This window comes from Nelumbo lutea, chromosome 5 (assembly GCF_056320005.1).
Source record: "Nelumbo lutea isolate HS-2025 chromosome 5, American lotus-T2T, whole genome shotgun sequence".
Classification (NCBI taxonomy): Eukaryota; Viridiplantae; Streptophyta; class Magnoliopsida; order Proteales; family Nelumbonaceae; genus Nelumbo; species Nelumbo lutea.
Genome location: NC_142688.1, coordinates 15,704,924 through 15,990,131, shown reverse-complemented (window position 1 = coordinate 15,990,131; position 285,208 = coordinate 15,704,924). Strand labels below are relative to the sequence as shown.

Below are 285,208 nucleotides of genomic sequence, written 5' to 3'. Positions count from 1 at the left end.
GCATTTGTACTCTTTTCGAACTGAGCCTTAGTTGCATACGGGTGTTTATATATTTTAATAAAGCAGGATTAGACTGGAATGTCAATCATCATAGTTATTAGCATGGTTTTCGAACCGCCATTGACCCGGACGGTCAGACCATTCGACCCGAGAACCGTCCAAGTAATCTGTTCTATTTTATCCCAAACCCAGTCCTTGACAAAAAACTGTTGAATCAGTCAATGACCCATTAATTCAGGCGGTCAAACTGTCGATCCATTCAGCAGTTTTTAGCCTTTTTTTTTAATTTTTTTGTTAGAACATACCATCCGTTTAAACTAAACGATCGAACCATCAACCCAAAAACTGGTGACAAAAAAGGTTCCATTTCTGAATCTTTTTTTAAAACCGTGATTATTAATTGTTAGAGATCTATAAGTGATAAGTGATAAGGACGTGATGTAATGGGGCGGGAACGACATGAATTAGGGCATAAAGATGTGTAGGGCAGATCCATGCATTGGCATTAAGCCAGCAGCTAAATTCAAATCATAAACCGACTCGAGTTCATCTACGACAACAATGTTCAGCCAAGGAGGAGCCATAGCATTCCACTCGTTCCATCTTTGCGAAGGAATTGAACGCTGCTATTTGATGAGCTGCACAGTTAGCAGTCCTGCTAATATATTTGAAGGAGATCTGCTGAATGAAACCTTTCAAGTTTCAACCAATAAAAGTATATCAGACAGAACAGGCTAGAGCTCACTAAAATGATCCTCATTTCCTTTTAAAATGTCTTCAATTACGTGTCTGCAATCTGATTCAATCAAAACTTGTCTGATGCCACATCTGATAGCATCGGCCAAACTACGTCTGATTGCCAGCGCTTCCAAGATTGGTATTGAAGAAGAGGCTATTGGTCCACCTCCTACCACTATTAAGTCACTGGAAGCTGATCTAACAATGAAGCCTATTGCCGCCTTCTGAGCTGTTTTGGATTTTGTTGCATCTGAGTTCAACTTAACAAAACCTCTTGGAAGTTTTTCCCAGTGGCTATAGCCTATGAGAGGAGGAGGATCCATTTGGCCAAGGAGAGGTCTGAAAAGAGTGGAATTTGCTTAATCCCAGAGGCTTAATTTGGAAGGAGTATAAATACAAATTTGTAGAGTACTACAAAACCTTACATTTTATATTATTTTGCATGTATTTGTATTTATACTCCTTCCAAACTGAGCCAAAGGTTCAAAATCCGAAGAGCATAACCCAGTGTTAAAGAATGTTCAGCTAGGCAAAGAGTTTGGCCCAACATGCTTAACAAAATTTTAATTTCCTTAATCCCAAAGGTTCAAAATCCAGAGAGCATAACCCAGTTTTGTCCTATCAGCCTATGTAATACTCCATACAAAATTATTTCAAAAATTCTAGCAAATACGATGAAAGGGGTTAATTATGGATCAATTAATTATCCTTCGTCAAAGTACGTTCATTTCTGGTAGACAAATTTCTGATAACATCTTGTTGGCCCATGAGCTATTACATTTTATGCAAAAATCCAAAATGCCATTAAATTGGACATGTTAAAGGCTTATGGTAGAGTGGAGTGGGCTTTTATTGATGAAGCTTTGGTAAAAATGGGGTTTGGTGAAAAAGTTGAGAGACTGGATTCAACAATGTATATCTACGGTGTCTTACAGAGTCCTCATTAATGGCTCTCCAAACTAATTATCAAGCCTTCTAGAGGATTTAGGCAAAGGGATCCTATTTCCCCATATTACTAGAGGTTGTCCGGTTATATATCTTCCATCTGCTTTTTGGTGATGATAACTATATTTTTGTGAAGGCGTGTTTGGCGGAAGGGATGAAATCCTCTCCAGCCTTAAGGCCATGCATGTTTGGTTTGAAGGAAAAAAATAGGGAAAGGAAAAGAAAAATAAGAAAATCTATATTCTAAACAAGGTTTGTAAAGGTTTTCCTATTTTTCCTTCAAACCAAACATTGCATAAGAATTTTGAAATGGCTTCGGGTCAGAAAGTTAGTCTCTCCAAAACTTAGCATTACTAGCGAAGCAATATAATGTATGAGGCTTATCCAATGTATCCAAAATCCTTGCTTGGCCAGATCCTAAAAGCAAAGTAATTATCTTGGGGTTGGAAAAGCCTGATATGTCTGGCCGGGTTTAAAATTCTGGAAAACGTTTACGCGCTTAGTGTGGCAGATTGGAAATGGCTAGGAGGTAGGGCTGTTCATAAGAATGCCCAACCCGACCAATCCGGACCGATCTAACCCAAATTGGCCGGGTTTTTATTCGTATCGATCGGTTTGGGTTGGGCATATACATAAACCGAAATCTTGGGTTGGTTTTGGATTTTTTGCGTGAAAACCGAAACCAATCTAACTCGAATCGAACTAGTATTCTACTAGTTTGGTAGTTCCTACTTCTTAATTTGAATAGTTTCCTAATTCCTAATAATCTTCTACTTTTAGACTTCTACTAGAACTAAAACTCTAGAAGGCCCATTAGGCAATTACAATTAGAATTCAATTAGGTGTCATTTTTTAGTTTTTTACCTAGGTTAAAATTTAGAAGGTTTCTAAATTTTTATTTTATTAATTTACCTACTTAGTTTTTTACTGTAGAAGGCCCATTATTTACACTTGTTTTTACATGAAGAATTTATTGATTTTATTCTTTACCTGAATTAAATTTAGATTTATCTTGGACTCTTGAATATCAAATTATCAACTAATTCAGATTTTATTTAGCTTTGTACAGGAGCAAAACTGAAACCGACCGAAACCAACTCAACCCGACTCAAACCGATCAGGTCGATTTGGCCTGTCAATGGGTCGATTTCGGTTCCCACCTTAACTAACCCGACCAGGTCGGATCGATTGGGAAAATCCCAAAAAACCGATCCAACCCGACCCGTGAACACCCCTACTTGGAGGAAGGGACCCTTGGATTCCCTCAGTTATGGACTTGAAAAACCTCATGATTGATTATATTGTTTGATAAGGTGAGTGATTTTATCATCCCAGCTGATCGATCATGGTAAGTTTTCCGTTCCGTGAGATCTCGGCTTACCACCTTGCCTATGCGGCTATGCCCATGATCTTAGTGCTACGAGTGGAAAACCGTAATGGGCCGGGTATTTATAGGCTGATATCAGCAGGTAGATCGATCCTAATGATGCTTAATTTGTTGTGGAAATTAGCGTGGAGGGTCCCTCTCCTTCACCAAAATTAAGATGTTTATGTGGAGGGTCCCTCTCCTTCACCAACAGCTTGCTTGCTTGTTTTATTTGTCTAACTTGCAAAACAATTTTTGCGAATGACACCTCTGATCCATCCTCTTGTATAATTGTTGTATTGATATGGTGAACGGGCTATTAACGCAGATCCAGAATTTGTCGTACACCTCTGCTAGCTCCCAGCTTTTTTGCTGAAGCTCAAGCTCAAGCCATTCTCTCTGGTCTACGGTTGGCCAAGTCGGTGGGGAAAGACCGAAAGACCATTGCATCTGCTTTTCCGACTGACTGTGAATTATTGCTTAATTGTTTGAACTCTTCACCGCCTAGCGAGATTGGCCTAATTTTGTTGACATTTTAATTTGGCTGAAAAACAGAAGCTCTCATGAACAGTTATCTTCTCTCATATGTGTAGGAAGTAGGAACTAGGAAGGCGAATGGCCTGGTTGGTTTTAGCTCATTAATTTTCTTGCTGGATAAGTTGGTCGGCCCAAACGCCAAACCCAAACCCATTCCACTGTTATCATGACAACAGCGGCGTTGGGGTGTTTATAAACTAATATTTGCTCAATAAGGATGATACCACCTCTCATCAAGTTGATTATTAAACATGTCCAGGTTCCAAATTCAAAATCACAACATATTAGTTTAAGCAATGCATTTTCATGATATTTTTCCGAATATTATGTTAATAAGCCTAAGTTGACATGTGGACGGTGCAAAAATACCGCATCCCTTGATGCTTCATAGAGCCGTGGAGCATTGAATATTTCCTTCAAAATAAAAATCTACAGAGGGTCTATACGTTATCCAGCCACAGAACAGATAGATTGTAAGAATAAGATAGATAGATAGATACTCTGTCCGAAGAGTGAAGGGAACTCGAGCTATTGTCGAATGTTCAAGTGGGAGGGAACAAACCAGCTCAGAAGTGAGAAGTCAGAATTAAACAAATCGAGAACGAGAAGATAGTAATAGACCTTTCTTCGACGATGGCACTTCGTCTTCCCTGGCTGCCGTCGACGCTGTCGGGTGACCAACACTGCCGAACAGCTCTCTCGCTGCAAATACCTTTCCAAACGAAGCTCTCCTTCTCGACATCGTCTATTTCTCCTGGACCTGTTCCAGACTTTCTTCCCAACACAACGAAAACATCAACAACAGGGAGGAGGAGAACAAATCTTATCTCGTGTGCAACCGAACGGCAAGGTTCCTCTTTAGCATCAACTTCTACAGTTACGGTAGAAAACCCTGTATCTGGAGCCGATGGTGAAAGTGTTATCCGGACGAGATTGATTGCGCAGAACGTACCCTGGACCTGCACTTCTGAAGATATCCGCAACCTGTTCGAGAAGCATGGAACAGTTGAAGACGTCGAGGTTAGGTTCAGGAAATGAATTATACAATGTATTTCTCCTTTTTTATTTTACTCTATTTCCCTTTCTTTCTTCTATTTCCTGAATTTGGTTCCTGTCGTTTCATTGTCATATTTAGCTCTCCATGCATAACAAAACCAGAAACAGAGGATTGGCATTTGTTACCATGGGTTCCGAGGAGGAGGCTCTTGCAGCTCTCACTAATCTCGAAGCGCAGGTAAGGTTATTGACTTATTGTTATTGGGGCGGATACGTTGTCATGGACACATTTCTTTAGACTATGTTTGGTTTGAAGGGAAACGTAGGGAAAGGAAGGGAAAGGTAGGGAAATTTGTAAAGGTTTCCCCTATTGTTTCGATGGAGAGAAGAACCTATGATTAGCTTTTCGGGAAATTTTCAAACGAACAATTTCAACGAAATCTTTCAATTTCTTATTTTACTATGTTCAACTCTCTGTATTCCTCTATCCGTACAGAAATGGCTATAACAGAGTTTCTGTTTTTCGTATTAACAGCTACTCTAGGAGGAATGTTTTTATGTGGTGCTAACGATTTAATAACTATCTTTGTAGCTCCAGAATGTTTCAGTTTATCTACTTTTTCCTTCAAACCAAACATAGCCTCAGGTCTTTATATCTCTGTTGTGTTTGATTTGTTTATTTTCCTTCCCTCTTCTCGTTGAATATATTTTATTTTCGGGTGTTTAATAGGAATTCCAGGGACGTGTCTTAAAGGTGAATTATGCCAAATCATTGAAGAAGAAACCTTCTGTGCGACCGGAGCCCGTGATAAAACATAATGTGTTTGTTGGGAATTTGTCTTGGAGGGTAAGGTCTAGAGACCTTAGAGAGTTCTTTGGTTCCGGAACTGGTAATGTTGTCTCGGCAGAAGTAATATTTCAGAATAACCCCAGAAAGTCCACTGGATATGGATTCGTTTCCTTCAGTTCCACGGAGGAAGCAGAGGCAGCTATTTCTGCTTTCAGTGGCAAGGTAAATCTAATTCTTAGGATTACATGTGATGGACTTACAGTTTGGGAATTGGGTATGTTCTGAATAATTAATCACTTAGAGAACTCTCTCTCTCTCTCTCTCTCTCTCTCTCTCTCTCTCTCTCTCTCTCTCATTTGGTATTGCTGCAGAAATTGATGGGAAGACCAGTTCGTTTGGCACTTAATAAAAGAGATTTGAAAGGACAATCAGAAGTGGGCAACCAAGTTGAAGAAATGTCAAATGAGGTGAATGGTGATGGGGAGCTGTCATACAACTCTGATGAAATGTGAAGATTCACATTTGGATTTTGGAGATGAGACTCCTCTTCCTTCACTATTATTTTCTTCGCAGGTAAAGCAACTTCGGCTCCAACCCTCCAATAAGAAAAGCTATACAACCTCCAGTTCGTTTTAAGACAATTAGATTATGGACTTAAGTCAATCTTGTATCTTGGATCTGTGGAAACTGATAAATGCATATGGCAACTGATAAATGCATATGAGTTGCCCAAAGTTTTAATCTGTTACTAATGTTGTCATTTTACCTGTATTGGATATGCAATATTCTTTTGAACTGAAAAGTATCCCTCTCTTTTCCTATGCCTTCCTTTCTTGATGAATGACAAATTTTGATCAAGAAAATCTACAACAATTGCATTTTGTCCCCCTTCAGTAAAGAGATAAAATTACTTTTCCCATCTTTAGCCAGGGAACCTTCAAAGGAGAAGGAACAAGAATCATCCAAGTTAGCTTTTGTGCTGGTTCACAGTCAAGGTTTATTTATCAAAAATTGAAGATATCTTCCTTTTTCTTTTTAATTGGACATATAATTGTTATACTGTGCAGAATCACTGAATTACAGAGTTCTATATTACAGCTAACAGAAGTCTACCAGAATAATACGAAACGTTATGAATGGATGGAAGTATTTATAAGTAATAAACATAACCATAATATTACATTAAAGTTGTAGATCTTTCTACATAACCCACAATTATCTGTTTAGTTTCTCATCAATTTGCTTCTTCTATTTGTTCCTTGTGTGGTTCTACTTTATGGATTTCCTAATCATGAAAATGAAATATATTCATCCTCTGGTTGGATATACTCTATAGTAGGAACCATTATCCAATGTTGGTTCTGGTCATCAGGGGTCTTGGACGTGTGGAGTCGGTAACAGACCTAACCTTCAGCATTTTCTTGCGTTCAATGGCTAGCTGCTTTCCGAATGCACAGCTGCAACGTGCTGTGAGGGTGATGTGAGGAGCAGGTTTGAGTTCTTTCTGTAAAATGTGAAATGTAAGCTTCTTGCCACTAAACCGCACTCCATAGTAATGTTAAAATAGCACAGGTTTCAATTTATAACTTTTAGTCCAATTTTAGACAACTTTAAAATTAGTATTTTTTAAGTATTAATAGAATCTATATTGCTTTATATTAAACTGTTAATTCTTCTAATTTTCTATCATTCCCAAGGCTCAGTTGGGAAGAGTGCAAATACAAATACGCATACAACTGTGTTCCAATAATTCATACTTCACATGAACTATTAATATGCGTTTCGTATGTGTTTGTATATTATCTAATGGCCATTCAAGCATGTCATTGATGCATTTGTAGGATTTTTGGGAGTTTCTCTAATATATTTATGCGGGGTGTCAATTGTATTGGATTTGGTTCAATCCGGTCCAGTCCAATGTGAGTCCAATGCAATATAAATTCATTACGGATGGACCATGTCTAATCCAATCCAATGAATTATGTCCAATCTAATCCATTGAGTATGTTAGACCATTTTGGACTGGTCCAATTTAATATCTGGACCATCCAACACGTTCAAATTTGTTTTAATTTAGATCGGTTTTAACCCAAACCTGGTCCATTGACACCTATATTCTTATCTTATATCAATGGACCTGATATTAGCTCAATCCAACCCAATCCAATATAAATTCATTACTGATGGACAAGGTTCAATCCAATCCAACAAACACTTTGGACCATTATGTCTGCACTGGTCCAATTTAGTATGCCTTATTGGTCCATCCAATCCATCCAAATTGATTTTGGTTTGGACAGGGTCCAATCCAAAACTGGTCCATTGACATCTTTTTATTCATGTGTACCTTATAATTCCACTATAGCCATGTATATCCCAATATAAGAACCTATTTTCCAATGTTGATCTTGCCTATGTGTAGGGGTGTCAATGGACCAGTTTTGAATTGGGCCCTGTCTAAACCAAAATCAATTTGGATGAATTGGACGGACCAACAAGACATATTGAATTTAACCTGTTCAGACTTGATGGTCCAAAGTATTTATTGGATTGGATTAGACCTGATCCATTTGTAATGAATTTATATTGGATTGGATTGCATTGAGTCAATATCAGGTCCATTGATAGAAAATAAGAATACAAGTGTCAATGGACCAGGTTTGGATTAGAATTAATCTAAATTAAAATAAATTGGACAGTCCAGACATTGAATTGGAATGATCCAAAATATTCATTGGACTGGATTAGACCCGGTCCATTTGTAATGGACTCACATCGGACTGGATCGGGTTCGAGCAAATCCTGATAGACTGGAAACAGTTCCAACGACTCAAACCCACATTTTCACACTTACAAGCTTAACATTTTCCAATCACACCTAGCAGTGGTTGAAACATGAGTCGTGCGTGTGAATAATTACATCATGCGAGTCGTCAGAATGGAATCAGGGGTGCAATTCGGATTGGCCCATTTTACACTGGATTCTCTCTCCTCAGTCCTCACTTGTCAAGAACGGAGATCAAAATAGAAATTGAACTGAGACAACCCCCTCTCCTCTTCTTCCAAATTTTGTTGATTCCTCTGCTAAAGTTTGCAGAATTGGTTACCAATAAAGAAAATACATGGATGTGACCTACCGTTGGATGGCTAGCTGTTGAGGTTCGAGGAGAGGAGAAAAGAATTCCACAGTAATAGAAGAAGCCCACAGCCATAGGTTCAATGATAGCTATTAGCCAATGCCCAACGGTATGAGTTCAGATCTCCTGACTATAATACATTGCTGGTCACATTTACACGGCTGCACATATGGAATATCAGTTGTGTTGTAATCACCGATACTTTCAATATGCGGCTGGATGAGCGTAGCCGTGTGTTGTGGTCAGTAAATCCGAACTCCCAATGGTAAGTCTTTATCAGTTTACATTTGTTGATACGGAATAATATTGTGGGTTTATCAAGCGATGCAGTCCTTTTTTTTTTTTTGAGAAGTGAGATGCAATCCTATTATTTTAATACATTCTCATTCTCATTAATTTTTATATATTAATAATTCTTATAACTACACACGCTCTCTATCATTAACTCCAATATTCAGGTATTACATCTTATATTTATAAAAGAGATCTATCAAAATTCACTGGGGGTTGATCGAAAGGGCTGTAAATGGATCGGATTCAACAAAATCCGAACAGATCCAATTAATAAACAAGGGCATTTGAATCCAATCCAAAATTTGATCAGATTTGAAAATTCCGAATCTGATTTAAATTAAATGACACTTCATTTTCAAAAAACAAGAAAAAAGAATTACTTTTTAAAATTATATATACATAATAAATTAATATAAATATGAAATGCTTAATTTATTATATACACTTTTATATACTAGTAAATGTACATTACACGTGGCAGTATGAAAGATTGCTGGCCAAAGAAAACTATACATGAATACATGGTGATCTTAATATTAAATGTAGTTAATTCACCTCAAGCATGTTAACAGAGAAATTGAAGATTGTTGGCAAAGTTTTGCTTCCTACATAAGTTTCTGTTTCAACTTTAAATGCTCAAACTGGATTTCGATTTTGAGAATATCAAGTTCAACTCTGAACACAACCCAGATGCAGAGAAAGTAATAAGTATATTCAAGGGAAAAAAAAATCAGATCAGCAAAAAAAGGGAGAGGAATTGAAGAAAAAATAAAAAAAAGAAAAGTCCCTAATACCTATATCAATCCGGTTTTTGAGCTTCAACAAAAAGTTCTCATTGTCCTCCTCTGCAACTCTCAACAACCTCTCTAATAGAACTTTCTTCTCCTGTAAACCGGACTCTCAATATCAACTTCTTTGGTTGCACCCCCTACTCAAGACAATACACGTTCCTTATATAGTTATAAGTGAGCAGTTTTTGAAATGGGAGTAATGGACATATATGCCCACTGTATGCTTAGACAAAGGGGGTCGAAAACGTCTAGTGAAAATTCCAGAAAGAAATCACTCTTTTATACCTAATATAGATATAGATAATATATGAAATTATATATTCATATATCTAGATGTAATTATATTAACTTTATATATTAACGTCAATAAATATTATAGAATAATCAGATCAGGTGAAATTAAATCCAAATCCGAGATAATCAGATTGGATGTCCAAATAATCAGATCAGGTGATTTTGGACTTTCCAATTCCCTTGACATCCCTACTGATCTTTCAAAACCCTTCCAGTGTTATTTGAACATTTCCGTGATCTGTCCAAATAATTCAACTATTAAAGTGTGTATTTCTTATCTATATAACACAGGCAGGAATGCTCCATGGGCCGTATAAACACTCAAGAGCACCATGATCACAATGGGAACCACAACTCCTACATGACGCTGGAGGAAGAAGTCGATAGAACTCTCATCTGTCATCTCCACTCTCCGGTATATTTCGTGACATTTCAGAGGTTTCTAGGATAAAAAATAAAATCAACTAAAAGGCTTCGAAGATGCACAATTTGACGGGTACAATGAAATTCGGGATTATGATTTGTTCTATTCTGTAGCGAGATTAGTTGAGAAGACAGTATGATTTTCCAATAATCGCAGGTTGTATCCAAAATGAGAAACTTAGTTTGTTGAGTGCCATGCAACTGTTACAAACTCCGGGAAGCAGAGTAGACATTATGACCAGAAAAGAGAGAGTTTGACCAACTCACTTCTCCAGGAGTCATCACGGTTATTTCCTTACTTTAACTAGATGAAATTGCTTAGGCTCAGTTCGGAAGGAGTATAAATACAAATATGTAGAGTGCAAAACTTCACATTTATGTATTTGTACTGTACATATTTGTATTTATATTCCTTCCAAACTGAGCCTTAAGATAGATGTCTCCATTGCGGTCTTAGAACAGAAACAAGCACGCCATAGCTGCTACATACCAGGCAGAGAGCAAGAGAAGAAAGAGGAAAGATGATGCGGGTAAGCTGACATGGTGCACGCCTTTTGCTACTTGCACTACGCTCGGGCTTTGCTGGTGGTGTACTATTTACATTAGGTAATAAATTACTCCTTTCCTGAATCCTGATGGTTAGATATAACGATTCTTGTTGCCAACCAAGCACGAGGATGAAGATAAAGTCTTGTTAACGCCATTGACAATACGGAGAGCATTCCATTTGCCCTAGTCAGAGATCTTATGGCGATTCCGTGCTAGTCAGTACTTCTGCAAAAGTATTCATACTTTTAGATGGTTCAACGGTGAAGGAAGCCATTTTCTTGATGACCCAAAAGGTGGGAGTAGGAACCACCAACTGGGGTAATCAAACGAACCCCCCTCCCTTTCACCCGATGTTCAGATACATTGTGCGCAGCTCACGATAGAAGTAACTAACTCAAGGTGTCGATGCCAACTTGAAATGCAATGTGATTTGTCGGTCGGAAGACAAGATCAGGTATGTCAGTATCTACTGATATCTGTAACTACAAACCGGTAATGGTGGATATGATTATACACAGGCATATACGATACAACATATTTACAGGGGGCATATAATAGATTAGGCTTCATAGATAGCCAGGTGTACAGACCTCAAGTGTCCATAACAGTCATCACTGCTGTGGAAGCTCTCCAAACAAACCCAGCAGATATGCCGCCCACACTTGCACTCAATGTGGTTGCACCCATCCACTTTCTCTATGGTGTACCCACATACAGGGCAGTGCTTAACGTGTTCCTTACCTTTGCACCACTCCTTCAGAGATGAGTCTGGATCCTCCTTGAACATCTTGTATCTCTCGCACGAAACATAGGGGTGGTATTCCAAGTGGCATCTGGTGCATGTTTCTACATAGCATGCCCCACAGGAAAATGGCCCACCAGCAGTTCCAGGGTCAGCAACTTTATAAACTGCAGGACAATCAGGAGATGGACAAAACCTGTAAGTTCCACCACTTGACGCCACAAATGCCCCCAACGAAGCTCTGAATAGCTCCTCCAGCTTGTCACTAGACAGAAGACACCTCAAGTCTGCAAGCAAGATGGGGGTTTGACACCCTTCATACGCACAGCACAGTGGGAACCCATCATGGCTTTTGATGGCCGACTCACACTGATCCACCAAGCACAACCTGCAGAACCCATGTGCACAGGCTTCCAACTGGAAACAGTCTTCGACCTCACACAAGCAAATGAAACAGGTGTCTTCTCCACTAGGCCGTATACCCAGCCCACTACATCTAAGAGTTGAAGCAGTCTCATAAATTATCTCTTCTACCTTCTTCTTCAATTCTTTCTTTCCTCGGACATAGATGACATGACGACGAGTGTTCAGTGTCAGCTCAACTCCTGGCACTTTCTCCTTGAGCCCATGCAGATCTGATCCAAACTTCCCAACCACCTCTTTCATCAGATCATGTGGCAGATCCCCACTTCGGAGGTGGATTTCAAGTTGCTTGTTTTCATGGAGAGTCAAAAGGGATTTCACCAACCTCCGCTCAGCAACAGCAATTTTGTCCTCTGGACCAAATATCCTGACATTCATGTTCTGCCTATCGTACAGAATATGCGTCCCTGTCTCTTGCTGCAGCGACTTGATAAGCATGATGCCATCTCTGGAGAAAAGTAGCTGCAGTACACTTTGAGTGAGGCTGGCGTCATTTATAGTCTTCCCTTTCATTAGCTGCTCCAGAGGCTTCCTCAACTCAGCCACTGTCTTTGTAGCATTGGCAGATATTTTTACTCTATAGGATCCATTTTCATTTCTTTCCAGGTTGCAAGTAACACCTGTCCATAAGATCAAGTAATAGCCACATCAGAACAAAATTATCCGAGACTGCATTTTATGATTAGAGTTTTCAGGCTATGGTCAAACTAGGACAAGAATGAGCTTATTGTTTAGACAATCCAGACCAAGATGCAAACAAGAAAATGAGGACTCATAAAAAGAATGGACCACCAAATAGATTCAAATTGCTATTACGAATCTTCAGGACTGATTTATTCTCCTCTGATTAAACAATTTTTTTCAGGGTGCCGTTTGGCACCAGACAGATAAATCAATTTGATCCAGCAACGCAATATCAGAAAAGAAGTAAAATATCCTGTGAAAAAAAAGGAAGCTGAAATGGCAGAATTTTTGTAAAGCAGCCAATATAATCATAATTCGTTAACATTAGAACTTTTCCTATATTTGAGTGCTGCATGAGCAGTAACAACTTCTGGCCAGCATCAAGGCAAGAAACAAAACGGCAGTATTAAGTTGTTACCAGGGTCATGAACCATGTTCACCTGGATTTGCTATTCTTTCTTTTCCCCCATTTTGCTACTCTGAACCAATGTTTTTAAGACCAACCCAAAAATGGAATCACTTTTCCATCTCTGGGTGGTGAGTCGGCAGTTCAACCATCCAGGTCAAATGGGCAAATCCTGTAACATCATGAATTACATGATAAAAGTATAAAACAATATATAAAATACAGAAAAAATATAAATTTTCAGAAAAAAAAAGAGCATCTCTCTCTCTCTGTATATATATATATATATATATATATATATATATATCGTATTAAATAAAATAAATTTGGTAAAAGAGTTATTGTTATTAATGATGAAAATTGCTAAAATACAAAAACGAAAAAAAAAAAAAAGATAATGCCTAAACCTAACCCTCTGACTGAGTCAGGCAGTTCAGCAGTTCAAGCGGATGGGTTACTGGGTAGTTGAACAAATCATTTCTTTTTTCAGGTTAAAGATTTGGGGGTGAAAAGGACCAAGAAGTATGGCTAGGTGACAGGTCAACTGGTCCAACCAACAGGTTCAACCATTTTCAAACGAAAAGGCATCTCTAATACCAAAAAATGCAGCCCCAATGATTGAAGAAGCAATTATCTATGTGTGAGTGCTCAGCGGGAAACCCAACTGTACCATAAAATCCCACTCTGATACATGCTACATTCTCGTGAAATGCCAGCCATAACTTGAACCAACAAGTACTAATACGGCTGTAAATTGATCAGACAACATCCCAATCTGACCCAAAATCCGATTGGATTTGAAAATCTTGGATCAGATTCGAATCTGTCTGGACTCAGTTAGATTTGGAATTAATCCTATTTCACTTCATGTTTTTAAAATAAAGAAAAAATTAAAAAAGTTAATTGCTTTTTATTAACTCATATATATAATAAACAAACATGAATATGAAATATTGAATTTATTTTACATATATAAATAAATTTATATGTAGTATAATATATATAATTGTTAGCATAGCGGTATTTCTGTCTTTATACCTTGATTGATGTTGCTGATCTGTAATGTTGTGTTGAAACAAGTGCTCTTAACTTAAGTAAGGGCACATCAGTATTTTCAATTATGTTTTAATAATAATATAAATACTTACTGGCCGACTGGGAGAAGTCATGTTGACTCTTTCAGTTCGAACAAGAATTCTCTGTTCTCTCTTTCTCTCTTTCCCTCTTTCTTTATCACTCTTTCTTCTTCTACATAACTGAACTCAGTCAGGCCGAACTCTAAGGCAGACTTGAATTATAACATGGTATCAGAGCTAGGTTAAATCTGCCTAGATTTCTGCTTGCCTAGGGTTTATTCTCTGCGCACCCTATCTAGGGTTTTCCTCTTTTTTTCTGCGTTCGATTGGAGATAAGGGAAAGGGCTGAAAAGGAGTGATCGCCCTCTTCCCTTGGGGGTCTCTATGCCTCCATTCAGGTCGTATGTGGTCGGTTGTTGTGATTTCTGAGACCGCCCTCTCCTAGTAGAGGAAGAATAGAGGGCCGAACTGTGTGTGGCTGTTGTGTGTGAAGCGGCTGCTGTGTGTGGACTACTCTCCTGTTCGCATGGGTGTTACTTCAGCGATAAGGTAAGAGATTTCAGTGCATGATATCTGTTATGGATTAAATAGGAGGTGTGTTTCAGACCATTTGCTAGGGTTTCGGCCAGTAAGTGCTAGGGTTTATGCTGGTTTCTTTGTGCATTTTGAAGGAAGTGATATGATCATATAGTGGTGAGATTTCAGGTAGTTGTAGGAGTAGGGTTTGTGGTGTGAACACATTTTTCAGCAACAACAAGTACTGAAATCAGTGTGACAGGTGTGATTTAGGGTTTGTGGTGTAAAGAGCACACATTCCAGCAACAATTAGTGCTGCAATCAGTGTGACAGGTGTAACCTAGTGGTGTGCAGTGTGCAGATTTCAGTGACAATAGAATTCAGCAAGTGTGCAAAATTGGTGATAACATAATGGGAGACAATAATGATTATAAACCTAGTGTGATGGTGCCTACAGACTACCTGAATGTTCAGATGACCTCCATTAAGTTAAATGGAGAGAATTATGTGCCTTGGGCTAAATCCGTTGAAGTCTTTCTAAAGGCAAAGAAGAAGGTAAAACATATCAAAGAGGAGAAACCCTCCTCTGACTCTCAAGAGTATGAAGATTGGGAGCAAGAGGACACTCAGATCATCACATGGTTGTGGAACAGTATGGAACCCAGGATTAGTGTGAACTTCATGTTCCTTGATACTGCCAAAGATGTGTGGGACCATGCAAAGAAATTGTATTCGGGGCAGGACAATACAACCAAAGTTTATCAGCTTTATCAAAAGTACTTTAATCTGCAACAAGGCAATCAGAGTATTGAGGAGTACTATGCCAACATGAGGAACATACATAATGAGTTGAATGTCTATCATCCTCTCACTTCTGATGTCAAGATCCAGCAACAACAGAGAGAGCAGCTTGATGTGACTAGATTTTTTGTGGGACTAAAGTCTGAATATGAACCAGTACGGGCTCAGATATTAGGGGGATCAGCTCTTCCGTCTCTAAAAGAGGTATTTGCTCGACTTCAGAGGATTTCTATCGGATCTACTGAGAACTCTAATATCTCAGATAGATCTGCCTTTGCTGCATCAAGAGGCCGTGGTGGTAGAGGTGGAGCTCGGGGAGCTCAGTCTGGCCGTGGTGGTGGTAGTGGTTCTGCATATGGCCGAAGTGGCAATGGTGGGTCTACTTATAATCGTGGTGGTGGTCGTACTGGGAGCAGAGATTCAGGGGGAGCCCGTGGTAGAGGACGTAGCTTAGGCCCGAGAAAGTGCACTCATTGTGGTATGGATGGACATACCATCAACTATTGTTATGATTTACATGGTCCTCCATCAACCTGGGCCAATCATGCCGCGACCAGTGACTCAAGTTCCAGCTTTAGACAGGAGAATCATTCATCTGACCAATTGCCTCCTACATCCATAGATGGTCCCATGAAGGAGATGGTGAGTGTTCCCCGTGATGAATATGAGAGGTTTATCCAATCACAGCAGAACACGGCGACTTTTGCTCACTCAGGTATGGCTTGTCTGGCATCTACACCCAATCCCTGGATCATTGACTCTGGAGCCTCCGATCACGACTGGAACTCCAGGTGTGTTTTCCTCCTTATCTCATTGCTCAACATCACAATCTGTCACCCTTGCTAATGGTTCCACATCCTCAATTTGTGGTGTTGGTAATGTTGACCTAGATCCTGTATCCCTCTCATTAGTTCTATATGTTCCAAAATTTCCTTTTAACCTTATGTCTGTTAGTAAGCTGACCAAATCACTTAACTGCTCCATTACCTTTTATCCTTCTATGTGTGTCTTTCAGGATCTCAAGACGAGGATGAAGATTGGTGGAGGGCATGAAGCAGGTGGACTGTATTATCTTGACGGTGGTGGTGGTAGAACTTCAACAACTCTCCAGTCATCTCTTTCTCCTCTCCAATGGCACTGCCGATTTGGTCATTCGTCGCTCAAAGTCTTGAAGTCCTTGGTTCCGTTCTTGAGTCAGCTTTCTGTTTTGGATTGTGAGTCGTGTCAGTTTGGGAAACACCATCGTGTTCCCTTTAGTTCTAGAGTTGATAACCGTGTGTCGAGTCCTTTTTCTTTAGTTCATTCAGATGTTTGGGGTCCTTATAAAGTAATGTCATATAATGGATACAGATATTTTGTCATTTTTGTGGATGATTTTTCAAGGATGATGTGGCTCTATTTAATGAAAGAAAGAAGTGAATTGTTTACCATTTTTCAAAAATTTTATGCTGAAATTCGTAACCAATTTGGTACCCACATCAAAGTTTTTCGTTTTGATAATGGCCGCGAATATTTATCCTCATCATTTCAGGAATACTTGGACCAACACGGCATTATACATCAGACCTCATGTACCTACACCCCACAACAAAACGGGGTGGCTGAGAGAAAGAATCGCCATCTCCTTGAAACAACAAGATCCCTAATGCATCACATGCATGTTCCCAAACCTTTTTGGAGTGATGCAGTGCTTACCTCTTGTTTTCTGATTAATCGGATGCCCACGTTCATCCTCGATGGTCAGTCTCCGTTTCAGGTCTTGTTTCCCTCTTTGTCTCCGTTCCCTCTTACGCCGAGAGTTTTTGGGTGTGTCTGTTTTGTCCATAATCTGGGTCCTGGGAACGACAAGTTTGATGCCCGTTCTCTCAAGTGCATCTTCCTTGGCTATTCTCGGACCCAGAAAGGGTATAGGTGTTACCATCCTGGTTCTCGACGATCCTTTGTGTGTGTTGATGTCAGTTTCTTTGAGTCTACTCCATTCTTTTTGGGGTCTGGTGATGCTTCTTCCTCCTCATCACCTCCTCCTCTTCCACTTCCCGTTGTCGATCCTCTTCCCTTTGTTCCAGTTGTGACTAAATCCTTGCCTCCGGTGCCACCATCTGTTGAACGCCCACCTATCCATCATGTGTATACACATCGCCCACGTGCACCAGCTACTACTCCTCCGACTACATCTTCGTCGACAGATCCGGCACCAGACCCCCACTTAGCATCTGAGGTTGATCTACCCATTGCTTTGCGGAAAGGTAAACGTACTTGCACCCTTCATCCCATTTCTAATTATGCTTCTCTTACTCACCTTTCCGCTTCCCATCGCTAGTTTGTTACCTTGTTATCATCAGTTATTGTTCCTAAAGATGTCCAGGAAGCTCTTGCCTCTCCAGGGTGGTGTTGTGCCATGGAAGAAGAACTCTCAGCCCTTCATCATAATTATACTTGGGACCTCGCTGCTCTTCCTCCTGGGAAGCAAGATGTTGGTTGTAAGTGGGTTTATACGGTTAAGTATCTGCCTGATGGTAGTGTTGAACGCCTGAAAGCGTGATTAGTTGCAAAAGGGTACTCCCAAGCCTATGGCATTGACTACACAGAGACCTCACCAGTTGCTAAGATAGGGTCAGTTCGTGTTGTGATCTCTCTTGCAGCCATGTATGAGTGGCCACTATATCAGCTTGATATCAAGAATGCCTTTTTGCATGGTGACTTACTCAAGGAGGTCTACATGGAGCAACCTCCAGGGTTTGTTGCTCAGGGGGAGGATGGTAAGGTGTGCAGACTAAGGAAGGCTATATATGGGCTTAAACAATCTCCTCGAGCATGGTTTGGTAGATTCAGTGAGGTAGTAAATAAGTTTGGTATGAAACAGTGCAAAGTTGATCATTCTATATTTAGTCATGACTCTCCGGGAGGAAAAATACTGTTGGTGGTGTATGTAAATGATATTGTTATTACTGGGAATGATAACATTGGTATTGATAGGCTGAAGACTTATCTACAGGATCACTTTCAAACAAAGGATCTGGGTAAACTGAAATACTTTTTGGGGATAAAGGTAGCGAGACCCAAGTATGGGATTAACCTGTGCCAGAGGAAGTATGTGCTTGATTTGCTGGAAGAAGCAGGCTTGTTGGGTGTCAAACCAGCTGAAACACCCATTGACACAAATACCAAGCTAAGCAGTGATATGGGTGAAGTGTTTGAAGACCCTGGCAAATACCGACGACTTGTGGGCAAACTGAACTACCTAACCATTACCAGACCAGACATCTCATTTGCAGTTAGTGTGGTAAGCCAGTTCATGCAAAAACCTCTGATTCCTCATTGGAATGCAGTTCTAAGAATTGTGAAGTATCTAAAAGGGGCCCCGGGTCGCGGTCTGATATACAAGAGTGGGGGAAAACTTGAAATAGAAGGGTATTCTGATGCTGATTGGGCCGGTTCTATGTCTGATAGGCGGTCTACTACAGGCTATTGCACGTTTCTGGGAGGTAACCTGGTGACATGGAAAAGTAAGAAGCAGACGGTTGTGGCAAGAAGCAGTGCAAAAGCAGAATATAGGGCTATGGCGCATACCGCTTGTGAATTAGTGTGGCTAAGGAACCTTCTATAGGAAGTAGGGTACAACATTAACACTCCAATGAAGCTCTATTGTGATAATCAGACTGCAGTTCATATCTCCTCTAATCCAATATTTCATGAAAGAACCAAGCACATTGAGGTTGACTATCACTTTGTGAGGGAGAAGGTGCTGAATGGAGAGCTAGACACTACACATGTTAATACAGGAAATCAGTGGGCTGACTTATTTACAAAAGGCTTGAGTCGGGGAAGAGTGGACTACATATGTAACAAGCTGGGAGTATATGATATATACTCACCAGCTTGAGGGGGAGTGTTAGCGTAGGGGTATTTCTGTCTTTATACCTTGATTGATGTTGCTGATCTGTAATGTTGTGTTGAAACAAGTGCTCTTAACTTAAGTAAGGGCACATAGGTCTTTTCAGTTATGTTTCAATAATAATATAAATACTTACTGGCCGACTGGGAGAAGTCAAGTTGACTCTTTCAGTTCGAACAAGAATTCTCTCCTCTCTTTCTCTCTTTCTTTATCACTCTTTCTTCTTCTACATAACTGAACTCAGTCAGGCCGAACTCTAAGGCAGACCTGAATTATAACAATAATTATATTTTTATGATTTTATATTTTTATATTTTTATATTTTATATATAATTATACAAATTTTATATATTAAAACCAATACACATTATAACATAATTGGATCAGATGGAGTTAAATCCACATCCAATCCGATTGTTAATCAGATGCAAATTATAAAAATCCAAATCTTATCCAATTATGTAAACAAATCATTTAAATCTGAGATAAATCAGATTGGATGTTGGATCAAATTTCGGACTTCCAAAGTCCATTGACATCTCTAAGTACTAAGATAACATATCTGTTTCTTGGTTGCTATCCTAGCCAATGGAAGACGCAGTTATTTTTTAAGAAGGTAATGGGTATATTTATTCTAAGTAAAAGCTAGAGATACGGGAAGGGGTTCTCACGGCTCGATTAAGTGAACCATGGGCAATTTTTTGAAACCAAATGTGGCCCTATTGGTTTTTGCAATTCTCTGTACCAATACAACCGGTTGACCGGTTTGGCTCTTCAGTTTTTTGGTTTTTTATATTTATAACATAAATTATAAATAAGTATATATAATACAATATTATAAATATGCATATTAATTACAAATACTATAAATATAAATAAAATATTTATAATGTATTATATATAATATAGATGATATTTGACATATATTAAAAATATATAATATACATATAAATACATACCGGCCGGTTCGGTTAACTGTTGGTTCTTTTTAGGTTAACTGAAAACCAAACCGGTCCTTTTCGGTTCGGTTTTTCGGTTTTTTGGCTTTTTATGAGCACCCCTAGCTGGAGGGTGTATGAGAAGGTGTATATTGATGCAAAGGATAGGGTCAACCAGTTCCAAGTTCCAACTGCAATAAAAACCTACAAGGGAATTGCCACTATACAAAGAAGCTATGAGGGATCTGTTTTCCAATTCCAGTGAAGGTGGCAGAAAAATTAGAGAAGGCTATGAGGGATTTCCTATGGAAAGGTTGGAAAAATGAAGAGAATTTTCATTTGGTGAAGTGGGAGCATATTTGCAAACCTACTTCCTGTGGTGAACATGGGATAAGAAAAGTTAAAAGTTTCAATACTGCTCTTTTGGGAATGTGGTTGTGAAGGTTTTGCATAAGTCCCAATGACTCGTGGAGGGAGCTGATTGCTGAGAAGTATGGATTATGCGATAATGGTTGGCATGCATTGGACTCTCAGCTGTCTTATGGCTGTGGAGTATAGAAGGGAATATATAAATCCTTCCCTAACATCTTGAGAGGCATAAGATACCTTCTTGGTAATGGGTCTAGATTTTTTTTTTTTTTAATATTTGTAATGGAACTAGAATAAAATTTTGCTGGACCCCTGGTGTGATGAATCAACTTTGAAAGAAAATTTCCCAGAGCTGTTTGTTTTGGCTTGCAACAAAGAAGCTACAGTAGCAAAATGCTTTCAGGTAGAAGGAACCTCTCTTACTTTGAAATCCTGCTTTTGGAAGGAAATTTTATGATTGAGTTGCAGATGGCAGCTGACTTGATGTCCTTGTTGTACAATCAGCAAGTCAATGTGGGTGGACAAGATATCAGACAGTGAAAATGGTCCAATGCAAGTACCTTCTCAGTCAGGTCCTTTTATGTTGGCTTGTTGGGATAGCAACACAGATCCTTTCCCTACAAAGCCATTTGGAGAACAACAGCACCCTCAAAAGTTAAATTTTTTGTGGGTGGTGGTGTGGGAAGGTGATTAACCAAGGAGCCAATCTGCCAGACCTTGAATGTGATTTTTGTAATGAGCAAAGGGAATCCATGAATCCAGAGGATGTCGGAATCCGTGAATCCGTGGGCTGGTTAAATAATCTGGAGGATGTCACATGGGGCTACAAAAATGAGTTAAAGAAGCCTGTGGTGCTATAAGTTGTCAACCACACCAAAAAGAAGCATCAGTGCATTAAGAAGGATATTTGCAAAGTCTGTACATCCTTTCATGTACATCAATTCTAATAAGTACTCTATCAGCAGTTTATATCAATTCATTTAAAAAAAAAAATTGTCACCATTGTAAGTATATAAGTCATTTAAATCATATTACTCTCCATTCTGGAAACTGCATACTTTAATAAAGCAGTTAATTAAAAAGGTGAAAGGACATCACGCACCCCTAGGAGAACCACAAAGAACAAGCAGAGGAAATGGAACCACCAAAAGAATATTTTCTAAGGATATGCAAACCAGGAAGGAGACAGGGAGGATAGCAAGGAAAAATTAAAGGAAAGAAAATTATTCTTCTTGAAACAAATCTATAGGAATTACCATTTCGTTGCTCAAATCTCTTGAGTAAAGAGTCCAGCTCTGTCTTGATGACAAAATAAACAGCAGCAGGGCAGGAGACACAGCTGTGAAACATCTGCTGGCACTGTATCTTCTGCCATGAAAAACAACCATTGAGTGCTTTCCCTTGGATGTGCTGCAAGGCCTTTGCTGCCTCCAAATGTAATCTTCCATCAAAAGTTATGACAGCCTTCATCAAATAATCCTTTGGTTCAGGAGGAAACACCTGAACCCGGCAACAATTGCTAAGGGGGATATTGCTAGGCATGAATGAAGCAATTTCTTTGATAAGTGCCTCTTCACAAGCAGCAGATGATAGGTTGTTCACAGCATCTCCTCTCACCAAGAAAACATCCAGAATTCTCCTATGTGTTGCATTTCTTAGAACATCTAAAATTTCTGATTCAGAAACTTCTTTATGAAGTCCATGTATGACAACACTATCCATGTATTTCCTGCTATTTTCACAATGGACAAACCGTCCTCCTATAAGCAGATTAGAGCATTCATTAACAATAAAATTAGCATCCTGCCTTGCACATCTGACAATTGCAAAACCCTTGCTATATCTTCGGGGCCAAGAAATTTTCGCTCTTACAGCTGGAAATGAAAACATTCTGTGATCAGTAGCAAAGCTTGTCCTCGAAGGAGATACCTTCAACAATGAGCCACAGTATTCAACATCATTAAGCTCTGCAACAGCCTTTTCAGCTGCTTCAGGAGTTAGAAATCCTATTCTGCCCCATTTTTGTGTGTCCTCACCATCTTGTCCAAAAGCTGGATACTTAAGATAACCAGAAATTCCAGATACGTGTTCCTCAAAAAACCTAAGAAGTTCCTTATCATTAATAGAACTTGAATCTGAATGATATACATCCACAGTTAAATATCTTTTTTCAAGTTCCAGATGCCTAATCATAGCACCAGATCCAAGTAGTGCAAAAGAGGGAGAAACACCAGATCCTCCATGGTACAAACATTTCTCCATGCATTCATCTCTTAACCATTTCTTTTCCAACTCCAAGGCATCATTGACAAGGCCATAGGTCATGTCCATATCACCTAAAGAGGCAAATAGTTGAATCTCTCTTTTATCAACATCAACTTCAATGCTAATTCTCTCATCCTTGCAGTAAGTTCGAATGCGAGAGACAAGACGATGCAAATTAGTGTTTGATTTCCCACAGAACCTTCTCAACAAAATATTGCCAAACCCAGTCATCAACCTCATCTGCAGCTTCCAGCTCTTCATCTGTGAAACATCAAACAGAGGACAAAACAGAGACAAACACTCATCATCAATGGCAGTTACACACACCAAATATTGGTTCGATATTGATAGGATTTCAGAGAAAACCACCCAACTAGGCTTTTGACCATATACAAGTAATGAACATGAAGGATGGAGCGGGACATATTGTCCAGTTAAAACCACTTCATAACCAAGCCGATCATATCCAGAGTACATTGCCACATTATCAGCAAGAGCTGAGAAAATAGCCATCTTCAGTTTTTTTTCATGTTCAGTGGGCACATGGGGATTCCACAACCAGTAACTTGAAACAATAATGCGTAATTCACTTTTAAGGCAGTTTTCTAATTCCTGAACTGTCTCTTTACATCTGCGCATGGATGTTGCATTTATACTGTTGCTCCAGCACCATTTATTTCTATTTTCATGAGGGACTTCTTCCCACTCCTTGTAAACAGAGAGCAGTGTGAAGAGGTCTCCACCACGATGACAGAATTGCACCTTAAGGCTGTCTGATTTTAATTTATCTTCATCACCACCAACTCTGCAGAATATGCTACTGGAATTAGCCATTACTGCAGCAAGAATGACACCCTCTTTACTTAAACCATAGTAACAGCAATCGAGGATAATTTTACCAAGACGAGGCTCAATACCCAACTTAACCAATTTCCAACCACAGTCCGTAAATTCAAAAACATCGTTTTTTAATGTAATAGCACCTACCTGAATAAGATTCTGAATGGCCATGTCAATAGCCTTGGGACTAGGTGCATCAACAAAATCAAATTCTTGTACATTCTTAATGCCCAAGGCAAGAATCCTCAGAACTGCAACCCCAAGGTGAACTCTATGAATCTCTGGTTCCTGATGGGAAGAAAATGACTCAAAGTCACTTTCAGAGTACAATCTGTAGCACTTGCCCGGTTCTGTTCTACCAGCCCGGCCAGCTCGTTGATCAGCAGAACTCTGGCTAACCCTGCAAACTCTAAGCACATTCATACCAGTGGAAGGTTCAAATCTGCTCTCTTTAACCATGCCGGAATCAATTACATACTTAACCCCAGGAATTGTCAATGATGTCTCTGCCAGATTTGTTGCAAAAATAACTTTTCTTTTCCCAGCATAATTCTGGAAAATATGACCTTGCTCCTCGTAAGAAAGTTTTCCATGTAAGGCCAATGCAACTGCATTGGGAACTTGAAAATTTTCACATGCCCATTCTACTTCCATTTGGGAAGTCAAAAAGGCCAGTATTGCTCCTTCTTCTTCTCTTGCATGGATTTCCATTGCCATCTTCACTACATCAGAAACATATGAAGCATGACTACCAGAGTTAGACTTCAAAACAGCAGAAGCCGCTGTACATGCAACTGGAGCATACTGGATATCAACAGGAAATTTTCTTCCCACCACATGAAAGGTTCTGCAACCAAAGAAGTAATCCGAAAGCTTGCTTGCATCAGCTGTGGCAGACATTATAATAAGTCTTAGATCAAACCTCTGTTCCAGTAGCTTTCTAACCAAGGCCAATAGGAGATCAGTATTCAAACTTCTTTCATGAGCCTCATCTAAAATGATGCATGAAATTTTATCCAAATTCTTATCATTCATGTAGTGTTGTAGTAGACAGTGATCCGTCATAAATATTACCTTAGAACTAAACCCCTGCATGGAGGAGTACGTTGGATAACAAATAACTGAATTATCTTCATAACACCCATTACTTTCTTCCCGAATCCTGTGCGCCAAAGAAATGGCAGCAATCTTGCGTGGTTGAGTGCATATAATAGACCGGTCGGCAGCTATTCCTGAATCAGCAAGAAATTGAACAAGTTGTGTACTCTTCCCAGAACCAGTCTCTCCAATCAAAACAATTACCTGTGGTAATGGGAGTTAAAACGAAGTGGAGAAAACATTAAAATATATATGGAAAAATAGAAATTGGCATAAGCAGCAAAGAAGCTGCAATCTCAGTTAGACATTGCAATACAAAATCACATGAATTTGCTACATGAAAATTCAGAAATTAAGAGTACAGCCTTGAGATTTGAGCACATTACTTTTTTGGTAGCAAAACAAAAAGTTTTAATAAAAATAAAAATGTAACTGATTACATCCACATAAAGATGTTAAGACAACACCTTAAACTAAATATTCATAAATGCATACATTAGCAGTATTTTGCACATCCACAGTACTAATATCTCTAGCCATATGCAATGAGGAATAATAGGATACAACCAAATTACCATACCATTACACTCTCAGTTCTGAGGGTCTCCAAGGTGAATGTTCTCAACAACCTAACCGTCCAATCAATAAAAACCAATAAGAAATCTATTCATTAAAAAAAAGACAACCTTTCCATATAACAATATTCCTTGTTCAAAATTAATTTTCTATAACAATTAAACCATATGGTGGCGGCCCCAGTTACTCAAATCAGTAGTTGTGTTACCCACACGTGTTGACTAGGGGTGGAAATTAGATAATGGTTGGTGAATCACAAGAAACTATCTATTTTAACACATAAGAGTAAATGCAAGAAATGTACAACCCATAATTCAACTCAAAAGAAACTTTCAAGCAATTGAAATAGAATCAAAACAAAATCATAGAAAACATAACTTACTCTATTTTCTACTAATTTTGATACTTGAATTTCTTTCTGGCCATTAACATATACCCAAAAAATCCATTTACAAATGTTGATCCCAGTTATCTGGGGTCTTGGGAGGGCTAGACTGGATACAGTCCCAATGTTGGTCCCATTAACATGCACTACAGTGTTTTAAAAGACAACAATACACAGATGAAAGAAAGATGCATTTTAAGGCATGTGCTTCACTTCAACCCAAGTAAGGCAACATTCAAAAGGCACACACCTGGGCTGCGATGCAAGGCCACCCAAGTGTGTGTGTTTGTGTGTGTGTGTGTGTGTATATATATATACATATATATAGCTAAATATTCATGTCAGAGGCACAGCCTCTAAACCTTCTACCTCCATAAAGGTCCCAACCTCCTAGAATTAAGAAAACAAGACATCTAACACCACACTTGCTACCTAAAGTAATGCAACTAGGAAATACACAAACACGTTGAGAGTTTCACAAGCTTGAATTGTTGAATGCTTAAGAACTGGCACAATCCACATCTATAACCTGTAACTAGACATCCCTGTATTCATATGGTTATGGATTATCAAATCATGCAATTATGGAGGTTTACATGTTTGTTATTTAATATAAATTCCAGATTTACATAGTTTTACATGTCAAATTTTACTTTTTTTTTTGTTCTTTTGAAAAGTTGTGCCTTGCTTCATCCAGACACACACCTTGCCTTGTGCCTTGCAGTTCAGGCATTTCACATTTGGAAGCCCTTGTGCTTTGTTTTGCCTCTCACTTTCAAAACATTGATATATGTAGTCGTATGAGACTACTAACAGCCCAAGCTGTGGTGTATAATCAACAGGAAATTAAGAATATGAGAGGAGAGAATGAGAGGAGAAAGAGAGAAGAAGAGAAGAAGAATTCGAAGGAAGGGTTTCAGAAAAGAAGAGGATGCTTAATCTGCTGCCCCCCTCTTTCTATTTATATTAATTATGAAATAAGGATAAGACTGTTTACATGGCAAAAATAAAATCCTAATAAAAAACTAACAACTAATTGTGGACTGACTTGAATAACTAATAGTTGGAGACCACATCAGTGGTTTCTACACTCCCCCTCAAGTTGGGAATAGATGTTTGTCATTCCCAACTTGCATAGATCTGCTTCTAACTTCTTCTTTGAAACTGCCTTGGTGAGAAGATCGGCAAGCTGCATGTTGGAGCTGATATATGGAAGACAGACTTCTTGAGATGCAACCCTTTCCCTAATAAAATGTCAATCCACTTCAATGTGCTTCACTCTATCATGTTGTACCGGGTTTTGAGCTATATTAATGGTAGCCTGATTATCACATTACAACATTAGAGGTTTCTCATAGGTAATACCCAATTCATCAAACAGTGATTTCAACCATAGTATTTCAGCCACACCATTTGCCATAGACCGATATTCAGATTCAGCATTGGAACGAGAAACAACATTTTGTTTCTTACTCCTCCAAGAAACAAGGTTACCTCCTACAAAGGCACAATATCCAAAGGTAGACCTTCTATCATCAACACAACCGGCCCAACCTGCATCTGTGTAAACTTCTATCTTCATGTGATTATTATCCTTAAATAGTACACCTCTGCCTGGACACCTCTTTAAATATGCCAATATCCTCTCAATAGCAAGTAGGTGGGTAGTTCTAGGAGAGTGCATATATTGACTAACAACACTGACTACATAGTTGATGTCTGGTCGTGTAAAACAACGATAGAGTTAGCATTGGAACGAGAAACAACATTTTGTTTCTTACTCCTCCAAGAAACAAGGTTACCTCCTACAAAGGCACTGTTGAGCAAGAGCAAGTGAAGAGAGGAGAGGAGAAGAGAGAACAGAGGTGAGTCGAGTGACTGAAAGCCCTCCAGAACATAAGGGGCGAAAGAATGATTTTATTATTTATACTAGTACAATCGAACAATATAAACAGAGGAGAAATTACAGCAGTACCCTTATGGTACTAAACCTGAAATACATAAACAACTAACAACACTCCCCCTCAAGTTGGAGCATAGATATCAATCATGCCCAACTTGTCACAAAGATCATGATGTCTGGAAAGGTTTAAACCCTTTGTAAAGATGTCTGCAAGCTGGTTCTCAGAAGTGACATAGGGGGTACACACTTCGCCTGTGATAACTTTCACTCTGATAAAATGCTTGTCAACTTCGATGTGCTTTGTTCTATCATGTAGCACCGGATTGGCAGCAATGCTTATAGCTGCTTTGTTATCACAAAATAGAGTTATAGGTTTGGTCACTGGGAAACCCAACTCCCCCAACAAATTCTTTATCCACATGCCTTCAGCAACCCCGTGGGCCATAGCACAACATTCAGCTTCAGCACTGGATCTAGCTACCACATTTTGCTTTTTACTCCTCCATGTAACAAGGTTCCCTCCTATAAAGGTACAGTAGCCACTGGTAGACTTTCTGTCACTTTGGGATCCAGCCCAATCTGCATCTATATAAACTTCAACTTTCAAATGTCTGTGCTTTTGAAACAACAAACCAGTACCCGGATACTTCTTTAAATATCGAAGGATTCTCTCTGCTGCTTCAAGATGAGAAGACCTAGGAGCATGCATGAACTGACTGAGGACACCAACAGCATATGCAATGTCTGGACGAGTCATAGAAAGGTATAACAATCTCCCTACAAGCCTCTGAAACCGTTTCACATCCTTGAGCGATTCACCACAGTTGTCTCCTAATTTATGGTTGGGGCCAATGGGAGAGTCAACTGGCTTCACCCCCATCTTTCCAGTGTCCCGAAGTAAATCTAAGACATATTTCCTTTGAGAAATGAAGATACCCTTCTTTGATCGAGCAACTTCAATTCCAATGAAGTATTTGGCAGGTCCTAGATCCTTCACTTCAAACTGAGTGGCAAGAAAAAGTTTCAATTTCTGAATTCCATCCTCCCAATCACCAGTAACAATTATGTCATCCACATATACAATTAGAGCAGCAATTTTACCTTCTCCTTTTTTCACAAACAGTGTGTGATCTGATTGGCATTGCATGTACCCTTTCTGCTGAACTGCCACATAGAATCTGTTGAACCAAGCTCTTGGTGATTGTTTCAGCCCGTATAAGGACTTCTTCAACTTGCACACTTTCTGTTCATTGCCTTGGATTAGAAAACCAGGAGGTTGAATCATGTACACTTCCTCTTCAAGGTCACCATTCAAGAATGCATTCTTGAATCCCCCTAGGGGGCCAAGTGCCCAAATTATTTGTTTTCATCCAGCCTACAACCAATTTTGAATCCCCCTCCACTTCTAACTGTTGAAAACCCAACTGTTTAGCCAATCTGAGCCCTTGAAGGAGTGCCATTACTTCTGCTCTTGGTGAATCACCCACCCCTAAAGGACCAGAGAAAAGGGCCAAAATCCTTCCTTCCGTATCTCTAAATTTGGTACATTATTGATAAAAATAAGTTGCATTAAATAAAGCAAAGAAGAATATACTGTCCAACACAAACACATACACATATACAAAAATAATAATAATGAAGTGATAAAAGAACCCCCTGGAGAAAAAAAATCAAGGTTATCCAATCCAAACAAAAGCCCCTTAATAAATTGGAGATTCATTGCATTATAAATAGGGAATATCATTCATGTACATGGTTTTTATAAAACTTACAAGTTAATCCATTTCCCATTTTCTTGTTATACGATTTCCTATTAATTAGGATGTAGGATCCTGTTTTACAAAGTGCAAACAACAATTGAAATCGTGCAAAACAAGGTAACCCATCTTCAAGAGTCAGGATTACCTTAATTGAAAGTGTTTTCCTAGTCTATCTATCTACTACATGTTTCTAATGCAACCACCAGCATCAATGACAAAATGGCAAAGCTTTGAAGGGAAAAGATGATAAGAAAATTTCTACCTTGTAAATTTTCACCGGATGTGTAGACCCAACGGAATGGACAAATTGAGTATTTGCAATACTAGCAGAGAGATACACTCATTGTCCAATGCTATGTACATGGCTTGTCAAATGCTATGTGCCATGTATCAAGGAGCATAGAAGGTATAATTAGAAATAGTAAAAGTAGAAAAGTCAATAATCAACTAAAGGGTTGAAATCCCCCTTTCTACATAGGCAGAAGATTTTTTATAGTAAAAGAAAATAACAATTTTAGTAAAAGAAAAATAAAATAAAACCTATGAAAGATGATGAGATAGCACCCAAACAACATTAATAGGGAAACAATTCTGATCCTCAAAAAAGGTCCACAAATCTTTTTACTGAACCTCTATAGTGGCCCATGAAGAAGACCTAAAAGACTCCTGTTGCAAGAACCCAATCCAATATAGATAGGAAAGACATGAGACCAACAAATAAGACAATCCTATGGAAGTGCTTAGGGAAATTCAACAAGGAACAACAAGTTACACAGAGTGGTAGTGCAGATAGGGGTGCAAATGGGTCGGATCATGATCTAATCCAAGTCCTATCCTATTTTGTTGGATTTGGATCACCCCTATCCGATCTGATATGTGTGTGTGTTACTTTTTTTTTGATAAATATGTGTTACTTATTTATTTATATAATATATATATGTGTGTTATTTATTTATTTATAAATATGTTATTCACTGCATTTTTGTAAATTTTTTATATTATTTTTATTAAAAACTTGTATATATATGATGAAAATAGTTGAAAAAATACTTGTTTTTTATTTTTCTTTATTTAAACTGTTATATTTTCTTTTCCTTTTAATGATTTATTAATTTTTTAAAATGAAATCAGATTGGATCACATTTGGATATCTGGCATCCTGATCGGATTCGGATTCGGATTCAGATCAGTGTTTATGAGATCGGATCGGATCTTCGGATCAGATTCAGAAATACCTTGATTCGAATCCAATCTGATCCATTTGCATCTCATTATGAATGGCATCCATGACACATTACTTCCTCATATGGTGTAAGCATATGGAAAGTGTTTTGATCTGTAACAAGTATAGGAGGAAAAAAGAAAGTAAGAAGAAGAAGAAATTAAAAGAGAAAACAAGTCAGAGAAAGTAATATTCATATTGCTATGCACAGCCACTTTATAAAAGAGCTACTAGGACCCACAAAGACTAAAGTATCAGTATCCACAGACATACATACATAAATATTAGGGGTGCTCACGGTTCCATTAACCAAACTGTGGGCACATTTTCTTAACTGAACCGATCCCTCAGTTTTTTTAAATTACTGACCTGAAACCAAACCAAATCAATCAGTTAACCAGTTGACAAGTTCGGTTTTTCGGTTTTTATATTTATAATATATTAAATAAATACTATAAATATATAATATATTACAAATATTATATATTTATAAATATATATTAAACCTTAGGGCATTTTGGGAGAGCCTCGCCTAGAGGCACGTCTCCAGGTGTAACACCTCCCACACCTTTTACAACACTAAAACTAATTCAGACTGACTATAAAGATCGAAGAACTTAAAGGGGAATTTCAGTTAATTCTTCCTATACCAAGGAAATTAGAGAGATAATCGGCATAATGTGAGTAATATTTGGAGCAATCTAGTTTTTCCTAGAAGTTTTTGGTTAGCAGGCAGCCAAGGGCAAGATACTTAAGATCGATTTTAAGGACAGGCATTTCAATATAGCAAGAAAATGCATATTATGTGAGGAAGCCGGTTACAACACACCACTTATTTGAATATTACAAGTTGCAAGATATCAAAGAGAATTGATTCTTCTCTCTTTATCTTCCATGTGCATTGCAGAATACCGAGGCATACAATTGAACTCCTGCAACCATTGCTTTCAATTTAACTCCACCAAAAGGAGCTATCTTATACAGGATTACCCTTCTAGTTACCTTTTGGGGCATCTGAAAGCAGAGCAGCAGATGGTTAATTGAAAGTCCTCTAGGTCATTGCCAATAATTTACAAGAATAATAGTTCATTCGTTATGGGTCGGACTCTTAATAGATGACAAATGGGAGGACCTAGTGAGAATTAGTGGCTTTTGCTATCATTTAGAGGAGACATGATTTCCAGAAATTTCAAAAAGTCTGACAATCTCCTAGGTTAGAAAGAAAGAGCAGACCATGAAAAGGTAGTCTTCTGAGAATGAGTGGATTACCCTTCTAATTACCTTTCAGGGCATCTGGAAGCAGAGCAACAGACGATTAATTGAAAATCCACTAGGTCATTGCCAAGAATATACGAGAACAATATTTTCATCGGTCATGGGTTGGGCTCTTGTGAACAATTCAAGGATATCATAAGAATAGACTCTGATAACAAGTGGGAGAACCTAGTGAGAGTTAGGGGTTTTGCTATCATATAGAGAAGACAAGATTTCCAGAAAATTCAAAAAGTATGACAGTCTTCTGTGTTAGAAAGAAGGAGCAGACCATGAAAGGTACTTCTTATGGGCATCCAGTTTCACATGCATATCCTAGCAATTATTTTTCTTCCATATCCCACGAGGAAGTTACTAAACAAAAAGATGTGGGGGATCGGGATAACCTGCTGGGAAAGTATTTCACGAAGAATTTCCTGACGCGAAGCATAAATTGGCAAGCCATCCTCAAGCCGCCGGAGCTCTCGCTTTATCAATTGATGAATTCGACTCCAGTCAAAACTGCCACTGAACTTGAACACCTCAACTCCATAATCACAACATTCCTGGGACTGTTTCCCCTCAAGGTGATCGAGAATACACCGTATAGCAGATTTAAATTCTCTTATTCTCTTGGAGATCAGCTTCCTCTCTGCATAAAGACCTTTTCTTTCAGCATCAAGCATCTTGAAAGTACCGGGCTTTTGAGGCTTCCGGAGTTTATTCGAGATTTTAGCAATCCCATCCAACGTAACTTCGAGCTTCTTCTGCCAACGCCTGACGGCCTCCCCGTTCATAAGACTCTGGACACGCGTTGCAAAAAGGGCTTTGATCCGGTCCCTCTGCTCGTTGACAAAAACATTGGGTATGACGACAGGATCTAGAAGATGAGCACCGTCGAGGCGCCGTTCCCAGAAGAAGGTCAGCGCTTCTAAGGCGTCGCTCCATTGCTGGAAATACAACCTGGCAGCAACAAGAACCGTCGGAAAAACCTCGCAGCGTTCGGGAGTCGAAGCACAACCAGCGAGCAGAACCTCCACGTCAGATTTAGTAATAGCGCGACGACCAGAGCGAAGCTCGACGACAAAGTTCGAACGTTCATATTGAAAAGAATAAACCATTGAAATAATCCTATCCTGCCGGAATTTCGGGGGGAAGTACCTTTCCCTTCCCTGGTAAGGAGGCCTTACCGAGGGACAATTCGCCGGAACGACTCCTCTCCGGGAACTTGTGGTCGGTTCGTGCCGAAATGTAATGGGAGAAACGCCTCTCCTCATCCTTTCTTCCGTCTCTAAAAAAGCTAACGAAAGGAGAACCAATGAAACGAAACCCTACAAATGGCTGGTTCTGTAGTAGTAGAAGAAACACAGTCAGTCCCGGGCTAGTGGGAGATGAAACACCCGAAAAATAAAGTCGGTCCTTTTTGACTCTTCTGTTACTCCCGCTTTAAATATCTCGCGCGCTCCAAATCTCCAGATTGTAGAAACTAGAAACTGGAAAGAGCGTGAGCGTGATAATTTTTATTAACCAACCGATTCATGGTTTCCCTTTGATAAAGGAAAAAAAAAAAAGAGGCAGGGGTGGAACCTCGTACGCATTGCAGTCGGATTCAGACATTGCAACCGTGTACTGGGAATATCTCTGTACTTTATGACGTAAGTATCTCATGCAACATAGATAGAGTAGAAATGTGGTAGAATGTTTTAGTTTGTTATTTATCATTCCACATAATATTTACCGTCTGATCCACTGAATTTTTTGAGCAGCAGTTCCTGCCCGTTCATCTCAAGGTCCCACGGATAACTCTGTCATTCAGATGTTCGGTCAAGATCATCAATGATGGCCCCCTAAGCATAACTGTCAGTTAGGGTGGTGCAATTATTAATGTGATCGTAGGAAGATACAAATATTAGAGAAACGACACCACTAAACAAAGGATGAGCCTTCTTCGCCAAGTCCGCTTTTGGTTCGCCTCTCGGTACACGTGTTTGTAGCAAATTCTACCTTTCAACTTTTCCTTTATCTACAATAACATGATATAACCTTCGTGAGATTACAAGAGGAGAGATTCGACCTTGGAGACATTTTATAACTAGATTATAATTCCCCTCAATAATTGTTGAGAACTTGTTGGAATTCATAACCAAACTATGAGCTTCCCATGCTGCTCATGCCTCTAAAACATTAATAGAAGAATAACTCAAGTTATATGTTTTATAATTCAAAACCTTACCCAAATGGTTTCTTGCAGTAGTGGCAAAGTATGGGAATCATTTCTAGTGCAAGAAGCATTGAAGTTAGTTTTAATTTCACCTAGATTTGATTTGTTCATGGGTGGGGCTTTGAGCCTAACTTTATACTGCATCGGGCCCAAGCTTCGGGGCCAAAGTATAGGAATCATTTCCAAATATCAAGATGGCCCACACTTTGAATCATATTCTCCTTCCACACCCCTCTATTTTTATCAATGAAATCACTTACAAGATCATTTTCAAGAGAACCCTAAGAAGGGGTACTATAATCTAATATGGTGATCCGCTAACCCAGTTATTTGTCCAAAACTTTATGGATTCCCCGTTACCAACAAGCCATTTGAGATCCAATTTTAGAAGCACTCTAGCATTAAGAATGCCTCTCAAGGCCCAAGAGGATCCTTTCCTTATCTTAACCTCCCAAAAAATTTCCTTGTTTAAACATTCCCCTCTAACAATTTTCACCAACAAATTGTCTTCTTCAATGATAATCGTTCAACCTAGCTTAACAAGGCTTGCTTCATTAAACCATTTAAAATTCCTTAACCCTAGGCCACCCTAGCTTTTATGAGTATAAACTCTTCTCCTGTTCATTAAATGAAAAGGCTTTTTACCCCTTAAGATATTCCAAATAAAATTTGTTTGGGCTTTTTCAATCTCCTCAATAATATTGTTGGGGGGCCTAAAGGACCTCAAAATGAATTGAGGCATCATAGAGCTTACAAAGTTCAATAGAGTTAGCCACCTAGCAAAGGAAAGGGTATCTTTTTTCCATCCAACCAGTCTTTTACTCACTCTGTCATTCACAAACCGAAAAGGTGTTATTTGTGACCATTGAGTTAATAATTGGAGCTCCTAAATAAAAATCTGATTCAAATGGGGATCTTTAGAATCAGAGCAATGATTTTCTGAAATCTGTTAGGAATATTCTTAGAAAATTGAATTGTTGACTTGTTGAAATTTGGGCTTTGACATGAAGCCCTAGCAAAATCATGAAGAATTTATTTAATCCTCAAGCCTGTAGTAATTGTGCGTTCAGCAAAGATAATGCAATTATCCGCAAAATTGGAGAATAGGAATTTTAGGGCAACCCTTAGTGACTCTAGACCCAATAGGGTTCACATCAGTCTCCACTTCTTTCCTAACCTTAATGTAAGGGGAGAGATGATCACCCTGTCTTACCTCAAAAAGGGGTGAATCCTCTAGAGGGAGCCCCATTTATCATAACTTGATAAGAAACCGTTCTGATGCATTCCATGACCAATCCAATCCACTTCTCATGGAAGTCAAGTTTCCTAAGAAATTCTTGAATGAAATTCTGTTCCAACCTATCATAGGCTTTCTCCATGTCGATTTTACAAACCATGATTCATTTCCTCCCTTTTTCTTTCTCATAGAGTAGAACATCTCATGAGCAATCAGAATATTATCATTTTTGTGTTTGTTTGGAACAAAGGCACTTTGAAAAGAATAAATAATATTTTCAATAATAGACTTCATTCTCTTAATCTGAATTTTTGAAATAACATTACATAAACTGATTGATTTATAATTATTAATTATTTTAGGATTATCAAACTTTGGGATTAATGTTATGAAAGTTTTATTCAAAATGGGACACAATTTTCTAGAATGAGATAAAAACTTCACGATCCCACAAAAATACTCTTTAATAATATTCCAGAACTTCTTAAAGTAAAGATCATTAAGACCATCAGGACCCGGAGCTAAGATCACCAATAGACTAAAGGGCATCATAGATTTCTCTATCTGTCACATCCCTAATGATGCTCTTGTTCTGCTTATTAGATATATTTCTAGTGATATCTTTGATAAAGTTATCAGCCCCAAAAGTACCTTCACTTTTAAATCTATCGCCAAATTTGTTATGAGCACCAGCACCACAGGGTAGCAGTTGGGGCAGCAGCGCGCACACGATAGGCACTGCACGGCAGCGGCACCATGAGCCGCGCGCGGCAGCGGCACCACGTGCAGTGCGCACGCATCGCGCGGCAGCGGCACCCCGCGCGCCGCGCGGCGATGGCAACATGAGCCACGCGCATGCACACTGGTAGCAGCAGCAGAGCAGGGCCCACACGACAGCTCATAGGGTGGGCCCACCCTTATCCGGACACGTCAAGAGAACGTGCCTTACCCCTTATCCCTTATCCCTTATCTTATCCCCTATTCTTAGAAGGAATTGTAGTACCATTAAAAGTAAGTAGTCTAATTAGAAGTAGGAGTTTTGAGTCTGTTAGGACTAGCCTAGCCGAATCCAACAAGGAAACCTCCTCTTGTAATCTCCTATTTAAGGAGACGCTATTATTGAATGAAGATATCGAATTTTTCAGTCAAGAAAGGAAGTAAAGAAGAGTTTGGTGATCTCTTGGACAAATCACCCCTGAGATAGTCAAAATAAGGCCTGTACGCAAGGCCAAGGGCAAGGAAAGATCTGAGGTTCCAGCGGTGGAATGACCCGTGACGCGATCCTACGCTCGGGCCCATAACATCTTGGTATCAGAGCCAACCGTCATGGGGGAACAGGAGCCGCTGTCTTTCAAAGTCCATGAACTGGAGCATAGGCTCGCAGAAACCAGTATGGAGGTCCGAGAGGTCAAAGATGACGTTCGGGAGCTGCGTCGCCTGTTAGAAGCGTTCCTCTCCAACAAAGAAAAGAACTCAGAGGGACTAGCCTCTACCAGCAGTCGCCGCACGGACGGGATAGAATCAGCCAACGAACATCAAGCCACAGCACCGATGACTGCAGTTGTCCCCAAGTACAGCCGGCTTGAATTTCCATCTTACGACGGCACCGGAGACCCATTAGGTTGGTTGTACCTCTGCAAGCAGTTCTTCCGCAACCAGCGCACGGATGACAGAGACAAGGTCAGCCTGGCAGCCTTCCACCTAACGGAAGAGGCACAACTCTGGTTCTATCGCGTGGAGCAAGAAGAACCCGGGCTCAGCTGGGAGCAGTTCAGGTCCTATTGCCTCCTCAGGTTTGGACCCCCAATGACGAGCAACCCGTTGGGTGAGCTAATCAATCTCAAGCAAATGGGAACCGTGGCTGAATATCAACGCCAGTTCCAAACCTTGCTTGCCAGAGCGGCCATGGTTAGACCAGATCAGCAAGTGGACATGTTCACAGCAGGGCTGATAGAACCCTTAAGGGTAGACGTTGAGATGCAACACCCCCCAAATCTGGTTACGGCGATGAACCTCGCCCGCGCCTTTGAACGAAGGATGCAGCTTAGTCAGGGACCCTTCAGCAATAGACGGCCAGCCACGACTTGGGCACCGTCAAGGCCAATGGGAGTGTCTACCCCTACACCCAACAAGGAGCAGAGGACCCACACCGGTAACCCCTCCAGACCAGTATCACAGACAGGGAGCAGGAGGGTGTCACCCCCCATCCGGCGTCTGTCCCGAGCCGAGATGGCAGAACGGCGCGTGAAGGGGCAGTGTTTCAATTGCGATGATCTATACTCCGCCGTTGGGTTGCGCCTACCTTTCCACCCCCTCATCGTCGAGGTTATGAACCACTTTGGCATTACCGTTGGTCAGCTCCACCCGAATTCTATCCGAAATTTGGTTGGGACTATATCCCTTTTCTGTGAACAGATTTTGCCTTTAGACCTTGAGATCTTTTCCTCCATTCTGATGCTTAAGAAGCAAGCGGGTCCCCTTCCCAAGCATAGGCGGGCGTACTACCTGTCTCCTCGCTCGGGTTTCAAGCTTTTACACGATCTTCCCAACAAGGTCCCGACATGGAAATTGGACTACTTCGGGGTGCGAAGTGCAATGGGGTGGCCGTTCCAAACCGGGTGGGGGATGGCTGCCCCCGATGCCGATGTTACGTTGGATAGGGAGACGGTGAAGGGCCTCCGGGAATGGGCCGGGCTTGGGCTAAAATGCTACCATTATCTGACGGAGGCCAAGCTCATCCAAGCCAGCCTAAATTCGGGTAGGTTCCTTGCTTAGAGGCTTGCCTTTTGATTTGCTTTTCGTTCTTTTTTTTTTATGCCGAGCTCTTTGTGCAGGCACGATGGATGCAGAGAAGACTCGTGGTGGGAACTTGTTTCATGCCATGAAAAGGAGGAAGCGAGTTGCCAAACGGACTCGTGCTGAACTGCCCCAAAATGCGGAGCCCGAGGTGTCAGGCTACCCGCTAGCGGATTCGCCCAGGGAGCCCGAGATGGCCCCTCTCGTACAAGAAGCGGCAGGGGCCCCTTAATCCGAGGCTCCTTATACTGAGATTGCTTATACGGGGGCTCCTTACACCGAGACCGCCTATATGCGAGCTGGACCTTCAGGTTCGAGAGGCCAAGGTGAGTTCAGGAGCTTGTTGTTGTCGAACCACGCTCTTCAAAAAAGTAGGGAGGCCATTTACCCCAAGGAGGTCGCGGCTTTGACCGAACTTCCTTGGAACCATATAACCGGGCGTGCTGCCTCTCATGCCATGGTGGTAAGTCAATGACTTCTTGTTGGCCTCCTTGTCATTACCTTTCTCGTTGTTGCTCATTCTCGTTATTTTTTCTTTTGGTAGGTGAACTCCTCCATCCATGCCTTAGAGGCTCAAGCGGAGAGGAGCTCAAGGCGGGCACGAGCTGTTGAGGAGGCTTTCCGCGCTGCCGAAGCGGCTTCTCGTGCTGCACAGGCCTGGCTGGCGAGGTCTCAGGGAGACACTGAGGCCATGGGAGTGCTGGTGAAGCATATGGCGGACCTAAGGTTGGAGTTGCAGCATTAGGTTGAATACCTTCAAGAGGATATTAGGGAGAAGACAGAGATCTTTTCTCAGGGCATCGAGGATGTCAAGAAGAAGACTATTGAAGACTATATCGCCTCGCCGCGCTTTGACGACCTGATGGTGGGCTCATACAGAAGGGGTTTTAAACTGAGCAGGTGGATGATCAGGAACACGTACCTCGAGCTCGACATCAGCGCCATAACTACTTCACACATTACTCAGGAGATGGCCAACGCGGCTGATGGTGAACCGGATTCCAAAGATGAGGCAGGACCCCCGGGTATTGCCGACGTGCCTTCGAGGGTGAGGACTGAGATTGTCGGACTTTTTGGGATGTAAACAGAGTTTTTTTTTTTAATGAAACGTTCTTTTGACTAAGTTGTTGTCACCCTCCTTTTCCCGAACTGACCATATGCTTTTGATAATGAGATGCCGAGGTCCTTGTTAGCTCGTTATCGTTTTCCCTTTGCGTGTCCATGAAGAGGTGACAAAGTCTTATGGTGTTGAGGTCCTTTTTAGCTCGTCATTCTAACCCTCAGGCTCTGATAGGGACTCCTAGTCCACATCGCTTAGTAATTTATAGGTAGTATCGTCTTAAGTTAACGACATTCCATGCTCGGGGTACTTGTTTGCCTTCTAATGTTTCGAGCTCGTATGCTCCCCCGAGCGCCCTCTTTACTCAGTAGGGCCCTTCCCAATTCGGTCCAAGTTTGCCCACGCCGGGCTCGGGTGCCATGATCTTACGGAGAACCAGGTCACCGACGTGGAAGTTTCGCTTTTTTACTCTGGCATTGTAGTATCGAACTTCTCTTTGCTGGTAAGTTGCAGTTCGAATGTATGCGAGGTCTCTTACCTCGTCTAATAGGTTGAGGTTGGTACGTAGCTCGTCTCCGTTTGTCTGATCGTCGTATGCTTCTAGTCGCAGTGTAGGTACTTCGATCTCCGTCGGGATTACCGCTTCAGTTTCGTAGGTGATGTTAAAGGGGGTCTCTTCCATGGCGGTTTTCCGTAGTTCGGTGAGCCCATAGAACACTTGGTAGCTCGTCCGCCCACAAACCTTTAGCTCGGTCTAGTCGCGCTTTCAGTCCGCGGAGGATAGCTCTGTTCATCACTTCTGTTTGACCGTTTGTCTGTGGGTGCGCGACTGATGTGAAGTTCTACCGAATCCCCATATCTTGGCACCATTCCTGAAACTTGATGTCCTCGAACTGCTTGCCATTGTCGGAGATCAGTACCTGAGGTAACCCGAAGCGACATACTATGTTATTCCAAAAGAAGTTCTGTACGTTTCGAGTTGTAATAGTTGTGAGAGGTTCAGTTTCTACCCACTTTGTGAAGTAATCTACTGCCACCACTAGAAACTTCCTTCCACCTGTTGCTAGCGGTATTGGCCCCAGGAGGTTGATGCCCCATTGCGCAAACGGCCATGGACTAGTGAGGTACTTGAGGTCGGCGGCAGGCTGATGGTGGATATTGGCATGCTTCTAACACTTGCCGCATTTTCTGACGAATTTGATGGCCTCTGCCTTCATCGTTGGCCAGTAGTACCCTTGCCGAAATGCCTTATGGGCGAGGGCCCTGCCTCCTAAGTGTTTGCCGCATAGACCTTCATGAGTGTCGCGGAGTACGAGTTTGGCTTCGGTAGGTCTCAAGCAACGCAGGTAGGGGAGCGTGTAGGACCGTTGGTACATCCGTTTGTCTATTATGACATATTTGGCTGCCTGGCGCTGCACCCTTCTGGCTGCATTGCGATCCGCAGGGAGGGTCCCATCTAGCAAGAAGCTCGCGAGTGGGTCGATCCAGCTTGGCTCTGCTTCAAGGACGGGAGCAACCTCCTTTGCCCCCCCGAGAATGCTAGGCCGAGGTAAGTCCTCTATGTACACGGTTCTCATGGCGTTTTGACTTGTGCTGGCTAACCAGGACAGAGCGTCGGCCTCAGTGTTCTCTGACCTCGGGATTTGCTTGATGAAGTGTGACTGAAAATTGAGCAGAGCCTCCTTTACCTTTGCCAAATAGGCGATCATAGTTGGCTCGTGTGCTTCGTATTCGCCCGTAACCTGGTTGACCACAAGCTGAGAATCGCTATAGATAACTATGCGTTTCACTCTTACCTTTTGCGCTAGGGCCAGCCCGGCTATCAATGACTTTTTGTTGATTGCCACGAACTCAAAGCGTAGCGCGTATTCCAATTTTTCCACCCGAGCCGCGCAGGACTATTCCAGCCCCGCTGCCCTGTTGGTTCGAGGAGTCATCTACGTGAAGGATCCAGGGATCCTCATCCCAGTTCGCGTTTGGCCTAATTAGGAGAGATACCACCCTGGCTGCTACTTCATGGGGTTCGGACTCTATTGGCCTGGGAGCCCTGGGCTCACCCGAATTAAGGATCTCGGGCTCAACCGGCCTAGGGACTTCGAGGTTGAACGTGCACTCGACGATGAAATCTGCCAAGGCCTAGGTCTTAATAGCAGTTCGTGGCTTATAATGGAGGTCGTACTCGCTGACCTCGATGGCCCACTTCGTCAGCCGACCGGAAACCTCCGGCTTGAGTAAAACTTGCCTCAGAGGTTTGTCTGTCAAGATGATGATAGTGTGAGCCTGGAAATATGGGCGGAGTTTCCATGCTGCAATTATCAGTGCGTATGCCAGCTTTTCTATCTACGGGTATCTTGTCTCTGCTCCTTGAAAAATTTTACTAACATAATAGATGGGTCGTTGGACCCGATCTACTTCTTTTATTAGTACCGAACTGACCACCTCATCACTTGCCGAGAGGTATAGTTCCAAGACCTCGCCCTCCTCGGGCCTGGTTAAGACCAACACACTAGCGAGGTAGTTCTTAAGCTCGTCGAACGCGAACTGGCAGTCTCGGGTCCATTCGAACCCTTTGCCTTTAATTGCTTTAAAGAAAGGCAGGTAGCGGTCTGCCGACTTGGACATGAAGCGGCTCAGAGCGGCTATGCAGCCATTTAGCCTCTGAACCTCTTTTACTTTTCAAGGTGGTCTCATATCTAGGACGGCCTTTATCTTGTCCAGGTTGGCCTCAATACCGCGCTGGTTGACGATGTACCCTAGTAACTTACCCGAGGTGACTCCGAAGACACACTTGTTTGGGTTTAGTTTCATGCTAAATTGACACAATATTTGGAAGATAGAATCTAAGTCTTGTATTAATTCATGCAAAAACTATGTCTTGACGACCATGTCGTCTACATAACATTCTATCTTCGTGCCAATTAAGGGCTGAAACATCTTATTCATGAGTATTTGGAAAGTCACCCCAGCATTCTTCAATCTGAAGGGCTTGACCTTGTAGCAGTATAGGCCGAACTCGGTTATGAAGGTGGTTTTTTCCTCATCGGACTGGTCCATCCTGATTTGGTTGTAGCCCGAGTAGGCATCCAAGAAGCTTAGCAACTCATGTCCCGAGGTCGCATCCACTATGCGGTCAATTCTAGGGAGGGGGAAGCAATCTTTTAGGGCAGGCTTGGTTCAGGTTGGTGTAGTTGACGCACATGCGCCACTTGCCGTTTTCCTTTTTTACCAGTACTAGGTTGGCTACCCAGCTCGGGTAGTGAACTTCCCTTATGAAGTCTGCTACGATGAGCTTTTCGACCTCCTCGTCGACCGCCCTCCAGCGTTCTGGGGCTAAGTTGCGTTTCTTCTGTCTAATGGGTCTGACTACAAGGTCAGTATTAAGTGTGAGTTATAAGGATGGGGTTAATACCGGGCATATCGGCTGCGGACTATGCAAAAATATCTAAATTTTGAAGTAAGAAACTTACCAGTTCAGATCGTAGTGGTTCCTGGACGGAAGCACTGATCTGTAGCGTCCGAGCTGGGTCCGCAACTGAAGCTGGGATCGCGACTGTTTCTTCTGTGGGCGCAGCTCATTCTTCGCCTTGCTCCGTAGGCCGCTCCAGTTCAAGGTCGTCGGCCACCTTGGTTTTTCCCTTCAGGACGGCAACATTGCACTTGCGGGACTCGAGTTGGTCGCCCCGCGCTACCCCCACACCGAAGTCCGTAGGAAACTTCATTGCCAAGTAGTAGGTGGAGACCACTGCCCATAGGACATGAGTGATTGGCCGCCCTATTATAGGATTGTATAGGGAGGGGGTTGCAACCACCAGGAAATCGTGGTTGAGTCTGACTGCACAAAGCCATGTGCCGACTTCCACTAGTACTGTTATTTTCCTGAGGGGCCTGACTTCCTCTCCGCTAAAGCCCAACAGAGGAGTGTTTGCGGGCTTCAGTTTGCTTCTCTGCAACTGAAGCTGGTCAAACACCAACTTGAAGAGAATGTTCGCCGAGCTGCCTGAATCAACAAGCACGCGCCTGACTTGACTTCAAAGTCAGGCGCGTGGATGGTTCCCCGAACTGGTCTCTCCTCCGGAGGCTGTCTTTGCGGCAGTTCGGCTGGCCTGCCGCTAGACTCGGGGGCATCCTTACTGTGCTCCCCTTGCTAACCTATCTTATTATTATTATTATTATTATTATTATTATTATTATTATTATTGCTATGCTGTACAAAATTTCTCAAGTACCAGCGACGGATGAGTCCCTCTATCTCGTCCCGGAGATTATTACAATGCTCAGTACTATGACCGTGGTTTCTATGGAAATTGCAGTATAAGTTTTTGTTCCTCTCGTTGGGGTTCCCTTTTAGGCGAGGTGGCCACTTTACGTATGAGGTGTCTTTGATCGTCATCAAGATCTCAACCCGCTTCGCGTTTAAGGGTGTGTAGTCCGTCCGAGCTGCTAAGGGAGCTCAGAACGACTGTCTTGGCTTCATCTCCCGAGCTGAATCTTTCCTCCTTCTGTCATCTGGGTTGGAGGGCTCGCCTTCTCTCTTCCTTTTCTCGATCCCGCTCTCGGTTCTCTGGTTGATCTCTTCCTCTGTTCTCATGAATTTATTTGCGAGTTTGAGGAATTCAGCTATAGTCGCGGGCTGGCTAACTTCCATGTGTCACTTGAACTCCTTGTGTGTCACTCATCTCTTGGCTACCGCAAGGTGCACCGTGGGGTCCAATCGCGGTATTTGCAAGCACGCATCATTGAACCGCTTGATATAGCCCTGGATGGACTCTCATTCTCTTTGGACTACTCCGAAGATGCTCTCCTCGGTTTTGGGGCACCGCTTGCTAGTAACGAAGTGTGCGGTGAAGACCTGCACGAATTGGGTCCAGCTTCTTATTGACTCGGGGGCCAGGTTCCTGTACCAGGTGTGGGCCAACCCCTGAAGGTGGTGGTGAAGGCCACGCATATGAATGATTCGCTGGCCCTTGCTAGGTGCATTTGGGACTGGAAGGCATCGACGTGGTTGTTGGGGTCGAATGACCCATCATATTTGTCCAAAGGGGGGAGTTTGAAATCTCTGAGCATGGGGACTGCAAGGAGTTCTAGTGAGAGGGGGGAAGGGACTGAGAGAATAGGGGCAACTTTTACCTCGCCCGAGCTTGTCTCTTCTTTACCTCGGAGTTCGGTCAGGACGCGGGTGGTAGTTCGGCGACTCCGCCGGCGTCTTCGTTGCTGAGTGGGCCTGGTACTGGCACTGCTGACTTCGATGTTGTCGAGCTTGATGGGTCCAGACTGTTGGTGGTCCGCCGCTAGGATGCTGAATCGGTTCTCTGTGGGCGGGAGCTCAGACTTGGAGTGCCGAGGTGCTGACTTGGCGAGTGAGGTTCCCGACCCGCCGGCGTGCTGCGAGGCGGGGGTGATTTTTCTTTCTCTCTGGCCCAGGGATGAGTCCTGGCTCTTGGAGGGGTTTTGAAGTTGGGAGGCTTCTCCTCGGTGAAGGCGTCCGCCCTAAGGGGAGGGCTTAACCGACTTCAGAGCGGGGTGCCAAGGTGGAAGTTGTGGTTGGTTCAGAGGCAGTTGGGGGAACTGCTGTTGATAGTGATACTGAGAGATGTGGTGCAATACTTGGTGCTGCTGGAGCTGATGCTGCTGGAATTGCTGCATTTGGGCTTGCATTGCCCACATGCACTGCATCAAGTTATCAAACTGGTTTTGGCTAGTCGCCAGGGGGACAACAGTTGGTTCGGTAAAGGTTGTTTCAACAGAGAGAGGAAGGGGGACGTTCATTGCGGGAAGGTTCATGGGCGCCACTGTTCGTGGCGCATTCAGGTTGGGGATCCCATCCACTGGAAGGGGGATGGTGAACTGTTCGATGCACACCACGGGGACTTGAAGTTGTTCCCCGGTGGCATTCATCTCCATGCTATGTCCGACATTGCTGGAAGAAGCCATGGGTGTTGGGGTTTCTTGGAAAAAAGGGGGCTATGAGAGTTTTAGAGGGAGGCTTTTAGAAGTGTTTCCCACAGACGACGCCAATTGATGGTAATCAATCTGGCCGGTCCTAGCTGTCAACGATCTTTCCTTTGGCTGGAGCAGAAGGTGCTTGAAACGGGGAAGAAAGCGAGTATCTCCGGGGAGGGACCCAGTGAGAGTACTTTGAAGCTCAAGTTAGTATCCTCAAAGGCAAGATAATAAACCAGATGGCGCAAAGTTCACATACCTCCTTCTTGGGGGGAAGGGAGCCTTTTATAACCACTTCGTGCACTCACTCCCAAGCTCCTGTCAGGTCAGGTATCATTACATTTGCACTTCTGCCAGTTCGGGTGTCATCACCTCTGCTTGGGCAGACAACCGCCACTGCTCTCTTTGTCGGAGTCGTCTCTATGACTGGAGGTGACGGTGGCAGGTGGCCGTTGAAGTGCGACTGTCAAGCGTCAGATCCTAAGTCAGTCAGGTGCGCCGCCTCAGGATACGGATTCCTTTGGTGTCAGGTACGGTTGTTCAGTTCGGCAGCCTAGAGCCGAATTGCTGGAGCGGTGTGCGAGGTGAAGTCTTGAGTTCGGGTAGAGGTATGGCTTGAACTGCCCTGGGGCGGGCCAATTCGGGTTGTTGCCCCTTGCGCTCCTTGTAAGGCTCGGGGTCAAAAGGAGAGTTCGGGCCCCTTTTGGAGAGCTCGGACTGCTGGTTCCTCCTCTCGGAGTTCATGCCTCGAACGTACTACCGTGTCAAGCTGTTACTTCTGCCACGTGTTGAGTGGTCAAGAGTTCGGGCCAAATCTTCCTTCATCACTTACAAATATAATTTATAATCTGTAAGTGATATTCAATTCTCTCTCCATCTCTATTAGTAATATAACTAATTATATTTCTCACTTTTCTATTAGTAGTCGTAAATTAAAAGAATCTATTATTTTTATCTCCAAGCCTAATCCAATCGATTATGGACTTCCGAGCCTAATAAGTTTCCTCCCTCATAAGAATATTATTTAATTGTCTGAAGGGCCTTATCCAAATTAATCAAAGCTCTATTGCATTCATCATCGACCAACTTCATTTGCACTTTTTCAATCTCCCTAATAATTTCTTGTTTTTTCTTGAAAATAATACAAAAGTGCACTTTATTCCAATTTTTCAGATTAACCACTAAATTATTCATTTTTAATAATTTTTATAGCTCTAGAACCATTCGTCTCTACCTTCCAAACCCGGTCCACCAGATCCTTAATATTTGGATCGAGGCACCACATTGCCTCAAGGCGAAAAGGTTCAGCCCATAATTCTTCTGACAATTGGTAATCATCAGCAAGGAAGAGTGATCCAAAGCCATAAAGGGGTGATTTTTTTAGGATGGTTTTAGGAAAAAAGACTCTCCACTCCTCATTAGCAATTGGCAAGAGGCCAATCCAAACGCTCCCATGTAGATATATTTTTCTAAGTAAAAGGATTTCCTTTCATTGACCCCAGGCTGGCTGCAACACTCACCCGACCCGCACAATAATGTGATCGTATGGAGAATAATGGGTTCGACTATTCTAGAGCCACACTACTAACCATTTACTATTATTTACTCGTTGAGGGGTACAATTTGGGTGGGCCCATCCCGAGTTCAAACTGATCCAACCCAAAATTTTATACGTATTTGGCTTGGATTTTCAACCCTCGGGTTGGGTTTGGGCCCAAGAATTTAGGCTATTTTATTTTTTGAGTTGGGCCCATGCCTAATCCTTAGGTAGCCTAAACCTGGCCCAAGCTTATATATGTTTATACATACACCTGTATATATGTAAATTTTTGTATACATATTAACTTATATACATTTATATACATACATACTTGCATGCACACACACACACACATATATATATATATATATATATATATATATATATATAAATGCATACATACATGCACAATTTTAGAATGGATTCATCAACCAACCCATGTCTAACCAGGGCTCGAGCCTAATTCAAGTGCATCAAATAACAGTGTGGGTTGGGCTCGAATTGCAAAGATTGGGCTTGACCTCAGATTCGAGCTTTAAGCCCAAATTTTAAGGTTGACTATGAATTGACCATAAATGGACCTAACCCACCTGTCTTGCACTCCTATTCATGGTACAAAATTGAGTTGGATCGCCGGCCAACAAAACACGTCCCAACACCTTATCAATACAATCTGACACCGTACATCTCATACATGGTGGGCCCCAGTCTCATGGTGAGATGTGTGGTGTCAGATCATATTGGTAGGTGGTTGGAACGTGTTTTGTTGGTAGAGGTCCCAACTCGTACAAAATAGTTGTATTGCTTATAAAGTCTCTAAAAGAGATGGAACCACATTCCAATAACCCATTCTAGTCGTACATTGAGGAACATCTCGCATGAATTATAAAAATGTTCCTAATGTAAGACTGTAATGGTGCAATGGGATAGCATTGGAAGCATTTTATTGGTAATAGATCATTATCCTCTCTAAGACATATAGGGGCCCACAATAACTCTTGGGCCAGTTCATTTTGCTTACATGGGTAAGCAAGTTTATCCGGTTAAGCGATTTCTGAGCAAAAGTTACCAAAGTAACTTCAGTGCCAACTGCCAAGATACTTCTACCTATTCACTTACCTCAAAAAGAGAGGTGGGAGGGGATTAGCATTTTCTTATCCACCCTATAGGAGGGGAGGGTCTCAGTTACTCAAGTTTATTAATACTCTCCAGAATTCGCTTATTATAGGATCCATTATAGTGGAGTAAAAACATAGGGAAGTTGGTCAATTCGCAATTGATCAACTTACCCTTCACGAAAAACAAGCAAACAAACTAGGCATGGGTAAGCAAGTTTATCCGATTAAGTGATTTCTGGGCAAAAGTGGATTAGCATTTTTGGCAAGTGGACAAACAACTTATCCACCCCTCCGGGAGGGTCTCAGTTACTCAAGGTTACTAATATTCTCTAGGATTTGCTTACTATGGGATCCATTATAGTGGCGTAAAAACGTAGGGAAGTTGATCGATTACCTAATTAACCAACTTAGGCTTCACCATAAAAACAAGCAAACAAATTAGGCTTTGGTACATTTTTACCAAAAGAAAATATCAGGCCCCACAAATCGGATAAGCCCAACCCAGTTCAACAAAACTTTGTTTCAACTAGGCAATGTAACCCGGGCAGGTTCTGTTGGGTTAACAATTAGTCAAAGCCCAACCCGTGTAACTTTCAAGATCCGCCCTGGTACAACTTGAGATGAAGTTCAAGTTTATTAATCAGGCCCAATGCAAAGCTTAACCCAATAAAACTCGGGTCAAGCCATCAGGGTTCATGCTGAAAGTTGGTCGGGTCAGGTTTGAGTGGGCTTAGTAGGTTAATTAAATTTGAAAGAATTTGTGAATTATGGCCCAACTTAAAAATATAATTGATTGAAGATGTGTGTGAATTTTATTGATAAATAAACATGTTTTGTTTAGGGAGACTTGAATTGGATTTTATTGGGCTTAGGCTATCCAAGGCATCAATCAAAGCCCAATCCAAAATTAGGCCAGGCCAGAGTTTTATGACCCAAGTCTAACCTGTGCAAAAACTTATGTTGGGTTAATGGACTCGCCCTATGTTGCAAACTCAATCCCAATTAGAGGTGTCAATTGGACTGGATTTAGTCAAATCCGATTCAGTCCAATGTGAGTCCACTTACAAATGGAATAGACTCAATCCAGTCCAAATCTAATACAAATCAAATCCAATCCAATCCATTCAAATGTAAATGGACTGGATTGGATCCAATTCAAATTGAATGAAATATAAAAAATTATATATAGGAAAAAAGAACATATAAAATTACAAAAATATATTAAAATGAAAAAAATCTGAAAATTACAAAAAATACCCTTTTGACATTGAAAAAGCACTTTTATAAATGTGCTTTGATAAAAGTACTTCCATAAAACTGCTTTGGTAAAAGTGTTTTTGTAAAATTACTTAAAAAATATACTTTCATAAAAGTCTTTTACAAAAGTATTTTCATTAAAGTCTTTTACAAAAGTACTTTCATATAAGTGCTTTTGTATAAGTACTTTTGTAAAAGTTATTTCATAAAAGTGCTTTTGTAAAAATTATTTTATAAAAGTACTTCCAAAAAGTACTTTTAAAACATATTTCCATAAAAGTGCTTCGTAAAAGTTATTTTATAAAATTGCTTCTATAAAGGTACTTTCATAAAATCACTTTTCGTAAAAGTATTTTTTTGTAAAAATGTTTTTTTAAAAGTACTTTTCATAAAATTACTTCTATAAAAATGCTTTTATAAAAGTACTTTCATAAAAGTGGTTTTATGCTGGATTTAGTTTTGATTGGTTTCAAATTGGACAAGGGTTTAGCCTCATGATCAGATTATTGGAAATTTGGTTTAAATCAATTCAGACCAATAAGAATATGGATCAATTTATTTTGGATTGGCCTAATCCAATAATTATATGGACAGTCCAAATCCAATTTGATAAAGTTTGAATAGGGTTGGATCCAACACAAAACCGGCCGATTGACACCCCTAATCCCAACCAGACAGATCTTATTTGGCTATTAGTCTATCACAAATAAAAAAAAATCCATTTGATAAAATTAGTGTATTTTCCAAAATAAAAAAATTAGGTAGTTCTTTTTAAAAAATTGTTAAATAATATTTAGAATTAGCTAATTCACTAACTCTGCCATTACTTTTTACAAATTATCTTTAAGGTACTCCTAAGTTTTTTTTTTACAATTGTCTTACATTACCCTTAATGTTCCATAAAAACCCTGACACTATACATTTTCTAAAAATTCTTAAAATACCCTGAGCGTCAACCCATATACAACGTCCGTACATTTCGACCTCTGTGAGTGCTCTGACGTTCCCTAACTTCAATGGCCGGTACTCACCGGACTGAAGCCCTAATCCGGGTAACAATAGTAACAAAAGAAGCAGTAGTAGCATCAGATCTTTGAACATTAATCCTCGCTTTTCTCTGTCTTCTTTTTTCCACAACCCTAGAATTGCTCTCGCCCTTGTCCCTTGCGCTGCTTTCCTCCTCGACCACTTGGGAACCCGGTCCTCACAACCTTAACCCTAGGTCTCATGATTGCTTACATCCTCAATTCTCTCAGCTTCAAGTCCGGTTCCTTTTTCGGTGTCTGGTTCTCTCTCATTTCTGACAGATCACTTTCTTTTTTTAGCTCCTCTTATCTTTTCCTCTTTTAGCTCCATCCCTCTTGCCATCATCGCTTCGTTTCCCTAAGCTGTGACCAACTTCTTGATCGGAGTTCGGGCGTCAGTTCAACTCAAATGGATTCAGATCAAGAATCCTTCCGTCATCCTTACTCTCGAGCAATTTCTGTTTGCTTCGGTCCTCTTCACGTGGGCCACCATCTCAGCGGTCGGTATGGGCCATGCTTCCTACTATCTCATGGTGTTTACTTGTATCTTCTTCTTGTTATTATCTATCCCGCGCGTGTCTTCCTTGAAACCCAAGCAGGACGTCGGTTACGATGGGGGAGAGCTTCTCGATGAAATCCCCATTCTCAGCCCTTTCAAGAGCTGTACCCATACTTTGTATCTCCTCCTCTTTCCTCTAATCTTTCACGTTGCCTCTCACCATGCTGTCATCTTCTTTTCGGCTGCTTCTATCTGTGATCTATTTCTCATTTTCTTATCAACAACACCCGGGTTGTGTTCTTAACTAAAAAGGGGGTTGCCAACACTTGCGACGTCTGCGAGCGTAGCCTCCTCAATTCTTTCCGATTCTTTTCTCTTGGCGGAGGCCGGAGGGTACATTTTTTAAAATTTGAGGAATAATAGAAAGAAAATGGGAGATTTCATCTTTTAGTCAAGATTTAATGACGATGGAATTGTTTTCGGACAATACATAAATAGTGAGAATAGAGTTAGTCAATTAACTAAAAAATAAGAATAATTTAAGAAAATTTCCTTTTTATTTTTTATTCATAGTTTGTGAGCCTAATAAAACCTATAATTGCTTTTACATTCAAGCCATACGGGAACATTTTAATAGCATCACATAATGTTAATGCTTGCAAGCTCTAGTTGTTCATTTGAAACAGAGCTTGTGAGTTTCCTCATCCATAAATTCTCTTTCCACAAAGCTATCCCGATTTGTATAATTTCTTAATCTCCGTCCCTATTTAAATGTTAAGTACGAAAGGAACTAGTATTTGGAAAATAAGCTTAAAAATATGTAATTGTTTTAAAATAAAGGCTTATTTTTTAATTTTTAAAATCAAATTTCAACCATTTATTCAGTTTTTTTTTCTAAAATTATCCTTAGTTGAATTTTAAAATATTACTTATAAAATTATCCCTAATTGAATTTTATAAAAACACTTTTTACAAGTACTTTCGTAAAACTAATTTTATAAAAGTTCTTTCATAAAATTACTTTTATAAAAGTGCTTTAAGTGAGTTGACATAATCTCCCGAATCCCCTGTAACTACAGGGGGCAAAAAAAGCATAACAGAGCTCGTTGACGGGACTGAGGATTCTAATCCAGTCCTTTCGTAAAAGTATTTTTATAAAGATATATTTTGAAAATTTGAAAGAAAATGAACGACAAAAATAATCACAAATACTTATTTATGTGCTTATTGGAGAAAAAGGCTATCTGACACCCAATATGAAATAAACTTAAAAAAGTTAGATGCCAAATACAAATATGTGCTTAAGAATTGATTGTCAAATTATTCTTCCTATTGTTTCATCTAAAGTTACAAAAACCGCCTTTCCTAAATCTTCTCTTCCACAATTTATTCTTTTTAAACATTTACTTTATACAGGGAGTAGAGACACCCTGAAGCGGCTTGTGTTATCTATAACTGTTTTCAAAATTGAACTGGATCGGAAAAATTGAGAATCGGTCATTTCCTCCAAAACCGCTTTTTTCCTTTAAAACCATTGATTTTAGTTAACAAACCGTTGAACTAGCTAGTTAACTATTTGAACTGTTCAAATGGTTTTGACCGTTTCTCAAATTTTAAATTTCTTTATATTTTTTGTTAGGACGGGCCGATCATTCGGATCTTGGGTAATGGTGTCCCCCCACCCTCCGCTGTATGGATTCGCAACATATCTACATTCAAACTATGTGGGACTCGCAGGCTCGCAGCTTATCTGGAATCATGAGTCATCTCGACCTTGCAAACAGGATTCCGATCTCACTAGTTATCCAGACTGGACTCGTTGATGGGATTGGCAGATGAATTTGCAAATTATTTACTGGGTGTTTGGTATGGATATGTTGTGCATATCCATTGCGTTTGTGCTTTGGAAATCCTTAAAAAATGGTTGTAGGCGTATGGTGCAACATTGTTTATTGTGTTTTATTATACAATATTAAGTGTCATGTAAACAGAATAAAAATACATGTTTTCTGTTTCTTCTAATGTGAATTCACATAATGCAAGAAGAGAAAATATAAAATAATATAACTAGGCATTTATACTCAATGTACCTACCAAACAAGAATCACAACACCGCAATACTGAACACTCACTTAGTACTTGTTGGGAAGATACACCGCAGTAACTGAAATTGAGTGTAAAACCAATCTTAGGATAGTAAGAACTTTTCTCCTAAGTTTGTGTGTGAAAAATATATGCCAACAACAATGATAATTTCAGCCAAGTAACAGAAAAAAAGGGATAATAGTCACCACACAATAGTATACCAAAATTTTGATGTGAAAAATCTTAAAATCAGGGAAAAATCATGGGACCTATGGTCCGTAAAAGTCTTTCATTAATTCAGAAATGAATGGATACAACAGTCTTCTCTAATTGCAATTAGAGGCTTACAAATATTAAGAAAATAATCATTGTCTCACAAGAACAACATTAACATCATCAAATGCAAGATGAATACAACACAAACAAAGGTTTAGATCTCACCAAGTTGTTGTAAATCTGAATTGAGAAGTAGAGAAATGAATGATCACAAAATCTGAATTGGAGTGGGGTTCTTAACTCCAGCACTTAATATCATCAAGAATGGACTTGAAACACGTCTGAGCTTGACCTTAAAAGAAACAGAAAAATCATCTCTTCTTCTCTTCTTCACAAACTCAAAAAACCCAAAAACCCTCGTGTTTTTTCCCAGTTTGGTGGTTACGAAACATGATGCCCCCCCCCCCCAAAAAAAAAAAAAACCCAAACACCAAGTTGTTGTAAGCCTTTTTTTTTGGCTTCCACTATGCAACTCCTTTTGAGAGCAAATAAAAGTGAATGGGCCCCTCATAAGGGCTGGACCGACACCCAACAGTGTACTTTGTATGAATAATCCAGTTTAGGGGTCTTGTGTCTTGCACAAGACACAAATTAAAAATGGAGTGCACAGGTGTGAGATACAAATTAAAAATGGTGTATTGAGAGTTAGGTTTAGTGAGAAATTTGTGAATAATATATAGATGTGGTTTCTACGGTTAATAGTGGATCTCTTCACCTTTGATGCCCACCGTGGGTGTAGGGCCTGTATGCTATAAGCCAAACGACGAAAATCTTTGTGTGTGTGCTTTTGTGTCATTTTGTTTTTATGTTTTCATTTTTGTTAGCATCGCAACAAATGGTTTAGTAATCCTTGACTCCTTGTGTGTTGATGTCATCTCAATTTAAAAATAGAGAAAATATAGTTGTCCAACTCTTTTTAATATTCAAATTTAATTATGAGTAGGGGTATTTAAAAATTTATAATAAAAATATCTTTTAAAATCTAAAGGTCCATTTGATCCTTAAGAATAAGGGTTTGAAATCAGAATAGAAATCCAACTAATTGGTTGGGGGGAGTCGGATTTCCCATTCCCATTCTTAAGGAATGACATTTTTCGATTTGGTGGAATGGCCATTTCCTCTCCTCCCTTGTATGAAAAGCCATTCCAATTGATTCTAATTCCCATTTTCAATTCACGTCTAAACCAAACAGACTATAAAAATAAGACAGTCTAATTTTAATTCTGACATATTTTGATTCAAATTCTGATTTTGACTATGAACCTATGGACTCTAAATGTTTTCTCATTGTTCTTAATTTTTTCCTTGCATGCATCACAATCATGCTTCTCCTTCAAATACTACAATACTAATTGACCTTTCATTTAAAAAAATGAGTGACTTTGGGAGGGCTTCGACGCAATTGTTTTTAAGGGTGCAATTTGGGCGAGATTGGATTGGATTGGATTTTTTGTCAAATTTTAATGGACTCATATTGAAGGCCTACGCCAGAGGCGGTGCAACTTGTGCATATTGGTTTATGGATTTCCTAGGGTACCTTACGTGGACAGTCTATAATCTATATTTGATGAAAATTTTAGGACCAAATTAGTAATCATTTATCCAGTGGTGGCTCAGTTGGGGTATATTTATTGGGTATTCCCAACAGATACACGGAATTGAGTCTCGCTATTATCACCTACGCTCCAGTTATTAATATATTTAGTTAAATACCCAAAAAAAAAAAATCCACAATCATTTGAAGAACCATCTGTTTTAGCGTTTTTGAATGATTTAACTAAATTGCTTCAAAGCAGCTGAACCGATTTAGCTGTGTTGAATTCAACTCAGCCCTCTCACACGGGCACTAAAGCGCAACAACTTTTGGCTTTACAAGTTAGGCCCGACACAAACAGTATATGATGTTGGTGAAAAATCTTTGAGAGCTCAACCTCTTTAAATATCTCTATTATTGAGAGCGCTTCAAAACAGTTAAATGGGCTTAGTAGAATATTCTATTATAACCTCCAAAACATCCTAAATAAATTTTAATTTAGATTGAAAAGTTAACTCATTAATGTAATTTGTTGTGATTTAAAAAATTAAAACATTAAACACGTGGTTATTCATCCCATAAGTATATCATAGATGATAGCAATATTTTAAAAAATGAACTGGAAATAGAATTGTTCTGGCCACTGTTTTTAGGTTGAGGGTTTGACCACTTAGTTCAAATGGATAGTTTGTACTGACAAATAAATTAAAAAATATAAAATGGTTAAAACTGTTGAACGGGTCAACGGATTGTTGACCCTTTTGGTTCCCAGGCTAAATGACCTGACCGTCTGGGTCAACGATGATTCAAAAACCTTGGATGATAGAACACAAGGTCTTAACAGCTCGCTACTTTAGTTGAGTCGTAAACTAGAATTCGGGTCAGGTCACAAGTGTGGTTGAGTCTGGATCATCTGTCTCGTAGGATAGAAAATTTTCTGTCCCGTCCAACACTATTCAACCACGTTACGTTCTCCCACTTATTTTGAAACTAACAGATCAGGATGCTAATGGGTGGGTGTGGACTTCAGATTTTATCAAATTTCTTTAATCCCTCATCCCTTTTCATTTCATTGTTCGATCGTTCCCACCCAAGTTCTCTTCTTCTCCCTCCCCTCTCCACCCACCACCCCTTCATCGGAGATGATGAAGTTACATTTGAGCCACTGCAAATTTCTCTCTCTTTCTTCTCTTCTCCTCCCTCCCCATCGATATGTTGCATCGCGACACGAATCAAAACTCATGTCTTTCCTGGATGATAACACGTCAGTTGTTGATCCCTACGGGAGAGGGTTGCGATTCGAGTCACAAGAAAAGAAATAGAACAGAAAATGTGAATTGCGACGGGTACAACAACATCAATGGAGACAGATAGAAGAGAAACATTTGGTTTGTGGGTTAGAAAGCTTAAAAGGACTGGAAGACATTGAAATATCATTCATACCTCCACCCTATGATGCAAAAGATTATAAAAGCCAACAATTAAAAGCTTCTGTAGCTCCTGCTTTAGAATTTCGGACCATGAACTCCATGAGTCTAAATGGTAAGCTCTTACAATAATAGACCCTGAGTTATATTTAAGCACCATGAATGACATTCAGAGCCTTTGGCCACCGTACCGGTGGAGGTGGAACCCAGCAGATATCTTATGCCAAAAATGAAAAAACCAACCTAAGCTGAAGCTGAGATCCCACAAACATAATGTTTATCTTAGTATCTCGTTTATGGAGGATTAATTACCATCTGTTATGTTTGCAACTTTCCATTGCTTATAAGATTGCTTACATATGTGCAGGAACATATGAGTTTGCTGAAATACTAAGAAGATGCAATGCGAGAAGACAAAAGCAGAGCCCTCTAGCAGATGAGGAGAACAACACGGAAAAGCCAAATAGTCTCTCAGAAGAACTGATCAAGTGTTTGATAGAAATCTTCCTAAAACTGAATCAAACACCAGCATCTCCTCGACTGTAAAAGCTCAACCACCATTCCTAAGCTTACTCTATCTTACACCAAGAGACTTCAAGCCCAAGGCTTCATTCAATTGTAAGGCACCCATATCTTGCCTGGATGATAACACATTAGTTATTGATCTTTACAGGAGAGGGTTGCAATTAGCGTTGCAACGCAATGTGTTAGTGGGGAGAGAGAGATATTTGCAATGGTTCAGATGTAACTTCATTTCCGATGAAGGGGCGGTGGGTGGAGAGGGAAGGGAGAAGAAGAGAACTCGGGCGGGAACGACAGAACGATGGAATGAAAAGGGGGAGGGGTTAAACAAATTTGATAAGTCTGAAGTCCACACCGCCCATTAGCATCCTAATTTTGTTAGTTTCAAAATAAGTGAAAAAGCATGACGTGGTCGCATAGTATTGGACGGGGCAGAATTTTCTATCCTTAGAGGATAGACGATCTGAGCTCGGTGTGATCCACCTTAATCCAAAGTTATCAGCTTTCCCTTTTCTTTATACAGACAGGCGTAGTCCAGATTTCTGATTTCTACGGTAAATTTATAAACATTCAAAAGGTAAAAAAAACTACACTTTTGAAAATGGATTCTAATCCTGGGCTGAACCGTCATTATCCCTTTTGAAAATTCGGAGGTATACGACAGGAAAGCTTTGCTTTTTTTTGGAGAAACAACAGGAAATCAAGATGCTCCGCAGAGGAGTAGCCCTCCCCCAAAATTCGGAGGTATCCTGACAAAAAACCGGAGATAAGTTGTGGACATCGTTAATCTCATGGAGCGAGCGAGAGCCAACCTGCAGCGACTTGCACCTTTATAATGGATAACTCAGGTCCAATAGGAAGAAATAGACGATGCTTGACTGCTTGTCATTCCCTTTAACCGCATAACCTCCACTCATGGAATCTCACATTTGACGTGGAAAAAGAAAGGAATTTTTTATTTGGAAAAGTACCATGCAGTTCACTGCATAATTTTGAGTTTCATTGAAAACCTACAATAATTGAAAATGTCAAACACCCCATTTTATGTGGTAATACCCGCCCATCTATTGGCATCAATTCTAAATTGGCACCTACCCCAATTATAAGATGGGGCTAAAAATTTTGATGTTGCGTTGAACCATACAACACAAATGGCTTAAAAGAGATTACTTGCGAGCGAAGATTCCTAAATCTGATGGACTTCGAAAAATAAAAGATAAAAAAGAAAATTCAATTTTCATGAATTGTAATTGAGGGAAAATTGTCAATACTTACGTGGCGTTTGATAACACTTTTAAGAGGTCTGAAATCTGAAATCATTACTTTTCAGATTCAAGAAGTGTTTGGGTATGCATATGAATGTTGATCTGAAAGTGTATTTGAGATATAAAATGTTTAGACCGTAGGCCATCACTGAGAGCACTTAAATGCGTTTTGGATGTGTTCAAAAGTCTAAAATGCTCCTGATAATATTCAAATAGGCATCCCTTTTAAACCAAATTTCTTCTCATTCGAGCTCCCAACCATCGGTGACGTAGTAGCCATGTCTCCTAGTGATCTAGGTTTCCATTCTCCCGACGACCTATATTCTAGCGATCAATGGCTGTCTAGTGGTCAATATTATGTTCTTTCAACGACCATCAATGACTCATTTCTTTGGACATTTTTGTCAATGTCATGACAACAGAGGGAGAGAAATGGAGAACTCGAAAGGAGATGGCATGGATAACTCATTTTCATTCTTTCGATTTCTCTCTCTCTCCGGTTTTCCTGGTGTCGCTGCTCAACTCTCACCGCCATTGCAACCCTATAGTCGTCGGTGTTCGATTTCCCTCTCCCTCTCTCTCTCTCTCTCCCCCGTCTTCCAGCCATCGCTACTGCAACTCTCAGTAGCGACGATTAACATGTGTATGTCAAAAGGCTCACTCTCACTCTCAGTCTCTCTCTCTCTCTCTCTCTCTCTCTCTCTCCGTCTTCTCACCATTGTTGCTACAGCTCTCAATAGTGATGTGTCTTTGATTCCTCCCCCCCTCTCTCTCCCTCCCTCCCCTGTCTTCTAGCCACCGCCGCTACAACTCTCAGCAACAACAACAGTTCTTTCCAATTTTATTATTATTTTAATAAATTGATTTTTTACTTTTTATAAATTATATTTTTATTAATTATTAATTATTAAATATTTAATAGTTTTAAGATATTAATTTGATAATTATTATTATTTTTATTGCTTAATGTTCTTTATTACTATTTTCATTATTATTTTAACTCTTAATTAATTATTTTTAATTTATAAATTGATATGTATTTTTCAATTTTATTCTTATTTTAAAATTTTTATTTTTTATGATTTACTCATATTTTCAATATTATTTTTAATTTAATAAATTATTTTTATGAAATAATGCAAATTGAACTCAAAATTACAAAATCATCTATTTTAGCGGTAAACTAGTAAAATCAATGAATTTCAGATGTTGAAGGTTTGATCTAACATAAACAACCTTCTTCATTCAGGGTCTCTAAAAAGTCAAAAAGCAATATGTCACTTTTCAAATTTCAGACACTTTTAATATCTTTTTAACTTTTTAGATTTTAGATTTATCAAACGCCAATGGAAAAATTATGTTGTATTTTTATAAATTTATTATATTATTTATTTTTTATAAAAATATGTATATATATGATCAAAATAATTAAAAAATACTTGTATTTTAATTTTTTCTTTATTTAAATTGGTAGACTTTATTTTTTTTCTTTTAATAATTTATTAATTTTTAAAGAAAACAAGTCAGATCAAATCAGATCTAAAGATCCAATAGTATTTGAATTCAGATCAAGTCCTATCAGATCCAATCGGATCTGACATGAACAATCAAATCGAGTCCTACCGATAATACATATCACAAAATATTTTCGTGACAGTTTGAATAGAAAGTAAGAATGATGCTCTAAAGTGTATCACCAGAGATCATAAGAGCGGGGTGTTGGCAGCTAGAGGAGTTACCAAAGACTTTATAATGAGTTATGCATGACAGTTGTTGGAATGTACATGTGAGTAGGTGTAGGGAATGAAGAGTGAAAGGAAATCTTATATCCAAAAGACACAAAAATGTAAGGGATTTATATATAATAGTGACTCATAATGCAACAATTTAGGCTTTTAGGTTGTAAATGGTGTCTATCTCTTATGTACAAATCTATTGCATGTGCATATATGAGCACACGGTTTTGACGACTCATGGTTCGTAACTCCCTTCGATGCCCAACAACAACAGTGTCATATTGGAGTGGGAACGATCTCCATGTTTGATATTTGGCAGATCAAACCCAAATCCATTGTTCGATATTTGAAAGCCACTGCCAGTGGGAAGTGGGAACGATCTCCCATATTAATGATACCTCTGACCATCTGCTGGCGCATGACAAGAATGTTCAGATGTTCTCAAAGTTATCCATACATGCCCTCAAATTGTAATTGCCTTCGCCGAATACCTCATTTGTTCATAGCCTTGCACATGCGAAATTGGCAACTTAGATGTAATTGGGAAAATTCTAGATTAATACCTTGTATTTTGAGTCTAGTGCCATTTTGGTCTCTTAACTTTAAAATGTGATAATTAAGTATCTGAACTTTCAAAATATGCCAATCTAATACTTGCCATTAATCAGTCGTTAAGTGCCATTTGAAAATACACAAATACCCTTCAACTGTAATCTCTCTTTATCAACTATCCAAACGTTGACAAAAAATGAACAGTACCAAATCCTTGCCTCTTCTATTCAAGAAAGTTAGGGTCACCAGAGTGCCCATAACCCCAACTTTCTTGAATAGAAGAGGCAAGGATTTGAGACTATTCATTTTTTATCAACACGTGGATGGTTGATAGATAAAGAAAATTAGATGACACTGAAAGGGCATTTGTGTTTTTTCAAATGTCACTTAATGGCTGGTTAACGAATTGGTTAATGACAGGTACTGGATTGACACATTTTGAAAGTTCAGGTACTGAATTGTCGCATTTTAAACTTCGAGACCAAAGTGGCATTAGGCCTAAAGTACATGATACTAATCGAGAATTTTCCCTATATAATTAGCCAAATGAGTTATATATCTTGGCCCACTTCGGATGAACTGCAGATAAAATCATGCAAACCGGGTTGGGCTACCTATATATCTGGGGCCCATCTTGAACATTGACGTATTCACTCTGGATAGATAGTCCACCTCCAACTAAGCTGCTCATCTTGGTCAAGCCTCCTTTGCCGTGTTGGATAACTGTCCGTTGTCCGGTTCTAAATCAATGGTGTTCGTCTATTTGTTCAAAGGAACATTATCCTATCTCATCCTCGTTCCTTTCTTTCTTTTAAGAAAATTCTCATTTGCAATAAAAATAGAACACCAATCTATGTGTGTTTTTTTTTTTTACAAAAAAAATCTTGTGTATATGTATCATTGTACCATCTACAAATGCAACCTACACTATACATATGGAATATTGTGAACCAAATACGTAGTGGGCATTGCTTTATAAGATTAGCATTATGTACATGTCGATTTTAGATGATAATGAAAACAAAATAATATAAAAATAATTATTATCTTATCACACTTACTTTATTTAATATGAGATGAATATAAAATCTTAGAGATGTGTTCAGTTATTAAATACGAACTAAGTTATTGTAAATTTTCATTTTTTTTGTCTTTTTTAAGTTTTATTATTTAGTTATGGCATGAAGGGCTAACACATTTTGACCTAAAAGGTTGAATTGTTGACCTATCATCAAACGGGAGAACAACTTTGTTTTGGGTCAGGTTTAAATTTTGTATTTCATCTCCACAATCAATGAAAGAAATTCTCATTTATTGCACATATTTTTCATTAATATGTAAATGTAAAATATTAGAGTTGGGTTTATTTTTTTCACAATTTTATTATTTTTTATAATTTTTGTATTTACTTCTATCTTATAAAACTTATTATATACCTATGACATCATAGGTTGACCCATTTGAACCGAATGGTTGAATTATTATTGCTAACCACTAGACAAAAAAAAATCATTTTTTGGTTTATTTTGAAAAGCTTAGGATTTCTATTATTAAAAGTATTGGATATAAATCTAATTAGTAGATTTTATTGGTGAGAAAAAACTTTGAAATGTAGGATTTAAGAAGAGAGAATGTGAGTTAATTAACACCTTAGATGTGAGATTTAATGAGAAAGAATTGAATGCGATGAAAAATAGTAGTTCAAATTATATTTTTTGCTAAAAGGGTATCTTAGTCAGGAAAAATTCCACATGCTAATTCTTACTTTTAATGGTAGTATAGATATAGATATAGGTAAAGAAAAATAACAACACAACAGTCTAAGACATTAAAATCTTGCATAATACTTGGCCAATATGACTTTACAGGAAACCTGAGCTATTAGCTATGGAACATAGGTTTTTGATTCCATCCCTTTATAGAGACCGGATCTGCTCCTCACACATGGCGCCTCAGATGCACATCCTACCATGCATTAATAACATCTCCTGTACTTATTAATTATTATTCATGGAAGATGTTCCCAATGCACAATGAACGTGCATGTGAGGCGCCCATTTGTGAGGAGCAGATCCCGTCTCCCCTTTAAAAGTAGAATCAATTTTGCTCCATGCAGAAACAAAAGGTTTTTTTTTTTTCTTTAAAAGTCCATACATAAATAAAATGCATATGACTGATAACCACTCAATCTCTCCTCTGAATTTATGACTGATGTAGAACCAAATTGATTGACCCACAGCCTATAAAACAGCTATCAATTTCACGCCTTCAGCATGGAAGTGTTAATGAGAGGCTTCCCCCTAACTGCACATCAAGAATATGGATGATATAAATTATAAGAGATGTTCCTACTATGTGGATGTGGATGGATGAACTTGACCAATAATGTATCGTGGTGAGTAGATCAGGACACTTCACTTGCCTTCTTATTAGGGCATGTCTAATAATGTATCGTGTTGACCAATCCGACTTGCACCGCTATTACTACCACGTCTAGTTCTACCGTAGCTTATAGATTTTTCGGATTGACGGTTTGACATGCTGGGCTTTCGGCATTTCCCACAGACCAGACCAAGGTCCCCACCCCCAACTTTTTGTTTTTGTCCAGTGAAAAGGCCAACAGCCTTCTGGGTCTTTAATGAGACTCTCTAATGGGCTCGATGTAGAAGCCCATGACATTAGCCATCCATATGGATTAGAGTGTAGGGCTCGCGTTGGAGGGCACCGTACACGTGGAGAAAGGTGTTAAGTGACAATGTGGGATCTGCTGCACTTGTTTAACTTGCGTACGTGCACTTGGATCTAATATGTAACAAACATATCATTTCATTACACGTGTATAAATGTACAATCGGGCACCTGTCACGGACCAATAAATGTATAATTGTAATAGATCACAGCAGAGCACATATTTGAGGTAGATATAAGGATTGGGCACGGTTTGATACGACTCTGCCAACCGTGGTTAAAGTTGAACAGATGCGAAGCCTATGGAATAGGGATCGATGCAGCCTGATTTGAAGAATAGTATACGCACGGTATTGAGCCCATTCAAATTTTAATAAATACTTAGCTGGAACTCATCCCACTTCCACCCTTAATAAAACTTGATACTTGATTTATTCTTATGACTTTCCCATCAGAATTATAAGATTCTTTACCTCAACATCTAAATCTTAATGAGGGAAAATCCTCTTTTTGGAAAACACAATAGATAGGAAAGCTTAAGATGAATGTAGATGAGAGTTTTTTTGTGTCTTAGTAGTTTAGGTTTTAGTGCAGCTCTAAGGAATGATGTTGGTACAGTCATAATTACACAAGGAGGGATATATAGAAATGGAATCAGACTGTCAATTTTTAGTACAGGCTCTAAAAGACGAAAAACTTGGAATTGGTTTCCAATGCAAACTTTCAATGTTTGGACGTTAAGCTACTGAAGATCTAATAAATTCTTTTAATCATGTAAATAGATCTTGTAATGTTGCTATTCACATACTAACCAAAAAAGGTCTAAAAGAACCTGAGTTGTTTGTCCAAAATCAAGTGACTGTTTTATATCTTTTTGTACACTGTGACTGTTTTATTATTAATGATCTCATCTTGCTAGTTTTTACCAAAAAAAGCTTAAATATATATAAAAACCTTCATTCTGTTTAGATGGCTATCATCGATTTATAAATTTTGACATCATCATAATCTTGTTCTAGCTACACACAACGTTGAGATATCATATAATTAAAGTCCAAATCTGCTGACCACAATGCGCTGTGTACAACACTACAGTTAACCACAAGATGCTTTTGATGCGCAGCCATATCGATGGTCAGCTGTAGTGTCTGTGGACAGCTGTAGTGTCCATATCGAAAGTGTTATGGACAGTCCTAAAATTGATATGGACTCGGACCGGTCCGAACACAAATCGTCCATTCATAAAAAGGACAAAACCCAAAGTTCGAACAGCCCACTGGTCCGTTCATTTTCGTTTGAAGTTTGAACGGACGTTTCACTTTCTCAAAGTCTAGGCTTTTGGCGCTCCATCTCAAAGTCTCGCCGGCGGTATTTCTCTCTCTCAGCGCCTCTCACTTTCTCTAGCGAGCAGTAAAACACTCTCTCTTCTTCAGCGCCCTATCACTTTCTTCAGCAGCGACAGCAGTCAAAGCACTCCCTCTTTAGCGGCGACAGCCTTTCCTTTGACCTCTGCGATTTGTTCATTCAGGTATTTCATCTATCCTCTGTCATTAGAACCTAACACAGAAATCACCATTCTCTCTTTCTTTGTTTGGATTTCAGGATGTTTCCAAAGGAAACGTTATGTGTTAGTTTGTGTTGAACAGATCACTTGTTATTTTATGTTTTAGAAATATAGCTTGGATTTTGTCTTCTACATTTGAAATAATTTATTTTTTCTCCTTCTTTTGTGTAGTTGAGTGATTAACCATTATGATTTGAATATGTTTAAGTTTGAAATCATACTATCGTTTTGTTTTTCAAAGTAAAACTATAGAGGGAATGTTTTTTAAATTCTATTCATCAAATTACTAAATTGATCCTAACAATGGGCAAGGGATTGTTATTGCTATTGGTTTTCACAACAATGGTAAACTAAGAATTTTGAAACTGAGATGATATTTTTTATAAAATATAAAATTTGGATTGGATTGGTTTTTAAATTTTTATAAATTTAAAATATTTTATAAACTGCGATTATAAATTTTTTATAAAATATAAAATATAAAACTAAGATATTTTCACAACAGTACTATTGGTTTTTAAATCTTTCTTATATTTTTTTATTAAATACTTGCTTATAAAATTTGGATTGGACCTAGATTTGTAATGGTTTATAGTGGTCTAGGTTGGGTTGAAGTTTTGAACCAATATCTAGTCTATTGATAGAAGATAAGAGTGGGGCTGTGAGGCTGTCAATGGACCAGGTGTGGGTTAGACACAATCTGAATTAAAACCAAATTGAACAAGTTCGAAAGTCCAATAGGACAGTGGATTGGATTGGACCCAATCCGATCCAGGTTGAATATATTGACGGTCCGATAATTCAATGGATTGGATTGGACTAGTCCATTTTTTTTCTATTTTGTATTGTTTTGTGACATTATCCACGCATTTGCAGCTACTGACATGTAATTGGAAAATCTATTCAACCTTGACAAAAACATGCCAGTAGCAACTTTTAGTTTCTTATGGAATTTTGGAACTTAAATATACAACTGCAAATTGTCTTCTGTATTGTAATAGAAACTTCTTTCAGTAGAGTCTAAGGTTAGAACTTAGAAGTACAAGATGGTGTCACTGTTCTTTTCAAAATAGTCACACCCTTCCATATGTGCTGTGTTCTGTGTTTCATTTAAATCCATCTAATGCTGGAGATGGTTTGACTCTCCCTATATGCTCAATTTATACAAAAAGAATAATATCGAAATTTAGTTATCATTTTGATCAAGGAAATTACTATCTTGTTGACTATAGAATATAGATAGTTATGACATTTTCCTATCTACTGCTCTAAGTTTTATCAACTGTGCTAATTTAAGTAGCCATGCAACAAGCTTGCCCTAATCCCTTTACGACAATGCTAACCATTTCTAAGCATCAAGTTTCTTAAAGTTCTTCTTCAAGAACATATTTCCCCTCAAGCTTTTGTTATTCTTGAAGTTCTCTTAATCTTTTTTTTTCCCCTGTGACATGCTCTCTCTGTTCTGAGTTTGAAAATCCTGGTGATATTTCCAATTTTCTCAAATGAGATTTTGTTTCAGTTCAGGTAATTTGATTAATAGAAAGCTTGTGAATTGAATACACAATTAAAGTATAGTCTGTGGGCGTGAAATTACAGTCACTAGTTATATTTATTTGAAGTAATTTTGGGTTTGAGTTGTTGTACAAGCAATGTACATTTGGCCTGGTCCGGGATATTTTTTCAGGTGAAGAGGACTTGCTTGATCGGATGTTGCTACAAGTAGCAAAGTTTCACTCTAAAATATTGTAATCTGTTGTTCAAATAACATTTGCAAGTGGAAAAAGGATGGGATATGATTTTTAACTTTCTTCTAACCAATTGTGAGTTGAGGATTACTGAAAATAATAAATAAAATTGTGACTTAGGAGATAAGCTTGATCCTAGCTTCCAATTCTATGGGGCCGGGTGGGGGGGGTGGGATTCTGGGAAAGAGCACAGCTGCTGAAGCAAACACCAGGTAATTTGGTCCAATTTTCTCATACAAGGTTCGGTTCTTCATAAGAGATTTGGTGGCATTTTGATTGAGAGAGGTTAATTAGGAAGTGGGATCAGTTCAGGTAAAACATAGGTGTTCAAATCATCGAGGACATTTCTTGTTAAAAAGAGATGGTGGATGTTTCTAGTAGCTGAAATGGGATTTCTTGGTTTGCATTTTCATGTAGTTAAGTTCTGTTGTTAGCTTGTTTTGTGTTTTTCCAATTGGATTTGTGGGGCAGAATTTGTTAAACCCTGTGTTATATTTTTCTCAGTATGGGGTAACACCAAGCCTTGTAATCTCTCTTTATTTTATATTATAATGAAAATTTCATTAGAGATCAGAAATCCAATGCTCTAGTAGAGTTTGCTCTGGTTCTTATCTTGCATATTCAGCTTTTATTCTTCTCATCTTCACCATTTTTTACAATATATTCTTCATTACAGTTATCAAACCATCTGTGGAAGGAACAGAGTCTGCTCCAACTCCTACTGTCTTCTTCCAACCATCCTATTTCGTTTTTTGGTTTTTGATGAACACCCCTGATTCCAACCATCCTATTTCTAGCTTACATGCTTGTCTGAGTATTCTGGGCTAAGCAGGTCTGACCAGACATTCAAACCATGTTTACCTATTAACACACCCGACAGAGATAGTCAAACAAATGGATGCAATATTCCTGATTCATCTGGGTAGGTAACATATGGTCCAGAAACTTGGGCTATTCAACTGACTGGACCAGGTTTACTGAGAATGTTCTAAGAATTACCAACCTTTATGCATTCATGCTGCACCACTTATATGAAGTCCTAAAGTCAAAAAACATGGCCGACTGAAATGGGAAAGAGTCGTCCTTTCTGGTGTACGTGTTGCAGAAGACCATAAGTCACAAGTGACGTTAATGGTAATGACCCACAACTGAACCGACCCAGCAAATAGAACCTTAAAATTTGACCCAACTGCTTTCACATGTAAGTGGCCCGGTCCAATTCAGACACTTTCTCTTTGTCGATTGCTTTCAGATCAGATGATGCAGTAAACTGTTTGCGTGAAATGAAATCATATCCTTTTATGTTGACTTTTAAGTAAGTTAAACATTTAATTTGGACTGGATTGGGTTCAATCTGATCCATTTGCATTTCAATTGAACTGGACTGGATCCGATATGTATGGTCTTTAGACCAGATTTAGCCCAATTCATTTGTAAATGGATTAATGTTGAACTGGACCGGATTGGACCAAATTCAGTCCAATTGACAGCCGTCATGTGCTGCTGTAAAGTGTCTTGTGGCCAGCGTATACATGATTCCAGAAAGAGTTTCAGTGAAGTAGTGTTAGGTGGAATCTTATTCCACCAAACCTCCGTTGCTAATGGAAAAGTGGAAAGCGGTCGCCTCAGGTGTAAATCATGAGTGGGTGGGTGGAATAAAGAGGCTCACCACACCACCCACACTTCATCGGTACCTCACAAATGGACAAAGCAGGGTGAGAGGGGCAGTTGGCCCAACCCAACGAGCCCTAACTGAAAGGCATGGGTAACTAAACTCAACCCAACCCAACCAATCGATAAGGAGCTTAGGGTTGCAAGTCGGGTCGGGTTAGGTCAGGTTGAGGCCAATCCTAACTCAATCCTATATTCTAAACCCTCAACCCTAACTAATTCCTTCAACCCTAACCCAACTTGACCAATTTTGGGTTGGTCCCAACCCAACATTCCCATCCTTTAAAATCTAGTAAAAAAATAAGTATTTATTTATCATGAGTTATGACATATGATAGAACTTTTATCAAAAATATAAATTCATAAAATTAACAATAATGAAATATAAAATTATGGAAATAAAATCATTAATAATAATTCATAGGATCAAGCAAATAATTTGAATCTATTTGATAGGTCACACATAAAAATTACACAACAAAAGGAAAAGACAAGTAGTAAAGCACCTCTTAATAACTTAAATAAAGAAAGACATGATAGTATGTAGAGAGGGTTATACAATTATCATGCATCTAAACAAATAAGTATATATATATATATATATATATATATATGACATATAGTAGAATTGTAGATTAGTAGTCTAGTACTATAGGGGTCAGGTTGCCCGAGGGGTCAACCCTAACCCAACCCGAACTAAGGTCAGGTGAAAAAATTTTAACCCTAATCCTAACCTGATCATCAACCCGACCCAACCCAACCAGATTTTTTTGGGTTGGGTTTGGGCCAAACCTGACCCAAATTGTAGCCCTAAAAGAGCTTTTACACGAAGGGGATATGCTCCTCACAAATGGGCGCCTCACAGTTACATCCACCGTACATTAAAAACATCTCCTATAAATAATAATTAATACGTGAGATATTCTCAATGCATGGTCGGATGTGCGTGTGAGTGTGAAGAGCAGATCGGGTCTCTTTACAATGGTTTTGCATCACTCGGTGGTTTATTTGGTATAGGCTCACCAGGTTTTGACACCAACGTGATCCCCTCCTTCACCAGGGTTGGGGTGGGCTACTCATAGTGTGTACGGTGTACCTCCATTATTTCCCTTAAAATTTAAAAAAGAAAAATTTTAATCAATCAAAAACCCACGAAAATTTCAAAGAGTACCAGCTTTTTAAATTTGATACTACTTGAATCGTCCATGTAATTTTGCATTGGGACGAAACATTGCTTTAAACCATGAAAGCGAGCATATCAGCAAAAAAATCATATAAATACCGAGATATTTTCAATACAAGACTGTAAGCCAAGGTTTTTCAAACCTATCCGGAGGATGAATCGATCAGGTCCGATTCCTAGGTCAAATGGTCTGATCGTTTAAATCGAATGATTGGCTTGTTTTGATAAAAATAAAAAATAAAAAGGAACGGTTTGAACAATTCAATCGGTTCAATTGCCCGGATTAGCGATTTGCTAGTTAAATCAATATTTTTTTTGCAAATATCCGTTTTTGAAAAAAAAACAAAACTAATCACCTAACCAATTCCCAGTTTTTCCAATCCAACTATCTGGTCCAATCCGGTTTAGAAAACCATGCTGCAAGGGACTGAAGTAAGGATGTGAGCACTGAAGCCGATTTTGAAACAGATGGAGAGAACCAAATCCAGATTCTTGAGGGTCGGTGTAACAAAAGGCCATTTAGGAAGGCTTCAGCTTTAATTGAGTTGCACTGATCCACGTTGAAGAAGCTATTAAAATTAGCTTTACCAACAAAAAAAGAAAAAAAGATTTAGTAGCTGAATTAAAGCAAATTCGGTCTTTCTGGGTTTTTGGCCAAAGAACTTATAGATTATGTACAGGGAGCTTGGATCTCCTACCCACCACAGCAATCCTACCCATAAGATACTATGGCTGTACATTGGGAACATCTCCCGTGTTTAAATGTTCTCATGCATGGGGGATTTTCTCAATGTACAGCCGTATCGGAAGATGTTCCCAATGTACAGCTGTAGTGTTCTGTGGGTAGGTGGTCAATTGGACTGGTTTGATTTAATCCGATTTAATAAATCTAGTCCAATGTGAGTTCATTACAAATGAAACAGGTTCAATCTAATCCAATGTGAGTTTATTACAAATGAAACAGGTTCAATCTAATCCAATGAATATTTTCGATCAAACCAATTCAATGTCTGGACCGTTCAAATTTGTTTTAGTTTAGATTAATTTTATCTCAAACCTGACACGTTGACACTTATATTCTTATCTTCTATATCAATGAACAAAATATTGTCTCAATCCAACTCAATCCAATATAAATTCATTACAGATGGACCAGGTCCAATCCAATCCAATAAATATCATTAAATCTGGACGGATCCAATTCAATATATTTTATTGGTCCATCCAATCCATTTAAATTGATTTTAGTTTGGACGGGATCCATTCTTGTGGGTAGAAGATTTGGATTCATTTATGGATCCACCTTACAAAGCCAGAAGATACTGTTTGCCCTCCCGAATAAGAATTAGGTAGAGCCTGAGGAACATTATTTCAAGTTGTTTGGAGCTGAAGAATGAATTCAACAAAGGTAAAGGTCTAAGCTACAAACATGTGTATCATGAAGCGAATCAAGCTGCAAACTGTTTGGCGCATGATGCTCAAGTTTGTTTGTCGGAGATCCTTCTAGTGAGTGTAGGTAATCTTCGAAAAATAAACTATATATACCTAACATTCTACCCTTTTGAACTCGGAAACTCGGCCCACACACCAGGCACCCACCCATATATTGCTGAGTCGAGTTGATGCGAAGGATCCAAATAGAATTAACTAAGAAAACATAGCATGCATATACAAGACAAGTAAAACAGTAGAGATGTACGCACCCATGCAGTATTCGCTTGTTGCCTTTGGGAAATGCTTGCTAATATCTATCACAATAATGTTTTGAATTTATTCAATTAATCTGTAGCTATGTCATGGATTAATTGAATGTGGCAAAAATAATACCATCAATATATAAAGGAGGCAAACTAATGAAAACTGTACAAACTACAGAATTAGGTGTGTTGTATGGGAAAGGGAAATTACTATGCCCTTTTATTTCATTTTCTAATTTACTTCTTAGGTTTTGTGTGCTTTTCGGTAAGTTATTTATCTGGGTAAGTGTTTTCTAGGAAATACTTACCTGAGTAAGTGCATTTATCCATGTTCTTTTATTTCTCAGGTAAATAAGGTAGTGTTTATTTTAACTTTAAAAATTCATTATTAAAAGGAGCATTTTGTCCAATTCAAGTATTAACAATTTTCCATAAGTGTAAAAGTTATTTACCTACCCAAGAGATGGATAAGTGATACCCAAGAAAAATGAACTTTTCCTAATAATCCCTACATAAATTTAAAAAAAAAAAAACATGAATTTCTTGGTCAATGAGAGTCAAAATCTCATTGACTAATTTTCCCAATCTCAAAATCCAAAAAAAGAAAGCCCCCTTATTGTATGAATTAATTTTGTAAAAGAGTTAATAGTAATCAAACACCACGATTGAATCTAGTTACTCACTGCTCCCTGTTCTTGAATGCATTCATTACACCTACCTCCCTTCAATTTCTCACGTCATATGTATTTATTTATCTATCATCTAAGCCTTAACCCAATTGGTTGGCTACATGAATCATTCTTTCCATTCTGTTCGTTGTCATATAAATTGTTACATCATGAGCACAGGTCATTTCTTACTTAATTAAGCCCATGTCAATTTTTATCTGCCCCTCCCCCTCTTAACCCCTTCAGTTTACAACATATCACTTCTTCTCATGGATGCTATAGATTCATCATCTTTTATATACATAATCATATCATATCTTAATATACTTTCATTTTAACACCTCTTAAAGCCACTACTAAGTTCCTTTAAATAACCTCATTCGAAGTGAACAAGAACTTATATGAGGGAGGTTTCTTGCCCCTTGGGCTTTGGAAAGCCCACTTCCCCAACATTTCTTTGATTGATTGGAAAATTGGTATTTGGATATATGCTGGCTAGGCCAGTCATTAAAGAGAAGAGTCCAATATTCACAGTGGACACACGATCGACCAAACTTGCTGGCTTGCTGCTCCTCCGGCATTTATTAGCTTATTATAAATATATCGAGGGACATACCATCCAAATGATATATAAGACGAAAACCGCTTGCTGTCATGAAAATTCTGCCAACTGTATATATCCTACCCATGGTGCTTTTGCAACTCAAGCCATGCCCTAGGCCACTTGTTTGGGGGTTGGTTTGGTGATACATTCCCTTGATGAAGTCCATTGAACCCCGTCTTCACTATTATTAACAAGTACGAACACAGAAAAAAAGGGGGGGGGGGTGGAGGGGTAGTGTTCATTTGGCTGACACCCTTTAATTTTCCACTTGTCAAAAAGTTCTGGGAGGAGCTCTCCTTGATTTTTTTGGTGTGTATATCACTCCTCAATCTTATTCAAATCAATAGTCTTTTCCTCTTGACTCTAATAATTGAGTGGGTTTCAAGTAGTTAGTTGTTTTATTTGTTCTGTTTCTATACTTTAATATCGTAATCACTGCATATGTATTTTATATAAAAAAGATGCCCATAAGCCATTAACAGGGACCCTCTTTATGTTGTGTCAATTGGTTTCTTGAAACTTCATTTTTTTTTTGGAGGGGGGTACATGAAGAAGGTATTATCGATTTTCTTTTCGGCCGGGTTTGTAATTATTCGAGAGTCGAAAGATTCTTTTTCGTTGCAAAGATGTGTTTGAATAAATTAAAGGAAGAATAGAAAGGACCCAGCTTCACGCTTGCTTAGGCTGTGTTTGGTTTATCAGAAGATAAGGGAGAAAGTGAAATTAAGTTGAGATCTAGAAGCAGAGCCCGATATATAAACACGTATATACTAACATGAGGACAAGCCTTATCACATCCAATTTATCAACCATGTTTGAAATCAAAAAAGATTAGAGAAGAAGGAAAAAGTTATAGACATAGTCACCTACCTCTTCCTTTAGGTATAGAGTTCGACTCAAGTCATCTCGGGAATCCACCTTTGAAAATTTTCATCAGAAAGGAACCAAATCAACAAACAAAATAAAGTAGACCAAAAGTTTACTTACTCCAGTCACCCTCTACTACTATATAAGGAACCCCCTTCTCCAACAATAACGACACACATCTCTCTCTCTTTCTCTGTCTCTGGGTTTTAATTTGTGTGTCTGTCATATACGTGGTGGGACATGGCCACTACGGCAGCCGGCATCTTCTCTGTCGTCGTAGTATTGTGTTGCGTTGTGCCGAGCTTGGGCACTGTTTACACCGTTGGAGACGAGACAGGTTGGACGACGAATGTGGACTATAGCTCTTGGACCAAAGGGAAGACATTTGCTGTGGGAGATTCCCTCGGTAAGTTGTAAACTAGTGCGTAGGGCTGATAATTCCAAATAAAACTCACAAGCCTAGCTAGCTAGTCTTGGAGTTTCTCTATTTCCATTTCTTGATCAGATCTCCTCTTCTTCCGTCTATTAAACAATGAGTATGAGATTTGGTGCGTTTAATCAGGAAAGGCGTTGCAGCTGATTCATTCTCGTATTAACAATTTTAAGTTTGGACCGTTTTGGCAGTATTTAGTTATGCAGGAGGAGGTCACACGGTGGATGAAGTGAGCCAAAGTGACTACACCAGCTGCACAGTGGGCAACGCTATTAGCTCGGACAGCAGTGGGAAGTCGACGTACACGCTTAAGACAACCGGAACTCATTACTTCATCTGTGGAGTGCTGGGCCACTGCGGGAATGGAATGAAGCTAGCAGTGACTGTGGGGGATGGAGCAACCCCAACACCATCTACCTCCACCACCACCACCCCGACATCGCCTTCTACTACAACCACCACCACCACCACGCCCACTACCACCTCCACTACTACTTCTGCTTCTTCTTCCACCGCCCTTTCTCCATCCATCGCTATCTTACTCACCTGGCTGGGATTGCTCAAGCTGCTTCTCTCCTAGGCTAGCCCACGCTACACATTCTAGCCAGGAAGGAGGCAGTGCTCTCTCTCTCTCTCTCATTAGATCTGAGTTTACTGTTCTGTTGTTGCAATTGAGGAATGTTTGTATTGTAATTTCCTTAAACAATTGAAATGAATTGATGAGGAGATGATGTTAATCAAGGGTAATCCAATAGTGGTATGATTATGTCTTTATGAGACCTTGGTGAAAAAGTATTTATTTCAAACGGGGTTGTATAGTTTTTTTTTTTTTTTTGGATACTATAAGTATTATGAAAATTATGTGGTGGGTGAAGGTCGGCCAAAAACGTAATAAGCACTTATTGAAAAAGAGCCTAGGCCCCTGTTTGATTCGAGGAATAGGGGTCTGGAATCAGATTTGGAATGAATTATTCCAATTCCAATTGTTTGGTTGAGCTGTTGGGCAGAATTGAAATCCCATTAGAATTCCATTCCTGTTGGAATGGCATTCATCCATTTGAGGGGATAGTCATTTTCTGTTCCCTTAGAAATGAAATCTCATTCCTGTTGATTCTAATTTCCATTTTTAACCAAATAGACTGTAGGAATAGTCCGTTTTGATTTTGATTCCGACAACAAACCTAACATACTCTTATAAATAAAAAAAATTTTGATTTCTTCAAAACGAGCTTATTTTCTGAAATAATTACTTATTTTACTTTTTCTTGAAATACATTTTTTAGTAACAATAATAACTCTTCTAAAAATAATGAGAATTGACAGGAGAATTCTAAATAGCATACGTGGCAACCGAACCACCACTCGGTTGGCGGTTATTGCTTTAATTTTGGGACAAACAATCAATTAATCCCAAGGTGACGATGATAATCACTCGTCGGGATGGGGTTTGGTAAAAACTAAAAAGGGAAGGGAGTTGATATGGCAGCAATTTCCCCTGTTCTGCATTATTAGTAGTGTGTGTAAATTAGCGTTCAAAAGTCGCAATAGCTTTGGTACAAAGCAAAAAAGAAGCAGCCATATCTGATCTGTTGAAAATTATGTATTTAGGAATCCCTTACTGCCCAAGCTTTTGACGTGTTCCCCGTTCAAATCAATCGTCCATCCAAAATATTCTTCCAATTTTGTGAAAGCGCGTGAACATTCGAAAGCATATCAGCATCTCATCACAAATCGGAAGAACCATTCCAACTTCCAAGAACCGAAGAGTATGGACTCCAACTGAGGATGGAGATCTATCTGTTAAAGTGAAGGGCCGGGGGATGCTTTTTCCTAACACTGATCAGGTTATATTTTTGTTCTAAAACTTTGGGTAGTCTGTAAATTCCAATGAACCCTAATTTTCTTTCTCACGTCAGTGGGGTGGTGGTTGTAGTCTTGTAGACCACAATTGTTAATCCAAAAGCACCAAGTTTGTCATGATACATCAAGTTATCAACAACTCAGACTCCAATTGTCATAACTTATGTGGGCTCTTATAATAGTAGTGAGTAGTCTATACTCTATAGTATATATGTGATAGTCATGCATGCAATTGAACGGCCGGCCCCACATGAAAGATGAAACAATCAACATGCATTCATGCATATCTTTCTTTTCTTAATTAAATTGCCTTTAATCGTACGCCATACCATCAATGATTTGGCTTAACTCTGGCATATATAGTTGGTTAAGCTATCACATTTCTTCGGTTGTTAAGTTTGCTTTTCAAATAATGTACGCGTTTGTGCTACTATTATGCGTGCAAAATATTGGCACACCTTTAATATTGACATCATTTGTCTTCTTCCTTTTTTTTTTTGACCCAATGGTTATAGCATTTGTGACATCAAAATCTAACAAAAAATGAATTTGACAATGCTACAGCTTCCAACGCAATTCAAACCTTGATTATCATCAATGGGTTTGACAGTTGAAGTGGCTGACCCGAAAAACTTGTTTTTAATTGCAAGAACTGAGAATATTGCTGACTTTCAGTGAATACAATTTTAAAGAAGTTACAGGCTTCTTAATACCTGAATCTTGTGTAAATCACATGTTATAGGGGATTTAAGGGGTGAAGACTGAGCAGGGTGCACGCAGGCACACTCACCATATCTAGGGATGTCAATGGACCAGTTTTGAATTGGAATCATTCAAACAAAAAATAATTTAGATAGATTAGACGGACCAATAAAACATATTGAATTGGATGAATCCAGACTTAATGGTCCGAAGTATTTATTGGATTGATTGGACCTGGTCCATTGATAATAAATTTATATTGGATTGGATTGGATTAAGCCAATATATGGTCAATTGATATAGAAGATAAGAATATAGGTGTCAAACTGTCAATGATCCACTTTTGGGTGAGAATTAATATAAATTAAAACAAATTTGAACAGATTGAACTGTCCAAACATTGAATTGAATCAATCCAAAATAATCTAAAATATTCATTGAATTGGATTGGACCTGGTCTATTTATAATGGAATCACATTGGATTGAATCAAATTAGACCAAATCCAGTCTAATTGACACCCCTAACATTATTGCAAGAGTGCCTGCACATACAACATTTTAATCCTTTGAATATTTTTATTATTAGTCAGGACACAGGTTCAGCTCTTTTAATAGAAAATTGGTTACATTTCTAGATTCAATTACCACCTAACCCATTATTTTTCAAGATTGAAAATATAGTTGATTTGATCAATGAACCGTTGATCCGGTCCACAGGTTGATAACTATTTTTTATAAGAGTAAATTACAAGCCCCTGTAATATAGGTCAGTGAAAAAACATGAAATCAATAGGTCGTTCAATTCAGCAACTTAATGCGGTTATTATACGGCCCTTTAACATTTATTAGTGAGTATCAGCTGGTATTAATTGATGCTCATTCCGTATCAACCGGAAAATTAAGGAAAAAAATAGAAAAAACAGTTGATCAGTAAAATTAGTATTTTTAATTCTTTCACCATTTTCTAAAATTTCCCAAATTATATATATCTTGGTAATTTAACCTCATATAGACTCTTAAAATATGTATTTGTTAGGATTAAACTCTCAATTACCGATTAATTAGTATGGCAAACAAAAAAAAAAAAATTGAGGAATATGTGAATTATAAAGCAAATAATAAGAGCAAAAGAAAGGTAAAGATGGCACCAGATTTACGTGGTTCGGTCAAAGAGACCTACATCCACGGGAGAAGAAATAAAAACATGTTTATTCATGTCCTTGATGAGAGAACTACAAACTGACCACCTTACTAGTGCCGAAATGCCTTTAACAAAGCCTTGAAGCACTCAAAAAAGGGCATAGATGACTACTTTGAGCTGGTGTGAGAGAAACCCTTAATGGCAGCAGAGAAGAAGAAGAACGATCCAAACAGAGTAGGAGCAGATCTTGTCAGAAGATGGTGATGAAGTTCTCCCAATTTTTTCAGCCTTCTAATGCTCTCTCTCCATACACATACTACCCCTAGGAGGCACCCCTTTTATAGAAGAAAATAGGGAAGTGGAGAAGTCACAATAAGTGTAGCATTTTTTGGTGGTGTAATTGTGACTGTTACAACATTCATCTCAAAAGATAAATGTAGCAGTTTTTGGTGGTGTAATTGTGACTGTTACAACATTCATACCAAAAAATAAATGTAGCAGTTTTTGGTGGTGTAATTGTGACTATTACAACATTCATCTCAAAAGATAAATGTAGCAGTTTTTAGTGGTGTAATTGTGACTGTTACAACATTCATACCAAAAGATAAATGTAGCAGTTTTGGTGGTGTAGTTGAGGCTGTTGAATTACTTAGCCACACCAAACGTCAACAATCTCCACCTTGGCGATAATTCAAACATCAAATCTCCCTCTCCAAATGCTCTAAGGGCATCAAGCATCAAATGAGACAAGACCCACCAAGTCGATGCAAGCATTGAACTTGGATGATGGTAATGGCTTTGTCAACATATCTGCAGGATTCTCAGTGGAAGCTATTTTGTTGAGCAAAACATGACCATCATCAACAATATCACGAGCAAAGTGATAACGCACATCAATGTGCTTGGTCATCTCATGAAACATCTGGTCATGAGTCAAATGTATGTCACTCTGACTGTCACAATAGATCACTGTAGCCTCCTGTCTACCTGTGAGTTCACCAACCAGATTTCGTAACCATAAAGCTTCCTTAGCAGCATCAGCCACAGCCATATACTCAGCTTCAGTCGTAGACAAAGCAACAGTCGACTGAAGTGAAGCTTTCCAGCTAATAGAGGTACTCTCCAAAGTGAAACAATAGCCAGTGAGAGATCTCCTCTGATCAAGATCTACAGCATAATCAGAATCACAATAACCAATAAGCTTCTCTGTGGATCTTCCAAACTCAAAACAGAAATTGGATGTACCTCTCAAATACCTAAGGATCCACTTCACGGCTTCCCAATGAGCCTTCCCCGGACATGACATATAATGACTCACAACACTGACTGCCTGAGCAATACCTAGATGCAAGCATACCATAGCATACATGATGCTACCAACAACACTAGAGTAAGGCACACGAGCCATATAGACCTTCTCCTCATTAGATTTTGGTGACTGCTTCGCCGATAATTTGAAGTGAGCTGCTAGAGGAGTGGAGACAGGTTTGGCATCTGAAATGCCAAAATGATCAAGAACTTTCACAATATAGTTCTGCTGACTGAGAAACAGTTTTCCGTTCTCACGATCATGAATAATCTCCATACCTAGAATTTTCTTCGTTGGATCCAGATTTTTCATCTCGAACTCACTGTTCAAGAGAGACTTCAACTTCACAATTTTAGACTTATTCTTAGAAGCAATGAGCATGTCGTCAACATATAATAACCGATAAACGAAGGAATCATCAGAGAGCTTCCAAAAATAAACACAACTGTCAAAGGCACTCCTGGGATAACCGCTAGAAGTCATAAAAGCGTCAAAGCGCTTATACCAATGCCTTGGAGACTGCTTAAGGTCATACAGAGACTTCTTCAACAAGCAAACATGGTCTTCCTTTCCTTGTACAACAAAACCATCTGGTTGTTTCATATAAATCTTCTCTTTCAAATCACCATGCAAGAATGCAGTTTTAACATCTAACTGCTCTAATTCTATGTCATGCATAGCTACTAAAGCAAGTAAGGTACGAATAGAAGAATGTTTAACAATAGGGGAGAAGACTTCGGTATAGTCAATACTTGCAACTTGACTGAAACCCTGTGCCAATAACCTTGCTTTGTGTCGAGCATCCTCAACACTAGGAATACCCTCCTTAGTCTTGTAGACCCATTTGTACCCAACAATTTTCTTCTTTGGTGGTGGTGATACAAGCTCCCACGTGCCATTCTTTTCGAGGGATGTAATTTCCTCTTCCATGGCAATTAACCACTTACCACTGTCTGGACTGGATATGGCTTCATCGTAAGTGGTCAGATTGGTAGTGCTATCTACCTCACAAACGACGATCAATGCATAAGACACACAATCATCAAATCTGCTTGGTGGTCTTATCTGTCGCTTCGGTCTATCTTTGGCAATAGTATGTGACTCCTAACTGGGCTGAACATCATCTGATGTGATTGGCTCATCTGAAATAGACTGAGAAGACTGTGAAGATGGACTGGGCTCCACCTCCACCTGCATTCGGTCATCCTGTGATGTACCTGAATCACTAGCAACAGAATCCTCATTCCTTTGAGATAACATGTGTGATTCATCAAATATAACATCACAACTAATAATAATTTTCTTGCTCGAAGGGCAATACAACTTGTAACCCTTTACACCGGAGCCATAGCCCACGAAAATACATTTCTTGGCTCTAGGTTCTAACTTTCCATTGTTAACATGAGTATAAACAGGACAACCAAATATTCTTAAAGATGAATAGTCAACAGGAGTACCTGACCAAATCTCAAATGAAGTCTTAGCCTCGACAGCTGAATGCGGAGATCGGTTCACCAAATAGGCTACCATGGAAACTGCCTCGGCCCAAAAGGACTTATCCAAACTTGCATTGGACAACATGCAATGAGCCCTTTCCAAGAGTGTGCGGTTCATCCGCTCTGCTACACCGTTCTGTTGTGGTCGACCAACACAAGTGCGGTGTCTAATGATACATTCCTTCAAACAATAATTTGTAAAGTCAGACTCACAAAACTCGAGCCCATTATCAGTCCTCAACCTTTTAATCTACCTTCTTGTCTGCTTCTCGATCATAGTTTTCCACTGCAAGAAGACTTCAAACACATCATTTTTATTTTTGAAAAAATACACCCATACCTTTATGGAGAAATCATCGATGAATGACAGAAGATAATTTGCTCCACTCTTCGAAGAAACACGAGAAGGGCCCCTTAAATCTGAATGGATATAATCAAGTGTATATTTGGTCCTATGTATCCCTTTGGCAAAGCTAACCTTTTTGTGTTTACCAAACACACAATGTTCACAAAATTCAAGAGTACCTATGACATGCCCACAAAGTAAGCCCCGCTTTCTCAAAGAAGTCATCCCTTTCTCGCTCATATGTCCGAGCCTCATATGCCACATCTTTGTAAGATCTTCATCGAACATGGATGACGAGACCAAAGCAGAAGATTCTATCACAGTACTTCCTGCAATACATATAATCTACCAACCTTGTTAGCTTTCATAACTACCAAAGCACCTTTGGTTACCTTAAGAACTCCACCTTCAGCTGAATATTTGCAACTCCTGGAGTCGAGTGTACCCAAAGAAATCAAGTTCTTCTTTAGATCAGGAACATGACGAACTTCATTTAATGTCCTCACAATAACATCATGCATACGCACCCGGATGGTCCCTTTACCGACAACCTTGCAAGCTGCCTTGTTGCCCATCAAAACAACTCCACCATCAAAATTTTCATATGTGGAGAATGCGCTTTTGTCGGGACACATGTGGTAAGAACATCATGAGTCCATAATCCATTCTGAACCCTTCCTTACAACTGCATCTGCAATTAGCAGAAGATCATTCTCTGACTCATCCGCCGCAACACTTGCTTCGGCATGAGGATCTTTCTTTGTGTCACCACTTTCCTGATGTTTCTACTTATTTTGCAACTTGAAACATTCAGCCTTAACATGACCTTTGTTTTTGCAATAGTTGCAAGTCAAATTACGATGCTTTGACTTAGACCAACCCTTTGACTTATTGCTGCCACTTCTTTCAGGTGGCCTGCCACGAACGATGAGACCCTCGGCTGTGGAGCTACTTGGGTTATTGGTCAATTGACTATCAATCAGTTCGCGTTGTAATAATGCATTCTTTACATCTTCAGCTGTAATCTCCTCACGCCCGTACAATAAGGTCTCTCTAAAATTCTTATATGATGCAGGTAAAAAACATAAAAAAGTGATAGCCAGATCTTCATCATCAATTACAACATCCATGACAATCGAGAAGAACTCATCAAGGTGGATTTTAATCGAGTTACCTTCCCGAAGACGAAAGTCCTTAAGTCTGCTTTTCAGTAGAAGCCGATTGGTCACGCTCTTTGTCATATAGAGTGACTCCAACTTGAGCCACAATTCTGCTGTAGAGGTTTCTTTAACAACTTCACGAAGAACCTCGTTCGATAAGCACAAATGAATAGCCGACATGGATTTCATATCAATCTCCTCCCACTTTTCATCGGACATGGATTCAAGCTTTTTCTTTTGCCCTGCCAAGGCTTTCTCCAAGCTGTTTTGAATCAGAATTGCTCTCATCTTGAGCTTCCATAGACCAAAATTCACAGATCTATCAAATTTCTTAATGTTAAACTTCATTGATGCCATTAGTAATAAATTAATCGGTAAATAACCCCAAAACAATACTCTGATACCAGTTTGTTGGGATTAAACTCTGAATTACCGATTAATTAGTATGACAAACAAGAAAAAATAATTAAGGAATATGTGAATTATAAAGCAAATAATAAGAGCAAAAGAAAGGTAAAGATGGCACCAGATTTACGTGGTTCGGTCAAAGAGACCTACATCCACGGGAGAAGAAAGAAAAACATGTTTATTCATGTCCTTGATGAGAGAACTACAAACTGACCACCTTACTAGTGCCGAAATGCCTTTAACAAAGCCTTGAAGCATTCAAAAAAGGGCATAGATGACTACTTTGAGCTGGTGTGAGAGAAACCCTTAATGGCAGCAGAGAAGAAGAAGAACGATCCAAACAGAGTAGGAGCAGATCTTGTCAGAAGATGGTGATGAAGTTCTCCCAATTTTTTCAGCCTTCTAATGCTCTCTCTCCATACACATACTACCCCTAGGAGGCACCCCTTTTTTAGAAGAAAATAGGGAAGTGGAGAAGTCACAATAAGTGTAGCAGTTTTTGGTGGTGTAATTGTGACTGTTACAACATTCATCTCAAAAGATAAATGTAGCAGTTTTTGGTGGTGTAATTGTGATTGTTACAATATTCATACCAAAAGATAAATGCAACAGTTTTGATGGTGTAATTGAGACTGTTACAACATTCATACCGAAAGATAAATATAGCAGTTTTTGTGGTGTAATTGAGGCTGTTGAATTACTTAGCCACACCAAACGTCAACAGTATTTATTATGTTTATATACCTTATTTATAGTCATCTAACCCTTAAATTTTGCCAGATTGATGCATTCATGAGATTTAATGAATTTCCTTAATGTTTTGATTTGTATCTTAATCATTCGGGCTTGAGCTAGGCTTGGGTTGGTCAAGATAAGATTGGCTGAATTCAGACTACCAAAGGATTAGAACTGGACTCAACCCAAAAAGTTTAAAATATTGCAGGTTGGATTGATCTGGGCTCAGATTGGGCCCGCCCAAGTTGCACCAACAAAACTGTCAGGAAGCTTTCAAATATATCTTTGCAATCTGCCAACTGAACTAGTAGTGCTAATGAATTACATTAAGGCTCAGGAGTACAAATGCAAATATGTACGATACAAATAGAGTCTAAATTGCAATTAATTTGCTGTATTACATGGACTTAACTTATAATTTTTTAGGGAAAATAACAATATAATACTATTGCTATTCAAATCCAAATATGAATGCGACAACTAAGATTTGATTCATATCCAGACATTAAGGTTGTGTTTGGTTTGAAGGAAAAAATAAGGAAAGGAAGGGAGAGATTTCCCTGCAGCCAAAACCTCCCCAAGGTTGAAAGGAAAAACCTCCCTGAGGTTTCTGACAATCATAAAAATCTCCCTCAAGTAGTCAAGTTTCATTTTAACAAAAACCTACTTAACTTTTGGAAAATTCGACAAAAACCTCTCTTCTATCACTGACCCAGATGAAAAATGTTTGACTAATGCGTTATTATTATTATTTTTTAAATATCCATTTTACCTTTTTATATGATTTCAAATAGAACTTCACTAATATAACCCTAAAAGAAAATTTAACTTGAATAACCCATTTGCCAATCCTCTTCTTCTCTTTCCATCTTGGAGTTCACATTAGCTCCCCAAAGAGCACCTCATGGTATATCTCAAATGTGTATTAGAAACCTCTTTCAATGACAAGTATAAAAGGTGTTCCCAAAGTACCCTGAGATGTGTATGTGGGTGTGCCCTGTGGGGTGCTGATGTTATCTCTCCATCGCCTACCCCAGAAACTCCATCGTGTCAAGAAAAGATGAAGCATTCAGCCACTGTAAAGTAGTGCGACCGTCAAGAATGGGGGGAATTGAAGTTATCTTCATTCTTGCAAGAAGTAGAAAAGTGTTCACAGATTGGGACTTGAAATCTCCCTATAATTATGAAAGCGCCTGCTAGCTCAAAGTTGAGTTTCCCGGCAACCACAAGAAGCCACTTCCTGACATCCAAATTGGTGGGTTTTGGGGAAGTAGGACCGAAAGGTGAAATAGAGCTAGAGGCTTCTCCTTCTTGTGTGGTTACTTTGAAAGCATTATTCAGAGAAGAGGAGTCGCCTGACCAAAGAAACGCACAAAATGGATCTTCCAAAGAAAATCCGATTCTATCCAGTGAGGTCAGCTATACCTACAAAAAGAGCTCGCATGACGAATTTGAATTCTCAGACTCCCATTTTCCAAGTTCATGGTGAAATCACTGAAATGGATGTCAATTCCTCAAAGGACTTCAGTTTGAATGGAGATTAATAGAGTCTGTTGTAGCAAGTTGGTCTTCTTCCCTTCTGGACTTCAGTTTGAAGTAGCCTTCTTTTTCCCTTGTTCATTTTGAAGTGTAATGTAGCATTTGCTATTTACCTCCAATACATGGCATTCCTTAGAACAAGCTCTTTTATCTAGTTTTCATTATCTTTCTCTTTGGATGTTTTTCTTATTCACATTTTTTTCCTTAGGGGTAGGGGTAATCTAATCACTTCACTTCCAAATTTTGGTAATGAATTTTGCAGAAATTTTGTAGAATTCAGTTGTTTAATTTAGGGGTGTCCGCGGTTCAGTTAACTGAATCATGGACAATTTTTTCAAACTGAACCGGTCTTACCAGCTTTTCAATTTCTCCAAACTGAAACCGAATTGGTACCACTGGTTAACTGGCCTGCTAGTTTCCATTTTTAACTGGTTCAGTTCTTTGGTTTTTTATATTTATAATATATATTATATAAATATATGTATAATATTATATTATAAATAATAAATGATATATAATATATAATATATTTATAAGTAGATTATTAAAAATATTATATATATAATGCATATATATTTATATATAATATATAGAAAATATTTGACATATATTAAAAATATATAAAATATATATATAAATATATATGCCGGTCGATTTAGTTAACTGTCAATTTATTTTTTTTTAGATTAACTGAAAACCGAACCAATTCTTTGGTTTTTCAAAAATACCAAACTAATTGGTTTGATTAACTGCATTTTCTGGTTCAGTTCAGTTTTCGTTTTTTTATGAACACCCTTAGTTAAATTTGATCAGAACATCAATTCTTTGGGGATAAAAAAAAGTTGAACTTCCCTAGTATGACGACACAATCTACTTTTTGTTAGTTCGATTATTATTAATGGCATAACATAAAATGCAGTCGTTGTAAACACAGTTGTTGTGAGAAGATCTTTTTGTTATCCAGGTTTCATTTTCTTTCTGAATTTGATTATAGTAAAAGCAGTTGTTGTAAATGCTTTGCAGGCCACAATGAACGCCCATGTTTCATTTGTTTTCAGCTATGGTGGTTGGACGCTTCCTCTTTTCTTTGACCAGAATTTCAGGGGTGAGAGATTAAAAGAGGAGAAAGTGGACGATCAATGGGTTATTCAAATTAAACGTTCTTTTAGAGTTATTTTAGTAGAATTGTATACAAAATCATATGCCAAAGGATAAAATGGATATTTTAGAAAAAAAATAATGCATCAATCAAACTTTTTGTCTAGGTCAGTAATGGAAGGGAGGCTTTTGTCTAATTTTCCATAAGTTCAGGGGAGTTTTTTTTTTTTTAAGTGAAACTTGAGGGGAGGTTTTATGATTGTCAGAAACCTCTGGAGAGGTTTTTGTACTTTTACTCTTATTTCAAACCCGTGAGTGTTTATAGGGATGATCATTTTCAGCCCGCCCCAGAAATATAGACCCATCCCAACCCAAAAATTTTGGGGTTCGGCCTAGGTTTTGTGTTTAGGCCTGGCCCAAGCCCGGATCCACATCAGGCCCACAAATTTTAGGGTCAGGCCTAGGCCTAATACTTCAAGCTTGGTCTGGGCTTGGCTTGCTTATTTATAAAGATATATAGTTTATAAATAATTTATGCATATGCATATGCATATGTTTTACTAGTCAGGACCCGTGCAATGTACGAGACTTGTTGTAAGAAATTGAACTACTAGTCTTATTTCATTCCCAATTGGGTTAAACTAAATCCATTGCAAGCATACTATTGTGGTATTTATTGTTTGATAAAGTTGTATTAATTTCATTAAATTTTTATTTTAATAATGCTTACTAAGGTTGATTATACACTATATAATATAAAGTATTATATATAATATGTATTATAGGTGTCATATTATAATATTTATATAAAGTTTGGATTTCCCTAAAACCCACCATGAAACTAATCAACGGTAAAAAAATCGCATGGATCAAGGCAAGGCAAGTCAAAGCACCAATAGGCAGTAGGGGCGGGTTAGATTGCCATCTTTACTTTTGTTTTCAAATGCATTAGAGAAAAATACAACTGAAAAGATGAAGGTTTGGTTGGTTTCAAGTTGAACCTATAGGGTTGGGTTCAAAAACTATGTCATTAAGTTGGGTTTGAGTATAAGCATGGGAGGGTCAGGTTAGGGTGAAGGCAAACCTGTACTGAACCTGGCTTCTTGTGTTTATTTTTCATTATTTTAAAATTAAATTTAAGTCAACTTTAAATTTATAATTTTTACTTTGATTAAATTTTAATTATTTAGTAAATTTTTATTGATGTGTAATTTAAGTTATGATATTATGTTAAGTTTATTATTCTTTAAAATTTGTTATTATAAATTAAGTATAATATTGTGGTAATGAGTTTCAACAATCATTATTGTTAAAATAAAAAAAAAACATTAAATTATTTTAAATTTTCTATTATGTTTATCATTTTTATATAGAAATTAAATGAATGATTTTATGAATTAACTAACTAATTAATTTTGTAATTAATTATTATTATTTGAGTTTAACATATAGTAGTGTGGGTAATGTCAACACATCGGACCCATGTTTTTTACTTTGATTAAATTTTATTTATTTAGCAAATTGTTATTGATGTGCAATTTAAGTCATCATATTATGCTAAGTTTATTATTGTTTAAAACTTTTAATAATATTATAATTTGTTATTATAAATTAAGTATATATATTTTAATTAATTTTAACAATTATTATTGTTAAAATAAAAAACATTAATTTAATTTGACTTTTCTATTATGTTAATAATTTTTAAATGGAAACTAAATGACCAATTTTATAAATTACTAACATTAGTTATTTAGTTATCTAACTAATTAATTTTACAAGCTATTATTAATTGAGTTTAACATATAATCGTGCGGGTAATGTCAATACATACTTCCTATATTACATGTTATACCCATAAATAGTTAAAGTTCTCTCTATCTAATTGACCCATAGAATGTAATCAAGTGAGTATTTTAGGAAAAAACATGGATAAATGAGAGAGAGAGAGAGAGTTTGGAAAGATTTAGTAGAAACTTGAGGAGAAAGAGATTTTAGGAAGATTTAGGAGAAGTTTTAGGGAAAAGAGATTATAGGGAGATTTAGGAGAAGCTTTAATACAAAGATATTTTAGGAAGGTTTTTAGGTAATTGAAAAGTGGGATTTAATAGGAGCAAGGAGAGACTTAGTGATGTGGTTTAATGAGATGGTTGGAAAGGGGTAATGGAGAAAAAAGTTAAGGAAGAAGTAAGAAACGGGGAAGGGAGAAATGAAAAGCTACTTCGATAGAGTTAAATGAAAATATGAGTGTGGGGTCAATTTCGGCATTTTATTTGAACTAGTTGACTTTTAGACAATGTATATAAAGAGCTAGTTTGGGAGGATTTCTTCAATAATTCAGTTGCATAGAGCCAATTTCAAGAAGCTACCTACGAGAAGTATATCTTCAATGGAAAGTCAATTTTTTGGGCCCATGTAAGCCTAATTTTGGCTTTCTAGATTTTTTTTTTTTAATAGGGCTTTAAGATTTTGTGGGTTTTTTGGCTCATATAATGCTAGAAGTCACTGTATGAAAACCCTCCCAAATAGGAACAAAGGCCTCTTTGAGCTAGAACTAGGATGGTTGAGCGTGTATAAAAGAAAACTTTTTTGTTATTTATGAAGCTTTAAGTTGTTATAGAACCCATTAAAAAATAAATTATGTTATATTGTATATTTTATATAAATAGTATAAGATGATACCTATAATACATATTACATATAATATTTTATATTACATAATGTAAAAAATAAATTATGTATGCATGGTACATAGCATAACATATAATATAATAATATATGTAGTATTTTTTAACATAAAAGGAAGATCCCTAATTAGGCCCAGGCCTGGACTTAATTTTCTGGACTGCAACCTGGGACGGGCTGGGCTGGGCCAAGCCCAGGCTATAATCCTTATCATCCCTATGTATTCACCATTAATTAGAGGTCACATGTGACCATGGTCGGAGAAGAATTTTTTTTTCTCTCTCACAGTTCAAATCCAGGGAAGCACAGGCTTGATGTATCTGTCTGCATGTGTACTCTGCCACCATTAATTTACCCGCTGAATGTATGCGTTGGGATATTTCAATTAACCCCAATGCTTATGATGTATCTTTTGATTCCGTTTATTTTTATTGAGTAGATGTTTTGTATTTGTGTGGTTTTAAAATCAATAAAAACAATTAATGAGGGCGTTTATGACACATAGGCGTCATTAGACATCACATCGAAAAATGTGTCAATAAATACTTACCCGTTGGGGAAGTTCGAAAATGAAGCTTTCTAAACAGGAGAGGTGCACAGAAATTGATGTTTGATTTTGCAAACATCAATACGTAAGAATGCACATAATGAGGCCTTTACTAATGGGGCACCTATGTGGCAGCGTTTACTCAATAAACATAAACAAAACCAAACACATACGAGATGTGTGAACACATCATGCCTAAAATGTCTTTTAGTGGGAGAGATATGGATTCCTAATATGAAATCGGATTTACTACTCACATAACGTGTCTCACACCAACTTTACAATGCATTGCAGGCATATATTAAGAACATCTCCCATACATTGATGTTATCATTCGTGGAATAGATCCGAACTCTCCTAATGTATAGCACGCTACCCTTGTGGGAGCCAAAATTTCATCACATGTACCAAGGGAAAAAAGTCATTTAGCTGGAAGTGTTTATTGTGATAAGAGTAGACAATGATGAAGGCAGGTCGATCCCAATTCTATACTACAACCAACGGAGCCTATGACACGTTCAATAAGATATTATATACTTGTGCAGTTGTGTTTTTTTTAATTTGTGCTTTATTATTATTATTATTATTATTATTATTATTATTATTATTTCTTCTTTAAAAGAACTTCATACTAATCTTGCCTTGAAAGGAGGGGAGATTAGAGAGGGAGTGGGAGGCTGGGAGCATGTCAACCCTCAAACCATGTTCTTCCCTTCCTATGTGCATTCATCGGGATTTGCTGCTCGCTTGTCTTTGTTATGTATCACTTGCTATGTAATCAATTATTTTCGTACATATTGCATCTACGCCAATATATGAAACACTAGCGTATTCACTTATAATTGGTTGGGTAGTAACTTATTCAGAGTCAAGCATTAGGTGTGTAAATGGTATTTGAAAATTTGATTTTGAATTGTATTAATTGTGTGTGAAAATCTTTGTGGACAATTCTGTCTCTTTGTTATGTAAGGTTCAATCATATATATACATACAGTCTACGTTTGAATTTTAGGAGTAGGAGACTCGTAGTAGGAACCTAACCTACTAATCACATCTAGCTAAAGACGCTTAGGGAACTACTAGCAATCTGCGCCTAGATACATGCATGAGAGGAGTTCCCATGCAAAATTTCCCAGTCCATGGCGATTTCCCAATATTCCCCCTCAAATTGGCGCATGAAGATTTCTCTTTCCCAAGAGCCTTCGTCAAGATGTCATCCAACTACTCTGTGGTTCGAACATGGCGAGTAACAATGTTCCCATGTCGCAACTCATCGCGAATAAAATGACAATCGACTTCAATATGCTTTGTCCGCTCGTGAAACCCTGGATTCGCAGCGATATGCAGGGCTGCCTGGTTATCACAATATAAGCGCACAGGTTCATCATGCACCGCCCCCAAGGACAAGAGAAGTTTCTTCATCCACTTCAACTCACAACTTGTTACAGCCATCGAACGATATTCTGCTTCTGTCGAGGAGCACGACACAGTGTGCTATTTTTTTGTTTTCCAGGAAACTGGTGACTGCCCCAGCAAGACGAAGTAGCTGGTCAACGATCGTCACGACAACGAGTAGCTTGCCCAATCAGAGTCACAATAAGCATACAAACGCAGATCGCTATTGGAACGTAACAATATACCTTGTCCAGGATATCCTTTCATATATCGCACTACACGTAGAGCTGCCTCCCAATGTTCTTGCCGCGGACTTTGCATGAACTGGGCTAGGATATGAACACAATAACACAGCTTAGCTCGTGTGATGGTCAAGTATATCAACCGCCCTACTAGTCTTTGATACTGATTCGGATTGTCCATTAGAGTGCCCTTGGCCAGTGCAAGATGATAATTCTATTCAATGGGCACGGACGCTGGTTTGGCTCCCAATAATCCACATTTCGAGATAATGTCCAGGGCATACTTCTGTTTAGATAAAAATATTCCCTCTGGACTACGAGCTACTTCAATACCTAGAAAATATTTGAGTGGACCAAGATCTTTCATATGGAAGCATCGACTGAGATACTCTTTGAATTTCATAATGGCTATAGTATCATTTCCCCCAACAATCAAATCATCAACATATATCAGTACGTGCAGACGAACATTGTGTTTGAAATAAGTGAACAAAGAGTAGTCAGGACACGATTGAACAAACCCAAACTGTATCAAGGCCGTTGTTAATTTCGAGAACCAACATCTGAGAGCTTGATGTAATCCATAGAGAGATTTCTTCAGTTTGCACACTTTTGTTCGATCCGTAGATGCAAAACCTGGTGGCAACTTCATGTATACCTCCTCATTCAAATCCCCATGTAAGAATGCATTATGTACATCCATCTGATGCAACTCCCAATTCTTAGCGGCAGCCACGACTAAGAAAGTGCGAACTGTTGTCATTTTGAGCACAGGAGCAAAAGTCTCATTATAATCTAACCCCTCAACCTGTCTATTCCCGAGAATAACTAGGCGTGCCTTTTGCCGTTCAACCATCCCATCTGAATTATATTTGATCTTATAAACCCATTTACTTCCTATTGCCTTTTTCCCGGGAGGTAGAGTTTCCAATGTCCAAGTACCATTGTCCTCTAGAGCCTGGATTTCCTTTCTCATAACTTCTCTCCATTTCTCAAATTTCATTGCCTCAGAAAATCTGGTGGGCTCGGCTCCTGCAATGGTTGCAGTTAAGAAAGCTTGATGTTTAGCAGAGAAGTTAGTATATGTCACATAATTCGCTATGGGATAGGGAGTCGTACCTGAGGACTCTGATTCAGGGTTGGCTTGAGTGTGAATGGGGTCTTTCAAACATCAAGCAGTGTAGGTCACGTAGGGCTTTAACAAAACAGACGGCGTGCGATGCCGATGTCCCCTACCAAGTTGTTCTTCCGGTGCTGTTTGTGGTGTTGGATCCACACTAATTCTGTCCTCATTGCCATTAGTTCCCACTTCCTGCACACTTTCTTCATCTCCGTGCTCCTCCTCTCTTCCATCATCATTATTTTCAAGGCTTCCCCCTATCACAAATGTCGGCTGCACCACTCCCCCTGTTTTTATTTCCTCTATGGTTGTGAAAAACATTATCATCAACCACGGTATCAGCTGGTGCAATGGTTGGGCCAGGGTTGTCTTCTAGAGTTGCTTTTAGATTAGCGGCATATGGAAATACATTCTCATGGAAGACTACATCACGGTAGACAAAATATTCACCTCTTTCAACATCATATACACGCCAACCTTTCTTTCCGTAGGGATAACCCACAAAAACACACTTCCTACTCCTTTCTCCAAACTTATCCTTGTCTCGAGGACTCTAATGAGCATAGCAGCGATAACCAAATACTCTCATGTGCTCGTATTGAGGTGGCATCCCGAACAGTACCTCATACAGAGTCTTCCCGCCAAGTACAAAAGAAGGTGTCTTGTTTATCAAGTATCCGACGGTTAAGACACACTCCCCCCAAAAACCAATGGGCAAGCCTGCTTGAAATCTCAATGCTCTCACAACATTCAAGATATGGCTGTGTTTTCTCCCCATCCGACCGTTTTGTTGTGGTGTCCCGACACACGAAGTTTGATGCAGAATGCCATGAGTCTCAAAGTATGATTTCAAGCTTTTAAATTCTTTTCCATTATCATTTCGAACAGTCCTGACTTGCTTGCCAAACTGACGTTCTGCCATGACACAAAATTTCTCAATAATATGTGCTACTTCACTTTTTTCCAGTAACAAGTAAATCCATACAACACGAGAATAATCATCAACAATGGTTAGAAAGTAAACTGCACCACAAGAGGCATGTACTTTAAAGGCGTCCCATGTATCACAATGAATTAGAGAGAAACAACCATCAGCTTTATGTTTACTTTCAGGAAAAATTTCTCGTGTTTGTTTTGCTCTATAACAAACATCACATGGCTTATCTCCTTCAGTTCTACTATTTAATTTATCTACTTCAGGAAGAAAAGATAATATCTGTTTAGACGGATGCCCTAATCTGCGATGCCATAACTCACATGGCTTATCTCCTTCAGAACCGGTGTTGCTCCTCTAAAATGATAGACCCCATCACACTGCTCACCCACTTCGATCAGAATTCTTGAGGTTTGGTCCTATATCACACATAGCTTATCAGTAAAAGTGACAGTACAATTTATCTCTTGCAATAATTTTGCTACGGAAATAAGGGTGCAACTCATTCTTGGTACAAAAAGCACATGATGTAGATAAATATTTCCACCCAAATGTAAAGTCCCTTCCTTCATTGCGGTGGTTTGCTTCCCATTGGGAAGTCCCACCGGACATAGTGTAATATTCCGTGTATCCATCAAGAAGTCAATTTTTCCAGTCATATGGTGCGACGCCCCGGAATCAATTATCCAATCAGTAGAATTTTTCTTATTAGAGAGTTTTTCATTAGTCCTAGTTTTGTAAGCATCAAGCATGCTTACGAGAGTCTGCCACTACTCGTCATTAAGCCCATTTAGTCCGATCTTGTCTCCATCAGTTACGATTGCATTAGCAGCCACCTCACGCCCTGCCGATGATTGATCGGCATATGTTTTTGCTGAACCTCGGTCACGTCCGCCAGAGGGTCCATCCCCTTTTCCTCGACCTGCTCCATGCCTGGTCGACGTAACGCAGGGTCTGCCTTCGCACCATTCTGACTTACTTGAGCTCTCACCGTTCTGGTCGTTATTGGCAGCCATGGTGACCAATCAGTAAGAAATAGTAAGAAACACGACAGTCTTTGATTATCCTTCCAATTCAATCATCTGCCATTGTTTCACTCCCTCCACTCTCTCATAAATCTCCTCAAATCTCGTTATAGCTTGAGCCAGCTGTCAAAACCTATCCGCCTCCCCATCTCGACGTCGACTCTCCGTGCTCGACCTCGATGGCTCTGAATCCTCGTCGTTCTCTGCAGCCACAGCTGCAGTAGCAACTGCCGTCGACCGCAGGAGACGACCGCTTCTCCTTCGCCGACCGAACGACGACCGATATCAGAGAAGCGTGCGGCCGCGAAGGAGGTGTCTTCTGGTAGAGCAAGGGAAGGGAAAGTGGAGGTGATGACTTCTTCACTGGCACGGTCGAGCCAATCAGGGGATCGAGACGATAATAGAAAGGCCAGCTACTGGTTAGGGTCTCGTGTGAAGCCAAAATCCTAGCTTTCTCAATCTTGTACTTCTTCTTCAAGGTATCGATCTGGTTCTTGCACTAAACATTGGTGCGACGATTCTTCTTAATGGCGCCATGTCGAGCGTTAACGGCGTTAGTGACCTCCTACCAATCCTTCCGACGAAGGTTCCCGCGGTTGAGCTCGATATACCGATCGCCCCAGGCTTCGATCAACGTGTAGGTGGCTTCCTCACTCCAACAATCCTCACGGAAGGGCAACGGATTGTGCGACGGGGTGGTTCTGATACCATGTGAAAATCTTTGTGGAGAATTATGTCTCTTTGTTATGCAAGGTTCAATCATATATATACATACAATCTACTACGCCTGAATTGTAGGAATAGGAGACTCACTTCTAGTAGGAACCTAACCTACTAGAAGCGTGCGGCCGCGAAGGAGGTGTCTTCTGGTAGAGCAAGGGAAGGGAAAGTGGAGGTGATGACTTCTTCACTGGCACGGTCGAGCCAATCAGGGGATCGAGACGATAATAGAAAGGCCAGCTATTGGTTAGGGTCTCGTGTGAAGCCAAAATCCTAGCTTTCTCAATCTTGTACTTCTTCAAGGTATCGATCCGGTTCTTGCACTAAACATTGGTGCGACGATTCTTCTTAATGGCGCCATGTCGGGCGTTAACGACGCTAGTGACCTCCTACCAATCCTTCCGACGAAGGTTCCCGCGGTTGAGCTCGATATACCGATCGCCCCAGGCTTCGATCAACGTGTAGGTGGCTTCCTCACTCCAACAATCCTCACGGAAGGGCAACGAATTGTGCGACGGGGTGGTTCTGATACCATGTGAAAATCTTTGTGGAGAATTATGTCTCTTTGTTATGCAAGGTTCAATCATATATATACATACAGTCTACTACGCCTGAATTGTAGGAATAGGAGACTCACTTCTAGCAGGAACCTAACCTAGTAATCGCATCTAGCTAAAGACGCCTACGGAACTATCAGGAATTTGCGCCTAGATACATGCATGAGAGGAGTTCCCATGCAAAATTTCCCAGTCCTTGACGAATTCCCAATGTGTAAATGGTATTTGAAAATTTGATTTTGAGTTCAACATTTGATATAATTGAATAAGATTTGGATAATTTGAATCTTTTAATTATAATCAGTCAAATTTGGAAATGATCTGATTTGATTTGATAAATATCTAAATTTATTCGATTATTTAATTATTATGTATAACATAAGAAATAATTAAATGTTCTATATATAATTAAATTATATAAATAAAATGTTTAGTTTATATATTTACTAATTATTTAAGATAATTAATTAATTGAATATGAATTAAATCAAATATTAACTTTTAATACTACTAAATATCAATTTTTTTAATCAAATTTGAATTTAAATGTTACCTGATTCGATTCAAATTCCATCCATTTACACCGCTTATTCGCATGCCTTGGCCATATAGCCTTTTAGGCTATAAATGTGAAGTGAAGGCCTGTAGACAGTTGGTACTAGACTTGTTCATGGGTCGGGTAGCCCGATGGCCCGGCCTGGCCCGGATTGCACCTCGGTCGGGTTTGGTCATGTAATTAGGCCCGCGGGCCTGACCTCGGGCCTAACACAGTAAGTCCGACTGTGTTTCGGGCCGGGCTTGGGATTTGTCGAAAAAGCCCGACCTGACCTAACTGAGCATTATATATTTTATATAATATATAACATTATATATTATATAAAATATATAAATAATATAATATTTATTAAATATATATATATATATATATTTATTTATAATTTAATATATACATTTTTTATTCTTTTCTTTATAATCTATCTCTATTCAATTGCTAACAGTATGGGCTAAATTTCGGGCTCGGGCATGGGCCCGGACTTCGGGATTTTTATGAGGACCGAGCTCGGGCCCAAGTTGTAAGCCCAATGGTCGAGCTAGGCTCAGGCTTGGGCCTTAGAAAATTCTGTTAATCCAGAGTGAAAGCCCGGCCCCGAGTCCAATCCGACCCAACCCATGAACAGGTCTAGTTGGTATGGACGGTGGGTGAGGTGCGCAAAGAGAGAGAAGAAAGAAAATCCATTTCGCAAGGAAATAACAAGTGCACTCTCCTAGGTGGTGTTTGTCTGCTTTAGATTCATTCTAAAGCATGTCATTACTATTAGGAGTTTCCAGCTAGCCCAATAGCCCTTACCTTAGTCAGCCTTGTCCTGTTGATCGGTTGATGCCGATGAAGGGCCAAAAAAGAGTAAAAGAATTCCCTTCTTTTATTTTAGGACAACAATCATTAATACAATATTTCATCACCTTATTTATTGTCCCCTATTTCTTAGCAAGGAGGTTTGACATTTTCTTCAAAAGGACATAATCAATTAATCACACATTAACAGTTTCACACGTTTGTCCCACTTGACAATTGCTCGATGTCCCTTTTGGTTAGGCGACAAATGTACATGTAACACTGCTCATCAATAAAGGATCATTTCATAAAACCCTAATGTTCTTTGTTGTTGAAAATTGAAATGGAGTTTGTTAGAACCATACCTTACTCTGTAATAAATTCTATAATATCAGTTCAAAAATAATTTAAAATAGGTTCTAAAATCTAAGGGTTTATCTTACTTGAACTGACCCAATGAATTGACGTTGGTTGGCCTTAGAACCAATCCTGTCGAACCAATCCTGTCTTGAAATAAATCTTTTAAGAATGTAAAAATTTGAGCTCAAACACTCATACTTACATTGTCTCATTAAGTGATTTAATCATTTGTTTTTTTTTAATATTTATATATGATAAATAATAAAAAAAATAATATTTACAAGACTAAAATCATAATGACAAATTTTCAACCATATATTAATATAATATGATAATTTATATATTTACTCAATTCAATTAATAAAGATAATATAAATTTTAAACTATATTATTATTATTATTAAAAATCAATAATTTAAAAAAAATTCATTTTTTTCTCGAGAACAAAAATAAAAAACAAAAAGTAAATAAAAAACGGGTTAATAGATCCTACAACCAACCCCAGAACAATAGATCCTAAAACAACCTGATCCATGCTTAGCTCTTCCTGCTTTTCAGGTTTGAACCGGTCCAATCCTGAATCCACACCACCTCCTCGCAAAAACTAAAAAAAAGAGATGGCCCATGCAGGTCTCGAACCTGCGACCTTCGCGTTATTAGCACGACGCTCTAAACGAGCTAATAGGCCCATTCAAAATAAGTTTCTAGACGTTATCTGAAGAAAAAGAAAATATTAAGACGACAAAGCCAAAGAATTAATCTGGCTGCAATCTGCACTAGGAGTCAGAAGATGCCGGGCATGAGATAAGCCTAATATGCCTCGCATCACATCAATCTACTACAAAGGCATCTCTAGCAAGTGATAAGCCTGGAGACCCTACTTATTTGCAGAGATAATAAAAGATTCAGCATAATTCTTCATCTTCGTGAAACACCCGAAAAACGATGCCAAGGGTTGGCCTAGCCCAATAGAGGCCACGGGAAAAGTGAGACCGGCAGGCTCTGCCTCTGTGATTGTCTGTCGATGGTCAGCCTCAGCCAACTTGTCTCTCTATCATTTAGCCAAGTACATAAAAACCTATATTGTTTTGTCGGTTTGCAAAGTCGTCTTCCTCATCCTCTGTATTTTTTTTTTTCAAAAAAAAAAGCAATTAAGCAATTGAGAAACCCGTTAAAATTACTTTTGAAGTTGTGACTTATGACGCGACCAAACCAATATTAATTTAGATTTCAACTATTAATTACCTAAATTAATTAAGGCGCGTTTGTACTAAATTGAAAATTTTTCATCGAAACAAAATCTATTCTTAATTTCTCCTTTTGCTCTTACCTCGCAGCCTGTCCAGAATGCACATGGGGGGGGGGGGGGGGGGGGGGGGGGCGAGGGGGGGCACTCTTAAAACCAGCTGTGAAGCACGTGACCATCTGAAAAGACAGCATTTTTTATTCTTCTACGAAGTCGATTATATTATAAATAAATGGATATCACAACGTTGGAACGAATAACTCCAGCTGGCCCTGACTGCACAGTCTGCGCTTCGCAAAGGACAAAGTAACTCTGATATAGGTGTCCATGACTCTCCCTTTCTTTTCCCATCTCTCTCTTCGTCCTCTCCTGATCTTCATTTTAGGCTGTGTTTGGTTTGAAGGAGGAAAAAGTGGGGAAAGGAAGGGAAACTTTTCAAAACCTTGCATAAGTTTCTTCCTTAAACCAAACATAGCCTCTTAATGACGCTAGAGTGTTCTTAGAAACACAAACACACCACATTCATCACAATTCACACAGCAGAGAAAGAGTCAAAGAGAGGGTAGGGAGTCGTTAATAGTCATCATAATCAAAAGAATAAAAAGAATCCAACAAGTAAAACTGCGATTAATGGTAAAAAACGAATAAACATAATCACCATAGCCCTAATTCATCATCAACATCGACCACCGCCATGGTGATACCCAAAATAAATAAGACATAAAATTAAAAGAAAACGGTAAAAAGGGCAGAATGAAACAAGATAGAAAGGAATAACTACTGTGCCCAACTCTAATATTTCACTCCCGCAAGAGATCTACAGCAACACAGCGGCTGCAAAGACTCCGACCATCGCAGATCCGCCGATGGTCACTCTGTTCAAGGCAGCGTTGTTCCCAGATGGGGATGATGAGGGTGTCTCAGACGGAGAGGATGAAGGTGGTGTTGATATCGGCGTGGTTGGAGCGACGCCAGTGGCGGTAGGAGCCGAGGCGGAAGGAGACGGGGATGCAGTAGGAGGAGCCGGTGGAGACCGAACGGTGCTTGGGGAAGGAGCAGAAGCCGGTGGAGTGGTTACGGTTGTCGGAGCAGGAGATGAAGCCGGGGGTGGTGATGAGACCTTGGTCGGAGACGGGGCCGGGCTAACTTTAGGTGGCGGAGACGCTGGTGGTGATTTGGTCGGTGCAGCAGTTGGTGCTCCTGTGGGTGCCTGTGCGATAGCAGATCCAACGACCAAAGCAAACATCATCAGAACCACAATGCTCGAAGAACCCATTTTCCTCTCTCTCTTCCCACAGCACAAAAAGCGAGACAGCGGAGTAGAGAGCGAAAGAGATGTAGCGCAGAGATACGAAGGTAGAGAGAACGGAGAAGGATTGACACACAGAGAAAGGAAACAGGGCGATAACGAGAAAGTTGGGGTTCCGGAGTAACAAGGAATTGAGCGTACACGTACAACTATTTATAGGGGGAGTGATGGTTCCTTGAGTCGGTTTGAAGACCTTATTGTCGTTTTGATTTATAAGGAAACCATTCTAAGACCTAAGATTTTCTGCAAATAATTAGCCAACTAAGCACCTCGGCCCCACCACATGCAATTCAATTATGCAAATCTCCACAGACCACGCTCTTTTCTGTTACTGCCACGTCATTTTTCCGAGGATGTGGCGATGTTTATAACCCGTGAAAGCCCAAAAACGCCCTTGGGATCAATAGTTATCCCCTGCCAAGTGTCAATTACGAAATATAACAAGAGCGGTCGGGGTTTGCGGTTCCCTGCCAGCTAACCCTTTTAGGGTTTCGAGTTTCTTCCTAATTTTTAATTCCTGTCTCCCCTCCGACTCCGTAGCAGCCTGGATTTTCAAATAAAAGGGAAGGGAAATGTTTTCGTAGACAAAAGTCTACGGTCTGTCAATAAATCACCGGCATATCTGGGACCAGACGTAAGGACAGTTGCTCGTTCAAAGCCGTTCAACAGACGAGACGATCGAGAGGGCCAGGCTCTGTGCACCGGTCCAATGGTATGGTAGTCTCTGCCTGCCGCTCAAGTGCTCAACTGTTCAAATTCTACCAAAAAATGTAGCCGTTGGAGTTTCAAATTTACAATTAATTTAGGAATATCTCAAATTCTCGACTCAGCCTCGGATTTCCAGTAAGATGCCACGTCACGGACACAAAGACATCTCTGTCATTCGATTCGACTTTCTGTTGGCCAAGATTGAGTAGAGGAAGAAGACATGATGAATCAAAGTTTTTAACCAAAGCCCAAAAAACCGTCAAAGTTAAGCTTAAAGCTGTTAGGTGAGTACTAACACTCTAACTTGTCACGTTGACGAGGTCTAACAGCTATGACGTGGTTTTAATCCATTGATATCAAGTACTGGAATCATGCATGATTTATAAATGAGACACGTGGCAAATTAAGCCATACGGCTCATTACCATTGTACCGGTTAACACAGACCCGGGTCCCGGGCCCAAGATATTGCCTGGTTTTCTTGGTCGTGGGGACCGAGTCTCTCTTTCTCTATTCTCCAAGCGGGTTTCGCCTTTTCCATTCATCAATGAAAGGCGAAATTTCAACGGATCCAGTCCAGCGGGACTGAGCAAAATGATGCTGCATCATCCTGTCCTGCAACTTTGTAAACGAGTCATTCATTATTCATTAGGATAAAATTATTAAACATTTATGCTTTGAAGTTAAATATAAAACTGCTGGTAAGTGGTAACTACATTATGTATTAATTTGAAATAAGATTGGCAGACTAACTACCCCAGCTAGAGTCCTTGTTATTAGAACCAACTTAAATATATTATTATTGACTTGAGGAGGGCAATTTGGTATTTAAGCCGATTGCTTTTCATTTTACTATAAATATAAATATTGCATGTTCCAAACCAATCATAATCTTGTAGCGTTGCCGCTTGACCGCAAAATAATATGATTTTTAATAAATATATTATTGGGCTATTTTTTCCAAACAGCCGAAGTGACATCTCACTAACTAAATCGTGTTTCTTTCACCATACGCATATATGAAAGTGGTGACAGACAACGGAGGGTTCACGATGTCAATGTGGACCCTGTACCCGTTGTGTTTCCCCTTCTCTTTCTTGACCAGACTTTTTGATTTGCTTCGGCCAAAGCCAAACGGGAGCTCTTCACTATCACACGTGTTGTCACGAGGAGATCTCCGTTAAAGCGATTACCTACTACCTGCCTGGAAGTAGGAAAGAAGCTTCTGGTTCGGGTGGTCCCCCTCCGCGTAAGGCGAAGCCACAAGAAAGCTGTAGCCTGTAGCCTGTAGGAATAGGATTGGCCAAGCCACCGCCGGCCGCGGCCGATGCCGATCCTCCCTACCGAAACTAAAACAGAAGTATTCGATTTCAATCAATCTCTATTTCTAAGTTAGTTGAGCAAACCCACCGCGTTCGATCAAAGTAAACTGTAGACAAAGACAAGGTGTGGGTCGCATGGGGGCAAAACATAAGGAGCTCTGGAATCTGGACGGTGCCTAATCCAAGTCCAAGGCTCCAAGCATTTGCATTTGGTAGCTAACTAGCTTTAAGCATTTCAGGGTATAGAAGTTCTCCAGAAAAAAAAAAAAAAAGGTCAAACTTGAAAAAACAGAGCAAACCAGTTGGGTGGTTCACTTTTCAACAATAGCTGCCCTTTTTTACAATACCAAATATCATTCAAGATATTCATGATTCATCTAGAAACTTTTTCGTTTTCTCGATAGAAACATTTAGAAACTAATACATGGTCTCTGCTAATACCAAAGAATAAAGGTTTTTACTCTCTAACCAAAGTTTTTTTTTCAATATACACGGCAAAGCTCAATGTGGTTAATTCCGTCCATCCTTCAGTTGGGGGGAGGGGTGAGTTAAGAGTGGTCAGGTCCCAACTATAAACAGCCATTATAGACGAATAATCTTTGTTTTAAGGAAGGAACGGGCATGATCAACAGATGAAGCTCTCTATAGTTTATACATACAACTGAAATGCCACATCACATGGACGAATATTAAGTCACTAAAACTACATATTTACATTTTTTAAGGTATCATAATTTAGGCTCAATTTGGAGAGAGCATAAATACATTTACAATACAAATATATATATATATATATATATATATATATAAAATAATACAAAATGCAAAATTTTACATTATATATTTGCATTACTCCTTCCAAATTGAACCATAGTGATTTCTATGGCTATGGCTATGGGGTTTGAGTTTTCTTTTGGTAGAAAGGTTTGAGATTTTGAGCTCTTAGATTATTTTTAGATAGAATTTTGTTTTGAGGACTGATGATGGAGTTGCACTTTCCCGCGATTCCCTTTAAAAGAAAGAAAAGAGAAGGGGGTAAAAAATGGAATAACCTTGCGCATAATGATCTTGTGTGCCAACTGCAAAATGCCAATTGCAAAGGGATGCAAATGGTATTCGATTGTTCAGATTTTTAATTCAAATTCAACCCCTATTAAGAATGATCTGAATTCAATCCTTTTATAATTGGATAAAATATGAATCCGCCCCTATTTCATCTGATATAATCTGATTCGATTCAATATAAAAATATTTTTTCATATACACTTGAAATTTATATTGGATCTGCGAATAACGATGGTTTGAATGTTGTGTTTGACTGAACTGTCATATGCTCAAAGTATCATGCAAGTAATTTCCTATTCATTTTGCTCAGGAAATACAATGTAAAGGTCATTTTTAATTTATTTTATTAGTAATGTATAATACTTTTATGATTTTTAGAATTTATTTATGCTATTCAATGTCCAATTGCAATTCGAATTCGACTCTAGTCCCAGTATACATTATTGATAAAATCCAACTTGCATTTGAATATAAATGAATCAAATTCGAATAATACCTCTATCTGATTTGATTCAATCTGTTCTGTTTTGCAGCGCTAATATGGATCTTATTTGTAGAGCCTTTCCTTTCACTTTTACATGAAGTTTTCTCCAATCCAATTCCGAGGAAACACATGACAAGCTGCAAGGATACCAAAGACAAGTATCCAAAACCAGAAGAGCTAGGTATGCTATAGAATTGAGCTTAAATTGAATTCAATTAGGCCCAGTTTGGAAGGAGCACAAATACAAATATGTAGAGTGCAAAAACTTATATTTTGTATTATTTTATTTGTATTTGCACTATACATATTTGCATCTGTACTCCTTCCAAACTGAGCCTTAGGTTCTATTCGAGTATGAATCTTAGAATAAGTTTGATCAGTTTTTTGCACTCAAATTCAACCAATATATATATTGGCTGTTATATTCTATTCATTCGTAATAAAATTTATTGGAGAACTTGACTTTTAGTTCTATGTGTTGTTGTATTAGAATAATTGATATTTCTTGTTTATTTCAAATCTGAAAAAGCAATGTTGATATGTTAAATTTAAGCTCGAATCCAAACTTACGAGTTCAAACTTGCAAGTTCATTTGGTTTTTTTCTAACTTCCAATCTAAACTAAAACTTGGGCCCTGTTTGGTTTATAAGAATAGGGGTATGGAATCGGAATCGGAATGGGCTATTCCAATTCCAGCTGTTTGCTTGGGCAAAACGGAATCCCATTCCCATTCCTGCTGGAATGGCATTCCCCAGTTTGAAGGAATAGCCATTCCCTGCCCCTCCCTAAGGAATAAAATCTCATTTCTGTTTATTCCAATTTCCATTCTCATTTCCCTTCCTGTCTGAACCAAACAGACTATGGGAATAGGCCATTCCGATTCTAATTCCAAAGAATTCTAATTCTGTTTCCAAACCAAACAGACCCTTAATGAATATTTAGTCAAACTGAACTCAAATAGGAAACTAAGAACATATTCACATAAAGGATTGTTGAGCCAAAACATGCTGGGCTTGATTCGACTGCACCCGTAAAAAGAACTAGACCCTCAAGCATGGTTCTAACTGTCAATGCGTTGGATATGCAAAAATTGCATGTCTAGCACAATACTTTGAACCCTGCCCTTGAGTTAAAAGAAGAACAAAAATCTTTAAATTCCTAGGAAATTTCGGTTTCTTCTTCGGAGATGCTATTATACCAAATCGGAAGCTTGTAAAAATTTTCTTTTACAAACATAGGCAACCAGATTCGGCAACATAGAGGATACTATTGAGAAGGAAAACAGGATTAACTACTAAAAGATTGTCAGGAGTCAGGATGCTAACAATCAAATAGCGCTGGATAAACTGAGCAAACCGTCTTCAACCAGAGAATGTTCATGAACATTAATTAAGAGGCCAAGGGTTGCGAGTAAAGCAGGTGAGAAACAACCGGGTGGGCTAGAATTCCCAATGAGGGATCATGGGGCAGGGGTTGGCACTTGGCAGTGAGATTGAAAACGGGATGGGCTTCCCACAGAGCGCGCCCCACAGCCCATCCCCTCTGAATTGACTATTGAGAGCATCTCTCCATGACAAGCACGGGAAATGGGCTGTGGGGAGCCCATCCGAACTCCTGACATTGGTAAGCTTTTATGACTCCCCATTCTGCTCTATTCTCGAGAGACGTAGGAAGGATTGGTTTATTTACATCGGAATGGTCCATTTATCTGCCTAGATTTTTTTTTTCTTCTGGTTAGAACTAGCGAACCTCTACTTTGGGATCAATTGCAAAAATAAAAAAATAATAAAATTAAAATAGCTAGCTCAACTATAATGATTAAATAAATTGATAAAATAAAGGGGGTTTTTATACTAGGAGGGGGCTGCAATTCAGATTTCTGAGCTGGATTGCAGTCCACTTATCCCTAAAATAAAATGAACTTGTTATGATTTATCATGTCATGTCAGTTTTTGGACTAGATCACGTCATAAGATTGCACAAACAAGAGCATTTCCTGCATGTGAAACCATCCTTAATTATGTTAAGATGCATAGAATTATGGAAATGCAATATTTTCATGCATAAATCTGCAATTCAGTAAACAACTTCCATCCCTGGAGTCCGTTCAAACTTTGAATAATGCCTCCAAGGAGTGCTACCGTAATATGCAGGTGAAACTCCCAACTACCTCCTGGTACTCCAGAATGGAAAGCCCTGTATCATTAAAATTTTCATTCCGGGAGATTCATGCTGTTTTCATGGTTTTGCTTCGAGCAGAATTGAAGAATAAGGAGCAATGTTGTATGTACGTTCAATGCCTAGAACGCCTTGTGGAACAAAGTCATCAGGGGACTCGAGATTAGTGTCTACCTGCAATTCATTAACATTATGGTTGCTTAGGGAACTATATTCACGTAATTCAGGTAATACATAGTTGAGATAGAAAGACAGACACATCATTATCCTATCTACAACATGCTAGACCAACACTGTCAAATCACATGAAAGTTAATCACAAACTATCATCATCCAAGCCTTACACCAACTATATGTTAGTTACATGAATCCTGTTTTGCCATTCCGTTCTACTTAATTCCACAACCATTGTTCACTTATGTGTGCTTAAATCATTTCTTACTAGGACCCATACCCTTTTGTAGAACAAGTTTCTGAAAGGTTTTCAGAGGCCCAAAATTACAAAGAAAAGAAAAAAAGAGGCCAAAACAGGCACTGGTACTTCAAACAGCCATAACTTTTGATTTGGGCATCTGTTTTCAACGTATAATATGTTAAATGATAATCTCAACAAGCACTGCACACTGGGGGATTAATCCTTCGAAATTTGAACTTATTTGCATTTTCTGGAACCAAATTCCATTTTTTGGCCTCCAAATGTTTTTTTCCTAAAAACATTTAACCCCAAACATTATCCCACTGGAGGGGCAAACACACACACACACACAAGGATCTTCAGCTCATAATACATACAACGAATAGTTTGAAGATACTTTACACAAGCAAAAAGGCTAATTAGTTCTAATATAAAGAAGAAGTCTATCACGCCACAAAGCCGACCTAGTTGCTTCATTCAAGGCAGGAGTATTGGGGGTGAACAAATGGGTAGGTTCTACCTGGAGCCAAATGGAACTGACCCTACCCAATGTTACCGGGTAGGGTTTGGTTCCAAATTCTAGGAACCGACCCCCACCCAGGATGGTTCTAGGGTTAGGGGGGGACCCCCACCCAGGATGGTTCTAGAGTTAGGGGTTTACCCTACCTGAACTGACCCAAAGAAGCAGCCTTGGTTGGCCTTGGTAGAACCGGCCTTGGAACCAAACTTGTCTTGAAATAAATCCTAAAATACTTTTGAGGGTGTGAAGATTTGAACCCAAGTACTCATGGTGACCTTGGAACTGACAAGAAGACTAGAACCGACCCTAGAACTGATCTTGACAGGGTAGGTTCTGGTTCCAAAATCACCAAACCGAACTGACCCATGCCCACCACTATAGGAGTTCAAAAACTATAAAGTTTCACTCATCACATGCAATATTAGCCAATGGATCAACCGCAATGTTCCCTTCACGATAGATATGTATGATATTCCAGTTGATTAGAAGGTTTTCTTTCATTAAAATATCTTTGGAAAATTCAAGTACGATTAGCAATTTTACTATTTCAGGAAAGTTGGGCTTTGGCTATAAACAGACCATTGTACAAGCTCGAATTCAAGTGAATTGAATATAATCTTCTTTGAGTTGTCTCTTCTCTCCTCCTTGTATCCAAGGCTTTCTTTTTAAAGAAGACAATGCTTTTCTTCCTACACGCTTCCTGCTAGCCATCTATTCTTTAGCCCTTTAGCCCCTTCAACATGCAACAGATCATTTCTTATGGGTGTTGTCAATGCTCTTCTATGCACGTGATTCTCATAGAAATTAGTTTCGTGTTTTATTAATGACATGTAAAGATCAAAGTTCTTTCCAGTTCACTTTATTAATTAAACATAAATTAAGATAATTTTAGTTTATTTATTTAATCACATATAATGTCCAAATCCAGTCCAAGATTGACCCGAATCTAACAAATATGATGCAATTCAAATTGGAATAAGGATCAAGTTGAGATTCAGATGGGGTTGAGCATTATTCGGTTAAAACCGAAAATTTCGGTTTTTGGCTTTGGTTTTCATAATTAAAAATTCGGTTAACCGAATTAACCAAAATTCATTATATAATATATAATATATAATATGCTATATATTAATATATTAATATATTATATATAGTATATTATAATGAAATTCAGTTTCATAATATATAATATATATTATACGTTATAATATACAATATTTTATATATGTTAATGAAATTCAGTTTTAACCAAAAATTGAACTGAAAATTTCGGTTTATTCGGTTCGGTTTTTAACCGAATGCTCATCCCTAGATTCAGGTATATCTGATTTGAATCCAATCTATTGACAGCTCTAATAAGTGGGCATTTTTTGTCTATATCTACAATTCCGTTATCTGCAAAGCTTCATTGTTTCTATGCATGTCCCTAAAATGTTCTGTTATAATTCTGTACAAAGAAAGGCTTATTTGATCAATCATATTCCACCCAAGGTTCTTCAGTTTATATTTCCCACCATCTTATATATTTTGATCAACCTATTTTTGCTCTCTTTGCATCTTTTGGTTGTCTGGTTTATGCATATTTCTGATCCAAGTTCAAGCTAGATCCTAATTCCTACAGCCATTCAAAGTATTTTCCGAAGTTAAAGCTTCAACTCATAAAGGAGTATGGGTGCTTTCATTTTGTTTATATAGAAATGTTTTGTCACCATGGATATCTTCTTTTCTGACTTTGACTTCACTTTTCTCCTTCTGGTGCCTACTTTGTAGGGGAGAGCAGTTCAGAAAAAACTAAATCATGTACCTCTCCTTGTCTTATGCCTGTGCCTATGCCTATTCCTGATGATGTTTCCAATCCTCTTATTCTTGGTTTTCTACAGGAAAGAAATTGCTCATGCTGACAGATAACTCACAACACTAATCCTTCACAACCATCAGAATTCCAATAGCTAAATCCAGGTATTCTTAATGTTCCCTCCATGGTTATGTATTTAATGAAAGGGAAAGAAAATAATCGGAGTCCATTCCATTTCCAAAGTTACATGCGGAGGAAACCTCCATCTATAGTTTTCAGCACCAAGAGATTGTGGAATAGCACAACCACCTTTAAGGAACCTCTGCACAACCTTATTTGTAAAAAAATGAATAATGGACATATCAGATAAGTGTTTCTAGATTCAAGACAGAACCACAAGGACACAATGCGATCCAACGTTCCTCCATCAGCCGGTAAAAGATGCACCATCCACATGCCCCTATTTCTTTCAAGCAACTCACAAGAGTTAGTTTTTAGATTATCCACCTCCCAGAAAAAGCAGGGATGGTTGTTGCACTTCATTTTTTTTATTACTTGAAAGGGCCATTGACAGTGTTAAAAAGGATCTCTCTCTCTCTCTCTCTCATGCTTTGTTCTTACAAAACCCTCTAGATCACTGTGTGAAGAAAATCTAGGTGGCATTACTAGATTAGCATGAAATCATGGCAGTATAAATTTAGGCAATGAAGAAACATACATGGCCTATTGCTATTAGTTCTCTCTGTTCATATAAGTTTCTCAATTGGTCATTCAAATCTACTCGGTAAAACTCCTACCCAATGATATAGAAAGTATTGACAGAACAACAAGAGAAAATGACTTTGGGAAACTGAATAAAAGATGCTACAAATGAATGGGAAACGGATAAAAGCATATACATTAATGAGTTGAATTATGAATTATCTGCAGATAATGGTTCTCCAAGTCTACCTTTAGCTGTGATTATCATCACTTTTCCATGACCACTGAAAGCCAGACAATTTGGCAAATTAACAAAAAGGATAGCAGAAAAACATACCACCCGAAACCAGCGTCTTTTTTGTGGTGGTGAGGGAATTATGGCTCTTAAAAAGTAGTCATGTGCATTGAATGCCATATAGATATCTCCCCCAAGATTATCATGAAGCCTGAAAATTTATTTCATCAATGAGAAGTTTTAGGTAACGATACCATATTACTTCTTAGTAAAAGGCATGTCAAACACAGAACAGATTCCGATTCTCTAATTAAAGTTGATTCCAATCCATCCATTACCTTGTTTACTATATGTATGTTATATATTTATTAATGTTGCATGGTCATATGGATATTCCATCTATACATTGTTCAGTGTTGCTCAGTTACTACTGGAATAGCATGTCGAAGTCCTAAAAACAGCACAAGCCCCTTCTATCTTATATAAAAGAATTTGTAAGTCTACCATTCATAGTTGATTTAGTTAATTGATGCATGGCAGGTGTTTATTAATTTACAGAAATTGCAAATGTAGGGAAGAAAACCAAGAAAAATGGACTAACCTTTATTGTGAGAGAAAATGTGGAGACAGTAATTGACTTGTGGAACTAACAAGATATTGATTAACTTACAGAAGTATCAGGATACCATGCACATGGCTACCCATTTCTCAAAAATATAGCTTGGAGGTAAGCAAGTAAGGAATATGAGTTCATTTTGTCAACATACAAAATCTGCACTTGAGAATTTTTCTTACGTAAAGGCAAGGAACTTGCTCTCATAATTGTCCCAATTGTCTTCGTGCCATGTCACATCATTCTGCAGGAATTAAAAGGTGAATATCATATTTCATTTATTTCAGAACATACCTGGAAATGAATTAGATTTGGAAAGTGGATCTGCAATAAAATGAAAGGTCTTCTAGCATATTAAAGATTGAAAAACAATTCCTTTTGAGGTGGTCACTGGACATCACTCCCCAAATGGAAGCATGGGATTTGTTGAGTGGGCCGATTTATGTTTAGTTTGTTTTCTTTTAAATTAAGAAGTTGTTGGGCCTTGGGCCCATTAGTTTTTTATTTTTAAAAGAATTGCAAGTACTTAGTTTGAGTTGCCACCCTACTAGGGGCATCTTTGTAATATCTCATATTTAAGTTAGTTATAAATAGAATGAGGGGCTGGCGGCTAGGGTTAGGCATTACTATCCTAGTCGACCTTCTTCTCCTTTTCTTCCCTTTCCTCTGTCTTTTGCTGAAACCCCCAACTTTCCCCTCTTCCTTTCACAAGAAGCTTGGCCGAATCAGCACATAAGGCTTTCTACTTGGTATCAGAGCAGGTTGAAGGTTCTTGAAGAGATTCACTCCTGCAGCCCTAGATCGGCCAACTGCATGGAGATTTAAGAGGCTGATCGAAGCTCTCAGGTAAGCCCAGTTTTTGGATTTTCTTGATGGATTTGTATGCCCTATAGCTGGTCTAGGGTTTCTCATCAGAATCAGGAAAAACTGGAGAAAGGGGAAGAGTCCTGATTTTGTTGGACTCTTCAATTTTGACCTAGGTAGTGGCGGCCTAATTTTTTAGGGTTCCTCTGGTTTTTTGTAAGGGGCGATTCAAGTTCCATGTGGTTTGGAGGCTTCTAGAGAGGGCGGTTGCTTTTTCTCTCTTCTCCCATCCCACAGAAAAGGAATCTTTCATGGGAAGAAAGTCCAGGACACCAAAGGAGTGTTGTTGGTTCCAGAAGGTATTCTGTTTGTTCTTGCTGCATTTTTTGGTTGTTTTTTGTACCTCTTTTGAGACACATGGAGGGACACAGAGTTGAATATAAGCCCGGGAATGAAATGAAACCAGTGGGAGGAGGTGCTGGAGACCCCTTCGGAGCTGGGACCATTACTACAGTTAGGTTGGATGGTACAAACTACTTGGAATGGTCCCAATTTGCAAAGATGGCCATTGGGGCTCGTGGAGAATTGGGGTATATTACTGGTGAAGAGGTGAAACCCGAAACTGGCAACTCCCGATGGGTGCAGGAAAATTATATGGTAATGACATGGTTGTGTAATTCTATGTTGCCACATATAAGTAAAAATTTTTTATGGGCAAACACTGCTAAGGAGATATGGGATGGGGTTGCAGATACCTATTCACAAAGGGAGAATGTTGCTAGGGCTTATCAATTGAGAAATCAAATTATTGCCACAAGGCAGGGAGATAGAACTGTTGCAGCCTATTTTTCAGTCCTTAAGACCCTGTGGCAGGAGATCAACCATCTAAAGACCTTTGCTTGGGAAACCACCAAGGATGCAACTACCTATCAAAGACATTTAGAGAAGTATAGGGTGTTCGAATTCCTTGCTGGCCTTAACCCTGAGTATGACATTGCACGACAACATCTTCTTTCTAGGGACAATGTCACTCTCTCCCAAGCATATGCCTTTGTGTCAGGAGAGAAGTGCAGGAGGGGTGTAATGATGAAAAATCTCAGTTCTGATCAGTTTGCTATGGTAAGTGCCGTGAGATCTAAACAGAATGGCAATGAAAACAAAAAGGAAGACAAAAGGGACTTGGTCTGTGACTACTGTAAGCACCCTAAGCATATAAGAGATGTTGGAAGCTTCACCCACATCTTGTGCCGACCAGATTGAAGAATAAGAAAGGAAATGCGCACATGGCAGTTACTGGTCATACTTCAGCCCCTCCTACTACAACTACTTTGGAGTCCGTTGCAGCTGCTGCAGTAAGGGCCGAGCTTGAGAGGTTTGGGTTACTTCTGAATCAGAGGGATACAACTAGTTCTAGTTCAGCCGTAAGCGGACAACAAGGTACGGGTAGCACAGGTGGAGCTCACTCTACCTCCTTTGCCCACACAGGTAGTTCACATGTCACTGCAAACTATGTTTCTGCTTCAGGTAAGGAGAGATCTCCTTGGATTATAGACTCTGGAGCCTCAGAGCATATGACCCATTGCTCCACTATTTTCTCCTCTTATCAGCTCTGTTTTGGTAGAGATAGGGTCTCCACAGTTGATAGATCCCATGCTCCTATTGCTGGGAAGGGATCTGTCAAAATTAATGATTCTATTTGTTTACCCTCTGTCCTTCATGTTCCTAGATTGAACACTAATTTGTTATCTGTTAGTAGTTTGACTAAGAATCTGAACTGCTCAGTAATTTTTTCTCCTGGACGCTGTATTTTGCAGGATTTGGATTCAAAGAAGACGATTGGGAGTGGTCGTGAAGTGAATGGAATCTACCTCCTGGATGCTCCTCCTCTTCACCAAAGCCATCATGTTTGCAGAGACAATGAGTCAAAATCTGTGGGTCAGATTATGCTTTGGCACAACCGTCTGGGTCATTTATCCTTTTCTTCTTTGAGTTGTTTGTTTCCAAAACTGTTTGAGTTTGTGAGTCTATCAAGTTTGAAGTGTAAGGGTTGTGAACTTGGAAAGCATTGTAGACACTCTTTTAAACCTAGTAATAAAAGATGTTCTTCTCCCTTTGATGTTATTCATTCAGATGTGTGGGGCCCTTATCACGTTCCCTCTATGGGCGGCTATCGCTATTTTCTCCTGTTTGTGGATGATTTCTCTCGATATTCCTGGATTTACCTGATGAAATCACGCGATGAAGTACCATCCTTGGTGAGGCAATTCCACTAGATGGTACTAACACAGTTTGGGACGAGAATAAAGATGTTCAGATCTAACAATGCTAGGGAATATTTTGAGAGACATCTTGCCTCATACCTGTTGGAGTATGGCGTTGTCCATCAGAGCAGTTGCTCCTATAGTCCATAGCAGAATGGTGTTGTAGAGAGGAAGAACAGACACATAGTTGAGACGGCAAGAAGCATGATGATCACAACCACAGTTCCGGTTCGTTTTTGGGGTGATGCAGTTCTCACGGCAGTATATCTGATTAACAGGGTGCCCTCTCGTGTACTCGGATTCAAGACCCCATTCAGCCTTCTTTTTCCTCAGGGGGAGATGTTTCATATTCTTCTAAGGGTGTTTAGATGTGTCTGCTTTGCGCATATTCCTGGCCCTTACCATTCGAAGCTTGACCCCAAGGCAAAGAAATGTGTTTTCCTTGGATATGCAGAGAATCAGAAAGGGTACCGCTGCTATGATCCATTAGGCATCGAAGTTGCAAGATCGAAACATGGAATTTTTATCTCTCAAAGGAAGTATGTCTTGGACCTTCTCCAAGAGACAGGGAAGCTTGGAACAAAGGCAGCTAGCACCCCCATTGATCAGAACCATAGAATCAGTGCATCAGAAGGTGAACTAGTGAAGGACCTTGGGAGATACCAAAGACTTGTGGGTCTGCTACTATACTTGTGTATGACAAGACCGGACATCTCCTATGCAGTAAGGTGAACTAGTGAAGGACCTTGGGAGATACCAAAGACTTGTGGGTCGGCTACTATACTTGTGTATGACAAGACCGGACATCTCCTACGCAATAAGTGTAGTGAGTTAATATATGCATGCTCCACGAGACCAGCACTGGAAGGCAAGACAGGATCCTTGCTTATTTGAAAGAATATCCAGGCAGAGGCATATTGTTTACCGATCATGGACAACTGAAGCTAGAGACCTATACAGATGTGGATTGGGCAGGATGCCTTGATGACAGAAGATCAACTTCAGGAGTGTGCACCCTAGTTGGGGGTAACCTAGTCTCATGGAAGAGTAAAAAACAAACAGTTGTGGCAAGATCAAGTGCAGAAGCGGAATATAGGGCCATGGCACATGGAGTTTCAGAACTTCTCTGGATCCATTCTCTGTTAGAAGAAATCGGTGTACAGGCATAAGAACCTATGATGCTATACTGCGATAACCAGGCAGCAATCAATATTGCCCATAATCCAGTCCAGCATGACCGAACTAAGCACATTGAAGTAGATAGACATTTTATCAGAGAAAGGGTAACTTCTGGAGAAGTTTGTCTTCCATACATTTCTTCTAATCTGCAGCTTGCTGATGTTCTCACAAAAGGCGTTGTGAAGAATAAGCTAGAACATGACCTACGCAAGTTGGGAATGTGTGACATCTATTCCCAACTTGAGGGGGAGTGTTGAGTGGGCCGATTTATGTTTAGTTTGTTTTCTTTTAAATTAAGAAGTTGTTGGGCCTTGGGCCCATTAGTTTTTTATTTTTAAAAGAATTGTAAGTACTTAGTTTGAGTTGCTGCCCTACTAGGGGCATCTTTGTAATATCTCATATTTAAGTTAATTATAAATAGAATGAGGGGCTGGCGTCTAGGGTTAGGCATTACTATCCTAGTCGACCTTCTTCTCTTTTTCTTCCCTTTCCTCTGTCTATTGCTGAAACCCCCAACTTTCTCCTCTTCCTTTCACAAGAAGCTTGGCCGAATCAGCACATAAGGCTTTCTACTGGATTAACCCTGCAGAATTGCAGGCTCTCCATGGTATGGCCAGTGGACCTGATGTGCACCTTGCAATATCCCCACCTAAGTTCCTGCTAACACTAACCTGCTAGTTACAGGTCTAGTTAGCACCTCACTCTTATGGGGGCCAAAGCCACATTATAGATCCAAAAACAAGTAAAATGAATTTTGTTAATGAATTATATGATGAGGAGGACCCTTTAATGGAAAGCAAGCTTCTTATAGAAAGGAACAAAAAAAATCCCATATGTTGTCAATGGCAAGCATGAAGCAAGGGCCAACAATCTGTTCCAGAGAATGACTGATCAATTTATTCAGACTCCAGGTGCAGCATACCAATCCATGATGAGGGATACAATTGCAAATACATATTTGCCACAACTATATATACAGTACCAACGGGGAAAAAAGTAAGTAAATTTTAGAAATCTAAGATATGTTGCATGATTAGAATCAAAATACATAGATAAAGCTAGAAAATTAAGAGACACATGGAATTTGAAAACACTAAATGAAAAACTGTAAATAATAATATAATGAAAATGTTCAAACAATTAAAACAAAACATTATCCCAGATAAATGCCATCCACCACATGAATCCTATTTTGCTATTCTACTTTACCAAGGGTCATACATTTGGTAAGTTCTGAATCATAAGAATGCATGATACATGCATATGAACAATTGATGTATGGCTATGTGAATGTAGCTTTGGTGGACACTACACACTATTATTCAAAAATATAATAAAAACTGGAATTTGATAGTAACTAGTGGTAATTAAAAAAACTTAAATAGATACATTTGCTGATTCAAAATCAATTTCAACGAGTAGAAGATGATTGTGAATTACTTCACTGAGAAAATTCTCCTTTCTGAACACAGAATGCTTTTGTCGAAATTTTATCATCTCTGAGAAGAACCTAAATTGATTGCTTCTCCTGGAACCCAACTGTTTATGAAAAGGGAGAAAGAAAAGGAAAAATGCATTAGTCACCATTAGTTGGGTAAAATCCTATATGAGAAGAGGAAAGGTAAAGGCTACCAGTCTCCACTGGAAATGGTTTATAGCAGTGTCGTGTCCATAACTGTTGTTATTTCCATAGCGAGTATGACCATACTCATCTCCCATTAGCATCATAGGAATTCCCTGTATGGATGCCATTATATGCTCAGATATGTCAAGATAATCAATGTTTTTGATCTAGCTAGTCAGCTCAGATAGAGGTGCAACTTGGGCAGGCCCAACCAGACTGACCCAAATACACACACACACACACACACACACACATGCATAAATAGACACATATTTGCATGCATACATAAATAAATATATGCATAAATAAACATATACATTTGTGTTAAATTTTAGTTTGGGCTGATTGACCAACCCAAGCCTGGCCCAAGTTGGATGGACTGATCGAGCTTGATCTTAGGCTTTGGGCCTTAAGGCTCAATTCTTGGGGTTTCTTTGATCATCGATAGAGAAAAGTCTTTCATTAATTGAAGTCAGAATTACAACATGAAGCTGGGCAAACCATCCAGATGCCTATTTACTTGTGTATAACCCATATTACAATTTTGCTCTGAACAAATGCTCCTATAAACTCTTGCTTAGCTAGGACATCTGCCAAACCATTTGCAGATCTTTTTACCCATCTGAAATCAGCTTCAACCTCTTTTGCTGGTTTACCCATCTCCCTTAGAGTTTGACTGTATATCCAAGCACCTGTCAGTTACATCTCATCCAAGAAATGACCAATCTTAGGGTTGGGCCTCGGTTGAGCTTAAACCAGGTCCTGCCTGCCAGAATTGCATCCCTAAGCTCAGATGGGACATCCACTTAATTCAAGTGTTCAAGCTTCTAAACACACAAAACACTTGCATAGTTGAGTTGCCCCATTACCTAGAAAACCACCCTATATCATGTATGCATGCTACTTATGTATTGGAATAAATGGTGGAATATTAAGGTCATAAAGAAGTAAATTGAGTTACCTGGGAAATCATTAAAGCCATATGGAAGTTTTTCATTTGACGCGACCGTAGGGCTTTAACATTAGCATCAGTAGTTTCTCCTGTTCGGTACATATAAAATGTCTGCCTGTGATTTCCATTAGTTACTAGGGAAAACATTCAAGGGTTAACACTAACTTGTACATTTGACTCTTCATCTAACACATTGATCCTAACAAAAGAGAACAATGAATTATGCATGAATTTTGTTTAATAATTGAAAAGAAACCACAGAAACCTTAGTTGTGCTACAAACTATAATTTCTTTAGTCATAAATATAAATTCTCATAAAGTTCTAAATTGCAAGAGAGAAGAGCTTAAATATGTTTATGTATGAGGATGTTATCTCAACTTTTCTCCTTTTTGTTATACCTTTCATAATTCTTGCTGACTCCCAAGTTAACACTTCAACTCCACTGAGTTGACGCCATTTCCAATGATGGGGAGTCAAAACATTGTGATGGATCCAAACGTAAATGACTCCTTCAAGTCAAGTAACTAATTCCTCTGCATCAACATCAAGTTATAACATTGCCACTCTCTACTTTTTGTTTGTTCAGTTCAGCAGAAGAGTATGTATTTGGGGATAATCATGCTCAATATATAATGAAATCCTTTACCCTTCTCAAAAGACAAAAGTGATTAACTACAATGTTTCCACTTACCCTGCTTGAGTCATTTGACTTCCTAGTTGGTAGTGTACCTCTAACAAGAAAATTTTCTTTGATTAATTCCTATGATCTTATGCCAATATTTAAATGCACGTGGGTGCTTTAAAACATATATGGTAGTTCTTTGAGTTTTTTTTTTCTTTTTTGCATATTTTCTAATGATATTAAATAATAAAATTAAATATTATCAAAAATATTTTTTCTTTAATATTAATAATTACAATTGTTTATGATTGGATTAAAATTTGTGGTTATAGAAATGTAAGATATAATATAAAACATAATATAATGTAGCTTTCATATTCTATAAAATTCTAGAATTGTAGTGTGACTCCCCAAATCACTCCATGACCCTAGAGTCAAATCCACTTCCAACCTTTCCAAGCCAAGTAAATAAGGGTTTTGCAAGTGCTTTTCTATTACCAAACATAGCTGGTAATGATAGCATTGTTTAAAAAAATGCTACAAGGAAAATTTTGCCCTTTCTTGTCACTTATTATTTATATATACCATGTAAGCAGACTTACCTGACTAGATGCTTACTTCCCTTGATAAGCCATCAAATATCGATACCATCAGATTATATGAAATCTTGGAGAAGTTATTGCATCTTCTAATTCTAAAGATCCATCCAGTTTGCTTTCAGCACAGCAATGAGAAAAAAAAAAAAAAAAAAAAAGAAAAGAAAAAGCAGAAAGCTATGATATTACCTTCAAAACCACAATTCCAACTTAAATTATCATTGCTTCCATCTTTCCCACCTTCTCCATTCGCTTCATTGTGCTACAAATTATCCATTATATAAGAAGATTTATTTATAAAATTTGGTTTAAAGCATCACAAAAGAACTTGTACTGCAAGAATACCTTGATGTTGTAGGAAACAAGATCATTTAGTGTAAATCCATCATGTGCAATGACAAAATTGACACTATGGTAAGGCTTGCGCTTGTTTACCTATAGAACAAGTTAAAATATCAAATCAATAAGGTTGATAAGTCTTACTTTCTGCATAAGGAGATACTTATAATTGCAAGAGAATCTTTTCCTAATTATCTAAGTAATAGTATACTAAGTTTTTTTTTTTTTTGAGAAGAAAGTAATAGTATACTAAGTTATCAACTATGTGGTTTTACTTTATCCCAATATTTATTGTTCAACTTCATATTTCATTAATAATTTAACATTCTCCTTTAAAACAATGATCAAATCATAAAGCATTATAGCGCTTTTGATATCTAAATCTGATATGCTTGATCCCATCTTTAAAATATTTTAACCCCTGAATTTTCTCAGAAAGCTGTTTCATATGGTTTTTTGGTCACTTTTTCAATACTAGCATTTTATTTTGCCTTTTCTTTTCCATCAATAAAAATATTTGTTTTTCTTCTCTATTTTCATTCATAATAAATTCAAGTTAATATATGTATCTATGCATATAAATAAAAGGAAAAGGAAGAAATGTATAAGGTGGGGTGTTTACAAGCAACAGACATGAGGAAATAAAAAACAAGTAACCACATTTTCCCAACCTATAGAAAAGTCACATTCAATTTATGGAAAATGAATTTAATGTTATTCAACTCTTACTTTGTATAGATCAGAAGATCCAGCTACACGAGTTGCAAAACTCCCCTTCATACCCTGGTCACCCTATGAGTATGGATGTGTTGAATCCAAATCAGTAAAGAAAAATATGAGCACATCAACAAAATATGCTACTTCATAGTTTGAGATTCCATTTCCATTGTCTAGTAACTTGACTTTAGCCAACTCGCTAACTCATAAAAGAAGCATCAACCCATCTTTTCTTTCAAAAGTAATCACAATGGACAAATGGGGAAAGTAAACATCAGTGAGAAACATCTAATGATACATGTATATGTATATATAAGAAATCATGGACACCTTATGGCTCTAATTATGCTTGAAAGAATATGAAAGAATATGATGCCCAGAATCTGATGTTGAAAAGCTTCTAACAGACATCCGATTCTAAATAGTTGGCACTTGGGACAAGGCTTAGTTAAGCTGAGTTTCTTTTTTTTTTCGAATGAAGAAAAAAATACTAATTCTTAATATTCTTCAATCACTATGATTTAAAACCTTAAATGGCCAAATCAGGATAGAGATAAATTTAACATAACATAACTAAGAAATAATGAATTTATTGCTTTCAATTCTGAAGAAGAAAAATTCAATAGATATCCTTTCAATGATTTTTGAATATCATACAGCCCCCGACCCACCCCCCCATAGAGAATCAAAATGCCAAAACCCAATACTGTAAGCCGTAATCAGGATATTGGCAACAGCTTATATAAAAATGAATATAACTTCTATGTAATTTTTAAGGATGAGGGAAGGCTTGCCTGGGGGGTTCATGGCAGGTGATTTTGGCCACAATTGTCTTTGGCCCTTACACTTTTTTTTTTCTTTTGCCCAGAATAGCTCAGGGTGGGATTAGGGTGGGGTAAACTTTTTTTGGCTGTTGGTTGTTTGGCCTTTGATGTAATGTCATTGTCCAGCTCTGGACTCTTGGGGTGTGAGTTTGGGGTTATCATGTTTATCCAAGTGTTATTAGCTTCTTGGTGTAAAGGGTAGTTTTTTCAGTATTTGCCTTTTCCTTCCTCCCGTTTGTGCATACCTCTTGTATAAAACTTCCTCTTTTTCAACATAATAAATGCATAATTACATTGCAGTTTAAAAAATTGTTGAGGATGGATCTTCAATTGTGTCATGTTTTAATCATTTACTTAAAATCAAATCATTCATTTGCATTAACAAGAGAGTCAGGAAGGCCTCATAAATCATTAGACAGCATATTTATCAAGAGATCTTAACAAATTTCCAACTTTTGACACAATTTTAGAGCTTGTGCACCTAAAGCAGCTCTAATGAGAGGACTAAAACATGTTCTAGAATAATTTTACAAAAGGTATCACTACAGATCATACACTCTGACATGTTGTTCATCAATTTATCAATAACTTGAAAAGATTGGTTGGGACACCATAGCACCAAATTCTTGTAATTGACAAGGAACCATATTAATGCTCTATTTAAATATAAATTATCCTAGATTGCCTTGTTCAATATAGAAATAATATCTTAGTAACTTTTACCACTCCTTGCACAAGTAACACCAAGAGATGACACCTCATCTCAATTGTTGTAAACAAGTATCTAAGGGGTAAGGTGGTAGGATCCATCCTTAAGTCAAAATTCCCAAATCTTGTACACAGCATTCTTTATCAATCACAGTTAACAAAGGTCCAATGTTAAATGTTACCTATCAGGAAAAAATATTCTAGAAATTTCAAATGCTGTAACCTTCCAGTGCATTACCTTTTGCACATGTAAACTTTATATTCTAGTGCATGCTAGACCATCTCCTATGCTACTAATCAGTATTTACAATACATGGTTCAAACTTTTATTGCTGTTGGCATCACCTTTATGAATCTCCTGATATCGTCACGGTATTTTCCATTCCATTCAGCCCACCTGCAAGATAGGAATCCAATTTAGCAAATGGTTGTAAAGTGAATATCCTACATATGCTCCAAATAAAAACAAACAAGTTTCTTAACCCACAGATTATCATAACATAAACACACTTAAGTATAGAAGTTAAACACTTTACTTTCTCAATGGTTTGGTAAGGGGATGGTCATAGTATGCTATGTAGAGCAAAATAGAAATGTATCGAAAGAAGCAAAAATTTTCAGGGCTGAGAATTTTAAGGACATTTCTATAATTATGTTCTTGAGGTATATAACATTAAAATTCAAAAAATATGAACTATTTTAATAGCATATACTTGTCTATAGACGCTCATGTATTTACAAGTCCATGTTTTCTCAACTTGCTGAGTCGGACTCTTGGACATGCATCGGATTCTGGCTCCCATTTTGTGTCCATACAACATTTTCGGAAAATAAACTTTATTGACCTCATGTCCACTTCAATCATCTTCCCTGTGTTAAGGTAAAAAGAGACAATGATTAGGAAAGAAGGTTACACGACACATTTATATATGAACCTCATCCCCTATGCAGCCAAAAGACCACCTTTTGTTTTGGATGCTAGAATAAATGAGAAAAGACACCACTGAAAGCTCGACACTCCTCAAAACCTGATGAAAACACTTTTGTTGGTTTTAGAAAAGTTAGAAAGATTGAATCCAAGCAGAAGAAAACCAGTCCAAGAATCTCCTACTTGTATAACAAGAAAAATAAGAAGGAAGAAGAGAGAAAGAGCTGTTCAAGAGAAAGAAGAAGAAGTCGGAAGAATGACGAAGAGAAGAGAAGAGAAAAGCGTCCCTCTGTCACTCCCTTAGTCTCTTTATATATGTGCTGGATTAATTTAAAGGAGAAATTACATAAGTGCCCCTGGTTAGTCAGCTGACCCAATAAACATAAGAACTAATTTGTTAAGGGCCCATTACAGCATTGGCAGCAACATTTTAGCCTTGTTCTCAGGCCTCATGGGTATAGGAGATTCTAATAGAGCTGAGCTTCTAGCGGCTGTACAAGGTATTCGGATTGCAGACCAGTTAGGAATTCAGAATCTGCTTATTGGAGGAGATTCCAAAGTTGTTATGCGATGGCTAACAAATCCAGGTTCAGTTATTTGGTGCTACAGGGACCTTCTGAGGAAAGTTAATTGGTGTTCAAGGAACATGACTGTTACCTCACAGTAGGTGGGTAGAAGTAGAACAGCTAATACCATAGCGGATGGGTTAGCTAAGCAAGGGGCCTCAAGGGAACAATTATTTTGGGAAGCTCTGTAACTTTTTATATTCTAGTCTGATGTAATACAATGTTGTTGTTTAGGAGAGGTACCAGCTTGTGTCTCTCCTTGGGTAGCCTGTATTGTCTTATCATCTTGATTTTTCTTTAATAAAATATTACTTGTAGGTGTTCAAGACTGCTATCAGTCTTGATCACTAAGAAACTTCAGGTTCGAAAAGAAGAGAAAGTGAAGAAGAAAGAGGAAAAAAATAGTGAGAGAGCAGTAGAACACAGGCTTCGAAAGGAAGGACAGAATCTCAATGTTCTGCCGCCACCACTTCACTTTAATATTTATATGTTATGCTAGTTACATGAAAGGACACATCTGCCCTTGGTGTTAACATCATAAAACATAACAATATAAAACTGAAAAGTAAATAAGAACTAGAATAACAGAATAACAGATTGACCATCAGCTAAGACTAGATACATTCTACCTTACGGACAGAGTGGGACCACAGCTGTGGGGCCCACATCAGTGTTCTCTACACTCCCCGTCAAGTTGGGAGTAAATGTTCATCATTCCCAACTTGGATAGATCCGCTTCTAGCTTCTTTCTTGATACAGTTTTAGTGAGGATGTCTGCTAGTTGCATACTGAATGTGATGTAAGGGAGGCATACTTCTTGAGATAAGACCCTCTCTCGTACAAAATGGCGGTCAACTTCAATGCGTTTGGTTCTGTCATGCTGCACTGGATTATGTGCTATATTAATGGCTGCTTGATTATCACAATACAGCATCAGGGGCTTCTCATACTCAATACCCAACTCCTCAAGTAGAGATCTTAGCCATAGGATTTCAGCCACTCCGTTGGCCATGGACCTGTATTCTGCTTCAGCACCAGACCGGGAGACAATACTTTGTTTCTTACTTCTCCAGGAGACAAGGTTTCCTCCCACAAGGGCACAATAACCTGAGGTAGACCTTCTGTCATCAACACTCCCAGCCCAATCGGCATTCGTATAGACCTCCACCTTCATGTAGTTGTTGTTCTTGAACAGTATACCCCTACTCGGGCATCTCTTCAAGTAGGCTAAAATTCTTTCTGCCGCAAGAAGATGTGCGGTTCTAGGAGAATGCATGTACTAGCTGACAACACTAACATCATAAGTAATATCTGGCCGAGTGAGGCAGAGATATAGGAGCTTTCCTACCAATCGCTGGAACATAACTTTGTCTTCAAGAAGCTCCCCACTCTCTGCACTAATCCTGTGGTTCTGTTCAATTGGTGTATCTGCAGGCTTGACACCTAACTTTCTAGTTTCTGCCAACAGGTCTAGGACATATTTCCTCTGAGAGATAAAGATCCCCTGTTTGGATCTGGCAACCTCAATACCTAAAAAATACCGGAGTACACCAAGGTCTTTCACTTCAAATTCTTGATGAAGGAACTGTTTAAGGGACTCAATCTCATGGCTATCATTCCCTGTGACCACAATATCATCAACATATACTGTCAGTAGTGTCAAGGAGGACTCCACCCTCTTGATGAATAGAGTATGATCTGATTGAGCCTGTACATAACGAAACTTCACAAGGGCTAGTCTGAATCTATCGAACCAAGCCCTAGGTGACTGTTTCAAACCATACAAAGCCTTGTTGAGCCGGCAGACCTTCTTACCTATTTCTGCATCATAGAATCCAGGAGGCAAACACATGTAAACCTCTTCCTGTAGATCTCCATTCAGAAAAGCATTTTTCACGTCCATTTGGTATAAAGGCCAAGTGTGACTTGCTGCAAGGGATAATAGGACTCGAATAGTGGTCATCTTGGCTATCGGGGAAAAGGTCTCCAAGTAATCTATGCCATAAGTCTGTGTAAACCCTCTTGCAACTAACCGAGCTTTATACCTCTCAATGGATCTATCTGCATTATGCTTCACAGTAAATACCCATCTGCATCCAACTGGTTTCTTTCCTTTGGGCAGATCAACTACCTCCCAGGTGTTATTTTGCAACAGGTCATCCATCTCAACCTACATTGCATCTTTCCATTCCGGGACAGATAGGGCCTCTTGCACTGTTCTTGGAATAGGGACATTGGAAATGGCACTAAGGTAGGACCTGTAGGTAGGAGATAGGCGATCATAGGATAAAAAATGGGAAATACAGTGGGTTGTGGATGTGGTACAATGTCGTTTCCCTTTACGAACTGCAATTGGAAGGTCAAGATCATCTGTAGGGGAAGTCTCTGTGGGCCCTGGGACTGTAATACCTGGACCTGGAGCTACAGATGAGATTGGAGCTGGCCTGGACTGCTGATGATCAAGGTTAACCTACCTACACCGCCTGTGATAGACCCTCAACTCCTGATCCCTCTGACCACCCTCACCATTGCAGCTCCCCCTCAACTCCTGATCCCTCTAACCGCCCTCACCATTGCAGCTCTTATCACCCAATGGAATAGGTAAAGGAACTACCCCACTCCCACTGTTCTCCCCCTAAAGACAAGGACTCAAACCCCTACTCTCACTGCTCTCCCCCTGAGGAGAAACCCGAGGATAATAGGGTGTCTCCTCGAAGAAGGTGACATCCATGGAGAGAAACTTCCTCCCTAAGACAGGATCATAGCAGCAATAACCCTTTTGAGTTTGTGCATAACCAAGGAAGATGCATTTGGAGGCTTTGGGTTTGAACTTGGAGTGTTGGGTTTCGAGAAGCTGAAAAAAGCAGGTACAACCGAATGTTTTAAGGGGAATAGAAAACAAGTCCTCACGTGGGTGTAGAAGGGAAAAAGGAGATCTCATATCAAGGACCCGGGAAGGAACCCGATTAATAAGATATACCGCCGTGAGGATAGCATCACCCCAGAAGCGGATAGGAACATTGGAAGTAAACATGAGACTTCTAGCCACTTCCAAGATGTGCCTATTCTTCCTTTTGGCAACTCCATTCTGCTGAGGTGTATGAGGGCAAGAGCTCTGGTGGATAACCCCATGATGAAGAAGATAAGATGTCAATGGTTTAGCAAAGTATTCCTTTGCGTTATCAGATCTAAGAACTTTGATCTTGGCATCAAATTGGGTTAGGATCATTTGGTGAAAGTTTTGGGTCAGGGCAGGTACCTCATCTCGTGAACGCATGAGATAAACCCAAGAGAAACGAGTATGGTAATCAACAAATAACAAGAAATATCTGTACCCACCCATGGAAGGGATGTGATAAGGGCCCCCAAACGTCAATATGCACAATATCAAAAAAAAATTATTACTCCTTTTATTACTCAATAAATAAGGCTTTCTGCAATGCTTAACAAACTCACAACTTTCACAAAGCAACTGAGACAACTCAATAGACTCAAATAAAGCTAGAAATAGACTCTTTAGAGACCAAAAGGACAAATGACCTAACCGGTTATGCCAAAGCATAACTGGACTCACACTCTGAGAAACAAAAGACATCTTCTCTACTGACTCTTCCTGACGGAACCTCTCCCCGAGCAGATAGATCCCATTCGTCTCACGGCCAGTCCCAATCACATTCTTCGTCTCCAAGTCTTGAAAAACACATCGGTCAGGGAAGAAGGTTACTGAGCAGTTCATATGCTTGGTAATACTACTGACTGAAAGAATGTTAGTATCAAGCTTAGGAACATGCAAGACAGATGACAAGGAGATAGTATCTGATAACTTGATGTCACCCTTCCCAGAAATAGGAACCAGGGAGCCATCAGCAATAGATACTTTATCCCTACCAGAAGACAAATGGTAAGTGGTAAACAGTGAAGGCAAGCTAGTCATGTGATCGGATGCACCTGAATCTATTACCCAACAAGGTTCAGTAGTACCTGGAGTTGAGGCATGGTAGGCTGAAGCTCGAGTACCTGAATATGCGAAGGCAGATATGGCAGGGGCTGATGGTGACTGCGGTGGCTGAGCTAAATTTCCAACTTCCTTTTCTAATTGTATTAGGGCAGCCCGAACTGCAGCTAAAGTCTCTAAAAATGTTCCTTTTGTACCAGATGAGGATGCTGAATCAGTGTTCACGACCACGTGAGCAGTGCCCTTCTCGCTTCTCAACTTCGCAGGAACCAAGTGAGGATGCAGTTTCCAACATGTTTCTTTTGTATGTTTGGGCTTCTTACAATGTTCACATACCATATCCTTCTTGTCTTCCTTCCTCCTGTCCTTCTCTGAATCACCCCCTGATTTGGGTGTGACCGCTACAAAGGCTGGTGTGGGGGGCTGAGGTTGCATCATAACTTTCCTTCTATTCTCTTCACTGTGTACGAATGAAATGCCTGAGAGAAAGTCACACTGTCTCTAATCAAAATCTGTTGCCGCACAATATCATACTCTGAATTTAGGCCTGCTAGAAACTCAAATACCTGGTTTGTATCAACCTGCTTTCTATATATTTGTGCATCTTTGGGACTCTTCCACTCAAGAGTCTCTAAGTGATCAATCGCACGCCACAGGGACTACAAGGTAGAGAAATATACTGAAACCGGTCTCTCTCTTGTTTAAGATTTTTCACTTCACATTTCAATTCATATTCTCTAGCAACATTAAGGGGTTGGGAATATGTTTCTTTCATAACATCCCATATCTCCTTAGTTGTCTTTGCCCACAAGTAATTTCGGCTAATATGAGGCTGCATAGAATTACACAACCATGCCATAACCAAGTAGTTTTCTTGGATCCACTTGGTATATGTCGGGTCTCCCTTGGGGGGTTCTTTCATATCTCCCAAGAGGTACCCTAATTTACCTCTTCCCCCAATAGCCATCACGGCTGATTGGGCCCATTCTAAATAGTTTGATCCATCAAACTTTACGGTTGTAATCTGACCACCCATCTCAGAAACACTACCATAATTGATGTTCCCAAAGCTGCCTTCTGTCTGATTTTTAAACTCCATTTCTGTCAAGTCTCAAGACAGCACTTGGACTACCAATCACAATCAAAAAACAGTATAGGCCTGATCTGTATTCACAGTGTCTGTGCACAAAACTGGGATAACTCTGATCTGAAACCAACTAGCCAACGCAATAGTAGCTGTCCGTAGAACTCTAACCCCTTAAGAGAGTTCGAAAACCCCAAAAGACTGAAAAACAGCTTAGAAGTAGGTCTGATATGCTTGGCAGAGTTAGGGTTTTAATCAGTCCTTAAAGTGAACAATTCAGCTGCACAATCCAATCAGTACCGTATAGATAGACTTGCAGTAGGGTTAATAAGAAACCCTAGAATCTGATCAATGCTAACAATAAACTTGAGGACAGCTCTAGGTAGATCGCAAGGTTCAGTCTAACACTAGGGCTTGCCGCAAGATCACTTTCAAACCCTAGAGCAGAGAGAAACAAAGTTGAAACAGTTCAGCCCAACAGTAGGGTTTGCTGTAAAACCCTAGTGAATCGAAGAGAAAACCCTAGAATGGTTCGGCCTCCCTCTCCAAATAGGACCAACCTATCTTCTCTGATAGAACTTCTCTTAGAAAATAAATAACTTACAAGGAAAAATTGTTTGCTGCCTTCTAAGGTTACCTGAACCCTAGTCTTCTCTGATCCTTCCTGACCACCAATACTCTGCAACCCTAACAAGCTTCCAACAGTTGCTAGCACTTCTGGCGATCTCCAAGAATCAGTCTGCAAACTCCTCCTTTTCAGCTTCCAGTCCTAGGAGATTCTCATGTGGTCGGATGGTATTAGACTCACATGAGAAACCCTAACTTGGCTCTGATACCATGTAGGTGTTCAAGACTGCTATCAGTCTTGATCACTAAGAAACTTCAGGTTCGAAAAGAAGAGAAAGTGAAGAAGAAAGAGGAAAAAAATAGTGAGAGAGCAGTAGAACACAGGCTTTGAAAGGAAGGATAGAATCTCAATGTTATGCCGCCGCCACTTCACTTTAATATTTACATGTTATGCTAGTTACATGAAAGGACACATCTGCCCTTGGTGTTTACATCATAACACAACAATATAAAACTGAAAAGTAAATAACAACTAGAATAACAGAATAACAGATTGACCATCAGCTATGACTAGATACATTCTACCCTACGAACAGAGTGGGACCACAGCTGTGGGGCCCACATCAGTGTTCTCTACATTACTCATTTATCAAAAAAAAAGGGCCCGTTACAGCATTACAGCAGAAATAAAACAATAAATAACTGAACTAAAGCAAGGCCCATTCAGCCACCAAACTAAGGCCCATTTGGCCCAATCTCTCTGCACAAGCAAACATCATTATAAAAAGTCCCCGAGTTGAACTCATAAATCAAAAAAAAAAAAAACATTGGAACTATATTTCCAATTTTTTTTCATAAAAAATTCCACAAAATTACCATAACAGTTTCAAACCCACTTGAAACTTACATCAAAATTATTATAAAACCAAGCTTGACCAGGATTTGAGGTTTTCTACTGTAGATGGTGTGGCCACCATACATGCTGTTAAAGTCAACAGTTGGTGATGATTCCAATTAGTGAAGGGTATTTGTGCTCTAATATCAAGAAGTTAGTATTAGAGTGGTTCTTAAGTGATTTGAAGGAGAAAACTTGGGACTGATGTCATTTCATTAGGCTTTATAATAAATAAAGTAATTACAAAATGACCTGATAAATGAATACTCACCAAAAAAACCTGATTAATGAATGACAAAAATACCCCTATAGAAACACTTGAATATCTCAACACTTTACATGCATGTTGTATTGCTGTTGCTTTAAGTAACTGTGATGAAACAGGGTTGTGGTTGATGGTATATAGGATAAAAAAAGGCATAAAATAAAGGAAAGGAAGTCCCATTGGTCTTCAGATTCATTGTTAGAGAGATCAACTCATTGGGAAGACAAATGAACTGTTCATTCAAATGGGTCCCATGAAGTGCTAATGTAGCTGCCAACAGTTTATCCAAACCAGGGGTTTCTTCTTGTAGAGAACACTGATGTGGGCCCCATGGCTGTGGTCCCCACTGTGTTCGTATGACAGCACATGTAACCTTTGTTAGTTATGTCAGTGTTAGTTGGTATTTATCTTAGACAGCTTGTTATTTCAGTTCATTATTTGTTTTATTTGCCATGTAAGCATTAAGGGCAATTCTGCCCTTCCTACATTCAGTGAACATAACCTATAAATATTGAGAGAGTGGCGGCGGCAGATTCATTCGATTTGTCCCTCCTTTCAAAACACTTGTGTACTTCTACTTTCTTCTCCTTTCTTCTCCCTCTTTCTTCTACTTTTCTCAATCCGAAATCTTTTGGAATTCAAGACTGACTGTAGTCTTGACCGCCTACTTGGTATCAGAGCCTATCTAGGGTTTCTCATGTGAGTCTAGTCCAGCCAACCACATGAGAACTGTCTAGGGCTGGAAGCTTACAAAGGACTGTTTGTTGGCTGATTCTTGGAGGTTACTAGAAAAGTTTAGCAGCTGTCCGAAGACTTGTAGAGGCTTGGAGAGTGTTTTGGTAATCAGGAAGAATCAGAGAAGGTTAGGGTTTAGGCCATGATTGAAGGTAGCTATCAAAGTTTTCTAGGTAGGTCTTCATTTTTCCCTTGAGATTGCTGTCAGTCAAGATAGGTTGGACCTATCTAGGAGGAGCGGCCGAACTCTCCTATTTTTTTCTCAGAGGTAATCAGTTTTTTAGGGTTTGTCATTAACCCTACGACTAGACTTGACTGTGAATTCTTTTGGAAGGTGCGGCTGAGCACTGTTTATGTTCTCACAAAGTTTTCCTAACCCTACGATTAAAACCCTAATTCTGCTTCAGCATTACAGATTGCTTTCTAAGTGGTTTTCAGACCTGTTTTGGCTTCCGAGCCTGTTTTGGGGGTGAGAACTGTTATTGGACTGCTTATATTCTGATTGCCGATTGGTTTCAGATCAGATCTGAACTGATTTCATACAGATTTCTGATTGTAATCAGTTGTTTAAGTGCTGTTTTCTATTGCAGTAACCCTAATAGTTCTTAACTACTGATTCTTAACCAAGAATGGAGTTCAAAAATCAGGGAGAAGGTGTTTTTGGGAACAGCAGTTCTGGTAGTATGTCTGAGACTGCATTTCATATTACACCTGTGAGATTTGACGGATCCAATTACTCGGAATGGGCCCAATCAGCCATGATGGCTATTGGAGGAAGGGGAAAACTTAGCTACCTATTGGGAGATGTGAAAGAACCTTCCAAGGAGGACCCAATGTATATCAAGTGGGTTTAGGAGAACTACTTGGTTATGGCATGGCTGTGCAACTCTATGCAGCCACATATCAGCCGAAATTACTTGTGGGCAAAGACGGCCAAAGAGATATGGGATGTCATGGAAGAGACCTACTCCCAACCCCTTAATGTTGCTAGAGCCTATGAACTGAAGTGTGAGGTGAATAACCATAAACAAGGAGAGAAACCAGTATCTGTTTATTTCTCTACTTTGAAATCTCTGTGGCATGAAATTGATCATCTAGAGACTCTTGAGTGGGAAAGTCCAAAAGATGCACAAACCCATAGAAAGCAAGTCGAGACCAATAGGGTGTTTGAATTTCTAGCTGGCCTGAATTCAGATTATGACATTGTGAGACAGCAGATACTGACAAAAGACAGTGTGACCCTATCTCAAGCCTACTCCCTGGTGCATAGTGAAGAAACTAGAAGAAAGGTTATGATGCAACATCAGCCCTTCCCCACAGCTGATACATGTTGGAAGGGACATGAAGAAGAAAGATAAACGGGGTCTAGTATGTGAACATTGCAAGAACCCAAGCATGCGAAAGATACATGTCGGAAGTTGCACCCTCATTTAGTCCCAGCAAAATTGAGGAATAAAAGGGGTAATGCTCATATGGCTGTGAATACTGATTCTGCATCCTCGTCGAGCATAAAAGGCACGCCCCTAGATACCTTAGCTACTGTTCGGGCTGCCCTAATACAGTTGGAAAAGGATGTTGGAATTCAACTCAATCATCTCAGTCACCATCAGCCCCAGCCACATCAGCATTTGCTAATTCAGGTACTCGAGCCTCAACTTACCATGCTTCAGCTCCAGGTAACATTGAACATTGTTGGGTAATAGACTCAAGTGCATCTGACCATATGACTAGCTTGCCATCACTGTTCACTACTTATCACTTATCTTTTGATAGAGATAAAGTATCCATTGTTGAAGGCTCTCTTGTTCCCATTTCTGGAAAGGGTGGCATCAAGTTATCTGATACTATCTCTTTATCCTCAATATTGCATGTTCCTAAACTTGATACTAATTTGCTTTCAGTCAGTAGTATTACAAAACATCAGAACTGTTCAATAACATTTTTCCCTGACCGATGTGTTTTTCAGGACTTGGAGACGAGGAAGGTGATTGGGACTGGTCGTGAGACGAATGGGATCTATCTGCTTGGAGAGAGTTCTCATTGGAAAGAGCTCGTGAATAAGAAGTCTTTTGTTTCTCAGTCTGTGAGTCCGGTTATGCTCTGGCATAATCAGTTAGGTCATTTATCTTTTCGGTCTTTGAAGAGTCTGTTTCCTACTTTATTTGAGTCTGTTTAGATGTCAAATTTGAGATGTGAGAGTTGTGAGCTTGCCAAACATTGTAGAACAACTTATTCCTTGAGTAATAAAAGAAGTGGTAATTCTTTTGATATTGTGCATACTGAAGTTTGGGAGACGTATCACATCCCTTCTATGGGTGGGTACAGATATTTTCTGTTTTTGTTGATGACTATACCCATTTTTCTTGGGTCTACCTTATTCGTTCTCGAGATGAGGTTCCCACTCTGACCCAAAACTTTCATCAGATGATTTTGACCCAGTTTGGGGTCAAAATCAAAGTCCTCCAATCTGATAATGCCAAAGAATACTTTGCCAAGCCACTGGCCTCTTATCTACTCGATCATGGGGTTATTCACCAGAGTAGTTGTCCTCATACACCACAGCAGAATGGGGTTGCCGAGAGGAAGAATAGGCACATTTTGGAGGTGACTAGAAGCATTATGTTTACCTCCAATGTGCCTATCCGTTTATGGGGTGATGCTATCCTCACGGCAGTGTATCTCATTAATCGGGTTCCTTCATGGGTTCTTGATATGAAGCCTCTGTCTACCCTTCTATACCTAGACGAGGAGTTGTTTATTGTTCCTCTTAAAACCTTTGGTTGTACCTATTTTGTTCAGCTTCTCGGACCTCATCATTCCAAATTTGACCCTAAGACCTCCAAATGCATTTTTCTCGGTTATGCACAAACTTAAAAGGGCTATTGCTACTATGATCATGTTTCAGGGAGGAGATTCTCGGTTATCCTAGGGTTTCTCCTCAGGGGGAGAGTAGTGAGAATTTGGGTCTTTTTCCTCAGGGGGAGCGCAGTGAGAGTGGGGTTAACTCATCTGAGGTTGTTCCTTTACCCATTCCATTGAGTGATGAAGGCTGTGATGGTCAGGGTTGTCAGAGGGATCAGGAGTTGAAAGTCTATCACAGGCGATGCAGGCAGGTTGATCTCGGTCATCAACAGTCCAAGCCAGCCCAGTTCCTTTTGCGGATCCAGATCCAGGTACTACAATTCCAAGGCCCATTGAGATACCTTCCACTATTGCTACTTCTCCGCCTTCTGATGACCTTGACCTCCCTATTGCGGTCCATAAAGGGAAACGGCGTTGCACCACATCCACAACTCACTGTATTTCCTAGTTTCTATCCTATGATCGCATGTCTCCCTCTTACAGGTCCTTTCTCACTTCCATTGTCGATATTCTTATCCCTAGAATAGTGCAAGAAGCCTTATCAGTTCCAGAGTGGAAAGATGCAATGAAAGTTGAAATGGATGCCCTTTTGAAAAATAATACTTGGGAGCTAGTTGACCTACCCAAAGGAAAGAAACCAGCTGGATGTAGATGGGTATTTACTGTGAAACATAATGTTGATGGCTCCATTGAAAGGTACAAAGCCCGGTTGGTTGCAAAAGGGTTTACTCAGACTTATGGTATAGACTACTTGGAGACTTTTGCCCCAGTAGCCAAGATGACCACTATTCGAGTTCTATTAGCCCTTGCAGCAAGTTACTCTTGGCCCTTGTTCCAGATGGACGTTAAAAATTTCTTTTTGAATGGAGACTTACAGGAAGAGGTCTACATGTAGTTGCCCCCTGGATTCTATGATACAGAGACAGGTAAGGAGGTTTGTCGACTGAATAAGGCATTGTATGGATTAAAGCAGTCCCCTAGAGCTTGGTTTGATAGATTCAGACTAGCCCTTGGAAAATTCGGCCATGTATAGGCCCAGTCAGATCATACACTGTTCGTTAAAAGAGTGAACTCTTCTTTGACCTTGCTTGTTGTATATGTGAATGATATTGTAGTGACAGGGAATAATAATAGTGAGATTGAGTCCCTCAAACAGCTCCTTCATCAAGAGTTTGAGGTGAAAGATCTTGGTGCACTGCGATATTTTTTGGGTATTGAGGTTGCTAGATCTAAACAGGGGATCTTTATCTCTCAAAGGAATTATGTTCTAGATCTGTTGGTGGAAACTGGAAATTTAGGTGTCAAACCTGCCGATACACCCATTGAACAGAATCACAATATCAGTGCAGAGGGTGGAGAGCCTCTTGAAGACAAAGTTATGTTCCAATGGTTGGTTGGAAAGCTCCTATATCTCTGCCTCACACGGCCAGATATCAGTTATGCAGTCAGTGTTGTCAGCCAGTACATGCATTCCCCTAGAACTACTCATCTTCTTGCAGCTGAGAGAATATTAGCATACTTGAAGAGATGCCCAGGTAGAGGTATATTGTTCAAGAACAATAATCACATGAAGGTGGAGGTCTATACGGATGCTGATTGGACTGGGAGTGTTGATGACAGGAGGTCTACCTCTAGATATTGTGCTCCTGTAGGGGGTAACCTTGTCTCTTGGAGGAGTAAGAAACAAAGTGTTGTTTCCCGCTCTAGTGCCGAAGCTGAATACAGGTCAATGGCAAACGGAGTGGCTGAAATCACTAATTGAAGAGTTGGGTATTGATTATGAGAAGCCCTTGATGTTGTATTGTGATAATCAGGCGGCTATTAATATAGCTCACAATCCGGTGCAGCATGACAGAACTAAACATATCGAAGTTGATCGACATTTTGTCAGAGAAAGGGTCTCATCACAAGAAGTGTGTCTCCCGTATATCACCTCCAACATGCAGCTTGCAGGTCTTCTCACCAAGGTTGTTCCAAGGAAGAAGTTAGAGGCAAACCTATTCAAGTTGGGAATGACAAATATCTATTCCCAACTTGAGGGGGAGTGTAGAGAACACTGATGTGGGCCCCACGGCTGTGGTCCCCACTGTGTTCGTATGACAGCACATGTAACCTTTGTTAGTTATGTCAGTGTTAGTTGGTAGTTATCTTGGACAGCTTGTTATTTCAGTTTATTATTTGTTTTATTTGACATGTAAGCATTAAGGGCAATTCTGCCATTTCCTACATTTAGTGAACATAACCTATAAATATTGAGAAAGTGGCGGCGGCAGATTCATTCGATCTGTCCCTCCTTTCAAAACCCTTTTGTACTTCTGCTTTCTTCTCCCTCTTTCTTCTACTTTTCTCAATTCGAAATCTTTTGGAATTCAAGACTGACTGTAGTCTTGATTGATTACTCTTCTGATTTCATTTGAGGCCGTCCAGGACGAAGATCACCATTGTAATCACTAAAATACCCAATACCTGAATACTGGTCAGGCTATAGCTGTTTTGTACATTAGTCTGACTCTTGTGCTCACCATTTTTTCTTGATGAGGAATGGAATTAGTACTGTTAATTATCAAAAAGAGGCATAAAATAAAGGAAGAAAGTGGACTTCTTTTAAATTTTATTCCAAACAATTGTGTGGTGATGATAAAAAGTTGCCGCGAACAAGGGTAAAATCTTTTTGGAAAACAAAGGATGTAATTTCCTATCCCAACCTATCCAGCCTAACATACTATGTTTGGAAATCAAAAATTTGTCTACTATTTGATTGCATACATACAGTCTAAACTTATTTGTAAGGTAGGATCAATATCTTAAATTTGGAAATATATCTTCTTTTGGGTGACTAGTCAGCACCTTGGCACCAACTAGTCATAACATCCACTACAGAGGCCAACATCACTAGCCATCACCTCATCACACCGATAATACTGCATATCTCTTTCTTGCATCCTTGTCAAACTCAAGCCCTACTCTCCAACATGATATCAAATCCCCCTTTCATATTTTTTCATTCCTTTTCAGATTATAAAATAGTCTAATTTTCTTGGACTGATTATCATAACACTTATTTTCTTGAAACTTGTTTTGTAGTTCATAGATACTACTGCTGGTTGCAATTATTTAGCACTTCTATTTAATATAAATAAAAAAGGAAAGAAGCATGCCAGATTCTATTATGGTTTGGAGTTATTTTTTATCTATTTCTTCCATATATAAGTTCTAACTTCTAACAACAGGGTTGCTATTTATGTTCATATATGCAAGGGAAATATGGCCTTCACCTGCATGTCAAGCAATGGATGTTTTACTAATTATTCCTAATTTTCATAGAATTTCTATGTTCTGAGTAATGTAATATACTGCCAAGATACATTCATTTACCAGGGTAATATTTCCAGCAGCATCAGAATTTAGAATCTCAAAACAAAAGACATAAAGGTCAGTTTATTTAAGCCATCTTCTTGAAATAATTTAATGCAACAAAACAAATAATATGGAAAAAGTAAATTACCTATCCCAATTTGGAAATTTTCCAACAAGATAAAGACCTCCACAATCCCAAGGTTCTGCAATTATTTTGCACCTTGATAGAGTAGCATCTTTAGCAATTGCCTGGTCCATATAACCAAAGCAGAAAATGAAGATATGTTAATGAAGCATTCAACTTAGATTCCTAAAAGACAAGTACTTTTGGTTCAAGATAATTGTTCATTTTGTAGTTATAATAATAACATCATAATATGCAAATTATAGACATACAAAATTAGTGTTATAGTATACAAATTCATGGTCACATCCCCACTTTTTTTATCAGTAACACATTAACTTTTATTAGAATCTATACAAAAAATGGCATACATCTACTTTCAGCCAAGCACCCCATAATGTAGCTAGCCTTGGCTAACTACCATTTCTGTTTTCCTTTTACAAGTTTCTCCTTTTTTTTTATCAATAATGGCAGATGGCAGATGGCAGAATTTATTAATAATAAGGAACTTTAATTACAAGAGGGGGGAGGTAAACTTTCTTAACTCCCCCATTTTAGCAAAAACAAAAATATAAGATTAGAAATGAGCCCAAAAGAGAGATCCCCTGTTCACCCCTTGCTTGGCTAACCCATCCGCAAGTGAGTTAGCAGTTCTCTTTACCCAACTGAATTTCACCACAATGTCCCTAGTCAGCCACTTGAATTCTTTCTTTTCATTGCTGTAGTTCCAGATGCCAGAGTTATCTTCCTTCAGCCATCTAACCACCACATCTAAGTCACCTTCAAAAACCACTTTTCTTAAGTTCAGCTCCCTTGCTCTTTGGGCATCTTCCAGAGCCGCAAGGATCTCAACCCTAAGAGAGTCTCCTTCTCAAATAGGGCCTGAGAACATGGCTATAATAAGCCCCTCGTCATTCCTAAACACTCCCTCTATACCAGAGAGCCCTAGGTTCCTTAAACTACTTCCATCAAAATTCAACTTCATGAATCCATGTGGGGGAGAGGTCCAAGAGGGAGAAGAGACCATATTAACCTGGGCAGAATTAGCTATCTCTAACCAATTCCTCATTAAGTCAACTCCATTACATTCCCAACGGTTCTCTCCTTTTCTGAGAAAGTACGTGAGTTTCTTTCTTCCTAGATAGACCAGCAGACTGCAGCCCTCTTACATCTCCACATAATTCTCCCTCTTTTTAAAGGCCAACTAATGTAAGAAGGAGAGAAGAGGCTTTGCACATTCAAGGGAGGGGTCCAGCTGCACCCAAAAGGGGAGAAAACCCATTCCCAAATAGTTCTAGCAAACAAGCAAGAAATCGATGGGTGGTAACTAGTTTCCCCCTTCAACTTTACAAAGAATACACCTATGTGGGGATAAACAAGAATTGGGTCTCTTTTTTTGAAGCAGGTCACTTGTATTAATTCTTTCCGAGAATGCTTTCCAACAAAAACTACCAACCCGAGGAGGAACGGGCTTGCTCCAAACCTCTTTAACAGGGAAAGACAGACCACTAGAAGCAGAAGGCTATGATAAGGTCTCAAAGAAGGAAGCACAAGAGAAAGTACTAGAGGAGGATGGGGTCCAAATTCCAATATCTTCCTGAGAGGGGTCCAAGGAAACATTCTCAAGAATGGTTAACAAGTTCGAAGTACCCCAAGGTCTGTGCCCCTAATGGCCCTTCTCAGGCCCAAATTCCACCCAAACCCGGAAGAGGAGTTTGAAGGCACAAGAAAAGAAGAGATGGGTTCATTCTTCAAGTTAGATAGGGCATACAAAGAAGGAAACTGGTCCATCAAAGGGGAATCCTCAACCCAAGTTTGCTCCCAAAACTTTATAAGATTGCTAGAGTTCACATCATACCTAATCCACAGGGAGAAGATTGGAAGAAGATCATGGATGGCTTTCCAAGGAGAAGCACCTGTAGTCCTTGCTAGAATTCCAGGGTCCCAGCCATTGTCCTCCAGCCCATGAATGCTAGCCACTATCTTTTTCCAACGGAAATCTCCAAAGCCACTTTCCTAGTAAAGCCATATTTCTTTTCCCGATATTCCCAATCCCAAGACCACCTAGCTTCTTACATCTAGTTACCACCTCCCACCCCACCCTATTGTCCCTCTTCTCCTCTCCTAGCTCCCACAAAAAAGTCTCTCATTAGTTTTTTCCAGATTATTAGAGACTTTTGTGGGAATCTTAAAAACTAACAGGAAATACACAGGTAGATTAGCTAGGGTAGACCTAATCAAAGTGTCAATTTCATGTTCCTAATCCAATTAATGTCTCCACCTTCACAGAACAAAATGGTATCATCTGCAAACTCCAGGTGCATAAGTGGAATATCCTCCCTTCCAACTCTCCACCCTCTTAGCAAATTCCTCGAATCAGCTCTATGTATTAATCTCCCTAAAACATTTGCAATCAAAGTGAAAAAGAAAGGGGAGAGTGGATCTCCTTGTCTAATTCCTCACAGTGTGGGAAAAAAATCGACCACAGTTCCATTAAGGAAGATTGAGTAGCGGAAATTCCTAACAAATCCCCATATCCATTTACACCATCTTTCCCCAAACCCGAAGTTAGCCAAAACCTCCAACAAAAAGGGCCAATCAACTAAGTCATAAGCCTTTTCCAGATCCAGTTTACACACCACTCCCTTCTTCTTGGTCTTTTTGAGACTCTCCAAACTCTCATTTGCAATCAAGATTTGATCAGAAATATGTCTGCTCTTCACAATAGCTGCTTGATTGGGTGCAATAATAGTAGGGATAACTCTCTTAATCCTAAGAGTCAACACTTTTGTGATTATTTTATATAAGTTTTTCACCAAGCTTACCGGCCTATAATCCTTCAATTGTGAATCCCCTCTCTTCTTTGGGACCAAAGCAATAAAATGGAATGCCATCGTGAAACTCCGGATCCAGCTGTTCACCAAGCTTATCGGTCTATAATACTTCAGGTCTATAATGCTTCAATTGTGAATTCATCAAAGACTAACATTAAATCCCTTTCCAAAATTTCCCAACAATCCTGATAAAATGCCATCGTGAAACCATCTGGACCCGAAGCTTTTGTTTATCCATTGAAAGCACAACCTCCTTTATTTCTTCCAATTCAAACATCCTTTCTAACCAATTCCTGTTCTCATCCCCTATATTCGGCCAATCCAGTCCCTCTAACCAAACCCTCTCATTCAATGGCTTCTAAAGATAGATTTGAAATGATTTACAAAGGCCCCTGCTATCTCTGTTGGTTGGGAAATAATTGTTCCTTCCACTTCTAGCTTTGAAATGAAGTTCTTTTTCCTTCTACCATTAGCCACTAAATGGAAGAATCTAGTATTTCTATCTCCCTCCTTTAACCACTTGCACCTAGATTTCTGTCTCCAACTTAATTTTTCTTTGTGTAGAATCTCCTCCAATTGCTTCCATAAACTCCATCTAGCCTCCTTGTCTTCCTCTCCAAAAGCTCCCCTTTCTTCTTTCAAGTCTATTTCCTCAATTTGCTCGGACAAAAATTGCTTTCTCTCCTCCAATCTTCCAAACTCCAATAAGTTCCATTCCTTTATTTGAGATTTCAAGGATTGGAGCTTCTTGTGGAATCTCATACCTTCCCAATTTACTGTGGGGTTGCATAGCACCCACCATTCTTTGACTTTCTTGGTGAATCCCGAATGAAGCAACCACATATTCTCAAATTTGAATGGGGCAGGACCCTCACCTCTCATATCTTCCTTACACAAAACTATGGGCCAATGGTTTGAGGTAAGTCTAGGTAAAGCCCTAGAGTTTACATTAGCCCAATTCTCTTCCCAATCTGTTAAGAACAAGACCTGTCCAATTTAGAGCAAATCGGGCTTGACTGGAAGTTGGACCAAGTGAACCTATTGTTCGCTAGTGGGGTTTCTTTAAGCCCAAAGGCATTCACAAAGAAGTTGAAATTTCTCATACTTGTAGTCACTCTCTATCTAGGGTTGTTGGTTTCCTTTGTGAACCTGACTACATTGAAATCCCCTCCCACACACCAAGGTCCTTCCCACAAGCCCCTTATATCACTCAGCTCTCCCCACAACATATTCCTCTACTTGTAATCATTGGGGCCGTAAACATTTGTTAGAACCCATTCAAATCCATCTTCCACCTGCCTAAATTTCAATGAAGTTGAGTGGTCGCCTATTAATTCCTCCAATCCTACCATCACATCTTCCTTCCATAATCTTACTATCCCTCTTGAGGATCCCCAAGAAGGAGTTGTTGCCTACTTAATCCCCCTAGACCTCCATACACTCCTTGCCCATCTACTGTCAAAATCCATTCTTTTAGACTCCTGAAATAACACCACATCTGGGTTAAACTTTTTAATCACTTCTCTGACCGTTGCTTTTTTCCTTGCATTCCCCACCCCCCTTACATTCCAGCTCAAAATTCTCATTTCAACCAAAACGCTCGACCCTTACTACAGCTGAAGCTTATTTGACCCTTTTTCTCCTATCCCCCTTCACCCCAAACTTCTTATCCCCCTCAACATCCCTTTTCAATCTCTCAATTTCCTCTTTCTTGTCTTATTTTCCTCCTTTTTTTGTAAAAAGACTTTTAAATCATTTGGGTCCTTCAGTGTACACCCGAACCTGCTTACAAATTCTGCTACAGAGTCTTTTTCACTATTGTCCCCTTTCTCCATTTTTCCAGGATCTCCTCTCCTATTCATCTCCTCAATCCTTTGCCCTCTCTCTCCGCTGCTTTCCTCTTCCTTTTTATCCATATCCTCCCTCTGCAGTTCATTCTTTTCAAATTCACCCATTATTCTTTCAATGATTTCCCAAATCTTTTTGTTCCTGCACATTTCCTTTTCTAATGCCTCCCCTTTCTTCTTCTCCAGTAAACTCATTATGGCAACTTGTACATGGGCCTCCGACTCTAGGATGGGAAGGGAATTTGGAACAAGAGACACAAAGCACTCATCAGTAACAAAAACTGAATTGACAGGGTTTAAGGAGTTACCTGAGTTCATCTGTGGGTTCAGAGGAGGAAGCAGATTAGGACAGTTAGTTGTCAATCCCTGTATTGGGTTTTGGGAGCTATCTGTCTCTCCGGTTTGGTGAGAAAGCATTCCCGTCACTTGGATCACACAAGGACCTCTTCCCTCACCCAATTTGTCACCCCTCTGCGGTGTATCTCTGTTTAGTTTTAGGCCGACTTGAGTTATTCCCTTCTGAACATCTTGCTCTGAGTTAAAACCTGGTAAGGGTTTCTCCATTCCTAGGGATAGACTTCCAGTTCCCCCTTTCTATAACTGCTCCGCCTTATCAATAGTTTCTGTTTTGTCCGTCCGACCCTTCATAGTCGTTTTTTCCTCTTCCAGCCTATCTTCTTGAAACATTATCTCCAAGTTTAGAGCCTCCCTGTCTTCCTCTGTATAACATCTTTCATCACCCACACTTCCTAGGCTAGACTCCTCATCTGAAATCTCCTCACTTGTGTCTTCATCCGAACTGCAATCAACCCAACCTTCGTCTTCCTTTTCTCTCTCTTCCATTCGGTTCCTTGTGTACCGTGGATTTGGACAATCTGCAGCACTATGATCTGAAATCCTTTCTAGGTCCTTCCGTTAGACCCATTTCAGAGAGCTTTGGTGGCTTTCTCCACCTTGTTTCCGCCCCTGTGGTCTCCCCTGTTCGAACGTCCCCTTTTGGGACGATGATAGACGGGAGAAAGCCTCCATGATCTCCCTCTCACTTCCCCGACCCACGTGACCACTTAAGTTGTCACGTGGGTCATTTTGTAAGCTGCCCGGTCCATCACAAAGTTTGTTCCCTCCTGCCGGTTCAGACCAAGCAGCTCGGGTGATGGCAACCGATCTATTCCTTCCTCAGCCACGTCAGCATAGGAGAGCCGGCCCACCTTTCCAGTTATTTCGTTCAAAAAATTTTGATTTAATCTCTTTAAAAGGAAGACTTGAAATCCGGTTTGCATGCGCGACAAACTTGTTCTCCACTCCCTGAGAGCCAAGTGTTCTCCGGCCTGCCACCCCATCACCTTCTTCAACCTTCGTCCGTCTCCCCCGGAGCGACGCTTCAGCTCCTGAAGCCAGCCAAACATGATGCCAAGTGCCATTGGAAAAGACTTCGATCGATCGAGACAAATTCTCTGGTCTTATCCCTGCCACTATAAGCACTATAAGCACTACAGCACGTAAATTACTCTGGTTTTCTCAGAAAATTAAACCCCAATATATCCAATTTTTTTTTACCCTTTGTTTTATGAATTCATCTTCTATGACATTGGCTGATCATGGTGCCCATTTATAGCTTGTACAAACTCCAAGGCTAGCTTCTTGATCTACCTAAACGTATGACTGCATTCCCATGAACTACCAACTTGATCCCTTTTCAACCAAATTCTGAAAAATTAACAGGTTATTATTAGGTGGAAATGTTTTTACCATTTGCTCTACAAAAAGGCGAACATAAGGTGACAAAGTCCAATACCCCCCCCCCCCACCACCAAAAAGTTCCAATGTTAGGCGGCACCAGTTCTTGTCATATGTCACTAACAGGACAACCCAACTAGAAATGAAGAATCCCAAGAGATGGCTTTCAAGTAGGAAGCACAAGAAAAAGAGCCTGAAGAGTAAAGAAACCAAATCCTACTAACGCAATTGGAAAAATCAAGGGAAAGATCATCCAAAAAGTCAAGAAGGACAAGGATAAAAAACGGCTTCAGAGGAGACAGGTTAATTTGTACAAAGGGCTAGGGTAGACGGAAGGAAACTTGTCCTTGAAAGGTATCTCCCCCCACCAAAGGTCTTCCACAATTTTGTTTTGTTACCCAATAAGACATCATACTTGAAATATTGCAAAAAAAAAGTAGGAAGCAATGAATCACTTCCGAAGGACTAGCACTGCTCTAGAATTTAAACTTGAATTCCAACCAATGGGTCATCACTCCAATGGACGCTTTTAATAACGCATAGCTTGTCAGGATCATATAGGAACCTCTACAGTCATTTACCTAAAAGAGAGGAGTTTCTTACCTAAATTCCACTGCCCAAACCTAATTTTCTTTCTCTTTGCTCTTGCACAGTCTTCCAATTAATCAAGTAGTCCCTTTTGGAGTCCCCTGGTTCCTACATACATAGTAATTGTTTTCTCAATCCTTGTTGTGACTAATGTAAGGATTTTAAAAGCTGAAACTAGTGGATAGGTAATTTGGCAAAAGTCGATTTGAATAGAATAATTCTACCCTAGAGACATTTTATTTTCCTTCCAAGTACCCTATTTCTTAGAGAATCTCCCCAAGGTAAAGTTCCAAAATGATGAAGAATTTGAGTTGCCTCCTAGAGACAGACCCAAATACTTAAATGATCAGTTAACCACCAAAATCACAAAATCTAAGTAAACCTCCTAGAGTAGCCTCTTATAAATTCAGATCAGGTAAGCATCTTTTGCCTAAATTTACCTTTAGATTCAAGATTCATTCAAAACACTTGAGTAGTAAAAGCTCGTTACTCCTAGTGTTTTAAAAGCGCAACACGCAAAATAAGCACAAGGGGCATTTTACGCCCAAGGAACGAGCACATGCCTTTTTGAAGCAAGGTGAAAAAATGCCAAAAATTAAAAAAAAAAATCCAAATTTTTCAAAAAATGCAAAAAAATAAAAATATTAAACATCATATTAATTAAAAATATAAACTTAAATTATAACATAAATGGTTAAAAAAACCTATTATCTCAAATTAGAATACATAAACATATTATGTAAAATATATTTAAAAAATTTTAAAAATAAAATAGTATAATATACAAAACATATTCAAACATGTAAAGCTCTCTATCTCTTCATTTTCCCTCAATCTGATGTTAAACATTATGTATTCCTGATTTTACGATCAGCTTTTGTACCAAGGCCCTTGAGGCAAGCCCAAAAAAGACCACATTAGGGCCTTAAATTTTTAATCCCTATAAAAATTTATAATTTTAACTGTATTTTGAAAATATCTTTTATTACTTGTGAGCTTCTTCAAACGAAAAAACCTAATTGCTGCTTGTCCCCTCACTGGTGTATCCTTTGTAAGGCAAATGGTGAATCCACTCATCACCTACTAATATTCTGTCCCCTTACACAGTCAATTTGGGAATGGTCTTCTTCCTTGTTTGGGTGGAGGTGGATCCCCCCGCCAAATCTTCAAAGGCTGTTTGACCCTACCTTTGTTAACTGGCAAAAGAAGAGGGGAAAAACATTATGGAGAGGTTTAAGGGCTGTAGTTTGTTGGACTATTTGGGAAGAGAGAAATCAAAGGCTGTTTGAAGGCAAAGAAAGAAGTTTGGATGCTCTAATTGAAGTCGTTATAGTTAGGGTGATCCATTTGGTGAAAATTTTAAATATTTTTTATGGCATTCGCACGGTAGATTTGAGAAGGAAGTGGAGATAAGTGGCTGAATCTGATCCATTGAAAGAGTTAGTTGTACCTACTTGGTCTCCCCCTACTAATGGTTTCATCAAGCTGAATTTTGATGGTAGCAGTGAAGGAAATCCTGGACCTTCAGGTATTGGAGGTGATTTTAGGGATGAAAATGGCAAAACTGTGGCTCTTTTCTCTGCTCCAACTGGTGTTGGGGACTCGTTAAGAGCAGAAATCTTTGCTGTGTTGGAAGGAGCCAAGAGAGCCAAAGAGCTTAACCTTACTAAGGTATTAATTGAAGAGGATTTTAAGCTGGTTATTGGCTGGATTCAAAAAGAGGAGAGGGGATTATGGGCTTTCATGAATGAGAAGGAAATTTAAATACTTGACGCAAGGAATGGATGTCAAGATAAATTGGGTTAAGAGAGATGCCAACTCCATGGCTGATGCTTTAGCTAAACAAGGGGTGGGAAGAAACTCTAATTTTTGGGCTACACTGTAATTCATTTTATGGCTTCTATCTGGAGAAGTTAAGAGAGTCTATCTCCTTTGGCTTAATAATTAATGAACTTAAGTTATTGATCAAAAAAATATCTTTTATTAAGATGAATAAATGACAAATTTTAGCAAATATGAGGTTTTTGGAGGCACAAAAAAAAACAAAATAAAGTGCAAATTTTTTAAAAAGTGTGCACCTGGGCTGAAGTGCAAGGTGACCAAGCATAAGCCTAGGCACACCAGGTGCGCACCTTTTGAAAGTGATGCCCCTAGGACCTAGGTGAGGCGCATACCCTAAAATGCACCTTGCATGTGCGCTCACACCTTTTAAATCACTACTCACTCCTTCCTCCCCTTTATCTTGGTTGAAAACTATGATGTCATCTGCAAATTGTAGATAAGTCACAACCACCTGTTCTTTTCACCTTCCACCCACTAATTAAACCCAACGTATTTCCCATGGTAACCATCCTACTAAGGACATTTATAACCAAAGTAAACAATTGAGATAAGGTCCCCCTTGCCTGAGCCCTCTTCAAGATAAAAAGAAGGTTGTGTATCACTCCATTAATAAGAACTGTATAACTATATGACTATAAGCATCCTCATATCCCTTTTCTCTACATCTCTCTAAAATCCCTCTTAAGTAACACAATAAAAAATGACCAATTGACATGATAGTAAGCTTTCTCCATATCTAGCTTACAAATCCAGCCCTTAAACAATCATAACATGTACATCAATGTTTTAAAATATAGAGGCATGATACGATCATTCCACTACTTGGAGGTGTGAGGTGTAGTTCAAAACGCAAGAGGAGTTCTTCTGTCTTGAGGCATATGCCTTTGGTATGCCTCAAGACAGAAGAACTCCTCTTGCGTTTTGAAGAGTACGCCTCAAAGGCGTCTACACTTCCAGCATACGCTTCACAGCATTTTGAGTGCACCTCACCTCGGGGCACGCTTCCAGGTGTGCCTCAAATGCCTTTTAAAACATTGATATGCATATAAATATATAACTCCAATAACGCATTCCTTTTTACAAAATCAATGGCTAAAATAATGATTTACAAGAAATAAGAAGGCCTCTAGTAATAATAAATTCTTTCTATTATAGCCAAATGAAAAGATGAGGTGAAATATCTATTGATTTCACACCTTGATTACATAACATATTTAAAAAATATATATTTTTCAATCATCTAGTCCATCACATTAGAATAAAGCTGTGATGAAGATAATTTGACAAAGGGAAATTAGAACTTGGGGAACCATTATCTGGATTCAACTAGTCATCAAAGTTGGATGTAGTGAAAGAAGATAGGGGAGAGGTATATCATCTTGAGGGAAGTAGATTGCATTGTAGATGCAAGAAGGATCCAAAGCCTTTGTCCAATACCAAAGTGGAGATATCTTGTCTAGATGTAGATGGAGAAAGAAAGGAAGAACCATCCAATCCCCAACATCTTTGGACATGAAAAGAATGCTTGTTTCCATTTTCATCATTCATCTATTTTTGTAGGGTCCTAAGTGTATGGTTGTGATTCAAGCCTTTTGAAAGTTTGCTAATGTTGGTCTAAGGGATTGGTTAGGTGGAGTTGGTGGTGTGGTTGGGCTGTTATAATGTTTTCTCTCTCTTTTTCTAAGTAATTGTTGAACCTATGTGTTTTAATGATAGCAAACTCATTAAGACTGCCAATGATTTGAAAGATAAGTTTGCAGAGATACCAACTAATCCATCAAATGCACTGAAGCCTATCCAAGGAAATGGAAGCCTACTCTCATGAACAAGATGTCAAGTTCTAGAGCTTACAAGATTATTACATTTATTAGGACTTGATGTAATCAATTTGCAAGATGCACTACTATGGGCTAAACTCAAACCTACCTTGGTTCTACCACAACCTTAGAGACTAATGGTTAAGAGTTCTTAGGTTTTTTTATTTTTTCAGACTCTATCGTGGATAAGATCATGAAAACTCTTAAGTTTGGAAGCCTAAGGAGTTGACTCCCTGGCCATGGGAGTTGACTACTTGAGTGATCAGATTGGGTTGTACCTAGTAGTCAACTACCCAAGTGGTAGTAGTCAACTAGTTGTGACAGTCGAGCCTGGTGTCACCTAGTAGTCAACTACCAGAAAGGTAGTAGTCAGCTAGTTGTGACCGCCAAGATTGGTTTTATCTAGTAGTCAACTATCAAAAGGTAGTAGCCTACTATAAGAGAAGAAAGATTCCTTTTTGCACATAGTAATCGACTACTAGCTCTCTAACAGATTGATGCAATTGACTACTTGGTCATCATAGTCAACTACTTTGTGATGCTAAGCTAGATTTTTTATCGTTTGAAAGTTCAACAGCTCATTCCTCTTTTGGTAAGCCTTCAACCTCATTGGGAACAAGCCCTAAATGTTTCCTAGAGTGGTTTTATCCTCTCCCACCGGATCAATAATGGCCATAAATGTTCTACCATTTGACTCATGCTATTTATGCATGAGTTCGAGATGAAAAATGTGGAAAGTGACTTGAACAAAAAGTTCCAAGTGAAATAGAGAGAAAAATCAAAAGAGAAAAAGAGTGTAAAGAGATTTTGTGCTAAAAGAGTTTCATCTTTGTGAGAAAAGGTAAGAAGCCATTGGAGCTTAATTAATTGTCACTGAGAAACATGAATCTTTTCAAGTGTTGCAACCCATATATTGTTATGCATTCTCTTGCATCTGAATAGTTTGTTTTGTAATTGCACATCAACCTTATAAAGGCATTATCTTGATTGTTATTTGTTATTTCATACATTTTACCTATTGTAGTTAATCAGCTAATGGATTTCTAGCTAGGTTAGTTGAGTGTCCTGGGATAGAACACTGAAAGGTTCGAATAGCACCTGGAAAGCTATTTGGTGATTGTAAAAGTCTTGTTGGCACCTAGAAGTCCAACTGGTGTAAAGGTTTTGCTGGCACTCAGAAGTCTAGCTAGTATAGTGAATTTCTCAGGGAGTTACCTGAGGAGAGGATGTAGGCTGGGTTTGGCCAAACCTCTATAAAATCTATGTGTTTTCTACTGCTCTTGTCTTTGCTCTTGATATTTATTGTTGTTCTTCATATTCAATCTTACAATCCTTGTACATACTGCATTTCACAATACTGTTCTTTATCACTTTCATCTTGCACTCACTTTGTGAAGGAGATGATCAAGAAACTTGTAGAACCCAATTCATATTCAGCTTATAGATCTGACCCAAATATAAGAGTTATTTAGTTTGGGAGTTTTCTCTTGTATGTATCTTTTGGATTAAAAGAGAAGCCAAGAGACTTGGGGTGTATTTGGGGTTTAGGGTTTTCTATAAGAAAGGTTGTGCACAACTCTGTATTCTTCACCATTGTTGATTCTATAGTGGATTTCTGCTCCTCCTTTTCCCATGGGCGTAGGCTATAAGCCAAACCACGTAAATTTGTGTGTTATCTGTTCTTTCACTTCTCTTTACTCTATTTTCACTTCGTTTTGTGTGCTACACAAATCTGTATTTCGGAGTTTTTCACAACATATGGATAGCAAACCAACCACTGACCACCAGAATGGAAAGGAGTCTCATGATGGAAAACCATATCATCTATGATAAAACAGGAAAATTGTAGACAACTTTTCATTGATTGTAGGATGCCTTTGCACTTATAAACATCCTTCTTTAAATTGTTGAGAATGAACTGATTTATACAAGTATTAAAGATATTGGGAGATATCCTATGAGATCTTCTCAAAGTGGCAAACCTACGATACCCAGTTATCTGTCCATGCTTCACCTACCTATATCAGACAAGTTATGTACCCAATGGGATAAAGGATACTGCATGGACACTTCTAGAGTAGATAGTAAGAATATAAGTGTTATGTTTTAATAAACCATACTATGGAAAAGTTGTAGGCATTAGAAGTTTGAAGTTTATAAAATGTAAGCACTGATGAATTATATTTAGCTTAAAACTAAATTAAATGGCATTGTATTGTGAACAGATGGATGCATGACTTGTATATAGTAGGGTCTATTGTACTAATATAGGGCTGATGTATCATTTTTGTGTATAATCCTTTTGTTTTATTCTCTCTGAGTAGGCCTTTAAGGGCACTTTGGTAATTGATCATATTTTTCTCCTTTCATAGGAAATGGCTCCATGGAGTGATGGACGCATGACTTGTTCTTTCTCTTCTTTCAGGATTTACAGGTTTGAGAGTTCAGACCAGAGACCAAATGGAGCTCTGATCCCCATAGGATGACAGGTATCAATCACCATATTAAATGGGATACATGTACACATATCCAAGTCCTGGATCTCAAGAAATAGAGTCATATCCTTTTTTCCCTCATCCATGCTTGTTTCCATCTCTAGTGTCATAGGCTGTCACAAGGCAATGCTATGGTAGAGTGTCATCTTCTCCAATAGCATTTTGGAGGATTGGAAAGAAAAGAACCAAGGGATTTTTTAAAGCAAGGAAATTGTTGGAAAACGTGGGATTACTGGTGTAGATGTATATGTAGTTAGCATTTATATTTGGTAATTGTGTAAAAATAGAATTATGTGAATATGTATTCCTAGGATTGTGGAAAAATATAATCCCTTAAATATGGGGATTAAAAAGGTTAGTCCCTTAATTATAGGGATTGATTTAGAAAGTTTTTTTTCTATTTATTGCAGCAACTTACTGTATAAATATGCCGGTTGGCAATGGAATGAAGCAGATAAGTTTTCTACCATTTCAAGCATGGTATCAGAGCTCTAGGTTTGCCAACCTTGAGAATTTTTTTCGGCCTTCATTGCCAGTTTTTTCTCTTCGTGTTTTTCTGGTCTTCAGTGTTGATCTGTAACCAGAAGTGTTTCTTTATTCTCCTTTATTCTGGTCAGTTCTTCCCTTCTTTATTCTCCTTTCCTGCTGGCCTTATTCTTCCTCCATTAACAATGTCCGACGTGACTGTAACTAGTGCTCCCATCCAAACCGAAGAAGTGCCTCCATTGAATGAAGCCATAGCCCTTGTTAGAGCTGAGGAAAGCCGTCGTGGAATCATGCTTGAGCCTAAAGATCCCGAAGGCTCAGCCATGGTGGCAAGGGGAGGAAATTACAGTGGTTCAAAGGGTGAGAACAATCACAACTTGGCTCATGACACAACCACCTGTGACTCTAACGATAACCTCTGGTGCACCTATTGCAAGAAGCCTAGAAACACAAAAGATCGTTGCTGGAAACTTCATGGGAAACCTCCCACATCCAGCAAGGAATGGGGAAATCGAGGAGTTTCGAAAGCAGTTCAACAGGCCCATAATGTCTCCACAATCCCGTAGCAAGAACACTCAATTCAGGGGCCATTTAATGATGAAGAAATTGAAAGGCTAAGGAGTTTCCTGAAATCCTTGAAACCAGGAAGTGGTTCTACCTCTCTTGCCCTCTCAGGTGAGTCTTTATCTCTAGGATTACATGTCTCGGCTAGTGTTTTTCCATGGATTCTTGATTCTGGAGCTACTAACCACATGACACCCTCTTCACTACATTTTCTCACCTATACACCCTATCCTAGTAATAGAAAAATTTTTGTTGCTGATGGTTCTTTCACCACAGTGGTAGGGATTAGGAATATTCAAATTACTCCATCCCTATTACTTAAAAATGTGCTTCATGTTCTTAAGTTATCCACTAGCCTTATCTCTATACATAAACTCACCCAAGATGTGAACTACAATGTTATGTTCTTTCCTTCTTACTGTGTATTTCAAGACCAGGTTTCGGGGAAGAAGATTGGACTTGCTAAGGAAAGGGATGGACTCTACTACCTTGAAGAAACCAACAAACCATCTCACACTGTTATGCATGTCACACACGAGTCATCCTTATCTACCTCCAATAAAGATTTAATTTAGCGTCATCACTTTCGGTTCGCTCATCCTTCATTTCCTGTTTTAAAAACAATGCTTCCTTCCTTGTTTAAAGAAGTTTACATGCGTTTGCCTCCTGGATTCTATGATGCAGAAATAGGTAAGAAGGTCTGCCGGCTCAACAAGGCTTTGTATGGTTTGAAACAATCACCTAGGGCTTGGTTCGATAGATTCAGACTAGCACTTGTGAAGTTTGGACATGTACAGACCCAGTCAGATCATACCCTATTCATCAGGGTGGAGTCCTCTTTGACACTACTGGCAGTATATGTTGATGATATTGTGGTCACAGGGAATGATAGCCATGAGATTGAGTCTCTTAAACAGCTTCTTCACCAAGTATTTGAGGTGAAGGACCTTGGTGTACTCCGGTATTTTTTGGGTATTGAGGTTGCTAGATCCAAACAGGGGATCTTTATATCTCATAGGAAATATGTCCTAGACCTGTTGGCAGAAACTGGAAAGTTAGGTGTCAAGCCTGCAGATACACCAATTGAACAGAATCACAGGATTAGTGTCGAGAGTGGGGAGCTTCTTGAAGACAAAGTTATGTTCCAGCAACTGGTGGGAAAGCTCCTATATCTCTGCCTCACTCGGCCAGATATTACTTATGTTGTTAGTGTTGTCAGCCAGTACATGCATTCTCCTAGAACCACACATCTTCTTGTGGTAGAAAGAATCTTAGCCTACTTGAAGAGATGCCCAGGTAGGGGTATACTATTCAAGAACAACAATCACATGAAGGTGGAGGTCTATACTGATGCTGATTGGGCTGGGAGTGTTGATGACAGAAGGTCTACCTCAGGATATTGTGCCCTTATGGGAGGAAACCTTGTCTCCTGGAGAAGTAAGAAACAAAGTGTTGTCTCCCGGTCAAGTGCTGAAGCAGAATACAGGTCCATGGCCAATGGAGTGGCTGAAATCCTTGGGCTAAGATCTCTACTTAAGGAGTTGGGTATTGAGTATGAGAAGTCCCTGATGCTGTACTTTGATAATCAAGCCGCCATTAATATAGCACATAATCCAATACAGCATGACAGAACCAAACACATTGAAGTTGACCGCCATTTTGTGCGAGAGAGGATCTCATCTCAAGAAGTATGCCTCCCTTACATCATATCCAGTATGCAACTAGCAGACATCCTCACTAAAGTCGTATCAAGAAAGAAGCTAGAGGCGGATCTATCCAAGTTGGGAATGATGAACATATACTCCCAACTTGAAGGGGATTGTAGGGAACATTGATGTGGGCCCCACAGCTGTGGTCCCACTCTGTCCATAGGGTAGAATGTATCTAGTCACAGCTGTGCTCATTTTGCTATTCTGTTATTCCTAGTTTCAGTTTTATATTGTTTGTTATTTGTTAGCAGTTATGATGTAAACACCAAGGGCAGATATGTCCTTTCATGTAACTAGCATAACATATATATATTAACTTAAAGTGGCGGCGGCAGAATATTGACATTTTGTTCTTCTCCTCAAAATTTGTGTTCTACTGCTCTTTCACCACTCTTTCTTCTACTTCTTCTTCACTTTCTCTTCTCATCGAACATGAAATCTCTTAATGTTCAAGACTGAATAGCAGTCCTGAAAACCTACAGTTATAAATGTTATCATCCAGCCACCAGAAAATTCTACACCTCCATTGATGTCACATTTGAGGAGGGACAATCCTTTTTCACTCAACCTTATCTTCAAGGGGAGCCCTCATTAATGGAAGATAAGGCCTCAGATCTACTCTCCTTAGATGTATTGCCCTCCTCACAGTCATCCAACCGTCAAGAATCACATCCCTCTGAGTCACAATCCTCTAAGCCCCACATTCCCGAGTCTCAACAAGAGTCAAACAACCCGACCACTGAACCAAATTCAGACACTGTTAACCCCACCAATGATGTGCATGATGATGTGAGATATATGCAGGTTTGCTCTAGGAGAAGAAATCCAGATCCTCAACTTGTGCAAGTCCAAGAACATGAACCTGCACCTTCACAGTCTGAGTATGACCTACCTATTACACTGAGAAAAGGAACCAGAGAATGTACCAAACGTCCATTGTACCCTTTAGCCAAATCTGTGTCGTTCCAAAGATTCTCTAAATCCCATAAAAGTTTTCTAGCCAGCCTTAACACCATTCCAATTCCTAATACTCTAGCCGAGGCACTTTCTAATAAGGAGTGGAGAAAAGCCATGAGAGTGGAAATGGAGGCACTAGAAAAGAACAACACATGGGAAGTTGTGGATCTACCAAGAAACAAGAAGACTGGAGGTTGTAAATGGGTGTTCACAATTAAGTACAAATCTGATGGGTCATTAGAAAGGTACAAAGCACGACTGGTAGCCAAGGGATATACACAGACTTATGGGGTAGATTATCAGGAAACTTTTGCCCCAGTAGTAAAAATGAATAAAGTAAGGGTGTTGTTGTCTTTGGCTGCTAACTATAATTGGGATATGCAACAGTTTGATGTAAAGAATGCATTTCTCCATGGTGATCTAGAAGAGGAGATATACATGGACATTCCACCGGGTTTTGGAGAAGGCGTTAAGGGGAACAAAGTTTATAGGTTGAAGAAAGCACTATACGGCCTCAAACAATCTCCAAGAGCATGGTTTGGAAGGTTTACAAAGGTGATGCTTAGTACAGGTTACAAGCAAAGTCAAGGTGACCACACATTGTTTACCAAACACACAGCCTCAGGGGGAGTTACTACACTATTAGTCTATGTGGACGATATAATCATTACTGGGAATGATAAAAAGGAGAAGGAAGCATTGAAAAACTGCCTTTCCAGAGAATTTGAGATAAAAGACTTGGGGAGACTAAAGTATTTTCTCGGAATTGAAGTTGCACATTCTAAACAAGGCATCTTTATCTCTCAACAAAAGTATGTTGTTGATCTTTTGAGAGAAACAAGAAATATGGCATGTAAACCAGCTTCCACGCCTATAGATCTCAATCATAAACTTGGAGAAGCCAGCGAGAATGCAAGTGTAGACAAGGGGATGTTCCAAAGACTGGTTGGAAAACTCATTTATCTTGCACATACACGGCCAGATATTGCATACGTTGTAAGTGTAATAAGTCAGTTTATGCATAATCCTAAAGAAGTTCATCTGCAGGTTGCTCATCGAATTCTGCACTATTTGAAAGCCAATCCAGGGAAAGGAATTTTATTCAAAAGAAATGGGGGACTGGCTCTTGAAGCATATACAGATGCCGATTATGCAGGATCTCCAGTAGATAGACGGTCCACTTCTGGTTACTGTACCTTCTTGGGAGGAAAATTAGTAACTTGGAGGAGTAAGAAGCAAAATGCAGTGGCTCGATCAAGTGCAGAGGCAGAATTCAGGGCTATGGCACAAGGAGCATGTGAATTACTCTGGTTGAAGATAATTTTAGAAGACCTGAAGATTCCACAAGAAGAGTCTATGAAACTGTATTGTGACAACAAGTCAGCCATCAATGTTGCTCACAATTCTGTTCAACATGACAGGACGAAGCACATCGAAATTGACCGACACTTTATAAAAGAGAAACTGGACAGCAAGTTGATTTGCACTCCCTATGTATCTACAAAAGGGCAACTGGCCGACGTACTTACTAAAGGGCTCAATAGTACAGACTTTAGAAGAATTATAGCCAAGCTGGGAATGGAGGATCTCTATTCACCAGCTTGGGGGGGAGTGTTGGAAAACGTGGGATTACTGGTGTAGATGTATATGTAGTTAGCATTTATATTTGGTAATTGTGTAAAAATAGAATTATGTGAATATGTATTCCTAGGATTGTGGAAAAATATAATCCCTTAAATATGGGGATTAAAAAGGTTAGTCCCTTAATTATAGGGATTGATTCCCTTAATTATAGGGATTGATTTAGAAAGTTTTTTTCTATTTATTGCAGCAGCTTACTGTATAAATATGCCGATTGGCAATGGAATGAAGCAGATCAGTTTTCTACCATTTCAAACAGAAATGTTGACCTGTAGTACCTTTGTCTGGATTTAGTCATTTCTGGATTGGATAATGTAAATGGATCAACTTTTAGGAAGTGTTGCATGGACACAGGCACGAGGATCAAAACCCAACCATAGTTATCAAGGTGATGCCTAGGCGACAAGGCACCCTTGGAGTCTCACCTCGCCTAATCGCCAAGCAGTTTTCTATAGCGTGCTATAACAAACTTTTATATTCTTAATTTTTTGAGGTTATAATTATAAAACATACATTTTTAAACTAAATTGTTCATTTTGTGTGTTTATATACTAACTTCTTTTTGTTATTTTCTTATTTGTTAGGGTTTAATCAACACAAACATTGCTAAATGCTGTATTGAACCCTCAAAGACTTCAAAACCTGAACCAATAAGTAAGAAAGAACATAAAATGTTGTCCAATCAACACATTTTCTTCTTTTTCTTTACTAATTTTGTGTTTTTATATACCAATTTCTTCTTCTTCTTCTTCCACCTTTTCTTTCCTTCTTTTCCTATAACAGAAATAGGGATTCGGCCCCTACATTTTTCGAATTTTCTTTTCTTTCTTCTTTTTCTTCTCATGAATATGTTGGAATATGTTGATTTTCTATACTTTAACATGAAGTTTATACTTTTATTATGAAAAATATCGATATTTATTAAGGAAATATGATTATGGAACCTAGGGAACTACCCTAGGATACATGTTTTTACTTAAAAAAAAAATCCATCACCTAGGTGCCCCCCTGTCGCCTAGCCTCGCCTTGGCGCTTTGAAAACTATGAACCCAACATGTGCCCAAGAGTCTAACCCAGTTAATGGCATTCATCATGCACATCAGCTGTTTATTTATGTCAAATAAGCAAGGAAAAAGAAGGAAGATGTTACATCTAAGTGTCCATCAAATGGAAGTTGACAGGGACATGCAACTTGTCACTGGACACATGAAAGAGGGATCTGAGAATTGCTGAAGGTACATTTTTCTTGCTTTTCTCATTCTATGTAAGGAGACAAGTGAAGCTCTTTTTACATCTATTATTACATTCTGTATTACTGATAAAAACATAATTTTCAAAGAGAAAATCTTGTATTTGGTTCGTAAATGATGAAAAATGCAAACATACCTTAATAATTGGGGGAGCATTGAGTGGAGATCCATCCATTCCTCGACAAAGAACACTTGCAAGATCAAAACGAAATCCATCCACATGGTACTCTGTGACCCTATTAATGGTTACCACCCCAGGAGGTACATAAGTTTCAAGATTAAAATGAGAGAATGAGAGAGAGAGAGAGAGAGAGAGAGAGAGAGAGCTTGGCCTTAAATGATATGAACATCCAAAATAAAACAAAAAAAGGTATAGGTTTTTCCTAATGGTGTAGAAAATTAGCAACTTTTAAAAGGGCACGACCAAGAAAGCAATATAAAAGACTTATAAAATAATATATGAGAAGGAGAAAAACTGCAACCCAGAAATCTCAGAAAATATTGCAATCACACCTAAAAGCATGAGAAAGAATATTGCTAACCAATCAACCCCATGAGCCCTGAAGCTGAGCTGAATACTGAAATATAATGGCTTCCAAACAACCATGTTTCCCCATGCAAGCAATTTTTAATTTGCACTAAATGACAAAGGATGAAAATATCTCATGACATCTCACAACAAGATGTGCATTCCAAGTTTATGAAATAGTCTAAACCACAACTTCAAATATAATTGAGGTTGAAATCAAGTAGCAATAACATAGTTTAATAACACTATATTCAATCGGACAATTTATCACATCACTGCATGAACTTTAGGAAATGTTGTACAATACAACTTAGATTTATCAGAAAACAACTTGCACATCCAGAGTTCTCATAGAACAGAAACTTATAAACAAAGAAGATGCCATTTGAATTCCATAAGCACAAACTCATACCAATGTCTTAAACTACCAAGTATAAGTTCCATGACCACAGGGTGGTTGCAATTTAATGTGTTCCCTGAAAACAAGAACAAAAGATGCAGATGAGAACACCCAATAGGCAAGAACAAAACCATTTTATTTCTGACGCAAAGCAGTCAAAAGATGGTTGGCTAAATTGAAGGAGCAAAAATCAAGAAGGGCAAGCACAAATAAGATACACCAGTTAAATGTGCTCTCTGATTATCATCTTTACTCTCCCTTGTTTCTAGGAATTATCAAACCATTGAATAAACCAAAAATAGAAAAGGAAAAAAGACGAGAGAACAATAAATATTTCTCCATGACTACATTATCACAGCATTACTTAAACTGAAGATCTGCATAACCTCAGAAGCATATTTTTCTTCAATCAGAAGGTATAGCTGAACCCTCTGCAAAATTCACAGCCAACATAGACACTTCACTTTGTCTTAAGGAATCATGTCAGAATAGAGATGATAGCTGTACACTCCTACCTCTAGAACTGCAAGATTTGCTGCAAGAAATTATAAACAATGGAAATAACTAATTATAAACAACTAGCTCTTATAAGTAGATATGGAGATTCAGCCAGATTGGTCAAGAAATTAAAAACTCATTTCGTTATTTCAGAGAAAGTCTACATATTCAATGCCCAAATTATAAAGAAATTAACTGATTTCACTTGAAAGATAAATCCCTATAGCCAATGTTTTAAAAGCACAAGGCGCAAAAGAAACGCAAGGGCATTTTTGCACCCAAGCCGAAAGGCACAAGGTGAGGCGCACGCCCTTTTGAAACAAAGCACAAAGTTTTCAAAAAAATGTATAGAAATTCAAAAGAAAGGAAAATTAAAAAAAAATCAAAATAATATTAATTAAAAAGTATACTTAAATTTAAAACTAAATGTTTTAAAAATCCTATTAGATCAAATTAAAATACATAAACATGACATATAAAACATATCGAAAGTGAAAAACTGGAAAACATAAAATTAAACATAATGTATAAAACATATTCAAACAATTCAAGCACATGGACTTTCAATCTATTTATTTCCTTCCTAATCACATTCCTCTAATTCTACCAGCTATACATTCCACTCCAGCTCACTCACCGACGCTCCGAGAACCCTCTCCTTTTGCTTATATTGTCAATTCATTCTTCTTAAGACAATTTTTAAGAGATAAGGAACATCAATTAAAATTAAAAACTATTTTCCATGTATGTGTTAAGAATTTAAGACCCTAACATGGACTTGTCGGGGTTTGCCTCAAGGGGCTCGGTCAAGGGTCCAGGGGCTCTGCCACCATGCTTCAAAAAACACAAAAAGTGCAAAATTTCACTCGGGTGCACGCCTGGGAAGAGAAGCAAGGAGTAGAAAAGTTTGGAACACCTGCTTTGATGTAAAAACTGTAAAAGAAAGAAGAAAATGAAGAGAATAGAAGGTTTCTGCAAAGAAAGAAAGAGGAGAGAGATTGAAGAGAATGGGAGAAGCCAAAAATTAAGTCTGGCCACCCCTTTCATTAGATTATATACTCACAAATAAAAGAGATTACAAAGACAAGTATGCCCTTAGTAAGTCGGCTACTTGTAAGAACTGAATAAGCACTCTTAACTTAAAACATAAACTAATGGGCCTAAGGCCCAATAACTCCCTAACTATGCTATGTAAATAAAACAAGTAATATCAGCCCAAAAACTCAACACAAGGCATACCAGGCGCACCAGGCTGGGCTGAAATGCACCTTTCCTATGCACCCAGGTGCACCTTTTAAATCATTTCCTATAGCATATCTTTTGTCTTCTTATTAACAAGGGAAAACGCAATACTGCTCCATTTTAAGGATTTATAGGGAGAATTAATAGGAAAAAGGCCATAAAAGGTAAACTAGTTCCAACAATAGATTGCATTATATGCTCAAACAGGCCTTCACAAGTAACCTTATTTATGATACTGTAGGTCCTTTAGCAAAAATTAGTGTAAATGAGAAGTCTAAAGTGAAGTGTCTTTAAGTTTTATAGCTTCTTTCCTTTCTTAACACACACTAATAACTCATCAAAAAGAAAACGACAAGCCTAAAGTGAAGAAAATACATGATTATGTTTTCAAGAATTGCAAGTAAGAGGTATTTTAAGTTGTAACAAACTTAGAAGATAAAGAATTCATGGAAGATAGAGAAAATTACCACATCCTGAGAAATTAAGCAATTGACCATTGTTGTTGAAGTCAACCATATAGTAAACCTGCAGATGGATTAGCATAAAAGTTTTTGATTAGTCTGAAAATTATAATTGAGAGATAAAGCTGAGAGCACCTAGTTAAAAAACTCATATGCATATTCAGTAAGGACCTTCCACCTCAAACTAGAAAGATGTGTGTCTGGTGAATAGCAGGATATAGACTTATACTTATTAGACAGAGAAATTTAGGAAAGCTGCTCAGACGAAGAGCAGGAATGATGATGATACTTGGGAATGGGTGATAACAAAGTTCAACTAGGAAAATAGTTCATTCGTTCAGAGTCCTGGACAGGAAAGTTCTCCTCTCCAAGTTGGACCTTATCAAGAAGACAAAGCATTGGAGAGTTTGCCTTCTACTGATTCGGAGATTGTGGATGTTAACAGCAGCCAAGAAAAAAGCCAGGAGACTCTAACAGCGCCGAAAGGGGTGGAGCAAGAGCACCTTCAGGTTGTTTGCTTTGGAGAGGTAAAGTCTGCTATTCCCCTGTCTATGATTGAAGGAGAGACAGTGGCAGAAGCTCAGGATATTAGGAACAGAATTAGTTCGCAGCAGTTAGATGAGGTCTCTGTTTTGGATGTTCCTCTGACTTCAGTTTTGAGGTCAGTTACTGCTGAAGAGGATATTGTAAGTGATCAAGTTGATAAGTTTCCTGAGGTGAAAGAGGTTTTTTTATCAGAAGTTCTAATAGAGAAATTGGGAAAAGATCTTGGTAGGAAGAAGCAGGGAACAGGAAAAGATGGGATGTTGAGACTGTGATTCCTTTTCGAAATCCTCAGGGAACGCCAAGAAGATGAAGAGCACGAATATGGGGCATCTAATTAGCATTACCAAGGTCTTCTCTAGGTTGAAAGATGGACTCAAAATCATAGGCCCAAGTAGCAAAATCAAGAGAGTGTACAGAAGGGAAAAAAATTTAAAAACAAAACTTGCTTGCTTAAAGATTCTATTGCTGAGAACCTTTCAAACCAATTTCCAGTTTGTGGTGATAAAGGAGTTAGGCCAGTAGATTTTACTGAAAAATCCCTGGCAAAAGAAGGGGTTTTGTTGGGGGAAGTGGATAGCTCAGAGGAGGAAATCGATGAAGCTGAAGAGGAAGGAGTGGAGTTTGACAGAGTTCAAAAAATTGAGAAAAAAGTGGATGTGGACAAGGTGATCGAAACTAGCCGCCAAGTCAGCAAAAAAATGGGCTTATTGGTTCTAGGAGGGGAAGACTACACTAGGAAAATGTTTTGGGAATTAGAGCTTCAGTACCCAATCATTGTTGAAATGTCCTAACTCGAAGTATTGTTAGTTTTGAGGTTTTTGTTTAGGTTTCTCTGTTGGTTGGGTTTTTTCTTTTTTTTTTTTTTTTGTTCTGTTTTTGTTGAGGGTTGCATGCTTTGGAAGCAAGTGGGGGTTATTGTCCGAGGATTAAAATTAAAGCTGTTTTTGCTTGGGCTCAGGAGTTTGTGCTGTTCTTGGATTCCTTCTTTTTTCTTTGTGGGTGATTCCTTATCACCTCCATTGTACTTTTTCTTTTCCTTTTTTTCTTAATAAATTGCCTTTTTATTCTACTACCAGAAAAAAAAAAAAAAAGACTCATACTTATCAGGAAAGGAAATGCAGAAAACTTCATGTAAAATCAAGGATTAATTTGACACTCTTTAGTATGAACACAACCATCTATAAAACAAAAAAGATGACGATGATGATGAGAGAGCAAAACAGTAACCACAGCCTGCACATTTTACCAGGTTACCATGGGTAGTGCCAACTTATATGCTAATATGATATCTACAACATCACAACACATCAATCCACTGTTCCGCTCTACATCCATAGAAACATTAATTGGACAGGGTCTAACTCCTAGAGGGATTTTTTGGTCAAGAAAATCAGCTAAACCGAAGAACAATCATCTGGATTTGAAAGATCAATGCTGTAAATTATGTATACCGGATATTTTCTTAATTACATATTGTACCCGATATTTATGCTTGAAAAATACATGCTGTACATATTGCATGCTATTCACAACACTGCATCTAAAACCAAAAGGTAAACTTATTCTTCTTAACTAAGACCTATTTATATTGACCTTCACAAGACTGATTTATATGATGCAAATATTTCTCCAGCCATAGTCAAGGAAAAGAAGCTTTAGTAACTTACCTTTTCAACAAAAAATTTCCTCGGTAAGATTGTAGATGAGCACAAACTCAAACTGGTGTTAATCAAATATAGTTCTCAATGAAAGCAAGCTCATGACAGTTTTTCCTTTTTTTCTCTTTGTGGGGTTGGGTAGGGTGTTTGGAGATGTATTAACACCTAATGGAGATAGTGAAGATGTATTGAACATTTTAGACAGTAAAGCTTGTAGATAGATGGTTGTGGAAAAAGTATCATGCCATGGGAGATCTGAGAAAATGTAGGGGGCCTCTCTACTCACTAGAGTGAATCAGACATATGAAAGGAAGGGCTCCCAAGGTACAAGAAGATGTAAAGATAATGGATAACCGGTATGTTATCAGTACCAAATTTCCAATCTTTGGGCTAGCTAAGTCTGACCAGCCAAGAGATGTAGAGGGGATGGAGTCTTACCACCAAGAAGAGTCTCTAACCCTTCAAATGACAGAAAAGTAGTGAAGCACAAATTTCAATAATTTTCTTTGAAGTTGAAAGAGATCATCACATTGTTTCATATGATAGTGTTATCAAAGTGTCAACTAGCTAATAACTAGTTGACCAACTAGTTAGTTGAGGGCCAGACTAACTGCATCACCAACAAGTCAGTTGGTGCTCATGGTACAACCTCTTAAGATGACTATCAACTAGGTTGACTAGTTGATTAACAAGTAGTCGTCCTAGTCACCCACAAGAGGGTGGGCCTAGGAACAACAGTTAGGTTGCTCCATTGCGACCTGGGTGACCAAGGTTCAAATCTTGGAAACAGACTCTGTGTATATCTAGGGGTAAGGGTAGAGGTGGATTCGACCCAAACCAAGCCAAATAACTGGCTATTCGAGTTCAGCTAGGCATAAAAACATCAGGCTTGAGCTCAATTCAAGCTAGAGACATAAGTTCAAATTTGGCTCAACTCAAAAGCTCGTATGTTCAATCTCGACTCAGCTCAAGTTCGATGGTAAGCCAAACTTCATATAAAAAATAAAAAATTATTTGTTATTATATAATTTAAAATATTATATATTATATAATCTTGATTAGGCTCACAAGCAGAGCTTCATTAGGCTCGAGCTTGGCTCAATTAGCAAACGAGCCTACATATTGGGCTTGAGCTCAGCTTAAACTGAGCCAAATCAAGCTTTCCATGAGCCTAGCTCGAATAGCTTGTGAAAAGCTCAGTTTATATCCCCCTAGGTAAGGCTACATACATTTGTCCCTCCCTAGACCTTGCATTGGTGAGAGCCTCATGCACTAGGCTCCCCTTTTTAATTATTTGAAACAATACGCTATTGCTTAATATTTGTGATGGAATCATGAAACATGATTGGCTGATGGTATATATAATAGAGAAAAAAAGGAATAAATAAAAGAAGACAATGGAGAAGTAAATTTAAGCTTCCTTCCGATCAATGCAGTTCTGGTATGAAGTTTCCACAAAAAAAGGGAGCATCAAATAGTCAGGGTTGCACTCTTTCTTTGGAAAACAAAGGTTGTAATTCCCTACCCCAAGATAGGCTTAACATTTTTATGTTTACAAAACAAAGACTAAAAAGTGTAAACTATTTTTTTTTTGATAAATGAGAGTAGTTTTATTAATTCAAAAAATAGCAGTACATTCAGCCTAGGAAGACGCATGAGGTGTTACCTCCCCCTAGGACTGAGTCATAAACACTAAACAAACACAAGCCTGAAACACGGTTACAAAGTGGCCCAAAACAGATCTCCCCTTGGTATCCCTTCCTTGGCCAAAGAATCAGCCATTACATTTGCTGATCTGCTGGCCCACTGAAACCTGACTGACATATTCCTTGTCAGCCATTTAACTTTATTTAACAGATCCCCGTAGCCCCAACAAGCTGTCTCTAGACTTGTCAACCAGCCCACTACTACCTTGGAATCCCCTTCTACTATCAAATTATTCACTCCAAATTGACTGGCCATCTGTATACCTTGTACCGCTGCTAGTATCTCTGCCCTTACAGAATCACCAACACCCACCGGTCCCGAAAATAAAGACAACATGTTGCTATCTTTGTCTCTCAGAATCCCTCCTATTCCAGATGGCCCTGGGTTACCTTGGCAGCTACCATCAAAATTCAGTTTTACCACCCCATCCAGTGGGGATTCCCATTCAGCTTGTGATTTGTTCTTTGTGGAGACTGTAGAAGCCACTGCTGCCCAGTTTCTCCTTAAGTCATCAAAGGATGACACGCACAAATTGAGAAATGGTCCAAAGTGTAAACTAAATGTTCAGCATCATTCTTTTCCTGCATAGTTGTAAGTTGTAACCTATATTAACTTATTTATGAGATTGCATCAATATCTTAAACTTAGAACACATTTTTCTCATCAACTAGTCAGCACCTTAGCACCAACTAATCATCACACCAATTAGAGAGGACAAAAGAGAAATTACCTCACCGTCTTGATAATACTATTATATGGTTAAGATAAGGCAACCATGTCTTGCACAAGTACTAAATTTACAAACAAAAAAAAAAGCATCTTAATAATATTCTCTAGCATACGCTCTTCCTCGAAATAGAAGTAGGAAGAATAGAGTTTATCTTTAAAAAAAAAAAAGAATTAGGAAGAAGAGAATTAGAGCCATGAAAAAAGCTCATCAGGAAGCTTTGGAGATTTGAGACTAAAAGAGAAACTTTATAGAGAAAGCTTGTGGTCCTTAACTATGGGTGGCCCATTTGAATAGAAAACTAGGTCTGTATTATCACCTTTGTAGTATGTGCTAGGAAAAGTTGGGTTTTCATCACCTATTTGCCAAATGCACTAAATTAATAGCTTTAGAGGAAGACAAGTGAGGCAGAATTGGAGGTGCTGCTAGTTGCATCCAAGACTTTATCATTTATCACCAAAGCTCTGTACGTATTATAGGCAGTGTTTAGAACCATGGTGTTGCATTCCCATTTTGACTCCACCTAAGTGCCACATGGGTGATTTGACTTCAACATATGAAAAATGCACTTGGTTGGGAAGATTAAACTAGAAATGGTTGTACTATTTTTTGCATTAAGTTATGTGCATTGTGGTGTTGGGGGAAACACCAAAAAAAAAAACATTTCCAGAATTCCATTGTCCTATTTGGCACCTAAGGTTTTTTTTTTCTGAATGGCACCTGGCACCTAAATATTTGAATCTGTAATAAGATATTGTGTTGTATATTTTGGGATAAAACATTTCAATTTCTTTATTTCCAATGTAATGATTGTTGAAACATTAAGACAGAAAACACTATGGTACCCAAGGCAATAGAAAGAATGCATAAATGTGTTTCATGGTTAATTAATTTGATGCATCTTTCATTAAGGCATTGAGGGGAGATTTATTAGGTCAAGGCTGTTTAAAGAAAAGTTGGTTTTTTAAGAAGGCTAAAAGCGGAGGCAAGGCTAAAGCCTCAAAATAGTCTATCAACAAAAAGAATGCATAAAAAATTGATCTACATCCCTAATATAATACTGTAGAAAATTTGGCCGACTAACATTACAAGTCCCACTATTGAGGCAGACCCACAGATTGAACACTTAAACTTACAAGAATGTGAGCCCTTCGAATGCCAATATTTGACATGTGATAGAAGCTTTTATTAAAATTCATTAAAGGAACAGATACAAGAAAGCAAAGGGAGAGGTAAACTCTCTTAGCCCTCCATCAAAAGAAAATAAAATTACAACAAAGCCCAAAACTAACTATCCCTTCCTACCCCTTGCAAGTGTATCAGCAAAAGAATAAGCATTTCACTTTACCCATTGCAACTTTATCTCCATGCCCTGGATCAGCCACTTAAACTTCTTTTTTTCGTTAGCAAATTTCCGAATACCATTCTCCTCTTTTTTGTAGCCAACCAATGACCAGCTTTAAGTTTCCTTCAACAAGCAGCTTACTAATATTCATTTCTTCTGGTCTTTTTTATCCCTTCCATTACCGCCAAGATCTCAACTCTAAGTGAATCACCTATACTAATAGGGCTTCAAAATAAAGCAATAACTTTCCCTTCCTCATCCCTGAAAACTCCTCCAATGCTTGTAGGTCTCCCTTGGTCATTTTTATTCTTTCCCTGCTTCAGTAGTCCTGTAATTGGATGGATTTTTTTTTTTTTTTGCTAAGTGTTTTTAGTGGCTTTTGTATAGGGTGTTTGGTTGGAAGAGTGTGGCATTCTATTTTCTCACACTCCTTCCTCCATATTAGGGCTATCATGCTACCTTTACCTTTTCCAAAATAAATTATTTGTAGTATATTAAAAATCTCATGAAATTGAAGTGAAATGATGACAGTCTTGAAATAAGATTTTAAACCATATTGTTTAATATTACAAAAGTAGAGAAATGATTAAGCACATATTAGAATTCTGAAAAGAAGAACTCAAAGAGAACCTTATTATCTATGCCACGAAATGAGGTTGTGTAAGGATTCTTGTCATCAGCTTCATTTGTATGGTTATATACCACATCCAAAATGACCTGTAATAAGCCAGTAGATACCACTATCACATGGAAACCCTAGATGTACTCCATTGAAGTAAAGATATATCCAGAAGTTAATATTTTTTAAGCCAGGTAAAATAAAAAACTTGACCTACCTCAATCCCAGCAGCATGTAAGGCTTTTACCATTTCTTTGAATTCCCGAGAAGCAGCAATAGATCCACCCCCAGAACTGGCATAGCGACTCATAGGAGCAAAGAAATTTATTGTAGAATAACCCCAAGTATTGATCTCCATGATTACCAAAACCCAAAGAATCAAAATTACATTGTTTTCCAGAATAAGTTCATTTAGACAATTCAAAGAAAGAACAAAGCCAATACTGCATGCAGATAAAGTGCAATTCATTTAGATAATAGAAATGGTATAGAGCATTTAAACCATGAAAGAGGGACTTACTCAAAAGATGCAAGGTTAAAGGATGTATAAATGAAATGGAGTGCCTGTTGAATGCTCCATTAAATTAAATCTTGAAAACAAAAAAAAAAGAGTTGTATAATAATTTTATTATTAGTCTGGGACTGAGCTTTAAAAAAACAATAAATGGACTTTCATCAATGAAGAAAGAAAACAAGTTTGGCAATAGGAAAAATATAGGTGTTGATCCATTCCTTTTGCAACCCATTGATGTAGAAAAAATATATTTTGGGATCAACGCCCAAATAAGCTCAAATCATTAGACAAAGATTATGTTGGTAGGTGGGGAAAAGGAGATAACTTCTATGAAGGCAACAATTTAAAATAAAAAGTGCATGGTAAAGATAAATTCAATATGCAAATCCTGAGTCTTAGATAATATTATCAAGATAAAGAACATAATATAAATGGTTGACTTTTGTTTCTAACAATAAGTAAATGGTTGAAATTTACCATGTGATCTCTAGGGTTTGGACGCCTCTGAAATTCTAACTCATCAAACTCAAATACAGGTAAAAGTTCCACAGCATTGATTCCAAGCTCCAAAAGATGTGGGATCTTAACAAAGAAGGGGGGAAATGTCAGGGAAATTAGGCAATAGGTTAGAAAAAGTCAAATAGTATCCTTAGTGAATTACTGTAAGCATAGCACAACTGAGCTGCATATAGATGAGTAAGAGATAAATAATAACTTGGGTATCATGCAGGAGATCTCCAAAGTTTGTGTCGAAACGAAAAAAATAATAAATTGTGAAGCTACTTAAAAATGTTTATCTCATCAATGTCAAAAGTCAAGATATTGGAGCATGTTATGAAGATCAATGATGCAATAGATTACAAAACTAACTGAATGAACTATATAATGATCCAGTTACCATATCATAAACCAAAAAAGCAAATTAATTCCATATCATTAAGCGTAAATAAACAATTGAAAGACAATTACATATGTTCAACAATAACCAGAACATTAAATATTATTCATAAGAAAGGAAGATTGAGGAGGATATTGCCAATAGAATTAGAGTAGAATGGGCAAAATGGAGGGATGCACCCAGAGTCTTATGTGATATGCAAATCCCACTTCAGCTAAAAGGAAAATTCTATAAAACAGTTGTAAAGCCAGAAATGTTGCATGGAGTGTTGGGCAGTTAAGAAACAGCATGTCCAAAAACTGAGTTTGGAAGAAATGCAAATGCTTTGCTGGATGAGTGGTAAAATTAGAAAGGACAAGGTTAGAAAGTAAGGGATATGAAGGAACATAAGAGTAGCTCCAACCAGTTATAAAATGAGAGAGAGTAGATTGAGATAGTTTGGTCATATGCATACTTGCATAGAAGACCATCTACAGCACCTGTTAGAAAAAGTGATCTGTTACAAGTTGAGGGAGGACAGAAGAGCTAGGGGCAGAGGAGAAAAACCATTATGTACAAATTTACTATCCATGTTACTATGTACCACCTTTAATGAAAGTGACTAAGACTTACTTGAAACACTTCCTTATATACCTTCAATTCCTAACAAACAGTAAACAACAAGAAACTATTAAAGGCACTGAAAATAGTCCCCACGGTTGGAGCTGCATCTAGCCTCTCTCTTTTGGGAAGTTGCCCCTTATTTTTGAATATAAATATACTTAAAAAACAAAAATAACTCAAAATTAAAAAAAAAAAAAGATAAAAAAAAACAAAAAATGACTGGCATGGAAAACCCCCTAAAACTTCAAATTTTGTGAAATTCACCATAGAGCCTCGATGGTGGGGCAACAAATCCTTTAAGTTCTCAGGTAAATATGTCAATGTCGACTTCTGATCCAAGTTTGACTAGCTTGCTGGATTTTCCGAGTCAGAAGAGAAGACTCTCACTCAAACTACAGTTCACACCATCTAATAGTCTTAAAACATAGAGAAAGCTTATAGACTTTCTAATATTTTGTCTAACAAAGGATTCACTCAAATTGGGTGGCTGAGATTCAAATCTGGAGCTGACTGAAAATTGTCTGTTCAGCAGCCAATCAAAAAAAAAAACATTGTCTGGTCAGCATGCTTTTTCAAGGAAATCTCAGACTTGCCTCTAACTTTAGACCTTTTCCCTAATCATCTGGTTCATGGGTATCATGATTAATAGGCACAGCAACTAATGTACAAGTATAGAGCCTATTAAAGCAGTCTAATTGTTTCAATATGGATCCCAATTTCAATGTAATTTCCTCTATGGAAGTTTTAAAACGTCCTCAGTGACAGTTTTAAAGGAAAATGAGATACTTTTAGAGTCCACTTTAAATAGAAAAGGCTCTTAGTTATCTCTATCCAGCTTGACAATTATTAAAATTTTACCATTTTTAGTGATATCTATTTTTATTGATAGTAGTTTTTGGATCTAACATTTATGACTTACTAATTCTAGCAAGTTTTAGGCAGAAATGTAAAACAAGGTTCTAGGAATCTTAAAATGTCAAATCCCAAAAAATAATCCTTGACGTATGGAAAGTCTATGACTATAGTCAAAGTGATGGATAGCATTCATTATTTTTATCATTGATCTTTCGTAAACAAGTAGCTAAATTATGTATAGTAAAGTGCTTTAAATGAAAGGACATGATTTCATATACAATACAAATCAATATTTTTTATTAGTAACAAATGTATTACTAATAGATTGAAGTTATACAAAAAAGGATGGTGAGTGAACATCCTTCTACAATATAACCTCTTACATGAAAAGGGCCAAATCAACTAAGCCTTGTATCAACAATATGGTCAAATACATCAATCTTGTTGCCACTCAACTCTGTTCAACCGGTCTAATCAGCCGGTCCGGTTCAATTTTCTAAACACTGGAGCCAAGCCTTGCCTACGATATACCTTTGGGCATCTTATGTCCTTCCAAGTTCCAAATACCCCCTAGTGTTGCAGAAGGAGAAATTCTCCAATAATATGACCCCCACAGTAGTTATTTTTTTATCAATCAGTTCAAAAGCTATTATTATAAGACAATATTGTAATAGTTAAGGCAATTGACTAAGGCCAAATCGGTCCTCTTAGGGTATCTGTATAGTGACAGTTCTTTGCCTATGTAATTCTTGAGTTCCCCTATGTAAGCCTTGATGCTGTTGTACATCTCCTCATGTATCAGTTTCTATCTTAATGAAATTCTGTTATCTCCTTTCCAAAGAAAATGACTAAGGAGTCTCCAATCCACATAATTATTTTTCTCCATCTAATTGTATTGACCATATCCCCTTGGACCCCTTTACTTGTTAAGGGCATTAGATGAGATGGGTTAGCAACCTGAGCTCCTACAAAAAAGTAAGCACCTCAATCTTTCTCAAGTGTGCACTAGATGGGACCAGTAAAAAAACCAAAAAGGTAAACGGGCCTTGTCAACTTTTTACCTAAATTTTCCAGTTTCCTAGGGTGACCTCAAAGGTCTAGATCTTTGATCTTCTTAAATGCTAAAGCAACTCAAACAGTGAATGAAAGTCTAAGTTCAACCTAGATAAAATATTAAAAAGATTAGAAGAACATAGACTTGATGGTCTTATCCTAAGAATTAGAGTGAAGTTCCATGGAAGTAACAAGACCCTGGATCCTTTTTCTTCATCTCAGATACCCTATCCACCTAAACTCAACAAACCAGTACCTTCTCAATCACCCCAAGGTAGCTGCCACGTGTGTCTGGATCCAGCCCACTTGATTCATCAGCAGTAAATGAACGAACATTCATTTCATATATAACAAGATCTTTCTGCACATAAAGCACAAATATAAAACAAAACTGATGTCAGAACATAACAAGATGCACCAGACACAAGACACATGTAACTTGGATACAAATTCAAGGTGGTGAATGCAGCTACCCAAAAAACCAATTTATTGATTCATCCAATATGGTTACATGATGACAACACCAAAGAATACATTACATTGATAAATGGTTTTCAGTTAACATAAAAAGCACCTATTCAAAAATGTTTAGATTAACAGATATACATTAAAATGTTGTTTAGATTAATAGCAAAAGCAAAAGAAGCGTGCAAATAATCTGACTACTCACTTAGACATGCATCAAAGAGCAGATTGAACTTATACCTGATACAACAATCAGTCATGGAAAAAAATGTATATTTTAAATAGAACAATTGAAACAGAACCATACATGAAACTTATTTAATTTACCTCAGGAATGCTTGGAAATTTGTAATTTTCTCCCCAATCAAAAGGCAAGCTAGTAAAGTCATAAGTTCCAAGAAACTTAGACATCTTATCTTTGGAATCTCCAAAAAATCTGCGACCCTCAACTAGTTTTGCATAAGGATCTATAAGGACAACACTGCTGTCAAATCGATGCCCTTGCTTCAATTCTTGAGGGCCATCAATACGATAACCATAAAGAACACCATGTCGAGGCAGGTCCTACATATCATGCATATTAAATGATATTAATATTTTAAAAAGTAAAACATCAACAACCGAAACATTGAACAAATTGGGCAAAGAAGATAATGCATAGGAACAATAGCATCATTAATCATTTATTTAGAACTGTATACTTAATTGTGCATATATCCCCTAAGACACCACATACGGAAGTTGCAGAAAGAATTCTTAGGTACCTAAAGAAGTATCTATGAATTGGCTTCCCATTTCATAAGCACAACCATCTGAAAGTGGAAATCTATACAGATGCCAATTGCGCAGGTGTTGTGGATGACAGGAAATCTACAAGTGGTTACTGCACTTTTGTGGGAGAAATCTAGTGACATGGAGGAGTAAAAAACAAAATGTGGTTGCAAGATCTAGTGCTGAAGCTGAGTATAGGGCTATGGCACAGATAATAAGGCAGCCATAAACATTGCTACTAACCCTGTCCTACACAACAGGACAAAACACATTGAAGTGGACAAGCACTTCATATGAGAGAAATTAGAAAAGGGTGAAATTTACACTCCATATGTTAACTCCAAGGAGCAGTTGGCCGATGTTCTCACAAAGGGACTTCCATACTTGCCACATAATGAGCTATGTGACAAGTTGGGCATGATAGATATATTCAGCCCAACTTGAGGGGGAGTGTTGTTAGAATGATTTGTTAGTTGTTTCTGCGGTTATAGTCTTTTATGCCATTAGTCTTAGGGTGTTTTCAGTTTGTTTATTGTTTTTTATTAGGGTGTTCCGCCAGGGGCAAGCATGTAACTTTCCCTCTTTTATTTTTATCTCATTAATATAAATAGAAAGCTGGGTGCCGCCAGCTAGGAGTTTTGGCTCCCAAACAGCCATTCTCTCTTCTCCTCTTCTCTTCCTTCTTCTCTCTTCTCTTCCTTCTTCTCTCTTCTTCTTCCTTTCTTCTCTTCTTCATAGAATAAAACAAGGACAAACAATCCTTGCAAACAACAGAAAGACAGAAGTAAGGTAGTACATGTCAAAATCTGATTTCAAGATTACCTATATTTGAAAATCTATTATCAGGCCTACCTCCACAAATATGTGCCATATGTCCCCTGTCCTGTTCATTTGAGGATCCAAAGTTAGTTCCACTGCTGCAGAATCAAGTCTCCTGAGAAGTATAACAGTATGAGAGAGTTGAAGCTAACGAAAAATCTACTAAAAAGGGTGTCAAGATTATAAGATCAAACCAAGATTTAGTAAGGGAAAGATAAGCAAAGTTGGAGTGTAGGGCATTGGCAAATGTGTGGACTACATGATTTAGGGTAGGGTAATGAAGGACAAGGTTGAATGATTAACTTTTTAGGTTTAAGAGATTTAATATTGGTTTCACTAACTAATCAGAAATGGTCTGACACAAAAGGACAAAAATTGTTGATACAGGAAATTTTCATTTTTTCTATATAAACTAAGGAAAGATGTAGGTGGATAAGTTTTAGTCTTATGAGGATATTGGATAAACTAATTAGATGAAGAATTTGTGGATTACGGCTACAATGGCTGCTTGGATATTAAAGTAATGATAGAAAAAAAAAGAGTGAATCCAGAATAATTTAATGGGGACCTAAAATCACTCTGAGGGATGGGAACCATTCACCACTGTTAACAGAAGCTTTAAAAAATTTAATAAGTCAACTCATTAATGTATAAACACTCAATACATATTTATAGACTATAGACCAATAAAAAGCCTAATAAAACTAGGAAACAGAAAATTAAGGAGTTGTCACTCCCTTACTTTAATTCAAAGAAAATTCAAAGGTTTTTTTTTAGAAAAGGTAATGAATGATTGTTAATTCATCAAAAAAAGTGATACCTGAATTATCAAAAAAAAAAAAAAGTGATACCTGATATGCAATCCTATCCTTTTCAAGTTCTATATAGTAACAGTACAAAGCCACCTGTATATTAACATTTTGCAAAAAGTGTTCCTTAGAGAACATGACAGACGCCTCTATTCTCTCTATAATTGAATTCCACATCCTGCTAAAGGTACATTTTGCCCCTAGAGGCAGGCCCAAACATTTTTTTGGCATTTTTCTTACCTCACACCAATGTTTGTCATATTTCTAGTCCTTCCGAGTTACCAATATGGCACAATGCACTCTCATTGAAGTTGACTTTTAGCTTGGACACCACTTCAAACCATCTAAATATGCCTAACAGGTTGAGGACCCACTATTCTGATACCCTTAAAAAGAAAAGGGCATCATCTGCAAGCTGAAGTATCTCTATTTTTGTTCCCACTTCCATAAAGGATTGTCTTGCCTGACTCCTCTTTAACTTCTGAAACCAGACAGGGTTCCACTTAGGAGTGAGCATGAGTTGGTTCGGTCCAGTTCCAGGTTTTTGGAACCAGAACCTACCCTGTGAAGCTCAATTCCAAGGTCAGTTTTGGCCTTGACAGTTTTGGGGTCGATTCCAAGGCCTACCCATGGAACCTGTTCTTTCTTTACTCTCCCGCTTCAAAGAAAAATGAAACATGTCCTTTAAAAACTTGATTTTCAATAATGATAATATATAGTTTTAAAACTTATATTATCTTTATTGATTAAACTAAGTAATTTGATATGTAGATTATCATAATAATATTAACATATGGTTACAAATTTGTCATTATAATTTAAATTTTGTTTATATTACCTTTTACATTCAAATATTAAAATGAAAACAAATTACCAAATCACTTAAGTAACTCAATGGTCAAGTGAGACCATGGCTTTTGTAACCATGAGTGCTTGGGTTCAAATCTTCATATCCTTAAAAAAAATTTGGGGTTTATTTCAAGGCAAGTTCAGTTCCACCATGGCCACCCAAGGCTAGTTCATCAGGTTGGTTTGGGTAGGGTAAATCCCTAGACCCTAGAACCGACCTGGGTGGGGGTCAATTCCAAGAATTCGGAACGAGACCCTATCGGTTCAAGATCAGTTCGAGGTCGGTTCCATTCGGTTCTGGGTAGAACCTACCCATTTGCTCACCCCTAGTTCCACTTACTAAAATATTATTTTTAGTATTCAAATTCATTGGAATTACATTGTACTTGAGATTTTGATAAACTTATTTTTCCATTTATAGTATATTTTTGTTTTATATTTAATTTTATAAATCTATGCCAATAATATATATATATATGTATTTATCTATCAAAAAAACATAAATATATATATGTATTTATTGATAGTTCAATCAAATTGGATTCAAATCAAATATCTAGATATGTTAACTAATTGAATTCAAATCTATGCTTTACATATTTGTCAGACATAAGACCAAATTTAGATCTCTCGGATTATTTCAATCCAATTATTTGCAGCCCTAAATCCCATGGTTGCCACTTCTTCTCCTTGAGTCAGTTAGTTTGTTTGCATATCACCTAATCAACGATAAACAAAAGTCCCTTGTGAGTCTAAAATTATCATAGGCAACACCTTCATTCTTGAAGTGAGAACCTTAGCTTGGCCAAAATCTTATAGAAACTGCTTAGCAAGTTTATGTAGGGGTGCAAATGGATAGGATCACGATCCAATTCAATCCGAAATCCGATCCTATTTTGTTGGATTCAGATATATTCCTGTTGGATTTACAGATCGAATACTAGGATCCGATTGAAAATCAGAGAAAATTCGAATCAGCTCCTTATTTATTTATTTATTTATAAATATGTTTATATTGCATTTTTGTAATTTTATATTGTTTATTTTTTACATATATGATGAAAATAGTTGAAGAAAATACTTGTATTTTTTATTTTTTCTTTATATAAATCTGTTATATTTTAAAATATTCAGATATTAAACCAGATCAGATCATGTTCGGATATCCAACATTATTAACGGATTCGGATTTGAATCTGTGTTTATGAGATCCGGTTGGATCTTCTGATCGGATCAGGTTCAGATATACCCTGATTTGAATCCGATCCGATCCGTTTGCATCCCTAAGTTTATGGGTCTACGGTGGGTCTATACTCTTGAAGCTCCTCAGGACCCCCTTTCTTTTCTATAAGAGTGATGTGGTTTGCATATAGAATTCTTTCAAGCTTGGAACAAAAATCCTGGAATTCATTCATTACTTCATTCTTCAACACCTTCCAGCACTTCTCGTACAAGTTTATAATGAACCAATCAGTCTCTATCAAGGATCAAAATTTTGCAACATATGGTGTATTGGGTTGTTGATATACTCAGGGAGTAGTCAGGCCCAAGACTGAAACCCTGTAAAATTAAAAAAAAAAAAAAAAAAACTAAAAAAATAGTTGTGTTCCTTTGTTTCACCTGATACACAAGTTCATGTGCATAAGGTTTTTTTTGGAGTAAAAAGAAATTTCATTAACCTTGGTCCTTACTGATTTATCACCATCCATTTCTTTGATTGAATTCCAAACTTCCTTTTCTCAAAAGGGTTTCCAGCTCCTTGTGCCTCCAATAGCACTTCAAATCATAACCCTTCCACTCAATAGCCTGTAAACTAGTTATGCAATGACCCTGAAAATTTAAATGCAAACCAACTATAACTAGACAAATCCGATTATACACAAATTGTGAAATGAAAAAATTACCACTGGTTTCTAAACCTGTTCATGAGCCAGGGCCGGGCCAGGCATTACCAATTATCAACAGAAAATGTCCAAGCCCAAGCTCGGCTCAATAATCAGGCATATTATTGAGCCTGAAGCCCAGTCTGAAGAGGAAACAAAACTGCATAAGTATTGAGACTCAAGCAAAATTTATTATATGTTACTAATATATATAATATTATTATATATTACTAATAATAATATACTAGTAAATGCTAATATATAAAACTGCAAAAGTAAATTTGAGACTCAAGCAAAATTTACTATTTGTTACTAATATATATAATATTATTATATATTACTGATAATAATATATTAGTAAATGCTAATTTATATATATATATATATATATTACTAAATGCTAAAATATATGCTTCATTATATGTTACTATTTACCGAAATATATTTTCATTATTGTTAATTGTCGATAGTTTTATAATCTAACCATGTTGCCACAAGGGCACTTAGTCTTTTTCGCTTCTTTTTTCTGTATTGGGTTGCCCTTATTATAAATAGAATGGCTGGCACCACCAGCAAACCTTTTGGCTCTCAATCAAACTTCCTCTCTCCTCCCCTCTCTTTCCTCACATTCTATTGACTTTCTACCATGATAATAATTATATATAATATTTATTGGGCTGGGTTCAGGTTTTACTTGCCCATATACTTACAGAGCGAACCCGAGCCCGAGCCAACAGGCTTTAAAATATGTTCCCAAGCCCAACAAAGAACTGGTCGGGCAAGGCAATCCCACCAGGCTACCCAGCCCATGAACAGGTCTACTGGTTTCAAATTCAGCCTAAATCCCAACTACCACTTTGTGCCATATCAACACCATTTTATGGCAATCTTCCTTCTAGAGAATTTTCAGTCGTGCTGGATGAATCCTACCATGTAATTTCCTAGTTGGCATCAAAATCAAGCATATGGAGATTATTTTTACATATACAATGAATGGCAAAAGTTCTAGCACACACATACACATGGTTGAGTGGCACATGTTTATACATGTAGAAGAGGCGAGAGAGTGGAGAGTAACGAGGTGCTGAGAGGAAAATAAATGGACTAAAATCTTGGGTTAGTCATTTGGACGTGGTCGAGAAAAGTACCAGCACCATATGGTAAAGATATGAATGATAATACCAAGTGGCAAGAGTACTTTTGGTAAACTACAATTCACAATTGTTTAGAAACTACACCTTCCAGGAAGTGATAAGCAAAGCATGACTGCAGTTGCATGTTGTGAAAAGATAGCAAAGTTGATTCCATTTTCCATTTCAGATGCTCCAAGTGGAAAAGCTTGGCCTGGAGAGACTTTCATTGGTACGTTGAGTTCAGACCTTTCAGCAGCTTCCTTATACAGTTAACAAAAATAAGCATTCAGTTATATAAACCAATATGTTTATATCATTGTCTTCAGTCTAGTAAATCCACATATGCAACTCTAAAGTAAGATATCGAGCACAATTCCTTATTCACCTTTTAACTATTTGAACCAAACAAAACCATAAAGAAGCATTTAGGACAACATAACAATTATCTCCATTTGGAAGTAAGAATAAACTGTTGCAACAAACCTTCATAACAAAGTGCAAAGTAGGCAAACATTAATATGAAGCGTTTGACACAGAAACCTTGAAAACCCAAGAGGAAGAGAAAGAGATGACTATTGATCAAGTTAGTAAAATAGAAAAAGAAAGTGATACTGAAAAGATAGCTCTACTGAAATTCAAGTTAGCAAAACTTTGGGACTATTTTTTCTGGGAGGGGAAGATTTTGCAATAAAAGCTTTTGGAGTTTGAAAAGAAGCATGTTATGGGAAAGGCTAGTTCTACTGTAGAAGTTTGATTACATTCAGAGGGTCATTGGTCAGATCACATCCACGGCTTGAGGCATTAGGTGGAGAGTTTTGGGTCTTTTGTGATAGTCGTGGATCATGGGAGTTGAGGTTTTCTGTTTGTCTAAGGTGGGGTGGAGGAAAGTTGTGGTCTGTCATACCTTATCATCTTTCTTGTAGTTTCCTTATTTCTTAATAATATTTCCTTTTCATTTATTACCAAACAAGTATTGCAACTGGAAACAAGCTATGAAACCTATGTGCATTAGCATTGCCGCATGATGGCCAAAATGGTAATTTGGCATGGCCTGATGCTGAACTTGTTCAAGATGTTTTATGTTGTATCTTGTAAAAACAGAGGAAAAAAACTAAACCTTCTTTATTCTTCAATTTGATCCTGTATCTTGTACAAACAGAGGATAAAACCTGTTCAGAAGGGGAGTCAGTTTCAAAGTTGGGGATGGGAGAAGGATCAGGTTCTAATTGGACCCCTGGACGGGGGAGATAACTCTTAAGGAACTATTTCCCACTCTGTTCAGTCTGGCTGTAGATAAAGAGGCATTGGTAGCTGATGCCTTTGTGTTGAGGGACAGTGCTATATGCTGGGTTCCATCCTTTAGAAGGGATTTCAATGACTGGAAGATTTAGAAGGTTGGAAATCTCCTAACTTTGCTTCAGTCTCAGGTGTTGAATCTGCAATCAGAGGATTCCTTAATATGGAGATGGAACAGAAGCAGAGAGTTTTCAGTTAAATCCTTCTACAACTCCATAGTGGGTGGGCCTAAAGCTCTCTTTCCTAGCAGGGCTATTTGGGGGATTGTGGCACCCTCCAAAGTCAAGTTTTTTGTTTGGGTGGCAGCTTTAGAGAAGTGTCTCTCTAAAGAGATGTTGGTGAAGAAAGGTTTTAATTGTAATTATCTGAGGTGTAGTCTCTACGGTGTGTTTACAGAATCAATAAACCATCTGTTTTTACACTGCAAGTTTGTTACAAAAATCTGGAACCACTTCTTAAGAAGTTTGAGTTTAAGCTGGTGTATGCCAACCTCGGTTAAAGCATGCCTGGAAGGGTGGCAGATTCAATGGATGACAAAAAAAGGAAAGAGGTGCTGGTCTGTTATTCCCCTAGCAATTTTGTGGGCAGTATGGACAGAAAGGAATAGCAGGGTTTCTGAGCTGAAATCCTCTTCAGAAGAAGAAGCCATCAATTCGGATTTAGGCATTGTTAGAATTCGGTTGTCTATTCTTGCTGACTTTAAAGAGGTTATTTCTGACTGTAATTTTTTGAGAATGGCCTTCTTTTGAGGTTCTGCTGGCTTTTTGTACAACTTCTCATTGTACAAAGGACCTTTTCATTAATATAACTATACTTTACCTTTTGCTCAGGAAAAAAACAGAGGATAAAAACCAAACCATCTTTATTCTTCAATTTGATCCTTAAATTCCCAAACTTGAAAACTAAGTTCAACTCTGATTTCTTTTGTTAATTTCTTGAGTCTTTCCTTGTCATTTCCTATTACTTTAGTGCTCCATAAACAGTCCTTGCTTGTGAATCAATAACCATCCTACAAGCACTGGCCTAAAGCCCCTTCTTGAACCTATTGAAGCCCTAACCAACTAGCTTGACTGCCATTCATTCAAGTCCCTTAAATTTCAGTCTACTTACTCTATCTATTATAGTTTAAAATGAAACAAGCAGAACTTTCTATTAGGTTATCCTATATCTGTGTTTAAGATATGACAACTTGTACATGAAGTTTATTGGTGCAATTTTTTTTTTTTTTAAAGGAACAGTACAAAGAGATAGAAAACCATGAGTAAGAAACTCGAGAGTTTTAAAAGTTGTGAAACATTTAAAATTATTATAACCAACTTGGAAGTGCAAGGCTATGAAGAAAATATGATCTAAATATATGTATCATTGCAAGTGAAAGAAAAAAGTACCTCAACCACAGTTTCTTGAGCATGGCGCTCATAAACATTTGTAACTTTATATTTGGCACGACCACTTACCTAACATATGCCAAGAATAAGGTCATTTATACAATATTCATATGTCTGTATGCACATAAAGCATTTATAGATGCCTTCAACAAAAGAAAAAACATTTATAGATGAAAAGAAATCATTAATATTTATCGAAATGTTGGAATACATATGCATATATATGTTGGAATATATATATATATATATATATATATATATATATATATAGATGTATGTATGTATGTATGTATCGAGATGACACATGCCTCATTGATGAGACTTCGCTTACTGCTTTGAAGCATATTCTTGCTTGACCTCAATCTGTAAAAAACATTTGAAATAACATAAGAGACCTAAAAAAGGTATCCAATCAAAATAAAATTGCAAAACTAGGAGTCAATGAAAACTAGTTAGAAGGCAGGTAAGAAATCATCCAACATAATTTAAATTTCTTTCATGATGAGGAAAAAACAATCCCTACTTTGTTTTGCTTTCATCAAAGGCCTGACAGCAAATTCAATGAATTACAAGTCCCCAGAAACCTCTCCGGGAAAATTATCCATTTATTTCACTTTCCCTTTGCTGTAGACGTTTGACGCATAACATTAATTCATTAAAAGTATCTTATAATTAAAGATGAGTTCCTTTATATTTATTTTATGGATTTAAAGCCCGCTGACTGATCCATCCATGTAAGCTGTAGAAGATTTTGTTTCTTTTCTCTCTCCTTTTTTTTCTTTCTTTTTTTTTTTTTTTTTTTTTTTGGGGGGGGGGGGGGGGGGGTGGGGGGGGGGGATCTGGTTTATCTCCATTCCATGTCTGCAATTCACATTCCCTTTGCTTTTTCGTCTTCAATTTTCAACTTTGCAATACACTCTGTATTCTAATTCCCAAAAGCACGCGTTGCTCTTGCATGAATTTTTCCGAGGTTCAGCAATGAATTTGTCCCACCTTCTTATCTTCCTCTTCTCTATTGCTATTTTATGCTAAAAAATGGAGGGATGGAAAAGGTTCGACAACAACGAAAAAAGAAGAGTTTCGTGTCCTAATAACAATGAATATGGTAATAAACAGAATGGAATGGCGGAACAGAACTCATTTAGCCGACGCATAAGGCTTACATGATGATGATTTACGTTTAATTCCACTAAACAAAGAACAGCGACTTCAAAATTAAACCAAATTTACCCCATAGGGAAGAGACAACAAGCTCCAACTGGAGAACAACTATGTTTACTCGAAGCAGCAGAAGCGAATAGAGGAAGCTTGACCTTCGAATAACGTATGGGCGAGTAGGGCATTTCTATCCCTTGCTGCGAGTACAATAGAGCATCCATGAAAAAGAGAAGAACAAAGAACCAGAAAGAGAAGAGTTTACGAATCTCACATGGAAAGGAGGAGAAAGGGAATATATAGGGAGAAAACCAAATAAAAGTGCCTTTCCCACGTGAACAGCTGCTGGGTTTTTGTCCATTTCAGGCCACGTGTTCCTCTGCTTGTAGGAATATGCTGAGAAACCACGAGAATGAAGGCTGAATCCTACTTGGTTTCACTTCAGAATCCGATCCCTGTTGAGCGCAACGCAAATCGTTTTAACTGCCAACACTGACCGTTGCTAAAACAGACTCTGAAATTTGTTAAATAGTTTTCAAGAAAAAAAATGTAAATTGCCGAAACCTAGCCTGAAATTTTGACAGTTGCTGAGAGTCTGAGACATACTCTGAAATTTGTTAAATAGTTTTCAAGAAAAAAAATGTAAATTGCCGAAACCTAGCCTGAAGCTTTGACAGTTGCTGAGAGTCTAGACATACTCTGAAATTTGTTAATAGTTTTCAAGAAAAAAAAATGTAGATTGCCGAAACATAGCATGAAGTTTTGACAGTTGCTGAGACATACTCTGAAATTTGCTAATAGTAATCAACTCCCCTTAGTACACCCTTCCCGTTACAATCCACTAATGAAAGACGGAAAAGGACTAAAATACCCATTCCCTGATTTTTGTTCTATTTTTACCTTCCCAAAATGGCCTTTATCTTGCCTCAGATACAATGCTGACGATGCTTGTTTGTTCTCTGTCGTCTTCTACCGAAAAAGGTTGGTTCTCTTTCGATCCAACCCTTAAAAACCCTTCCAAAACATCCCTGATCCCTCTCCAAGTATTGTATCAGATTTGAAGTTTTTATTATCGTTCTGAGTTATCCAAAAGTGAAAACTTTCAAGTCCGGGCCGGGGCTCGGTAAAATGGGCCCATTCGGGAACTGTTCATCGATGCTCTTGTTTGTCAAATACTGGGTGACAGTGCTACCGCTATCGAGGGAAATGTTGCTGGTGTTTTTCAATGTCCATGTGCAACAAACAAGAGAAAATATATATATAGAGAGAGAGAGAGAATTGAAGCTATGGTATAAGAAATGAGAAAAAGAGGAAGAACATAAAACATAGGAGATGAAAAGAGAAAAAGGACGAAGGAGGGAGGAAAGGAGGGGAAGAATCCATTCCTAATTAAGGTTAGATTGGGCTTCAACCAGTGTCGCTGAAAGCCAGAGAGAAGACTGAAGAGAATGAAATAGTGTGACATACTGACATTAGCTAATAGCTACGAGTTGGAGATTAAAACAGTGCCGTTTTCCCTTTTCTTCATCCCTCCGCTCCTTAATTAGGGGCAAATTGGGGATTTTAAGATGCTGGAGTAGCAATACAAACAGAATTCGCATTTCATCCTCACAAGTCACAACATTTTTTAATTCACGGGAAGATATTCCTGATAATACACGGCTACAAATGGCTATAAGGACAGTTTTGTGAGGACCAAATTCAAATTCCAACTAGCATATATGATAAGCATGACATCATATTTTGGTTATATTTGCAGAGGCAATCTAACAGAAGGGTAAAACAGAAAGGTGTAGTATTGTGTCAAAAACATTAGAGGAATTGACCGTTATTGACAAATTTCATGGTATGATTCAACAACTGTCAAAAACTTCATGGCATTGATTTGTGTAGGTTATTACATATTTATAGGATACATGCCCATTCAATAAGACTGTTTGGTTTACAAGAAAAAGTAGGGAAATGAAGGGATAGGGAGGGTCCTTTTCCTATAACCCAAACAGAGACTAAAGGAAAATCACTTCAACCTTTTTTTTCATAACAAACTCCTTTTTACTTTTCTCTCTGCAAATTTTCAAATAGAGATGAGCAAATGCACCCCTCCTATCCTTATAATTGTCCTGGAACCGATATGTTCAAGCTGCAACTATGCCCTTTATATGAATGTGTATTTGTATATTGAATATATTGTTGTTGTTCATTCTCTTTCCGAATTATATGAATATAGTATTTGTGCTAATATCTACCAAAAAAATAAATGCTAATAGATGGCTGGATGAAGTGATAAAGTGGATCACCTATGTTTCATATCAAGTGGATATTTGTCTTGAATTGGATATTGGTCATAAAAGCCAAATTCACATATCACATATCAGGAAAATTCTTTATCAGTATCCTGTACTTTGGCTCGAGTGACAATTTGGTCCCCGAACTTTAAAATGTGGCAACCCAGTATCCAAACTTTCAAAATGTGACAATCCATTACCTACATTTAACCAGTCCATTAAACAGCCATTAAGTGACATTTGAAAAGTCAAAAATGCCCTTCGAATGTTGTATAATTATCTTTATCAACCATTCAAACGTTGACAAAAAACTGAACATTCCCAAATCCTAGCCTTTTCTATTCAAAAAAGTTGGTGACTATTTAGAAGAATCTAGAATTTGGGAATGTTAATTTTATTGTCAATGTTTGAATAGTTGATAAAGAGAATTAGATGGTATTCTTAGGGCATTTTTTACTTTTCAAATGTCACTTATCAGCTGATTAACGGATTGGTTAACAACAGGTATTGGATTGTCACATCTTAAAAGCTTGGGTACTGGATTATCACATTTTGAAAATTTAGATATTAAATTGATGCATTTTAAAGTTTAGGGATTAAATTATCACTTGAGCCAAAGTACAGGGTACTGATCAGAAATTTTCCCATAATTAATACTCATACATACATATCTTACATTAATCTATACTGTTATAAAGTTAAATTCACTATACAATATCAACGTAATGTTATTTTCCTCAAAAAAACAAAATCCTTTGCTTACAAACGTGTTCATGCCTCTAAAATACAAATGGAGGTTTTAGATATTAAAATATATTTGTCAAAAAATAAAAAATAAAAAAAGTTCAAGTAACTTTTCAAAATAAATAAATAAACATCTAGACAAACTCTCGTATTTTCCCCACATGGATGGACAAGAAAACAATCTCTCGTACTTTGGGGCATGGAAGAAACATGTGACCAAACAAGGCCACCAAGTAACAAAGAGCCACCTCCAACTAACCACAGTACCACACTATTACACGCTCCAACCTCTTTCCGATGGTTTTTGGAAGTGGATGAAAAACAACAATTTGGGCTTTCATTCTCGAGAATTGTACTTTGAGCTGAGCTTCAACATGAAAACTTAGATCGTGTTTCAATAGGCTTTAGGATTTGTGTTATTAGAACCTAAAATCGTCTCTTACCAAACGCTCAAAAACACTTTTGGCTAATTTGTTGTATGTTATAAGTTACAAAGGTCAAAAGCAAAAGCTTAATCAAACAGTTTATTGACGTGAATTTGGATTAGACTTAGATCAAAGCATGTGATAGCACTGGTTTGGAGAAATCCAATTCACCCAACTATCTGTTTATGCAATTTATATATGTTAATACACACGAAAATAGGGTTGGGAAGGGGATCATCTACAAGCATGTATATCAAGAAACAAATCAGGCCACTAATTGGCTCGCTCACCATACTCATGAAGTCCAGTTGCCAAGTGATAGCTGTGTATCTCTGAGTCTTTGTAAGTTGCCTTTGCAGTTTGCATTTATTTGTTATAGTGATTTGTTGAGACATGTTACCCCTCTTGTGGAGTTCGGATCTTCTGCCCATGCTTATCTCAGCCACACATGGAGAACATCCCAACCTCTGCATAGTATTATGCACGAGGAGATATTCCCAATTCACGGAGATGGTGTGTTGTGGATAGACGTGGGCAGAATTCTCGTGGACAGGAGATTGGAGTCCCTCTCTTGTATAGCCCCCTTATTTTTATTATCCAAAAAAAAAAATAGGGTTGGGTTTAATTCAGGTTGGGCTTAGACTGCCAACACAAGCAATGACCTCACATTGGGCCGGGCCCATGCCCAAGTCCAGGCCCTTGAGTTTCCAAAGGCTTATACCCAACCCGTTCAAATTGCATTCCTAGTAACCTAGTAACTTTGATGCACAAAGTATCATTTGAACTCTTGCCTTCTCTTGGCTCAACCAAGACATTGTATCTTTCGGAGATGATTCCGCAACCACGTCAGGAAAAAAAATGCTACATGGAGAAAAGAAATAGAGAACACGGAATCAATAACCAAGCACAAAGTAGCAGTAGCAGGTGAAAGATTTTCTTATTTGTGTGAATTCATCTTTCCGGATGATAATTTTGTGGTGTTTTTTGGGCATTCGACCTGTCCAGACCTTATAGGACCTGTTTATTTGAGTTTGGGTAGCCCATCCCAAATCCATAATCCCCTCCAACCCTAGATTAAGCAAGATTCAAGGCAAGTTTCCCTGACAATCGGCTGGAGACCTTATCGATTAATCAGTTGACATCTTGTTTTTTAGGCTCCATTTGGAAGGAGAACATATACGCAGAACCTTATATTTGTACTTTTTGCATGTATTTATATTATATTATATATATATATCATCGTCAAGCTCCAATTTAATGTCTTATATTTTGTATTCTTTTGTGGATGTCTTACAGGGTTCCACTAGCCAATCACATCATTTTTATTTAATAAGCATCGCATTTTATTCTCTCAAATTGGGAAGAAAAATTAAATGAATTTAGGATCAAGAAATTTTACATGCATTTGATAATGGAAAAGGGCAATTTTCAGATGTACCCTACCTGTTATTTTCCCACATCTTGCGGCTTTACTATTGCATACATACATCCCACCTTATCGGAGTTTGGAGTGACTTCCTACAGAGTGCGTGTGACGCATGTGAGATGTGTTGTGGGGCCACTGTGTGGAGCCAATATGAATTAACTTTATCAAGTTAATGATGGCTTTCGGATATGCTGACCAAAACATATTGCTGGTCACGCGCATCCTGCCGCACATTAGTAACATTTGTTGTATTTTAAAACACTGATACTTGGGAGATTAGGGAGGTTAATTGCTCGAAGTTTAGGTGTGGTGAGAGTAGGTCGACGGGCAATATATTTGGGGATGCCTCTTTGTTTATCACAGATGGGGAAAACAGTGTGTGTGCTGTCAGCTTTGCCTACATATACTATGTCAGTTCATTTCTTGCCAACCCAGACATGTTCTAACATTAAAACCACTATGAAATCTTTCTTTTGGAATGGACATTCGGGTCCAGGTACTGATCTGCTATGGCATAAAGCTTGTAGGCCAAAGAGATGTGAGGGATTGGGTATTCGGAAGATGAAAGAAATTATTCAATAATGCATTATTGGCCAAAGTTGGTTGGAGACTTATGACAGAGAATGAGTCCTTCTCGAGTAAACTGTTAATAAACAAATATGTTATAGTGCTGATTTCCTAACAGTCTCTGTGGGGACTGGGGAGTAACAACTCACCTTTTTGGAAAGGTCTCTGTAGGACCCGTAATCTATTACAAATAGGTTGTTGTAAAAGGGTGGGGAATGGGCTTACTATCAAAATATGGAGTGACCCTTGGTTGCCAGACTTAGAAGGTTTTATATTGCAGAGGCCAACAGAAATTCATGATGGGGTTTCTTATGTTGCTGATCTTTTTACACAATGTGGGCTATGGAACATGCAACTTATTTCTTCTATATTCCCTCTCGATGTTCAGCAAGCTATTACAAGAATTGGATTACCAAAGTATACCTCACAAGAAGATGAGTGGATCTGGACTTACGAGAGGGATGGGAAGTTAACTGTTAAATCAGTTTATAACTTGTTGATATACAATGGTGGAGGAAATTCTTGAAATTAAATTTTTATCCTTGAATTCAATTACTTATGTAGAGACTGGTGCAAGGGTTAATTTTTACCAAAGGCAGATGGTGGGGACAACATATTGACAGGAGGTGTGCTTTTTGTGCACAAGAAGAAGAAACACTTGAGCATTTATTTTGGTGGTGCAGTTTCTCAAAGGCTATCTGGTTTGGTAGTATCGGTTGAAGGCCGGATGGGGTGAGGGAGAACACAATTGCTGAATGGTTAACAAATAGTGTTCAGCGAGTGAGTCTAATAGCAGATGCAGATGTTTTATTGTTGCAGTGTAATATGGATGATTTGGCTAGTTAGGAATGATATCATGTTCAATGGTGTTACGATTGTACCAAAACGAGTAATTGATAAAATAAGAAAATTTATGCTAGAGTTAGTGGGGCTACAACCACTTGTAGGGGATGGGTTATGATGATGCGCATTTCAACAACTCTCGGATGGCAGGTGATTCGGATGCCTAGCTGAATAATCCCTACTTGAAATGTGATTTGGATGCTTAGCTGAATGGTCCTACCTGGAAGGTGGTTTAGACGCCTATCTGAATGTTGACGAATTGGAGAGGTAGCTCTGATGTCTAGCTGAGTGGTGACGAGCTAGAGAGGTGGTTCTAATGTGACCTGCAAGGACACAGTGTCAGAGTGCCCGGGTTGCTTTATTCGGGGTGGGCACTCCGATGCTTAAGTTAGCGAATCAGAGACTTTAAGATAACTAAATGTGAGAAAGCTGGAGAGCTGCGAGACTAAGTTGTGCCTCTCCCCCTAGGGTTGGAGGTAAGGCTTTTATATAGGCATTGTTTGCCGTGAGCATCACGCAACACGTCCGGGATCTCCGAGAGGACGTGCCTAACTGCTCCGAAGTCCTCGGAGGTAATCGTGCACATAGGCCAATCTTTGCGCCTTACTCGATTTCTCCCAAAACATTCGGTGTGAGAGTTGACTTTCAAGAGACCCGGGAGTGATGGGATGCATGTAGAAATCGACGGCGAGCACGTCTCGTAGGTCGCCAGGTCGGCGCTAGAGGCAAGTCGCCAAGTTGGCGATGGAGGCAGGTCACCAGGTCGGGAACGGGGGCAGGTCGCCAAGTTGACGCTAGAGGCTGGTCGCCAAGTTGGCGCTAGAGACAGGTCGACAACAGGGGCAGGTTGCCAGGTTGGCGCTAGAGGTAAGTCGCCAAGTCAGCACCAGAGGCAGGTCGCTAGGTCGGCACCAGAGGCAGGTCGCCAGGTCAACGCCAAAGGCAAGTTGCCAGGTCAGCACTAGAGGCAAGTCGCCAGGTCGGCACCAAAGGCAGGTCACCAGGTCAACAATAGTGCTAGGTTGCTAGATGGGACTCCATCATTTTGGCTAAGGCAAGTTGTCGCCTAGGTGGTTCTGGGTGTCACCCAGTTGTTCCGAGATCTCATCTGTCATGATGTTAGTGGAGGGCCAAATCTGCCCTCATCAGGTTACAAGTTCGGTATGAAGAAGACAAACAAATTAGCCAACATTCAGATGTGAGAATATTTTTTTATGGTTCATATAAAGATGGAAGGGGAGCAGCAACTTGTGTCGCGCGTGTGTGTGCGGCAAAATGAGGCGCTTTAGAGGCTCACTTTGCTCGTAGTTTGCTCGTCGTTGATGAGATCAACGAAAACCATTCGATCGGGTGTGATTAAGATGCACAATTCAAAGTTAACAATCATTAACTGTTAATTACTTTTTAAACAATCACAATTTCAAAAACTCTGAACCAGCACCTGCCTTCTCTTCACACCTCTTCATAAACTATTTAAGGAGCATGAATCAGACTTCAAAAAAACACAATTTTCGAAATCCACTCTCTCTCTCTCTTAGTCCGGTCTGCTATAGTCTCATAAAAGGTTTCTTCGAAGGTTCTTCAACATTGTTGATTGTAGATTCTCACCCAAGGCTCTGTTGTATCTTGTGAATGGATTTGCTTGTAACCCAACAGCAAACACAGTGAAACTGAGTGGGGGCAAATAACGTTCTAAAGACAGTGTTTTTAAACGCGCCTCAGAGCTTCTCCTCCAAAATTACAATGACCCCATTTCTCAACAGTTCATATAAAGATGGAAGGGGAGCAACAGTTTGTGTAGCAGTTGGTGGCGATGGATGTTTCATAATGGCCAAATCATGTTTAGTGCTTGGAGGGGATGCAAAGATGGTGGAGATGGAAGAGATGTTATTAGCTGTGAAGGTGGCTAATCGGATTCGACGAGAAAATATGCTTATTCAAGGCGATTGTCTATCTGTCATCAATCTTATGAAGTCAAAAGATCCAATTGCTCCATGGAGATGGAAATATCTTCTTCTAGATGTCTAGCAAATAGTATCTGGTTTACATTATGTTTCTTTCTCTCATGTAGAGACAATTTAATGGATTAGCTCATGCCTTGACTGCATGGTGCTATGGGTCGAACATTGAAGGTGAATGGGTTTCGAACCCACCACTTTGTATTCAAAGTTTTTTAAGTAATTAAGCAATTTTCTGAAGCAAAAACAAAAACAAAAACAAAAAACAAAAAAAACAAAAATAAAACTGTTATTCCTGATGTATAACTGAATGTGTGTGGCCAATAATGCGTCGTGGTCAACAAATCGATCCACACACAAACCATACTATATTGGAATCCAGATTTACTTCTGGCAGAGTGCTCCTCACATCACATCTTGCCATGCATGGGAACATTTCCACACAAATAACAATATAAAAGTATGAGAGATGTTTCCAGTATGCAATTAGGATGTGTTGTGAGGTTGGTGTAAGGAGCACTCTATGAGGACTCAATGTACTGTACTTGAAATTCCTTTATTGATAAATGATAAGCATGGGTTTGATTGTTTAAGCTTGAGATCATTATCCATGCTATTATAAGAGAATTGGATGTGCTCCTCCCACCGACCTCACAGCCACATCCCATTGTATGTTGAGAACATCTCTAATGTTATATATAATTATGGGAGATGTTCCCTATGTGAGGCTAGAGCATGTTGTGAGATCGGTATGAGGAGCACTCTATGAGGTGCAGAATGGGATTCATTATAAAGTAGGAACTTGTATAAGTTTTGATGTAGAACATAAAATTTATAAGATAAATTCCTTAAACTACCCTTATGATTTAGCTAATTGATTAAGTGTATTCTTACTGTTGGAAAGTTGACTAATCTACCACTATTATTTGACAATTGACAAATATTTCATTTATCGTTAGTATCCGTTAACAAAAAAACTATTTTACCCTTTATTCTTTTTCAAATTTTCAAATTAAACCAAGGAAAAAAAAAAGAAAATAAAGATGAACCCTATTGGAGCTCCTAGAAGTAAAAAGCCGGATTGGACCAGAAAGAAGTTGCAAGGGGAGCATGAATTCAGATCATATTTTTCAAGGGGTTCAGCCACCTTCTGCCCCATGCCTACGATCTCGCTCCTGGTCTCAGTGCCCTGAACACCGGATTATTGTATTCTCGGAGGGGCCTCTACTATGTTAGGCGACTCCAGAACTAGTAGCCTCAATGAAATTGGCTCCATCTCCAAGGATTTTCAATAAGATCATAAAGTCGAAGGTTGGCTTTAGTTGGGAATCGGGATTATGTGACGGGAAGAACAGATTTTTAACCATTTTAACCTGGACAAATGACTGATACAAAATAAGGATACTACGTCGGGATGCTTTTTACACAAGAGAACTATACCTATGCTTAATTAATCAAAAGACTCAGCGTCTTTTTCTTCTCTTTTCTTCATCGACACCTTAAAATGCTCAGCGGATTAAATTTTTAACTCCCGTTGATTCTGCAACGCCGTGCCTCGTAAAGTTGAATAGGTTTATGGAGTTATGTCTATACATCTTCTTTTGATCGGCAACGAACCAACCAATGATGAACGGAGTAATTTTAGAAAAAACAAAAGAATGACAATATGCTGGTTTACGGAGTTTATGATGATAGTCATTATAAAACTTTATTTTATTTTGATTTTTTAATAAAAAAGGTAAACATAATGACTTACCTCTTAAGGTAATAAAAGCAGCGACCACCATTCAACCGAACCAACCAACCAATGAATACGGATCGTGAATGCAATACGGTTTAAAAGCCAAAAATCAAAGACGTTGACAGAGAGAGGAAATATTAATGGAACCAAGAATAACAACACCTGGAATCTCTGGACTGCTGGGCTGCAACCTAGTATTTGGCCTCGAGCATCTCGATCTCTGTTGATCATCAAGAAGACGATGAACAGAGATAAAGATGGGGAAGGAGAAAGAGAAGAAGATGAAGAAGATGGGGAAAGAGAGAGGGAAGAGTAGAGAGAGATTAGGAAAGGGACCTAGTCCAAGGTGAAGAGGGTCAATGCCGATTCGTTGCCGAGGATTGGAATAAATAATGAACAGTGTTTTTTCTCTAAAAAATGAAATTGAGACAAGAGAAGGGTAAGATTGGATTTTAAAAGAAATTTAAACACTACCTAGTCTCACGTATATACAGGTTTTAACAGAATAATAACGAATGCTAACAATAGAAGAAATATTAATCAATCATTAAAAACAATAGAAATAGCATTAATCAATTTTCATACAATAAGAATACACTTAGTCAATTAATTAAACCATAATCATAATTTAAGAAATTTACCCAAATTTATATTTGATAATATATTATTGCTGGGGTCAAATCCTACTACGGTATATGTGGCAGGATCGATCTACCCGGCCTGGTTCTTCAACAACAGGAATCTTGCTTTGGTTAACCATTAATACGAGAACTGGGCTTCGGCCTAGCTTTTGCCCCAGGAGAGGCCAACGTTTCTTTAGGATGGGGACGGCGGGGTGAGACAGCCTTTTAGACCCTTCTTAACTCTCTCTCACCTACCTCCCCCCAATGCCTTTAATGGTGCCCTTGGGGGGTATTTATAATTGAAATTAACTCCTCCTTTTCCCCCCTTTGCCCCTTGCACACGCAGAAGGGAGGGGAGATTCAAGGTCCTCGTTACACCTATCCCCCCTCATATGGTTTTCCTTACAGGCATATTTCACCATGCATTGGGAATATCTCTCGTGCTTATGTGTTATTATTTATAGGAAATGTTCCCAATGCACAATGGAATATATTTGTGAAGTCATTGTGAAATGCCCCCAGATCCCAATTTTCTTGGAGACCGGATCCATTCTTCACACATGGCGCCTCACATCAACCTTATAAATATATCCCACTATGCATTGCGAACATCTCCCATACTTATATGTTATCATTTACAAGAAATGTTCCCATTGTACAGTAGGATGTGCCTGCGAGGTCATTGTGAGGTGTCCAAATTCCTCCCTTCTGCCTAGTCTTGTCCAAAATTATCAGAAATTGGATTCAGTGGTGCAGAACCCGTCCCAACAACCATTATAGCCTTGTATTGGAAATATCTCCTTATGAAATGATTCCAATGCAAGGCTGTAAAGGTTGTTCGAACACTGTACACTACATTGGCTTGACCACTAATAGCTCTTGTCTTGGCACGCACGATCATGTTGCATTAATTCTCATCATTAATGTGTGCCATCATTGAAAGGGGATTGCTCATCGTACATGGGTTCACAGTCACATCCAACATGCATTGGGAATATCTCCTGTGAATAATAACTTATAAGTATGAGAGATGTTGACGATGCATGGTAGGATGTGTGTGAGGTGCCCTGTGTCAATCATTAATTATGGATTGACGAGGGAGGACTATGAACCTGCCAAACATTTGTGCAAGCGAATCTTCTAATATATGTGTGTTCATTACTCTACTAACTTGGGGGGGTGGGGGGGGGAGGGGCCCTGTGTTATATAGAAAAAAAAATTGTGAAATGTAATCTTTTAATTCAGAATTTAATGTTAAATATCTATTTAAAATAAATAAATTTGTATAGATAATAATATATTTAATTTAATTTAATAAAATAAAATAATAAATAAATAAATAATCATGACCATTAGGCAATAGAGTGAAAGAGGGAGAGAGGACTTTTGTCATTGTATTTTTGTTTTATATAGTAGAATAATTTAAATAGTTAAATAACAATTAATTTAATTTTATAAATAAATAAATGAGATAAATAGACAATCAAGTGAGAGAGTAAATATATATAAATATATACACGATTCTATGTCTTACTTTGCTAGTAACAATAATTTGTTAGATTATTAACTAATTAAATAATTTAGTAAAATAAGTAAATAAATAAATACAACTTTATATATTATCAACACAAGATTGGTAAAGGCTATATCAAATTACTTAATTAATTAATATAGCATTGTTAATGGGTCCGCTAAACTATTGGGCTATCAAGCCCATGAACAGATTTAGCCCAGTTCGTGGCACAGCCTTGCCTAAGACTTGGTCCGCGGCATAGCAAGGCCTGTGTGGGCTCGGGCTAAAATAAAATTTTAAAATATTTTTTATTTTTTGTCTATTTTTTAATTTATATTAAAATTTCCTTTTTTTCCAAATTTAAAATAACATGACTTAACTCGGTTTGTGGCCTGGCCTAACCTAAGACTTTGCCCACATACCAGCCCAGTCTGTGGCATAGGACGGGCCCACATGGGCTCAAGCCGTATATTATATACAATAATTATATAATATATTTAATATATATAATTTTATTATATTATTCCATTTTATTATTGCATATATAAACAATAATGCACATCAAAATTCATATAAAATAAAATTTTAAGATCTTTTTTTTTGCCTATTTATTTTAATTTATGTTAGAATTTTTAAAGACATGGATTAACCCGATTCGTGGCCCAACCTGGCCTAAGACTTGGCATGTGGCACAACACAGGCCTGCATGGGCTCAAGCTGAGGGTTGTGTCAGACTGACCCCCTAAAGTGTCCCAAGGGAGGGAAGCGCAGCCCAACATGACTCGATTGTAAATAAAATGAAAGATACAAACAAATTTTAACAAAGATGAAAAAGGTAAAAATTTAGTTACGTCATTATAAATAATTACATATTTAGTATCAAATATGAAAGAGAAAAATGAGAAATAGCAAGTTATGATTGTTTTTTTTATTCAATGATATTATTATAATTAATTAAATTTATAATGATAATGATTAAAAGCATGAAAAAGAAAATATTATAAAATTATAAGATTTCATTTAGATTATATAAAAAAAATTCCATTTGATAAATGTACAATATATATAGATGAGGGCACCGTCGGTTTTACGATCCTTGATGATTTGGATTAGCAAAACCTCCCTATCACTTAGTCTATTCCTAAGAGTGTATTAACTTTGTCTGATCTCCTTATCTACTTGCAAAAGGCCATACAAATGGCAACCAAACAGGTGGTGTTTATCAAAATTGATGAGAGGTTTGATCGGCCAAAGCCTTATGGTATCATACTTTTTTCGCATCATAGATATGCCTATTTATTTGCTAGTCGGGACCATGCACGGTAACATAGGCTTTGTCATGTGTTGACCTGTTTATATTCCAGGGCCGGTTAGGCTTTACAACTTAGCAAAGAATCTTAAAACCTGAGCATGAGCCTAGTCCGATCATTAGACCTATTATTGAGTCGAATCCAAGCCCAATCTTTATATAAAGCTCAAAGCCAGATCTAAATAAAAACCAAGGGTCTATTTGATTTTCAGGAATAGGATTCATGACAAAAGTTTCCTAAATTTAATACTAATAAAAGAATAAAATATTAATAAATTAATAATAACAAATAAAAATATTAATTATTAAATATAATAATAATAATAAAGCATGAATAAAATATTAATATAATATAATTAAAGTAATGATAATAAAATAATAAAACATTAATAATAAAATTATAAAATAAGGGCATATTAATAATATATATTATAAAGTAATGATAATAAAATAATAAAACATTAATAATAAAATTATAAAATAAGGGCATATTAATAATAAAATATTATAAAAGAATATTATTATAATAAAATATTAATAAATTAATATAAAAAGAAAATATATTATTTATTTAATCATAATAATAATTAAGTATAAATAAAATATTAATATATTATAATAAAATTAACAATAAAATATTAACATATTATTTATTAAATAATGCTAATTTAACTTTAAACTAATAAACAAGAATAATTGAATATTAATAATCTAATAAGAATATAATAATAAAGTGTTAATAGAATATAACAATAATATTATTATTAAAGTAATAATAAGGGAAAATTCCCGATACCTATACTTTAAACCGAGTGTCAATTTAGTACCCGAACTTTAAAACGCGATAATCAAGTATCCGAATTTTCATTTTGCGAAAATTTAATATCCGGCGTTAAGTCGTTAGAATATAAAAAGAAAAAGACCTATACACCCCTCAGCGTCGGTCCGTCCTTTATCTTAACATTAAAAAAAAAAATGCAGAAACCACAGATTCTATGACTAACGCATCTCTCTAAATTCTGATTTGACGGAGCAGAGCTTTCAGAAACGAACGAAACTGTTCTATTTCTTTTACGCTTCCTTTGGAGCTTGTCTTGACTTAAAGCTTTACGTTTTCCAATTTCCAGAATGAAATCTCGTTTTCAACTGCCTGACCTCGCTAGTAGCTAGAATCTCTGTTGCGTGAAAATTTCGGTGGATTAATTGCTCTCGCGTCTCGTTTCTAAAGCATAAAGCGATTAAGATCCAAAACTTGTCCGAACAAATTTCTGAACATCTTTGAGAGTGTGACGTTTCGTCTCACTTAACTATTAATTAATCGTATTTTATTTGAAAAAGTCTTACATTTTCCCGACAACAAGGAAAATGTCTTTCAACTCCTTGAGATTACTGAGATCGAGAAGGCGGAGGGAGGAGAGGTGCCGAGAGTGGGTGACAAGGTACCAGCCATCGAGGTCTCGGAGATGAAAGACGGGAGACATCGATGACCCTACTGGTGGAATCGCAGGCGACACCATCCTAAGCGGTGCAACAATCGGTGGAGGGCTTCCATGTGCGCAACAGTTGAGAAGGGTCTCGAGTGATCTTTGCCTTGAAACCGAGCAAGGCTGTTCGGTCGACGGCATGGCAAGCTTTGGGCATCTAAGGCAACGACAAAATGTACAGGCAGACGAGGAAGTAGAAGGAGGAGGCGATATTACAGCTAATACGAAGAAAGGCCACCATTGAAGAAACAGAGAATTGACTGTTTAGAAGAAGGAGGTGCTCAGGTAAAGTTCGAGAGGAGGTGGAAAACCTTGAATCAACGAAAGAAGAAGGAGGCGATTTCATCTCCGTCAACTGCTCCGCCGTTATGAGTGTGTTAGATTCTGGAGACCAGATACTAGAAACCTCTGCTCGGACCTTCGCGCGTACATCCGTATGCGACGAGTCCAAGAGCGTCACAGCCCAGAGCCACGATAACGTCGAAGCGTCCTGCGCTGCGAACAGAACAGGAAGTCGAAAATATGCCCGCCAATCTTGACGTCACTGGTATGCCGCGGCGGAGAAGGTTCCCAGGCTTCAAACGCAGCGTCGATCTTCTTCACGGCCTATTGCATCCAGAAATCGATCAGACAATATGGTTCCTTTCCCGATTTCATGATCGACTTGCTCTGGCCAGCGCAAACGGTCAGGAGAATCTGTGATGACCGTGTTTATTAAGGGAAAATTCCCGTGGTGCGGCGAAGACAGCCGGACGTTGAGAAAGCCAGACGTTCATTCCTCGGTTGGTTAGCCTCCGTCAAGAGATTTGGATTCCCGAAACCTCGTCTTTATTTTCTTCAGAAGGAGAATGATGAATAGTGTGTTTGACTTAACAGTTCAAGGGTAATTTGATATTTTTTAAGTCTTAAATCACACAAGAATTTAAAATTCGGGTATTAAATTGGCATTCGGTCTAAAGTAACGGGTAACTATCAAGAATTTTCTCTAATAATAATATAATGATATATTAATAAAATATTTATAAATTAATGATAAATTATAATATATATTATTAAATAATAATTATATATTCATAAATATTAATAAATAAATTAATACAAAATTGAAAATTTTCAATTTATTCCTATTCCAACTCCTAATAAACTAAACAACAATAACGGAAATCTGATCCCAGTTCCTAATTGAACCAAATAGACATAAGGAAAAGATGATTCCAATTTCAATATTAATAAATTTGATACCCATTTTTACGAACCAAGGCCAACATGAACTTAATCCAACACAACTTAAGCCAGATTCGGGTATTGGGTTGTGTCAAGTTGGGCTGCGTGGGGTGGTTAGGTTTGGAAGAATTTATGATAATGTTTTTTGTTCATCCTTCTTTCATTAGGCTTTAGAGCCCAACTTAGAAGTAGAATGGATTAAAAAATGTAAAAAGTTTAATAACAAATGCATAGATACATATATTAAAAATGATATTTTATATAGGTAAAATGCATACATGTATATAGTTATTTAGGTGGGCTTGGGTTGGAGTGCGCTTGGTCTATCCAAGGCCTCAAATCAATCCCAATTTGAGTTTAGGTCAGGCCCGAGTTTTTTAACCTAGGCCTAATCCATCCAAAATCTTAGGTTGGCATCGGGTTGGGACCACCCAAGTTGCACCCCTAGGCTGTTTGGCGTGCCCTAACTCATGGTCATAGATAGTCTAAGTATCTAAATTGCACCCTAGTGAAACAAAGGCTGTATTTGATTGCAGTGCAATTTTATTTGCACTAATACAAATGCATGGGAATGCAAATGAAATAAATGCAAATTATTGTTTAATTTTGTTATGAATTTTGCTTTATTCTGCTTCAGGTTTTAATTTACTTAATTTGTATTGCAATCAAACAAGATAAACTAAAATTTAAAACAAAAATATTTCAGAATTTGCACTCAAATAATTTGCACTATCATAATTTTGTTCAAATTTATTTGCATTGCAACCAAACACAGCAAAAAATAATTATAAAATGAGCATCTAATTTCTGAGACCAAATCAGCCCCTCACAAAGTCCAATAGCACATTTTCGCCGTGTATTGGGAGCATCTCCCGATGATGACATCATCATTCCTGATATATCATCGGGAAATGTTCCCAATACATGGCATGAATGTGCTGTAGGACGTTGTGGGGGACTGATTTGAACTCCTAATTTCTATTATTTGGAAATGAACATGTAGGTAAATTAGCAGTAAACATAATTAATAAAATTAAAACTAAATATAGTTATAAAATTCCAAATAATTAATAGTAAACGCTATAAAAGGCAGCAATTAAACCTTTTTTTGGCAAAATATGTATTTCCACGAAAGAAATAAGCACAACGCGTCCAAACTAATAATAGGTGCCAACGAAATTCGAATTTTCTCCTTACAGGAGCATGCCTCACACCAATCTCACAGTACTTTCAGCCTTGCGTTGAGAATATCTTTGATTTTGTCATTCATGGGAAGCGGGCTGCAATATGCTGTGAGATTGTTGTGAGGCGTGCTAATGAGAGGAGCAAATCCGATTTTTCAACCAATTCTAAAATAGACATAGAATGTGATAGAGTACGAGAGCAATTTACCCAACAGGAATGGGAAAATAACATCTATATTCAACAAAAATATAAGAAAATGAGGGTTAAAAGGCTTCCATTTTACAAACATGACATTCTAACAGTGTCAATTAATCGGTGCAATGCCTTTGTTGTTTCCATTCTATCAATTGTTGGATTTAATCTCAATGGGTTTGATTGGTCAATTATATGAGAAATTGCACATGTACACTTGTTTGGAAAATTAGCTTTTCTCTTACAAAACTCAGTTTTGAATTTGTCCCATATTGGAAAATTATAAACTTTATTTTCAATATTTTAATAGGACCTTATTTACACTCTTTATAAATAGTAGAGAAGAGTATGGGGTTTGATACCATGTACCGCGCGCACATGCGTGGTTAACAGTCATTAACTATTAACTATCTTTTAAACAGATTGTGACTGTTCAATGTGCCTTATCTGAACTAGCATTTTTGAAATCCACTCTCTCTCTCTCTCTTTCCAATCTGCTACAGTCTCATAAAATGTTTCTTCGAAGATTCTTTAATTTTGATGGTTGCAAATTCTTGGCCAAAGCTCTATTGTATCCTTGAAACGGATTTGCCTGTAACCAATAACAAACTCAATAAAACTAAGTGGGGGCAAATAACGTTCTAAAGACAGTGTCTTCATACGCCCTTCAAAGCTTCTCCTCCAAAGTTACAGTGACCCCATTTCCCAACATCAACCATGAAGAAGGCGATGTTAAATTTTTGATGAATTGAGTGGGGCCATACTCAACATCGACAATGAGAGGTGGAACACCGAAGAAATTCATGATTGATGCAGGAGACATAGCCTCATGGGAATTGTGTTATTCTGGTAGAGACAAAGAGGACAAAAGTGATTTTTAATCTTTTTTTAAAGGTAAGCTGTGAATGTTTTTAAATGACAGGTGTCAAAAAATTTTATGCGTGCTCATTGAATGTACTTACAACCTTTTGCTTACCTGACCTAAACTCACAAACTAAAAAAAGTAACGCGTGCAATATTCGTGCTAATTTCCAAAACAAATTTCACTTCCTTTCTTTGCATGCAAAAAAAAAAGTAATTAAGTGGCATCCAATCAAAATAAGTAATTTGATTTTACCATAAAAATAATTAATTAAATTATTAATAAAAAATTACGTATAATAACTTTATGATACTTACCTAATGTGGGTTTCATTTTGGAATTGGGTTGGCCCTTCAGTGGAGGCTCAAGCGGGAATTTTAAGTAGCAAAACAAGCCCAGTACTAAGTCAAAAAGAGTTTGAAACAAAGCAACATGATTGCATTATTGATGTAATCGTTTTCGGTCATGTACAAATGTTTTGTGATGTAAATTGCCTGGTGGAGAGCTACCTGGTGGCAAACTCCCTACTGGGCGGCCTGTGACTTAGATAATGGTGGAGCTCCTTGGTGTAGCGCAACCCGACTGCCCTCAGCATGAGGTGGTCTTCTTTCCTTTGTAGGCAGTGGGAGTTGAGGGACCTGCGAGAACTCCATCTTTTCCTCCTCTTTGTAGGTGGCAGGAGCTAAGGGACCTGCGAGAACTCCATCTTTTCCTCCTCTTTGTAGGCGGCGGGAGTTGAGGGACCTCCGAGAACTCTGTCTTTTCCTCCTTTTTGTATTGAGGGACATGCAAGAACTGAATTAGAGGACCCGGGGGTATTTTCCCGGCAGGGGCTCTCCGACGCTTAAGTTAGCACTCTGATTGTAGAGAGCTTTAAGGATAATATTGGAGAAATGAGAGAACTAGAGAGCAGGGATTACCTCCACCTTTTTTCCCTCTCCTCTCCCCTTTGGGGGGTGAGGTCTTTACATATCGGAGTCCTCACGGGTTAGGTGGGTGAAAAGCCTCCAAATGGTAAGACCCGTCACATCCCGTCAGAATCGGGGTACGGTGGTGAACTCCTCGAGGTCGTCAGGCTGGAGCTTGTGTCAGGCGGCTAGGTCGGCGCCTGGGCCAAGTTGTCAGGGCGGCACCTGCGTCAGTCGGTGAGTCGGTGTCTGGGTCAGGTTGTCAAGTCGGCGCCCGTGTTAGTCGGCGGGTCAGTGTCTGGGCCAGGTCGTCAGGTAGGAGATCTTCATGCGATACGCCAAACTACTCTTGTACCGAGCTTCTCTACAAGTGACGAGCTGCCTAGGGCAAGCTGCCTGTGGTGGGCTGCCTATGGCGAACTGCCTGTGGCGAGCTGCCTATGGCGAGCTTCCTGTGGCGAGCTGCCTGGAGGCCATACTTAGTTGGCACGAGGTGCCACGTGTCACAATTTCACTGGAGAGCCAAATCTACCCTCATCAATTATTATCTTTTGCAAAACTCGGGGAGAGAGAGAGAGAGAGAGAGAGAGAATTAATGAGAAGAAATAAAAAATTATCCAAAATCCTCCTAACAGAGATGTAAAGAAGTATGGAACATGAAAAATGGAAAATGATATATACATCTCATTGCATAGATGTTTTTAGAAAGTTTCCCACCATAGTCCAATTTGGCTAAATGAGATATATTTGATAACCTTGTTCCAATTGTCCCTAATAAAGAAGGTTGGGTTGGTTGAAAAGATTAACGAGAGAGCAAGGATGGGAGAAGGGAGGAAGGAGAGGCTACTTAAGGAGAAAGAAAGGAAGGGGGAATGAAAGAAGGGAAGGGTGTGACATGGACAATCTTGTTATATATACACTAATGGACGGGGATGGGGAGTGAATTCGACAAGAACTTATGCTTTGAATCTTTGATTGCAGGTCGGGGTTCATATCTCACATCGAATTTGTTGAGTTCAACTAACCATTTAACCAATCTTCCTGATACATAAGGCTTTGCCAACACTTGTTGTAGTGATTGATTGGTGAGGACTATGACCGTGTGCACCTAAAAGTAAGGTCAAAGTTTTCGAACTGACACAATCGGGGCGTAGGGTAGCTTTTCTATATTCGGGTGTTGAGTCTTTGCATCTCGTAGCACCTTACTAACGAAGTAAATATGATGCTAAACTCGACCTATCTCTCTTACAAGCACCAAGTTGATGACTACATCACTAGCTGATAAGTATAAAGACAACACTTCTCAGGGCTCCATTATCGTCATCAAAGGAAGTGAGCTGAAGTATTGCTTAATCTTCAAAGGCACTTTGACATTTTGAAGTCCACTCAAAATCTTTAAGTTTTTTATTGCTTTGAATAACATTAGGCACCGACTTTCGAGCATAGCTATGAATCTATTGAGAGCTGCCACTCGTCCAGTTAGTCGTTGTACTTCATTGACACAACTTAGAGGTCGCATGTCTAGTATTGCTTGTACCCTTTCAGGGTTAGCTTCAACACCATGATGAGTTACAATGAATCACAGGAATTTTCTCAATGTGGCACAGAAGACACACTTATTCAGGTTGAGTTTGAGTTGGTACTTTCTCAACACCCCAAATATTTCAATCAGGTCATCAATATGATCAAATGCAACTTGGCATTTAGTCACCATGTCATCAACATATACTTCAGCATTTATTCTTATTAATTCTTTAAAAATTTCATTTACAAGTCCCTAATATGTTTCCCTGGCATTTTTTAAACCAAAAGGCATTACTTTATAACAGTACAACCAAGATTTTGTTACAAATGTTGTTTTTTCTTCATCTTATGGGTCCATCGAAATCTGATTATATCCCGAGAATGCATCCATAAATCTCAACAACTCATAACCCGAAGTCATGTCAACTAGGCAATCAATCATGAGTTATGACCAAATGGTCAACCCCTAGCATGTCGGCTACGGATCAGGAAAAAACATCAGAATTCAAATATAAAAATCTTACTATCCGATCTTGTCGATCTGGGGGAAGGAGTGAGCCGATCTACACTGTTCTTTTAGATTCAACTGTTGAGATGGGCATTGCCATTGTTTGCTTGACGGGTTGAGCTCATATGGCATTCTCTTTTGTAAGTCAATCCAAATCAACAGCTACTATCACGGCCTTCTTGTCACCTTCTTCTTTGGTTTCCTTGGCTTCTCTTTCTTAGTGAGTTGTTTTCCCTTCAACATTGTCATGTAGCACTGTCGAGACTCAATTTGGATTGTCCTCATGCCGTGCTTTGTTGGAAACTTCATTGCTAAGTGAAAAGTTGATACCACAACGTAGAGGGAATGCAATAGAGGTCTTACCACTATGATGTTGTAGGGAGAAGGTTAATTGACTACTTGGCACGGTCCTCAATATTACAGGCATGCATATCTTGCTAATTGGCATGATTGTTTATCTTGAAAACCCAACCAGAGGTTGATTGATCGGGGTGAGTTGTTTCCTATCCGGTCTCATATGTTCAAAAGTAGACAAAAACAACACATCAACTTAACTACCATAGTAAACTAAAACTCTTTTTACCAGGTAGTTTGCCACCAATAAATGGACGACCGAGGTCGTCATAAGGGAATCAGACATCCTTGATGTCGTTGTTTATAAACACGACCGGCTTGGTATATCATGTCCCACTGTCTTGTACAACTTACAATATTTCTTATGGTTTCTCTTGGTCAGGTTGCCTTTTAGCTTATTGGGCCATTTCAAGTACTATTCCCTTTGAATTTGCATTAGAATTTGACCTTGGGGGGCATTCAGGGGAGTATACGCTTTGAAATTCCGAGGTGGAGTTCAAGAGTGAATTGACACCCCTTCACCCTTAGAACCCTTTGCCTTCTTTCTTCCTTATCAGTCATCACCATTCCTCTTGCGCTTCTTTTCCTTTTGGTCCTTCTTCATTAGGTATGCCTCATTGGTATTCATGTACTTGGTTGCTCGGTCTAGGAATTCCTTCATGCTATGAGCTGGTCTCTTTGTCAATGAAAATCTGAAGTACTTATCTTGGACACCTCGTATAGAAACTACTATCTCAACAACATGATCGAGGTCGAAGACTTTTAATGCCTCAAATTTGAATCTCTGCACGTATTCCCGCAGAGTCTCTCCAGGCTTTTGCTTGATATGCACCATCATTGCAGTTTTTTTGGCATCTACAACTTGTGGCAAAGTGGGTTATAAATAAATCATAAAGCTGGGCCCAACTGCGCATGGACCGAGGTGGCAACCCAAAATACCATAATTAGGTTGCCTTTTTGAATGTGGTTGGGAGTGACATACACATAGTTGTTTCTATAGCCCCGTGAAACAACATTAGGGCCTAACAACTCTCTACGTGATCCACTAGATTAGTGGTTCCATCATAAGTTTCAAAAGTAGGGGTCTTAAACCCCATAGGTTTTGGTTCTAAAATGATCTCTGGAACCAGTGGGGACGCTTTGGCTATGTTGGGTACTGTAGCAATTGACTTACTTAGTGTCTCTGGGTGAACGGAGTTTAGCTTATCTGAATGCCACTCTCAGTCACCTTGGAGGTCTTCTGGTATGTGCTACCTCCACTCCTTGTATGCTCGGTAGTTCATGAGTGTTTGCTTTGGGGGGAGTTCGATCTGCTCACCTCCTTAGAAGCATGGGAACGCCGAGTAGAGAGATCGGGTTGCCGATGTCAGCTGTGCCTATCTCATCTTTCCTCTTCTCTCCTGTCCACTCGTTCACCCCGATGCTGATTACATATAAAGTCGACTTGCCTCTATGCTTGGGGCATACTTCGTCACGTAAAGCTGGGGGGTTAGCCGATGATTGAGGTGGTTGATGCTTGTTTACTTGCTGAATGGATTGCACAACTTGATTTTGTTGGACTGGCGGAAATGGCTAATCGATTGGTGGTGGTAGTTACCGGTTTCTACTGCACCATGGCTTCTATTGTTGCATCCCTCGTCGCTCGACTTACAATTTGCATGATCTCATCTCTTGCTTGAACTTAGAGGTTCATGTCTTTTACAGTTTGTACTAGGTTATCGAATTCTTCACGGGTGACTCCCTCCAGCGCCTATGGAGATGGGGTTCACCAGGAATGCCACCGTGAAGTCTTGCCGGGAGAATGGCGAGAGGTCTTAAGGGTGTATTTGGATGTTTGAGACACGTTGGCAGAGGATATTTGGTAGAAGAGAGGGCTTTTAGTCATTGATTCCTATAGGTGGCACCAGTAGATGCCACTGAAAAGCGGTGAAGTCTCTGGAAGAGTTCAAACGTATCCTGTAAAGAAGAAACAAGGTCAGAGGGCCCGGGGTGATACCCGGGCTTATAGCTCCGACGGTCAAGTCAATAAACCGAAATAGCCAGAGGGTGGTTGAGATTTCAGTGAGTCATAAAGTATGAATTGAATGCTAACCTTCCCCTTAAATAGGATTCGGGATACCTGTGAGAGTGTATACATGTCCAACAGACGTAGGACACATGGATGTTGCTTTGCCTTGGCGGAGCTCGAGTAAAACACCTGGGGCTCTATTAGGATACCTGTTACTCGATCTTGGCCACATAGTGCTCAATCCAAACATTTGTGGCCTGACTCAAGCCGACTGGTATTCGGTCGAGACACTTGGGATCCAGCTTAGGCACCTGGAGCCTAATCAGGGCTACTAGTTTATCCACCTATAGCATGCATTAGCCACCTGATGCATAGCTGTGACATGCTATGGTGATATGTTCTCCATGTCTTCAATGCATGAAGTGGGCCCAAAATCGGCTACCTGGTAGGTTTACCTTACATATTGATGATATTGTTTCATGTGCCACCAAGTGGTCACTTGAACAAGTGTCGGAGTGTGGAGCTCGCCTGGAAGGGAGCTCGTCTTGATATGAAGGAGCTCTCCTGGATGGAAGCTCATCTCAGTATGGAGATCTCCTCGGAGGCCGATAAATCCCATACTACGAGTTGAGTTGAGAGGGGTGAGGTGGTCTTATATATGGACGAGGTGACTCTTATCCCTTGACATGAGGTCGGATTTACCTCATCAATAGGATTAGGAAGCTGGCGGATCTCATACTAGGACGTGAGGGTTCTTTTGAGTTGAAAGGCAAACAGAAAACTGAAAAGGCTGGAGCATTACTAACGAGTCTGCAACGATATTTGGCCTCACAATCAACGTACGACCCCGAGGGAGATGTTCATATTTGTGAGGCAACGATATTTGGCCTCACAAATGGGCTTTTCAAAGATGCATCCACGGTGCACTGGTATCATCTCCCATCAATATTCACTGATAAGTATTAGTACGGGAAATGTTTCTAGATGTGCGTGTAAAGCGCTAGTGAGCGCCAGGTGTGAGGAGCAAATCCGGTCTCTGCGGCCACGGTTTTAACTTTTATCTCGTAAAAATGAACATCAAACGGCGTCGTATCCTGCAGTTGCTGAGTTGCGTAACTCGTTGTTTTATAGCATTTTTCGATAGACAAAGCCACAGAGGACTATGGATTTTCCGAAACCCAGCCCAGGAATAATAAGAACCAAACCAACGTGGCAACGACCAAACGACCGTGTTCCCGCTTTCCTGTTTAGTCCAAACATCAGCTTGCTTCATCGTCTGGTCTCTCTCTGTTTTCCATTTCTCTTGATAGGGCACCGCAACATTGAAACCCGCGGACCCCATTCCCGCCCTTTTCGTAAGAATAAAATAGGAGAGAAACTTCGAAGTCTTTACGTACACCCATTTGGCGCGTGAATAAAGTTCGGTGCATCTTCCTACGCCCCCGCCGCCGGAGAAGATTGCAAGCACTGTTACATTCTAGGGTATCTCCTGCTCATAAATTTGTGCTTCCCGGCCTATGCTGCTCCGGGATTCCTGAACTCCTGTCCGAATTCCTGTAACTCTCTCCCCCTTCTCTGCATTATTTTTATGTATGTCTATTCTCCACTATAAGAAGATTTGCTGCCATAAGTGCTTTACTTACGGTGTGTCTGGATTTTGGAACCCATGTGGATGAAATCAATTGCACTTTAGTGTAGTTCATGGCATTTGAAAGCGTAAGTTTATGAATTGGAATGGAGCTATTAGCTGAATAGTAAATATATAGGTTATCTGCTTCAAATCTTAAAATAACAATAACCTCCAACTATAAATCCAGTTTAAGCAACATAATTTTGGCGTCAAATGCAGTGAAAACTATTTCATTCCAGGCGGCTTCTGAAGTTCTAAGGCTGTTCGGAGTAAACATTCATGTTGAAAGTTTCGTAATTATTTGGGTTCTAAAATTTGGAGGTTAATTTAAGATGCACAGTTAAGGCGAAGTCGTACTCTACGTGCCACCAAAAAAAAAAATCCTGTTTAGGAATTATCCTTTTTCGATTTGACATCTCTGGACAAGGCACCGTGATGCTAGCATTGCTCTTATTCTAAACTATATTTTGTTTTATTTCTTTACTGATGATGCACAGTCTGGACGCTCCCTCGTGTCTTGTGATCTGGCTCGAACGGGTCCAACTTGGCAGTGACGAGCTGTATGGGCGAGCTGGTATCTGTGTAACCGAGCTGAGTGCGAGCTGTAAAGAGAAAGGAGGTGAGGGTGCCCGGGTAGCTTTTACCCGGGGAGGGCACTCTGATGCTCAAGTCTGTGAGTGTGTAGGAGTAATCTTTGAGAACATAAGAGAACTTTGAGGGTATCAGTGTGCATACTTTTCTGGGTGGATTTGGACGTCTTATATAGGCCCCTGGACTCTGGGGGCTCAGGGTAACAGTCTTGAGCTCTTTGTGGAGTTGTTTCCTTATTTTCAGGCACATTAAGGTGTCAATTGAGAGATTTTTGCAAGAATTACGATTCGTTCACGTAGAATCTGGCGCGCAACATGATGAGCTGTTCTAACGGTTGCACTATCGGCGCCTTTGGTAGCGAGCTGCTGGGGATAGTTAGCGAGTTCTTCCTCGCAGGTCGCCTTAGGTCCTCTCAGCTCGGCCTACTCCTAGGACAGCTCGCTATAATCCTACGGGGCTGCCAGCTTGGCCTTGCCGATCTGTACTGGGAACTGCAGGGGGTGGTTAGCGAGCTCTCCTTAGCAGGTCGTCTTAAGTCTCTACAGCTCGACTGATTCCTAGGACAGTTCGCCGTAATCCTACGGGGTCAGTTAGTTCGGTCTCTTCAAGGTAGAGGTCGTCCTAGGTGAGATGCTTCAAGCTAATTTTACTGAGCTAGCTCGTTGACTAGGCGTTGAGGTGTAATTTGGATGCCATGTGTCTCCGAAGGTGGGTCGCCAGGCCTCTAGTAGGTCTTTGGAGGTAGGTCTTCAGGTCTCCATCAGGTTTCTGGAGGTAGGTATTCAGGTCTTCATCATTTTGGCTAAGGTAGGTCATCGCCTACGTGGTGTCGGGTCTCATCCAACTGTTTTTGAGATGCCACATGTCATAATGTTAGTGGAGGGCCAAATCTCCCCTCATCATTTACCATGTTCAGTTAAATGTGTTACATGGGTAAATGATTTTTTGAGAGTTATAGTTGAGGTTGCGGCCTTCTTTATCTCTTTTAGTTGGTTGAGAAAACACAACTTGAGATGCCGTTTTGACAAATGAAATGCAGTTAGGTACCCGAAACACTTATTGTTGATTCTATTTTACGAACGTTCCATGTTTTTGTGAAACAGATATATAAGTTACAGCTTTTATAAGAGGACAAAAGTTGTTCGCATAATGGCACTTCGTTTTGAGGTAAGGACTGAATTTGCATGTATTTTCTGGATTTTGTTTATCGCACTATAGATATTTGTCATTTCCAACTTTTTCCAAACAATATGAATTACCTCTTGGATGAGTCATAGCCTGATTATGTCAACTTTATGATCCATATCTGTCTAGTCTTTGTTTCTTTGTGAATAATTTGTTGAATTCTCTGTATGCAGGTATTGTCAAGGTTCAATCGTGCTCGTGCAGCTCAATTGACACTCCCTCACTTTGTGTGCCAAACACCTTTATTTATGCCTGTAGGAACACAAGGTTGTAGTTTCAGTTGTTTGGTCTATTCTTTCTCATCACAATACATAGTTGCTCACATGTAAAATATCTCTTTCCAAGATTTTTCACTTACCTTTGCAGATACTGTATTAGAATGAATATTCCATTAGTAAAATCTTACTTAATGGCACTTGTTCTGGTTTTGTGGAAACCTTTTTTTTAATATAATTTCACCAGCACTTATGTTATTTGTTATATATAACTATGGTATTTGCATATATAGTGGCACCATGATGCAGTCAAAATGAATTATACATGTGTGTGTGTGTTTTCCTGTTCTTATAGGTACAATAAAAGGTTTAACAATAAATCAGCTCGAGGAAATTGGTTGCCAGATAGTGCTTGGGAATACATACCATTTGGCACTTCGTCCTACCTCAGAACTGATTGATGAATTGGGGGGTCTTCACAAATTTATGAATTGGCCGAGAGCATTACTTACTGATTCCGGAGGTTTTCAGATGGTTGGCTATTATTTTTCTTTCCATTCCTAGATATTATGGCTTTTTAGTTTGCTTTTCTCAAGTAGTTGTTCTATTAAGAAATTGAATCTCAACTCCTTATGCCCCATCATTGCTATATCTTGTATCTATTCTACCATAAGGCCATGGATTTCCTGTTTTAAAGCATTGGTTGGATTGAGATTCAATTTCTTAATAGACTGGAACCCCCTATTTGCTTATTCTACCATTCCGAGAACCCCTTATTTGCTAAAGTTGTTTATTTATTCATCCTAATAAAAGATATTTTTAGAAAACAATTAAAAGTATAATATTTTATAAGGATTAAGAATTTAAGACCCTAACATGGACTTTTTTGGGTTTGGCTCAAGGGGCTTGGTACAATGGCGGCTTGTAGAATCAGGAATGTGAAATGTTTAACATCACCTTAGCCATTTGAAGTATGCAATTGAGAAAAAATAAAGTGATTGAAAGTCTCACATGCTTGAATATGTTTTATATGTTATGTTTGATTTTATTTCTACAATTTCATTTTGAATATATTTTACATATTATGTTTATGTATTTTAATTTGAAACAACAGGTTTTTGAAGCATTTATTTTAGAATTTAAGTTTATTTTTTAATCAATAGTTTTATTTTTTATTTTTTTTGCATTTATTTGAGTTTTGGCTTTTTCTTGCATTTTTTGCGCCTTGCTTTGCAAAGTACACACCCCACCATGTGCCTCGAGCCTTGGGTGCAAAATGTCCCTTGTGCTTTTTTTTTTTTTTGTGCCCTGCGCTTTTAAAACACTTGCCACATGAACCCCAAATAACTGGGTATAATGCTTCCAAATGCTATAAGAGAATTTGCAATGGATGAGCAATAGACACTGATTCTTCCTCATTACATAAGCTACAGATGTCAACTAAACTCATATCCTTGGACTGCAAGTGATTGATAGTCAAGATTTTGTACACTAAGGGGGGGTTGCTGGGTTATGAATTGATTCTCGGTATTGGAGCGAGTTTGGTTCTGTTCTCTTGTTTTCTAATTCATGGGTAAATAAATCCTGTATTTAAAAGGGGTGAAGGGTTGTGAACTTGTGATGATGTAGGTCTTGGCTGTTGAATTTGTGGGGTGGTATCTTGTCACCTGATTGCTTCTCATTATTTAATAAAATTTTTCTTTTTATTTATTTTAAAAAATAGTCAAGATTTTGTCCAGAATAGCAAACTAAAAGAGGAAAGTAGTTTTAGATGGAGCTTTTGAAGTCCAGATCCACCTCCAAACCACTGGTGACCTGTTAGATGCATTCAATTTAGTAAAAAAACGACTTCACAGAGAAGGAATCCGCCTTAGATGTAGTTTACCTCATTTGATTTTCGGTGCTTGGATGAGTGTTGTTATTTAACATATGAATCAGCTCCTCAATTTCCCAATCAATCATTCATTCCCGGAGACCAGACCACATCCCTAGCTATGATCTCATAACAGTCCCTAATGGATGCCTTTTTATTTAGGGCCAAATTGTACATGTGAGGGTAGGACTGCCTTAGTGGTCTTGATGGCTTGAACCACACCATATATCATTCTAAAAGGATATTCTTTCCCCATTCTCAACTTTGATGGCTCTAAGAATACTCTTGAATCTTCATTACTCCTCTCAACTCCTTATGCCCCATCATTGCTATATCTTGTATCTATTCTACCATAAGGCCATGGATTTCCTGTTTTAAAGCATTGGTTGGATTGAGATTCAATTTCTTAATAGACTGGAACCCCCTATTTGCTTATTCTACCATTCCGAGAACCCCTTATTTGCTAAAGTTGTTTATTTATTCATCCTAATAAAAGATATTTTTAGAAAACAATTAAAAGTATAATATTTTATAAGGATTAAGAATTTAAGACCCTAACATGGACTTTTTTGGGTTTGGCTCAAGGGGCTTGGTACAATGGCGGCTTGTAGAATCAGGAATGTGAAATGTTTAACATCACCTTAGCCATTTGAAGTATGCAATTGAGAAAAAATAAAGTGATTGAAAGTCTCACATGCTTGAATATGTTTTATATGTTATGTTTGATTTTATTTCTACAATTTCATTTTGAATATATTTTACATATTATGTTTATGTATTTTAATTTGAAACAACAGGTTTTTGAAGCATTTATTTTAGAATTTAAGTTTATTTTTTAATCAATAGTTTTATTTTTTATTTTTTTTGCATTTATTTGAGTTTTGGCTTTTTCTTGCATTTTTTGCGCCTTGCTTTGCAAAGTACACACCCCACCATGTGCCTCGAGCCTTGGGTGCAAAATGTCCCTTGTGCTTTTTTTTTTTTGTGCCCTGCGCTTTTAAAACACTTGCCACATGAACCCCAAATAACTGGGTATAATGCTTCCAAATGCTATAAGAGAATTTGCAATGGATGAGCAATAGACACTGATTCTTCCTCATTACATAAGCTACAGATGTCAACTAAACTCATATCCTTGGACTGCAAGTGATTGATAGTCAAGATTTTGTACACTAAGGGGGGGTTGCTGGGTTATGAATTGATTCTCGGTATTGGAGCGAGTTTGGTTCTGTTCTCTTGTTTTCTAATTCATGGGTAAATAAATCCTGTATTTAAAAGGGGTGAAGGGTTGTGAACTTGTGATGATGTAGGTCTTGGCTGTTGAATTTGTGGGGTGGTATCTTGTCACCTGATTGCTTCTCATTATTTAATAAAATTTTTCTTTTTATTTATTTTAAAAAATAGTCAAGATTTTGTCCAGAATAGCAAACTAAAAGAGGAAAGTAGTTTTAGATGGAGCTTTTGAAGTCCAGATCCACCTCCAAACCACTGGTGACCTGTTAGATGCATTCAATTTAGTAAAAAAACGACTTCACAGAGAAGGAATCCGCCTTAGATGTAGTTTACCTCATTTGATTTTCGGTGCTTGGATGAGTGTTGTTATTTAACATATGAATCAGCTCCTCAATTTCCCAATCAATCATTCATTCCCGGAGACCAGACCACATCCCTAGCTATGATCTCATAACAGTCCCTAATGGATGCCTTTTTATTTAGGGCCAAATTGTACATGTGAGGGTAGGACTGCCTTAGTGGTCTTGATGGCTTGAACCACACCATATATCATTCTAAAAGGATATTCTTTCCCCATTCTCAACTTTGATGGCTCTAAGAATACTCTTGAATCTTCATTACTCCTCTCAATATATTTGTGCCATAAGTGAGGAGAGTCCCAGTGGACCAATCATATACATGGCTGCTATATTTACTCCTAATTACCCTTCTCCTTAGCACTTCCTTTTGAACACAGTATCTCCATAATCACTTTCCTAAAATGTTTTTGTTCATAGAATGAAGAGGTTTGGTGCCCACTTTCACCTCCTTTGGTAAACAAAACTAATTCTAAGCAACAAGGTGAAATCTCTTATCATCATGCATCCTATCCCACAATAAATCTCTTCTTGCTTTCTTCAATGAGCTTAATACTGAAGACTGAACCTGGTGCAATGAACAAAGAGAAGAAATATATTGACGAACTAGATAAGGCATTCTTTATTGGTGTCACCTTACCCCCCTGACAAATATGCGTTCTTCCAGCCCACCAAATTGCTAACTATTGTCGGTGCTGACAGCTCCTTAGACTCATAATTTGCTCCAAAAGGAAGACTTAAAAATTTTTGATGGAAGTGACCCACATCTACAGCCAAAAACAGAATCCAACTCCCTACAATTTTGTATTCCCATGGAGATAAGCTCACTCTTCTTAATATTGATTTTCAGCCCTGAAGCTGCCTCAAAACAAATCAGTAGACATCTTATAAACATCATATCCTCAGCTTTGGCTTTTGAAAAAAAATTGAGTCATCTACAAATTGAAGGAAGGAAATTGAGGGGCTACCATGGCTCACCTTAAAACCCCCTTCCCTTGCCCTTTTAATTAACCTTCTTTGTGCATCCATTATGACAATAAAGAGAAGGTGGGGGGGGGGGGAGACCGGATTTCCTTGTTTGAGATCCCTCTTTCCCTCAAGGTATACTTTTGGTGATCCATGCATTGTTGAACTTGAAAACCTGGCTGAAGACAACAGGTCCTTTATCCACTCTCTCCATTTCAACGTAAACTGCATTGTTATTAAATGTTGTAGGAAACCCCATTGACCATGGTCATAAGCCTTTTCCATGTCCATCTCACTCTTGGCTCTCCTATTCTAATTCTTGAGTCAATACTCAATGGCAATAAGAGAATTGTCCAAGATTTAGTGACCATCCATGAACAATATTATCATATAATATAGCAATCATGGGGCTTTGAACAATGGTTGGGATGTGAAGGCCTTACATCTTGCTTCAACTGCTTTTCCTTGGAATGCCATTATGAGGTACTCCCTACTTTCCTAAGTTTTGCTAGGTTTGGTGTTGGTAGTGGAAATAAAGTTCTCTTTTTGGTAGATTTTGGTTGGGTGATACTACTTTAAAAGCCCAATTCCCTTTGCTGTACTCCTCTCTCTCTCTCCAGTTTCCATAAAAAACCCATTGTTTTTTTCCTAGAGTACTTCTTCTTCTGGCTTGAATTGGGACTTTGGTTTCAGAAGGGGTTTAAGAGGCAGAGGTCATGAACATTTGATTGATCTGCTGAATAAACTAGGGTCTGCCTTTCTGGATAAAAGAGTGGATGATGATAGAATTTGGAAACCTGCTCCTAGCCTTTTTTCTTGTGCCTCTTTCTCTGACACCCTAGTCCTTATAGCCTCAGGGGGTCCTATGAAAGAGGTTTAGAGCAAGCCTATCCCTCCAAAAGTACAAGCCTTCTATTGGGAAGCTTTCCTTGGAAAGATAAACGCCTAAGATGTACTTCAAAGGAGGCAATGCCTTTCTCCTCATATGTGTGTCTTATGTAAGGCAAATGGTGAAACCACTTCTCACTTATATCCGGTTCTTTGGTGACTTGTATTTGGGTGTGCATCTCCTCTCCCTTTGGTTGCGGGTGGGACCCTCCACAAGATATCACTACCTTGTTCAACTCATGATTTTTTAAACAATAAAAGAAGAGGGGAAAACTTCTTTGTAAAGCAGCTAGGGCAACAACAATTTGGACAGTTTGAGAAGAAAGAAATGAAAGAATATTCAAGGAAAAGAGCAGGAGTTTAGGAGACATTGTTGAAAGTATAAAGGTAAAGAACTAAAGACTGTAGACAGGGTAAAAAGCTTGGAAGCTTTAAAGGGGTGCCTGTAGATGATATTCAAAGAGCCTGGTTTGAAGTTGCAAATTCAGAAATTCTGAAAGATAGAATAATTATGGACTGGAAGCCCCCATTCTAATAGATTAAAATTGAACTTTGATGGAAGCTCAATAGGAAATCCAGGGCTGTCAGGAACTGGAGGAGTATTCAGAGATGCTACAAGGTAAGTGGTGACTGTGTATTTAGGGCCGATTTGAGTAGGGGACTTTGTGAGAGCAGAATTATTAACCTTACATCAAGGTCTTTAGCTAGCAAAACAACCTGATTTTAAGAATCTGGAGATTGAGAGCAAGGTTCAAAGTATCGGAAACACCAAGTGTATCAGAAAGGCAATTTTAAAAGACGTATTGGGATACACTTTGGATACACGTGTATCGAAGAAAAATTAAGATACACATGGAAACACTATAAATACTTCAATAAATCATAAAAATATATCAATAACATTAAATATAAGGCCTTAGTGATGTTGATAAAAAAATATATAAGGCCTTAATGAGGTATACATATATTAAATTAATATATTTTAATGGGTTTTGTGAATAAACACATCATTATATATATATATATATATATATATATATATATATATATATAATGATAGATCATCCTTAGATCTAAAGCATATTAAGTCTTGAAAAAAGCAAGATATTATGAAAAAAATAAAAAAAAAACTTTCCTTTCTCAAAACTTGAAAAATCATAAAAAACCTTGAAGATATACACTTGTTTTCTTGTGTTTTTTTGCAGATCTAGCACTTTAGGAATGAGGTTTGGAGTTTTAGAGTTGTTTGGGGGGGGCAGGGTGTGAAAGAAGGCTTATTTTTTGTTTCCGTTTTTTATTTGTATTTTTTCCGCAGTGTATCAACCAATACGCTACCAATACACCTCGATACATGCCCGATACGGTGGAAAAAAAACAATACCATCCATTTCCCACCGTATCCCGTATTGAATTTCCAAAGATATGGTAAGTATGCCCTGTATCAGGCATATCATGTTGAAATTTTAAACCTTGATTGAGGGAGGCTCAAAACTGGTAATCTCTTGGATGAATGGCAACAGCTCAAGTATTTGGATTTTCAGACATCAAATCAAGAGCATGGCGAAGGATTTAGGCACAAGCTTCAAATGGGTAAAGAGAACAGCAAATGGAATGACCGATAGCTTGGCAAAACAAGGGGTGTATAGGGTTGTTTTGTTCTTGGCAGATTTGTAATAGGGGCTGTCAAACATGTCTTTTAACTTTCTCTCTGTTTGAATACACCTTGTAATGTTTTTCAGTAATTTAATGAATTGAATACTGCTTACTGATAAAAAATATTATCATATAATATAAAATAATATGTGTGCGTGTGTGTAGTGGTGAGTATTCCCACCTGTCATGCAGGTGATTCAGGTTCGGTCCTCGGCAATGGCATCTTTGTTTGTTAATTTGGGTGTAAAAAATTTATGTAATATAGAATATGTATATGTAATTATTAATATACTGTAGGCTGAGCATGGCTAGAAATGATCACTCTTAAATTGTGGTCATACGGCCTTCCTAGTTGCCATGGGATGGTTTAGGATTAATGAGCAATAATGTGGGTCTCGTATATGAGGGTATCTTTAGTGTTGTTTTGTTTGTGTTGTTTCCTTCTATGTTTTTTTTTTTTTACAAATACATTATTACTCAATACAGATTGGTGCTACAGATACGTAATTTGACAATGAATATGTCATTGAACAGAACAGAATGGTGAAACTAGATTCTTGTAACTGATCCCCTATAGTTGGGACAAGGCTTAGATGATGATGATGACTGATCTAGAAAGAAGAAACATTTTTTTTCCTGGACTATGAAAAGAAATGGTTTCAGTTTAAGATTGTCATTATGTTTCTAGATTTTGCTGTCACTCTTTTGCATTTCAGTGATTACGAGCTTACTTTCAAAAAGAAATAATAATAATGAAAGTATTGTACTTTTTGTGGTGATGGCTTTTCCATATGGAACATTTTGATATGTATAAGTCATACGAAGAGTTAATATTTATGATTAAACTTTAGCAAAGCTTTTATACCATGTTCTTTCTGTTATTTCAGGTATCATTGTTGCATTTAGCTGACATTACTGAAGAAGGTGTAACTTTTCAGGTAACTTCTATGTGCTAGTCAGACTTTAGGAAGCATTGCTGGTTCATAAGATTTTTAATCTCTCTCTCTCTCTCTCTCTCTCTCTGTCTCTGTCTCATATTCTCTCCCTTAAATTTAAGGCTACCATGCATACATATCTATTTCATCTTGAAGTTTTTTCTCTCTTTTCTCTTGGTCATATTACTTAGACATTTATATAGTGTCACATGAAATATCAAAACCTCTATTTGTGCCTGTGTGCATTTATCTTGTAGGTTTTATAAATAGTAAATACTAGCAAAAGGAGGGGAAAAACTCCAACTGGGTATATAAGAAATAAGCCATTCATACCATTCCTTACAGCAAGAACATGTAATGTTTTGTATACATACACATCAATGGGAGAATCAAAGATAATCTATTCCTATTGGTATCCAAAACTATCAGGTTTCAGCCCCTCAATGTCCTTAGTGTGGAGGACCACCACAGTAGTTGCTTTTCTATCTTCCCAGTTTTCAATTATGAATTCTATGGGGGTAGTTTTTCCTTTAAAACACATGACAATTTTGCTCCTTCTAAGGGCACCAGCAGTCAAAATGGAGCAAGTTTCATGGGATAGGGCTATAGGTACACATCTACTAAAACTCCTTACAAGCCATGATTAAATCAACATTGATATATCCTTTGAGGTTACTCGGGTCTGGTAAAATAACTCAAGAAAGTGAAATCAGAGTCCTCCAAAGTTCTGCAGTGCACATCTACTGTTTAGTACCCTTCTGGCAAGGACTGCTGTCCGCCAAAGAAAAGGGAGACTTTGGATAAAACATGGATGCCCAGAACTTATGTTCCAGGGTAGGAATCTTCATAGTTTTCAAAGAGGAAACCACATAAAGACTTCGTTTGAGAAAGTGTCATGTTTTATCCACCTTGCATATTCTTCAGTACTCATCTTAGGGAGGCTCTCTTAAGGCAAACTAGGAGATCAACCTATGAATTTGTTACATGACATAGTAGATGTGGTCCTCAAACGTCCTGGACCAGTGTTTTAGAAAGTATGCATTGGCTCACAGATGAGGCTCATTTTGTAGGGTGTGCCGCAGTTGGCTTGTTGCTATGTTTTGATGAGTAACCTTGAAATTGATGTTAAATAGGTTATTTACTATTTATAGTGTAGGTTGTACCTATGATGGTTGGAGTTTAAACAATTTAGCCTATATAGGACTTGAACTTTTAAGGTTACAACCTTTGTGTTACTAAGACAATTATTTAACCAATTGAGCTAATAGGATTCTTAAGATATTTTATTTCCTTTCAGAATTTTGATTTAAATATCAAAATTTTCTTTTTGTTTTTCATCACAAGTGGTGTCTTATTTTGTCAAAGAACAAACATTGCCTTGTGTCTTGTGCCCCTAGGAATCTCTTGTTCTTTAGTTGCGCTTCTTGCTTTTAAAACAGTAACCTGGAAGGTATCATCTTGTGATGTTGCTCACCCATGAGAGGTGGGAAAATCAATGCATATGCTCATCTTCCTCTAGTTCCTTAAAAGTGAATGTGCTCATTGTTTAGATGAAGTATAACTTCTTTGTATTACAGTAGAAAAACCAAAACGATTGAAAGGGAGAAAGATGAAGATTCATGCAACTGACCCCTAATAGTTGAGATCAAGGTTTAAAATGTCAGTTTTGATGGAAATGTTGACCAGTGAAAAATAATAAATATGTCAGAAATTCAGAAATTTCATATACATGTATTGCAAAAATTTTATAACATTGCAAATACTAATCTATGAAAATATTTGTTAATATTTTTTTTTGAAGTTGTAAAAGGACATACTCTTGTAAATAATTGCATCATTTGAAGAGATAAGAATGATGCTTTTAAAATTAATTACATGATTCAAGATGACATCTTCTGGGATGGGATCTGCTGCCAACAAATGCGCCGACAGCATGGCATCCAGCTGCAGATCAAGAACATCTCCGCATGAATGTATAATACAAGTACGGGAGGGGTTCCCAATGTGCAGCTGGAAGCTTTGCTGTCAGTATTTTAGCATGCTTTTTGCTGGCAGCAGATTCGGGCTCACATCTTTCTCCACCTAAAATAAATCCTAAGTGTTTACATATAAATATGCTTTTTATGCTATTATTATTTTTTTAACTTTTTCATAAAAAAGGTTGTTACCTAATATTGGTCCCATCCATGTAGGGTCTTTTTTTTTTTTGAAAGATGAAAAAGTATGTATTATTATATGAAATGTGAGGGGAGAGCAAGAAGCCCTCACCTTGATACAAAAGTGTACTAGTATCAATATGCATAGTACATATACAATCATCTCCTATACAAAAAATTCAAAATATTGGACAACCAATTATCAGGGGGTGAGCTAGCTAGCATTCCAACAAAAAGACTAGAGCACCTCGCCCAACTCTAAAGCAATCTTTCAATTGCAAAACACACCTGCAATAAATATAAAAAACAGAAGAAAGAGGAAAAAGGAGGAAGAAGTTCAGAAGTTCAGAAGAAGATTTAGGAAGAAGAGAAGAGAATGGAAGAAAAGAGAATCTTTCTCTCTCAATTTTGTTAAATATGTGCTGAAAACATAAAGTATGTAAAGTTACATGAGTGCCCCTAGTTGTGTAGCTGACTTAAAAAACATAAAAAGAATAAGTATAAAGGATGTGCAAGAAGCCCTTACTTCTCTAGAGTGGTGCCGTGCTATGGAAGAAGAGCTCTCAGCCCTCCATCATAATCACACCTGGGACCTCACCGCTCTTCCTCCTGGGAAGCAGGCTGTCGGTTGTAAGTGGGTGTATACTGTTAAGTACTTGCCAGATGGTTGTGTTGAGCGCCTGAAGGCGCGACTGGTTGCAAAAGGGTACTCCTAAACCTATGGCATTGACTACACAGAGACATTCTCCCCGGTTGTTAAGATAGGGTCAGTTCGTGTTGTCATCTCCCTTGCAACTATGTATGATTGGCCTCTATATCAGATAGATATCAAAAATGCCTTTTTGCATGGTGATTTGCTCGAGGAGGTCTACATGGAGCAACTACTAGGGTTTGTTGCTCAGGGAGAGGATGGCAAGGTATGCAGATTTAAGAAGGCTATATATGGACTTAAACAATCCCCTCGAGCATGGTTTGGTAGGTTCAGTGAGGTGGTCAAGAAGTTTGGTATGAAACAGTGCCAAGTTGATCACTCTGTCTTCATTCATGACTCTCTGGCAAGCAAAATACTACTGGTGGTGTATGTAGATGATATCGTTGTGACTGGGAATGATAAAATGGGCATTGACAGATTGAAGACATTCCTACAGGAACACTTTCAAAGAAAGGACCTTGGCAAATTGAAATACTTTTTGGGCATAGAGGTAGCAAGATCTAAGCATGGCATTAATTTGTGTCAGAGGAAATATGTGCTTGATTTACTGGAAGAAACAAGTTTGTTGGGTACTAAATTGACTGAGACACCCATGGAAACAAATACGAGGCTGAGCAGTGATATAGGTGAAGTATTTGAAGACCCTGGCAGATACCGACGACTACCTAACCATTACTCGACCAGATATTTCATTTGCGGTTAGTGTGGTGAGTCAGTTCATGCAGAAACCTTTGGCCCCACATTGGAATGCAGTGCTAAGGATTGTGAGGTACTTGAAAGGAGCTCCTGACCGTGGTTTGCTGTACAAAACTGGCGGAAAATTGGAAGTAGAAGGATACACCGATGTTGATTGGGCAGGTTCTATGTCTGATAGACGGTTTACCACGGGCTATTACACCTTTTTGGGGGGTAACCTAGTAACGTGGAAAAGTAAGAAGCAAACAGTTGTGGTAAGAAGCAGTGCAGAAGCAGAATATAGGGCCATGACACATACTGCTAGTGAATTAGTGTGGCTAAGGAACCTTCTACAGGAGATAGGATATGACATCAACATTCCAATGAAGCTCTATTGTGACAATCAGGCAACGATTCATATCTCTTCCAATTCGGTGTTTCATGAAAGAACCAAGCACATCGAAGTTGATTGTCATTTTGTGAGAGAGAAGGTGCTGAATGGAGTGATAGAGACTGCATATGTTAATACAGGAAACCAGTGGGCAGACTTGTTTAAAAAAGGTTTGAGTCGGGGGAGAGTGGGCTACATATGTAGCAAGCTGGGATTATATGATATATACTCACCAGCTTGAGGGGGAGTGTTAGTGAAGGGGTACTTCGGTCTTTGTACTTGTTGAGAATGCTAATGTGTACTATTATGTTAGTTTGAGTGCCTCTTAAATAATGGCACTTATGTCTTTTCCAATATATTAATAATATAATAACAGGTCTGGCCGAAACTAGGGTTGACTTTTTCCTAATCCGAACCAGACCTTTTCTCTTCTTCTTCCTCTCTCTCTCTCTCTTCTTCTTTTCTCTCTTCCTTCTTGCTGTTTACTTTACTTTTCAGCTAACAAACAAAACAGAATTTTAGGGCAGGCCGAACTTCAACATGTTTGATTTTATTTTTAAATTTTCATTTGAATACACTATACGTGTTATGTTTATGTATTTTAATTTTAAATAACAGGTTTTTTAAAACATTTATTTTAAAATTTATGTTTATATTTTTTATTAATATTATGTTTAATATTTTTTGATATTTTTGTATTTTTGCGCCTTGTGCCTTGGGCACAAATTGCCCCTTGTGCCTTTTTTGTGCCTTGTGCTTTTAAAACACTATCCATGAACATGGGTAACAAAAAGAATACTCATTGCAACTTTCACAATGTGTTTATTTTTCCTCTATGCTACCTCATTTTTGTTGTGGAGTATGGGCACAAGAACTTTGATGAACAACCCCAAACTTTTCAAAAATCAAGATAGGAGGTAAGATGCTTCTCAAAATATTCCTTAGCATTGTCTTGTTGGAATATTTTGATGCAAGTATCAAACTAGGTGAGTATATATATATTTATGAAACTTCTGTACAAGTTTAGGCACTTCAACACGAGAGTGCATAAGATAGATCTAGGTATATTGAGAAAAATCATCAATTAACAGAATGAAATATTTATAGCCACCCATACAAGGCAAATGGTAGGGCCCCCACACATTAAAGTGAACAATATTAAAAAGAATAGTAGAGGCCTAAGACAAGGTTGTCCACTCTCATGTTTCCTCTGTACCCTTGTTGTAGACGTGCTTAGTAGATTGATCTCAAAAGTAGACGAGGACGATTTAATAAGGGGTTGGAGATTAGGTGGAAGAAGCATTCCGGTGATCCACCTCCAATTTACTGATGATCAATAATTTTTTGTTAAGGGAGTGATTTGAGAAGGGTAAGGAACCTTAAGAATCTAATAAATTTCTTTGAGTGTCTCCAATTTGAAGATCAATTTGGAAAAAGTTGTGCGATTGGAATAAATTTGGAGGATAGGGAGGTAGAGTCTATTGCAGGTTGCTCAGATTGTTCCACATTTGAGTGGCCTTTAACCTATTTATGTCTTCCCCTAGGTGCTAACCCTAAAGAGAGTCGGTTCCGGTTTCTTATTGTGGAAAAATTTGAAAAACGGTTGGTGGCTTGGAAAAAGAATTACATCTCTATAGGGGGCAAAGTGACTTTGATTAGGGCTGCTCTTGCAAACTTTCTGTTTTGGAATGGTAGAATACTGATATATTTCATTCTATTGCCAATGGGCATATTTATACAGTAAGCTGCTGCAAAAAATAGAAAGAAAAGAAAATAGAAAGAAGAAAAAATAGAAAGAAGAGAAAATAGAAAGTACAAAAATAGAAAGAAAGAAATAGAAATAAAAAACTTTCTAAATCAATCCTTCCACAATCCTAGGAATATATACAATTCTATTTTTAGATCTGAACCAGTAATCACACGTTTTCCAACACTCCCCCTCAAGCTGGTGAATAGAGATCCTCCATTCCCAGCTTGGCTATAATTCTTCGAAAGTCTGTACTATTGAGCCCTTTAGTAAGTACATCGGCCAGTTGTCCTTTTGTAGACACATAGGGAGTGCAAATCAACTTGCTGTCTAGTTTCTCTTTTATAAAGTGTTGGTCAATTTCAATGTGCTTCGTCCTGTCATATTGAACAGGATTGTGAGCAACATTGATGGCTGACTTGTTGTCACAATATAGTTTCATAGGCTCTTCTCGTGGAATCTTCAGGTCTTCTAAAATTATCTTCAACTAGAGTAATTCACACACTCCTTGTGCCATAGCCCTGAATTCTGTCTCTACACTTGACCGAGCCACTACTTCTTACTCCTCCAAGTGATTAAGTTTCCTTCTAAGAAGGTACAATAACCAAAAGTGGACCGTCTATCTATTGGAGATCCTGCATAATCGGCATCTATATATGCTTCAAGAGTCAGTCCTCCATTTCTTCTGAATAAAATTCCTTTTCCTGGATTGGCTTTCAAATAGTGCAGAATTCGATGAGCAGCCTGCAGATGAACTTCTTTAAGATTATGCATTAACTGACTTATTACACTTATAGCATATGCAATATCCGGTCGTGTATGTGCAAGATAAATGAGTTTTCCAACTAGTCTTTGGAACATCTCCTTGTCTACACTTGCATTCTCGTTGGCTTCTCCAAGTTTATGATTGGGATCTATAAGCGTGGAAGCTGGTTTACATGCCATATTTCCTGTTTCTCTCAAAAGATCAACAACATACTTTTGTTGAGAGATAAAGATGCCTTGTTTAGAATGTGCAACTTCAATTCTGAGAAAATACTTTACTCTCCTCAGGTCTTTTATCTCAAATTCTCTGGCAAGACAGTTTTTCAATGCTTCCTTCTCCTTTTTATCATTCCCAGTAACGATTATATCATCCACATAGACTAATAGTGTAGTAACTCCCCCTGAGGCTGTGTGTTTGGTAAAAAATGTGTGGTCACCTTGACTTTGCTTGTAACCTGTACTCAGCATTACCTTCGTAAACCTTCCAAACCATGCTCTCGGAGATTGTTTGAGACCGTATAGTGCTTTCTTAAATCGACAAACTTTGTTCCCTTTAATGCCTTCTCCAAAACCCGGTGGAATGTCCATGTATATCTCCTCTTCTAGATCACCATGGAGAAATGCATTTTTTACATCAAATTGTTGCAAATCCCAATTATAGTTAGCAACCAACGACAGTGACACCCTTACTGTATTCATTTTAGCTACTGGGGCAAAAGTCTCCTGATAATCTACCCCATAAGTCTGTGTATATCCCTTGGCTACTAGGCGTGCTTTGTACCTTTCTAATGACCCATCAGATTTGTACTTAATTGTGAACACTCATTTACAACCTACTGTCTTATTGTTTCTTAGTAGATCCACAACTTTCCATGTGTTGTTTTTTTCTAATGCCTCCATTTCCACTCTCATGGCTTTTCTCCACTCCTTATTAGAAAGTGCCTCAGCTAGAGTATTAGGAATTGGAATGGTGTTAAGGCTGGCTAGAAAACTTTTATGGGATTTAGAGAATCTTTGGAATGATACATATTTGGCTAAAGGGTACAATGGGCGTTTGGTACATTCTCTGGTTCCTTTTCTCAGTGCAATAGGTAGGTCATACTCATATTCAGACTGTGAAGGTGTAGGTTCAGGATCTAAGCATCCCTCAGTTCTAGGATTAGGAGTTGAATCTTGGACTTGCACAGGTTGAGGATCTGGATTTTTCCTCCTAGAGTAAACCTGCATATATCTCACATTATCATTCACATCATTCGTGGGGTTAACAGTGTCCGAATTTGGTTCAATGGTCGGGTTGTTTGACTCTTGTTGAGACTCGAGAATGTGGGGCTCAGAGGAATGTGATTCAGCGGGATGTGATTCTTGACGATTGAATGTCTGTGAGGAGGGTAATACGTCTAGGGAGAGTAGATCCGAGGCCTTATCTTCCATTAATGAGGGCTCCCCCTGAAGATAAGGTTGAGTGAAAAAAGATTTTCCTTCCTCAAATGTGACATCGATGGAGGTGTAGAATTTTCTGGTGGCTGGATGATAACATTTATAACCTTTTTGAGTTGGGGAATATCCCAAGAAGACAAACCTGATTACTCGTGGGTCTAATTTTCCTTTATTATGGACATGAACAAAGGCAGTGCAGCCAAAAATTCTTGGTGTGAGATTATTTGAGGCTCGAATATCAGGGTAAAATTGAGAAAGGACTTGTATTGGGCTTCGGTTGTCAAGAACTTTAGATGGTAGTCTATTTATGGTGTAGGCAGCAGTAAGGACAGCTTCCCCCCAATATTGTTTTGGCACCTAATTTTGAAAGAGAAAGGCTCGGGTGGTTTGCAAAAGATGGCTATTTTTTTTCTCAGCTACCCCATTCTGTTGGGGAGTGTTAACACAGGAGGATTCATGCACAATGCCTACTTTCTGAAAAAATGGGGACAAATTCTGATTAAAATAATCTGTAGCATTATCAGATCGAAACCTTTTAATTCTCACAGCAAACTGAGTTTGGACCATGTTATGAAAGTTGGGAAGAATCGTACCCACATCAGATTTAGACTTAAGAAGAAAAATCTATGTGACCCTAGTGCAATCATCAATAAAGGTGACGAACCATCTGGAACCAGTAATGTTGGGAATTTGAGAAGGGCCCCATATATCCGAGTGAATCAAATAAAAAGGAGTTGAAGATCTTTTATTGCTGATTGGGAAAAAAACCCTTTTGTGCTTAGCAAGTTTACAAACATCACAATGAAAGGTTTCAACATCAATTCCTTTAAACAAGGAAGGAAGCATGGTTTTTAAAATAGGAAATGAAGGATAACGAAAACGGAAATGATGATGCCAAATTAAATCTTTATTGGAGGTAGATAAGAATGACTCGTGTGTGACATGCATAACAGTGTGAGATGATTTGCTGGTTGCTTCAAGGTAGTAGAGTCCATCTCTTTCCTTAGCAAGTCCAATCTTCTTCCCTGAAACCTGGTCTTGAAATACACAGTATGAAGGGAAGAACACAACATTGCAGTTCACATCCTGGGTGAGTTTATGTATAGAGATAAGGCTAGTGGATAACTTAGGAACATGAAGCACATTTTTAAGTAATAGGGATGTAGTAATTTGAATATTCCCAATCCCTGCCACTATGGTGACAGAACCATCAGCAACAAAAATTTTTCTATTACTAGGACAGGGTGTATAGGTGAGAAAATGTAGTGAAAAGGGTGTCATGTGGTCAGTAGCTCCAGAATCAAGAATCCATGGAAAAACACTAGCCGAGGCATGTAATCCTAGAGATAAAGATTCACCTGAGAGAGCAAGAGAGGTAGAACCACTTCTTGGTTTCAAGGATTTCAGGAAGCACCTTAGCTTTTCAATTTCTTCATCATTAAATGGTCCCTGACTTGAGTGTTCTTGCTGCGGGGTTGTGGAAACATTATGGGTCTGTTGAACTCCTTTTGAAACTCCTCGATTTCCCCATTCTTTGCTGAATGTGGGAGGTTTCCCATGAAGTTTCCAGCACCGATCTTTCGTGTGTCTCGGCTTCTTGCAATAGGTGCACCAAAGGTTATCGTTAGAGTCACGGGTGGTTGTCACGAGCCAAGTTGTGATTGTTCTCACCCTTTGAACCACTGTAACTTCCTCCCCTTGCCACCATGGTTGAGCCTTCGGGATCTTTAGGCTCAAGCATGATTCCACGACGGCTTTCCTTAGCTCTGACAAGGGCTATGACTTCATTCAATGGAGGCACTTCTTCTTTGCCAAGAATTTGTATTTGGACCTGATCAAATTCAACATTCAGTCCGACCAAAAAATCATACACCCTATCTCTTTCAATAAAATTCTTCAAGATCACAGCATCATCTGTGCATTTTGTCTCAAGAACCCGATAATGATCAAGCTCATGCCATAAATTTTGCAGCAGATTTGCATACTTTGTAACATTCCTGCTCCCTTGTTTGGCCGCCACAGTCTTCACTTTGAACTCATAGACATGAGCAGCGTCATGGGCTTTGGAATAGGTTTGTCGGGCAGCATCCCAAATAGCCTTTGTAGAGGGAATATACATACAAGTATCACTGATCTCGGGTGTCATTGAACTCCACAACCATTACATAATCATGGAGTCCTCTTCGTCCCAAGCATCAAAATTTGGCTCACCCAACCTTGGTCCTGTTCCAAGGAGGTGACTAATTTTTCCTTTTCCCTTCAAATAGGTATGCACTAATTGTGACAACTTCAAGTAATTCTGGCCATTCAGTCTTTATGTTGCCTGAATATTCTGCAAATCACCAGTGTGAGGATGAGAATTTGTTTCTCCTTCATCGGTTTGGACGGGAGCACTTGTTGCAGTCATGTCGGACATTGTTAATGGAGGAAAAATAAGGCTAGCAGGAAAGGAGAATAAAGGAACACTTCTGATTACAGATCAACACTGAAGGCCAAAAGAGAAAAACACAAAAAACTAGCAATGAAGGCTGAAAAAATCTCAAGGTTGACAAACCTAGAGCCCTGATACCATGTTTTGGAATGGTAGAATACTGATATGTTTCATTCTATTGCCAATGGGCATATTTATACAGTAAGCTGCTGCAATAAATAGAAAGAAAAGAAAATAGAAAGAAGAGAAAATAGAAAGTACAAAAATAGAAAGAAAAAACTTTCTAAATCAATCATTCCACAATCCTAGGAATATATACAATTCTATTTTCAGATCTGAACCAGTAACCCCACGTTTTCCAACACTTTCCAACCTACTTCCTATTAGTCTTTAGGATTCCTACAAGGGAGGCTAAGAAATTAGAAAAGGCAATGAGAGATTTCTTGTGGGAACTAGGGGGAGTGAAAAATGACCACTTGATTAGATGGGAAGTAGTTAGTTGAAGCAAGGAAGAAGGGGGCCTGGGGATAGGGAACTTAGTTCATAGGAATGAAGCTTTACTAGGAAAGTGGTTGTGGAGATGGCCCTTGGAGAGGGAGAGGTTATGGCATGAGGTGGTGGCTAGCATTCATTGTTGCTCAGAGGATGGTTGGGATGCTGGGGTATCTCGTCAGGCAACTCTCTCAACACCTTAGAAGGCTATACACAACATTCTCCCTGGTTTCCTCAGCCTAATCAGGTATGAAGCTTGCTCTGGTTCTTCAGTTCTTTTTTGGGAAGATACTTGCGTGGGTAACCAATCCCTTAAAGATCTCTTCCCCCCTCTATACTCTTTTTCACTTTACAAAAAAGAGCCATTACCTGAGTTTCTTCCTAACCCGGTTTTTCTTTTATCTTTTGTCTTGGGATTTTGGCTTTGTAGGGGGTTAAGGGATGAAGAATCCTCTTGTGTTTCTGAGTTACTACTATTACTTGAGTCTGTTTGCTTGGATCCTACTAAACCTGACAGAAGAATTTGAACCCCTATCCCACAAGAGCAGAGATACTAGCTGCTGTACAAGGGATTCAGATTGCAAACCAGATTGGGTGGAGCATCTTTTAATTGAAGGCGACTCATAGGTGGTGGTGGGATGGCTCCCGAACCCGGATTCTACCATTTGGAGCTATAGAGGCCTCCTTAAAAAAGTGAATTGGCTGACTAGCAACATGACCGTTAGTGTCCAATGGGTGAGCAGATTGTCAAATCTTTAGTTGATTCATTAGCCAAACAAGGGGTTTCTTGGGACAGTCTTTTTTGGACTGCCTTGTAACTTATTCAAAATATTTTTAAGAATCTTCTTTTGGCTTTTCTGAAGAGGTCGCATCTCATGCCTCTTCTTGGGTCACTTGTATCTCCTATGTTTTATGATTAATAAATTTCTTCATTTATCCAAAAAAAAAAAGAATAGTAGATCTTTTATTACTTGCATGATAAGTGTTCTTACAATATTTTGAGAATTCACAAAACTCACATTGTAGACTTGACAGACTCGTTCCTTTAGACAATGGTAGAAATAACAAACTTAATGAAGAAAATGAACAAATGACCCAAACGATAATGACGTAACATAATGCAATTAGTTGACTTTGAAACAAATGCTGTTTTTTGAGATTGTACTTGGTTCTGCTCAAGCATGTCTAATAAGTATATCCCATTTGCCTCATGGCCACTCCCAATCACCTTTTGAGATTTTATGTCTTGGAAAACACAATATGAAGGGAAAAATTTTATGCTACAATTCAAGGATTTAGTTAAATTACTAATCGAAAGTAAATTAGAATTAAGCTAAAGTAAATAAAGGACAGAGGATAAGTAAAGGAATGTGAGGTTTTGATGTCTCCCTTGCCTCTGATAGGGGCAAGAAAGCCATCATCAAGTGATATGATATTATGTCTCAACCAGATAGAAGTTGGTAGGTGGCGAATAAATGTGAAATAGTAGTCATATGATCAGAAGCCCCACAATCTATTATCCAAGGGATTTTACGATTACCTGAAATAGTAGCATGATTTGTAGAGGCACAAATACTTGAGTGTGCATAAGCAGAAGAGGAAACAATCTCTGATGGAGTAGGTGCTGCAGCTGTAGATTCCATGTGATTGATTATTTGGCAGTATTTCTCAAATTTAGCCATGGTGGCTGCAAGCAATTTCCCCCACAGACTTATCACCACTCGGCCCCTATTCACTCAATGAGGAGGTGGCAACATTTATATTGCCACCTTTTCCACTCTCATTCCTTTTATCACTATTTCCACAGAGTGAACTTGTCTCCTACTCCCCTAACTACTAACCATGGCATGGGCTTGAGATAGGGTCCTGGTCACTCATCTTTTGCTAGAACATTCTGTTTCACAATGGCATATTCAGGGTTGAGTCTGGTGAGAAACTTAAAAACCTGATTTCTCTCCACCAATTTCCTATTTGTATTAGCATTTTTTGTGCACCCCATACAATAGTCTCCATCAAGTCAATCTCCTGCCAAAGAGATTTTAGCATAGAGAAGTAAACAACTAAGGGCTTCTCCTCCTATCTTAGATTGTTCACATAATTCTTTAGTTTGTAGGCCCTGGTAACATTCAACTTTGGGAATAGGTCTTTGTGACACTATTCCACACCTCCTTCGTAGTATCCATCCACAAGTGGTGTTGGTTAATATGAGGTTGCATGGAATTTACCAACCAACCTACTATTGTGTAGTTCTCCTACATCCACTTCTCATAGGTAGGGTTATCTTCTGCAAGTTTCTTCTTGCTCTCGATGATGTGCCCCCATTTCCCTCTACTACATACGTGAATCTTTATAGATTGATACTATGCCAAAACTTGGTTCCATCCAACTTTATTGTGGTTTCTGTTCCTAATAGTCTCCATAGACCCTCCATGCCCAAGCCCAGAATTTGTGGGGTATTTTGTTTCTCCTCTAGTTTGCTCCATTGATTGAACAAAAGCAAATAGAAATCAAAATAGGGCACTACTAATCAAAATGGGAACTTGCTCTGATACCAAGTTGCAAAAACACACCTATAATAAATCTGAAAAATAGAAGAAAAAAGAAAAAGGAGGAAGAAGAAGAGAAGAGAATGGAAGAAAAGAGAAGAGGAAGAGACCTATTCGGTCCTCTCTCTCTATTTCTCAATTTTATTAAATATGTGCTGAAACATAAAGTATGTAAAGTTACATGAGTGCCCCCAGTTGGGTGGCTGACTTAAAAAACATAAAAAGAAGAAGTATTAAGGCCCATAAAGAAGGCCTACTACAGCAGGAATAACAAGCAGAAATAAAGCTATTCAAATAAATAAAACTAAGGCTTAGGGGATGGGTGGACTGGTATGGATCTAACTTTTAGTGTATATTGTATAAAAGTATAAAATATTAAAACATTGATAATATTTTATTAAACTGTATATAACTAAAAGTATTTCATAAAGGAAAATTAGGAGTACCAAATTCCATTTATTTCTAGAGTCTATCTTCTCGATATTCATTATGGATGTCTTTCAGCAACTGTGGTACTTTGGGGAGGCTGAACCCACTCCAGTTTTCTAATAAAACTTAATCAGAGAAGGGAAAAAGATATGATTCTCTCCCTCTAATAATTATTTCTTTCTTTCATTCAAAAAAAAAAAAGATATGATTCTCATTGGATCAGATCCCTATTTTTCAGAGTTTCACTGTTGAGTAGGGAGATCAATGAGTGCCTTTTCCTCAGATGTGTTTATGGAGAAGTAAATACTTCTGCAGACGATGTGGTAAATTGGGATGGTGGCACTAAAATGCCTTAAAAGTTGAGATCTCTGTAAGAGCTATCTAGCATGGTTAATACATACTACTTTTGGACAAGGTTGTCTCTTCAATGTTTTGAGGCAAATGACACTGGCAATGTTGTCCATTATTATGTAGTCTTGCTTGGTGTTCCTTCCTCTCTGGAGGTTTCCCTCCTGTTAAAAGGCTTTGCTGACATGAGTTGAAACTGTATAAAGTGGATGCACATTCTTTTTAAGCTCTGATATTTACTCTTCATTGTCTGTTCAATTTTACTTTTATCATATCAACATCTTCTAATTCTTTAGAAATTATTTAATGGCTAACCTAATTAAAAAGGACACGAATATGGAGAAAGCCATATCTGTTGTTTAGATCAATAAATAATTTTTTACTCTTATATTCTTGGTGTTTAACCTATCTATTTTTGGCTTGATGATGGTGGATGTGCAGTAAAAAACAAATGTGGCCATAGATTCTGATTGGATCAGTAAGCAAAATGTGAAAAACTTGTTTCTTTTGTTTGTCTTATCTGGATAATCTTATGTTTTGAAAGTAATCCAGAAACTGAATATTGTGCTTGTGTAATATTTTAAATTTTGTTTGATTTTTTTTTTTTAATATCTTGTTCATCATCTCTTAGCACTTTCATGTTTTTATTTCATGAAATTAAATGCCTTTAGGGAAATGCTTGATTACTTGTTCTGCAGACAATTTTTTCTACTTCCCCCTTAGTTTCCTTTTTAAATCTTTTAAATATAGAACATATTGAAATGATATTATTGTGGTTCATGCCTGTGTGTTAAGGCTTCAATTTCTTAATTTCAGTCACCTGTTGATGGAAAGCCAATGCTCTTGACACCTGAGGAGTCGATACAAATCCAAGTAGGTATATCTTACTTTTTTCCATTTTTGAACTGATAAATTTAAGAGGGTCTAAAACTACATAACTGGCTTTTCTCAGATTTGGTTACATGTTTGACTGATTGTTTTGTACCTGTCCATTTTTCTCTTGACCAATGGCTTTGCTGTACACTAACAAGGGAAGGAGTGGGGAGAAATTTCCTTGAGTTGGGGGAATCAGACCCAGGTTTTCGTCCAGGAGACTAGTTGTAATTTTATTTTCTTATTAAGAGTCAGCTTATGCTGTTGAGGTTCCCATTCGTTTTCATAAAGTGCTTTTGATTGTGAGCCACTGATCCATAAAAAAAATGGATAACAGAAAAAAATAAACTGATGCATGACATAAGCAAGTGAATGGAGTGATGATGTTCATTATGGGAAAAAGAATGGTTGCAGCTAGGGACTATTTTCTGAACTGTCAACCTTAGCCAAATCATCTTCAACAAGGGAACCTACCTCTTTTGCTGATCTATGTGATATTTGAGCTGAATGGCAAAGTCAACTCTTCCATTCAGAAATGGGATAGTCTCTGACATCCTCTCTTTGAATGGGGTGCCTCCTTGGTAACATAACTTGAATTGATTTTTACCTTTAACTTTGTAAAATGAAGGCCCCTACATATTCTTGTCCAAGCAAAATGGTAGCGTAGAATTTTTTGGATTGACTAATACCATCTAGCCTGAAAAAGAATTAGATGATGAACCTGCAGCTGCTTCTGAAAAAAAATACTAATCTTGAAAGGATCGAGATTTCTCAACAAACTGAATCAAAACTTGACTTCCTCCTCCCCTTGTTTTGATAGGCAAGTAATATTGTTAGTATAAAAAAGTTGTTGCTGTTATTGATAATAAAAAAAAGTATAAAAAAGATGTATTTTTGCGAAAAGAAGGATACCTTTATCCATAATAAGGATCCCAAAATGTGAGGATATACATTCAATACAAAAAATAAATGAACCCTGCATCATGTCTTGATCTCTTAGGCAATTCCCTAAACTGCTTTTGGATTAAACCCAATAAAAGAAGAAAAAGAGAAAAGAAGCAAAGGAAGAAGGTTGGGAAAAGAAAGAGAAGAAAAGAGGGGAGACAAGCAAGGAGAAACTGAACCAACTCTCCTCACTGTCGACCCAGCTTGTATTAACATTTTACTGGTTGCTGAAATGACAACAATACCCCTAGATAAGCTACTATAGATATAAGAGAGAAAAATAACAAGGAAAAGACAATAATGTGTCAACTAACTATAACAATTCTAACACTCCCCCTCAATCTGGAGTATATATATCATAAAGTTCTAACTTGTTACAAATATAATCCATCCTTGAGAAACCCAAACTTTTAGTAAAAATATCAGCTACTTGGTCTTCAGATATTAGATAGGGAGTAACAATTTCTCCACCTGTTACTCTCTCTCACAAAATGGCAATCAACTTCCATGTGCTTAGTCCTTTCATGAAACACTGGATTGGAGGCAATGTGTTGCGGCTTGGTTGTCACAAAACAATTTAATGGGTTGACTATTGTGATATTCATCTCGTATTCTCGTGAAGATGCTTCAACTAAACTAGCTCACAGGTAGCATGGGCCATTACCCTGTATTTAGCTTCAGCCCTACTCCTAGCAACCACACTCTGCTTTTTGTTCTTCCAAGAGACAATATTCCACACAAGAAGGTACAATAACCTGTTGTAGACTTCCTGTCCATTGGAGACCTTGCCCAATCTGCATCTGGCATTCTTTTCCTAGTCTTGGTCAAAATCAAATATTCTCATGCCCTTGGGTTCTTTCAAGTTTCAAACTAAAAGCTTTATCTATAACATATAAGTTGGTGTCTCACATAGCAATGGGGATTCCTGGAATATTCTTTTACTTGGCTCTTTCAACCAGAATACTATAGTATATTGCTCTATGAGCTTCGCTCTTTCACCTCAAAAGGGACCACAGGCCATCTTTGTAGTAACTCATATGGATGTGGTGTATCCGGAGCCTTCCCTCGTAGAAATAAATAGAATAGAGAAAAAAGTTTATTTGGTTATATGACAACTGATAAAATTCTTGTTTCCTGCATTTAACTTATTTACTCACCAATATGAGTTATTTTCTCTTCAGTTTATCCAGCGCAAGTATCACCCTGTTAATGTTTCCACTTGTTGAGTGATGGAGAAGCCATGCTTTTCGTATATCTTCATGCAACACTTTGTGTCCTCTATGAAGCTTCATAAAATGATCTACTGCAAACAAATGTTTGTCTTTGCTCCTGGTTCCACATGTATTTCCTCTAAGATCTTCAATAAAAGCATTAAAACATTATTTCTTGATCTCTCCTTGCAATGGTTGGTATCTAAAGGTGCATTTGGAAAGACTTATTTCTGACTTCAAAGAATTTATAAACTATTTTCTTCTAAGAGAGGTTCAACTTATAAAGCATTAGACACCTGTCATAATCTGCTTGGTTCACATCAACTGTTGTCTCAAAGCCCGGTCCTTTCCCCATTATCTGCCTTGAAGTAGGAACTGGGGATAAAATCATCATATGTTCTCCTAATTCATTTCCACACAAAACCCGGTAATTATGAGTAGCACATGAATCTCATCCCAAGTTGCGAGTGCCATATGATGACCATGTCCCTGGAACACCTTCTTCCCTAAACCACCATAACCACTTTTCTAGAAGACCTTTGTTCTTCAGTCGTAAGTTTCAAATTGTGTCCGCTTAGAAATGTAATTGACAAAATACCCGGTGCCACTTGACCAAATGTGTTTTTCTTCTTTCTTACCTTCCCATAAGAAATCCTTTTGAATTTTTCTCCATCTTCTTAGCCACTGATGTTCAAATCCAATAAAGTGATATGTAATAGATGCACATAATGGAATGCATATTTCGATGAGAGTGATCCATTGTTGATGGATGTAATTGCTTCCTCTGAGTTTGTGGCCCCACTGTCACAGATTCCATCTACAAGAAGAAGATATATTTTGTTCTTTTTTTTTATTAGTGTAGAAAATACATTTTTAAGTAACCTACTTACTTTTTTTCTTCAACTGCTTTGCTGGCATTTTTCTCTTTTGTTTGGCATGAGTTTCCTCAGGTCCTACCAAAATAAACAAGTATCTTTCAGATCTGTATTTGAAGAACTGTCACAGATTCCATCTACAAAAAAAAAAAAAATATTTTCTTCTTCTTTTTTTTGTTTAGTGAAGAAAATACATTTTTAAGTAACCTACTTATCTTTTTTTCTTTAATTGCTTTGCTGGCATTTCTCTCTTTTGTTTGGCCTGAGTTTCCTCAGGTCCTACCAAAATAAACAAGTATCTTTCAGATCTGTATTTGAAGAACTGTCATCGTCAAAAGTTTAATATTCAAATTAGAGTGGCATGCCTTCTAATGGTTTAATATTCAAATCAATGTGGTGTGCCTGCTATCATAAAAAGTCATGATTGATTTTGTTTTTTGCCCCTTGGCAATTTGCAGTCTTGGAAATTGCTACCTTTTATAAATTTCATGCATTTATTTGATCTCCCTACAACTTTTGCAGAATAGAATTGGAGCAGATATTATCATGGCCCTTGATGATGTTGTGAAAACCACCATTACTGGGCCACGGATTGAGGAGGCTATGTATCGCACTCTTCGTTGGATAGACAGATGTATAGCTGGTAATTATACAACATCAAAGATTATCACATATATATTTTTTTATTTATAGAGTTATAGTTGTTATTAAGATTAACTAGTTGGGACAAGGCTTAGATGATGATGATGATGATTAGGATTAACACTACAAGTTCTTGTTTTCAGTTTTATTTCTGTTTGACAACTATGCATTTATTGGCTGGAGTGTTTACAAATTTTAGCACTTGGAATCTTCTGTGGTAATGCGAGAAAGATAATAGGGAAGTTAGCTAAGAACAATATTTCCTCATATAAATGATGGACTGATAGTATAATCTAGAAAAAGAAGAGCAGCATAATTGAAAAAAAACATGAGTTAAGTAGCACATGCATTTGCACATGAAAGAGAAAAGAGAAAAATAATTGAGTATAAACAGATGAGAGGCAGGTATTAACCTAATGTTGTAAAATATTTTGATTTAACTTTTTGGTCTTACAGAGAAACCAATAAAGTATCAGTGTTATATAGTATAGATGATGTTTTTAAAACATCCCACTAAAATATTTATAGCAGTGGGCATAAAGATGGCTTCCCAAGGTCAAGTTTCCTAGATTCAATTGTCATTTATACATTGCTTATTTTTCCTAAACCCTTACCAATAATTATTTCTTTCTTTCTTTGATTCCCATGAAGGACAGCTCACAAGAGACCAAGTGAACAAAACTTGTTTGGGATTGTACAAGGGGGATTAGATCCTGTTCTCAGGTGATTGGGCACTTAATTTTTAAACACCTGTTCTTAGAAACAAAATTGTCTATCTCTATTGCACAAGTAAAAATTATGCTGGAGTATTGATTATATTTCTTTATCGTAACTTATTTTTTCCAGAGATAAATGTGTTAGAGGCTTGGTCCATCGTAATTTACCAGGGTATGTTAAATACTACTCTTGCCCGTTGCTTGTAAAAGTGCACGCTTGTCAGCATATATAGAAACTTTGTTTAAGGAACTTTTTAAGCAATCAAAATGATAGCTATGTATGTTAAAATCTGATAATATCTTTGTTGTTTATAAATCTCTGGTGCTCTATATTATTGTGGGTAAGTGTTTTCCCCATATGGAGGATGCACTCATAACATTCACGATGTCTACATATTCCTTATTAATGAATTTTTATGTTTTTTCAAGCTTCCATTGTAATTGGCAGATTTGTTGGGGATTGTAAGCCTTTGTTTTTGAGTCTTTGTTAGAGACCATCTATTCTAGGTTCAATTGCAATCCATTTTTGTTGTTTTTTGGGGAGCTTTCACCTCACAGCTCCTCCTGTTACTTTATAACATTTCTGGCTTTTCCTTAATGAAATTTGCTTTTATCTATCAAAAAAGTAATGTGAAGACTATTCATCTTTTTACCCCTCCCTAGGAGTGCAGTTGAATTTAGCCGAGCTGAACTTCGGCATGTCTTGGCTCAGTTCAACTAAAATACCCCTATATTCAAGTTCAAGTTCAATTCTACATCTATTCTTCAGTTTGAGTTCAGTTCAACTAAATATTCAATAAGTTCGAGTTTGGCTTGAAAGCTTGATAAACTAACTAATATATAGTATATTTTTATATCATATACATAATCAAGAGTCTATGAACAATTGTTATGCTGATGAATTTGATAGAGGATGAAGCTTGCTATTTTACTTTTGCAAAGCCTTTGGTTGAATTCATCCATCATAGAGGAATCTCCTTTAGAACCTTATAGAAATTCAATTAACATAGTCTCCCTCTTTAATTAATCCTTATATTGGGTTCTATTTGAGCTGTTTGCTCTAGTTAGACCTCCAAGCTAAGAGAGGTTTAAATTTTATCTTCCTAGCTGTTGATCCATCTTATATATATCTTCTTAACTAAAGAGAAAATTACAGTTATACTCTGTTTAAGTAATAAGTACCACTTACAAGAAAGACTAAGAAGCTTAATGCTGAGATGTAAAAGACTATTCTACTGTTACTAAATATACTTTAATACTACCTATCAATTTGGGGCATAAACTAGCTCTAGGATTTCGCATAAACTAGCTCAACACTTCCATAGCGAAGGATATATCAAGACAGGTAATAGGAGCCTCAACTGGTTTGGCTCCCAACAATCCTGTTTCATCCAATAAATCTAAAATATGTTTGCAATGTAATAAGTAATTCCCCACTTTGATCTAACTACTTAAATTCCCAGGAAATACTTTAATGGGCCAAGGTCTTTGGTTTGAAAGTGTTGTTGCAAGAACTGCTACAATTCACTAATTCCCTGCATATTACTACCTGTGCGAACAATATCATCAACATAAACTACTAAAATAATTTTCCTAGGAGTATTTCTGCTGAATACTGAGTATCAACGCTTCATTGTTTTAAACCAAATTCTTGCACCACAATACTGAATTGGCTAAACCATGCCCTTGGTGATTATGTCAGCCCATAAATTGCCTTATGTAGTGTGCACACTTTCCTTGTCTCCCTCCGAGCAGCATACCCAGGAGGTTGCTCCATGTAGGGGTGTAAACACATTGAATTCGAATTGAATTAGGCAATACCTGAATGCAAATCCAATTAGAAAATTTGATATTCGAATTCAATTTGATATCTGATGGATATTGAGAATCAAAGTTCGAATTCAAATTCAATTAAATATTCAAATATTTGATTCGATCTGAATTTGACCGGTTAATTAATTTAGGTAATTAAATATATAAAATAAATGTTTAATTTTTATAAAATATATAAATATATAAATTATTTACATAATTTAAATATATATAAAAATATTGATAAAAATATTATATATAAAATTATATAGAATATTTAAATATTATATATAAGAATTAAATAATTGATCGAATAGAATCAGATCATATCCAAATTCAATTCGATTACTTAAACAGTATGAATAGAATATCTGAATCCAACCGATTATTATATTCAAATTATTAAAATTTGATTCGGTTATGTCAAATCTCGAATTCTAAATCTGATTTTCAAATACTGTTGACACCCCTAGCTCTTTGTACACTTCCTCTCTTTGCTGAAGATTCCAGTAAAGGTGGCTGAAAAACTTGAGAAATTTCAGAGACTTCTTGTGGGAAGGAGTAGGGGGAGCAAAGGAATTGCATATGGTGAATTGGGTCAAGGTTTGCAAATCAAAAGGAGAGGGCGGTCTGGGAATTAGAAGAATTAGAATTTTCAACAGGGCTCTCTTGGGTAAGTGGCTGTGGAGGTTTGGGCTGGACAGGGAGAGGGAGTCTCTATGGAGGATGCGGGGTTTTTGTTGGAAAATATTGGTTGGTGAGGTTTGGGTGGGAATTGAAGGAGCTATGGAGCTGTTGTGGGGTGAGTGTTTGGAAAGGGATAATGTAGTTTAACCAAGACTTCAAATCTCTAGTAAGTTTCAAGGTGGGTGATGGATCAAGTACAAGGTTTTGGGAGGACGAGTGATGTGAAGTAGGGAAGCTCTCTGAGGTGTGCCCACAGCTATACTGGCCATCTGATCATCAAGTCAAGATTTACCAATGTTTTGAGCTGAGGGGGTGATCAGGTTATTTGGTGTCCTTAATTTAGATGACCTCTGTTGGATGGGAATTAGAAGAGTGCATTCAGTTGCTGGAAAAGTTACAGCAGGCATCAGTTTCAGCATCCTTGAGGGATGGGTTATGGTTGAAAGAGTGCAGAAATGGCAGGCTACTGTGAAATCCTTCTATCTGGCTTTGGTGAAAGATCAAATGGTTTCAGATCAAGTGGTTGGGGTCTGGGGGAACCCAGTTCCTCCTAGGGTGGAAGCCTTTGCCTGGTTGGTTGCCTTGGATAACTTAATAACTACCGATCACTTAATGAGTAATTTTTCAGCTTGGCCAATTACTGTGTTATGTGCAGCTCTGATGAAGAGACAGTCTTCCATCTGTTCTACACCTGCAGGGTTGCAATATTTATTTGGAAATTCTATTCTTCACTGTTTGGAGTCGATGTACTTTGGCCAAGATCAACTGATGAAATCTTCTCAGCCTGGCCAAGAATTAAAGGCAATAGGAGAGCAAAGATAATATGGAGCTGCATCTCTTTTGCTTTCTGTTGGGCCCTCTGGAGTGAAAGAAATAGAAGGCTATTCAAAGACAAGTCTAAGAACATTGAAGCATTGGTGGCTTTGGTTGGGAAGCTAGTGGCCGGTTGGGCTTGGGTGCTCCCAAATTTTGCCCATGTTAGTAAAGCAGATTTGGGGGATTTTTTTTTTTTTTGGAATATACTTGAAATTCAGATGTAATTCCTCTCAGATGTCATTGCCCAACTTGTCACCTCTTGGATTGTACTTCTTTCTTATTTTTTATTGAAATTTCTCTTTTTACTCTTAAAAAAAATCTACTCTCTTATTCTTTTATTTTGATTAACAAAGTTACTTGATCTGTTTCTGGAAAAAAGATGCTAATTTTAGGTATTCTTAAATAAATATATTGCATAGCAGATGTTTCTGGTGATAATGGAATCATTTCTATATTATTTGTGCGGGGATTTTATAGATGTGGAAGTTCCAATCTTCACTAATCCAATTTTTAGTATCAGTAGTTACAATATTTAATGCTTATTGGTTTTTGTCCCTGAAACCCTATTTTGCAATATTATACGGTCTTAGTATGTGTCCCAGTTCCGTTCTTTGGGTTCTTGAATTGTAAAGATTCAAAGTCTGATTACCCGTCAATCAATCTTTTCTCTACACGGCCTTATTAGCAGTTCAAATAAAAATAAAGTTCACCACTCAGTGCTGTTCCTGGCAGTTCAGGATCTTGGGAGGGGTGGACTTGATACAAACCTAATCTCTGGTATTATAGCACTGCTGTGCTGTCAGACTTAAAACCATTTTTTCATGGTTGTCAGCCTGAGAGTTTATCGTCACACCAGTTAATGGTCCTTTAGTAGTTCTAATGATGCCAAGAATTATTAGATGGCTGCATGTTGCTTCTACTCTGGTATGATGACGATGATGATATGAGAGTTTCTTCAGAATGCTGACTCCCAGTCCTCATGGAGTGCTCAACTAATCTCATGGGTCTGAGTTATTTAGTTTTTATTCTTTTGGAGTGCATCTTTACACACTTTCTATGGTCAAACTTGATTATTCTACCATTAGTTCATGAGTGTTAATATCAACAGATTCATTCCTAACTAAAAATGACTGCAAACCCAAAATAATCGTGCTAATTACTTGGGATATTCTGTACTCGATATTTCTACCCAACTAGTTGTCAAAGCTGGTTGGAGATTTTACCATTGAACTAACTCCATATTTCCCAGGCATTTACAAAGGTTTCTATTTTACAAATGCCAGGATTTCCACTTGCTACTGGTGAAAGGACTGGATTTTTTATTATGTATAAAACGTTGCATATATATTAGGGTTATGAAAGGCGTTCTGTTTAGTACCACAAAGAGATCCCTTTTTTTTTTGATAAATGACACAGAGATCCATTTTGATTAACTACTCTTTATCTATTACATGCAAATATCCATTTTAGGCGTCATATTTTTTAATATAGTAGTTATTTAGTTTAGTTGTTTTTTTTTTACAAATGTTGCATATAGTCATCTCTATTGTAAATGCGGAGGTCTCCAGATGGCTTGGTAAATGTGGAGGTCTGGCATATATCTTGTAATCAGATACCCATCTCTGTAGAAAATCTTGAGATTAAGCTCGTGGGTCTCCGCTTTAATCTTTGGAACGCGGAAACCATTGAAAGATTGATACAGATTCTGGATGGAGCATTGATTGCTTATAATTTTCAAGATCTGCACGCCGCGAGACTTAGAATTGCAGGATTGAAGCCTGAAGACATTCTTAGATGCATTAGTCTGCTCGCTGATGGTCTCTGGTTGAAGGTCTGGGTTTTGTTGGAAGCCAAAATGTCTCTATCGGCGAAATGCTCCAAGGTAGAAGACGATGACTTGCTAGAAGGATGGGTTACACATGGAGGGGAGAGGACAGACAACGGTTCAAACTTCAAAGACTATTGACCGAAGTTCAAAGTAGCGATTGCACGCGGGCTTGTTGGGAAAGAAAGACCTAATGAAGACTGCAGTTCGAATTTAATTGAGTTCGGCGCAATGTCTTATGCTGAGGCTAACGGGGGCGGTGCCACGTCACCAAAAGTTTTGGGACCACATAGTTTTAAGTATTCTGAAAGGTGGCCGGAACCGATTCGAGCTAAAAAAACGGGACCGAATGCAAGGCCTGGCCGGTTCAGCAACAATAGGTCATGTGATTATTTTAGTAGTCACGTGACTCGGAAGGGCCTATGAGGGGCTCGATACGATAGGGGACGAGTTGCCTCGTCTATTATTTGAGTAGTCACGTGATCAGTCTGAAGCTTGCGTAATAGTAAAGGGTAAGAAGAAAAATCAGAGGAAGATAAGAGATTACAAGAGAAAGTCCTTGTATATTCAAAACCTTTAAGAGAAGTGGGTCGATGGTGAGAAGTGCTCCGAATGAGAGCAGAAAATGTAAGGGAGAAACGTGGATCTGGGTGACCACCAAGTATGACAAGAGCGACAAGTAGAGTCTCATCGGTGAAATAGGCATGAATCATGCAAGTGCCCAACTAATTTAGCGAATAAAGAGCCTGATAGTTATACCCTGGGCGGTAGAGGTGCCAAGGTTTTTCGCAACTCTGCTGCGTCTGAAGTTTCATATAGGTTCCGGCAGGACTTTGGAAAGCTTGCTGTTTTGACATCGGGAGTGGATCTCCATGCAGGTTTACAGAGGCTGGAAGGCGGGGGGGGGGAAGGAGAGGACGTGTCTCTGTAGGTGACACACATGAGAGAGGTTGTGAGAATAAGGGGAAAGGGGAAACGAGTGATGGAGAAGGCGTGGGGAGTCTGGAGGGGAGCTGCGATGAGGATGGTTTTAAATCCGAGGAGGTGATGACAGGTAGATTGGGTGATGATCTGGGAAGTAGGAGCAAGCTTCATGAAAAGGAATAGAACCATATAAGCGAGGCGATAAACAAGAAATCTCAATAGCTTGAAAAATCTTAACGCAGTGCATGTGACGAAGATATTCTCCAGGCTAAAACTTGGTTTGGCAGGGGCAGGCCCCGTGAAAAACTACAAATGGGTTTATAGGAGGAAAAGATTAAGAGGAAGTAGGTCATCTGGCAATGAAAACAGAGGGACAATGACACAATGCCAGCCTGTGTCCTCTCATTCAGGAAAGGAGCAATAAAAGGACAAAGTGAGTGTTGATGGCTCTGCTTCTGGCGAGAGCGAGACAATGCAAAACAACATTGGCGTTGATAACAAGACAGGGTGTGGGGCTCTTCAAAACCTGGTGAGTAGAGAGGTCACGATTGGAAAGAGACTGGGTTTATTTTTCTGGGGTGGTGAGGAGTTTGCTAGAAGGGCCTTTGAGGAGTTTGAAAGAAGGAAAAGGGAAGAGAAGACGAACAAAGAAACTCATTGGGAAGGCGACAGGTGTTGGGACAACGAGGTCTCAAGCTGGGAGGATGAGTTTGCGGTGGAAGATTGAGGCTTTGGTTGTGGAGCAAGGAGGGTTTAAGTTTCTGTTTAGGGGTGGGTTTCGTTGCTTTTGCTCTTATGGGGATTTCTTGGCTTGTGCTTTAGATTGTTTTGAGAAAAAGCTTTAAGTTTCGCCAGTTTTGGTTTTATGGGTTTTAGTATGGGGCTTTTAAGATCTTTGTATGGTTCTTTGGGTTTGTTTCCTCTTCAGGTGATGTCTAATCACCTTCCTATTGTATTCTATTTTCTTTTTCTAATGATTTTTTTTCTTATTCTTCCAAAATAAAATCTGTACCTCTTTGTAATTGTGATTAAATAACCAGGGGGTGATTTAACTTAGTTTACTTCTGTGACAGCTATGCTATTGGTGGTCTTGCAGGCGGTGAAGATAAAGACTCATTTTGGCGTGTCGTTGCTCAGTGCACTGCTGCTTTACCTGAGGATAAACCACGTTATGTTATGGTGGCATAAGTTATCTTAAATATTGTTTTTCTAATTCAAAAACAATTTAATCTTCTTTTAAATATCTTCAAGAATCTCCAAAAATAAAAATAAAATAAAGCTGTAACAGTTTAATGAAGAAAGAGTGAGAGGAGAAATGAAAAGAGGGATAAAATTGTAGAAGAGATGTGAATTGATTTTGGCATGTATCCTTTCATTCATACACACACACATAACCGATGAACAAAAAAGAAAATAATAATGCAACTGGAAGATAACCATGACTGTCAATAGCCCCCTCATATAGCTTCATTAGAAATAAATAATGCAATCAATTTGATAACAAAACAAAAAAAATGGTCTTAAACATTACAGTGACTCCCCCTTAATAAAAAATTGTAGTCTTCCAAGAATTTCATGTACACATATAAGGCACAATGAACCTTGGTGCTCGAAACACTTGAACAATTCAGTAACATGCGTCACCAAGGATCTTCTACCAAAACAAATAAGCTCACAATCAACGGACCACTCAACCCCACAAACCAGTTCCAGAAGATGGCTGTAGAAATAGGAGGTGCTCTCTCCAGAGGCTGTGGAAATCTCAAAAATCCAAATTGCCCACTCTAGAACGACCCAAGCAGACTAGAAATACCTATATGCCAGAGTAGATTCCCCCAATATGATGTACAAAATACTCTTTTGGGTTCTTGATTTTTATCAAAGTTTCAAAGACTCCTCTCTTAATCGGAGTGCCAACTCTGTAGCTGTTGCGTTAGCCAAACAGGGGGTGGGGAGAAATCCTTTGTTCTGGGCACAACTTAAGGGAGATGGGGCATCATGGGGAGAGATAAGAGGTGTTATCTATCACTGTCTTTATTCTGTGCTTTTACTCATTGTACCTTTTATCATTTTCTTTATTAAAAAAACTGTTGTGGTTATTGATAAAAAAAATTAACATTCAAATAGTTCTCCAAAGAATCATATAAAACTAAGCAATTCAAGAATGAATAATATTTCCAGCAATTATTAGCCAACAGATTAGGAATTGACTCCCCAAAATACTGTAGGAATAGCTCCAATATAAGTTGGCCCTAAAATAGAAGGGAAAAGAGGTGGGTGCTTGCTCTCTACTTCACAAAAACCTCTCTATCACTTTTGACTTCTGTAGAGATATGCAAGTGACCAAACAATGCCAGATTGCTACCTAAAAAACAATCTTCAGTGACAATGATCAAGGTTGAAGCAAATCTTTGATTTTTCCTGGAATTTTCAGGCAAAATCTCTAGAATACTTTCTTAGGATAAAAAAATTCTATAAAAAATCCAAAGATTAGGAAATTTAAGAATTAAAATAAATAATTATTTTGTAAAAACAAAATTACCATTATATAGTAATTTATGAATTTATCATTTGTGGTATTTCCCATAATTAATATCTATAGTAAAATTATAACTTACTATTTATAGAAAAAAATCAGATCTAATAACAGAAACTCAAGAGGCAAGGATTTAGAATAGGGAGATGAGACAAACAAGCCTCATAATGGGGAGATCAGACACATGAAAGACTAAGCTAGAACTGAACAAAAACTGACCAAGAACAATGACAGTAGGGGAAACACCAAACGAACCTAAGAGTTCAGATATGATCATTATCAACATCTTCATCATCATCATCAAAGCCTTATTTTTTCTGGCATTCCATACCATCTTATTTTTCTGGTTCAAGGACAATGTAATTGTTTTTAAATTATCTTCAACAATCTGAAAAAAAAAAACAAAAAAAGAAACAAAAGTAGAATAAAGCTGTAACGATTTAATCAAGTAAGAGAGAGTAGAGAAAAGATGAAGCTTTCAACATTAAAAATTTTCATAAATGATTGCTGATCTAAAGCTAATGATATTGGATGATTCATTTATGATTTTTGTAAGGTATGATAATTTACTTTATATTTATCTTCCATGTCTGTGTATGCCATTTTCCAGGGTGTTGGTTATCCACTTGATATTGTAGTTTGCAGTGCATTAGGTGCTGACATGTATGATTGTGTTTATCCTACCCGTACTGCTCGCTTTGGCACTGCTCTTATACCTGAGGTAAGCCTTCTAAACATTCATGAAGCACTATAAGTTCCTTCTTTTCTGTCTGAATGAATAATGATGTAAATTTACTCATACCACCCCTCTTGAGGCGCAAATATAGCAATCCCTTTGTAGTCACTGGTTTGATTAGATGCTCCTTTTAGGGATTGGACTCCACTAATTATGACTATCATCATTCAAGTCTTGTCCAAATATTGATAGTTCATAGATCTTGTCCAAGGATTAAATCCTTAATGTATAAATATTAAAATCCTTTTCCCCAAATCCTTCACTATGCCTATTGACTCCTTTTTAGTTCTGTGAATTGTCTTATAATGCTATGTTATTTGGATTCTTCACTTTACCCCAAATCCCTGTATCGTGTCCAACACTATAGGTTTGGGCATGAGATACATGGATATGCTAAATACATGTTCACTTAGTTTTACAGACATCAACATAAATTACCAATTGATGGGTTAGAATGAATATTGTAACAAGGAGTTAAAGCTTGAGCATATGTAATGCTTAGCTGCAAATGACCCTTAGATCTCATAAAAATGCCAATTTCTATACATTCACGTATTAGGCTGCATTTGGTAAGATTACATTTTTGTACTGAAAATGAAAGTAAATTTCAATGTTCAGAGAACTGGACTAGGCATTGGCCCAGAAAAGGGAGAGGTTCATAGATGAGAGGTTCAATTGATGTCAAACCAAGATGACATAATATATATATTATGCACAATTATATAATCTATATATAATAATATTAACTATATACATGTATTCAAAATATATAATTATATTTTGCTATAATGCATATTTTTTATTTTAGTTTCAATTTTTTGTATTAAAAATTAAGATTTGAGGCCAAAAAAGGCAATTTTGGAAAAAATAGTGAGGCAAGGCTCCTTCGGCCTAGGTAGATAAAAAAACTATTTAGACAACTAAGCGCATAGTTATGGCCTTTGGAAGTTTGCACATAAGGTAAAATAAAAATGACAAAAAAAAACAGCCGGTTATACAAAATCAGGACCAGTTCATCCATTGGACCAGCTAGTTGGCCAACCAATTTTTTTTACAGTTCTGGTTTTGGGGGTATAACCAAACCATTTGGGGCCCAAGTCACAATTTAACTGGTCCAACAGGCTGGTCCAATCAGTTTTCTAAACATTGGTAAATTTGTTTTTTTAACATTATTGCATTCAAAATGGGGACAAAGTTTGCTTTCAAAAAATGAAAGCAAACTTTTTATTCAAAGTTGGTCAATGTAAAACGGGTAGATTTCAGTCTTGAACTTTGTGTTTCTACCCATCACAACCAAACACACTACAAAATTTATCAATGCAAAACCAAACCAAATTTGCAATTTTGTGAACCAAGCATATATGCATTTGCACCCTTATGAAAATAGGTTATATGCTACTGGTTTATTTGTTCTTTTTTTGGGTTACTGATACTTCACTTTTTATATATCATAATTGAATGCATGCAAGTCAGATATAACTTGCATGGTTGAAAATTAAATATTTATCATCTAATGCATGATGTGTTCATATATTAGCACTAAGTACAAACATTCTACTCTGTAAAGCACACAAGCATTCATTTGGTTGGTTTTTAAGACTATGCTTAGTATTGAATCTATTGATCATCTGCATCAGAAGGATGCAGCTTCTAAACAATTGTAGCATGTGCAACTCAGATGATCTGGTGAACCATTTGTTCCTTTCTTGCCCAAGTACTTCTTTTCTTTGGGATTTTGCTTTTGTGGCCTTTTCAGCAGTGATGGATCTGTCCTCTACTATTTCCATATGGAATGCATTTTATCTTTACTCAATTGCTCTGTGAATAGAAGAGGACCAACATTTAGGCAATGGTTCAGTTTACCATTTGTTGGGCAATTTGAAAAGAAAGAAACAAAAGGATTTTCAATAGTCTCGAGAAGCATTTGGTGCATCCATGGCTCATAGTTATAAGGAAGATGAAAGGGTGGGGGTATTCAAGGGCAATTTAGTAAAATGGGAAGGAAAAGGTATGGAGGGAGGAGGTGTAAAAAATGAGTTATTAGGTAGTGAAAAGTTGCGAAAAATGGGCCGTGTGGGCCTTGTCGCTTGGATTGCTGGTTTGGGCCAAATGGGGCAGGTGGCCTAATTGGAGTTAAGCCAATGTCAGCTAATTCACAAGTTTGAATCTATGCCCCATGGGCTGGCGCCCCAAAAACGTGTGGAACAGGATGTCCGTTAACTTGACCCTTTAGCTCCAAAATACCAAAGCAAAATTGTTTCCTCTCCATTCCCTCTCATCTCTCGACCTGCCCTGTTTTGTAACCTTGCTTGAACCCTACACCTCCTCCTCCTACTCCATACCCGGAGCCAACGCCGCTAACCAATCCGTCATTGACTGTCCTCATCTCATCTGTTCTCTCACATTTTAACTTTTTTTTTTCAATACAAAACCATAAAAGGGAAGAGTAGGCGATCAAGACTACAATCAGCCTTGAACCCTAATAGATTTCAGATTAGGAAAGGTAGAAGAAAAGTAAGAGAAAGAAAGAAAAGAGAGGAGAAGAACTGGAGAACACAAAGGTTTGAAAGAAGGGACAGATTCTAATTGACCTGCCGCCGCCACTCTCTTAGTATTTATAGGTTATGTTCAGTACATAGGGGAAAAGGACAGATCTGCCCTTAGCACTTACATGACAAATAAAGCAAATAAAAAACTGAAATAACAAACTGACTACCAACTAATACTAACATGACTGAAACAAATAATTACACATACTGTCCTACGAACACAGTGGGGACCACAGCTGTGGGGCCCACATCAGTGTTCTCTACAGGAAGGATCACCAAGGACCACTCGATCATTGTTCAGGTTATCAATACCCTTTGGGGGAGGTAGCATCGATAACCTGTTTCTAAAGTTATTGCCAATCATCAGGGTAGCATCAATAACCTATGTTTTTGCATCAGTACGAATAAGATTGCAAGCTTAAGAGGCATTGCAGCAAGCCTCCCCTTTAAAAAAAGAAACAATCAAAATGGTGTTTCTGATAATTGTCCCTACACCCTGCAGCAGCAGCAGCAGCATCCAACCAAGACTGACTAGTGGAATTTGGTTAGGTGGGGTGGTCGCCGGTGATCCTTTAGAAATAGGTTATCGATGCTACCCTCCCCTAGAGGGTATCGATAACCTGAACAATGGTTGGGTGGTCGCCGGTGATCCTTCCCTTCTATGGTTTTGTATTGCAAAAAAAGTTAAAATGTAATAGAACAGATGAGATGAGAAGGACGGTCGTTGGCGTCAGTGCCGAGGATGGAGGAGGTGTAGGGTTTAGGTAAGGTTTCACGAGCAGGGCAGGTCGAGAGATGAGAGGAAATGGAGGGGAAACAATTTCGTTTTGGTATTTTGGAGCTAACGGACGTCCCATTAGCTCCACATGAGTTCAAAGGGGGATGCATGTGGGAGGACATGCGGCAAGACCCTATTGTGTGGGACATTTTTGGGGCACCAGCCCATGGGGCGCAGATTCAAACACTTAATTCACTAAACTCTTCTTTGGGTTATGAGACTTCTAAAGAAAATTGGTTTATGGACGGTAACCCTCGTCCATTTTCTCCCCTTTCAAGTTCAGTTTGAGTCGTATGAGAATTGGAAGAAAATTTTCATGGGTTTGGTCATCCAAAGAAGGGAGACTAGTGAGGATGGGTGCGACTAAGTAATTGAGGGTAAAAATGGTAACAAGTTTTAAATTCCACACCTCAAGATCTCTTGATGTTTTAAGAAAAAGGAAGGAGATTTGGGAGTGGGTGAGTACAAAGTTCGTTCGCATTGATGACTTGTGCTCTTCTAAGTGTTAAAAGGATGATGTGAGCTTAGAGAAGTTTGACCCCCAAGCACTTTTATTGGCTACTGAAGAAGGCACTCCACAAGGCAGGGCTACTTTTAAGGACAAAACTTTGCACTTTGAGAAAGGTTTTTACACTGTATTAGATGAGGACCAGGGGTGATAATAAAAAACCGAACCCAACCAACAAAACCAAAAAAAAAATTCTGATTAACCGAACTGGTCAGTTTGGTTTTGGTTTGGTATTTTTGAAAAACCGAAAGTATCGATTTGGTTCTGGTTAACCAATATAAAAACCCGTGGTTAACTGAATCGACCGGTATATATGTATATATATTATACATACATTTATGTATATTATATATTCATATATATTTTATATTATCTTTATATTATAAATGAATATATATGCATTATATATACATAAATATATATTTATAATATATAATATATTATTTAGTATTTATAATATAATATATTATATGCATTTCTAGTATTTTTTGTTGGAGGCTACAGGGGTATATTTGTAATGTTGGTAAATTTTGGGGACTTGTATGTATTTATGGGAGGAATAGGGGCCTATGTGAAATTTTGATATGATTGGGTCTTCTGGTGTGTGGGATTAGGGTCGAATGAGAGTGGATATTTTGTTGTGAGTTTGTAGAGAGGTGGTTCTCATTGTGGATATTTTTTCCTATCTTGTGGATGTAGTCTATCGAGCCAAACCATGTTAAATCTTGGTGTTTTCTCTATTTCTTCCTATCTTCTTGATTTGCTATTTGATTTTGTGTTAGTTGACATTTTTTTATATATTTATATATTTATTTATAATATGTACTATAAATTAAAAAAAAAAACGAAAAATCGACGAATTGAACCAGTTGGAAATCAAACTGATCAACTAGTTAACCGCTGGGCTTCCATTTGGTTTCGGTTAGAGGTGTAAATCAGGTCGTGCCAGGCCCAACACGACCATGCGGGCTGTGTTGGGCCTGGGATTTTAGGTCCACGTGCCGGCATGGCATAGCATGACACGGGCCGGGCTGGCACGGCCCATATATATTATAATTACATAATAATATATAGTATATAATATATTAATAAAATATATTTTTTAATTTTATTGTACTAATTTATTTAATTATTGCATATATAAGCAATTTTATACACACAATTCATATAAAATTAAAATTTTAAGTTTTTTTGTCAATTTTTTAAATAAATAGCTTTGGCCCGATACACGGCCCAACTTGGCCCAAGGCTCGGCCCACAGGCCAGACCGGCTCGTGGCATGGCACGGCACAGCATGGGCCCACATGGGCTTGGGCCGTGGGCCGTGCTGGGCTGACCCCCAAATTTTTCACTAGGGAGGGCGGCACGGCCTGCACAAAGTGCGAGCCGCCCACTGGTTGTGCCCTGCCGGCCCGACATGGCCCATTTTACACCTATTTCTGGTTCCCGATTTTCCAAAAACCAGTAGTACCGGTCCGGTTTGGAAAATAGCCCCACGACCGTGAGAACCCCTAGATGAGGTAAAGGAAGGTAGTAAAAATGCTCTAGTTGAACAAAGACTATCAGCTAAAGAGGTGAGGGATCAGCATGGGGTGTTAGAGGAACGGATGCAAGGAGAAAATTCTGATGAGAAAGGCAATACAAGAAATGACTTGTACATTACTGCTTTGAAAACTAATGTCCTTTCCAGTGAGACTGGTAGTAAGGAACTATGTCAAGACATGGAGGGAGTTGCGAGTGACGTGGATCTTGAGCAGGTGTGCGAGGAAGAAGTGTTGAGGACATCGATCTTAATAGGAAAATTGGGGGTGGATTTAGGTAGGAGAAGAAGTAAAGGCAATTTGACGATTTCTCATTCTGATAATTTCACTGCAGGGGAGTTGAGAAAATTAAGAGGATCTAGCAATGGGCAGCTTGTTCATGTAACTGAAGTTTTTCTCATCTCAAGGAAGGGCTTGTTGGGGATGGTCCTTGCTGCAGATTTCAAGAGAATCTACAAGAGGAAGAGGTTGGAAGTCAATGCTAGAGGTCGGAATTCTTTGAAGGATAGAAGAGGCAAAGCAATTTTCTGAAGCTATTTGTAATTGGATTTTTGCATTGTTTGGGTGCAGGTGGATCCTACCTACAGGTGTTTGTCTACTGTTTGAACCTTCTTTTTTTGTGTGGCCCACAAAAAGGGGCAGAGCATGTGGAAATCTATCAGAGCAGCTGCCATATGGACAATTTGGGAAGAAAGAAATGCAAGAATTTTTCAAGAAAAAGAACGAAACATCCTAAGTGTCAAGGACTACATTTTGACAAGAACAATACATTGGTTGAGGACCATGGATTCCTTCCAATCCTTTTCCTTTGATGACCTATGGAGGAGTTGGTTAGTTGTGGCTAGGGGTGTCAATTGGACTGGATTTGGTCCGATCCAATGCAGTCCAATGTGAGTCTATTATAAATGGACCAGGTCCAATCCAATCCAATGAATGTTTTGGATCAATTTGGACCAGTCCAATTCAATGTCTGGACCGTCCAATCTATTCAAATTCATTTTGATTTAGATTGATTTCAACCCAAATCTGGTCCATTGATACATATATTCTTATCTTATATCAATGGACCAGATATTGGCTTAATCCAACCCAATCCAATATAAATTTGTTAACGACGGACCAGGTTCAATCCAATCTAATAAATATTTTGGATTGGATTGGTCCAATCCAATATATCTTATTGGTCCGTTCAATCCGTTCAAATTGATTTTGGACTGGATGGGGTCTAATCCAAAACCGGTCCATTGACACCCTTAGTTGTGGCAGCGAGCTTTTCTAGAAAGCATAGGGTTTTTGCTGATTGGGTTCCCTTGCCTGAAGGGAGTGCAAAGTTGAACTTCGATGGTAGTTAGGGTTACCCAGGACCCTCGGGAATAGGAGGGGTTTTGAGAAATAAGGACTGCAACATATTAGCTCTTTTTTCTGGTCCAGTGGGTTTGGGAGAGTCTAATAGGGCCAAACTTTTAGCAGCCCTACAAGGTATTCAAATTGCACATCAGCTTGGTGTAGAAAATTTAATAATTGAAGGTGGAAAGGCAAAAAGAAGGGAGTTTTAAAAATATGGTGGACGTGGAAGTTTAGGATGAGGTCAAATAGGAAAGAAGAGGGGGAAGGGAGATAGTGGGGAATAAAGTTGAAGAGCTCCCAAAGGAAAATAACATTGAGAAGGGGAGAGTGGGTATTGATTGTTTGGTGGATAAAAGAAAACAATTGGGGAAGGGGGTGAGATTTGGGAGGAAGGTGAAAGGAGAGAAGTAGAAATTGTTGATGTAGAGTGAGAGGAGGTTGGCTGTAGTGGCTGCAGGTGAGAGGAAGAGGGCTGAAAGTTTGGATGAAGTTTTTTTGTTGTGGATGCTTGGGCTTTGCCTATTTTGTCTTCTAGGATTAGTTTCAAGTATGGTTTTTGTTTCTTTTGTTTTTTTGGAAAGGGGATGTAGAGTTGTATTCGAGGCAGTTTTGTTTTGTCTTTGGGTGCTTTGTTCCTCCTTATTTTTGCCTGGAGGTGTTTCCTTAACACCTGTCTAGAATGTACTTGTTTTGTCTTTTAATGAATTATCTTTTACTATCAAAAAAATATTAGCAGTTTTTGGATGGATTTGGTGGATCATTGTTTTCTCTGTCTTAGCAAAAGAAAATGACAATAACTAACGATAAAATAAGGACACTAATTTTTCCATTTGGTTTTTAATGTTTCCTGAGGAAAGTTCCTGCTAAGCTACTAGAAGATGAAGTTGAGAAATAATCTGATCACCTCAATGGCCTAAATTTTGTAGAGGCAGTGATGCAGTAGGGTTGGAACAAACTATCATGAGCGAGCGAGCGAGAGAGAGAGAGAGAGAGAGAGAGAGAGAGAGAGAGAGAGAGAGAGAGAGAGAGAGATCCCAAGGGATCTTAGAATTACTCTAGGGTTTGTAGGAGTCACTCCATACAGAAAACTTGCAAGAGAGCTCTAATAAATCTTCTTTCATTCATTAGCTTCAAAAGGAAGAGAATACATCTATTTATAGAGTGATTTGTGTGGCCCGGAATACTGTTAACCGTAATTACAAAAATGCCATTCCTTGTCTTGTGCATCAAGGAACACAATAACTTTCTATCTATTAATGCAAATGAACTGAAAATTGAAAGACAGGCCCTACTAAACTAGAGGATCAAGATGTCATAGCCCAGGCCCCACACAGGACTAGTTAAAATGACAAAAATACCCATACTGTCCAAATATACAAAAATACAGAAAATTTAAGTAAATTCCAAATTTGATTCTTCAACTCCTGCATTAGGCAGCTAAAGTAGAAAAAGAATCTTCCTACAAGACGCTAACATGAAATAAAAAGGGGAAAACCTGGTTACCACTTTTATGATACCTATTATTAAGAAAGATGATAAAACTAACTTAAGAATGAGGTAATGGAATAACCACCTACTGAAATGTTTCTAGATAACTCTACAATTAAAGTTCTCTCATTTTTTGATGTCCAAAACATTGTGATATTATCAAAAGTATAAACAAATTGTAGAGAACACTGATGTGGACCCGACTGTGTTCGTATTACAGTAGTAGACAGTTAGTTATGTTAGTTTTTCAGTTGTTAGTTGGTAGTTTATTTCAGCCTTATGTTATTAGTTTTTATCTTATTATTTTGCCATGTAAGCAATAAGGGTAATCCGGCCCTTTTGCAGTTATTAGAATATGAATATAAATTACAAGAGTGGGGCGGCAATTGCTTGTAACCCTCTCTCTTTTCTGAAATTTCTCTTCGTGTTCTCCTTCTCTTCTCCTCTTCTTCCTTATTTTCTTCTTCTTATTTTCAATCTTTATTTGTTTTCTGATTAAAACCTAAGACAGGTTGTAGTCTTGTTCGACTACTTAAATATATAACTATTGCTGATAAAAAGCATAAATAAATATTGTAAATCTGAGATTGATCCTTGGTTAGAGGAACAATAGTTACTTGATACTTCAGTTGTATGATTTTAGATGAATATGGTGGCTTTTTCCATCTGTGCCATGAAATACTTCACATTGACATGAGATTGTCTAAACGAATTCCTATTGTGCTTGAAATACTAATTATCGAACATACCTTTGGGTATTCAAATTAAATTGCATGACTTCTTGGAAAGAAAAAGATAATTTTAAAAGCTTACTCTGGTAGTCATTCAAAGAAATTTTTATTGTGTAGTATGAAAGGTCCATCATTGCATTTAAGTGCTACAAATTTTAATTTTAAACACTTGGCTTTTGTTTATTTATTATTTTTTAAGGATAGCTGGTCTTGAGGATCTATATTTTCTGTATCTTTTGCTTATTTATTGATGATGATGTTCCCTGCAAACTTTTTGCAGGTTTAGCTATAAAACTAAAACATATCTTTTCCTCATACCTAATAAGTATACTCTTTTTAGGGTTACCTTCATCTTCTTTCTTGGTCACTGATGTGGGCAGACAAGCAAGATTTATGCAGTACCTCAAGTGAACAATAGGCAAGGAAATATGGAGCTGAAAACAATAAAAACAAACTGGATGTTTATAGATTTCAGAACTAAACATGATTTAGAACTCCTCCTGGAACTGTTCTGCTACTGTAGTAATGGCGTCAAACTGGCCTCTTGTGCGGACACAACAATAGAGGTATTGGAAGGGCTTGCTCAAAATCCAAGTCTAATACTTGAAAATCCTAGTTGAAGTTGGCAAAAGTCTTGGTTTGTTCCTTTTGGGTGATGAGACTTTTGTTAGAAGAACAATTGAAGAGATTGAAAGGAGGGAAGAGAGTCTGAAAAGGTGTCAGTTGGAGGAGGAGAGATCTGGAACAAGGTAAATGATGAGTGGGAGGAGTATAGGTGGCTCTCATTGCTGCCATCTCTCTGCATGATCTTTTCTTCTTTTGGTGGTTAGTAGTTGTCTTTGGGTTTGGGGGTCAGGGGATAGTTGAATCTGTTTGGGTGGTGGGGGGGGTATGTTGGTTATTTTGTTTCGGAGTTTTGTTGTTTGTTTGGCGTAGTTGTCTGTTTCTCAGCTCCTGGGTGAGTACTTGTCACCTTCTTTTCTTCTATTCTCTTTTTCTTTTTAATGAATTGTTCTTTATTATCAAAAAAGAAGAAACAACCCCCTTTTCTTCTACAAGTCTCAATGGCTTATTGGAAAAGCCAACCAAAATATTTACAGGTAAGCTCCTAGAATATCCTGTCTTCGCTTTCTAATATTGTGCCCTTTTATTGCTGATATTTTGGTGTGGTTTTTCTCTTTGTTTGGTGTAGGTTGAATCTGCCAATGGGGGTGAATGAGCTTTTTGAATTTCCACCTTTGTTTGGCCTAAGAGAAGGGGAAGAATTATATGGAGATGTGTGACAATTGCATTGGTTTGGACCCCATTGGAAGAAAGGAATATAGGGATTTTTTTCAGAGGAAAGAAGCAAAGAAGTAAGAGAATGTTTGATCACAAGGGTAAAACACTGGATTAGAACTTTGGATCACTTCTCACAGTTCTCCTTTGATGATGTATAGAGGAACTGGAAGGAGGTGGCTAGGAATTCATCTAAGAAGTATAGAATAAATGCAATGTGGATGCCTCTTTCTGGAGGCTATATGAAGCTAAATTCTAATGGGAGCAGTCAAGGAAACCAGATGCCTCTAGAATTGGAAGGGTGATGAGAGATAAAGGCAGTTGTGTCGTAGCTTCATTTTTTCCAGTCCAGTGGGAGTGGATGATTCCGTCAAGGATGAACTGTTGGCTGCCTTGCAAGGAGTATATACAGATTGCATATTTACTGAATATAACTCGGAGATTGAAGGGGATCCAAAACTGGTGATGGCTGCTGGAACGAGAGTCTATTTTATGGTTTTTTGAAATGAGATGAAGGAATTTAAATGGTTTGCCAGAAATATGAATGTGAATATTTTGGGGGAGGAGATCAACTAGACAACTAATGGGATGGCAGATGCTCTAGCTAAGCAAGGGGTAAACATAAATTAGTTGTATTCAGTGCAGTTATAATATATATATTTTTTATTTTGTTTTTTTGTAATGGTAGCTCCTCGTGCTTCTTCAAGAGAAGCTTGTACTGATTATATATTTTCTGCCTTGATAAAATTTTACTTCATTTATAAAAAAAATACCCCCTTCACAAACATCTCCATAAGAGCAAAAAGCAACTATAAACAACCCCTTTTTTTATATATATTTTTTTCTCTTTGGGACTCATCATTGTCAATAATTAGGTTTTAGTTATGTGATAGTACAGTTTGATCTATTCATTCTCCTTCAGGTAATTGCATTCCTTAGGTCTTAGATTATTCATTATTCAAGGGAAACCACATTACTATTTTTATAATATGAACAGCTTAAACTGCATATTGTGATACTTGATACTTCTATTTGATTAAATTTTCTTATGTAGGGGGTACTGAAATTGAAACATACTGCAATGGCTGATGATGTTCGCCCCATTGATCCTACATGCAATTGTATGGTATGCCTATTGATGTGACTCCTTATTTTGCTAAAACTATTTGTTTACCAATTGCACATAAATTACAGTATGATCTTTTTTTTCCCTTGATTTTTCTTGTTTCTGTAGGTTTGCAAAAACTATTCAAGAGCATACATCCATTGTCTTGTCACCAAAGATGCTATGGGATCTCAACTTCTCTCATACCACAATCTCTATTATATGATGAAGGTAAAAGCATTAAATCTTTCCTAACGGTTTCTGATTTGATTGGTTTCCATTTAATGAGTAAACTGCTTTCTGATTTACAGCTTGGTAGAGATCTGCACACATCAATAATTCAGGGATGTTTTCCGGAGTATGTTTTCCCTCTTAACATCATAACCTGTTTAGGAGGAACTAAAAGATGATTTGATTAATATCCAACTAAGTTGTTGAATTCATTATGCTTATTTTGTTATTGTTATTGTTATTGTTATTGTTAAATGGTACTCCAACTCTATTGGTCCATTTATTCCTAAAAATTTTATCTTTTATTTATCGTTATCGTTATCGTTATCGTCATTGTTATTGTTATTGTTATTTATTATTTGTTTGTTATCGTTTATGCAGGTTTGTGTGTGGGTTCCTACAGAAAATGGTACTCCAACTCTATTGGTCCATTTATTCCTAAAAATTTTATCTTTTATTTATTTTCAACAAATGGCTATTAGTTAGAGTAGAAAAGTATGAAGGTGGATTATAAATGTTACTATTTACACCCTCAAATCTTTGAATTTATACCTTGTTGAAAAATTATGCCCTTACTTGGGTGTAATACAAAAAGATGTAAAAGAGAATAATGCCTATTCAAATAAAACATTCTCAACACTCCCCTTCAAGCTGGGCATAGATATCTCTCTTGCCCTGCTTGCCCAAATCACTATCAAATTTTGACTTAGGAACCCCCTTAGTAAGGCCAATAGCAAGTTGGTGTCCGTCTACTATGTGTTGTGTGCAGTTATGTTGGACAGGGTTATAGGCAATGTTTTGACTTAGGAACCCCCTTCACAATAGCTGCTTGATACCCTCCATTTTTTTTGTAAATTGCCACAATCGTTCATTTGCCCAGGTGGCAAGTAAGCAATTCAATCATCCAGGTCAAATAGGTCAACCCTTGATGTCATAACTAAATTATAAAAATTAATAAAGATAAAAACAGAAATATGGAAAAAATATTAACTTTGTAAAAAAACATTTGGGCACATCTTTAATATTATATACTAATCATATTACAAAAACTCTGTGAGAAATAAAACTTTTTTTATAAACAAATATAAAAAATTGTAGAAAATTTTGGACACATCTTTCCTAAAATTGCCTTGTGCAAAGCACATGTACATTTGCTAGTGTGTGTATATGTCAAGTTTTGGTCCTAGCTGGGTTGGCCAGGCCTAGATCTAGCTTGGCCAGGGCCCAGGCCAGGCCAAAGATAAAATAGCTTGCTCGGGCCTGGAAATTTGCAGACTGGACAAGGCTGGGTCATAAATGATAATCCCTAATTGAGCATCATGTTTCCAAAATTTCAGATGTTCTCATTGACACCCTTAGCATCATTTATAGGGCTTTAATTGATGGTTAAGCCTCCTTATTTAAAATTCAAATCAGAACAACTGATGAGTTAAATTAATCGAGTCCTACAGAAAAGTATTAGTTGTCCATGTGCAACCCAATAGAAATAGAAAAAAGAATTAATTGAAAAGTAGAGCCAAATATGTTAGCTGTCCAGGTTTGAGATGGAAGTTTAAATACCCTTTTTAAAAGAAAAATATCAATTACATCACCATAGTCCTTAACTGGGAAAAAAACTAAAAGATTCTTTTATTTCAATTTCTAAATATAATCACCTCCCTTTCATCAAATGACAAGAGCATCTGAAATGATCAACTATGTACAATTTATCATGAAATACAGTAGTTGTGCAAAGTCAGTTTTCAGACATGGTAGTTTGCTTCCTTTTGCCATATTTAGATTTTAGACTGATCTATATCATTTTCTAGTAGTTTCCTGATTCCTTGATGTTCAATCTGCTTTGGATTTGTGATATTTTTTCTCCTTTCTGTTAAAACTAATTTTAACTGGTGCCTAAAGCAGCTGGCTTGAATTTGTGCTGGATATATCCACCCTACCTGGTATTGTTAAGTTGTCCCTCAGAATCATTGTTAATAGAAGTTTCCATAAAAAGAAGTTTTGTTATTTGGTATTGTGACTCCTGTCTGAGGGAGACAGATTGTGCAAATCCCCCACATAATTAAGCTTGTTTGGTGGAACCTCTAAATGGTTGTTATTTTACAGTTCCCCAAAGGTGATGTCCCCGAATGGGTTTGCAATGCCATGGAGGTTGCTGGAATCGACATTTCTTCCTGCTGTGCTCCCTTCTCTTCATCCTGAGGTTAGGTGTAGTTAGACTGAAAGGAGTTGGTTTTTTCCTAAGCATAAGGAAATAATAATGAAAGACGGCTCATATAATTGAGGGCATTGTCTCATGTCCAGACTTTTTTTAATCAAAGGCAGCTTATATTTTGTAGTGAATATGCTGCTTGAATAGGAATTGCATCTAATTTATGAAATTTTAATCAACTTATTGGCATTACAGACTGGCAGCATAAGTTTTGTAGAGGATATGCTGCCGAAATTGTTTTTAATAGTTGCTGTAAGCAATTTGTATCTGCATTTTATTGATATACTTGTATCAAGTTACGCTAGTTTTTTATCTCTGATGCAAGCCATAAATGATATATTTCTTAAGCACGCCTTGTTGTATATCACTATATCCTTGATGTTTCTTTGTTTACATTTTTTTTTTTTCATTTCATCTTCAAGTGTGGATATCCGTCTTTGTTTCTTTCTTTTTTAAAACCCTCAACTGCTTCAGTGGCCGAACTGAGTGAGTGGCATCTTGGACTATGGGTGTCATCAAGCAGATTTTGAGCTACCTAATATTGCAAGGCATATTTGGTTGATTACTATATCCTTAAGTAATTTAATTCAGCTAATTAAAACCGTAACACAAAAAAACCCCATATGCCTTTCAAACTATTTCCTTTTCAGAAGCTCTTTCTTAAAAGCTATATAGAAAGAATTTAGCAAACCAAATAGCAAATAGTAAACTAATGCTTATTCTCTTGGTTTTGTAATAGACAGAGTCGCTTACCCCCGGTAGATTCAATGTGCTTCAATCATGCACACAAGGAATTAAGGATTAATAAATTGTACTCAAAAGCAAAGCTTAAAGTATCAATATAGACCAATATGCATGTTGATATACATAATATACCTTAACAAAACAGGTTCGAGAACGGAAAATTAGGGAAGAAAAGGATATTAGAAGCAGAAGTATATACGTGGTCATCACCATTGTTATTGTACATCATTATCACCATTTCCCCGACCCCTGTGGAGAAATGGGGTGGGAATGGGGATGGGGAAATTTTCATCCCAGTTGATAGGGATGGGGTGAGGATGGGAAGAGTATTCCCCGGCCCTATTAATATATGTTGTAATATATTTAAAATTTATTAATAAGATTGTAAATTATTTTATTTTATTTTTTAAATAAAATAAAAAATAAAAACAAAATGATTGACATCACAAAAAATCATGGGAGTGGGGAACCCCGTTGGGATGGAGATGGGGAGAGTGGCTCCCCGCCCTGTTGTCTTATCTAACACAGATTAGCTGAACTGTATAATTTATTATCGCAAGAATGGGGATGGAGAGAGTGGCTCCCCACTCCGTTGCCATACCTAACACACAGATTAGCTGAACTGTATAATTTATTATCGTACATATCTGCCATTTTCATATATTCGATACAGTTTTGGGGTTAAGATTGTTAGATTGAACTTACCTTAATTAAAGATTTATTGGTAAAGTTATCATGTTATATTTCCCCCCGACCCATAACCACCCAGTCCTGGTACAAGCGGCATTTGATACCCAAGTCTTGTTTTTATATCATATTTATGCCAATTTCTATATGCATTTCCAAAGCTTATTACCAGTGTGATGCAAGGGTTTTGTTAAGCAAAAGTTAAACAATACAAACACATAAGAGTATACAATTGTTTTATATTTTAATTTTTATATTTTATATACTATTTTTAATAATTTTTTTGCAATACAAAAATAACAATAATTAATTTCAACAAGGATGGTTCATCAAACTGAAGAAACCGACCAACCTGACCTAACTTGACTTGAGTTAATCAGTTTTCTAGTATTTTCCAATCAGTTTTAGTTTGATAATTTCCCAACCCAACCAGGTTGGGTCAGTTTTGGTTAGGCCATTTGTAAATCAACAAAAATCAAGTCGATCTTACCATATTATATATATATATATATATATAATACAGAAATGTGGGAAATGCTCATATTTCTTAGTCTAAAATATTTTATATTATAAATTTAAAGTATTTATTTATTTTTTAATAATATTGTTATAATTTGTTAAGTTTTAATTTAACTTTTAAGTTTATATCTTTTGAACCGATCGACCAAATTGATACAACCCGAGTTAGCCAATTTTTACTAATGGTTATTTAGTTTCGGGTAGACCTATGCATAGGTAGGGCCGAGCCGGACTTTACCTCTTTATAAATAGATAATGACCAGGCCTGAGCCCAAGCCCGAAGCCTGATCTAGACAAATACTTTACATTATATTAATTAAAATATTATTAATAATATATTATATATTTTATAATATTCTATACATTATAATATATAATACCTTTTTCACTAATAATTTTATTATTATATAATATATATTATGTATTATTAATATATATTGTAATTTTACTATATATAATATTATTGGGTTAGGCTCAGGACAGGCTTATTTCGGAAAGCTCAAGCCCAACCCAAAAAATAGTCAGGCCCAATATTTAAAGCCCGAGCCTAAGCTTGCGGGCTTAAAATGTTGCCTAAGCCTGATTTAGAATGGGCAGAGCCAAGCCAACCCATTGGGCTACCCGGCCCATGAGCAGGTCTAGTTTTCAAGTGACCAACCCCTCAACCAACCAAGTTGGTTTAATTGACCAAACAGCCTTCAACCAAACCGAAATGATCCATGAACACCTAATTTTAGCTAAATGAATATTCTAACCTCTAATAAATAATAATAGTTTAATATCCAATAATTATGAGACTTTATAACGAAAATACACAAAGATTAAAAATAAATTTATAATGAAAATACTACAAGTAACTAATAAATATACAATGAATACAATAATTATGAAAATACAATAAATACTATTAATATATTAAATTAGTCAATAAATAGTGTAACATCCAATAATAGTTTAATCTCTAACAAATATTAATCAATAAATAATAACAAAAAATACAATAAATTAAATTTAAAATTTAAATAATGATATTTTAATCTCCAATAATTATTGAAAATTTTTCATTAAATAACAAAACCAAAATAGATTTATACATAATTGTTAAAAATATAATTATCACAAATACAATAAATAATTACTAAAAACACACTAAATATTAATTTTAGTATATACAAATATATAATAAATATAAATAAATATTTTAAAATTAGTAATAATAAAAAATATTTTTTGAAAGTTATTACATAATTCTTTATATTCTTCTATTTTTAATTAATATTCAAAATATGATTTAGTTATTAATTTTTATATTTAACATATTTAAAAATTAGTTACAATATTATTTAGTTATTTAAATAATGTCATTATTTAAATTTTAAAATATTAATTATTTATTGAATTTAATAATCTATAAAATTATAATTTATATTATTATTATATACTTTCGTTATTACTTTTATGAAACATAAAACTATTATTAATTCAAATATTATGAGATCTGTTATAATTACTTTTCTACTTGTAAGAAATTTTTTAAATTTATTACATAATTTAGTTATTTTAACCATTTAAAATTTAGTTATGTTAAATATTTCATTATTTAAAATATTTAGTTATTTAAATGTTTAAATAATATCTAAAATATTTAGTTTTTTATTTCAATTTTATTTACTTAAAAGTTATTATGTAATTTTCAATATTATGTTATATAATTATTTAGCTATTTTTGATATTTTGTTATTTAAAGAATTTAGTTATTGAAATATTTAAATAATATTTTTTTTATTTTAAATTTTTATTATGTGAACAACGTTTAAATAATTGTCACTTAAACTTAAAAATATTATTTAGTCATTAAATTGATTATATTATGTTTTTGTGTTTATAGTACATATTTTAAAGTTATTACGAAATTTATTTATAATATTTAAATAACTCTTAAATTTTATTAATTCAAACTTTATTTAGATGGAAATAGATCAAAAGTGGGAGAGGATAAATAGAAATTAGAGATAATTTAGGGGAAGGTGGGGTATACTGGTATAGCAGTGCCACTTTGGCTACATATTATAAAACTAAATCTCTCTTTCTTTCCTTGATAATTAACTCCCTTGTCACGTGACTTAATGGGTGGACTGGGTAGGAAAGAGGAGAAAAGAGAGAGTGAAAGGAAGAATTGGAAAGGGGAAAGGGTGAAAGGAGAGGTTTAAGGAGAGAAGAGAGAAGGGGGAATGGGAGGAGAGGGATTTTGACATGGGACCTAATTGCTTGGGAATTTTTCGCTGTTTGGGAATTTCTTCCACATGACATTGTGACACGTTGCCCTCTTGCCACTTCACTTAAAAGAATGTTGGGAGCAAATATTCTTTTACCCCACATCCTTGGTTCTTTTGCACAGGAGGCCCACAAACAACCCAGGTTGATTTTTTTAGAAACGGCCGAACCGCCAAAGTGTTTGGGCGAAAGTGACATCCAGAGCGAGAAACAGTGGAACGGTTCAGAGACTTGGGATCGTACCCCCGTTGTTTAGTCCATCAAAAGAAATTAAAAAAAAAAAAGAAGGCATGCCTCAAACAAATTGGATTTTATCGGAAGGTTGCGTCCTCCACAAAGCTGTATAGAATTCAAGAGGGAAAAGTAGAACATTCCAAGTCATAGACGGATCATGGATAATATCTGACTTGCACTTCAATTTCAAAACTAACTGGCATTTATTGAAGCCAAAAACTTCTCGAAATTTCCACCCTAGGCCAAGTGAATTGGGTCGGAGGACAACCCTTGAATCTGTGAAGCCCTGCCCTTGGATCACAAGAACCCCCCCCCCCAACCCCAACAGTCAAATGCAACATAACGCCATTAAATGAATTATTGATGGATTGCGAATTCACACATACAAAAATGAGATGCACGAATGCAGCATAATATGCACCTCTATATCGTATCTTCCAGCAGGCAGCATCATGTGTCAGCATTCGATGTCTGACTAGTTGCTGGTTTTCCATTTCCACCTGTATGTCCATTTAGATGGCCATTGAATTCAGGATTGTAAATATGACCCATTTTCAAACGTTTTGTCTCCAAATACCTCCTGTTCTCTTCTGTTATTGGAGTCAACAACGGGACCCTGCCCACAACTTCCAAACCATAGCCTTTGAGCCCAATGTACTTTGAAGGGTTGTTTGTCATCAGCCTCATGGTACGAACACCAAGATCTCGCAATATCTGCAATTAGTATGACAATTAATTCAACTATCTGAATGGAGTCTACTGTCAAAAAATGGAAACTCTGCAATCAGAAAATAACCAAAATAATTAACCAATTATATGTTTATTCTGTGAACAATGAAATCTACTTCAAAGTTACACAAACACCGTAACCCACCCAATACTCTAGAACTTAGGTTTTTTTTTGGTTCAAAATTGAGACTCCTACAATTTGGATAAGCTTCATGCTCCCTATCCACTCTACATCAGGTCACTGAGGGTGGATGTAGTGGCCTGCTCCTGGCTTGTCAGGTTTAACCAAAAAGTTGGTTAAAGGCCATTACCCAATGTTGGTCCCAGCTATCTGGGGTCTTGGGAGGGGTGGACTGGATATGGTCCTAACCATTTGTACAAAGTGCATGCTTTCAGACTTGAACCTGTGTTCTCATGCATGACAGCCCAATATTTTACCGTTACACCTTAGCAATGGCCCCTAACCAGAAAGGATGGTTGTCATCGCCTTTTCTTTTCTTTCTTTTTTTTTTTTTTTTTGGTGGGGGGGCTGACAATTGACCACTACAGCAATACAAAGTGGTGGATTCTTGAAAAACCAGAAGACCAATAACCCAAAGAACAATTTTATGCTCACTGATTTGATTATTTTAGCAAGAAGCCACATTGATGGCTTCAAACTTCAGTACCTGTGCACCAATACCATACTCTCGTGAATCAACAGGCAATCCCAGTTCTTCATTTGCTTCTACAGTGTCACGTCCATCATCCTGTAGGTTGTATGCTCGGAGCTTGTGGCCCAAACCAATGCCTCTCCCCTCGTGTCCACGAAGGTAAACTAATACACCCCTACCAGCTGTCTCAATGATCTTCATTGCAAGTGCCAGTTGGTTCCCACAGTCGCATTTGGCTGACCCAAATATGTCTCCAGTTAGGCATTCAGAGTGTACTCTTACAAGAATATCGTGCCCATCCCCAATTTCACCCTGTTTACATCATGAAAGCAATTATCATAACCAATAAAACATAAATACACTAACTGGAAATTATACCTCTTGATTTTGGGACATGGTAGGGAAGGATGTATTGTTCTAACCACAGCAATGATTTTGATCCTAACATTAGCAACAAAAATAGAAAAATCTTCTTTTTAGACAAGTATACTGTTGGGACCCAAACACTCCCTCCGAACCCAACTATAGGAGTGGAGCAGGCCACCACCGAGCAGCATTTCACTAGAAGACAGAGAGGCTAGCGTGACACGCGGCAGAGCCTCCCAGAGTTAGTTACACTGCCATCAGAAGATATTCTCTCCATGATTGCATACATGTAGGCCAGCTATATAAGGCCCTGATCATGTAATAAGTGGCGTGAATGAATATCCCTTTCAGCTCTCTCTCTGTCATTTTCTTCCAACCTTTCCACTTTCTCCCCCCCCCCCCCCCATCTTCTGTTTCAGGAGGTTAAGCCACCCTCGAAGGGGCTTCCAAGGTGAGCGGTAACGGTAACTCATCATATACATGCCATAAGACCAGATGCATCCGTTATCTCAGTACAATAAGGCCAACAGGTTTTATGCTGTGTAAGTTATCTTAGGCTGAACCAACTTCTTCATGTAGCAGCACAGAGTACAGCTCCAGTTCAGTTGCATATCAATTTAATTTAAATGTGTTCTTTTAGCTAGCAGGATAGGTTGGTTGATAAAAATATGATACCTTAACAAATCATTGGTGACCATTTTGAATGTCACAGAGTGAAGACACATATGGCCTCTTTTTACATTAGAATATTCCCAAACAGCCAACATATGGCCTCTTTTTACATTATTTTAAGTTTTGTCTGTCCTGTATGCACTCAGAGATTTCAGTAATTCATAAGATATGGAAAAAGAAAAGAAAATGCATATGCATGAATACTTCAATTCCAGACCTTACCTTAACCATCGCAATATGCTCCATTCCATCCAGCAATGACTTATAACAGTAGGCCCTGAAAGCTCCCCATGCTAGGGGTAATGGTGCAGCAGAAGCCCTCTCCACCAATTTGTCTCTCTTCCTCCTATATCTGCCAATTGTGAACATTGTTTAGAACTTAGAACAGAACTTTGTTCCATCAGATACAATAATAGAACAAAAAACCAGCTACCATGTAAAGAAATTGTATTATTTTCCAGAAAGGGAAAGTAATTGTTAGATGTGACAATTGATGCAAAATGACAATCTGAAAATCTCCATTGTATGGACACCACTCAATAGACTTCATTTTGAGAGATCACTAAATTTGTGACAACAGGACAGAAAATGATGTTCTACCATGCTAGGTTCTTACCTAAGATGTGTCCTTTGTCTGGTGCCACAGGACCTGTAATATAGTCCAGAGCACCATAATATGCCCATATCCTGTATAATAAGGGATGTGAAGAACTCTACATCTTAACCCCATCTTAAATGGCTTTCTCTATCTGATGTAGGATGATAAGAGAATATCCTGATAGGGTGAAGAAGGGGTATTAAAGATCCAAATTATGAGTTACATCTAATGATCTAAATAGAGAAGAAAAAGAAAAGAGAAGAATATTACATCTTTGGTGATAAAACAAAGAATAGAAATGAGAGAGCAAGAAGGCCAAACTTTTGTCTGCAGGTAACTTCAAGACAAACTTTTATTCTGTTCATTCAACTTCTAAAACAACTCCAATAACACTGTACTAATCCTACTACAACTAAACAAGCAAGAAACAATTCCAAGATTGATCCAAAGAAATAGAACGACTCAAATCTTGTCATATATTGACCCCCACGGTGCTCTGGCATTTGACGCACTCTGGGTAAAAATTAAAGTAGAGAGGAAGGACACCCTTACACTTCATGCCATCTAACAGCTAAATTGACCAAAACTTCCTCAAAACCTGTTGGATTTACAAGATCTTGGTCTCGTTGAATAGATAACTCAAAAAATGGCAGTCAGCTTCTATATGTTTTTATCCTCTTATGAAAAATTCGGTTTGATAAAATACGAACAGCAGTTTGATTGGCACAATACAACTTCATGGGTGTTGATATAGAATATCCAATCTCCTGAAGCAACTGTTGCAGCACATGTAGTTGTAGGTACATGTTCACCACGACTGCAATAGCACAGAAGGCGCTAAACCAATGCTACAAAACGCCCGCGACGAGTTTACAACTCGTCACAAATTTGCGATGAACTCAAAGCCTGCACAGACTTGCGATGAGCTCAAAGCCTACACGAGCTTGCGATGAGCTCAAGGTCACCACAGACCTGTGATGAACTCAAAGCCATTGTATCGATGACAAACTCAAGGTCGCCACGGACCTGCAATGAACCCAAAGCTATCACGAGCTTGCGATGAGCTCAGAGCCATCGCGAACTTGCGATGAGTTCAGAGCCATCACAAATCAGCAACGAACAAAAATATAATGACTACCGATATCACTCGCGACAGGACGTCTACCGATATCAGACCCGCAAAAGGAAGTAGTATACGTGTACTATGAGAATCCTTAGACAAAAGGAAATCTCGTCCTGGAGAGATCTCGTAAGACACGTGGCGAACCCTTAGTAGTATCCCCCTAATAACTGACACTGAATCGAAGATTCCCTTTCCAAATGGGAATCAAACTCTTTTGGCTCATTCCTTTCAAGACCTCGGGATCTCTCCCTATAAAAGGAGGCATGAATCATAACGAACACACAATTCTGTCAATAAAAGTCCTTAGCCTACCCTTTTTCCCTCTACTTACCTTCGTCTTTCAAGGAGACCACCGCATGTAGCCTTACCACACCACTCACAAAAGTATGAGCCATAGTCTCATACTCAACTTCAACAGTCAATACTATTCTTGCAACCACACTATAACCAAATTACTTTGTAGAAAAATACAATACCCTGTAGTGGACCTTCTATCAATCATAGAATTGGGTCAACCAGCACTTATAAAATCTTTGATCTCCAGGTGACCATTGGCCTTGTATATATACCACATCCAAGCATACCTTTCAAGTAGCACATGATTCTAACTAATACATCCCAATGAGGAATACATGGTTGTTGCATAAACTGAATCAGCATAATGACTGCAAAATAGATATTTGGCTACAATTGTAAAGTAATTCAGCTTTTTAATCAATCTCCTATACCTTCCTGGATCATCAAGTAATTTACGCTAATCACTACTCAATTTAGTGTTCGGTACATTAGAGACTATGTTGCCTTGGCACAAATAACCCTATCTCATCAAGGGTCAAGACAATTTCCTTTAACACAAGTTAATGCTATTACTTGATCAAGCCACTTCAATGCCCGAAAACTATCTCAGCTTACCAATATCATTGATCTAAAAATGTTGTTATAAAGAGTGCATTTCTGCCAGAGCCTTTCTATGCCCTGGAAATTAGTCATGGTGGTGACAATGTCACCAACATAAACTACTAATTTAATGTTTCTAGAGGTTATGACAATGTCATCAGCCTGGTGAATGGTCAACTTGGTATTGTTTCATCCCAAATTCCTTTACCACTTCACTAAATATTCCAACCAAGCTCTTCACAATTGCTTCAACCCATAAACTGTTCTGCATAGCCTACACAACATATTTTTGGTTCCTAAATGGCAAACTTGAGAGGTTACCCTAGTCAGTTGCTACACATAAACATAAACTGAGACAATTCTGCCCTTAACAAGTATGGGATAGAAGTTAAACATAATAACATAAACTGAAATAATACCAACAGCCCTACACCTAATGCCATCTAACAACTAAAATGACCAAAACTCTCTCAAAATCAAAACATGTTGGATTTACAAGACCTTGATCTCATTGGATAGACAACTCAGTAATTTATCTAATGACACCAAAATCATGTAAAACATATAAGTTTCAGAGCTTGAAAAAATAGGCTGAAAGAGAGTGACATTAATACAATGTGAACTTTACAAAATTCTAAAATACTCTCCAATAAACATTTCAAACTATATAACCCTCTAAGACAATATACCTTACTACTAAGGCACTAAATAATTAGAAAAAAAACTCTTAAAAAATTAAATTGACCAATAACCTAAAAAACTATGAAATTGCAACTGGGGTACGAACTTAAAGAACTTCATTTCTTCTTCCCAGGTTTCATTCCATTTGCATGTCTGCAGCACTATCACAGTAAGTTTAAAAAGTATAAAGGATCTTGAGTCATTGAATGTTCCACACTTCCCTTCAAACTTAAGAATCAGGCAAAATCTGATGGTCTAAATGGAAAGAACTTTTTGGGCCTGTCACATAGTTGCTACTTTTCTTTTCTCCCCTTATGGTTTGAATGAGGGTGCCTCTCTCAGCATATCAAAGTCATATACATATTAGAAGCTATAGAAGCAGCCTTTTGTGCTGGATGTACTGCCTTCTATAGATGAAATGCCAAAACTAACATGCCTACCAGTGCTACATATACATAAGAATACCTAGAAAAGACTTGCAAGCAACATCGTTTACAAAGTTAATGATGTGCAATGATTTGCAAGAATGCCTATATATCAGTATTGATTTAGATAAGAATACAGGTACAACTAGAGCTAGGTTGGCTGAGGTTAAGGTCAACCCTAGCTCAACCTGATCTGTTAAAACCTCAACCCTAAGCCTAACCAATCCAATCTTCAACCCGAGGTTCTCAACCCCAACCCAACCCGATCAATGAGAACAGGTTGGTTGGGTTGGGTTTAGGTTGGACCTTTACCAACCAAATATGCAAAGGTATGCATAACTGCATATTATCATACTCATTAAACTACACATACTGTATATGAAAACAACACATAGATGTCATAGTATAATAAATTTAAACAATAGACCACCCTTAATCATCATTAACTCTCCTCCTCTCACATAAACGTACTTGTATGCATAAAACAATACATGTATCACACATAATCTACAAGAACATATAATTAGAAGTGCAATACACCAGTTTCTGCTTAGGTCAAGTTGTGAAACAAAACTATATATTAGGCTAGCATTTTCCAACCCTACCCAACTCTATTTTTTTCAGGCTGGATTTGGGTTGGCCCAACCCAAGTTGCACTCATGGATAAGAATGATGGCAATATGCAACTACTAGGGGGGAGACCTTTGTTTAGTTAAAAGAACAAATGCATCTTAATATGTTCTTATAACAACAGATAGATTAAGATTTTTTCCCAAGAGATGTTATTATCTTGTACCTAATTAAATCAGCAATGGATATGATTTTTAAGTTCTCTCTCTGTGCAAATTGCCGGAGCTTGGGCAACCGAGCCATGGAACCATCATCATCCACAATCTCACATAGAATTGCAACAGGATCTAACCCCGCCAACACAGCGAGATCAACAGAAGCTTCTGTATGTCCAGCTCTTTTCAGAACACCCCCCTCCCTATACTTCAAAGGAAATATATGACCTGGGCGGTTGAAATCCTCAGGCTTTGAATCTTTTGATGCTAGAGCCAATACAGTTGTTGCCCTATCATGAGCTGATACCCCAGTGGTTGTACCATGTTTTGCATCCTGCAGAAGTGCATTATAGTCAAGATAGAATGTGACAGCTGATCAAGATAAGAAAGCATAAACATCTAACTATTTAAGATAGGCTTCCATTTCTACTGGTTAATTGAAATGTGCATTTCAATTGATTGTTTGTATCAGAAATTGAACAAAAATGCAAAATGCTTACTGTCAAGTAAGTTTATATCAAGTCAGCTAACAATCAAACAAATGGGGGAGATGTTAGAAATCACTTGAGGTAAATGATAAAACTCAAGAGAAAAATAGCCATTTCCATAAAGGGTACCTTATCGAGACAAAAGAACATGGGAATCAAAGGTATTCCAAAGAAAAGGGAAAAAGATATTGTAACTAGAATGTCTTAACTGAAATAATCTAGAAAAACCATCAACATGAATGAAAAAACTACAGCATAATTTAAGGACAAGATAAAAATGAGGGATTGTAATACCTAATAAACTAGAGGGAAAAAGTGTCATGTCAGTCTCCTTAAACAAATTAAGCTTTCTTAACTTTTTAAGTACCATGGCCTCTCAAAATACAATACAAATGTAGCAATCAAAAGGACTGAAACCATGACTATTGATAGCAATTACTTGTGAAATTGAACCCTGTTACCTAGATACAGCAAAGACACAGTAAGGATAAGTCTTGGATGCAGAGTTTACATAGATAATAAAAGCATCTGGCATAAATATGACCCAGGTTAAACTATTCATTTATAAAATGGAATCATTTCATTTGAGTTGTGTATAGCATTTGAACCCACATTCTCATAACCTGAAATGGATTTATTTAAGGTTGTGAAAAACTGTAAATGAATTCATTTGCAAGAAATAGCCTCATTGGTTTGTTTATGCTAGGGTAGCCTGGATAGATCCTACAGATTATGGGATTGATGCAACTTTTTGTAGTGCAGCACTCAGGGGTGTCAATAGCACTTGGGTTCACCTAGTGGGGTTCCATTATTATGCTGTTCAGTTCCCCTATACTACTTGACTCTCTTTGATCATTTTTTAAGCTCTAAAATGAAAAAAGGAAAACCACAACGAAGTCATTTTAATCCATGGTGCATCCAAACAGGCTATTAGCAGAGTTTCTGTTCATCATACTTCAAATTAGTCATGGAGGAACCCATACTGAGTTATTTAAAATTTTAAATAGCCTATGATTAAGGTGAACTAAAATTGGCATCCAACTTTCTAGCAAGTTTAATTTATACTGAATATCATTGATTAAGTACAATTTCTTTCTTCTGCCCAATGCTATTACACCTTCATAAGCCATTATTCCAACTATGCCAAGATGAACCAGAATACATACCACTGAAACTGTGAATGCTGTGCAAAGCTTCTCATCATTCTCCTTTGTTGCTACCATCAGAGGAAGTTCTAGCCTCTCTAGGTCTTCTCCTTTCATGCTTACACACACGATTCCAGTTCCATGTTTTACAATAAAAGCCATAGTTGCAGTTGTTACCAGTGATGCCGCCATTATCAGATCTCCCTCATTTTCTCTGTCTTCATCGTCTACAACAATGACTAGCTGTACATGAGCTTTAAGTTAGTAACAATTTAAATGACAACAAGTAGGCCCTACAACCTAAATCAAGATGACTAGGAAGAAACCTTGCCCTGACGGATGTCTTCAATGGCCTCTGGAATAGAAGAGAAGCCTTCTGTAGGATAATCCAAGTCCACTTCATCCTTATTAACAAAAAAATCATCACTAGTGGAAGCAACATCTGTTGCAAGTGTTCCAAATGCTACTGCATCAGGTTGCATCTCAACACCTTTCTCTCTGTCTCCGTCAATAAGAGAACTTTGTCCTACATCTGCATTGCCTTCGGGATAAGATAAGAGACCACCTTCTCCAGATACTAAAGTTGCCCTGGCTTTATAGTCACCCTTGAGTTTTAAGCATGGTTTTCTACTTAGATTGGCGAAGGCTAAATCTGATGTTATTCCATTTGCATTGAATGTATTCATACTATGCAATCCATTGAAGCAGTTGAATTTACAGCATCTACAGAAAGTAGATATGTTATTCTTATTTGTGCACAGTCAAGATAAAGGACAAAAGAAGTCAATTATAAGGTTTTAAACCTATAAATGCACTACCCTTGCATGAACTAAGACTTCAAATTTTACAACCTTCTAACTTGAGTTTAGGAACTCATTATTTCTGAGCAGAACAAAAAGAAATCCAATTTTTAAAAGTTCATAATTATAAAAGTATGCACTTCTCTTTCATAAAGGAGACTACAAGAGCATAGTCATTAGGGATAAACCATCTACTATTATGCATGAGAACACATGTTAGGCAAACCTGGGGATCAGGGAGGTATAGAGATCCTTTTATGTAATGAATTTCCATGGTTACAGTCAAGCTAATATGGAGGAGTTCGTAACCAGTGAAATCTATCAAAACACAAATAGTAGCGTCAAAAATATTGGACCTAATTGACCTAATAAAAACAAGTAAAACCACCACTTTCTTCTTCAACCAAGCAGGGATATTGAAACTGATCATAAAAATAGACAACAAAACAATTCCCATGGCCCAAATTACGATAATTAAAATAAACGGCCAAAATAAATTCAAAAAATAAAAGCAACAAAAAATCCTGAGAGGAACTAAGAACGGAGAACTGGTTGGATAAATAAAACACTAAGGAAGCATAACGTGTTGAGAAGACAAAGTGAAATGAACAGGCGGGAATGATCATTCTTTTACATTTTTCATAGAATTCATTACAAAATAGAAGAACCCATTTCCATCCAATCTACACTGAAAAGAAAGGCAAAAACATATGAAATTTGTTCATAGAAGGTTTAAACAATACTCCAACACAAATTCGAACTAAAGCCAACTACCGTAGAGGAAAAACATAGTAACCCATGATCTGTATGCGCTTCTCGTTCAAAGATGTAATAAACAATATTTCCATGGAAAATTAGGTATACGTGACAAGATAAAAAGATCCTGAAATCCAAAACATAAGCCCAAATAAGAGATTTCAATATAAGAGGAAAAATGAGAGAAGGTGAGCTCACTGTGAAGAGAAGATAACAGTATGTGACGAGAGGTTGATGGACGCCATTGCTCCCGCTCTCAAATGTTTCAATTTGACCTGCTTTAACCAAAACCAAGTGCGGTTTCTTCTTACATGTGCATAGAGAAGCCACCGAACTCGAGAAATAACGATAAGCAGCAGCAAAACATGGGAGAAAAACGCAACGAAAAAAGGGCTTCGAAAAAAACTAAAAAAAAAGTCGTTAGCCCACCACCAATGAATAGACGGCTAGGATTCTGTCTAACCAATACAGATGCAATGAACATTGATATCCCCAGTACGACGGCTTGATTCTTTGAACCTTGGATTCCAAGCTAAAGTCGGACCCGACCTTTTGGAGTCGGTAATCCAAGGGCCGTTGTCATTGCTTCACTCAGCTTAGCCCCGTGGTCCTGTGGATTGCGGAACATGTTCAGATATTCTTATGTGGCCTATGCTTATTTAACGTGGCCAGCTCAAAAGGTCCTCCTTCAGTCAAAGAGATCCCGTGCCCGTCCCTCCGAGTCCGGATATGCTCCTTTCCCAACGCGCCTTACATCGATCTCACAGTATGTTCTGACCGTACATCAAGAATATCTCTTATAGTTATTTATTATTCATAATAAGATGTTCTTAGGATGTGGCTGAGGTAGGTATAAGAGAGTCCGAATCTGTTCCTCATATTGTGCGCCTCACATAGATCTCACAGCATGTCCTGACTGCACATCGAGAATATCTCTTGTCCTTTAACTTATTATTCATGTAGAGATGTTCCTAATATAGGGTGGGATATGACTGTGAGGTCGGTGCAAAACATACTATGTGAGGAGCAGATCCCAATTCGTTCCAGCGGACTTGCACTGACCAAAGCAGAAGTTGTCCCAATGGTGCTACGGTAAAACTCTCCTGATAAAAAAATTAAAAATAAAACATGAGTTGAGTATCTTGAGTTTGATTAGTTACCAACTGGTTTGGTGGATTATGGCTTTGTTGTAGCACACACATGGGATCAAATCCCATTGCCACACCAGGGTTGGGGCCTTTCACATCGCCACCCCATAATGCCACAGAGTACATCCCCGCCATGTATTGGGAACATCTCCCGATAATAGTATTAATCCCAATCATCATCGAGATAATATTAACATCTCCGGCGGGGATGTGCTATGGGGCGTTGTGGGGCGGAGATATGATATCCTTTATGGTATGGGGATGGGCTACACGTTGTTTAGCTCCAACAAAAAAAAAAAGTAATTGAAACACTAAAAGAAATTATTTGGAAAAATAAAAGTACAAAACGCCTAAACTGCCGTCATAACGGTCATAACGGTGACGGTTGTAAAGTCCACCCATTCTCCCAGTTGCTTTCTAATCTCCTGAAAGTGAAAAACCTACAAATAAGACATTTCTTTATCAAAAGAGAAACGATCCACGGAAGGAAAATCTATACTGATGGAAAGATAAGATTACCGGAAGGACTTTGAATTGCAGCTCCTTTCTAATTTACTAGTAGCCCTTCTATAAACAGCATCTTGTCCATAAATTTGACATTAATCCGCCGATAGATTTAGTCCACCTCTAAAAAACTTAGTTATTAGGAAACTATAAAAAGACCCTAAAAACAATCACATGATTATTTACCACTTTGATGATATTGAATTTTTTTTAAATTAATGATACCGATTGATTGGTTAGAAGATCTTCCGGAATCATAAGCGGGGCCCTGAACCCCTACAAAAGAAAATATATCAAAAGGACATACAAAAACTCCATCAAAAAGACGTGGTTGATATTTTACCGGAGCGAAACTGGATAATTCAACAACGAATATCACACTTTTTGGCGTCAAGAGAAAAAGTAAAAACAACGAAGATCGCTTTCCGGTTGCACTTGCATAGATCAAATATATGAGGGCAAGCTTAAACTATAATACATTCGAAGCCACAAACAGACCTGCAGCTCCGCTAGTTTTATCAGTTCCCCAACGCTATTTGCTCTCAGGAAGAGAGAGAGAGAGAGAGAGGTGAGGAGAGAGGACCTAAGAGCTAAAGAGATGAGATGGAATGGCTTGATTTATATTCATTTTTCTGGGTTGGTGGTGTAATAGGGTACATGATCACTTACCACAAGAACTAGAGAAAAAAATCATCAGATAGCAACTTTTAACCGTCGATTAAATTCATAGATTATTTTGATATCTCTTACACTGTATGATATATGCATAACATCTGTAAACCTGTGTTTATCCTGATTGCTTGTGAAGTAGGATCTATTATTTGGCAGAATCCTATCCCCCTTACATGGACACAAGGCAGCTGAAGAGTGCACCCGTATCTCTTTTGATGAGAACACTCGTATTGTAGCATTGCCCCAAAATAAATTAATTCGTGCATATTCATCCCACGTTCAACACGCCTGTCCAGCTGATCAATATTGTATTTTTTTTTTCTTTTTGAGTTCGACTATGATACTGAAAAATTTTGTGACTAATCAACCCGTATAGAAGAAGAGCTAATGGATTAGGTGGTATTGTATTTTTAGAAAAGAAAACTAGTGAATGACCCGTATTAATGATTTTTATTATCATTTTTTGTTACTATTTATAAACTGTCATTTTTTAAGACGCTCATATATTCTATGGGTCCACATAAATTGACTTATATGTCAAACCCGTAAAATTATACGGGTCATTAAATTCAAATTGAAACATTTATTACTTTAATCTAACCATTATTATTATTAATTTATTTTAGTATTTGATTTAATTTTTTTGTTATTTAGTAATAATATTAACTAAATTTGTAATTATTTAAATATTTACTCAAAATATTTTTTTCCAACCGAGCATAATTATTATATAATAGATTTGTTAATTTATATTTTCCATTTAAGAATAAACATTAATGATTTGGCTTAACAATTTTAACGACTATTAATAAATATTGATTCTTATTTAAGGTTTAATTACTGTATTTGGTAATTATAATGGGGCATGCTTTGAATAAACATTAATGGTAACTGATGATTGTTATTTTGTTTTTTTACTATTTACTTAAATAAGTACTTGGTGACTGTTATTATTATTTACTTAATTCAGTATTTTTGAGTAAGTAATTATTTGATTTAATCTGAATTATTTCATTTTTTTAAATTATTTGTAATAGACATTTAGGGTAGGCTCTTTATTTGATTTAAGAGACTTACCATGTTTTATCTAGATAATGACCTCGTACTAAGGGGCAACTACAGTATCATTTAATTTAAAATTTACTATTTAACAATAAAAAATCAATGTCTTATTAAGCAACCCACCTTTCAGAAAAGTATCAATAACTTTGAAATCATTTATCTATTTATAAAATAGTAAACTTAGATGTATGTTTACAACAATACCACCAATGCTACTTAATATTTAGGGACATATGAATGGATAAAAGCCATTTATGGTATCCATTCAAAGAGGTAAAGAATGAAGAAAATCATTCAAAGAGTTGCTAAGAAAAACAATCCATGCCAAACAACATTTGCAATGCATCCATCCTCTAAAGTAAGAAATGAAAAATATATGACTGCAATCAAATCATTATCATGTATGGCTACAATCAACTGATAATATAATTAGGACTCTGAAGCCCATCTAATAGAGAAAACATTAAAGAAATGAGAACAATGGGACCATCCTAAGTATGGAAGTCACCTCCAAGTTAGGTGGCAATGCTTTTTTTGGTCAATCATGATTATGGATTTTAAGTTTAAGCCCCCCACAATGCACATAGATTGGCTAGAATTTATCTTTAGGAAAAGATATGGAAAACCTGTACATAACCTAATGGTATGTTTGAATTATGGGAATTGGGAGATAGAAATAGAAAATGTAGGTTGAAATTATAATTTTGGGCATATTGATGTGTCAAATTCAAGTCAATTAGAATACCATATATTTTTAGTTCATTTATTTAATGGTAATTTGAATATTTTTTATTCCATATCTATATTGAGTAATATAGATTAATAATATATTAATAATTATGAAACCAGTAATAACAAAAAGTATATTATTACTATTATTTACTAATAAAATATTCTTATTATGTCTGTATTGATTTTGAATTCAGTAATATTAAATTATTATTATTAGTATTATTATAATAAATGCTTTAATAGTTCTTTTAGTTTAACAATAATGAATAATTGAAAGTTTATAATTTAACTTTCACTAAATGAAATATTTGTTGGAGAATAATAATAGTATTAATTATAATTACTTATAATAGTAATAATATAAATAATTAACACTAATTATATATTTATAAAAAAAGAATATGAATTAATATAAACATAAAATGATTATATCCCAATTAATAATTAATATTATTAAAATACTTTTTAATTAACATTCCAAAGTAATAATTATCATTATTACAATTAAGGAATTAATTATCAATAAGTAATTATGATCAGTAATTAACTTTTATTAGAAATCACTATTATTAATAATAATTAATTATAATTATTGATGATAATAATAATAATATAATTATATTGATTAATATAATTATTAATTATAACTGTAGATAATAATAATAATAATATAATTAATTGTTTCATATAAATGTATGCATTATAATTTTTGATAATAATTCTAATATAAATAATTAACATTCAACATTTATTTTCAAAATAATTAATATGAGTTAATATAAATATAAAAATATTTTTTTTCTGAATTATTAATACCATTATGAAAGTCGTTATTAATTATCATTTTGAATTAATAATGAGAAATATTATCAGTGGTTAAGTATTAGTAGTAATTAATATAAGAAATTATTATCAGTAATTAATTATTATTAGTGAGTTATTATTATTAGTAATTAATAGCTGAAATTAATTAATTAGAAGGCATTAATTATTATTAGTACACCTCTCTTTTAAAAAGTTGATTCATCGTCGTCGTCGTCATCAATGACAACAACTTGATAAATACATAATTTTATAAAAAATGGTAAATTTCATTAATTTATTTTTTTATCTTTTGGAAAACCAAATAAGAGAAAAATAAAATGGTTAGCATTGCAAATGAAAAGTTATTTGGATTTTTGCAAAAAAAAAAAATATTGAACATAAAATACCAATTACTCAAAAATAAGGTCATTAATGAATGAGTACTTAAGATTATTCTGTAAATAATAATTTTAAGAAATTAATAATTAATAATTGTCCGAATTAAAATGGGTAATTTCAACAAATAATCTTAAATAATTAAACTTTGCTATTAACATTTTTTAATATTAATTAGTATTATTAATATATTAATAATATATTAATAATTATTAAATCAATAATAATAATAATAATAATTATTATTATTATTAACTAATAATATATTCTTATTATGTGTGCATTGATTTTGAAATCAGTAATATTAAAGTATTATTATTATTACTACTAGTATTATCATTTTATTTTTATTTTTATTTTTATTTTTATTAAGTAATTAATTTGTTATAATTACGATTTTTAGTTAATTCATAAGATAATATTTGCTTTTATAATTCTTTAAGTTTAACAATATTGAATAATTGAAAGTTTTATAATTTAACTTTCACTAAATGAAATATTTATTGGAGAATAGTAATAGTATTAATTATAATTACTTGTAATAATAATAATGTAAATAAGTAACACTAACTATATATTCATAAAATAATTAATATGATTTAATATTAATATAAAATGATTATATCCCAATTAATAATTAACATTATTAAAATAATTATTAATTATCATTAATTAATTAACATTCTGAAGTAATAATTGTCATCATTAGTATTAGTAATAATTAATTATAATTATGTATAATAATAATAATATAATTATATTCATTAGTATAATGTTATTAATTATAATTACATATAATAATATAATTAACCATTTCATATAAATGTATGAATTATAATTTCTGATAATAATTATTATATAAATAATTACCATTAAATATTTATTTTCAAAATAAATAATATGAGTTAATATAAATATAAAATGATTATTTCCGAATTATTAATTACCATTATGAAAATATTTATTATTAATTATAACTACTTATAATAATATATTTAATTATTTCATATAAATGTATGGATTATAATTTCTGATAATAATTATAATATAAATAATTACCATTAAATATTTACTTTCAAAATAATTAATATGAGTTAATATAAATATAAATGATTATTTCCGAATTATTAATTACCATTATGAACATATTTATTAATTATCATTTCGAATTAATTATGAGCAATATTGTCATTAGTAAATTATCAGTAATTAAGTATTAGCAGTAATTATTATAAGAAATTATTTTTTCGAAATAATAATAAGCAATATTATCACTAATTAATTTTTATCAGCAATTTTAAGTAATAGCAGTAATTATTATAAAAATTTATTTTCAGTAATTAATAGCTGGAGTTAATTAATTAAAAGTAGTTAACAATAATTAATTAGTAATTAATATCTATAATTAATTCATTAAAAGTAGTTAATAGTAATGATTATTAGTAATTAGTAGCTAGAATTAATTAATTAGTTCGTAGTTAACAGTAATTAATAGCGCAATGTACGTTTTTTTAAGAAATAATTGAAAGTGGGAGCTTCCCACTTCTAACAACTTTGCATGGTGGTAGGCTCCACTCTACATGTTAGTGGGCTCTTTTCTTGAACTACCATTAATCATAATTTGACATATGTCTAGTGGGCACTATTCTTAAACTACCACTGTTTAGATTTTGACACTTTTGTTTAAATCTTTGAAATGATAAGTGTTTGGGGAGACTTTGGCCTGATCTTATATATATATATATATATATATATATATATATATATATATATATATATATATATATCAATTCAAAGGGATTTTGATTGATTAAAGCTCGTATTTGTCTTTCCGGCACCATGTTTTGACTGCCCTAAACGAATGAAACCAAAATAGCCAAGATTGGTGCACCCAATCAGATCTACACTCTCCACTTCAATTCAAAACTTTAGTTCATGGTCAGATATTCAATGGCCAAATTAGATGCATCCAATCAGATCTAAACCCTTCAATTCAAAACCTTATTTTGATATCTCTTCCAATCAGATTCATTTATTTGTCCATTCAATGGTGAGATGTTCAAATCTGATAGATATGATTGAATCCAGGTCACATTCTCCACTACGGACCCTCTGGTTCATGGGTAAAGTGTACCTACAAAAATGAACATGTTGCCTTATTGAATTAAAATGAGTTTAACAGGATTACTTTGCTAAGGGCAGCTAAATTAGTTGAATCGACCAAAGTTCAAAGTATTAGTATTAGGTATCATATTGGTTAGCTTGGATACAAAAAAAAAAAATATATATATATATATGTATATACAAATTTCATAACTACATTAGTTACACTAACTTTAAAGTCAAAATAGCCACAAATAAAGTATAAATACATAAAAATGCGCATTTTAATTATATATGTATAAAGAAATATAATACAATTAATATAACAACATAAATAAATATCATACTATTTTTTGATAATCCATCAATTAAGAGTCCAAAACTCATATTATATAAGTTTTTACAAATTAACACATGCACAAATCCAGTATTATATATATGCAATTTGATATATGCAATTTGATAAACAATATATATATATATATATATATATATATATTAAAATGTAAATTAAAATATCAATAGATAATTTATAAAAATATATAATCTTAACTGAAAATATATCAAAATTATTAAAATTTCTAAGATACATATCATATGCAAATTCATAATCTTTAATTACTAAAATAACAATTCCATTATTAACATTTTTATTTCTATAAATTTTCTGAAATAAGAAGTCATTTTTTATGTAGATTTAAATTAGAGGGTATGATAAATTAAATTTAATATTATATTCTTGAATACTTTGTAACAAAATTTTTATTATTGTAAATAATAAATATTTTGTTTTTAGTGTAAATTAAAATATCAATGAATATTTTATAAAAATATATTAAAATTTTAAGATACATATCATGTACAAATTTATGAATTAAGTACTAAAATAATTATTCTATGATTAATAATTTATTTGTATAAATTTATTGAGAGTGAAAACATTCTTTATATAAATATAATTCTAATATATTGTTTATTTAATTAATGTTTATAAAATACTAATTTTTTATATTTTTTTCAATTTTAAATTGAAATTATTGAACATAAACACATAGTATCTGTTTAGATTGCATGTTAATAATTAAGTTAATAAAATTTATTTTATTTCACATAAAAGCTAAATGATGGCATAACAGCACAAGATTTTAAGTGCAAAGTGGCCTAGGCATTAGGACTTGGGTTCAAATCTTGCTATTGTTGATATACACAATTGTATCGTACCAGTCATAGTGTACATATCTCGTATAATCCTAGGAACCAGCCATTAAAAGACAAAAAATAATAAAATCCAACAATATTTCCCACTTTCCTTCCACCGTCTCTCAACATGCTATGACGAGGCCACGGCGACTCATAACAAACTGACTTTCAGCATTCGATCTGGATTAATTGGAGACAGGCAACTGATGACCAGTAACTAGCGGTAAAGTCTTTTTATCTTCTTATTCTCTTCCTATCATAGATGGAATGAAAATGCAAAATATCTAGGACAGGAAAAGAAAACTCTGATTCTAAAACAATGGAGAATAAGGCCAAAATAGTATCATTCACCCCTTTGGCTCAGTGAATCTTGAGAGGAAGTTTTAGGTACATTGCCCAGAATTATACCATTGTAAAAAAGATCTGTAATATCCCATGCATTGATTTCTATCTTTTGAGGTCACAGACTGTCATAGGAGGCGGCCCCCGATGACTCCTCGAACATCTGTTTTGAACAATAGAAAACGGAACTTGTTGATCAAAAAGCATAGGAAACCCTCCTCGTGAGTGAGCCATGGAGGATTCAAAAATCAAAACTCTTCCCCACAACGCAGTGACAAGCTAGCTAGGCCATATGATGCATCAAATTCCTACAAAATCAGCCACCATTATTTAAAGCAAGCACAAATGGCCCTACTCGAGCTTTCAATTTTTTGTCTGTCCAAGATCTTAAACCCCGAAAGTTTACATCTAAGCACGGTTGGAATGCTCACTCCTGCATTGCCACTGGCATATTGGTCGATCTCAGCTTTAGGTTAGTTGAATAGAAATCGCTACCATCTTCTCTCCCAAAGTGTGTTGGTTTAGACATATATAAACCTGCCAAGGTGTGTTGGAGTTCTAGGACATAGCCTTCAAACTTCAGAGGATTGTTGTCAACAAAAGTGAGGAGGAGGAGGAGGAGGAGGAGGAGGAGAAAGAAGAAGATGAGAAAAAAGAAGAATTTATCGTCAGTCACTGGTTGCGGGTTGCTGGTTACATCTGTTGTTGTGGTGGGTGGTGGTCTAGTCACAATATGCTGAGAGACTGTGAGAGGGGATTTGGAATGAAAGAGAGAAGTATTGTTGGGTTTTATTGTTTTTTGTCTTTTAGTGACTGGTTCAACTAGTTGGACCGCCCTTAACAGAGCAATCCCATTAAATTTCTGTTAACTCAATAAGGCGACATGTTTGTTTTTCTTTTATAGGTACACGCTTTACGTGAACCAGAGAGAGTCCACGGGATGCAATCTCGATTGAACCACACCAAAATTCATAATTCATAATCCATGTGACTAAACATACATCAAACCACTCCAATTGGGTTGGAGCCCTTCAAATAACCTATTCATTCGATCTTAATGATAAATTTCTTTATTTCCCTTTAAAACAAGCTAAATTCCATTTCGGATCATCTTAATTATTAGTCAATAAAATGTAAGCCAAAACTTTAATCCAACTCAAATCTCTCATTCCACACCTCAGAATTTCCAATCAACGATCCATCTTTTCAATCAAACTCTAGACTTCAAGAATACCTACCATTCAAAAATAAACCCCAAATTTCTCCATAAAGCTAGGATCTCGTTTAAGTAAATCTCATTGATTGAATTTTGTCATTATAAAGGCATCATTAACCAATTTAAATTTACCATCATTTTGAGATAGTTAAAAACTTGTGTCAAATTTCATGACTTAATTCCACTACTTGATTATTATATTAGAAAGATTTCATTTTCAATACACCATGTTAAAATGACTTTTCATCTGCCCTAATCTACAGCTTTAGGAGGGTGGGTCTGATGTCAGCCATATACATAGTTAGGTCCCTAAACCACTTTGAACAATTAAAATACGCCTAATTAATAGACTTAAAATAACAATAAAAACCCAAAGTCAAACCTAATCGAGGCAAATCATTGTTTTTACAAGGTAGGATGGACCACTTTAAAATTTCCAATTTCTTGCATGTAATAGCTTTCTTAAAGCCTCAACCACATGTATAATAAGTTTCAAACCTAGTTCACCCATTTTCTTTTACAAATAGAGACTGAACGGCCAAAATGATAAAGAAGACATCCTAGAATGTCTCTAATCACTCAGTAGAACTCCCACTTCGTGATACTTGGGATTTCTTGCAAAACACCCTCTAAAACTCTCAATTTAGGATTTGAATCCACTCCAAAAACTTTTTCTTCATCTTTGGCACCTTCAAACTTTGATTTAATTTGAGATTGCATAAATCTCTCTTCCGTTCTGATTAAAAACCCGATTGGAAGCATCATACAAGCTCAAATTCACCTTCAAACACCCTTTTTCAACTATTTTCAATTAATGGAAATCAAATGTAAAGGCCAAAATTGAGAAGTGAGTTTTTCGATCTATTTAATTTGTTTCCTCGATAAATTTTAGACTATATAAGACTAAATTCTTGTAACTTTTTCTTGCCAATTACCTTGGTTGATAGAAACTCTAGATTTTTGGGGAAGTATTGATCTCTTCAAGATTATTTTAATCTTAGATATATAAGGAGATAGGCAAGAGTTTCAAAGAAAGCTGTACCCAAATCCTGATAACATCCCTACAAAAATGGGATTGAAGGAAGTTAAAAGTGATTTTTCACATAGTTTTAGAATTTGACCAATTTCTTGATTGGACTTCATGTATGAAATGAAGCCTAAGTCAATCTTTAATGTGAGATGTGATGTAACCGTTTTCGGCCACGTACCAATGTTTTGTGATGTAAAATTTTTTGGCAAAGTACCTCGTTATTCGACCCGGGGGTGGCGTACCTTAGTGACGAGCTACTTGGCGAACTGCCTGGTGGCGAACTCCTTGGTGGCGAACTGCCTGGGGGCGAACTCCTTGGTGGCGAACTGCCCGGGGGCGAACTGCTTGGTGGCGAATTGCCTGGGGGCAAACTGCCTGGGGGCGAACTGCCTTGGAGGCTAACTCCCTGGTGGCGAACTGCCTGGGGGTGAACTGCCTTGGAGGCTAACTCCCTGGTGGCGAACTGCCTGGGGGCGAACTGCCTTGGAGGCTAACTCCCTGGTGCCTTAGTGACGAGCTACTTGGCGAACTGCCTGGGGGCGAACTCCTTGGTGGCGAACTGCCTGGTGGCGAACTCCCTGGTGGCGAACTGCTTGGTGGCGAACTCCCTGGTGGCGAACTGCTTGGGGGCGAACTGCCTGGTGGCGAGCTGCCTGGGGGCGAACTGCCTTGGAGGCTAACTCCCTGGTGGCGAACTGCCTGGGGGCGAACTGCCTTGGAGGCTAACTCCCTGGTGCCTTAGTGACGAGCTACTTGGCGAACTGCCTGGGGGCGAACTCCCTGGTGGCGAACTCCCTAGTGGCGAACTGCCTGGGGGCGAACTGCCTTGGAGGCTAACTCCCTGGTGCCTTAGTGACGAGCTACTTGGCGAACTGCCTGGGGGCGAACTCCCTGGTGGCGAACTCCCTACTAGGCGGTCGATGCCTTAGAGAATGTTGGAGATCCCTGGTACGGTGCAATCCGGCTGCCCTCTGCATGAGGCGGTCTTCTTTCCTTTGTAGGCTGCGGGAGATGAGGGACCTGCGAGAACTTCATCTTTTCCTCCTCTTTGTAGGTGGCGGGAGCTGAGAGACCTACGAGAAATCCATCTTTTCCTCCTCCTTGTAGGTGGCGGGAGTTGAGGGACCTCCGAGAACTCCATCTCTTCCTCCTTGTAGGTGGGGGGAGCTAAGGGATTTCCGAGAACTGCATCTTTTCCTCCTCTTCGTAGGCGGCGGGAGCTGAAGGACCTGCGAGAACTGAATCGGAGGTCCCGGGGGTACTTTCCCGGTGGGGGCTCTCCGATGCTTAAGTTAGCACTCTTATTGTAGAGAGCTTTGAAGATAATATGAGAGAGCTAGAGAGCAGGGTTACTTCCCTTTCCTTTTCTCCTCTTTCCCTTTGGGGGGTCAGGTCTTTATATACCAGAGTCTTCGCGGGTTAGGTGGGTGAAAAGCCTCCAAACGGTAAGACTCGTCGCATCCGGTCAGAACTGGGGTACGGTGGTGAACTCCTCGAGGTCGTCAGGCTGGCGCTTGTGTCAGGCGGCCAGGTCGGCGCCTGGGCCGGGTTGTCAGACGGGTGCCTGCGTCAGTCGGCGGGTCAGTGTTTAGGCCAGGTCGTCATGTCGGCGTCTGTGTCAGTCGGCGGGACAGTGCCTAGATCAGGTCGTCAAGCTGGCGCTTGTGTCAGTCGGCGGGTCAGTGTCTAGATCAGGTCGGCAAGCTGGCGCCTTGGCCGGATCATGCGCTAGGCTGGTCCAGGTCGGCCAGGTCGCGCAAGTCGCGCGCTAGGCCGCGCGCAGGACGCGCAGGCCGCGCGCGCACCGTGTAGTTCGTGCGCGCCGCGCAGGCGCTCGTCAGGCCGCGCGTAGGTCGCGCCAGGCCGGCCAGACAGGTGCCCGGGCGGGTCACCAACTTCGTAAGTTTGTTGGCTGGGTGTTTTCCTAGCTGTCCCGAGGTGCCACGTGTCATAATTTTACTGGAGGGCCAAATATGCCCTCATCAAGATGCAAATGCAACTTGGAAGGGGATGCTTAACCCTTTTATGCTTCGGCAAAGCTACATTCAAAGAAGAGTTGTTGAGCTTTAATCTCATTATTATAGAAAGTGTAGAAGATAAATCTCCTTAAACACTCTCATTTCCTTTACTTACAATATCTATTGTTATACTTGATGGCTCATGGGACACCACCACACATTATGTAACTCATTGTTTTAAAATCGTCGTTGACCTAGATGGCCAAAAATTAACCAACGAATTGGTTCTATTTTAGTACTAAACTGTCATTTTATAAAAAAATGTTGAATTGGTCAACAAACCATTGATCCAGATGGTCTAACTGCTGAACCGTTCGACAATGACAACGGTTCATAATTTAATAGATTTTATTTAAAATATCCAAAAAAATAAAATAATAAAACAAAGAAAAGAGAAATTTCAAATATGAGAAAGTGAGAGACCAAAGCTGAGAAATTTCAAATGAAGAATCATCCACATAATTGATATTAGATTTATGGTGTTCCAATAGTTAAAAAGAAATAAACAATTTAGTTGATTTAATCTATGATAATAATAATAATAATAATAATAATAATAATAATAATAATAATAATAATAATAAACCTGTGTCATTACATTTAGAATAATAAGAAAAATCTTACTTGATTTATCCAAAATAAAATAAGAACTTGATTAGTCCTTTTTGTATTGAATTATCTTAAAATGCTAAGAAAAGCTAATAGAAATTGATTTGCCTCATTGGTTTTTCATTTTTACTTTTTTTATTTGGCCCATGATCATTGAAGTGTTTTTTTTTTATATGTTTTAAGTTATAAAGTAAAAACATGTTGTGCATTAAATCACTAATTACTCATTAATAGTTTTAGGCGTACGCGTTATATCTCATTTTGACAAAGACTTAAGTTTCATGTCAAAATTGTGAGACTTAAGCCTTGAGACAAAATCTGTGTGCCTTGCCTTAGGGTATACGCCTCATGCCTCAAGGCATAAGACAATGGATGCAACCACATGATTATATCTGGCATCTCATACTTGTAACATTTCTACTGCAGAATAACAACCCTGCTATGTAAATATATGCTGCCTCAAAAATTCAATACTAGGCAATCATTCTAGGTCTGAGGAAGCTCCTTTCTGTTGGCATACCTCGAGCTATCCTCCTATCAGACGCTAAAGCTGCTGTTTCTTAAATTAAAGGAACCACGTGCAGAAAACATTATGTGGAGTGAAAGGGCTCTCCCG

The 285,208-nt window shown here is 37.9% G+C and overlaps 6 protein-coding genes, 2 long non-coding RNA genes and 1 pseudogene across 40 annotated transcripts; 5 read left to right on the top strand and 4 right to left on the bottom strand.

Annotated features, from left to right (window-relative positions):
* Nucleotides 1-3,862: 3,862 nt before the first annotated feature.
* On the top strand, nt 3,863-7,035 carry LOC148850587 (RNA-binding (RRM/RBD/RNP motifs) family protein). 2 transcript variants are annotated; one of them, XR_016100002.1, is made up of 5 exons: nt 3,863-4,606; nt 4,722-4,820; nt 5,313-5,594; nt 5,744-5,945; nt 6,745-7,035. XR_016100002.1 is itself a non-coding variant. In XM_088947924.1 (4 exons), the coding sequence occupies exons 1-4, from the start codon at nt 4,220-4,222 to the stop codon at nt 5,882-5,884; spliced, it is 909 nt and encodes a 302-aa protein (XP_088804050.1). In that variant the 5' UTR covers nt 4,036-4,219; the 3' UTR covers nt 5,885-6,193. The 2 variants fall into 2 exon arrangements, 1 of the variants encoding a protein (XP_088804050.1); XM_088947924.1 differs by lacking the exon at nt 6,745-7,035 and having other exon boundaries at nt 4,036-4,606; nt 5,744-6,193.
* Nucleotides 7,036-8,401: 1,366 nt separating this feature from the next.
* On the top strand, nt 8,402-11,952 carry LOC148850586 (uncharacterized). Its single transcript, XR_016099977.1, has 2 exons — nt 8,402-8,774; nt 10,180-11,952. It is a non-coding gene; the product is annotated as an uncharacterized LOC148850586 (long non-coding RNA).
* Nucleotides 11,263-33,505, bottom strand: LOC148850585 (ATP-dependent RNA helicase DEAH11, chloroplastic-like). Its single transcript, XM_088947867.1, has 3 exons — nt 32,418-33,505; nt 21,967-25,117; nt 11,263-12,645 (listed from the first exon to the last, which is right to left on the bottom strand). The coding sequence occupies exons 1-3, from the start codon at nt 33,285-33,287 to the stop codon at nt 11,420-11,422; spliced, it is 5,247 nt and encodes a 1,748-aa protein (XP_088803993.1). The 5' UTR covers nt 33,288-33,505; the 3' UTR covers nt 11,263-11,419.
* A 30,541-nt stretch (nt 33,506-64,046) lies between these two features.
* On the top strand, nt 64,047-66,222 carry LOC148850584 (uncharacterized). Its single transcript, XR_016099656.1, has 2 exons — nt 64,047-64,316; nt 65,872-66,222. It is a non-coding gene; the product is annotated as an uncharacterized LOC148850584 (long non-coding RNA).
* A 6,723-nt stretch (nt 66,223-72,945) lies between these two features.
* LOC148850583 (mavicyanin-like) lies at nt 72,946-73,961 on the top strand. The gene is made up of 2 exons (XM_088943717.1): nt 72,946-73,193; nt 73,412-73,961. The coding sequence occupies exons 1-2, from the start codon at nt 73,028-73,030 to the stop codon at nt 73,798-73,800; spliced, it is 555 nt and encodes a 184-aa protein (XP_088799843.1). The 5' UTR covers nt 72,946-73,027; the 3' UTR covers nt 73,801-73,961.
* An 18,370-nt stretch (nt 73,962-92,331) lies between these two features.
* Nucleotides 92,332-94,218, bottom strand: LOC148850582 (trihelix transcription factor ENAP2-like; annotated as a pseudogene).
* Nucleotides 94,219-104,058: 9,840 nt separating this feature from the next.
* Nucleotides 104,059-179,521, bottom strand: ISA3 (isoamylase 3). 18 transcript variants are annotated; one of them, XR_016099752.1, is made up of 26 exons: nt 179,087-179,286; nt 178,755-178,935; nt 178,556-178,680; nt 177,634-177,688; nt 177,326-177,394; nt 174,747-174,901; nt 170,001-170,082; nt 168,705-168,941; nt 168,169-168,273; nt 164,981-165,085; nt 164,207-164,341; nt 164,001-164,087; nt 157,394-157,451; nt 155,199-155,262; nt 154,394-154,493; nt 134,515-134,615; nt 119,498-119,549; nt 117,633-117,695; nt 116,910-116,999; nt 116,754-116,826; nt 115,354-115,459; nt 114,401-114,505; nt 114,209-114,307; nt 108,707-108,768; nt 108,014-108,122; nt 104,059-104,418 (listed from the first exon to the last, which is right to left on the bottom strand). XR_016099752.1 is itself a non-coding variant. In XM_088947268.1 (26 exons), exons 2-26 carry the CDS (start codon nt 178,839-178,841, stop codon nt 104,305-104,307), a joined length of 2,412 nt encoding a protein of 803 aa, XP_088803394.1. In that variant the 5' UTR covers nt 178,842-178,935; nt 179,381-179,521; the 3' UTR covers nt 104,059-104,304. The 18 variants fall into 18 exon arrangements, 17 of the variants coding, with proteins under 17 accessions (XP_088803394.1, XP_088803404.1, XP_088803395.1 ...); XM_088947268.1 differs by lacking the exon at nt 179,087-179,286 and adding an exon at nt 179,381-179,521 and having other exon boundaries at nt 115,354-115,433; XM_088947278.1 differs by having other exon boundaries at nt 115,354-115,433; nt 174,747-174,897; nt 179,264-179,315.
* Nucleotides 179,522-202,741: 23,220 nt separating this feature from the next.
* LOC148850580 (uncharacterized) lies at nt 202,742-256,530 on the top strand. Of its 3 annotated transcripts, none has more exons than XM_088946700.1 (16): nt 202,742-203,092; nt 205,488-205,551; nt 205,743-205,836; nt 206,140-206,318; nt 213,641-213,691; nt 228,634-228,690; nt 232,244-232,364; nt 233,020-233,086; nt 233,210-233,251; nt 240,217-240,322; nt 242,290-242,400; nt 253,690-253,761; nt 253,870-253,971; nt 254,052-254,098; nt 254,353-254,380; nt 256,075-256,530. In XM_088946700.1, the coding sequence occupies exons 2-16, from the start codon at nt 205,534-205,536 to the stop codon at nt 256,168-256,170; spliced, it is 1,191 nt and encodes a 396-aa protein (XP_088802826.1). In that variant the 5' UTR covers nt 202,742-203,092; nt 205,488-205,533; the 3' UTR covers nt 256,171-256,530. The 3 variants fall into 3 exon arrangements, 2 of the variants coding, with proteins under 2 accessions (XP_088802826.1, XP_088802825.1); XM_088946699.1 differs by lacking the exon at nt 202,742-203,092 and adding an exon at nt 203,247-203,719; XR_016099612.1 differs by lacking the exon at nt 202,742-203,092 and adding an exon at nt 203,385-203,719 and having other exon boundaries at nt 253,690-253,756.
* A 4,183-nt stretch (nt 256,531-260,713) lies between these two features.
* LOC148850579 (putative bifunctional riboflavin biosynthesis protein RIBA 2, chloroplastic) lies at nt 260,714-272,994 on the bottom strand. 13 transcript variants are annotated; one of them, XM_088946307.1, is made up of 11 exons: nt 272,752-272,884; nt 272,634-272,684; nt 272,424-272,531; nt 271,186-272,344; nt 270,955-271,031; nt 269,527-269,923; nt 269,222-269,443; nt 267,579-267,901; nt 263,281-263,410; nt 262,036-262,332; nt 260,714-261,352 (listed from the first exon to the last, which is right to left on the bottom strand). In XM_088946307.1, exons 5-11 carry the CDS (start codon nt 270,999-271,001, stop codon nt 261,089-261,091), a joined length of 1,680 nt encoding a protein of 559 aa, XP_088802433.1. In that variant the 5' UTR covers nt 271,002-271,031; nt 271,186-272,344; nt 272,424-272,531; nt 272,634-272,684; nt 272,752-272,884; the 3' UTR covers nt 260,714-261,088. The 13 variants fall into 13 exon arrangements, with proteins under 13 accessions (XP_088802433.1, XP_088802430.1, XP_088802436.1 ...); XM_088946304.1 differs by having other exon boundaries at nt 271,186-272,329; XM_088946310.1 differs by lacking the exon at nt 272,752-272,884 and having other exon boundaries at nt 271,186-271,672; nt 271,773-271,859; nt 272,248-272,344; nt 272,424-272,730.
* Nucleotides 272,995-285,208: the final 12,214 nt, after the last annotated feature.

Bases quoted from the DNA above. Each gene is read 5' to 3' on its own strand.
- LOC148850580 (XM_088946700.1), top strand. The intron at 240,323-242,289 runs GTGGCATAAGTT...GCCATTTTCCAG, and splicing joins ATAAACCACGTTATGTTATG to GGTGTTGGTTATCCACTTGA. The intron at 242,401-253,689 runs GTAAGCCTTCTA...TTTCTTATGTAG, and splicing joins GCACTGCTCTTATACCTGAG to GGGGTACTGAAATTGAAACA.
- LOC148850579 (XM_088946313.1), bottom strand. From the start codon at position 271,001: ATGGCGTCCATCAACCTCTCGTCACATACTGTTATCTTCTCTTCACA. The intron at 269,924-270,954 runs GTGAGCTCACCT...TACTTTCTGTAG, and splicing joins ACTGTTATCTTCTCTTCACA to ATGCTGTAAATTCAACTGCT. The intron at 261,353-262,035 runs GTACTGAAGTTT...TACTAATTGCAG, and splicing joins AGTATGGTATTGGTGCACAG to ATATTGCGAGATCTTGGTGT.
- LOC148850583 (XM_088943717.1), top strand. From the start codon at position 73,028: ATGGCCACTACGGCAGCCGGCATCTTCTCTGTCGTCGTAGTATTGTGT. The intron at 73,194-73,411 runs GTAAGTTGTAAA...CCGTTTTGGCAG, and splicing joins TGCTGTGGGAGATTCCCTCG to TATTTAGTTATGCAGGAGGA.
- ISA3 (XM_088947268.1), bottom strand. From the start codon at position 178,841: ATGGACAAAAACCCAGCAGCTGTTCACGTGGGAAAGGCACTTTTATTT. The intron at 177,395-177,633 runs GCATGTGTCATC...GGCATATGTTAG, and splicing joins AGCGAAGTCTCATCAATGAG to GTAAGTGGTCGTGCCAAATA. The intron at 114,308-114,400 runs GTAGCCTTTACC...TTTCATAAACAG, and splicing joins ACCATTTCCAGTGGAGACTG to TTGGGTTCCAGGAGAAGCAA.
- LOC148850585 (XM_088947867.1), bottom strand. From the start codon at position 33,287: ATGAGGAGAGGCGTTTCTCCCATTACATTTCGGCACGAACCGACCACA. The intron at 25,118-32,417 runs GTTATCCCGATC...CCATTACCACAG, and splicing joins GTGAAATACTTTCCCAGCAG to GTAATTGTTTTGATTGGAGA. The intron at 12,646-21,966 runs GTAATTCCTATA...TCTTATGGACAG, and splicing joins GAGATTTGAGCAACGAAATG to GTGTTACTTGCAACCTGGAA.
- LOC148850587 (XM_088947924.1), top strand. From the start codon at position 4,220: ATGGCACTTCGTCTTCCCTGGCTGCCGTCGACGCTGTCGGGTGACCAA. The intron at 4,607-4,721 runs GTTAGGTTCAGG...TGTCATATTTAG, and splicing joins GAACAGTTGAAGACGTCGAG to CTCTCCATGCATAACAAAAC. The intron at 4,821-5,312 runs GTAAGGTTATTG...GGTGTTTAATAG, and splicing joins TCACTAATCTCGAAGCGCAG to GAATTCCAGGGACGTGTCTT.